The following is a 247,450-nucleotide window of genomic DNA, read 5'->3' as shown; positions in this document are numbered from 1 at the left end:
TCACAAGCCCCGTGGCTGAATCCAGCCCTCCACCTTGTTTTATCCTGCCGGGCACCTTGTTTCTACCAGGCAGCATCGCCCAGCTCCCGCTTAACTGTTACGGAGCAGTTACACTTACACAGTCCGAAAATTACATTCGGCCCTTTGAAGGCAACCAGGAGGCTGATGTGACCCCCGGTGAAAACGAGTTTGACACCCCTGGGCTAGAGGCACACCCCAGGAGGATGTCAGGCAGGCGCTGGAGTGCCCTGGGTGCTTCTCCTGGGCAAAAGCAGATGCTATGCATTCAGTTTTATCAGTAGACTTCATCTCAAAATTGTGTTCCCCTTCCCAATATCTAGAGCCTTCCCAATGTCTCAGTTATCTTGGACTGCATCTTTATGCCTATTACATTATGAATATTTATGGACTATTACTCTTGTATTATAATAAAATTAAAGAAGCAGTTTAGATTAGGACCACAGAACTTGTCTTGAGAAAATGCTTTGTGACAGAAATAATACATAACACACTTTTATGTACCAGACATTCATTATAATTAAATTTTATGAGGGCTGATTTAATTTTATCTGTTTTTATTTACTACTTCTGTCTATTCTGAAGGCCTAAATTGTGCCTGGCACATATACTCAATAAGTACTACTTGTTTAAATGAATTATCGGTCTGGTACTTTATCTGAATTATTTTATGCCTTCCTTACTACGACAATATGAGAGAGGTGCTACTATCTTCATTATTTTCCTAATACTAGAACTCAGGCATAAGAAAGTTAAGTAACTTTCTCAAGGTCACACAGCCAGTCAAATGGCAGAGCAGGGATTTAAACTCAAGCCTAGAGACTGCCTACTTAACCACATTGCTTGCTTCTTCGAATAATATTCTGTTACTTTATATATGTTGATGCATAAATGTGTAAGACTAATACTGAGCACATTGTGCTGTGTGCTTTGTATTCATGATGCCATTTAATTCTTTTGATAAGCTTGTAAAGTACAGTTAGATAGCACTTAACCTGTCCTACAGATGCAGAGTCTGAGGTTCAGAGAACTGAGTGACTTGCCTAAGGCCACACAGACAGTGGAAGAGCCCAGAGGTGCAGCCCATGGGTCTGGTGCAGCAGGGCCACACCCTTCACCATGTGCTACACTGCCTTGCTAAGGCGGTCAGCCAGCAATTCCTGTCCATTCTGCCTTCTAAATATCCAAATCTAATACTTTATTACCTTTTTATCTAGTTTATCACTTTTAATAGTCTGAATCCAGTCGTGCAATTTCTCTGTATAAAACTTTCAATGTCCATCCTCTGGCCTAATGATCAAGTCCGAACTCTTTTGCATGGCAGCCAAGGCTGTATCAGCTGATCTTGACCCCTCAATTAGGCGTCTTGTCCCCTATGCCCCTACATACTGTAACAGGGTGCCAAGCGGGGATCCCCAGAATAAAGGAGAAATACCCCACAGCCCATGGTTGGTGGGAGGGGGAATGGATGATACAGCAGTTAAGATATTTTTCATAACAATGACAAGTTGACAGCCATGCCCATCCTGAAGGGAAGCAGACTGCTGTCCAGGGCGAAAGGAGTCCATGGCTCTGAGAGTGTACAGTGGCTTGTGACACAGCCAGGGGGCGTGAATGCCCTCCCCGGATGTCTCTGTGTCCTGAGGAACTCTTGCCCTGACTAAAGATGGCAGCCAAAAGAAGATAAAAGATATGGGGGAACTGGCAAAAATGGCTCATTGTAGGAGGAGCCAGATAGGAGGTCACACAGGAATTTCCAAGTATTCTAAAAGAAGGCTGGCTGAGAGGAGAGGTAGCCACGAGGAAGGAGCCATGAAGTAGGGGGCATTCAGCTATGAGGTGCGAGAGAGGAAGCAGCAAGCAGCTATGCAGTTTGTAGTCAAGTGGTCTGCCATGAGGGCTGGTGTGTAGGGTAGAAGCCATGCGGCCTGGGGTGGTGAGGACGGCAGCCATGGGAGCTGAGGAAAGGGTACAAGGGGAGAGCTGACGGAGCTGTGCAGGAACCTGCCTAACTAAGCCTGGATTCCAGGGAGGTGCTTTGGAACTGAACTGTGACCAGGAACGTAGACTTCTGCTTCTCGGAAGGGCATACAGAGAAGCCACTCTCTTGGGACATGTGCCTCCTCGGACTCCACCATGATGCAGGGTAACACAGCACATGCTCCCTGGACTGCTACATGGAGGCTGAGGACAGCAGACCCCAGATCCTGAAGGAGAGAGCTGCTGTGAGAGGATGGCAATTCTGACACCCCTGAGTGTACCTTCCAGAGGGGATAAAGAACTGTTTGCACAGCTGGCTTAAGCACCAGTTAGGATACGGGGAACTTTGGGGCATGGTTTTGGCTGATAGCCTGGTGGGGAGCCAGGGTCTCATGGGAGAACAGGGCTCTGAGCAGGAGTGCTCTCAGTGCCCCTGATGTTGGAATCCTGTAAGTAAAAACCTGTTTCCTTCAACACTAATTGTTGGGTCATGTATCAAGGCAATACATGGATAGACCCCTGTTTGCTTCATTACAATACCACTCTATGACCCAGCCTTTCAAACTGTTTGCAGTTCTCAAATGTACCTAAAAGAGATTGGCTTTCTCATGCCCATATAAAAGGCTCTTCCTTTTAAAATTAGCTTAGTTATTTCTGCCACTAGGAAACTTATTCAGGTACACCTTGAAGATACTGTGGGTATGTTCCAGACCACTTTAGTAAAGTGGATATCACAATAAAGGGAGTTGTAATCTTTTTGCTGGTGGAGTGTCTTGCCTTTGCTTTGTGAAAAACACAACACATGTGAAGCACAATAAAACAAAGTGCAATAAAGTGAGGTATGCCTATATTCTTCAAAACTAGGGCCCATCTCAAATGTTTTCACTGCATCCTGTGATTACACTATGCTACTCAGTTACACTAAGCTGTAAAGTTTTAGAATTCGACTGTAGGAACCCGCTTGAAGGCAAGGATTTTTATCTTGCCAACCTTACTTCCCCAGGACAGAGTATAGTAAGGACTCAACAACAATTACACTGTTCAAAGCACTTCACATGCATTTACTTTTTAAATTAGGGGCTTAAAGAGATACACTATTATTATCCTTTTATTTTACAGATTAGAGATTGAGGAACAGATAGTCAAGTGATTTTTGCCCCAGGCCATGAAGCCAAAATGTGAACTCAGTTGTAGCTGGAGAATTCCATCCTTTACCATTACAATAGACCCCATTTCAAAAAGCCAACACTCACAGTGAGTTTACGGGTGTCAGAGACTGTCCGGGGTTGCTACATATGTGTTAGCTCATTCACTATTTGTTGAATGCAATATCTAGTGCAATGCATTCATTATAATGGTTATATATAAAACTCTGGCTTGTCATAACACAATGTTATTTCCTACCATTCAAATGTTATTTTTTTAAGATTTTATTTATTTATTTTTAGAGAGGGAAGGGAGGGAGAAAGAGAGAGAGAAACATCAATGTGCGGTTGCTGGGGGCTGTGGCCTGCAACCCAGGCATGTGCCCTGACTGGGAATCGAACCTGCAATGCTTTGGTTCGCAGCCCACGCTCAATCCACTGAGCCATGCCAGCCAGGGCCAAATGTTATTTTCTACCATTAACATCATCTAGAACTGAAATGTTATAGCAATAATAAATCTAAACTATACTTCTACTCTCTCATTAGTATGTTCTAATTAATGGCATCTATTTCAAAATGATTATACAGAATTTCTAGCTTAGTTTGGGCTTTGAAAATTTTATTTTTTCCATATGAAATCAGCTTGCCTATTGAAATTATGCATATCATCTTAGCTTCAATTACATCATATTCAATGGGGATTCTCCATCAGCATCATTCAAGGATCCCAATACATCAGGAAACCAATGTACCCCAAAGAGGGAAAAATTTGCTAGACCCTGAAGCAGTGACTTTAGGAATTATAAATTACATGCTTGACAATATTTATAGAGATTATGGATGTACTTAATTATAAAAAGGCGAGATGCATACAGATGGGTATACCAGGATGGTCACTGTAGCACTCTTTGTAATAGAGGAAAAAAATAGAAATTCCATTAGTAAGGGATTATTGAAAAAAACAAAAAACAGTCATACCGTGTTATATCGTGAAACTGTTAGGGAAGAGGCAGATCAATATGAATAGCCACTTTTGCAGGCCAATATGAATAGGCTGCAAAAACTAGTTTGCAGAACATTGTAGTAGATGACATTTTTCATTAAAAAATTATTTATGCAGAAATAATTGTAGTGCAAGCATTGAAAAATTATATTTTTCATTGAAAATTATACTTTTCATTAAAAATTATAAATAGAAAAACATTTTATGCAGAAATAATTGTACTGCAAGCATAAAAAAAAATATCTGGTTGACTATGTATAAAACTGTCCACAGCAATTATCCACAAGGAGCTGGGATTGCAGGAAACTTTCAATTTCTATTTGAGATATTTCTTCATTGTTTGTAAGTTTGCAGTGACAGTTTGAATTATTACATTTGTATATAAAAAAAAGTGAAGATACTTAAATACAAAAACCAAACAGGGGACAGATTAGATACTAATATAATCTGCTTGAATAAATATTGTTAAGGGATATTTTTAAATGGTAATAACCATTATATATATATAAAATATGTGTGTGTGTGTAGAAAGAAAGAAAGAGAGCATGTTAAAGATTTTTTTTAAAGATTTTATTTATTTATTTTTAGAGAGGGAAGTGAGGGAGATAGAGAGAGAAGCATCAATGTGCGGTTGCTGGGGGTTATGGCCTGCAACCCAGGCATGTACCCTGGCTGGGAATTGAACCTGCAACACTTTGGTTCGCAGCCCGCGCTCAATCCACTGAGCTATGCCAGCCAGGGCTCATGTTAAAGATTTTAAAACATCATTAGGAGGAAACTGGTAAGATGTTTCAATTAGTTCAGAGACAATCCAAAGAATAGGAACATTTATAGAGCAGGAATATTGAAAAGAGTGTGCGAACAGATACAAAACTGGCTTCTTCCCCAGTGATCAAGGGAAGACAGTTGAACCTCTAGTAGACAGAATTTATGTACATGTCTAGAGATAAGATTTAGTTTCATTACTATTAGTTTTCTACAAATTATAAAATTGTGAGATAGCTCAAAGGCAAGGAAAGGGGCGAAGCCTATTAACATTAGAATCGGGAGTGCTTATCTAAAAAGTGCTTCATTTTTCACATAGTTTTCCCTATAATGTTCAATAATAACAGTAGTATGCTTGGTATGTTAATCTGAATTAGTTTCTGGTGCTTGTTTCACTCTTATTGTATCACCTGGGGCAAGGGGTCTCCCATTACTCACCTCAATGTAAAATGGAGAAGATAATGTTATTAATACTCATCTCATAGGGTTTTGTGGAATGAAGTGAGAGATTGTGTGTTAAATGCTTGGCCCCGTTTCTGGTTGGTGGTCAGGGCCCAATGGAAGTGGGCAGTTATCCTCTTCCCAGCTACGCGGAGTCACTCACCTGACTTCACTGTTGCCCCAGGACGGCCCACTCCTGAGCCCTGGACCTCCTCCAGCATCCAGGACTTGTCAGGGGACACATGCTTTGCCTCCAATCAGGTTCTCTTCGTGGGAATCTGTTAGCATGCATCTTGACCCGGCTTGTGAGCTTCCCAGGATCCCAGTCCTTTTGTTTCTCCTCAGTGTCTGGTGTCTTCCAGGGCCACTGTATTGCGTGCTCACATTCTTTTCCTTGCTTCTAGCCCCTAGTAATTGTACGCTCTTTAGGCTACACACCCTCTTGATATTGGTTGCCTTTCTATTTACTGACGCCTGTTCCCAGAGTCAAAAGTATGTATTGTGTTGGTGAATATTCTTTGGAAACATTAAGTCAAATTAATTTTCTTTCCCATGACTTTTAAATTATAAAATGTATTTTGAGTATTCTTGGGTATGTTGCGGTTGCACTCAATTCTAGCTTTAGGCTATAAAAAGCTCAGAAATCATTATCGGTCCCCTTTCTCTTGAGTGACAAAGAAACAGATGGAAACTTTTTTACAAATATGGGGTAGTTACATCATGCATGCATATAATTATAAACTTAACTCTATGCTTTCAGAAAAGGAGGGAGCACCATCATTACCGCTGAGGGATTCCATTACTATTGAGGGATTCTGCCTGTCAGTGAGCACGTACTTGGACAGAGGGTGAGCTGAGACGTTCACCTCCTTTTCCTCCATCACTCTCTTCCTGTGCTTACAGTGTGAGCCTCTCACTGTGTGGAGTGTAATTCTTATGCTTAAAGGTAAGGCTTTTTTTTTTTTTTAAAGAAAACACAATAAAACACCTAAATGTAAACTAACTTCTTAATCTGTGGCTTAAGTAAAGCACCAGCCAAACATTCCAATGATAAAGTAAAAAAAAGAAAAAAAAAAGGCTATGTTGGACTTACTGAGATAGTATGTCTGTATATTGTATTTGGGGCAATGTAAGGTCTTTTCAAATATGAATTTTCCTTTACAACTCAATCCCCTCTATTAGGTGCTATTCCCTTTTATTTAAAATGAAGCTAACTGGTAAAGCCCAGTTAAGCTAAAAATATCTGTATCCTATAAGGCACTCAGATGATGTGTAAATGAAAGAGCTTTATGATTTAGAGACAAAGTCAAGTAACAAAAACATAGTTCATTAAATTCTCACTGTAGTAACTTCCTCACAGTCTTAATCTATATTGTTAAGGCATTTGTCCATTCCCACAGCTTCTGTTAGAACTGCTGATGATTCCCAACTTCCTCTCTGTAGCCAAGAGGATCTCCTTGACCTTCACAATCATATCCAATGGACTATTTGCACGTGGATGTCCCACCAGGCAGGCAACTCAAACACATTGGATGTTACGCCCACAGTTGAATATGTCCACTTCACTGTTCCATCCCCTGCACTCCTTCAGCACCCCTCTCCCTGCCCCCCACTTCCCTCTGACAACAGCCCACTGTTTTCTCTTTCAGCAAGGGTATTACCACTCTCCACTTAGTTGCCCAAGCTAGACACATGGGTACAATCTTTACTGATTTCCCATATGTAGCGATCACTTCAACTGTCCCTTGGATCATTAGGTCTCTGCCTTTCAGCAGTATTGGTTGAGGCCACCATCACCTCCCAGCAGAATTAGAGCAACGGTGATGGTCTGCCCTATGTTGACAGGTGGATACTGGACTTATCAGGAAAAATCACTTCACAAGCTCTATAAATGTCTAACCACTAAGCTGTACACCTGAAACAAATATAATACTGAATGCCAACCGTTAATGAAAAATACCAAAAAGTGAAAAAGAATAGCAATGGTGTCCATGCTTCCAATATCGCTTCTCCAGTGCAGTCTCTACATTGTGGCCAGAATAATGAGGGCAAATCTGAGGGTGGTATCTGAGTTTAAAATACTTCAGCAGACCCCTCTTTTTTTAAGGATAAATTTCAAACTCCTTTAGAAGTTTCACAAGGACCTTCAAGTGTTAACCCTTGTTAAACTCTTTAGCTTTCCCGTCTCTTTAGCTGTCATTTTCAGCTCATTTTTCATACTCAATTGTACCATCCTTAGTGTAACTCTAGAGTTCTGGCCTCAGGGACAAAGAAGACTAGATGTTGGTATGGAACAGACACAAATGCAACTGGATATCATTTAAATGAGCTGTGTCTAGTCAGAGAGAAAGAATATTTTAGAAAATGCAAAATTTCAAGCGGGCTGGTGAGAGTGTTGGAAGAGCATGAACTGCAGGACAGGAGCACAGGCATCCTTCTACCTAACAGACAAAAGAATCGTTCAGGATGTAGTTCTCGTCTGGCTTAACCAAAGCCCATTGTTTCTGCAGGCTGTGGATTTGGAGACCTCTAAAGTTATAGGGATTGAAAGTTCTGAGTGTGTCTCTGTGATTCAAGTAGCTTCTTCTCAGAAGTGTGAAGCCCATAAAAGGTACTTCTCAGTCACGGGTTTTTAACCATGAAGCAAAAGGTGGATCATCAACCCAGTGATGTCAGCTTGCTCAAGGTTTCAAAATCTACTTTTCTTAGTATGTCTTGGAAGCCTGGGAAAGTTTAGAATTAAATGTGGATATTAAATCAAAGCCCAAAGTGTTATGCTTTGTAATTATTGAGGCAATCTAGATGAACTTGGCATTCAAGTATTTGTAACTTCTTTTAAAAATTGGAATATTGTAGAATCTGACCAGTTAGCCATCCAATTCCAGTTTAAACTAGATAACGAATTTTAGACTTGCAAAATGGAAAAGGATATGAATATTTTCAACTTGTAAATAATACTGAAATGTTAAAAAGAAAATTTGATTTATGGCATTTATAGATATAATGAATTAGATTTGAAAGTGTTAACCTGATTGTTATAGTCACATTTGGACATCCGAAGTGCTTAAAAAGCAAGTAAAATCTGTTAAATATGTATACCCTATTTAACACTTTAAAGAAACTATAATGAAATAGCTGCAGAAGACACCTGAAACCTTCCTAGACGGATGGGTGGGATGTTAGTAAATAAAATTCCGGTCGGAGGGAAAGGCGTGAAAAAAGTTTCAGTGTTGGGAGAGTGTATAATGTATTTGAGGAACCTTGAGTTTCACTTGATTTGGCCCAAGTGAGGAATAAAAGGAGAGCAATTTGGGACTGTGGCTGGGTGAAACTACAGAAGGTCGTGAGGCTGGATTAATTGCCTGTGAGTTTTTCCAGTAGGCAGAGGGGACTCTCTGGAAAATTCTGAGAAGGAATAACACGAGAGTTGACTGTTAGGAGGAAGAATGGGGGAGGAGAGTTAAGAATAAATTGGTTGGAAAAGACTCAGAGAAGAGGTGACCAAGAGTTCAGGGGCAATCAGGGACTGGACTAAACACATGACAAACTTAGACAGTGGGGAAAGAAAGATGACGTATAACTGAAGTTTGAGCTTCTGAGTATGCCTACCGGAACAATTAGGGGCAAATTTTTCCCAATGCTGAGCTCGTTTTCACTCCAGATTGTCTGACTTGGACCAGCAAAAGTCCATCCAGGAATAAATCCTTAGGTCAACAAGTATTGAAAATGCCAATTCTGTCCTCCCTAGAATATTTGTCTAATTATGAAAAATTAGCACGTAAAATTAAAATCTCTAGTAATGGTAGCTGTTTTAGGAAAGGAGCAGCAAACATCACACAAACTTCAGGTTCTCAGCCTTTCTCTAGAATGTTATGTGTTCATTACGGCAACCGTCTTTTAAGGGGGAAGACTTCAAAGCCTGGGACCTGAGCAGGACCTGTGTTGTCTGCAGACGGCAGCGTGGTAGCAGTACGTCCGTGCAGGTGTCTCAGTGGGGGTCCAGCAAAGCATTCGATCAAAATGAATCCTGTGCCATCAAAGCATTGTGTAAAATGAAAACACTGTCTACTTTTTGCCTTCGTTGGGTTTTAGAAGGTAACGTTTCAATGTAGAACCTGCTTCAGTGCAAACGAAAATTAAAAGTACTTGTTGAACTACTGCACCTACCTTGGGGATGTACCACTGATTTTTGGTAGTGAACTTGGGGCCAGTTTTTCAAAGATACTTTTTAATTTTTTGGTCCTAATCTTCTCATCATATATCTTCAGTCTAGAATAATGGTACACAAGTTGCTTTTCAACTTCCCCCTCATATCTCTGCCCTTGTCCTGGAGTTAAGGCAGAAAATTACCATTTGTAACCACTGTTGAAAAACTTGAAAAGTGTATTCCAATTCCTTGTTCTGCTCAAAATACGTTCCCAACCTCTCTCCTTGCTTATAATACATTAAATAGTAAGCATAATGAGGAAGTTTGTTTATTTTCTATATTATAAACTCTAAAGGGGCTATCTTTTTAAATACATAATAATGTCATTCAAAATATCAATATCAAATATCCTCAGATATAAAAAGACAGCCAGTTTAAAAAATATACTGTAAATTGCTGTTTATAGCAGTAATTCTTAGACAGATATTTTAAATGAAAATACAAATCACAAGGCCTTACATACAAAAGTTTTCAGTTAGGTGGAGTTGAAATAACAACCAGTTAGAAAAGCTGTCTTATTCATGCTTTACAGGTGAGAACTCCGCAAGTTTTTAACGTAAAAAGACTGAGCACTATCTCAATAAAATAGAAATTGGAACAAACTAAAGCTGGGGATTTCCCAATGATTTTATTGAGGTAACTTTTCCCAATTTTATACATATATGCATTTTTATATACTTAAGAAAGCTAAACAATGTTCTAAGGCACTTGGAGTTGTGCACAGCAAAGTATTCTATAATATTATACAACTAAGTAGAGCATAATTTTGCTTTTTAAATAACACAAACACCAGTACAGAATAAAAAAAGATAATACATAGTCTTTCTTTCAGGTTATGATAGTGGAATACATATACATATGTGTGTATACTTGTAGATATTTATACGCAAATACTATAATACAGTACAGATCAAGAACAACAACAACACAAAAAAAAGAGAAACTCTTGTGTTAATCGGTACACAGTTCCAGTTATTTACACTCACAGATAGTATACCTGTGCAATATGTAGGGTTCGATCACTCAGTGGAAATCAGGAATCGGTCAGTCAGTCTAATAGTGATCACAGTCTACCACCCTTCTCACTTTAACCAAACCTTGGAATAACAGCTACAGTTCTTGATTTGAAAATTGAATGTGACATAGACAAGAAAATGATTAGCTTGAGTTTTGGGTAGGTACCAAATCGGATGCATCGGTGAAGAATGTTGCAAACACATTGGCACATTTCTAAGCCACAGAAGAAATATTTAAAAATATATAAAAATATTAGTGCCTCTATTTTAAGTAATGAAAGTGGTTTGACCCTAGATTCATGCAGATTGTTTCTGAACCCTAGTTCGCACTGCAAGGGTGACTTCTCCCTGTGGGGGCACTCTAAGTGATGGAATGGAATAGTCAAACCATAACAAAAGCCGTCCAGTCAGGGAAAAGCCCCCCATATTGGCAAGTGGCACAAATATTATTGGCATCTTAATATACCATAAACTTGACCTGAGGGTGAAATGGCATTCTGCCTCATTTACTCCCTTCAATATATTATTGAAAAAAAAAAATACTGGTATTTAACAAGATACGAATTCTTAAGCACCATCTAAAAGTTGACAATGTAACCACTTTTATCAATTCTGAGTTGCTCTTTCTCAAAACAGAGTTTTAGAAATTTGAATATTTAAAAAAATTATAGTGGCTATATTAATTGCATTCCATTAGCCACAATTCATCCAAAGCATTTCAAGACACATTTACCATTCAGGTTTGGTGGAAAAAAACAACAACAACAACGAAGAGAGTAAGTATATTACAGTAATGTATATGTCTCTGTAAGTATATTACTGTACAGTATATTCCTGTAAGTATATTACTTACTCTCTGGAAGACAATGTCTTCCTAGGGAAAACTCGTCCTGTTTGGGGCATGATCCTCAATGAAGGATGAACAACATGCATGCGATGCACAGTTCACCCACATTTCCTTCATAATTCAATATTCACAAATCTCAGAAAAGCTGAACCATGTGACTGTGTTGACACAGGGGCAATCAAACTTTGCATGCGGATTAAATGATTCCTTAATGGGATAAGCAGGTGATTGTTTTGGAACGAACGCAAGGGATGCAGCTTCCCAGGTAAAAATAGAACAGCGATGTTCACGGCCCATGGGCTTTGTGTATGCGGCGTGTCGGCCCTCATGTGTGTGGTTAAGCCATGCAACAGTCCTCACGATCTTCACAAGGGCCGTGAGCAACAGTGGTGCTCTGAAGTAAAACTGTGAGATCAAAACATGAAAATGTCTGCTTCACGTGAAGCCTCGCCTTTAAATACATGCAGGGACCATCCAAGTGCAGGTGCCCTTTGGAACTGCCACGGCTGCCCAGTAGCCTCCTCCCCGAAGAACAGGCAAGTTAAAGCTGCATCGAAGCAGAAGGCTTGAAAAATGAATGGGGACAAAACGATACAGGGCCCGAAGCAATGGAGGGCAGCCAAGAGGATGTTTGGAGACAGACACTTTTCCTGTGTGCCCTGACCTGCAGCAGACTGCGGTGTTCAAGGGAGGTGCAACCACCCTCCTGGGAGGGCATTTGAACACGGGAGAGGCCTTTTTACGTTTGGCTTTTACAACAACCGGGCATCCTACTGGCATTCAGTCAGCAGGGGCCTGGGATAGTGAACAGTTTACAATGTGGGGGCATCGCTGTACAACAAAGAATCACCCAGCTCCAAATGCCAACAGCACCCCCACCGAGAGACATCAATCCACAGTGCTTTGCTCATATGTACAGCTGTGCTAGCAATGCAGCCACTGAACTGCTTTCCTTTGCAGGGGGGCGGGGGGGTGGTGTGCAGGAAATCCCAGCAGAGCTAAAAAATGATCCTTGCCTGCAGGGTTGGCTTTTGGTGGGAATAACTGCCGTAGGGTTCTCCTTTTTTTTTTTTTTTGGCCAGAAATCTTACAGCATATACAATGAGAGTTGTTAGTTTGGGATGACTCTGTCTTTGAAAAAACTCAAGTGGACTATATTTCTGTTGTTTTCTAGATTTCCATACTGAGCTAAAGCTTCATGATTACAAAAAAAAAAAAAGAAAGAAAGAAAATGGTTTGGGAGTATTTACCTTTGTTCCTACCACCTTTTGGTCACTGCCAAATTATATAGTAGAGCCTTATGGTACTCTTGAAAACTTGGGTTTGAGCTGTCTGGAGATGTGCTAACTCTCAGAAAGATGGCCATATTAATTTGATGATCTTCCGCTCTAGGACATATTTAAGTTCTAGAAGCTGATTCTGTTTGTCAAATAAAGCTAAATTATATAACCCACCCACTCATAGAGAGCAAATACTCAGTAGTGGAAGATTAACTATTTCAAGAGGCCGAGAGACAACCTTGTAATAAATTACATCCAAGTGGTTCCTTAGTGTTCACAGCATACTCTAATAATGATGGGGAGAAATTAGCTTTTGTTTCAAAGTATATATTTTACTAGTAAGGTTAGGCTTAGAAATACAATTGGAATTTAGGAATGCTTGAGCTACCAGACTGATAAAGTGACATAAATTTATGTATCTCGTCTGAGTTTAATACTTTCCCACCTGTTGTGAAGATTTTTCATTCTATGTGAAATGTGCTGCTAGGAGCACTTGAAAACAGTAACAGATGGAAGAAAATTCTGAGCAAGAAAGGAAGAAAAGAAACCTTCCCTGTTTAAGTGTGGGCATACTACTATGAGGTAGACAAGACTGCCTTTTTCTATTGTGAATACAGTATAATTTTTGAAGTCGTGTCTGCCTAACTCCATTAAGTATAAATACAGTGCCAGTTACGTGATAAAATGTGGTAGTTAATCAGGATAGGCAGTGTTAATGCAGAATTTTCTCTCTTTTAAGTGGAAGCTACTACGGTATTTTTTTATAAAAATGCCAGTGCAGCACTGAATTAACTGCCGGGTGTAAAACCTGAATTATGGGTTTTAAGGACTTATCTCTCATTTTCAATATTAGATCATTTCTGAGGGGGGTATGCAAGTCCTCTGCTTCCTTAAATAGATTTTCATTTAAATTTCAGAACTTTCTACTTACAGAATATATTTGCTAACATTAGAAAAGGATAAGTGAAAAATCAGTGTGCTAATAAAGCATATAAAATGAAATCAGGAAGTCAGGTTTTTTGGGTAAATCAGAGAGAGATGAGTTTGCCTTTTCCTCCATTTAAAACGGTTATTGAAATACCCCCAAATGGTTCTCTGAGTATTATAGAGTTCATATAAATCATTTAAGGACTTAACAATAAGGGCAAACTACATTAACCATAGAAAGTACAAGTCATTTGACACACACACAGGAAATTATCAGGCAGAGCCACTTTAAATTAATGCTGCTCGCCAGAGATCAAATTTTTCAGACTGATTGGTAATGACCACAAAGATGCTGAGAAAGCCTGTGGAAAGAGCACTTACCAGTCTTTCTCGTTCTTTCCTGCCTGGAGCCTTCCTAGAGATGGGTTTGTTTTTTTTCCCTCAATCAGAATATCCTGGGGACTCAGGGAAACCCATGCACTTCCTCTATGTTAGCCTAATGTTGCACTTTAAATTGGGGAAAACATGGAGTTGTGTTACAACAACACGATTTGCACACACATTAATCATCTTTATAGAACCCTAGCTTATTGGTTAGATTGCAGATATGCTGAAATTGCAGAAATGCTCAGGCAGAGGCTTAATTATATTGGGGGGGGGGGGGGCGGTTCACACCTTCACATCCGCTCAGGGCCACCAAGCAAGAGACCTCTAGACGGGTCGCTGGGGTGGAAACGCAGTGCTTCTGCCTTGTAGAGTCCGCTGTTAAAAACAGAGCCTGTCCTGCAACATACAGCTTAGTTCACAACCCTCCGATTCTTTCCACAGCTTTTCATCTAAAGAATCGATCTAATGAAGTAAATGGTGGTTCCAGTTCTTAAATATTAGACTGGCAGTGGTTAAATTTTTGGACTTTAACACTTGTCACATTTAAGCATTCCTCTAAGCATGGAAATCAGTATGAAGACAAAGTGTGGGCAGTTCACAGATCTGAACCTTCCTGCAGGAAAAGCAAGATATCAAGGCACCAGATCCTCATTATTGTACTGGGCGCCTCTCATTGTAGGGAATAAAAAGTTGCATCATATGCACCACTAGTCGGGGGGGAAAGCTGTTCCTTTTCTCAACCAAATAGGGACTTTCTGTGACATTCATAATTAGGGATAAAACAGTGATGTCTTATATATACCATTTTTAAGGAGGCAAGGTCTTTTGATTCAAAATCAAAACCATGTTAAAAAAATCATACGTACAGAAAATTAAAATAACATTACAGTCCTTGGTATTTTCCCTAAGACAATAAAATGATAATAAAATAAGGAAGAGGGTGACTTTAGTAAAAAATTAGAACATACATAATGTCTATGGCTGTAAACACTATGAAATGGACAAAACCTCAGCCAGATGAAGACACTTGGGTGTGCACAAACATTTTTTGTTTCAGAGCAAAAATACATCTTATCTTATTAATGAAATAACAGCAGTGTGGAAACCTATGTTTGTTTCATTAATGCACATGGCTGAGGGCAGCAAGACGTGCAACAATGCTGGTCACTTTTCTTAGTTATAAACGGTCCTGGGTTTTTGTAATAGACTAATTGGGGCCAAATCAGTTTTACTTTTGAGCAAAATCATCCCAATTTCAAGTGAGTCTTTAAAGTATCAATAAGAGGCAAGATCCAAATTTATCTACCAAAGTGTTTGCTTTTTTGGTTGAAATAGAAAATTACAGTCTTCCATAGTAGAAATCAGAATCCTCTCAGAAAATTCTAGTCCAAGCTCTGAGAATAAAATTAAGTCCATTTAGGTCTTTTTTTGTTACACAAATTATGTGTCTTTAATATAAGGGGCACAAAACAATTGTGGGAAAAAACAATTAAATGCAAGGTAGTATACTTGTACATATATGGTCACATGTGTTTGGGAGCAGAAGCCGTGCTGTGCCGGTGACTCCACGGAAACTAGCAAGATGACAGTAGAGGGTTTATTAATGTAAACAATACTGACTATAGGCTCATAGGGAGACCTTCCATAACTTTAAAGTCACCCATTTTTTGCACTAAAACTCAATGTTATATTTATGGATGCAATCTGCAGACTCTTAAAGCACAAAATGAGATTCTCCTCACTCTCAACTTAGCAAAAATTTTCTGTGTTCTTTTATGTCTGTGAGTACTGTTTTGATCCATGTGCTTAATCTTTTTAAATAGCAGCAATCCAACTTAATGCAGCATGGAAAATAAGTAGTCCTTTGCAGTCCTGTTAAGAGCTATCTGCTGGCAGAACACTTGCATTTTGCTTAAGTTTTAATTTTGGAATCAGATTTTTTAAAAAGATGTGATTGTCAATATTATCTTCCTTAGATCAAACATGGTTGTTTCAACTTTGAAGGTAAGCTAGGGAAAGACCAAAATATTTCTTTCTAAAGCTTGCTACAGTTTAATAGGGTCACATCACATCTGACTTTATTCCCAGTCCTGTTACCCTTGTGGTACATTAGGTAAGGAGTATTAAACGAGAAAAAGTAAAGTATGTATATCTATGCTACTTAAAGCATGCAACAGAATTTGGGTAAGCATGCTTGTTAAGAGTCCATAAAAGCCTCTTGCATTTAAGAAAAAGATGCATGAAAACACTCAGACTTATCTCTGGCAACTGGATTCACTGGCACAACATAAAGCAATGGTACTATACAGCACCATCATAATGGTGAAAGAATTTTCTTCTAGGATCAGGTCTCTAAGGAATCCACAATGGGTGATTAGATCCCGAAATCCCTTAACAAGTTCTTAGCTATCAAAAGCCTACTTCAAAAATACATTTACGCTTCATTTTTTTTCTTTGCTTCATTAACATAATGAAATTTTTCTCTTTCTTCTGGTTTTCAACCCCCACCCACCCCTTTCCAGTGCCCAGCCATTCCACTCCCCGTTTTTCTTTTTTTTAAAACCCGCACTCTAAAATTTGGCTTTCTGGTAACAGGGAGCCAGCGATTGTCTTCTGCTCATCTTCCTTGATTAAAACCCCTGATGAAGAATAACTGGTGTAACCATTGTGTCCCTTACCATCAATACACATGCTGGACAGCAAGGTCACTACACCCGTCATTTGCTTGTTGGCCACATCTGGGCGGTAGAGGTGGGGAGCACTTTCCACACGCTTCTTCTCCACAAGTGAAATGGAAACACACACACAGTCAAATCCCAGTGCAATATCAGGTGTTCGGGAAGCAAGGCTTCTCCCACAGATGATCAGTCTACGTCTCCAAAGAGGCTCGCACCTCACTATGGGCGGTGAAACCTGAAATAAGAAGATGGAAACTCTGAGTCTGTGATACAGAAGCACAGTCTGCATTCGGTGAACCGAATGAGGTACGGCGATGTCCGTAATCGGAGGTGGCTCTAGACCTCGCCCAACTGAATTACTGCGCACAACAGGATACTGTTATAAATGTTCCGTTGGAAAGCAGAGGCAGACCCTGTAGGAAAGACTCTGGTTGTATCATCCCAGATGTAGAGCAATCAATACACAAAACATCACGACCCTTGAGCATCACATTCTGGCCTGTATTGAGCAGAGTGAGATGTTTCATAAGGGATTTGGTTACAGCTGGCTTGCAGTTATACCAGGAAAGCATTAACAAAGAGTCACTATTTCATTAGTTTCTGCCTCTCATCACCTCCCGCTAAGGACTCCAAATCTACTTTCTACACCTGAATTACCAATTGCCTGCTGGGAATTTCCTTCCAAATGTTCCACAAGCATGTCCACAACCACACAGATGGTCTTTTCTTGTAAAACTGCCTTTGCACTTTCTATCTTGTTAAATGTTCTACCTTTTCGAGTGCTTTTTAGTTTAAAACCTCAGATTTGCAACTCATACCTCTCCTTCACCTCCTATTTCCCATTAAACACCCAATTTTGCTTCCATTGCCCACCTCTGAGTTCACTGAAACCCTCACCCCCTTCTGCTGGCACACTTGAACAGCACGCCAGAGAGCTAGCTGGCTTTGTATCCCTCCATGCAAGTTCCTGAACATTTCTTGTGATTTTGCAGACTGTGTTTTGAACATGCTGTTCCCCAATAGTGCCATCCCCTCCCTTCATTTTTCATCTGTGTTCTCACATTCAAGATCAAGGTGAAAGGCCATTTTCTCCATAAGGTCTTATCTGATCTGCCTCTTCAGCCTATTTCTGTGAGTACGCATTTATGTAACTCTATTAAACATTTTGTTGGTCTTATATAATCTAATGTGCACCTGCACCAGTAAACCAGGCTCCTCATTCATTTCCCTGTCTGGACCCATAGATTTGGAGATAAAATCTATGCTTCACATGGTTGCTAGCATTATCATCATAAGTATTCATCCAATCATTCTTATTGTTTGTTAATATCACTTACTGTTTTCCATTCCCTGCAAAGTAATATTTATATTTCTTAGAGTAGCAACTGAGGTGTTTCAGGATGTGGCCCATCTTTCTGGATAACCGAAGTTTATTTATAAAAAAGTGTGTATTTATTCTTACATGTTTAAACTTCAGTCACTTTCAAAGTACTCTCCATCTGATGCAATACACCTATTGAGATGTTTTTTTCCACTGCTCAAAACAGTTTTTGAACTAGTTGATTCTGATGCCTTTTAGTGCTTCTGCCATTTTTGTTTCCCTCTTCCACATTCACCAACGTATTTCCCTTTGAAGACTTTTTTTCATCTGGGGAAACAAAAAAAAGTTGCTTGGGGCGACACTGGGTGAATAGAGAGGATGGGGCACGGGTGAGGCCATTTTTGGTCAAAAACTGCTAAACACCCAGTGAGATGCGGGCAGGTGCCCTCATAAATCACCCATTATGAAACGGGCAAATGTGTTGAAAGGATCTTCAAAACAATTCACTAAAGCTGAAACAGCCTCTCACAACAACACCAGCTGGCACACTGACACAGATGGATTCCTAGAACATTCACCCAGCAGGAAAAGCCTGTATGTACTACAAGGGTCCTGCTTTTCAGAAGATAATTCTGTTTTTTGGGAGGTCTTCCCTCATACCTCCATCACTACTCAAAAAATATAGTAAGTCCCAATCCTTTGCCCCAAATGCCCTCCAATTCTGTGCTCATGCATACGAAGAGGTGAAACAAGATTGGCCATAAACTGATAGTTGGAGAAGCTGCATGATAGATGCATAGGGCTTCTTATACTACTTTTGCATGTTTGACTTTCCAAAAGTCAAAATAAAAATAAGACATACCAAGGTTTGCAAAGCATATTGTGACTAAAGTAGAAATGTGTCCACTCTGAGTTCCATTCTTAACTCTATCATGACCATAACCTTGGGCAGGTGTGTGAACTTTGATGCTCTACATTTGTTCAACAGAGACAATAGTACTGTTTCAGTCTTCAGGGTCTTCTTTTTACCCTCTGAGCATGCAAAATTCTCTCCCAGGCCCTTTGCCTTAGCTCTTCCCTTTACCTTAGTTGACCTGCTTTAGGGGTGGAATGTTTTTCTCTCTCCAAAGAGTGCTGATGGCTCCCTCTTGTCACTTAAATCACAAAATATCCTTTACTTCCTCAAGATACCCCTTTCCTCTCCATCCTGTCTAGACCCACCCATGTCCCTCCCACAGCATCATGTCACATTTTCTTCATTGTACCTAACATAATCTGATATTAACACGTTTGTTTGTTTGCTTGTTAATGGTTTGTCTTCCTCATTAGAGAATAACCACGTGACAGCAAGGAGCTGAGAGCAAGGACCTCATCTGACTTGGTCTAAATTCCCAGGGTTCCGACCAGTGTGGCTCACTCTATGCACTCAATAAATAATTGCCAAATGCATAAATGACTGAATACTATATACAGGGGTACTTAGAAAGTTATTGATAACTTATTGATTACTAATTCTCTATACCTGTGGAATCCAATTATGAGGCCCCTAAAATTAATTATAATTAAATGTATGCTAATCTATGATAACCCATCTAAGTGGACATTGTGTCATGTGAATTTCTAGGAAGTCAACCATAACCTGGGGAAAAACATAAAAATTCTATAAAAATATTACAAATGAGTAATTAAAAACCTCTTAAAACAAACTTTTTATATAAAATGTGATAGGCAAATAATAATTATCATGATAGCAAATATTTACTAATGCTTACTCTGTGCCTACAAAAAGCTATATATATATATATATATATATATATATATATATATATACACACACATATATAAAATATATATCCTATTTGAATCCTGAAAACAATCCTATGAGGTACGTATTCCTGTATCCCCTTTGTACAGATGTGGAAACTGAGGCACAAGGATGCTAAGGTATGTATCCGAGGCACAGAGCTGGTAAGTGGAGATGCCAGGCTCCAGATTCTGTACCCTAACCTACACCAGACAATAAGATCAAAACATGCTTTCATCCATACTTCCATTCAAAGGGTTTGTGTGTGTGTGTGTGTCCTGTGGGTGTCATGGAATAGAAAAGGTGATGAGTTGAATTTCTACATTTCGGTCAGTTTTGATCCATTCTGAGGAAAGAAAAGTCCTATTCCACATCCCCAAGCTACTACACTTTGATTGCTACAGTTGTCTCAAAGGCATCTGCCTTTTGTCACATAGGCAACTAGGTGAGAAAGGGCCCAGTACAAACTTCTTGCAGTTACTAGAAAAGCAAGGCCCGGGATGCTCGTTTGAAACCAGCAGCATCACCTCCCTCCACGCTGGAAATAGAAGCACTGCCCACACCACGTGCAGGAGCAGGAGCCGCGCGCTCTGTCAGTACAGACCGACGCCCAGCCCTGCGGCCCCTCTACCCCATGAGCTTCCACAGGCTTCCCTCTGTCAGGGTCAGCTTTCCAGGAACCACACTCATATGGTTTAGCAATTATTTTAGCCCTCTGCTTATTCGCTGGGCTTCATACACCAAACGCTCCTCAGTGTCCTAATCTTCATTTGGTCCTGGATTCAAAGGACGTGTTTGGGGAAACATGGCATGAGAGGTTTTCTCTTCCCATCGATAGATAGTGTCTGTGGGCTGAGGGAGGTCAATTAAAAACTGGGTTGGGGCACAAAGTGAGTAGTCAGTGGGCCAGAAGAGATTCAGAGCCTCCTCAGGTCCAGCATTTTTTCTGGAAAGTGTCCTGTAAAAACATTTCTGAAAATTGGCAGGACGCTGTAAGATTTTTTGTTTTTCTTTCTGCAGACACAGTTTGCCCATGGATCTGATTAGAGAGAGAGTTCCGCAGTCAGGATTGCACGGAAGGTCACGGGCCACTGGCATCACTTCAAGGGCTGGCTAAGCGAGGGAGGCGGCCAGTGTGAAGGCAATAATATGCTGACAAAGTCGGGGATCAGAACTGTACCCTCTCCATGTGGGCTGCCCAGATATGGTAAAAAAAAAAAAAAGTATATATTTTTCTCACACCATCCAATCAGAAAAGGACATTTATATGGCCTGTTTAAATTGGGCATGGTACCTTCAAATTCAGCTCTAAAACTATGTTAGAGGTACAGAAAATGCAAATTGTTCTTAAGGTTGTTAACTTGGTGGTTTGCATTCATTTTGAAAATAAGAGCTCAGCTTCACCCCCTGAGAAATGTGCCTGCCTGACAGAATGACAGTTTTGGCTTTAGGCTTCGAGTTGATGGGGCAATACATACATTTATTGTGCCCTAAGGGTACTTAAGTTTTTCCAGCTGCTCTCCCCCCTCAGAACTTTCCAGAGACTTAAATGTGAAGTTATCTATATTTTCTTTTTCTTGTTAAAATTGCAATAGATTTTTCTAATTTCCATACTGTTGAGAGGGAGCAAATGGGGGCAAAAGCTATTTTTAAGTCATGGGATTAAGAAAAAAATTCTTTTCCATAAAAAAATATTATTTCCTATGTGGTTCCTCCATAATTTATTTACAAAAATGTATTCCTGTCAATTCATTCGGATAATACAAAATATAAAATTTTTCTGAAAGGTAAAATATGAACTTTCCTCCACTTGCCTATTTGTTATGTACAGAAATCCAGAATATTTCACTTCCCCTTTATTTAAAAGGGTTTGATTGTCCCAGTGTATACGCTTAGGGTAAACAAATATGGAGGCTCTCCTAAACCACTGCCCCTGGCTCTATCTGAGAAAACAGACCACAGGGTGGGTGGGATTTTGTTATTTTGAATGCTGAGCCATGGTTTCAGCTCTGGTGGTTACAGCAGCATTTGGCAACTCTTTTAAGTTTCGGTCCAGGCAGCAAGTAAACGGAGTGTCCATGAAAGAAAAGTACCTCCACGGAGGACCCTTAATTTTCATTTTGGTCCCGTGTGTAGTTTCTGCCAGGTCACACTCTGATAAGCACATCTAGAAGTGAATGAGTGGTTTACTTTATCAGTAAATCCACCTAAGATGGGAATACCACAAGACGGAATAGAAAGAGATAACAGCTTTAAAATGCACACAAATACACAGACACACACACATCTTTACATAATTACATTAAGAAAATCTGAAAAGCTGCCCTGACTGGTGTGGCTTGGTGGGTTGGGCATCGTCCCACACAAAGTCAAAGGTCACCGGTTTGATTCCCGGTCAGAGCACACGCTGGGTCATGGGAGACGTGCAAGAGGCGACCATTGAAGTTTCTCTCTCACACAGATAATTTCTCTCCCTCCTTTCTTCCTTCCCCTCCCTCTAATCTTTAAAAAAGAAAATTTGAAAGTAAGAAAAGAGGAAAAAAAAAATAACCTCACTCTGTAACAAACCATTGAGACACAGGTGGCAAACACAAGGCCTGTGGGCTGAATCCAGCCCTCTACCTTGTTTTATCCGGCCCAGTACCTTGTTTCTACCTGGTGGCAGCGCTGAGCTCCTTGCTCCTAGTTAAGGAGTAGTTACATTTCTACAGTCCTAAAGTTGTTTGTCCCTTTGAAGGCAACCGTGAGGCTGATGTGGCCCTCAGTTTGACACCCCTGCATTAAGAGCTTTTGATGGTCTTTCTATGCATTTTATTTTTTTCTATGCATCTGAATGTTAAATAAAATACACCATTGCTATATATGCTCTTAGTATCTTGATTTTTCCACTTAACATTATGCCACTAACCCCTTGAGGCCCATTTTCATTGTAGGAGCACCAATTCAATGATCCTATGAGTCTTTCATAATATCCCTTAATGTAAGTACTACACTGCACACTCTAAAAAATGTTCCCATTTACAAAACATAAACTGTTAAAAAAAATAATACTCCCCTGATTACAAATCTGATACACATTGACACAAACAAAAACTGGAAAACAGAATTTCCAGGAAAAAAATACAATTACTCATAATCTTAATACTCAACTGTAACCATTTAACAATTTTGTTTTTAAATAAAATTTGACCTTTCATACAATTTGCCTGTCTCATTTAGAGAATTATTTTAACTTGTAGAAATTCCATTTACTATGGAATGGGAAGTGGCTTTCCTTTGGCCGCTTCTTTGGTGATCTCCTTCCAGAACGCGATGGCCTTTCAAACGGTCCTTGGGATTTTGAACAGCGGTACGGGCAGGGCAGGCCGCTGCTGTGCGGAGAACATACAGGATGTGGCCGGATAAGCAACAAGTGTTCTAAGGGCCAAGGTTAAGGCTTGGTACCTAGCAGGACCCAGAATGAATTCTGGCAGCGCCCACTTGTCCTCACCCTGGTACGTGGCCCCAGAATGCATTCCCGCTGCAGACAGCTGTCTGCAAAATACTGGGAGAAACCTGGGGAATTAGATGAAAGAGTAGATCACTATGATTCTTCACCACTGCAGATCAAACATGTCCCAGAATGTATTCCATCGTGGGGTTTCAGAGATGTCTTGTTGGCATACCACTAACAAGAGTGTCACAATTAATATTAGCATCAGCACAGTGTTTGAGAAAAGTCATCACGATGGAATCCGCACTTATAGAAACAATAGGAAATAGATCCTTTATTTTTCTTTTAAGTGTGTGTGATTTTTTATTAGGTAATAAAGTCTTATGTTTCAAAAATTCAAAAGGTTCGAAGAGTGAGCAGTGAAAAGAATCCCTCCCATGCCTGGTCCTAGTCACCTAGTTCCCCTCTCCAGCAGCGACCAAAGTCATCAGCTTTCTGTGTCTCTGCAGAGATACAGAAGCAAAAGAAGCTATGTGTGGGAATGGATCCTTCCAGTGCTGACTCACAGATACATCAACGTAGCAGATGATCTCTGAATAAAGAGGTGCCTTGGAAGAGGGAGCAGGGCCCTCTCAACCCTTTAACATGCCCAAATGCCCAGGGAGTTAATAACAGATTTAGGTGTAAAGAACGGTTTACTTGATATAAAGAGGTAACGTCTGACGCTAATAAGAAGAGCTAATAAGCGAGCTGTTCCATATCTGCGCTGCACTTAAGAGGCTAGGTAATGATCAACAGCATGTTTATTCTCTCCACGGGTGACTGGTGCTGAGAGCACCACTATCATCCACACGGGCGACTTTCTGATGTGAAACACTATGGTATTCCTGTAGTACCTGAATTAGGCACAGCAGTGTTTACCAAAACATTTCCTCTTAAGAGACATACTGACGAAAAGGGGTGGGGGGAGGCAGGAGAAGGTAAAGGGAGGTAAGCGATGGCGGACGGGGACGTGACCTGGGGTGGCGAACACACAGTACCCAGACACAGGTGCTGCGCTGCAGAACTGTAGCCCTGAAGCCTGTACCCTTTTATTAATCGATGTCAGCACAATAAATTCAATAAAAAATAAATAGGAAATACCGAACACAATTTGGAAATCATAAGCATGATATTTATAAGTTTCAAAGCCAAAATATTTCTGTACTGGAAAACAAGTCTAATGATGTAATATAGTTTAATGGAAAAGCAGCAGTAGACACTTGCTCTGCTGCCAAGTTCTTAAGAATACTTAAGCAAGCCATCTTTATCTTAGCGATATGAATATTTAATTTTTCCTTATCTGGAAAGACATTTGAAATAGTGATAATCAATATATTTTTTGGAAACCTTTTAAAGCTTATCTGTGATATCAGCTATTACAAAAAAAAAAGTCTATAGTTTTCTTTTGAAATTCAGTTCATCCTTATTTGCATCTATTAATATTTACAAAAACAATGAAGATATTAGTAGGCTATTTTATGGAACACAAGAGGCAAACTCTGAAAGTCTGTAGATGAGTAAATGCAGAAAAATAGCTGACAGAATTTTCAAGGTGAGAAAATACCCTACCAGATACATGAATACACTACACACCCATTCTAATTAAACAGTGTGACACAGTGCAAGGATACACAACAGCCTGCTAGAGCAATCTCCAGAATCTGGAAACTGACCCGTGTGTACATGAAAAGAAGAATTTCTCATCGAGGGGGAGATAAGTGACAGTGGAACAACTGACTATTGAATTAGAACAAAGCAAAGCTAGTTTACTCTTTTGAATCACAGGCCCAGATAAATGCCCAATGGATGAGAGATCTGAGTGTAAAGAAAAAGCATGTGTCAAAATTAAAGGTATACTTTTATAATCTTGGCTGTCCTCTATAGGACACAAGACAATGAATTAAAAATTACAATACAGTTGGAAGACATACAGAAGATCCAAAGACACATGAAACGATGTTCAATATTGCTAGCTATCAGAGAGATGCAAATTAAAATCACAATGAGATACCACTCCACACTAGTCAGAATGGCCATCATAAACAAAACAACAAACAACAAGTGTTGGAGAGGTTGTGGGGAAAAGGGGACCCTAGTGCACTGTTGGTGGGACTGCAGACTGGTACAACCACTATGGAAAACAGTATGGAACTTCCTCAGAAAACTAAAAATGGACCTGCCTTTGACCCAGCAATTCCACTGCTGGGACTATATCCTAACAACCCTAAAACACTAATACAAAAGAACCTTTGCACCCCAATGTTCATAGCAGCACAATTTATAATACCTAGGTGCTGGAAGCAACCTAGATGCCCATCAGTAAATGAATGGATCAAAAAACTGTGGTACATCTATACAATGGAATTCTATGCAGCAGAAAGAAAGAAGGAGCTCCTACCCTTTGCAACAGCTTGGATGGACCTGGAGAGCCTTATGCTAAGCAAAATAAGCCAGGCAGTGAAAGACAAATACCATATGATCTCACCTTTAACAGGAACCTAAACAACAAAACAAAGAAACAAGCAAAATATAGTCAAAGACACTGAAATAGGGGATAGGCTGACAGTGTCCAGAGGGGAGAGAAGAGGGAATTTCAGGGGAGAATGGGAAGGGTTTACAAGAACAAATTTAAAGGACACATGGACAAAAACTAGCAGGGGGCGGGGGGGTGTAGTAATGGGAGGGAAGTGGAGAGGAATGGGTGGATGGGCTAGAATGGGAGTGGAGGGCAGAAAACTGTACTTGAACAATGATTAAAATAAAATAATACATAAAAGATAATGGCATCAAACAGTAAAAAAATTACAATACAGTCAAATTTAAATATGCAAACATGTAAACAAAAGGCCATAAGCACTAAGATGTTAATGATAAGTTGGGGGAAAGTACTGTGACATGTAGTAAAGGACAGATATCCACAATGTATGACGTCTTACTAATCCATAAGAAAGAGATAAACAACCCAAAAGAAAACTGATCACAACACATCAAAGAATAAAAATTAATATGAAGGTATGTAAAGATGTCCAACTTTATAGAAATGAGTGAAATAGGGTATTAATGTTCATTCTTTAGATTACAGACCCCTCACCGCCATCATCACTCCCAAATGCTGATGAAGGTAAAGAGACCAGGCACGCTCGTGAACTTGGGTCACAGAGTAGCATCTTTCAAAATGTAAAAAATGCATCCAGTGACCTAGCAAATCTACTTACGGGACTAATACAGAAATACTGGTGCCCAAAGACACATTCATAAAAGAAGTCAAGACAGCATTGTTCCACTAACGAAAAATGGAAAAAATTCATAAACATCTAGCAATAGAATAAACTGGTCAATAACATAGGGTACATGTTATCTATGACACACCATCGAGTCAGGAATGAGACGTATACTAGACGGAAGGATTCCCCCGAGGCCGTTTTGTGTGTGACTGAGAAGGCAGACCCACACGCAGATGAGCGCACACACGCAGGTTTGTACGTACACAGAAAAGGCGTCTAGGAGGAGCTACGCTGAAATCTCACCAGTGCTTACTGTTGAGAATGGGAACAAAACTGGGGAAGGAGTGAAGGGAGTTTTGTACTTGATAAAGTAAAGTTTTTCCACTGTTCGAATGTTTATTTAGACTGTATTATTTGTTCACATTAAAAATACACATCTAAAAGAGAAATGACCTTCAATTCCCCTGGCATCCTGTTTTCTTTCTACTTGTTTATCATGTACAACAGAAAAGAAAGAACCTCTTTTGCTATAAATGCTTTTTTCCCCCATAAAATGTAGACTTCCACAAGAAGGCAATTTAAAAGTTTAATTATTTTTTATTGTGATGTATTATTTATATAATACCATCAAATGAAATGAGGTGACCAAATACTACAATTTCTAGGAAAACTACAAGAACTGGGTTCATGCTGTCACTACATCTCAGGGATCGGGACTCAATGACACAAAAATATGCCATTTTCCCAGTTGCCTGGAGGTCCCAGCTGGCTCGATGTCACCATAAGTATCCGACCACCTTATTATGATCAACTTTCCTACAGAATTGTGACCACAGGTGTCAGATATTAGCATGAACTTTTCCTGGCCCCAGAAGTGGAAGGGAGAAAAAGAGAGGACACAGGTTTGGCTTGGTGTTGACCTGCAGGGGGTCTGTGTGTGGATTATGATAGGATGAAGGCTTCGAATAGAGAAAAGTCCTATACCTTCAGGATGTCTGAAAATCCTACATGCATTCACACACACACAAAATAAAGAAATACTGCTAGAGAAAACAAAAGAGGTATCACTAAAAGAAAGGGGAGCTTCTTCTGCATACCTGGCATTACAGTTACGGGAGCCATAACTATGGAGCAAGGCAGGCCCCGTGCACCTCGGGGAAAAGGCTCGCTATGAAATCCTACTTTCATCAGGTGACGTGCTCCCTGGCACAGAACGCCACCATCAGCAGGAGCCACTGCAGAAACAGCAGCACCACAATGTACGGCTGCCCTCCAGAGGCTGTTTCCAGCCTAGGGGACCAGTACATGTTTCCAGAAGGAATTCTTCATGTGATTGTCCTGGCATGCTCTTTAACACCTCGAGTTTTAAAGATCTGATTGGCATGCACATTTTTAGGAACACACCTGCTATATAAAGCAAAGCACGTAAACCTGTGAGGGCAAAACATACGGAGCACCTGTGAATGGTGGAGGTCGGACTACATGATCACTCAGGGCCTATTAAACTGACTGGCACTGGGAGGAAAACGGTAGGATTACCGTGAGCTTCTGTGGCACCCTTACACACTGGGTTCCTACTTTAAGTTATTGTACATATTCTGAAGGTTGTGTTTCTATCCTAAGTTATGTCTACTTTGAGTCCAAAGCAGACATATATGTGTCCAGCCGCTCTCACCAGCATCTATTCTGGGCATAAAACTTTAACTGAGTCTCTTCAAAAGCAGAGTCAGGGGTACTACTGGTGCTTGTCTTCTGGCCCAGAAAATAAAGCCAAAAAGAAACCAAAATGTAGCTCTTTAGAATGATTCAAACTTCTTTGAAAAACAAAACAAAACAAAACTTAATTTTAGAAATGTTCATTAGATGGTGTTATGCTAAATTGTATATTTTTAAAAATTTGATTGTGTTAAAACACATGTAACAAAATTTATCATCATAGACATGTATAAAATACATGTAACATGAAATTTATCATCATAATCATTTTTGATATGTTAAACTGAATTTTGTCTACCTACCTTGTAAACTGTCGACTTTCTTCATGAACTTCCATTTCTGTGCTTTTAAATTCATTTAGTTCTTTCCTTATTGCTGCCTAAATAAGAAAAAAAGTGGATAAACAGAACTGTCACTTAGGTCACGGATTTCCCCGGCATACACACTGCATCAGCAGAGCAGGGGACTCCCAGTTTCTACTAGGTAAAGGTATGACGGATGTCATGTCACGCTAACTAAAACCAGCACGGATTTCTCTCAAGCGCCACTGGCAAGGTGGAGGAAGGGGGCTTTTCCTAAACTCGCCCTGGGGTCTGATCTGAGTTACCCACCCCCCTCCAAATGACCACAAGGACAGTGTGGGTCACGAGGCTGTCTGAGAAACAATGTCGTTTCCCTACGAAAGTTCTGCATTTCACACCACACACGGGGCGTGGGTCTGGTCAGAGCTGCCACAGGGCTACAAAGAAGGCAGCTGCCGTTTACTCTTCAACGCTGAAAGTTAAGACCACTTCGGCACAGCACTGAAAAGCTACTCCAGTGGAACAGAACACTATTACCACTGACTATTTAATGCACACATAATCCAGGCCACCTGAAAGGTGCGGTTTAAAGAGATGCTTGGGTTCTTCAGGCTGCAAAGCTGAGAGACTCACTGAAATGTCCACATTAGTTATCTACTGACCACCGTGGCCGGATCACAAACGGGTGTTGGTTTCAACTTTGCGCTTCTCTTTACATCCTCACTTTTCTACAAGAATAGTGCCCTCGTGTAAAAATGTATATTTATTAATAAAAACAGCTCCACGATGTCTTTGAAAAATGGACTCTTCAGCTACAATGCAGAACTTTACAAACCACAGAGGATTACTTTGCTGACAGAAGAGAAAATCTACTTTGTGGTGTGAGAAGGCGGCCTCTCTCTGGCTTTCTCCTGTCACTGGCACTCTGCAATACACGAGTTCTTCTCCCAGCGCCCCTTCCAGTGTGACAGCTGAATTCTGTGTCACAGCTTGCCTTGTCTCCTCAAATACATTCCTCAGCCCCTACAGTTTCTAAGGGGAACTTGTGGCTGGGAGGTGAAGGCAGGGGTGATTTTTTAAAAAAGCAATCCCTGCTACTGATTTTTGGAAGAGATGAAGCAAGCAGAGATATCTGTGGGCCTGAGCCCCCTGTGAGAAGACTGTGGCCCCGGCTGCCCAAGTGAGATCAAGAGCGAGGATACTTTGTTTTAATCACTGAAAACTTTGGTACCTAGAACCAGGAACTGAAATAGTGAAGATGCTCTGTACTCCTTATCAATTCACATCTATCAAAAAGTCTTCCTTGAAATGAGGTATTTTAATACGGACGGTGGCAGAGAATCCTGTCTCTGTGCTCATTTAAAATTTGTCCTCTGCACATTTGCGTGTCAGCAGGAGAAGTGCAAAGGAGTGCACTTGGCGTCAGAAGTCACAGACTCTAGTGTAACCTGCGCCTTCAGCAGCAGGGTGACCCTTGGAGGGTTACTCTACTCCAAACCTGCGGTCTCATCTGGGAAACGGGGCTGAGAATTCCTCCCAATATTAAGAGAATCCATTAAGAGCCTATTTGAAAGTGCCTTGTATGCTGTAAGTATTCAATAAAATGTCATTGTTGTGATATTTTTAAAAAATGAGTTAAACTTTAGTTTGTGACTGTGAGGAGCAACTCACTGTCATCTATCGAGAGTCTACGCTGGGTAAGAAGATAATGTCAGTGAAGGACCACAAGGACAGATAAGGCAAAGTCCCTGTTCTCAATGGCAGGTTGGCTAGCGATCAGAGTCTGGCAAAAATCAATGAAGGCATTCTTTGAGAATCAATTGCAATGTGGAAGCTACAAAAAGGGTACTGTATAGTTTATTCTTAATTGTAAATTGTGTGCTACACATTCCTTATATTGATCACACAATTCACTTATGACCATAAACCTAGACATAAATTCAATATTTATGGGCATATCCCACCTGCTCAGCTGCAATGTGACCTTGACATTCCCTCACCAATAGGTGGGGTTTCTCTCTCCAGCCCTGGATCTGCGTGAGACCTGTAACTGCTTTAACAACAGAGCACAGAGCAGAGGTGAGGCTGTGCCAGTGCGGGATACAGCCCTGAACTGACCTAGCATCTTTTGTGTCCTCCTCCTTGCAAGCCAGCTGCCATGTAAAACGTATGTGCCCGCCCTCGGGGAACCACACTGGGAGAAACCCAGAGTTGAAGCAGAGGTGCTGGAGGATGCCATGCCCTATGGATACAGGAAGAGGCCAAAGAGCAATGAGGTACAACAAGGCAATGACGAGCTAGTGGAGACGCCCTCTGGGAAGTGGATTCTGTAACCCCAGGCACCTCCCATGGTGCAACTCGATGACGCGTGGACCAGAAATGAACCACAATAATCTTAATTCTCTTCTATGCAAAGAAGACCAGCGTTTAGGCCTAACAACTCTTTGCATTAGTGTGAACGGGACTGATTTTGTTGAAAGATATGGGACAGAAAGAGGTGGGTTGATGCAGTGGGACTGAAGCCTGCATGGTGCTGGGTTGGGCCAACAATGGAAAGTAACTGAGCTGAAGCCAGGTTTTTCTAAGATTGAAACAAAACAAGTCCCCAGAGACAGCCCTGAGACCAAAATGTAGTATTTTCTGACACTATGAGAATTACAGTTTTTTTCCCAAGACTTGGTTGAAAGAACTTCATTGATATTACTAAAACAATCATAAATAAGCAAAGTTGTGGCTAAGCCACTGGAGTTCTTGCCTTGTCTGCGGGTGTCAACCTGGCCCAGGGCTTATCGGCCCGGCGATCGTAGTCAGGGGAGTCGGTGACTTCCACGTACTCGTTGAACCGCAGGATCCTCCGGGCCTGCAGCTCTGCCACGGTGGGTCTCAGGCTGAGCTGCAGGCGAGAGGGGACACAGGATGGGTTCAGTAAACCATTTACAGCCTCACGGTGGCAAGTTTTCTATGGAGAACTTCGAAGTTATGGTTAAATAAGGTCACTTTCAGATATCAAAAGAAAAAAAAAAGGCAGCGGCATCTGGGGATTTTCTAATAAGAACTAGAAAGCAGCGTGCCCTAATTTTGAGACTATAAAAATCGTCGTTGTTAGGTAGGTCACAGTCTTTGGCAACCGTCTGCATTACTCTCTTTTCTCCAACTTGCTTGGCATTGTGACAAAGGCACCTGCCATCCCTGACACAGGAAACAGGAACAACACAGACACAATGAAAACCCAGATACGGGAGGGCTGGTTTGGGGCCTGCATTATCAAGACAAAAGCCCTGCAACCGGGAGCCACGAGAAGAAAAATCCTGGTTCCTATTTTATTAAACCCGTATATTCAGAAATGCACAAAGTTATGCCACAGACATGGTCCAGGAGGGGGTCTGCCTGCAGGCACTGTGTCGTGAGAGGCTATGCACCCAGGCCCAGACTTGACATTTACAAGATCTTGGTCGCAAAAGCTGATTTGCAGGAGCAAGGAGTGGGGACACCCTGGAGAACTGCACTCAGTAGGGTATGTTACTACTTAAAATCAGCTGCATCCTTTATGATGCTTCTAACAATGTGGACTCCTCCTGGGGTCTTTGTCAAATTTGAATTTATTTGAATTTATTTTTCTATGTAATCTACCCAGCCCTGTGTGTATTTGCTTGCTTGTCTTGGTCTTTTCTCAAGCCCCCAAATGAGGCAGAGATTGTTCTGAAACTAAAGAAATATGGCCCCTTGGTCAACAGGCACCACCCACTCTGCTGTGGTGGTTAACAACATCCCCTTCTCTGGGCCTTGGCTTCCTCTTGAGTAAAATCAGAGGCTGGACTCAGTCAATGCTCTAACCATCAAGGCATTCAAAGACCTGCAGAAGGCCTGGGTCTACACCTTGAGCCACTTGAGCTGGGATATGACAACTTTAGTCCCCTCTAGGTTCATAAAGCCCTGGTGGGCAACGGACAAAGGAAGGAATAATCTAAGTGGTTCTGTTATGTTCTCAGTTACTGTCTCATCTATATTGTTAGATTCTTACTGCCTCTCTAGGTTGGGTGGAGTTAAGGTAGCGGAAAAACCCTGCCTCTGGGGACTGCCCAGAAGCCAAGTGACTAATGGCCACGCAGGTCAGAGATTCTCCACCCAGTCTTGCCCTTCAGGATCCTGTCAGTGATGGGGTAGCTCTTAGAGATATGGACTCTCCTATACCTGTGACAAGGGGCTCTGCATAGTGGAGGCAGGTGGGGACAGGAGTTAAGGACAGGCTCTGTTGCCTCCTGGAAGGGCCCAAATGCGCGGAGAAGACTACATGCCTGTTGGGGGTGAGCCTGGAGCAAGGAGGAGGGGCTACTTCTTATCTGTAGCTGGCACCTAGGGACCACTGAATGCTAGAAGAGCCATCTCTGGAAATTCAGTTTAGTCTTTCCCAGCTGGATAATTACTTGACATGTAGGGTATTGAAGAGAAAAAAGACATGAATAAAGGATCTTCTCCCCTAAAAATCAAAACCCAAACCTCTCAAAACACAGTCTCTAACTTTTCCATGGGGATGGAGTGTTTCTTCAGCTGTCTTATGATGCTTTTGCTAAGGCTCGCCAGCTGGCCCAGAAAGTTGTGAGTGAGGTCACACACTTCAGGGCAGATGTCACGCTTTACTCATCCTGCCTTCTCCTGGGTGAAGGGGATACTCAAACACTCACCAAACAAAGCTTCATAATGAAACAGAAGCTCCCATAGTGCTTGATTTTTCCAGAGGCTATTATTGCTTTAACACTTACAGGAAAAAGCGATAGCCCTGGCGTATTTTGATAAATAGTGGAAACAATTGCCCGAGGTAAATCATTTGTTAATTTGGGTAGCACTGCAGTAGGTAGGCTGGATGATGAAGTTCACCTAAAAAAATTACCGCATTTTTCGGACTATTAAGATGCACTTTTTTTTTAAACCACATTTTTTGCTTCAAAAATTTTTCCCCTATTTTTCTCCTTTAAAACCTAGGTGTGTCTGGGGTCTGTATCATAAGACACACCTAGGTTTTAGAGGAGGAAAATAGGAAAAAAATTTTTGAAGCAAAAAATGTAGTAAAAAAGTGCATCTTACTGTCTGAAAAATACAGCACTCGCCCAGCTCAGATATGGAATAGTGGCAAATCTTCAGGAGTAACAAGATGTTTATTCAAGATTTCCAAGGTGGAGAGTGTGACCATTTTAAAACACTAAACATTGAGTTGTTAATAATGATTATCACTAAATAGATGAAGTTTGTGTTTCTTTTCCTTTTTTATTCCCTTTTGCACTTCATTTTTTTACACAGATTATATGTTATTTTCATAACCATTAAATGCACCTTAAAACTTTTTATTCTTAACATCAAAATGAACATGCAATTATAAAGATAATCATATTGTATTCATTGCATTGATTTTAATTTCTATGATCAGTTAGTGGATTAATAGCGCTAATTATTCCTAAATACCAGATTTACCTGTAGAGAGCTGATTTGCATTTAAAAAATGAAGCACATCTCAAAACACACACAGTCATTAACAGTCATAGTTTCCTCACCTTTCTGCTGAGTCTGCGTTTAAGTTCCATTTTTGCTTCTTGTTCCTCTTCTTCATTCTTTTCTGTTCATTAATGGAAGGGGAGGCATGGAGACTTAGTTACTATAAATGATTTTATAATCAGAAAAGCATATCAGGTCAAAATTATGTAACTTTGACAGATATTGATCAAACACACCAACATTTTAAAAAACTTGTCAAAAGAAAGTGCAGAAAAATCAATCATTAATTTTTATATATATAAAATTACATTAATTTAGGTATACGCATACAGTATTTTTTTTCTATGGGACTGGTTTATTTACTAATTGTAACCCTTTTTGCTTTTTGATTCCTTGTTCTATTCTGACAAAACTACACGAGTGCCCATATTCGGGTGAAAGTCTTTCATTGCTGATCATCTCATGGGCTTATAAGCACAGATTATCAGAATTCTGATAAAAATTTGCTTCTGGATCTCGCCTTCACGTGAACATCTGAGACATATCAAAAGAACGAATTAGAACCATGTGATGCATGTACGAGTCACTGATTTCTAATCAAATCCCACTAAAATGCTCCGTTTGTCTGCTTTGGTTTCCATAGAAGCAGAATGTAGTCACTTGTTTGGACTTCACTTTTGAACCAGAATGTTCTGAATGGGATTACAGTGTACTGTAGGTGGAGAGGATTTATTTTGTCATGACTTTGACTGTCCAAAGTCTTCTCTTTCTCTAGTACTTCACCAAGGAGTATAATCTGATGGCCAACTTAAATGAATGCTGTCCAATGGATAGGATTAAAAGAAAAATGTCCAGAACTTTTAAAGAAATAAACACCATTCAGGTTTTAATAGTTGCTTATTAGATGAACTTCTCTCTGTTGCTTGCTGTAGCTCATCATTTGTTCAATAAATGAGCACAGATTTTACTCATTGGGTTTTAGTACTTACAAAAGACTGTCTTTTAGAAAGTGCTATTATGAATACTACTAAAGAAAAAAACTGTGTAAAAGCTCAACTAAAAAGGTGAACAAAAAGTCTCCTCTCTGAAAATATATTTATTTTTAAAGTTCAAATAGACTTCTTAACACAAAAACTATTTTTATTGTTAATAAACTATTAGCATTCAGTATTTGCACCATCTGTATTTGTTGGTTGAACACGCTAAATCTCCATTTGTTTTCCTTATCTTAACAGGGAAAAGTTTCTACATTCTTCTAAAATAGTAATTTCAATTCATAAGAAAGAGAATGATTAGCCTGATTTTTTAGACTAAGAGTGAAAATCAACTAAATCACCAGGCAAGACAAGAAACAACTAGTTAGTAGTTTTTATTAAGTGTCTGTCAAGTGTCAAACAAGTGTGATTATAATTCAGATTTCTTCCTATGAAAATACTGTGGGTACCCTTAAAATACATCCTTAGGGTCCAACAACTACCTTTGGTGGGTTGGATAAGTTGTATGGACTGCACAATCCAAACACCAAACTCACAGTTCATGTCATTCAAACTAGGGCTGTACAAGACCAGGCCTCTAATGATATTACTAATAAAAAATACAACTTTGAAAACATACAACTTTGTTTGTATGATCTTAAGATCAAGTTTGTTTGTTTAATCTTAAGATTAAGAGGAATAATCTTAATCAATTATTCCTCTACAGCGATTATGCTATATTTTTAGAGGTACTTTTCAAAGACAAAAAATTGGATTTCTAATACAACTTAAAACAAATGCTCCAATTTTCATGAAATATGTAAAATGTCATTTCTTTGAAGAGAATTTTAGAAAAATCTGCCTTATTTAAGCATATTACATATCTATGCAACAGCCAGTTAAGTTTTTTTCTTAAAGGCCAGTTACAGTTATGGAAGTTAAATAAACATGATCTTACTTTATGGGAATTCTTTTTTAACATCAGGAGCGGACTTCCTTACATGTCCCATATTTGAGATTACGCTTCTAATGAAGTTAGAGGAAGAGGGTTAGAGGGGGAGGGAAGTCAACGTGACTGTTCTTCTGAATCTCATTCAATAGTTACTGTAAAATCTCTCACAAAGATTCAAGGTTAAACCTTAAACTTGGTTAAAAAAAAAAAGACTCCCTGAGGTTTTTTTAACATTTCCCCCTTTTTTTTTTTTGGATTTATTAGAGGGCTCATTATAAAGTAGGATGTGAACCTTTCTGGTTCCTCGAAGCAGGCTGGAGGAATATTCCCGAAAGACGTGATGGGGCTCACTGACAAATCTGGCCCTCAGTGACTCTCACCAGAGAAGGGGAGGGTGAGCGTTTCAGAACAGCCACAGGAAGCACTGGGCATAAACACAGCAGCAATGCAGGAGGTTGAACGGGGCGGGCACCCCAGGAAAGCTGCCTGGCTAGTGAGTGTTGCCTGGGGCATTTTGTGGATGAGCTAAAAGAACAAAGAAACACACAGAAACACCAGCAACTGGAGTGTCATATTCTTGAGGTATCAACTCAGATAAAATGGATTTTAAGTGATTATTTTTGTGGGTTCGGGTTTTTTTGTCTCTTTCACATGTTTCCGTGTGGGTTTTTTAGCTATGGACCTGTGACAGAGCGAGATGTGATAAAGTAGATGTCAGTGGAAAAATATAAATGATAGACATGAGGGTTTACTGTAAAATTCTTCCAAATTTTCTGTATGATTAAAAAATTTCATATAAAATGTTACATGCATAACCCAATGGCCTAATATATCTTTTCCCTATAGAAGATACAGCTGGAATTACAATCACAGCTACAGAACATAAGAAGATTTTTAGCTTTTATCCCTACCCTGAAAAAGGTGCTCCCTATATATCACTTTCCTGATAATATCAGCAAAAGTTGGCCTTTTGAGCACCAAAACTTAACTTCTATTTTAACGACTTTAAGGAACTAGTTCTAAAGTGTACTGCTAAATATAACTTTCCATATATTTTAAAATGCTAGATGCACTAAAATAGGAAAGAAATAAATAACATGGTTTGTGATACCAGGAATGATACCAAGACATAAAATTTGTTCTGTGTTGCCAATGAGAGCTGTCAGTATTAACTGTCGTCTGACTTACATTTATTGAACTAGTGATGGACTTGAATTCGAGAACTACTGAACATTTTATTTTATGAATCTGTTCCCTAATTTGTCAAGAACAGACGACCTAGTTATAGAAAGTGTCCTTAAAAACCACACCATGTCACACAAAGACTTTTCTCCAGACAGACAGTCATACTGCTTTGGAACACAAGCTGGCAACGAGACATACAAACAAATGGAAGGACCGAGAGGCAAGCAGAGGCAAAATACAGTGTCCTAGCTGTGCTCTGGGTGACCTCCCCCAGGTCCCCTTTCTGCTTCACTTGGCCCTACAATGTTATGTCAGGAGATCTTCAGCCAGTTATCGGCCTCTCCAGACTGCAAATGTGTCTTTTGTGTCCAGAAAAAGCATGCTTAAACAAACTAAAAAGGAAGTAAATAAGGGCTGAAGTCAAATCTGAAGTTGACTTTGGCATTTCACTCTTTTCCGAACCTCCAGGAAAATGGGACATAAAAGCCAACACAGCACTTAAGATCAATGTGCGATGAATTTCTAGATCCACGATATGGTTCCTTAAATAACCAAACACAAAAATGGTTTGGCGCTCTTTATCCCACAGGAGCAAGAAAATATTACCCAGAATCCTCTTTTCCTTTTTGTCCAGGTTTGCATCAGGCATCCAATAAAAATAATCTGTGTTTTAGGAGCTCATGATCTGCATCTGAGCTTGCCTAAAAGTTAACTCAAATATTTCCCAGGAACCTATTATCTGAGCCTTTTTGGTTTGGTTTTGTTAATCAGATGTTGCTTCCATCATCTTTCAGAAAGCTAAAACTTTTTTTTCTCTTGTCTAGCCATGCCATTTTCCCTCTCCAAACTGGATTTTGTATACATGGATGGTCACACTTAAGTCCTTTGCTGGGTTCTATCCCAGTTATGCTCACAAACAGCTAGACAAAAAAAATTCCAAGGAAAAAAATCCCATACGCTGGCAATTCCTCTCCTCAGTCCTCATTGTTGAATTGTTTCAGTAATTGTAACTGGGGTATGACTGTGCTATGAAAACCCTTCTCTCCATCAGGCCTGGGTGAAGGAGATTCACTGCATGCTGGTAGCTCATTACTACTGTGTTGCTATCCGGAGTTCTGCCCACGCCCGCGCTTTGATATTTCATACAACAAAAAGCTCTCCTGAAACTGGGTTAGTGATAGATAAAACTACAGTAGCCCAATTAAAAAATACCCATTACAGCTAATGTAGTTAGTAACCACATGGATACACTACAACACAACTAACTGCTTCCACTCATTTTATAGCTTGAACATAGGAACCATAATAATTTAAATATGACTGGACTGGTGAGTGAGAAGTCAAGTCAAACAAAATAGAGGGAAAGATCAAATGGGAAACTAAAGTTAGAAAATGAATGGAGAACTCCGTAAGGGCTGAGAAATTATAAATAACTCAAGAGGGAAATAGTTATCATAACAAAGGAAAATGAAATGGATTGAAATGAAATGGATTGAAAAATTGCTTTTACCACGATTCTGTTTTAAATTGAGTCATTTGTTAAACCTGGCAACAAATTCTATTATTATTAATAATATAGGAATGTTTGGTTCATTTCCTTGTGGAGTCTCTGGCCTTTTCTTTGACATGTATTCGCAAGCCGACTAGAGCATTTTCTTTTATTTAACAGTCGGGTGACAGAATACATGGAGTATGTTTCATCTTTCTTAAAAACAATTGTCACAGCCGTGACTGTGGTCTGGGGGATATCAGGCTCACAGCCATAAAATGAAATATAAACTTCAAGAAACTATTTTTAAAATTACATAAATAATGACACATAAATGTGATACGAATGGGCCATTTCAATCATTGGTGGATAAATATACTAAGGTTTCCCACTGATAAATGGATTGTCTCTGGAAGAAGCTCGTTAACGGTTAGACAAGGAATCACTGCAGAGCACTGGATACTCACGTTTTAGGATATTTCTTTGCTCCAATTCTTCAGTTGTGGGCCTCTGGCTAAGTCTCCTATGATGACAAAAAAGATATACTGCAGGTTATGAACAAGACCCCCTTAGCAGGAGACACAAAAGAAAACAACAAACAAAGCTATATTTTTTCATTTTTTGAGAGACAAAAGTCAATTTTTACACTTACAAAAGCATTCTTTGTTAATTTGGAGACCAGAGAGTGTGGCTGAGACTGTTAACTACCCCCCATTACCCACCATCCCTCTTCCTTTCAGAAACAGAAGCCCCTGAGCTTCAATGGCGGCTCTTGTTGCCCCCAACACCCCCGGCTGCAGCCTTCCGCCTCCTGAGCAGCGAGGTGTTGCTATATGGCCAAGCTCTTGCAATGGGACGTGAGCAGAAATGCTGTTTGTAATGTCTACTTTTTGCCTTTAAAATGACTGTGTGTATGTGTTCCCTTCTCTACCTTTCCTTCTTCCACAGGCTAGAACTTAACTGTGGAAGCCAGTGAGCCAGTTAGGCTCGTGCCGATGAGAACATCCACGGGGATGGAAGAGCAACAGGACAGAAGAAACCTGGGACCCGGCTGATGGCGAGAGGTCATCCTCCCCAGCCATGCTGGACAGGCCACCTATCCCTGGGCGGTCATGTACAAAAGAAAGAAACATGTGGAAGTGCCTTGTTTGGACCACTGCATGTTTCGGTCTCTGTTAAAACAGCTTAGCCTTTTGCTAATTCATATACAGTTGTTCGGATCTAAGAAAGCCTGCTGCTTGAGTTCCTATCAGCTTGGGAGATGATCGATCCACATTGAATATAGCATTTTAAGTGAAATATGGCCTTTGTGACCTGAAACAAATTTCTAGCACGGTTATCTTGAGATATGTAGGTCCTTCCCATCTGCCTTCAAGATGAGCCAGGCTCCTCCTCTGTGCTTAGTAGCTCTTTGTATCTAAGAGCTGAATGTCCTGTGAACCCTTCCTACTTTGTTCTTGGTCTTGTTTCCATTATGAATTTGTTTATCACCAATAAAAACTTCCTCTGGATGTGGTTTGAGTTTGTACAAATCAAACTAATAATGTACATGAAAGGCAATTTTTAAAAAGATATTATCAATTCTAAATTTTTATGGCTATGACAGAAATGATAGGAAGAATTAAAATTAGTGACATTTTAAATATCTTATTAAAAATTTTCTTAAAGTTTAATCTTCATCAGAGGGCCTTTGGAATTAACTTCAGTAACCGAGAGCACAAAAGCCCAGTGACCACCCCTGCCAGCCAGACGCTGTCCCACCCGTGTACCCCCGTATCCTGTACAAACACCCATCCTATGTCACCCCCCAAACACATCACCCTCCCCTTGTAGTAGAGATTCCTCCTTCTAGAATGATCTTCCTCCAACTACTGATATAACTGATTAAAGTGGTACCTTGAAAGTGGGTGTTTGATTTCCCTTGAAAGTGAGAAGTAAAGACTCCTGGATCTCTGCCCCTACACAGCGGCCAAACAAATCTCACTCTGGGCTTCCAGACCGTTCCCTTCTCCCGATTTGTGCACCCCGTCATGAGAGAAGTCAGAGCAATACCTAATGCTGACACATGTTTGAACTGGTCACAAAAATGAGAGCTTCAGCACTCATTTCTATGAAGACTGGCAGTTAAACGGACTTCTGACTTCACTAGCGGCAAAAGTAGAAATCATACAAGAGCCGGAGGAGGAAGAGAAGTCAGATGTCCATGACCTGAAGTTAAAAGAGGGAGGTTTTGATAGCAGGGCTGAGGTTACCTGACAGTGACCATGGGCGGAGCTGACCATGGAGACTTACTATACTATTTTCCAGTCTCCTGGCCCACGGGACACAACTGCCTGGAATCACAGGTGCGCTAGTTTGTCCCTGAACCAGGCCTGTCTTCTGTTTTGATGAAAACCTTTCAGTGGAATGCAGCCATACTCGTATGTTTGTGCACTGTTTACAGCTGCTTTTGTTGAGTCCCTGCAACAGAGGTCTTCCGGCCAGCGAAGCCTGAAATATTTATGAACCGGGCTTTACAGAAAAAGTCTGTCAACACTTGGACCAGGCCTTGGCAACCTCAGAGCCACGGACTCGCTGGATGGAAGGGCAGGTTCTTCGAGCGGTGCACTCTCCAGGGCCAACTTTAAAAGGCCCGATAGGCCACGTGTGCCCTTACCCACGAATTCCCAACGACCTCAGGTTGGAAACTACAGGAGGGGGTGTGGATTGCAAGGTATGCACTGGTTGCTGCTGGACTGGAACTTCGGCAATTACCTGACTAGCTTGGTTCCAATCTGCTGTCGGATTTCCTGCCTCTCTTCTTCAGAGGTCCGCTGCAGGATGTTCTTGTCCTCGAGTTCTTTTTTGGATGGCCTGTTGCCAAGTTTGATAGCAAGAGTATCCCGTCGTCGGATTTTACTTGCCAGAGCACCTGAGGATTGGAAATGGCAGAAATGCAGAGAGAGAGGCTTTTAGCAGGTGGCACTCAGGTGACAGGTGGCACAGGCTTTCCACGGAGTCCGGGGCCAAGTGCTTTGTCCGTGTGCGCTCGGGGGATTTTAGTTAGCCTAAGGGGGGAACTACTTTTGAGTTGGCTACAGTTCATCTTGGGATACTGAAGAACTCTTTAAAATGTTCTGAAAAATGCTGGGGAACCACAGGAAACTTGGGAGTATCACCGCATCATTTGGAAAGTGACGTGTGAAGCTTATTTTGCTGAGATGGCGCATCACGGGAACTACTGATGGCAGCGCCTTTTCTCTCTTTTCTTTTTCAAGTCTTAAACACGTGCCCCTTCACTTACACTGCGCAGGAAAGTCCTGTCTTCCCTCTTCCCCTGCTCAGAAACCACGCTGGCAAAAGTCTGCCTTTGATACTCAAGTTTTAATCCTAAATTGCCCAGAGATCCCTGCCATCTCCACAGATGTCAGTTAATGCCAGATGGGTGAAAATTTTTGGTGTTGTTCAGTAGAAATGGAAATTTGACACACTGATGTTTAATCATTAATATGTTACTACCGTTTCACAATCTATAAATTTAACTGTATAGTGAATCCTTCCAAAGTCATACTGCTTAGAAGAAGAAAAAAAAAAAAACCACTTTCTAGTTCCCTAATTTACTCACAAACGGTTGGCTTCCCCTTCTTTACTGCCATTCCTTACTAGAGTGCATACTATCTTACTTATTGTGGATGAGTGTTTTGAATTCGTAAAAGGATTTGTCATTTTTGACTCATTCCTCCCTCCCTCCCCTCTCTTCAAACCCCAGCATAAAAATAAGGGAAACTCTCAAAACATTTCCAATGAGTAATCCAGGGAAGCCGGCACTGGTGCTCTTTACTCAAGAGAGGTCCTGGGGGAGGGCTGCCTTTGACCGTCCTGAGAAAGGCCTCTGTCATTAGAAAGCTTTGCCTCTTTGGACACACACAAACGTGCCTCTCACCGCCCATGGAATCGCTGTTTGGAGAGGCCCTCACCCAAAGCCACGCCCTGGGACACACACATTTCCAGTCTGAGGAAGGAATATGAGGGGAAAGAGAACATCGGAAGTCTGGTTGCCAATGGGGCTTCTGTTCTTTACAAAACGCAGCTGCTTCTGTCCACCCCCACCCCACTTCCCGCCCTGCCTCCCGAAAAAAGTCTTACTTTCCCCACTGCCATCCTCATCTTCATCCTCTTCATCGTCGTCGTCGTCGGTGTACAGGACAGGCCCATCGGAGTCCGAGTCGCTGGCCCGGCACTCCCTTTGGCTCTCGTCCTCCGGGGCACAGAAGGGTTCTGCAGACTCTCCCGTCAGCCCAGGGGCCAGCAGCTGGTCTTTGGTTGTGAAACTGCTGGAGGCACAGAGACACAGGGGTGGTGTGAAGCTCGGGGCAAACTTGGGGCCCAGACCATGAGAAGGAGTGCTGGTTTTAAGAGCATCCTTCAGGCTGGCAAAAGGGAAAAAAGCAGACATAGGCCAGCTAAATCACTGACATGGAAGACCAGTCTGTATTACTTGAGTCTCCAAGTGTTAGATTTCTTCACCCGTACAATGAAAAGGATTGACTAGGTGGTATCTGATACAGCCAGTACACGAATATGGGAAAACTCTATATTTTGCAAATGAATCTCCCCACAGCAATGGGGGTTCAGAAAGAACGAAGGGCCAGATGCTCCCGAAGAGCTGACTCAGCGTCTCCCTTTGCTTTGACCTCTACCTCCTACTGGTCCTTCCAGGCTCAGGGAAAGCCTGGGCTCTGTCAGGAGTCTGTCACCAGCCTTCAGCCTAGTTCCCTGTCCTTTCTGCCTGCTCCCGTGGTGACCTGGAGACAACCCCCGCCCCCCACCACTGGCACGCTGCACCTCAGTCTCCATTTACTTGCCTTCCCAACCCACCAAGTTCCTGGACAAGTAGGACTCGTGCTGCTTCTCAGCCCAACACCTAGAAACGCTGCAACACGGAAAAGTGCATCTCCTTTAACTGATATACAAGTTAACCCCCTTCTCATCACAGCCAGTGTGTCAACAGTAAAATAATCACGCATCCCCTCTGTGCTTAGCTTCTCCACTTATAAACCTACTGCCACAGACCTGCATTAATAACACGAGGTGGAAGGGGTGGAAGTTAAATGGACTCTTTAGAAGAAGGTTGTATGTAAGGATGCAATCATTTTCTATTATTCAGCTTGGTAAGAGCCCCCTGTTTACAGTACACACGCATGGTGGGATATTACTCGGCCCTAAGTAAGAATGGAAACTTACTATTTGCGACAACATAGATGGACCTAGAGGGCATTATGTTAAATAAAATAAGTCAGTCAGAGAAAGACAAGTATCATAGGATTCCATTTACATGTGGAATCTAAAAAACAAAATAAATGAACAAACAAAAGAGAAACAGACCTGTAGCTACAGAGAACAGGCTGATGGTTGCCAGAGAGGAGAGGTTTAGGGGAACAGGGGGGCTGGGGAAGGGATTAGGAAGTACAAATTGGTAGTTACAGAAGAGTCACGGGGATGTAAAGCACAGCACAGGAAACCTAGTCAATAATAGGGCAGTAACTATGCGTGGGGCCAAGTGGGCACTTGAACTATCGGGGGATCCGCTTTGTAAAGTACATGATCGTCTCGCCACCCTGCTGTACACCTGGCACTAATACAACACTGAATGTCAACTGCAACTGAAAAGTAAAATGGAAAAATCAATATAAAGTTGCTATAAATATGCAAAGTTTGCAACTTTGCATAGGATAATATAAAATATATACTTTACACAAAAAAAGACCCTCAAATTGCTCTCTGATATAAACAGGCGAATCCAAATTTGGACGCCACAGTTCTGCAAGACTGGTGAGCGCAGAACATGTGCTTGCTGTTCTCACTAAGTAAGAAAGACAAAAGCAGTTCTTGGTATAATTAAAACAGCCACTTTGTCAGAATCCATGGTACTGAAAAGTCTTGTGGTCACAAGCCCAAGTGTTTTCAAAATGTCCTATTTTTCACATTAGAAAAATCGTACCACTGGAATGCTTGTTTCCAGAGGGGAAAATATAAAGTGTCATTTTGTTGTGTAAAATATGCATGGCATAACACTGAACACGTTAGCCATTTGGAAGGCACGGTTCCATGGCACTGAGCACACCCACGCTGCTGTGCAACCGTCGCCGCCACCCATCTCCAGCACTTTCCCGTCCTCCCAAACTGGAACTCTGTGCCCAGTAAATGGTAACTTTCTACTCCTCCCCGCCCGGCCCCTGGCAGCTACCATTCTACTTTCTGTGTCTGTGAATTTTACTATTCTAGGTACTTCATATAATTGAAATTATACATTGGCCCTTTCATGTCTGACCTACCTCACTCAGTGTGTCTTCAAGGCTCATCCGTACTGTAGTGCATGTCAGAATGTCCTTCCTTTTTAAGGTTAATATTCCACTGTGCGTATATGCCATGTTTCATTTATCTATTTATCAATCAACGGGCATTTGGTTTGTGTCTACCTTTTGGTTATTGTGAATGATGTTGCTATGCACATCACTACAAATATCTGTTTGAGTTCCTGCTTTCAATTTTTTTTGGCAATATACACAGAAGGGGCATTACAGGATCACATGGTAACTCTACGTTTAATTTCCTGAGGAACCACCACACTGTTTCTACAGTGTGATCTCTTTTTTAAATCAGAGAAGATCCGTTTTATGGGAGAACTTTCCCACAGTCTGGATTTCGAGTCGATCGCCCCTGGAGGCCATTCTTGGTTGCCACTGTGGGTGACCACAGCACACTGAGAAGACGTGCCAATTACCAGCACGTTCTGAAGGGCAGAGCACAGATACCTCAGGGGCGAGCCCTGGTATTTGTTCATGCCGTGATTCACTAATTTATTATGTTATCGATGGTTATTTCAACCTCCTTTTTATAACGTCCTACAGGCTTCAAAGACTTCTGCCCACATTCACAACTCACAACCGTCCTATCCTGTAAAGAAGGCAGGGAGTCAGCTTCCCAACCACGGCAGTGAGTCCCGGCGGGAGGCCAGCCTTAACGTCTCTTAGTCCACTTATTACATGCTGCACTGTATGATACTTTGTTTACTCTTACTATTATGTTATATTGAGATTATATTATGGGTTACAGTCAATATTAAATATTACCCTTCAAATTGATATCATTCAACTTATGGCGTGGCTCTTGTATTTCTCGAGCGTCCCTGGGCCCCCTGGACAATACGGTGCACTCCACCAATGTTTGTGGGATGGATTACAAAGACTCAAGGGCCGTTTGAATATGGGCTCCAGATGGGCTCATTACTTTCTGCCTCCAAGTATGCCAGGCACACACATTACCAACGAAGCTGCCAGTGAGCAGAAATCCACCCGACAGTGACTGCCCTGTAACATGTGAACAGAGGCAGATATTTTTACACATGGCCATGTGTCGTCTTTAAAGTTCTGATGCTGGGATTCCAAACAGAAGCCTCTTTAAAAGATGACAGGATTTTCACACATTCGTTGACTAAACATAACTGGGGGAATGTTCTTAAGTAAAACAAGTGACTGAGAGCCAGAAATTCTAATTCAGATATCCACTTAAAAAAACAGAAGGAAGAATCTGGATGGAAATTTAAGAGACTACTTATTTCAGGCTCATTAACTCAAGAGCAAATGCAAACCATCCCTGTGGGATGAACTGTAATTTAACTTCTTTATTTTGAAGAATATACAGAGAAGAAAATCTCTATCCTCTCTTCTAGGAAAGCATGCTAGCTGCCCTGAGTGACAGGAAAGTCTATTATACAAACCTCGATGTCTAATTAAGTCCTAAGCCTGCTCTCTCTGATCCCAGTCCCAGTGGGAAGGGACAGCAGACGCTCAGCTCTCTTGTCTGACGGCCTTGCCAATATGTGAGCTGAAGGCTGATACTGGGCCCCCGGCACTGTGCGTAGCACAATACGGTGTTGTCCCTAAACGTCTGTGGAAGTGGACGGGACAGTCAGATCACCTTTGGATGCCGGCTCCCTCGGTGCCTAAGACTATTTAAGGAATCATTTCACATGCTGTACTTGTTCTCAAGTATATTGAAAAATAAAACCATCCACTCAAGTTATTTCCCTAAATACAGGCCTATGTTAAATATTTATACTTCCTGGTCATGTCAGACATTATTTTGGGAAGAAATAATGTTAACTAAAGTGTTTTGCTCACTTGAGTATCTTCAGTGCTTGGTATACTGCCCAGCACACAGAAAGCAAGCAACAACGGATGCTGAAAGAATGTCTGTTTAGGTCTAAAGGTTGGAACTGATTGCAATGCTGGAAAACACTCACTATAAATAAATGAAGACACTTGCTAAGTGCTGGGAAGTGTGAGGGATACCATAACCATTCATTTCAATATCATCTTTTCCCATAGCCTTTACTCAAGTGTCAAGCAAATAAAGTAATTTGCAGTTTAACATCATTTATTATTCCTTGGCTTTCCTTCAGATGATGGTGCTCAAGATGATTAAAAACCAACCAACCAAAAAAAAAAAAAAAGCAAGAAATGAACACACATACACAAAATAGCAGAAATGGAAGCAATTACTTTGGAAACTTACACGGTTCCCAAGGGTGTGACATTTGGTGTGCAGCTCTGGGCCTGCCCCTCACTGCCTGGGTAATCTGGGTAAACTATCTCACTTCTCTCAGCTCTCGTCTTCTCACTCATTAAACAGAAACAGTTCGGGGAAGACTTTTACGAATTAAATAACGGACAGTTCCTGATATACAATAAGCATTCAATAAATGGAGGTTATTAATATCAGTAATTGAATCCAGTTAACATTTTAGTCCATTAATCCAAAGCAACTTAAATAAGTGAACAAAAAATTTTTAACATGACTCAGATTACTTTTTTTTGAAAGAGGAGATACTAAATTATGTGATTTGAAGACTGAATTTGATTTGATTCTTAGAAACAAAAGAGAGGCCGGATTTAAGAGAGCTAGGCCTTGCCCGCACAGAACTGGTCATGGCGTCCATCCTGTGACCACCCTCCTTCCATACCTGTGCACAGGGCAGCTAACATGGCTCGCTTACCTTTAAGTGGAAAATACACAATGTGTAGGAGTCTGTAATTAGATGCAGTGAACAGAGGAGAATGAAAACCCTGGGATGAATAGGAGTTGTTTGGGCTCGCGTACTAGATGACCACATGCCTGTGGCGTACCAGCTTCTATGCTGGTTGATGGGGACAGAGCGGTAAATACGACATGTTGGTTAATTCCGTCCCGCAGGCAGAAGAAAGGGCTCTCACAGTAGAGAAGCAGTAATAACTCTTTCTGTCTGCATGAGCATCCATAGGCTTTGCGGAGAAGGTAACATTTAAGTTGGGTGGGGAATTCAGGAAGCAAGAAATGGAGCCACTCTGAAGGTGGAGGAAGAGGAGCTGGAATTTGATACAGTTCTCTCCTGATTATTTTCTGGGGAAAGGAGAAGGCTAAACAACTTGTTGAAATGAAGGGAGGCAGGAGTGGGTGAGCAACCTACACAAGCGGTCAAGATTTAAAATAACCACTGCAGGAAAAGAGAAGGGACCTGTTTAGGGAAAAGAGAAAGGACCGCGGAGCAGTGATGAGGCAGGTTCTAAATGCACTCGGAAGGCACAGGTCCGAAGTGCATCTGTCAGTAGGGCCAATGTCATTGTGTCCAGCAGCCTGTGGCACTGCTGGGGCAAGGTAAGAAAAACCAATGGCTGGGTGGACCTGTGTGTGGATCTAACAATCACTAGATTAAATTAGAAAAGAAAACCAAGTAGTTTCCTTCGTTTCCAACAGAACGGCTTAGTGGTGTGTAGTGCTCGGCCTCACAGGGAATGTAGGCGGAATGTGGGGTTTCAGCCCCGACTCACCATTTTGCATTTTCTCGGCTAACACTTAAGCCAGTGCCTGAGTGGACAGTGGTTCTGTTTGTCGGCTCTTCAGTCCAGAGAAGCTGACTTGGGTCTAAGGCAGGGACGGGCAGGTCGGCTGCACTGCTGACCAGGACAACCGGAGTGTCTGAGGCAAAAACGCACTGTTCCTCCAGAACAAGGTGAGGGGCGGGGGGGAGAGGCGGAGGAGCCACTGGGGGTGGAGGGACTGCAGACTTGGATTTGCCTGTGGTCAGCTCCTCGGTCCCGGGGGCAGTCCGCTCAGTCTCCACCTTGGTCTCCGAAGGCTGTCCTTTAAGGTCGGACGTATCAGTTGTGGTCGCATCGGAGGATGGTTGAGACGTGGGCTGCTTGCCAGTTCTTTTCTTGCCCTTTGTGATTCCCACAGTCCCTGTTTTGCTGGAAACCGTCTCCTTTGAAGTTTTTCGACAAGATGAGGTGGAGGAAGTAGATGGCGAAGCTGAGGCTTTGGAGCCAGTTGTTTTTTTTGAATGAGAGGAACCAGCTAAAATAGAGAGAGTTTGCATTAAAAGTCAAAGATGACACTTTCAGGCTAAACTAACCAGGTTGCAATTGTCAATGACAACGTTCCCTTTAACATTTTCAAGCGCACTGAATAAGTGAACAAAACAAAATAGGCGGATAATAATAAAGGTTTTATTTTCTGCCCCCTCCCTGCCTCCAATCCAGGAGGGAATGTGTGAAATTTGAGGCAAAATCCGAAGGGACAGGAGTCCTCCGTCTTCTCCCTCCTCTGGGCTTTACCTGGGCCAGCCAAAGGGAAACCCTCAGCTCCTTGTCCTACGGGTCACCTGAAAAAAGTCCCCGCATGCTCCAAAGTAGGGCCATTATGGTGTGTGCAGGACAGATAGTAGAAGGGGACAGTGTCTGGGGACAGTACAAGGTTGAGCTCCTCACAAGTTATACATGCTCTACAGTGTCTTCTGGGGCACAGCGTGGCCCACGTTCAGAGAGGCTGGGGCAGATACCACCAGCTCCTTTCCAGGCCAAAAGCAAATGTCCTCATCTGACTGCCGAGAGCATGAGCTCTCACCCGGCTCTCAGCACGGCTCCTGGGAGGAGCCCGCCCCGCCCCGCCGGCCCACACCTCTGCCGGCAGTGGATGGGGCAGATTGCAAGCATGTGGCCACAGAGAAAAGACAAGTCCCTGCAAAATATCACGAGGCAGAACAATTTCTTTTCTACAAAAAAAAGTCTAAGTGGTACTATCTGACTAATTTGAAGGAAAGGAGTATCACTGTTGGGTCTTCTGACGACGGCCTGAGTTCCTCCAGGTGCGCCATCAGTGGTGTGTCTGCCTGCTTCTGGAGAGGCTAGCTGTAACCAAACCCTGGCTAGCTCGCCTTTTCTTTGTATCATCTCGGGAAATACGTTCAAACTCCCATGAGAACGCATGCAGGTTTCATGACCTTTATGACCTATGCATTTTTCCTAATTGCTTTTTCTTATATAATGTTGCATGCTCCTTCTTTTTTCCACAAGGGGTAAACTGTCTTCCACAGAGCCATCAGAAAATATCTTGTTAGTCCCGTGAAGCCCATGTGCACTGCATACACATGTTATTGTAACTTACCTCTGATTATAACCTTAATGAAGTCACCTGGGAGGGGCAAGAGATGAAGGACAAATGAAGGACTAGACAGCAGCTGTAAGACTTCACCAAGTCGGAGACACTACAAGAAGCCAGTCTCACTTGGTGACATGGTCCAGGCTTGAAAGAATCTCTATAGTTTGGGGATTTACTATTTTATACATACACAATAACCTCCTCCACGTCTGGGCCTGTTAATGCTATTCTTTCCATAGTTAGTTCTTTATGGACTCTGGTTCTAGGAACAGGCTGCTGGTAGCTGGCAATGCCAGAGTTAATATTACTTTTTTGAAGTTAACAATCTTTGCTTGCCGACATGACAAACACATTAAGCAGACTCCTACAACGTAAGTCCATTCTAAATTTATTTTTCACAACCAAGATGCTAAGGACTGGATGTCTAAACATGTTTGATTATTTTCTTAGGGAAATTGAACATAATCTCTTCCACATTATCAATTCCAAAAAATTGTTTTGAAGAAAATTCTTTCTTTTCTAATAGCAAACTTAACTTTAGCCTGACTTGAGGGGAAAAAAAACTTTTTTTTTTAATGCCTGGAGAGCAGACCCAAACCATATTGGATTTTTCTTCTAAAATGATGTTCCTTTGCTGAAATCAACAATGTTGCTTAAGGCATTTTGGGTTAAGATTGTGACTACAGAAGAAATGCCACCTCTCCTCAGTGAACTGCTTTTGTTGTCAACACGGTGCATATCACTCTGTGAGAAAGGAAAAAACAGGACATTCTGCCTTGTTTCACTGGCAAAGCCGCTGAGCACGCTAAACGGTATCTGCACCACCGGAGGTGTGTAATAATGAAGTAATGAGGAAGAATCTTAACTGATAACTTCTGTTAAGAACTTAAAGTATCTGCTTGAAAATCAAGAGCAGCATTTGCAGTAACTTTCCATAAGGTCAACATTATTCAAATGAAATGTTACCATGTAGAAAGTTGTAAATGGTTACAAAGGGAGTATCAGTTGGATTCTGATGGAATGTTAACAATATTTGTTTTTTCATCATTGCCTCTTATTTTTTTCTTTTTATTGCTGTTCAGGTATAGTTGTCTCCATTTTCCCACACTACTCCCCGCCGCCCACCCATCCCCACCTCCCACCCTCCATCCTACCGGCCTTTGGCTTTGTCCGTGTGTCCTTTATACAAGATCCTTGTGTGATGGGCCTGTCAGTGCACTGCAGTGCAACCCGTTTCATGAACAGCAACATTCTTATACACATTGAGGACCAGTCGGGCCTCTTAATACAATGGATAACACGACTGTGCTATTCTCTCAGGAACATCCTAAGTCTGTGAATACTGGGTAGATGTGGGAGGGAAGAGTCAGGGGGTTGCTTGCTAAGAATCTATTTTGTAGCAATGAACTCAGATGGGTGTCTGAACTCGGTTGGTACTATGCTGCTTTACTTGTATATACAGAGATGTGTTGAATGTGAATATGAAACAATAAATGTATAAAAATTCAAATGAACTCATTGAAAGTAAAAAAAAAATCTTCAAGTAAAATATCTGGAAAAAAGTCAAAAAGCTGTCATAAAAGCTGTCCCCTGCCCTGGCAGTAATCAGCTTCCTCCGGAGAGAGGGCAGATAGCGTCCACGTTGAGCCAACAGCGAGCTGCGGCCACATGGGGGCACAAGGAAGAGGGACGGAAGGTGTGAGGAGGCCGGGTCTCAATTCCTATGGACAGGGCGGCAGTTCGGGGCTTTTCTTAAAGAAGTGGGTCAGAGGCTGCCTCACTGCAAGCACTGGCCCTAGGGTGTGCTCGGCCGTCTGGGAAGAACACAGGCACCCACAGGAATGGACGCTGACACGGAAAAGCAGCTGTTCCCTGAGGAAATGGCCTGAATGAACTGTTGGCACAGCATTCCGAGACATTTCACATTAGCCCTTATTAGAAGAGACCCAGACACGCAAGGTCAAAGGCAGAAGACAGGGACATAGGGGAGAGACATCTATTTGCATTCAGAGGTCTGTCATACTGTCAACTAAGCCGTTCCCTAAATTTGAGCTTTACAGGTTGTGGATTACAGTGGGAAGAAAAGATCAATACCAAGGCAAATCCTAGTAGCCAATCGTGAGAAAGCTGCTGCTGATTTTAGGGAAAATAAGGCTTGCTATAACACAGGAGGATTTCTATGCATGTGTTAATGGGGGGGAGAAGATCCAGCAAATGTGCTTAATTCATGCCTTTTAAAAGCTGAATGGCATGGTAGGCTTCTTCATTCCACTTTGCTAGGAACGCCTTCTGGGTTACATGTATCTGACTTGAAAGGAAAGCAGACATCGTAGGTCACCAAGCAGTCCTGGTGGTTTGTAACGGTGACTGGTAACCACACCACTGGGACGCTTTCCTTCTAACAAACTAAAGCCTTCTGTCTGGGGCAGGGGGAGTCCTGAGCATGTAACTTTCAACTCTGCTGAAATAGTGATGACTCAACAAGGAGCGGTGGGCGGGAGCCGAACCAACCTTTGTCAGTTATGAATGGAGAAGTGTAACTAGGCATGTGGACAGACCTAAAACATTATGATACAGCAAATATGTCAAAGATATGTGTCATACTCTTATGTGCAAACTTAAGACATTCTGAAAGAAAACCCAAGCCAAAAATCCACCCATAAACTCAAACAGGCAGAAGGCTTGTCGATGTCTAAATAAAATCCTATGGGATAATCGCCATTCATCAGGAACACTGCTCCCTCTTTCCTTCTAATGCTTCTCGTGCAGACAGGGCTCCTCAGGATGAAAGAGGTCTGTTCACCCCCAAACTAATAAGGTCAACTGATCAACCAGTTGACTTTCTTTTGATAGAGATCACAACAAAGGAATCTCCTGAGCATTCTCTGTGTCAAAGCTGCATCCACAGGAGTTCTATCCTAAGACAGGAGACATCAAAAAGACCCTCATCCCTAGAAAATTAGCCCCACCCAGAGCTGAGCACCCTAGACTCAACCCCACCGGGGGCATACTCACCAGCCTCTCGGGTTGTGTTTCGGGTTGTGTTTCGGCTTGTCGGCTTGGGTGGAGGGGTGGGGGCCTGCTTACCAGGAGCCTTGGTATTTTTTTTAATAGGAGGCACTTCGTCACCCTTGGGGCTGGCCCCGGCAGCAGCCCCTTTTGGAGGCACAGGAGCTTTGGGGGGCTTAGGTTTGGGCTTAGGCTTAGGAAGAGTTGAGGGGGGTGGAGCAGGAGCTGCCGGCGTCTCAGGGAGGTTTTCAGTGTTCTCTACAAATGAGAAAGTAAACAGAGGCAGACTGATGCAGACACACACCATATAAACAGAAGGAGCGAGACACGCGGTGACAGTGATACACACAGTGACAGTGATACATACACACGTGCGGTTGCTCGGCCCTTGGACACCAGTGTGAATGAAGCCCCGCACTGGAGCGAGTGACACCTGAGGTCAGAACGAAGGTGGAAGCCAAACCACGGTGCGCTGTCCAGGGGCACTCCTGGCTCCTGCGACAACTCAGGGTCGCACTAGTCACCCCGGTGAAGTAAGGGTGAGGACGAACGTGAATGTCCACCATCGGGGCCGACACCAGCCTTGACTCATGAGCAGGAGCCCTACCTGGAATTTCACAGAGTTGAAGGGCTCCCGAGAGTGACTGATCGGCGCACTGTGCACAGTGCCGGGGGCGAGGACTGACCGCACGGTGCTGCCTGGGCTCACGGTTACTGTTGTCCCCCCCCAGAGGAACTCGCCCTCAGGACAACTCACGCCCTGTCAAACAGAAAGGGACCTGTGCTCTGTCTCACTGTGGTCAAAACCCAATAATTTTCTAAGCTAAGGGAGCCAGTGTAGAGAGCCCTTTAACAGGAAGTGCAGTGCACGGAAGAATAAGCTATTTTCTACTATTATAACGTTTCCTCCAGCTCTGCTGGTGCAGTCGGGCAGCTTCCTGTTTCACAGTAACTTCCCCGGACCTTCCCTGACAGTGCTGCAACCAGACGTGCAGAATAAAAAAAAAAAATTAAATAAAAAAAATCAAACTAGTTTTGTCATTTGTAAACCCAAGAAAAAGTTTTGAAAAGACAAAGGTTAAAATTCATTTTTCAAAAATTCGTGTCTAAGAATATGAAAATCTCACAAGGCTGTGCCTAGTGGAAGGAGAAACAGTATTGGTCTCTCATTACAGAAAGTTAGGACATCTGAATGTTTACCCACATAGTCACGTCCGTATTTTTCTAACAGTGGCTGACTGAAATGAAAATACAGTTCTGGTCCAAAGAGCTAAGTGACAGTTCTTTAAAAACGGAGCACAACAAAAAACATAAGACAGTGTTAAGACAAGAGTAAGCGTTCACTGGATGTATCCTCCCATTATTGGATGACCAAGAAAGGCTTTTAATAGTAGAATGCATCTCAATTTAGTATTTCCTTTGTTTCATGTCTCATCCTAGTGGGTGGGAAGTGCGGACTTCAGCCTCCCCCTTTCTTCTACATCCCCATCAATGCGCATATATAACGGCCCAGTTACCGTAAGTGATCAGTAAGACTTTTCTTTTATCCTCCCTCAGCCATGAAGCCCACCTGGGTCACTGCAGCCCAAGCTGACCCCTCCTGCATCTGAACTTCATTGCAGCTCATGATTCCACATTGATCAGAGGCTGCTCTGTGTTTGCCTTTCTGTTCACACATCACGTCTCCCCAGCTAAAAGCGATTCTCCTAACCTGGTCTGCACAAGGAGGCCACTTGACCACGAAAGTCAGTTAGGGCCGAGAATGACACAAGTCACGCACACCTCACATTTTAACATAAAACATACAAATACAACACACATCGACTTGCCAGTCTTTTGACGTGGGGCACAAGCCTGTTCTTTAAATACTTCTTTAAGATTAGCCTCTAGCGTAAGACCACACATGGGACCTAAGGCCCAATGTATCATCCAGCGAGAGTCGGTCACACTGTTCCTGTTCCTCTTTCATACCACCAACCGTCGAGATCTCTTCCAAGGCCTTCCAGGCATCTCACTGGAAGATCTTTTCTCTTTCTGCCTGAAGTTTCAGATTCTAAAGTTATATCCCAAAGAATCCAGCTCCTGAGTTTGGGCAGGAGGAGATGGTTCGCTCCGTGACATTTGGGAATGACAATCACTGCCGGGTGGAAAATGAGCACACGGCGTGCAAACTGTCGCAGCCCTCGGAGAGGGGTGGTCTGGTCTGTCCTCTGTGAACTCTACCAGTTCGGAGGGCGGGGGGGGGGTGTCATGTGGCCGATGTGTGTGTTTTCTCCGTGGTGACTCTGGAGGGGCGTGTGCCCACACCCGGTATGCTTCTCTGTCTGTATTATGAACTCCTTTTGCCTCAAAATTTATATCGCATCAAGCATAACGCTTTACACATTATGTCTATTCACAGAATGTGACTGATAGGCTAATAGTATTAACAACACACATTAGTAAAAAACAAACCCTTCCTTTAATCCAGGAGGTAATGAATTCAGCCAAGTTATATACATTTTTTTGATGGCCATATGATTTGAAGACGTGATTAAACTGGTGGTGTCTACGAGGATCATCTTTTCTGGGGAGGCTAGTCAATAACGGGCTGCCTGATCACAAGGTCACCCCATCTCACACGGAGCCTGGGGGATGGCTGCTTACTAGACTTGCACATTGGGCTCATTCCGCCACATAGACAGTTTAGCTCCACAACGCCCAGAGCAAACCTGAGATCCGCGTGCATCTTCGCCTTGCCTAGATTACACTGCTGCCCCCATTCCTCGCCTTCCCCCGATGCCTCCTTCTTGTCTCCTTCAGATCTTGATTTAGAAATACATATCTCCATCTAAGGACCCAATTCTGGTCTTGCTCGAAGCCCCCCTGACTTGCCGCACTCACGAATGCGCTAAATCATGTTGCTTTATTGAAAGTCCTTGGTAATAACTCAACTGAAATAACATCGAATACTTTTCAGCTTTCTCAAATACAATACCAAGCTATCCTTAACAGACTTCATGTAGCTTTTCTGCCTACTCTATGTTTAATTCCCTCAGGGCTTGCTGAGGGAATAACGGGAGACTAGGAGCCCTGGGGGCCCTAAGGGAAGAGCGTTCGGTATGGGGCACAGGAGGCCCCAGGGCACCGTACCAACTGCAGGGTCAGGCGCCTTTGGGGCCTCGGGAACGCCGGTGTGTTTCAGATGAAACCTATGTGCAGAGCGATCGGAGGCTAGCTGTTATTTGTTTTGTTTTCTTCATCACCAATGTTTCAAATACTCAAGCACTGAGCCACCATCTTAAAAAGAGATACAAGAGATGCTGGGACATTACAGGCATGGGAACATGACCCATTAATAGATGAAATAATGCTCTTGGGTAAGCTGGATAGGTACTGTTCTTGCAAAAGGAAAGCGAGCACCATGCCCCCAAATCAAGGGTGAATTAAGACCATGGGGTGGTGGATTTGCAAAGTAGTGAGCTCAGACAAGGAGTGAGCTCAAAAGAGGAGATGTAAAAGTGAGCCTGAGGTGTTTTTAAAGTAAGTGGTATCTTTTACAGAGAAACGAATGGTTACCTTTCTTTATAAGGTAGTTCCCATTGACCATAATACTGTGTGATATGAGTTAGAAGTGACACTCATTTTACTCCTCAGGAGTGGCTTCCATGTTGAGTGCTTCCTTCCCTGTCCCAGTGGCAGGGGCTGCGGGGGGTGGGGTGTGCACCCTCCACACAGCGAGCGGGAAGCTCTCTGTCTTATTAGTGGTGGGACGGCATGCCCAGCATTGCATGTCCTCATGTGCAGACCAGCCAAGCAAGATGCTATCTTGAACCTTATTTGACCAAAAGGAACTGAATGTACTTGTTCTAAGTAAAGAATAAGAAAACAAAAACATCTCTCAAATACCCATGGACCTATGAGGCCTGCCATCGCCTCTTTAGAACATCCGGGCCTGCTGGCTTAATTAACGTAAAACTGTCAGCAACTTTTTATTAGGTCGATAAGAGACACACTTCCTTTGAAGTCCGGCCCATGCACTGACTGACACCTGCGTGGCCGCGCAGACACCAGAGATGGCACTGTTACGTAATAAAGGAGGTGACTCTTCAGTGTGGAAGGCTGAACACGGCACAGACCACAGATGGGTTTGAAATGTAACAGACTGGTGAGAGAGGACAGTTGGAACCAAAAAATAAAAATGAAAGAAATTGCCATTTGCATTAACATTTTCAATTGAATCCCCTTAAAATCTATTTAGGTATGTTTCTCTTTTTTGTTCCAGATATAGTATAAGGAAAAATATTATAATCAGTATTCATAAGCTTAATCAGAGTTTTTCAATGAAACAAGACTAAGTAAAGCCCCATACTGGACTTAATATTGAATAAAGCAAAATAATACACTTCTAAAAGATTATTAACAGAGCCCTCTAAAATTTTTAAAGGTTAATTTAAATAATTGGGGCTATGGACTTCCAGAGAGGATGATTTTAAGTTACAACATCTGTAAGTTGCACTTTTGTTCCCTCTGTCTTTGAAGGATTTGGATCAAGAACGGAGGAAGGGAAGTTTGCTTCCAGCAGATTCTAAGTTCCCAAAATGCCTAGAGAGCCTAAACTAGGTTTGACACATTTTTGCCATCCACCAACTCAGAGGGGCAGGCATTACAGAACAGGAAATAGCCTATTTCCTGAGGATTCGTGCTGCATAGCATTATCTAGAATCTCCCAACATAGCCTTACTCGGTGGGAGTTTCCGTTCATGTTCCTGTAAGTCTGACGCTGGGAGATTCCAGCTCGTACAGCAGTGGGCATGGAGAGGCAATCAATCAGTGCCCAGGAACTTGTGAATGTTCTGGGGTCCTTGACAGACAGGCATTCTGCAGGTACGCAATCTCCCTTGGCACACAGCCACTGTAGAAAGCGAGGTCTCTGAAGAAGTCTTCAGGGAATGGCATAACTGCCTCTGGCATACTTTGAAATTTCTAGTCATACGGACAAATCGCTGAGCAGAACCCATGGCCAGCACGGGAACCAAAATCCCCAGCGTCTGTGGAGACTCTTCTTGGGTCTCTCTTAGGAATGTCTAGACCCTGGACTAGAACCTACAGAGTCGGGTGCGTGGGTGCCACCAGCCAAGCTCCCACTGCTAGAGAGCCAGTGCTGGGCTGGAAGGGCCACCTTGTCCCATTACTGCTTCAGGCCAAGATGCTCATAAGGGCCACTTCTAAGCAGCAGAGACAGATGTTCAGACTGCTGGCACTTTTGTTTTCAAAAATACTGGAAAAAAGCTCTGGAGGACAAGAGGATATTCTCAGTCGTCTCTAATGACTGAAGGGCCAGCCCATGCTTACCATTACTTAGCCTTCTTTAATAAAAAATTAAACGATGTGCTTATGAAACTGATGCACCTACTTGAGGAAATCATCCAATTTCTCTTTGCTAGTCACTGTTTCTCTCCTCTTTGTGCTCGCCAATTTCTTCTCTACTGGTCTAAAGGTCATTATTGGGAGCCTAAGACCCGATTCTCAACACTGAGCCGTGCTGAAGGAAAAGGAAAAGGGGTTTCTCTTGATTTTACCTGTCTTATCTTCTGCCTTTTCCTCCAGAGGTGGCGCCTTTTCAGCTACAGAGCCATTACCTTCTTCAGATTTGACTACATTTTCCTCTCGGGTAGACTCCTCTCCGATGGGTATCATGTGCCCGTTTGAATTTTCAAAGTTAACTGTTACATCTCCATCTAAAATAGGGAAAGAAACACCTGGATGTCTAATTTGATGGCTTTCTTAAAACCCAGTTTTCCATTTACTGGGACCGTAGGGTTTAGGTTTCAGGCCCTGGGAACCCAATCCATCCTGTACTGTTTCACCCTGTTTTATTCAATAATTCATTCACGTGAAAGAACTAGAAAACCCTTAGTGTAGGGAGAAGGTGGCTGCAGACGGGGCACCCGGGAGCCATTTCAAGACAGTGGGAATGATCATCCCTAATTATCAAATATCCCCGGGGCAGCAGAGCCCCACTCTGCCTGTGCTTAGGTTCTGTCCAAGGCAATGCTAGGAGTCTCTCTGCCGCTCGGAAACAGGACCTCAACAGGCATAATCTGAAAAATGGAACAAACATTTTAACAGGCACCAAAAACACAAGGTGAATGCAGATACACAAGTAACATGAAATGAAATTACACATACAAACAATCAGTGGGAGAATATGGAATTTTCCAAGCACCACCGTCTCCAAAATATTACCTCTATGATATGTTAACTTGACACAGTAGTACAACTACTACTCTACATTCAAGGGATGGTGGCAGCAAGGCTAATTGTACTTTCATTTTCTTGTTTATGAAAATATTAAAGTGAACTCAGGTACTCTGTTATATATAACTGATGAAAGTTAGTCCAATAATGGTTTGAAAACATTAGGGGATAAAAGGTGAAAAAAAAAGGACAGAAGATTTTTCCGAAAATAATACTTCTAATATGTTATGTAAATCACAAAAAATATTTTAACCCCTGAATGTTTTACCATTCCTAGGAGTTTCTAAAGTGAAAGAGATTTTTCAGAAACTCTTAATTCAGCAACCAAAATGCTTGGAAAGATTAACCTTAGTTTGTGCCTGGAAAATTTTAAGAAGCTTTGCTACAACTGTAAAAGGAAAATTAATGAACTGAAGTTTTTACTTAGAAAAACTTGAAGAAACGCATGATTAAAGCTGACTTATGCAATTTTGATTAACCTTATTTTGGCAACCATTATGAAACAGAGACCATCTGCCAAATTTTCATTAAATATGAGTGAATGGCTTTGGCTCCACAATAAAATCTGCTGGCCGTATTAACAAAAACAAGGATGATATTTTAATAAGTAAAAAATTCATATCATAAAACCATATCATGTTCAAAATACAAAAAGCACCTCTAATCCGACTCATGTATAAAAATAAGAGACAATAATTGAAGGCAGGGTCATTGCTAGTAAATTGTAAATGCTTCAACAAAATTAAGGTAATAAACTTTAAAGAGTATATGTAAAACCAAAAGAAACCAAAGGATTCTTAGTTATTGCTGTAAGAAAATACTGGATTATCACATGACAGAGAGAAATAGTTGACAATGTAAAGGAATACTTACTTTGCAGTATGAAATAAAGTTAGTGCTTGTAAAAAAAAAACTGTAGAAAAAGGAAACGTGTCTAGTAAATATGGAAGTTAAGAATAAAACAGAGGAGAACCGAAGTTACTAAGAGCTAGTGTGTGGTTGAGAAGGTGTTCAAGTTTTGTATAGTATTTTAGTATTAAAACAAGTTAAGTCCTTGATACAGTTTATGTATGTAAGTAAAATATAAGCTCAGCAAAAGATGATGCTGAGCTGGACTGCAAGTTACAGTAAGAGAACCATGCCAAGTCTTACAAGAGCCTTTGCATGCAAAAATGAGAGAGAGAGAGAGAACTTAGAAAAGAATTGTGAGATTAAAGCAAACCAAGAGATAAAGCATACACAGAAATAAGTGGTTAAGTAAGGAGCATGAGAGGGTTCGAGGGCTTTCCTTCTTTCTGGCAAACAAGTGTATGTGAGATATAGTTAATAAAGAAACAGAGATGAGGAGAAACTCATCTATGAATGCAAGGTGAGTGACTCATTAGAAGGTCAGAAAGTATACGATGATAGAAAAGGAAAGGAGGCTGCATCTGCATGCCCTCAAGTTCAAGCTAAGGGAAAACATGGAAGGAAAGACCAGAAGGTGAGGACTGAGCTTGGACTTAGACCATGAACTTCTCAGGAGAGAAGACCAACTGCTGAACTTTTAAACTGAAGTTAGAATTGGTACAAAAAATAATTTGAAAGGAATAACAATAGCTGGGAGGGAGGGTCAGGTGTGGGATGGGACAAGGTCAAATCCAGGGTAGCTGGAGAGATTTTAAAATTCTGTCTGGCTCACTGAATGAATGGCGTAATTGACAAGCACTGTCAAGAGCTCAGGCAAGGTCAAGAAGATCAGGGCAGAGAACGAACCCTCATTCACAGAAGATGGGAGGTTGTCCCAAAGCACAGTGGCTTCTAGTTTTTGGTTAGGGCTGAAAACAGACTGAAATTCTCAAGATAATTATTTATGGAAAAATGACAGATTTTTTTCAGCTTTTGGTATAAAGGGTGAAGGACTCTATTTCCAATAGGCATCATTGGGAACTTCCAAGTATTTCATAATTTCTATAATTGCGTATACAGATGGTGCAAGAGGTAGAAAGTGGAATTCAGTAATTTATAACTTCCCAAACATTATACCTATTAAATTGTGTTTGGGTTAAAAATTGTTTTGCTCTTTTTTTCTTGTATTTTAAAGCTTTTAATGTTCAGTATGCAAAAGTTAAATAAAAATGTCAAGTAAGTCAGATATTTTGGGAAATAGGTATATGAAATTATAATCCATCAGGCAAATAATTTAACAGATTAGGAAGAATAAAAATGAAGCAATATTAAATATTTCTTTAGATTGACATATCACTTGTATTTAGAGAAAGTAACCTCTTTCCTAGCTACAATATTTAATTGGATAAAAAAAGGGGACTTTAACCTGTATCTTTAATGCTCACTGAATGTGGGAGGTGGGGGGTGGGTAGGGCAGGGGAGAGTAATGGGAGGAAACAGGGACCACTGCAATTGAACAACAATAAAAAACAATGAATAAATTTAACTTCAGATATAATCAAATCTGAGGTTTTCAATGAAAAAAAAAATCTCATGTGTAGAACTAACCACAATTTTAACTTCCAATCCATTCTCCATCCTACACCATTGAACTAAGCTTAAATAAAAGGCTTTACACAAACACAAAAAAATACTCAGCAACAATTTCAGTTCTAAATTTTCCTTCGCCCCTCTAAATCTAATGTTTTAGATTAAAATATCTAAATAGAGGTGACTGTGCCGAGTTTGGCTTTCAGTGGATTTGTAACTTCTCTACGGCCTCCAGAGAGACTAGAGAGGAGACAGATTTTGACATTGTAAACTGACCTTCAAAGAAGAAGAAAGGTCAGGGATGTGCATTTTTTATTTTTAAAAGTACCAGGCAGGAAATAAATAGCTTGAAGGTAATAGAGAATTAGGGACAAAATTGATTCATAAAATGGAGTGAGAAATGTACAACAGGCCAAAAATCAAAGTAAAATACTTAAAATTGTGAGGATTCAAAAAAAAAATTGGTAGTATTCACTCCAGATTGCCTCATTCTCTTTGAAGCAGGAGTAAAATAGTGAAGTGTTTCCCAGCTCCACTGAGGTTATTCAGATGTTGGAAAGAGTGTGTCACTTGGATTTATGAATAATGAATACCAGAAGATATTAAGTTCTTTGCAAGGAACACATACCAGGAAAAGAGAAGTACTATTATTTCAATTTGAACTTATCACTTTTTCTTTTTTTATTGTTGTTCAAGTACAGTTGTGAATTTATCACTTTTTATTTGCTCCCATAAAAGTACAATAATAATAATAATATATCTTAGTAAATGTTTGGGGGAAAGCAGAAGGTAAATGAACAATGTTGCTTCAAATATTTTCTTTAGTTTCAGTAGTAGTCGGAACAATGAAAATTAGTCAGTATTACTTATTTGGAGAAATAAACAATCTTGGTGTGTTCTTTTGAGGGTTTATCTCAGCTTCCATCTAATCCTTGACTTTTTTAGTAAGATTTCCCCTTGGGAGGACAGAGAAAAAAGGAGAGGCCGATTCGAGGTAGGAAAAAAATACTTGGAAATAACTGTTAGTGAAAAGGTGAAAACACAGATCCAAAGAAATGAAAAGAGAATACTAGGAAAATTACTTGAGAGGAAGATAAAGCAAATTAACTAATCTGCCCATTCATGCCTTATTTATTGATTGTACATTTGAGCGCATCATAAAGGGACAAGAGAGATATGTTTACCATCTCTTTCTCTCTCCTTTCTTTTACTGGTAGACTTAAGAAGCCAAATGCATGAGCCAAGTTAAAACTCCGCAATTAGGCTAACAATCGAGTTAACTTGTATGGAAAGACTGAAGCTCAAGAAGAGAGGTGAGGGGGAGTCACAGAAGAATTTGTATCTTATCTCTGTCTGCAGCTACAATGTGCCTCCATAGCGCTTCGGGCTGAGAGTGACGTATGGTGGACTCACCAAAAAGGTCACTGAATTTCTTTTCTGGAAGAACTTAGACTGTCTGCAGGCCACGGAGGCATGCGGAATTAAAGCAAGATTCTCGGAGTGTGGTACTCTCGCTGCTTTATCTCCCCAAGACCATGGTCATCTTAAATTTCAAAAGAAAAGGAAAGAAAGACCAAAGAACGAAGGATCAAATTATTTTAAATGTATGGTTAATTTCCTCACCTTGATCAGGCAATTCCTTAAGAACTCCCCTTCTTATCAGCTCCTCTCTACTTTGTCTTGTGGATATCTTCCTTTCTAATACTTTTAAAAAGAATAAGCACAAGTAAGAATCAAGTCATTGCTTAAAATAATTATGAAAAACATTCCAAGTAGAATCGAGCACATTCACATTGTTCAGTTGGGGGCCCAAACCCCAGTTTCCCTAGTTGTCCAGGAGCAACACCTGTGACCGGAGTCAACATAATCAGGACAACGGCAACAACTTCAGCCCACGACCCAAAACCCCGCCACTGTGCCTGGTCTTTCAAATGATGGTGTTTGGCCAAGAATCCAGACAAATTATTTCACAGCAACTATATCTCACTTGGAAATATTCCTGTCTTTGGTAATAATGCATTCTAAAACATTTGTTTCTATGAATATGCAATGCATGTAGAAAACATGTATGGGTATAGTAAGAAAAAAACCCAAATAAACAAGTACACTTTCAGTAAATACTCAAGTAAACCAAAGAGAATAGACAACTTTTTCAGTGTTTCCTCTCTCACACGATCTAGTATGAAAGTCCAACACATCAGATTTCTGGAACTCTGTTCCTTGCCATCCTTAAATATTGTCAAGACTCAGGAGGATGGAGTCAATTCATGCTTTCACAAAAGGCACGCAAGGGATGGGAATCGCAACACTGCTTCTTCCTCCTTCGGCAAGAATCGAAATTCCAGTCACCGCTTCGGAGTGGAGTGGAGGAGCTCACAGTCCCACTGCAGTACTCACCTTGTATGTGTGCAATGTTGGAACGTTGGTTCCTGAACCCCACGTGTCTGTGTAACTGCAAACTCCACTGCCCAGTTTCAGGGCCCAGAAAGGTGTGCAAATTAACACCTGGTCATGTCATCTCCTAACCCTCTGAGCCAACACTCCCCAAAGCACGTTCCACAGAACTCTCTTCCCTCTGGATGCCCTGAGGCAAGGTGATCAAAACAGCACCTTGACACAGTACGAAAGGGACAGAGAAGAGGCACAGGGCTCTTTGGGGAGAAGGAAAGGCACCTCAGTGGAGTCTGGGTAGCCACAACAGGACCAGATGCTGACCGCCTCTACAAATCTGTCTCTTGTCCTTATAAAACCGTAGAGATGTCCTGAACAACATAATTTCATGACCCAAACTAGATGCCATTACTCCCAGCCACACCCTGACACATACAAATAGAGCTGATGATAACATTCAGAATACAGTTTGTTTTTTTTGCGGGGGTAAGGGGGTAGTGGTGCTCCAGGTGGCCTAAAGCAAGGGCACTTTGAAGAGAGAGGGGGGATGGAGGGGTGTTCTTGGGTTGGGAGTTCTGCATTAAGCACCGGAAAGTCCTCAATAAGTGTTTAGTAAGGCCATGAGCCCAAGAATGGCAACACTTAGTCTCTCTTGAAGAAACTGGAATTTGTTTCACTTTCTGATAGCTAGGATTTGTGGATTTCTTTTTTATCCTGGTTGCCAGAAAGGCCAGAGTAAAGTTTCATATTCAGAACAAATTCCATATGACAATTTGTGGGTGAAATCTGTTTCCCCTCCTCAGAGACCTGACTCCCTTTATATTCTATGGACTGCACATGTGCTCTTTGTTCTAATGTGTTTGTCAAACACATTTTTTGACAGAATCGGAATGTAAACCACCAAGGAAATGAATGACCAAGTGAATGCAGGGATAGGGAAAAAATAGTAACGAATAGCTTATGAGTCCAACTGGGGACACAAGCAGAACCACCCCCTCCTCCTTTACACAACCCTCCCCCTCCCTTCCAGAAGGAAGCAACAAGAGTTCACTTAGATGCTGGAGATTTCAAAGGACAAAGTTATCTGGTGTGTGTGTGGGTGGGGGGAGCTGTTCCTTCATGGGAGTTCTTTCCCGTAAAAAGTGCTGTTCTTTCAACACAGCTTCAATTCGTGCAGGGCCTTCGTCAAAGAGGAGGGAAGGCCTGTCCACGGGAAGACAAACAACAACACCCACCACGACACTGTGGGGCGCTGCTGGGGCTGTGCAGGGGGTTGGCAGGACCCGACCACGCAGTCTCCCCGGGACCGTACAAAGCCATTCATGCTTGACTGGGAAGCAGGCCCCGGAGGCCTCTTACAGCCCAGTCTCAGCCCCCCTACTCCTGGGGCCGGGGACAGAGACCGCAGGCTGTGTTGCTAAGAGGGAGGATGCAGGTGGCAACCTGGGCCAGGGGGAGGGTCACGCCCCATCCTGGGAAACCAAAGGCATGGCTGATTTAGAATACAGTCATTGTGGCTGGCTGCCCTTTGCTCTTAGGAAACAACTTCCAATTGTGTGCTTCTTCTGCAAAGTGGCTGGAAACACAACATGGCCGTCAGAGGTCCTGGATTCTAGGACCAGAACTTGCACAACTGGTTGCGTGGCATCGGGCAGGCTCCTCAGATTCCAGGGCTTCTGATCCACTATCAGTAAACTGAGGGATGGAACGATCCCTAGAGGGCGACTTAGCCAGTCAAACGCCACATAATCTTGTGTCACTAATCACAGCTGCTCTGTAATCTCTGCTTGGAGCACCTTGAAAAGCTGTCATTCTTGCTCTCCAAAGTCATAGGAGAGCCCAGAATGCTTCTGCCTCTCTGTCAAGGATTCCAGAGCATGCTTTAATTTTACTTTTAAGTGTTCTGTTGCTTTCATTCTAACGTAATCTCGGCTAAAAATCCCTCCTCTTTCTTCCTTGTAAATCCTAGAGCTTTGAAGTAGCCAGCTTGGCTTCCCGCCAAGACTCAAATCCCACGGCTTTGTTCTTCGGCTCTACCGCTCTACCTCCTACCAAGGGGCCTTGATAGGAAAATGCCTTTGGCTATTTGTTTGGTCTTCGGCTGAGCACATTTCTAACACATAAGGCAGATAACTGTGTGCGGGGCCAAGGAGAACAAACTGCAGGCGACCGAGCGTGGAAGGTATGCTGTTAGGGCACTGAGTTCCAACCACCGCTCTCCCAGAAGAACAAGTATTTCACTCTTCATCTTTTAAAATATTTGCCTCCTGTTTATATAGTGCCTGTATGTTTGCAGAGCACATTCACTGGACGCTTTTCATAGGCTCAGAAGGGTTTTGCATTGGAATGAATCTGAGAGTTCATTCTAGTCCAACAGGCCACACAAAGCCAAAGTCATTTCGGGAACATTCCTGAGATGTGCTCACCTGCCTGCAAACATTGGGAGGCAGGACGGGCGCTCTGGCATAGCCTGCTCTAGTTGCCCATCACCCTCACTTTTAGGAAGGTATGCCTCAAAAGGAGTCGAAAGCACCCTAACCAGGCCCATGCTCCCCACAGCTCTAGACCAGACGAAGTCCTCTCTGAGGGGAAAGCAGCTTGGGTTGGCGCTGTGCTCACTGAGAGCAAAGCGGGTTACTGAGGCCCCTAGAATCTGATCTCACGTGTTCATTCTACCACCTGCTCCTTGACGCTGAAGCATGCACTAATCTTTGCAAGGACAGCCATAACGTTGGGGATCCCTCCTCACAGCTGTGGCAGGACCCTCATCACTGGATGTAGTAGCTGGGTTTGTCCATGGAAGCATTCTCTCCGGTTCAGTAAATGGTTCGTGGTTACTTTAACCCAGTTTAAAAAGCATGTGTGATTTTTATACCGAGGTCAAGCAAAACCAGGATTTCGGTTTCACCGTGCACCCGGTGAACTGAAGCTCTGACAGCCCAAAGCTGATGACAACAGCCCACATTCTTCTTCTCTAAGATGTGAAGGGTGCGTGGCCCTCGTTTTCCAGACTTCATACTTGTACTCTGGCTTCTCAAGTGTCTGAAAAGGATCAGCCTTCCAAAGACTTCCCATGGCTGTCCATCTCACTTTCAGTAATATCTCACGTCCTTGGCATGGTCTCCAGGTGACCCCTAGCTTAGCCCTCCATGACTGTCTTCTCTCCTTACCACTCCTCCCTCCTGGCTTTCTCTGCCCCAGCCTCTGCCAGGCTGCTTCTCACCCGAGACCCGCCCCTGCCTGGTGGCCTCGGTCCTTATCTGGGGTGCCACCTCTACAGAACCCTCATGGCTCACTCTAGCACTTTCTTCAAGTCCCTGCTCTAAAGTCACCTTATTTTCTGCACACCCAGTGTGGAACAGCTTGCTCCCCTTCTTGTCTTTGACCATCTTTTTAACCTGCAGAATACGTCATCACTTCCCGACATAGAACCTAGTACTCTGTGTCAGCGTGGTCTCGGTGAGAATCAAAACCCGGTTTTGTTTACTGCTGCACCCCCAACAGTGCAGGCTGCTGGCACTCAGAAAATGGGGATTTGTGGAATAAATGAATGAAAGAAAACAGACTGATAATGATAATGGTCTTCTTGTTTTCTGCCGCTTCCCAACCTCCGATCGAAGAGAGAGCAAGTGAGGCTTGTGGCAAAGCTCGAAGAACAAGAGCCTTCTGTCGTCTCCTTCCTCTACCCCTTGGCTGGGCCAGCCAAAGGGAAAAGCCTCAGCTCCCTGCCTGTGGCTCATCTGAAAAAGTCCCTGTATGCTCCGGAGAAGGGAGGTCATAGTATGTACAGGACACCAGCCAACTCACAGGGTGTAACACACGATTGGGCTCATCATAAATTACAAGTGATTTATGATGTCCTCTGGGCACGGAGCCTGCGCTCGGGAGGGGAGGCCGGGGCCCGTGCCGCCAGCTCCTTTCTGCAGATGCACAGCCAGGGTGTTCCAATCCTCTGGACGTATCCGTGTGAGTAAATCTTCCAGTCCACAAACCGCTTGTGTTTTCTCTTGGCCAGAAAAGGGTCTCCTAATGCTCAATCCTAACACTGTTTAATGACGGAACAAAATAGCAGAGCAAATAGAAAACGATTAAATAAGCGTGCCGTGTTATCTTCCTGGGTCCACGCACTGAATGGCCTCACTGTACAACCGCGGCAGGAACAGAGAACGGCTTGTCCCGTGTGGAGAGTGTTCCATACGCCAGGCTTTGCTCTACCTCTCCTCAACAGCAGTGACAGAAAACAGAAGGCCAAGAAATGGCCTCCTTTTTCAAAGACCTTTCACGGGAGGCGTACCTAAATCGTTTAAAGAAACAACCACCAAAATGCCACCCAACAGGACATTTACAAACCTTCCCAAACATCTCAAGAATGTAAGGCAGAGAAATAGAGCCTACGGCCCCACCTAAAAACCCTCAGGGGTCTGGCCATTTTTGTGTTTATCCACACCACGCCCCCTCCTCCCAGACCTGCAGGCTACAGATGCGTCCCCTGAACTCCTCAGCACAGAGCAGCCCAGCTCCACCACCGCTGTTCTTCCTCTCGCTGCACTTTTCCTCTCCTTGTGTCACGAGCCCAGCATTGAAGTCAAACTTCACTTCTTGCCATTTCCTGTACCTCCTGGGCTCCATTCCTTCTCTTATTGTTTCTCCTTTCTAGAATTAGACTGTTTCTATCGCTCTTGGGTGAAACTGTCCCTTGAATTTTAGGTCCTTTTCAAACAGCTCCCTGTGTTGGATCTCACTGTTAGTACTGGCAAGAATGAAGAACTCTTTAGGCTCGCCCTGGCTGGTGTGGCTCAGTGGACTGAGCGCTGGCCTGCAAACCAAAGGGTCGCTGGTTCGATTCCCAATCAGGGCACATGCCTGGGTTGTGGGCCAGGTCTCTCATAGGGGGCATATGAAAGGCAAACACACATTAATATTTCTCTCCCTCGCTTACTCCTTCCCTTCCCTTCTCTAAAAATAAATAAATAAAACATTTTAAAAAGAGAGAACTCTTTATGCTCCTAAAGTCCTTTTAAGTAAATTCTCTGCCTCGGCTTCCTCATCTACAAAATGGTACAGCTGCTCCCTTCCTGGTTCTTCTAGACATTAAATGAGTTAAAGTGAGGGAAGTATTTAGACTGGCATGTAGACTCTGGAAAGCATTCAATAATGTCGTTGGTTATTACTATTATTTCTGTCACAGCACTTACTACATTTTTCATTACTACACGTGTATGCAGTCGCACGGCTCTAGTCTGAGCGCTCTGAGGGACGTCATCTTTGTTATTCCATCCTCATAATACCAACAAGAGTTTATTGCAGAGGAGATGTTGTACACTCAAGAGCACTGGGGAGGGGGCACTGGGACAGAGGGCACGTCTCGTGTTCTTTACTACTTCTTTTAGCAACAACCCTCCTGAGCCTTTGAGGAACCACCTTCCCTCTCTCGGCCCATGTCAATTGTGTGAGGCTGACCCTACACCCGGGCTCTAGGGCTCCTGGGCTTATCCAGCTAGAGCTCAGTTACTCCCCTGGCCTTGGTGCTCGGGCCAGAGAAGGGCATGTGTCCAAGCTGCACTAATGAGATCAAGGCCCAAGGATTTTGCTGGAACAATAGGAAAGGAAGGCTTTTTCTTTCTTCGGGAGCTGTTAAAACTAGCTGAGTATAAGCTTAGAGGTGCTAGTAGTCACTTTGCATGCACAAAGGGAGAGTCCAACTTAAAACTAAAAAGCCACTACAGAGGGACAGACACTCAAAAGACAGACCAGATTCTTAAGCATAGCCTTGAAGCCCCTAGATCTAGCCACGCATAGAGGGCATAGAGGGCATTGTCTCTGGCTTTTCAGTTACAAGAACCAATGAATTTCCTCTTTGCTAAGCCTGTCATCATCCTTCATCAGAAGCCAAGAGCTCTACTAATTAAAAAAAGTGTTGAGTAGATGCTTCTTTTAAATTTTTTTCCAGCAGAAGTTAAAGACTGTCTAGGTATTCAAGGCAGAAGTATGAAAGAAGAGTTACACAGGCCCTCCTTTTCACTCTCAAGAGTCTGAAACTTGACAGGCCTTAAGCAAGAGGAAGATGGAAAGATCTGGGTCCTCCTCTTGGGAAATCAGTGGTGCAACGTCCTCAGGCAACCTGATAGCAATCGCCATTCACGTGCTGCTTAGAAAGCGTTTTAATACCTATTTTCTCATCAGTCCTTCCATTATTCCTGAAAGACAGGCTAAACAATTGTTTTTTAAAAAAGATTTTATTTATTTTTAGGAACAGGGGCAAGGAGGGAGAAAGAGAGGGAGAGAAACAGCAATGCGTGGTTGCCTCTCACACCCCTCCCCCCTACACTGGGGCCTGGCCTGACTGGGGATCCAACCAGTGACCCTTTGGTTCACAGGCCCTCGCTCAATCCACTGAGCTACACCAGCCAGGGCCTAAGAAATTATTTTTATTTCCTTGGAATAGAGATGAATATTGAGATGTACGGATTTCCAGTCACATACTTAGAATCTGGTTGAGCCCAGATGTGTCCAACCAGAAGCCAACCATGTGCATTCTCCAATGTAAGATGACAATGACCAAGACCCCAGCTTTCCCAGGAGAGGTACAATGCTTTCCAACCTCCCTTCAAGATGTGACACAGAAGGACAGCTTCTAAAAGTTAATTTTAAATGGCCAATTTTTAGATGGTAGTACATTCTCACAGTTCAAATGATAAGAGGATACAGTAAAAATTCGGACTCTCACTCTGTCCCCCTCCCCCCAGCTCCCACCCTGTCCACCACCTATCCAAACTGAACCTCTCCCTTACTCCACAAGCAAATAACCACTTTGATTTGTGTCTCGTTAATCTTTCCAGAATTACTTAGACAAATTAAAAAATTCATTTTCATTTCCCCCTTTTTTCATAAAAGGTAGGATGTTTTTACAGTCTGTTCGGCATCACGCTTTTTCATCAATGCATGTAATATTTTTAAAATTTCAGGTCACAGCAAAAGTGGCAGTGGGAAGGGGCAAGAGGTGATGATCTCTGAACCATGCAAACAGCAGCAGCTGAAATCACTGTGTTTCCAGACGGGGTGAGCTGGGAACAGCCCTGGCAGAGCAGCCCCAGGGGACTCATGGCTGTTACTCCCAAAGGATGCTCAGAACTAGAACAATGGGCAAGTCCCTGATCCCAGATGGGCCTGGAAGTACAAGTAATCTCAGGAGAGTGATCAGAGGCCAAAATCTGCGAGCTACGTGAAACACTGCGTGCTTGTCCTTCCTTCTAGTCTGACTCGAACAAACCCGTGAGAAACACAGAGGCATGAGACTGGTGCTTTTGGATCCGTCCAGTTGTATGAAAGGTGTCCTTTCCTTGTGTGTTTCCATTTCTTGTTTTTTTCACATTAAAAGACAGTAAACCTTCCCTGGCTGGGTGGCTCAGTTGGTTGGAACATCATCCCATGTGCCACAGGGTCACACGTCTGATTCCCGGTCAGGGCACATAGCTAGGTTGCAGGTTTGATCCCTGGTTGGGGCATGTGTGAGAAGCAACCGATCAATGTTTCTCTCTCATGCTGATGTTTCTCTCTTTCTCTCTCTCCCCTTCCTCTCTCTCTAAAGTCAATGGACATATCCTCAGGTGAGGCTTAAAAAAAAAAATAGTGAACCCAAGACAGGATGAGACCACAGAAGGGGCGGATGTTAAAATTATAATGATAATCATCCTCAGAGTAATTACATTCTAACTTCACACTAAGAACAGGCTCAAGAACTGATATAACAATGAATCTCCGCTCGAAGTTGTGAAGAATATCTTCACCATACAAGACCAGAAACAGTAACCTTCAGAGAAGAAACTCCTCATTCTGACACCCTTCCTTCCCCATGATCTACTCGCACACCCTGCAGGAACGCGACACTGCTGAATCGGCAGGGAACAGCATCCCACTTTACCATCGATCAAGCAGCCAAGTGACAAGCGAGAGAGGATGTGAAAGAAACCTCCGTGATACCAAACTCTCCTAAATTATGACATTCTCATTCATTTAAACAGCAAATTCTATGGTCCATAATTAAAGGTATCTCAAATTATTCCTATCTTAGGCCAATTTTTTTGAGGTGGTTAATCGATCATTTTTAACATCCTATTTTATTTAGTTAACCTATGAACAATACATATGAAAACATCACCAACTCAAATTAATAGGTGTGAGCAACCAGTCTGAGTAAGACAATTGAGTAGCTATTTTCCAAATCCACGTTTATTACTTTCACATACATTTCTAAACAGAACAGTTTTCTTAAGATGATTAAAAAGCTTGTCTTCTTGTGTATTTTAAACATTCCCCTTCTCTACCTACCATCTTGCCTACACAGGAGTCTATACAGTATTTGTTAAAAAAAAAAAAGTGGTTTTTTTTTGTAAAATTTGTCCAGGAGGGAATACCTGACACCTGATTCCTGCTTGACCCAGAGGTAACTACAAGTAGAGTTTATATTTTTCCAAGACAAAACACACACACAAAATGCTGGGGCTTTGGGGGAATGCACCTTTACAGCATACCTGAACTACGTAACGTGTAAGGTGTGACGGTGATGCTAACTTTCCGCTTTGACAGAATTCCCCCGTTTCAGGAGCCTCCCTTTCCACTCTGTTTCAAAATTTCTGGTTATGAAAGCGCTATCAGAATCTCATAATTCTTCTTGAAGATCAAAAAAGTTAGAAAATAGGAAATGGATCAGGAAGTACACAGTCTAGTCCTTTTAAGAATACAGCTTGTGCTCAAATTCAGACCTTGCACCTTATTAGCAGGTGCCCGTAGGCAAGCTCCTAACCTCCTCCCTGTGTTTCTCATATGAAGAAAACAGAGGTAGTAAAACCTAACTTGGACGGACAACAGGATGATTAAAACATCTTGTGAAGTGTTTAACACAAAGTAGAGGCCATATAAGTTTTTCTTCCTCCCCAACTTTCCATTGTCACCTGTCTATACGTGTATCTACCCCTTTGGTAATATTCTATTGATACTTTTATCTAAATGTGCTATTGACCTGGAAGGCAGCACAGTATAGGGATTAAGAACAAAAGCGCACACCAGGCTCCTGAGGTTCAAAATGGGCTACGCTGCTCATAAGCCCTGGGAATTAGCACAAGCCATTTAACTTCTCTGTGCCTGTGTTTATCCCTTACTGATACGGGGGTTATCATAGCAACCTGCCTCAAAGAGTAATTGGGAAGATTACAAGCATTTAAAATAGCATCTGACACTTGCTACTTATCATTACTGCTAATATCCACATATCCTGTTCTCACTTCAAGTTAAATCCCAAAGAAAACTTCAAATGAGTAAGAGAAGTAAAAGGTTTTCTAAAAACTTTTATTTAAAGAAAAACTTTACTTCATATGTGGCACAGGTAGCAAATTACACAGAGTATTCAAAAGGAACATTTTCAAACTCACGGGGCGGTATCTACATTGGACATTTTAGCAATGAACTGAGAATCGCAGCAAACAGAAAGGACTCCACAAGGCCAGCAATACGTCAATATCAGACTAAAAATGGGCGATTAAGTCTTAGTTGGTGTCCACCCCATGCACCCAAGGTTTTCTTTAAAAACAAACTAAAGGGGGTGGCAGGGAGAGGAAATGGAGAACTGTTGTTAAGTTTGCAAAGTGAACAGTTCTGCTGATGGCTTGCAGTTCAGCATTAGACATTTAAAAATGGTTAAGAGGGTACATTTTATGTGATGTGTTTTCTACCACAATTTAAAAATAAATTAAATTGTAAGACAGTTTTGGACTACATTAACGCTGAGAGCGCCATACATCCAAGCTGAAAAATAGATCACGAGGAATTTTCACAGCATTTTAACCACATGGATGTATAATGAGCTCACGGCTTTCCAGTACCCAGTCTTCTCCCCAGCCATGCTTTCTGTGCTCTTAGATTTCCCACAGGGCCTCTCGTGCCCTGTCTTATAAAAGGGACTAAGGAAACACTTACACTTGCGAATAAAGAACTTCAAGAGTATTCGTTTCAAAACCTAGAGAGCCTGGGTTTAGGAAAGCAGTTGAAGAAAACCCAGGCCAGGCCAAAAATAAAATGTTGACACCTAACAAGAAATAAAAATTAAAACTACAATTTATATTCCACGTGGGAAACAAATCAGGAAAATGTCAAAGCCAAAAAGCGGTCACTTTCCAGGACTTAGCCCTTGGTGATAAAGACCGGATTCGTATCACAGGATGAAAAAAACAAAACAAAACAAAACAAAACCAGCAAGGGAAATAATATGCAAAGGAAATAAAATAATGGACTTTCCTGACATGAGTTCTCTGACCCTGGCCAGGAGGAATTCTGTAGTACCCTTAGAAGCTGTTTAAAAGTGGCACCTCTCCAAAGGCAAATGAATTTAGGAAATTATCCACCCAACTAAGGCGTATAAACAATCAGATCCTCTCTTAAAGCAATACAAACGCACATCGCCTCATCCCAATGGGAGCCTTTTTTGTGAAGAGGCTGAGGAGAAACATTCCTGCCTTCCTCCATATCCCGCTTAGGAACTGTATGTGGCAAACGAAAAAAGAAATTCAAGTTAACAATTCTATACTTCATTCTAGTGGGTGTGATTCTTTTAAAAACGCCATTTATAATAGGACATCAGCAGTCTAGAGCACCCATGGTTCCTCTGAGAATGTTTCCATACAATGCTCAGTGCAAATGCCTTGATTTTCTGAGTTCACTTGCTTGCCCCAGAGGAACCTGACTCCCTGTGGGGCAGGGCGGAGGCCTGAGATTCTAGTCACCTGCATGGCCCCACAAACTTAAACCTACAGCTCAGCGTGGATTAAACAAACAATATCGTATTTTCTAGAATGTCCTGGGAGCAAGAGAGTCTCCATTTGGACATCAGGTTTTATGGACTGTGTTCATCTGCAGAAGGTGGGTCCTGATGGTTTGGCCGTTTATCGTGCAGCCAGCTATTCTAAACCAGTGGTGGAAGGTTTCAATATTTACAAAACCATTAATTTCACTTATGACAAATATATAAAAAGTTAACACTCAAATTATGCTTCCCCATAAATGGGTTTTACCCTTATAGTGAATAACAAATGTTCCATAAATAAGATGGTAAGGTCATAATGATTCTTTCCATCCATCCATGTGCAGAAAGATTGAACCAAAAAAAAAAATTCACTCTCTTGGGAGAAAAAAAATGAAGAGGAATAGTCCCCTTTAATGCATATAGACAAAAATGTGTTTTAACAGTATCATGTATATTTAGGAAAGTAGAATAAAACAATTTAAGAAAGTATGTATGATAAAATTATTATATATTATCTCTTTTCTAACACTCGTTTAGTCTGGTGAGGTTCAGTCACAAAATACACAGGTACAACAATGGCTGAACTAAACACCCCCCCCCCCGCCCCCGTTTCAGGTCAGCGATGCCTCCACAATGCCCTTTAGTACACTGCCATACAGGGCGGACAGTAGGAGTTACTTCAGTTCATCATCCATTCATAAGGGAATGGGCCCCCAGCCTGTCCATTAAATCTGGTGTAATATTCATTTTGTCTGTTTTGGCTTTTGAAGATTCCTGAAGGCTCTTAAGCAGTTCTCAATAATATGAACACAAAGGAAGAATTCAAAATATGTATTGTCTTTCTCTTACCTCCCCCCAAATTCCAGCATTTTCCAAGTCAGAAACACCCAATTGCAAACACCCCATCTATGGGATGGCATAAGGCTCATCAAAAGCCATTCATTCATTCACTCATTCATTCTAGAAACATTTACTGAATGTTTAACAACACAAGCCAGGCATGATTCATTCTAGTTGCTTTGGGATTTTTATCAGAGAAGGAAAAATCCTTATTCTCATGGAATTTATAATCTAGGAGGAAGGAGAATCAGATAATAAACAATAGACATAGTCTGCAACTGTTAGAAGGTAAAATGTACTACAGAAATTTTACAAAGTAAGGCAGAAAAAAGAGGAACCGAGAGTGCTGGGGGCCCTACTTTACACCCACAGGGATGGCAACGACAAAAAAGATAGATAATAACAAGTGCTGCCCAGAGTGTCGAGAAACTGGAACCCTCACACACCATCGGTGGGAATGTAAAGTCGTGCAGCTGCTCGGGAAAATGGTCTTGGCAGTTCCCCAAAATGTGAAAAAACACTGAGTTACCATGTGACTCAGCAATTCCATTTCTAGGTATATAACCCAGAGAAGTGAAAACATGTGTCCACACAAAAACTTGCACGCAAATAGTCACAGTGGGCATCATGCATAACAGCCAAAAATAGAACCGATTCAATGCCCGTCACCTGAGGTGAAGATAAACGAAGTGCGATGTATTCAAACAAGACAATCTTATTCAACAATAAAGTGAACTACAGTTCTGATGTACGTTACATGAACGAACCTTGGCATGTACGTTACATGAACGAACCTGGCAATATCAGGCCAAATAAAGGGAGTCAGTCATGCAAGACCACGTATTTATTATATGATTTTATTTACATGAACCAGAGAATGGGCAAATTCCTACAGAGACAGGAAATAGAGCCGGGCTTCTCAGGCGTGATGGCTAATGGGGTGGAGTTTCTTTTCAGGATGCTGAAAATGTTTAAGGCTGATACTGACAACGGTGGCACAGTTATGACTACTTAAAACCACTGAATCACACACATTCAATGGATGAACTATGTGGTATATAAATTATATCCCAACAAAGCAAAAAAAAAAAAAAAAGAGTGCTGGAGGAGAGAGAGGATGACCGAGTTACACCTAAAATCACACGCACCTACAGTAACTCGGGAATGCACAGAATAAAGCCCAGATGCTCACGCAGACACAGGTCAGCGCCCTGGGGCGTGATGCCCAGATGCTGCTGCGTGTGGTCCTGGGGAAGGAGGCCGGAGGGCCCGTCTCACTGCTGGGGGTGCTGCTGCCTCTGTAAGTGCCGCTGTGAAACAAATGCTGAACGCTGTTTTCACTTTTTGCCTCACAAAAGTGAAGCAATGTAAAGCGCATTTTTGAAAACTGGCAGATACCTGTATGACATACAATGGAACACTATGCAGTCTGAAAAAGAAAGAAAACGCTATCACCGGCTGCAACATGAATGGACCTGGAGAATATTATGCCAAGAGAAATAAAACAGTCAGAATAGGACAACTACAATACGGCTCCACTTATATGAGGGAAGCATCCAATACAGTGAAATTCATAGAGGTAGAGAGGACAGTGATGAACAGAAATGTACCCATAATCTACCAATAAACTATCATTGGGCAACATTCCCTAGACATGTATAAGATACTTGGTTCCTACTGAAAAGTTCTTATTTTAAAAACAAGATGAATTCCTATTCTGGGTATGATTCTAAGCAGTAAAAATGAGGTTGGTTAAGTGCAATAATAAGAATTTGAGGGCAAGCCACCATGCTATCTGAGCATTCAAAACAGCCAAGAATGGGACTGTGAAGGATGGGCAGACCCACAGGCCACCTGGCAGGCTCCGGGAGAGCAGGGAGCTCAGCAGGCATGTCCACCACTGTGTCTCCAGCACACGCTGCATTGGGCTGGTATTCAATCACAACTCACGGAATAACTTGGACAGTTTAGTATGGTTCCATGGTGAGAAAGTGAATTGAAAATAGGTCATGGGGATGAAAGAACTTTAGGAAAAGATGGAAGGATCGCTATGAACAGTGTGACTGAAATACATACATACGCGTGTGTGTGTGTGTATGTGTGTGTGTGTACGTACACGCCAGGGGTTAGTTGGAAAAATTGGAGAGAATTGGTTTCAGGTCAATGGAAAGGAAAACCTCTCCAGTAACTACAGCTAGGAACTGGGAGCCCAGGAAGAAGCTGAATGACTATTCCTGCTCGGGGCTGCTGGAGACAGGGGGTTCTGCCCTCGAGACAGACTTAGAAGACTAATAAGGTCCTTTACAACCTCAACTGCAGACTCAGAAAGTGGTTTACCACAGTAACAATAAATCCTGTTTGGCTGTATTTGGATGAGTCTTAATAGGATCAGGCTGCAGGCGTGTTGTGGATTAAACTGAACGTTGTAAAATAATTTGGTTACACTTTCACCGGTCCAAGTAATCTCACAGCAGAACCAGGGACACTGCTAGCATGTAAGTCAGGCACTGTGTGAAGACAGAGGCAATAATGCATTATTTCAACCTACAAATGCATTCTTTGTTGGACTTGATGCTTAGAACCACCAAAAAAACAGCACTGACAAGTGAGGGATTCTAAACTTGGGCTCCACGAACCTGGCTTTCTGATGGACGGGACTTAAATTTAAGAAAGGAAGCCATACCAAAATGTTTATATGACAGAGTTAAATCCCTTTCCTGGACTTCCGCTCCTCCAGTAAAACTGTGTAGAGCGAAATGACGTAACTCGATAGGGGCCATGGTGCTGACAATAAGGGGTGGGCAAAAGCAGGTTTACAGTTCTGAGTACAGGAAACACAGTTTATTCTTGTGTTATTTACTTATTAATTATTGTGCAATTGTTGTATTAACTATAAACCTACTTTGTAGATATTAGAGTTAACAATCATGAAGTTCTTGCATGTGGGATATTTTAATTGTTAAATTATTGGATATAGAAAAGTTTAAAATGGACTACCTTCACAGTGTATGAACACCATTATTAGAAAATGAGAAAATGCATGTGATTACTGAATAGGATTTCTCTGAGTGCTTTTCCTCCCTATTCCTCTCTGCTTAAATGTTGTCTGCCTTCCCAACGAACTTTCCCTGACCACCCTATTGGAAACTGTAACTTCCTTCCCACACTCACTCCCAATTTCTTGCTTTATTTTCTCTCTTCTCACTTTCTGATATACTGTCTAAGCTACCGGGTTCACTTTCTGTAAACCCCTACTAGCGCTAAGCTCATACGGAAAGGCGGCTCTGCCTCTTCGGTTTCCTGCCGTAGCCCTGTGACCGAGCCTGGCGTATGGCAGATGTCGCTGCTCCGTGAACACCGGAGAAGACAAGTGCGTGCTGTCTAACATACGAGCAAGGAGCTCTCTGTGGGCCTGGCTGTGCTGTGTGGTTACCGAAAGAGGGAGAGATTCTCCTCTCGGTCTCTGATGTGCTGGGAGGGTGAAGGATATGTGAAAAGCTTCCATCTTCTCAGTGGACCGAGACAAATAAAGACAAAATGATGTCATTTATTAATGCCACTAGACCTGTCCTTAAGAAATATCACCCTGAGCAAATCCTCTAATTTTGCCCTGCTTTCTGAGGTATAGGAAATCCTTCCTAGCATGAACATTATGCCTCTGTGGTTACAGAGAATACTACTTCTGCGAAGACCAAACATAGGTTTGATTCTTGCCACTCAGTTTTCCACGTGTACACTGTGGAAATCAAGCCAGCCAAAACCAAAACAGTTCCTGAGAGCAAATCCTTCTCACAGCAAAAACTCTAGTGTATGAAGCAAACCAGTGTATCAGATTTATCTTTCAATGAGCAATCCTTACTGATCTGGGTAAGGAGTTACCTTCTAGGAAAGCAACCTACTATATCATGGTCCCAAGTACTGGGTACAGTGCCAAATTGCTTGGGTTCAAATACTGCCTTTGCTTCCTTATCCGGTGTGTTTCCTTCGGCAAGTGATTTGAATCTTCCTGTTTTGGTGTCCTCATGAATAAAACTAGAATAATAGCAGCACTTGAACTTCATAAGTTTTGATGATTAAATGAGTTACTGTGAATAAAGTTCTTGGAGCAGGGCCTGGCACATAATAGCATTCAGTAAAAATTAGCCATTATTACGATTAGGAAGCGCTGAGTACCTTCAGTAAATTAAAGTTTTTACCAGACGCCTCTCGACAAGTTACTCTGATTTGTAGAAAGCTGTTAACTTACAACAATGTTATCTAAAAATCTAGGCTGGCATTCCTTCCCTGTGACAAAACAAATAAAAGTCATAATTTTAATGAAGAGAAGTTGCCTTGATTTTCTTTATTTAGAAGTATGACTGACTTTTAAAATAAGGGCAAAAGATAAAAACATTTTTTCCCCTAATTATTTCATTGGCTTCTGTACAGTTGCATTATGGTTGCCACTGTGGCACAGAAGTTTTTGACTGGTATTTTAAATCACTCTCTTCCTCTTTCCACTATTGATTTTTACATCTTCCATTCCTTTTATAAAGTCCTAAAGCACCCAGTGCTCTATTTTTGGTTACAGTGGATGGTCACTAAATACGTAATTCAAGGCACATTTGAGTGTACACATCAGGGCCCTTTTATACAAAGCACCCGAAGTGGGGCAAAGCTGTGTGCGACAGTCTCCGCCCTTCAATACTTGGCACAGTAAATCAGGAGCAGGCACGTAAACAGGGAAAGAAGTCAAAATATTTACGTCACCACAGCAGTGCCGGCAAAGGAGGGGAGCTTCCTACCCAGCTGAGGCAGAGTCCGGGCCAACAGCTCCAGAAAGAAGAGATGTGTTGTGACCCTTGCACAGATGGTGGTCTCTCCCCGGGCGTGGCTGTGGGAAGAGGGTGCTCAGAGGAAGAGGGAGGAGCAAAGCGAAGGGTCTGGGGACCAGCAGGCTCAGGTGTGCTCAGTGAGTGACCTGGTGTGTCCAAGGCTGTGACTGACAAAGATATGACAGCAAAGGTCAGTTTGGTTACTCCGAGGAGGACAGCCGAATCTGGAAGTCATTTAGGAAACAATGTATGGTCAGTCACACTTTTTGAGTATGAGGTGATGGGACCCAGGTTCCACCTGTGGGAGATGCCCCTGTGGTGGTGTCAGGAGGATCTTTGGGGAGAGGCAGAGACGGGTGCTCTGCCTACCTGCGTCCCTCAGTGCACACGACCTCCACGCACTCCTCCCTCCTCACTCCTGGAGGGTCCTGGGCCTCGTCATCCTAATACCAGGAGCTCCCAGCCCCGAGGGTGGGGTCTGCGAGGCTGTTCCCAGGGCTGTTCACTTTCTACAGGGAGTTTCCATCCTGAATCCTTTGCTAACTTCCTGGCCTAGTTACCAGCTCAATCCCCTAGTTCCTTAAAACAAAAACAAAAACAAAAAACAACAAAGGATGGGGGCCCTATGTGGCTGGCCTGGAGCTTGGAAAAGGGTTATCTTGCTTATTCTGGGGTTCCTGACAGCAATGCCATCCTGAACCTTCTCTGCCAGCCTCACCAGCTAGGTCAGGTCCCTCTCTCGGGCCTGCTCTCCGGACCCAGCCCCTCCCCGACTTCTCTAGCATCCCATAGCTTCCCACAGTGAGTACAGCTAACACCTACATACAGCAGAGAGGCTACCTGCAACAATTGAGACAGAGAGTGATGAAGCCAAAGACAATGGGGATGGGGAGGAAAGGCTGATGTTAGAGACCCTCCAACCAGGAGGGAACAAATACATGGTTTAGGGAACTAGCCAGATGCGAAGATGGCAATAAGCAGGGGAAAGTCAAAGGACTCCATGGTTCAGAGTCTGGATGCTACACAAAGCCGTGTCTGCAATCGCCAGGATACCTGGGGTTGGCAGAGGATCTGTTTTGGTTTGGAACATGCTTGTACATAGTACTTTTCCACTCCCTCACCCCCTGTGCTCATTCATAGCAACAACCATCAGTAGCTTTCGTTTCTAGAATGAAAGCTCCATGAGAACAGAGACCTTGCTCGCTTATTCGCTGCAGAGTACCCAGCTCTAGCGCTGGGCCTGGCATATACCGTATGTTCAGTGTAGATGCATGCAGACCATGGGGATGGATTTTGTGTTGACATGTAGTCCTCAGGCAAGTGCTGCCCAGCAGGTGCTTCAGTGGAAGTGCCCGGCCCTCACCTAGACCCTGGGTTGGAGAGATGTGGGTACTGAGAAAAGAGGGTGCGACGAGGAAGGACATGTTCATAGCATGAGAAGGGCCAAGACATGTAGCAAACCCCCCTCAAAGATTCAGGAGAGGTGAGGGGGGGAAGAGAGGGAGCAAAAGACAGCAAGAAAAGTCAAAGGCAACCAATATAATGACACCTTTTGTAAATCAAGGAAGAACTCATCAGTAATGGCAAATGTAGAGGCTGGAATGCATGAATACTACAGACAAACTAAACTCGTGACTGCAAGTGACCCCGAGGGAGTGCTGGGTGCTGCGGCGACAGCGTGGGAAGTGGAATGAGTGTGTGGAGAGACAGTGGGTGCAACCGGTACAGGCTGGGTTTTCGAGGCATTTGGTTTTGATGGTGTCAGTCTATGCAGAAGTAAGAGGGACAGCTGTGTTGAGACACTCTTAGTTTGTCGTCTTGTCTTGTAGTCTTGGTTTGTACCGTTAGTTTTGGGGAGATGAAAGCATATTTAAAGATCCAGAGAGAGAAGCTTTCGTCTACCTCCCACCCCCACAACAGAAAGAGCTGATTACACAGGGGAAAAAAGTGTAGATGCCATTCTGGAGATAGGGAAGGGGCGCAACCTGGAGATCAGGCGGCCCCGAGGAAGAGCCCTCTCACTCAGGAAGAGAAAAGCAAAGACGAGACGCACTGGGGAAAGTACACGCACAAGGGGGCTACTCTCCTGCCCTAGGACCCAGCAGCCCACGGACCAGCCTAAACCAGAGGTGAAGATGCAGACACCTTTGCTGCTTTAAAGCAAGGCCAGGGAGCTGGAAGTCCGGGCTCAGGCCCAGCCTGCTTTACAGGACAAGACCACCTTCCTAAAACACAGCTGACCAAAAGACCACCACAGCAGGCGGAGGACAGGATCCTCCTACCTCCTACCACTGCGGTAGATGTACGATGACAATGGCATGTATGACAATGGCATCTATAAGTCGGCATTGCGTCCCGTCTACTCCCAATGGAAAATTCCTAGAGCAGAAACCCAGACTTAGGAAAAGTGGTATTAATCACTGTGTGGAGGAACATGGAAAGATTCACATCCATGTGTTTAAAAGCCAGGACTTTAAGAGAAGGAAAAACACAGAAAAAATTACTTTTCTTGGAAGGAATTCATCTTCTTTCATATCCCAAGATATTGTGGGTGTGGCCTAAGGTATACTTTATAGGTTGCCAGATAGCACAGGACCTTGGCCATATCCAAACAGCCAGATTTCCCTGTTTCTGACGTGATTTATGAAAAGAAGAAAACACTTTTCTCTTGGTTATTTCCAACCACATGGATTTTCCTCTGCATGTGACATCTTTCCTCAATGTGAAAAAAATCACGACCTATCATTTTGTGCCACCCTCTATGTTAAGCCTTACTTATACATTTCAAAGCTCAGCAGGAATTTAAGCCTTAAAATAAACATACATGTAAGGTGATGATAAAATACTTTATACTGGGACATTTGATAACCTCTTATAAAATTCAAGTAAAACGCTAGTAATAATGTGGGTTTAAAAAAAGTCATGCAAGTACATGTAGGAGGCAAATTCACAAAGAATTGTTAACATATCTATGTGGCTTGTTTTTATTCTTTCTCAATTTGATTTAAAAACACAATGAGTCACCTAATGACTTTTTCAGGTTTTTAATGTAGTTTGGTAGTCTTTAGGAACTAGGGTATAGTATCCACCAAAAACTTCTTGGAGCTAAACTTATATGAAATCCTGTGTGAATATTTTTTATTTTTTAAACGTTTTAAAATATATATTTTAAATATTTTATTTCTTTTTGGAGAGAAAGGAAAAGGAGCAAAACATCAATGTGTGGTTGCCTCTCACACACTCCCTACTGGGGACCTGGCCCCCAACCCAGGCATGTGCCCTGACTGGGAATCGAACTACTGTCCAGTGCCCCACTTCCACCTTGGGTAGTCACGGTAATGAGAAGAGCCATATTTTCCCCCCAGTGCTTAAGAAACCGTGAGAGGAGGTACTTCAGAAGGTCGCTGTGGTTCCTTTCATAACTGAAGAGTATGAGAGAACAAGTGCCCAGGCAGGGCGTGGAAGGAGTCAAGGACTGACCACAGAAAGCACCTCAGAACTCAACTCATGGAACTCTGATCTGACTTACTCAAGGTCACACAGCACCTTGGTGGCAAGGACACCGCTAGAACCCAGAGGTCCTCACTCAGCACAGCGTTCTGTGCACCGCTTACTTCCTACTGCCTCTTAATCCAAGCCAATTAGGAACCAAGGAGGATTCAGTAATCAAGCTAGCATTATTTCCCTCTAAGCCAAGTCTCTTTTCTGTTTCTATCTTTTTTTTTTTTTAAGATTTTATTTACTTATTTTTTAGAGAGGGGAAGGGAGGGAAACAGGGAGGGAGAAAAACATCAACGTGTAGTTGCCTCTCACGAATCCGCTACTGGGACGTGGTCCACAACCCAAGAATGTGCCCTAGACTGGGAATCGAACCGGCAACCTTTGATTTGCAGGCTGGCACTCAGTCACTGAGCCACACCAGCCAGCGCTGTTTCTATCTTTTTATTCAGGAAGTTTTCCAATATCTACAAGAGATGAGAATAATAAACCCCACGTACCCATTCCTCAGCTTAAACAATTACCAACTTGTGGCCAACCTTCTTTCACCTCTACTCACCCATTTCCCAGGATTATTTTTAAACAAGTCCCAGATATAGTTACCATAATTGTTTTAAAAAAATAGTAAATGCTCAAAGAAAATACATAGCTGCGAATGCACCAGAAACCATTTCTTTAGGAAAGCCGGATGTCCGTATTTCATACCCTCATGCTACCTGTGGATAGTTTCACCTTCTTTCACGGCTGAAGAACTAAAGGCTAGCTCTGAACTCAGCGCAGACCATGAGACACACTCTGTGACCCTGTACACACAGTGACAATCTTAGACTGTGGTGCAATGAGGAATTCTGATGAAGTGACTGTTTTGGACCATAAGCATGGAAAAAGCTGAACTTAAGATATATTAACGAAATATCATGGATACTGGACTTAAGTTGGGCTTAATTCTGGCCTGTGATTTAAAGCCATCTTCCTCCAGGAGTCCATATGGAGGGTACTAAATGATATAATTCTTAAGGTTTAACAAATCCACAAAATAAAATAACAGAATATTTTGGCACCACTGGGGTTTGGCACCCTAGGACAGAGATCAGTCCTAAAGACATGATGGAAATTTAAAATTAAACAACAAATATAGCAACATTTTTCTTTCATACACCTGTTCAGATTTTGCCCACAAACAAATACATTCCAAAAAAGACATTAAAAATTTTAAGTTAAAAGATAGGATTGTGCTGCTGGAACTAAGTAGATACAGATAGCTGTGTGTGTGCGTGTGTGTGTGTGTGTGTGTAAATGGATTCTTGTAGCTACAATATTGGCAAATAACATTTCTACTTCTAATTTTCCATTTTACCTTTCCCTCCCTACACATCAGCTATTTACGTGAATTTACAAGTATACATTTACAAGACTATGTTAGAAAGCCAAAGCAATTAGAAAAAGGCAAATCAGAATTCAAAGTTGTTTCATCCTTAAATGAAATAATTTCATTTAAAATATGGATTTTTTTTCAGAAAAAAACCCTGCAAGTCACACTTTTTTTAACCTTTTGATCAATTTAACAATTTATCTCCTCTTCTAACAAAGTTGTGATATTCATACCTGCTGAGGTTTCTCTAAATTTGTCACTGGTCTTCTTTTTCCTCCATTTCCAAGGCTTAAAGATTTTGCCAATGGTGGAGAGTTTCCCTTTTCTCTTGAAAGGAGGTGTTTGGGAACCCGCTGCTGGGCCATCTGAGTTTGCTATAGAAGCTTTGTCCAGTCCATCAACTGTATGAAGAAAAGGAAAATCAGAGAAAAGCTGTAACACCAGTTTGAAAAACAACTGCATCTGTTTCTCCCTGCATTGTTAATAGCAAGCATATCCACTTGAACTGGAACCTCACATCAAGTTTATTTTGCCCATTTCCTAGAACTCCTCTGATATCAATCAGTATAAATCAACAAGAAATTACAGTGCCCTTAGATAATCATTCTGTGGAAACAGAGGAGCAGCAAGAAGCTTATTTAATAGGTGGGGACCAAAAAATGTGGGTCATTGAAACAGCTGAATCTGTGTGCAACAGGTACATCAATATTCTGTGCAGAAATAAAGTATCCTAAGTATTTCTGAACTAGGATGTTTCCCCACAGGCTAGTTTGGCATTCTCAGTAGTGAATATTATAGTTACGGTTTCTGCTTCACCAGTTAAAATTTAGTGCCAAGAAGCTAAATTCTAAGTTTCACAATGCTTAAACTATCTTTTGCTTCTTGTTGGGAACCACCCTGCCTGGTTTCAGAAGCTGTAACCCCCTCCAAGGCTAAGGCTGAGGGAGCAACCTTGGGACCATAAGCCACTCAGGAGACAAAAGCTTATCTCCCTGGCAGGAGCACTGCTTCTGCTCCTTTTACTTCATCCATAACTGGCCCCCAATACTTGGTCAGTTAGCCAATGATGGTTAAGATCTCTAAGTGGGGAACAATCTAAGACAGGCACGGTCATGTGGGAGCCCTCAAGGAAGGACTTTGGGTGCTACAGCAAAAGGGGGTGATAGACCCTCGCCCCTCAACTTTGACAAAGCCTGAGTCCTCATTCTGTCTGCAAGAAGTCTCCTAATCTCTTGGCTGCCTTACTTCCCCTGACTGACTTAAGCCCAAAACAATGACAGAGGGTGGTGCAGCCCCCTGCGGGAAAGGGCGGGTTCCCTGGGTGATCAGGCCTAAGAAAGAATATGTAAAATCCTATGAAACCTGCTTTGTTTAGAATGCTCTCAATTAAATGATAAGGGTCCAAGCAAGAAGTAAGTTTGTTCCTCAAAGTTTTACAGCTCTTTAGCTATCTGACCCTGACTCAAAATAGGCCCTCAGAGTTCTTTGTTATCTATTGTTTGATCCTTACTGCCTGGCAATGATTAATGAGCTTTACCTGAATTCCTGTGCAAATGAACCCAATGAAAGCCCACTGAGGAACAGGCTCCTGGCCCTTCTCCTTTGAGAGATCGGCCACCTTTCCTCCCCAAGCAGATCCAGTCTTGGTAGACTTATTCTCATCTGTGGTGGTGGTGGGGGGGGGCCCTGTGGGCAAAGTCCCCCCTGCCATAGCTTCTATTACAAAAAGTTTTCAGCCTGAAATAAATGACAACTATCACCACCAACAAGAAATATGTGGAAAACGTGGGTGCTGTGTAGGACAGAACATGGCTTTAGGCACCTCAGTCATGTTATTGATCAAAAGAAAGGCACAAAACCTATGTCTCCTTCCACTGTGTTCAACGCAGAAGGAAGGTACGATGCCGAGGAATCATAATGTCAATAGCTGATAGTTGATAGTTGGGAAACCATCAACTTTTAGTGGCAAAAACTGGAAGCAGCTCATATTGGACAAACTACAGTGTTATTTCTGCAGTGAAACAGCACTTAGCAATGAAAACAGAAGTCACTGATACATACGACGGTATGTGCGCATGTCAAAAACATTGTGCTGGGGAAAAAAGCAACATGCAAAAAATGTGAATACTGCGTGGTTCTCTTTATATGAAGTTCTAAAAGTGACAGAATAAGTTTATGGCCAACACCACCCTCCCACCCCGCCAAATAACAAAAAAGAAGAAGAAAGAAAGGAAAGCAGAACAGTAATGGCTTGGGAGCGAGGTGGCGGTAAGAACTGAGAAGAGGCATGAGGAACTTCTCGGGGGATCTTCTCCAGATCTCAGTACGGGACGGGCTGTACAAAGCCCATCAGGTGGTAATTCTGATATTGCGCACTTCACGTTATGTAAAATTTCTCTTTTAAAGGCTTGTACACAGTGAAGTCCAATTAATAACGTTCACGTTGATGTGTTTATGAATGAAGTGTACTGAAATCCTTTAAAAATAATAAATGGATGGAGAGATGGGATGGACAGATAAATACAGGGTGGAGCAAAGTAGGTTTACAGTGGTGAGTCTGAAAAGATAGTTCATTTTTTTTTAAGATTTTATTTATTTATTTTTAGAGAGGGAAGGGAGGGAGAGAGAGAGAGAGAAACATCAATGTGCGGTTGCTGGGGGTCATGGCCTGCAACCCAGGCATGTGCCCTACTGGGAATCGAACCTGCGACACTTCATAGTTCATTCTTACACTATTATTTATTAATTATTGTATTACTTCCTGTACAAACAACTGCAGACCTACTTTTGCCCCACCCTGTACACCATAAAGTAAAATGCTGCAAACCGTTAAGCGTTCGGCCTAGGTGGTGGATAGGTGACGGTGAACGGTACAACTGGTTCATTTTCAAAACTTTCCTAACAAAATATTGCAAAAAAACAAGACAAATAAAACAAAAATGGAACAAGGACTTTTTGCAGGAAAATGGAATGGACTTATTTTTAACTATTCCTCCTATTAAATAGAACATAAAAAGCCTGAGCATTACATATAAAACCAACATAAGAAGACTCTGCCAGGGGAAAACAAGGTAGACCAGCCCGGGATCTCAGGTCCCAAAAAACAACACGGAGGTGAGACCCTTGGCTTTTCTTCTTGTCTCATATATACCAGACTTATAGCTGGAGAAAACATCAACGTTCACAGACCAAAAAAAAAAACAAAAAACCTCAACAAAAGCCAAAGGAGTGGGAGAGGAACAGCCTAGCAAGATAGAAAACTTATAAATAACTGCTCTACTCCGGCCAATCACCACTGAAGAAACTACTCCCATCCCCACCAGCAAAGGCGGAGTGGGGACACTACAGAGTTCTACCCTCATGGACCTCTAACAAGCAGCTCCACCACCCAGAGTGATGTCAGAGAAGATGAAATACGAAGCCAGGACCTTTATGCCTGCCAGCCGGTGAGCAAGCATCCTCTACAGTGTCGGTGCAGAGCGTGTGGGAGTTTGGACTTCCAACTGTGCCTGGCAGTAATAAGGTGACTCTCTTCCTCCTCCCCCAAATATTGGGGTGGTATTAGGTCACTTCCCAGTGGGAACAAGACCATGGCCGCCCACTGTGGTGTTACTAGAGACCAGGCGGGGATCTGAAAATCTTACTGGGCCCGACAGTAACAAGGAGTTACCACCACCCCCATTCCCACCACCAGGCAGCCATGGAAGATGAGTGCGGAACCTGGGTTTTCCTTTCCACCTGGCAGTAATGAGGTAGCACCCCTTGCTTCAGCTTGCTGGAGAGATGTCAGACAAAGTAAGTTAAAACAAAAGATTCAATAACATTTAGAGTCTTACCACATAATACAAAAATGTCTAAGTTTCAATAAATAATTACTTGCCCCACCAAGAAGCAGGAAAATCTTAAGCTGAAAGAAGGAAGACAATCAGTACATGTCAACACCTAAATCCTTACGAGTACTCCTTCCAAACAAGATTGATAAATTCCATTCTTCCCACTAGTGAAGCCTACTCGAATTTCTGGTAGAAATGCAAATTTTCCCGTGTATGGCTCCTAACCTGTTTTTACCCTGCCCGCGCTGGCCACAGCGCGAGAGGCAGAGAGGCAGGTGCGATGGACTGATTTTGAAGTGAAGCCAGGGTAAAGAAGTAAAATCCTTATTTATTTCACTTCCACTCCTGTCCAACTGCCTTCCTTAAACCAGGGGAAAACCCAGGGAGGAACTAAGTGCCTGGTATTTCTTCTTCATTGAGAATTTATGCTGAAGGGCTCAGTTTCGAACATTTTTGATGCTGTGAAATGTAAAAGGGCTGACTATGACAAACATAGAAAGCGAAGTTTCCATCTCCAATCCATCTTTGTAGCAACAGACGCACATCCTAGTTCTCATCTTCTCTCAACCCACATATCCCATTCCCTGACACTCCATAAAAACCTTGCTCTGAACCCAGACCATTCAAGAATCATCAATTATTCTCTTGAAAACAAAAGGAAACAAAGAAAAACAAGAATCAAACAATTCCCTCAGTGACAGAAGGTGACAGATGGAGAGATTGAGTGAGGCAGTGGATGAGTGAAACCCACCTTTATTTTCTTCAAGTACCGTTTCTAGGCTATTTGTGCCTTTGTGATTTATCATGCTTACATAATATTACCCCTGCATTTTAAATTTGTAGCCAAGTTTTTGTTTCTATTATAATTCTGCCACTTGCCCCTTTAAAGGCCACAGAACATATGGCAAAGAAGCATTAGGACAGTGCTTTGACACGCCATAGCTTTATTTCCTACACTCAGGTGGGGCTTCTCTCTCAATGGCACGATGACTTTGGAAGTGTGTGGTCATACATGGGGACGTATAGACAAATTGTGGGCACAAAACCAAGTAGACAAGAGTCGACTGATTCTCTATGAGCCATCTCAGGTGAGATTGAACAACTGTTTCTAAGGAAGTCAGGGGGTTATCTTTGTCTTGAGTTGTTTATGGGGATTCTCACTCTCTGGCTCACAAGTGCTCCCACTAGGTCGGATCAAATCTCTAGTGGAAGGGAAGAGAGAAGGAGGAGAAAAATGAAAATGCAAGTCATTACATGGGGAAGTGAGCTAGCAATTCCGAAACTGCTATACCTGTACAGTGGAATGGAACAAATGAACAGTGAGTATTGGGAGCCAAGCTTTCTCACTCCTGGAGAGAAAGGTTACAGATAAGCAAGCGGGGAAGCCAGCATAAGCCACGTGGTACTAGATTAGAGTTGGAAACATCACAAAGAACTTTTGTTTGGCCAGACATATAAAGAGCTCAGTTAGATAGATAGATAGGTGATAGGTAGGTAGGTAGGTAGGTAGGTAGATAGACAGACAGATAGCGTGTACATTGGCTCAGCAGACACACAAGTATTTCCCAGCTCTATTTGCTCAGAGGACCCAGGACCAGCAATACCCCTGCAAGCACACGGAGCGCTCGGGTCTTGGGTTCTAACAGCACTCTCCAATAAAAGGAATCCAATCTCTTCACGGAAGTGGCTGCTTCCTAGGCTGGGGCAAGGAAAATACTAGGTGAGCCTGGAGCATCTTATAGTGCTGGAAAGTAAGCCAGTGCTCAAAAAACATACTGATAGAGGTATATCAAAGCCACACAGGAAGCGACTGAAAGAGGTCCAAAGACCAAAGCTGAAACAATGTGAGCAACAACGTAAGTAAAGTATTAGATGACACTCTCAAGTATAAGACAAATATGCACTATCCACACGGATATAAATATTGAATAAATAAATGTGGGAGAACAGATACATCTGTACAGAAGAATTACAAATAATTTATATAAATACTCCTTCTCAAGGAGGCGGGGCTTACTCCTCACGCCTTAAATGTGGGCTGCCCATGATGACTTCCTTCCAAAGAGTCCAGCACAGAAGGGGGGAGGAGTGATGTTATGGTGGGAAGACCCAACAAACACTGCCTCGGGGAAGTGACCTTGATTAACCTCCTCAGTTATGTCATGTTGATAGCATCTACCCTTGAGAGGATGTGATGAGAATCACACTTCAAAACCCACTGCTCCAGTGTAACCATGAGAGAAACATCAGACAAAACCAAATTGCGGGACATTTACAAATTACCTGACCAAATACACCTCAAAACTGTCCAGACCAATAAAAACAAGGAACGTGTGAGAAATGGTTACAGACCAGAAAAGGCTAAGAAGACATGATGAATAAGTGTGATGTGGTATCTTAGAGGGAATACTGGAACAAAAAGGACATTTGAGAAAAACTAGCGACATCATGGTGCACGGTAGAATTTAGTTAACAGTAATGCTCCGAGGCTTGTAACACATGCATCATACTGGTGGGAGATGAAAAATAGGAGAAACTAAGTCGAGGGTAGATGAGAATGCTCTGCTACCTTGGCAACTTTTCTGCAAACCAATCCCTATTCCAAAATACAGGTTTCATTCGTTAAAATGCGGCATTAGCTCGCATGGCAGCCAATGCGGATTTGGGAGAGTCACTAGGGAGGGGATGTCACCTGCAGAGGGGACTCCAGGAGCACTGGCCTTTGTCAACAATTAGGATTTCTGCTCAAAGAAGGTTTGGAAGATAGTGCACTTCAGAACTGTGCATCTTCCTCTCCAAAATCTCCCTTTACCGATACTTTAAATTCCCAGTATTTTATTACTATGAGAATATTTACAGGTTATCACACTGCTATTTAAACACTTTTTAGCATATGGCAGACCCAATAAGGTAGTTGTATTCAACATCCTGCAAGAGGCTAGACGGTGGATCCAGTTTCAGAATGGCGGCAGGAAGTTCTCACCGCCAGTTCCTGCGACACCACGCAGAGGCGGGAGCCAACCCATCTCCCAACATCGCCCCCTCCCCCCTTTCTGGGATCCACACTGTGTACTGCCAACGTAAAATAGCAAATTTGGGAATAAAAAGATAGAAAGTTCCCCGTACTTTACTTTTAAATTGTTGAAGCTGAACAGTTTCTAATAACACAATTTGTCTGAGAATCGAAAGTATGTTTAAAGGACTTCGATGTATTTACAACAGTTGAGGATGCAGGTTCTAGCTCATCCATTTTTTTTTCCTCCCTGACCTCACAGGGGATGGGACGAGAGCAGCACCACGCAGGAATGGGAATCCTGTGGCTCCCGTTGGCAGGAGAGGTCTGCAGAGCACGCTCCAGCACTGAGCTAGTCACTGGCCCACCCCAGCTTTCACTCTCTCCTGAAAGTGGAACCAGTGGGCACTTTATTAACAGCAGAACTTACTGAGTATTTTCTGTGTGTCAGGCACCGTGTTAAGCACTTTATCTGAATAGTTATTAGCTCATCCTAATTTTCACAATAGCTCTGAGTACCATTATTAGTCTCATTTTTCAGATGAGGAAACAAAGATTCCCAGAGACTAGGTATCTAAGGCAGTATCAGGGATAGTGTGCGTGTGTGTGTGTGTGTGTGTGAGTGCATAAAGAGTAAATAAATGTTTACTGGTTAAATTACACGACTGAATCAAGAATAAACATCTTCCTCCAGTGACACGCCAAGTAGGGGACAGAGTTTGGAACAGAAGTCAGGTCTGTCCACCTCCAGAGATCGGCCTCTTACCCAGAGATGGGCTTTACCCTGGGGCTGTGACTCACCCAGGGAGTCAGGGAGGTCACAGAGGTCATGGACAGGCACAGCGGGGAGGCAGACAGGATCATGGTCAATGACGCCAGCCAGCAGGGAGGCTCTGGAACAAAGGCGAAGGCAGAGCCGCCCGGAACAGAGCTGGGAACTCTGGCTCGGGAACATCTCCCAGGGAGAGGGAGGCTTAGCTGGGACCACAAAGACGAGCACTAGGCTTTTCGGTGGAAATGAAAGTGGGAATGGCCTGAAAGTGAACCGACCAAGGCTGGCTGACCTTTGAAAGCGATGCCAAGAAAAATGTTCTCATCATCACCGTGCAGTGCTCCTAACAGACGGATGGTACACACCAAAAGATACATGCACGACAAAGATAAAAACAAACCACTGAAGTCATGTCTTGGAGTGTAGAATGCAGTTAAGAGTAACATTTTAAAAAGGAATTACAGAATTCCTAAACTTTCTACATTTAAATGTATCTACTGCTACTTAAAAATCTGAGAATAGAATTTGAGAATTAGAAATGACCTTAGCTCATGCAAAAAAAATTTTGCTTTTACTCAGATAATAGTTCCCTTAAAAAATAATCAGCAGTAAGGTAATAGTCAAGGCTAAAAATATTTTTTAAATTATTTAGTCATCGTCTTTTTAAAATTCAGCAAGAGTAAAAAGAACAGAATGTAAACAAGAAATTGAACTTAAAGAAAAATAAATAGAACGTGAAAAATTCTGCTATAATAGAGTCAAATGAAGGCAGCTAGTCCCCCGAGAGGAAGACTGCTCTTAAAACGTGCCTCCAAATTCGCCAATTTCCGTTCTTCTGTGGCTTGAAAGAAACTATAAAGTTCTCTAAAGGGACTTGGGATGAGATCAGTACTTCCCACTGTCATTAAAGTTAATAATATGGAGCCCTCTCAAAATAAACTTTGAGGTAAAACATACACACAGAAAGTAAATGATTTTGCACATGTGATCACCATCCAGATCAAGGTCTCGTTCATTGCCAGGCCCAGAAGCTTCCTTGTGCCTCTTCCCAGTCAAACCTCCCCTCCCCTGGCCGTTCCCCCAAATAACCACCGCTACAACTTCCACCACCACCGATTTGGTTTATGTGTTTTTGAACTCCAACTTAGAGTAAGACACCGCATTTCTTTTGTGTCTGTCTTCTCGCACTGAACATTACGTATATGAGATTCATCCAAATACAAGAGCATTTCAAAGTGAAGCTACCTAGTTACAAAATGAGAAAAATGCCACCTTAGCAAGACCCCGGATGACAGAGTTCTTGAAACTGGTGAGCTTTAGAGACAGCTCTTCGTTTTAGAAAGGCTATCATTACCACTTTCTTTACCTGGAAAATGTAAATAATATCTCCTTTCCCTTACTAGGTTTCTAGGAGAGCTAATCTACCTTGCTACCATCTTTTGAGGTATTAAGGTTGCCCTGAAGCTGTGCTAAGTTAGAAGCAAGATCAAAGGTGGAGAAGAAGTTTCTTTTCTGTCAATAATGACAGCTTTATGCTTACTCTCTCTCTCTCTGCATAATAGAGTAGGCAGCCGTTCTGAGCAGGGCAATCCATGGAAACATGGGACACAACATTATGATTTACATGAACAACAATCACGTTCCATAGTTCTACATTATGTACGTATTTGAGCCCTATATACGAGAAAACCGAGACCTAAGAAGGCTGTGTGGCTTTCCAAATCATTAAATCATGGCAGAGACGTCGTCTAGGTCATCTGATTTTGATCAAGTCTTTTTTCCACCCTCTACAAGCCTGTCTACATTGGAATGATAGCTGAACTCATGGTGAACCAGCAGCACCTCCTAGTAACTCTAACAGGGCAGTGAGGCTCTGTGTGTAGAACAAAAAGCAAAGAAGACATTGCATAGTCCAGAGAGGCAATAAATCGCAGTTAGCGTTCTGGGTTTTGACCATCCGATTGAGAAGGTTAACTGTTAGCCAAGAAGACAGCTGAGTCCCAAACTTGACTCCGCTACTCAACCAGCCCTGTGATCTCCAGCGAGGACCCCGACACTTCCTGGCTGAAATCAGGGAAGTAGGTTAAATGATCTTTAACCTACTTTAAAATTTCTGTGCTTCTCATACTGCTTTGTGCTACGTATATCAAACTTCAGGTCGCATTTGGAACTATTCTAAGTGCTTTATGAATACTACCTCATTCATTCTCACCACAACCCTGTGAAGTAGGTGCTACCAGTACTTCTATTTTATAAATGAGGAAGCTGAAGCCCAGAGAGACCAAGAAACTTGCCCAAGGTCACGGATGGTGAATGGGATTGAAACTCGACCATTTGCTTCCAGTGTCCTTTGTACAAAGTGGATCAAAGGGTCATGAGTGGGAATAGGACTCTATTCTAACAGAAGGCAAGACAAAAACCCTAATAAATAATAACTGAATTCCACCCCCCCCCCCAACCACTTTCTTGGGCTAATCCAAGAGCTGGGGCAGGTACTGTTTTGCCCTCTAAAGCTATGACCGCTGTCATCATGGTCAAGTTCGTGCTGAACGCAGGCAGGGTGCACACCTCACTTATATTGACTATAGTCATTTGATTGCACAGTCATTTTATTTACCATTGTATGAATTTTAGAAATTGGATACCATCAGTTTTTTAACTTGTTTTTCTAACAGACACAGCCATTATTTTTAAACTCCCAAAGGGAAAAGCTACTAAAGACTTCCATCTGTCTGCAAGTCTGCATAGAGAACTTCAGAGTTTCAACTTGTGGCCAGCAGGCCTCAGAAGGAGAGTGTGTTTGTGCAGCTGTGTGACATCCTGACGCACTGACATGAACAACATCCCCTAGACTTGCTGCAGGATATTCAACAGATTAAATAATGCCACTCATGTTTGGGGTTTAAAGAGGCTCTGAATGAGTGGGAACGGGGTCACTTTGCAAATGGAAAATCAATTTTAATGTAAACAAAAGCATCTTGAGTTTTGAGTGTCAGCGTTACTACCACAAGCAAAGGGTTCTATGAACAGATATGATGGCTGTGCTTAAGAATAGCAAGAAGTCTGCTACACAGATGGAAAATAAGAACGGAACCAACCAGCTTTCTACCTCCCTTCCTTTCCAACAGCCTAAGGCGGAGAGCAGGCCTGGCCATGCGAAGGGTGTGCTGTGTTTGTGAAAAGGAAGAAAAAGTCGCTACATCTCCAGTGGACAAACCACCAAGTGAAAGAGAATTTCACCTCCTCTGCTGGGACAGTGACCGTTTGGTTTATGCCGAGCAACCACATGGGGATGAAATTTTAGGGGAGAAGCCGGCAGACCTTGTACATGAATCATATAAAAGAATCAAATGCAATTTCATGACTTACATATGTAGCTAAATTTTGCCTCAGACAAAATTATTAAAAATTTGCCATAGAGGATGAAATGTAGAAGAAGTACTATTAAAACAACACATTAAATCAGCATCTTCAGGTCAATAGGCTGGTGGGTAAACAGGAGCCCTGAGAGTCTACAGATAATGTGACTGCCTCTGTCCCTATTCCAGCAGTCCCGCGGCAGGCACGCCATGTTCCCCGCACTGGTATCTGTGAAGAGACTGGCAGCCACACGCAGAAGCCTGGACCCTCTTCCCAATGAAACCCACAGGCCCCTACAATGGAAGGCAGGATTCTAGAAGGAGAATTTATGTCAATTAGTCATAAAGAGTCCCCACGGCACCCAATTTATAGCCATGTCATTCAATGAAGAGGTGACTGTGACAAGCCAGGCATCCGAACTTGGACGAGGGCAGTGAAAATGGACTGGAGATGACGAATGGACCCAAGAAACATTGAGGAAGAGGTAAGGAAACGGACGCACCAGCTGGAGAAGTCAAGGAGAACTGCATGGCCTGGGCCTCTCTGAGGACGTGGTGGGATGTCAGGACAAGAAGATGACATGGAGAGAAGACCTGTGGCTTGTGTCCAGGCACCATGAACTGCAGGTGTTGGCAGGACACTCAGGGGACGATGGTCAGCAGAGAGCCAGAAATACCTTATGGGCACACTAGCAAAAAGTTGGTGTTGAAGTGATTTGAAATAATCACCTGAACAAGAGCGGCATTTGAGGACCACAGGTAAACTCTGAGAGAGTGGTCCCGCTTAGGAGGCAGCAGGCTTTATGCAATAAAGAACCCTGGACTTCTTTTATACTCAGAATCATCAAATGAAGAAAAGTGTTTTGTTTATTTGTTGTAAGTTCAAAAGTGAAGAGGACACTGTTCATGGGCTGGGAGGAAAGAGCCTGGAGGGAGGGAGAGGGAAGATGCCAGAGAACAGACCAGCACACGGGACTGGATTCCCTCAGGGTGATACCAACACTTGGGGTGTGGGGGATAGCCTGGACACCTGGTGATTATGAGGAGTGACCAGGAAGTCAGGAGGTGAGGACAGCAGCAAAGGGATGTGAACAGAGGCTTGGCTGGATGGCTCACACTTTAAATGAGAGAGTCTGCAACACTGGAAGCAAAATGGGCAGGAGCGGCCCGGATGTCAATGGTGAGGCGTGAAGAACAGAACCTCCAATAAGGACGGTTACCAGGGAATACAGATGGTTACCAGGGAAGAACTACCCCAGAGAAGTGGGTTTCAGACATTGTGAGGAAGAAGAGCAAAACTCCAAAAAAAAAAAAAGAGTGTGTAGAAAAATCTTCTCACTGTGAAATGCAGTCACTTATTCATAGCTAGTTTAACAACTACTATAAACAGGGTAATGCATTGGGCCTATAACAGTGAGCAAAAGAACTGGATCTCTGCCCTGAGGAGGCTTGCAGTCTAGGAGGGAGGCGGACATTATCATTCAAGCAACCATCCATCCCAAAAGAGAAACACGGCAAGTCACAACAGCACAGAGCACGGTGGGGGCGTGGAGGGGCTCGCACTGTGACAGCTTAGCATTCGTTCTAATGGCAGGCATGGCATAAAGCGGTCTCCAAGTTCTGAGGTCAAGTTCAGGATAAAATTGTTGAGGGCCAGACACAGTCTACTTTCCTAATGTTGCCTAAGAGGTAGACATATCCTGTCCAAATGAAGCAGGAAACCATTTAGAAATCATTGAAAAGCAAAAGATTAACATTCCTTGGTTTCCATACCTAATGAGGGAGAGAGAGAAAATTCCATTAGTTGCTTTCTTACAAAATAATTTTATAGTAATGATGCCTTCAGGGTTGATTTAGATTTTTCCCTCCAGTGTAGTCACTGAGGATAGGCTGCTTACAAGATGTTCTATTTTGGTTTCGTTCTTTCCAGTGACACATGTGTGTGAAGCGAGCATTCCAGAGAACACGCTGTACCCCCAGGATTTGGGTACAGTACCACAGCGAAAGCTTCGGAATCCAATTAGGCCACCGGCAAGCCAACTAGCTTATTCCAAAATTCTTTTCTGATATAATTTTATTAAGATTTTCAATACTGGCCTGAGGGAATGTTGAATGCAGACCAGAATGAAGGGAAAAGGCCCACAGCAGAATTCAGAAGTAGCTGGTTGCAGTGTACCAGCTTTTCCACAAGCCATAAAAATAAGTGTTGTTGTTAGTGAGTAAGGGAAAAAGGCTGCCTCTTCGAGAAGCAAGTGTAAGAAAATGGAAGAGTCCTCCCTATTAGATCAGGGGTCCCATGAGGATGGGGACTAACAGGGTTTGGTTCCCGGTGGGCGGTGCCCCCAGCCTGTACCTAAGCCACAGAAGGTACTTAATAAATATTTACAAAATGAGTAACTAAATCATGGACAAATGTTTGGCAATAATGTACAACGCCTGGCCTAAATAGGCAATGATTTATTTTAGCTTGAGATTTTTCACCCAGAGGAAATTGTTCCAATAGTGCCTTCCTGTAGAATTCCAAATATTTTGAAAGATAATATAACAAAGACTGAGGTTTGAAACTGAGAAAATATCAAAGCCAGCAGGAAGGATGATTAACACTCCTAAGAACGGCACAGACATTTTGGACAAATTTTTCAGGTGAACAAAGACTTCAATGCTGCTTATTATGTAATTTTAAAGAGACAAAGACAAACAACTGAAGAACAGCTGGAATAATTTACAATGTGAAGTAATCTTTTAAAAACTTTCTCTTCTCACACAGCAATGAATGGTGAAAATTAGTATTTTCAAGAGCAATCTCTCCACACACACCACACTGACATTTCATTCTTTCTTCTCCAAACACTGAAAACACATTAGGCATCTGAGATCTTTCCTCAGTCTTCGCCTTTCTCCGAACTGGGGAAGTCAGAAACACAATTTAGTCCTGGTAAAGAAACTGGGAAGGGCAAATTATCTAACTAAACTGGAACTTAATCCAAATCACTTTTTTTGCTTGGGCGGGTCCCTGAACCTCTCAGAGCCTTTTCCTTGTCCACAGAATGGGATTATCCGGTCTACCACTGGGCTGCTGCTAGGATGAGCAGACGTAACCTAGGGAAAAGGCCCCACCGCCTCAGCAATATTCAAGAAAGGTCAACTGCTTTCATTACCGCTGCTCCTCCTGCCCGCCCAAGCGGGTGGAAAGGGAGCCACTGAAAGGTTTTGAGGGGAACAAATGATAGAAGTGGACTGTACATGCTCTGGAGAAATTGGAGCAGTACATTTTTTTTAGAAAGATATTTTCCTGGTCTTCTAGAAGTCTCCAGGAAAACAAAAACAGCGCCCCCCCCCCCCCCCCCCACACACACAAATGGACTCGGCATAGAGCCACCTGCATTCTCCTTTGGTCTCAAGATAATTGCTGGGAGCTGCTGAGACCAACTAGCACCCCAGGGAAATCACCACTATCCTGCCACAGAAATGCCCTGGGCTAAGGAGAGAAACAAAGCAAGAAGGTGGACATCATCTGAAGGAATGGGAGAGAGTAGCTAGAACTGAACTTGGCTCTATTTGCCACCAGGTGGGAAGTTGCACAATTTATTTTTATCCTTTACCTGCAAAAAATTAAAAGTAAAAAAACCCACACAACCATTTTATTCAAAATACTGGTTGCTTATGTGGTTAGTACAACATTTAGTGAATCATTTTGAAAATACAATTATGGAAATTTTTACATTTAGTTGAACTAATAAGTTGTTGCTTTTTTTTTTTTAACTCCTGAACTACAGAAGATGTGCGGCTACAGCTGCCAAACACAGGAAGTTGCATTTACTTCTGTTTCCAAATATGCCTAATGTTGAAATCTAAAGAGAAAAGTTCTCTTTCATGATTCTGTTAACCTCAGAACCTCAGATTCTTTACAGTTCAGGCTGCCTTTGAGTGAAACAGCAACGCCCAGGCCTGAGGGCCCTTGTGTACTGATAACTCTCCCCCTCCGGACTGGCCAAGACTCATTCTCAAAGACACCGCTGTTTCTGTTGCACCCTTTCCTCTCGTAAGATCTACCACGAACCCTGTGCTCTTTCCCCTTGCCCCGGGAACCGGGGCACCCAGCAATAAACACACATTCGGACGGACGCTGCAAACTCACAAGTAATCGGTAATTAAGTCCTTAGCAGTTATTTCCATTGTATGTCCTCAGGCTTCATTTTTACGCCTTAGGATACTGAATTTTGAGTCTGAAACGTCAGGGTCTTGGATCCAAGGGAAGTGCTCTCCCTGGGAAGAACACAAACGTTCTGTGACTTTTAACCTCTTTTAGATCGAGTGGTCAGCAGATCCTAACCTGCAGAATGCTTTAGGAAACTAAGTGACAGAGTCGCTACTAGTGGGTGTGGAAGCAAGGCTAGGAGTTCCTGAATGACCCCAACACCCACTGCATCATTATTTTGGATTCAGATCAGGGCCCAAGAAAACTGGGTCTTGCATGCAGCTTTCTGGGAAATGTTTGTTTGTTTGTTCGTTTGTTTGAATCTCAGCCATCTCTAGTCTAACTTCTAGGACACTTCTGGTAAAAATAAATAAATAAATAATTTCTGTGGTTACTGGAGAGTTTTAAATCCTAAGAGAGGGCCTAGGACTGCTAAATTCTGATGCACCCAAGTCTCTGAGCTTCAATGGCCTGAAGGACCGGTTCCATTTAAATTAAGGAGTTTTGAACCGAAAGGAGGAGGCGGTGTTTTTGAAACGCTATCTTTATGTCTTGTGACAAGATGAGCAAGTCCTCCCAAACCGTCCATCCTGGTGAAGAATTTCCTGAGAAATGTAAAAAGAGACCGAAAGCCTGCCAGGTGCCTTGCAGTGTGTACAGGACCTAATACACATGCAGTCACACGTGAATCATCTCTAAATGACTAACCTGACTCAATGAGGCTACTGCATTTTCTGGCAAGAACATTCTCGTTCTGGCTTCACCCTGACAGGTGTTTAAACACGATCTTTCTTTAGCATCCCTATTCATTTTCTTTCCTATTTTAGCAGCTCTTTATGAAGAGACATGTCACTCTGGCGGATATCAAACACATCCAAGAAAATGAAAGCATACAGAGTAGGACAAATCAAACACAGAAAGCAAAGGAAAAACTATAGCTATGTAGTGACACTTGGGAACAGAACATTTCTCTAAAGAGAGTGCCTTGCATCGAGGGACCTCAGAGGAGACATAAAACCAGCCAGGTGGCACGGAGCTGCTGACCGCCCTGGGATCAGAACCTGGGTATGCATTTTTGTTTTTGTTTTTCTCACCATTGCGCAACCAATTCAGTGTGCCGATCACAAGAGTAGGATTTCTTACACAATTATGGCAGGAATATCCTCTTAATGAAAGCATACAGGGAAGGTGCAAGGCGACGCCCAGCGGGCCCTCCTGAGCACCCCTTGGACCAACGGCAGCCTTGGCCAAGAGGCCGAGGAGCTCTTCAGAAAGAGCTTCGAAGAGCCCCCGACCGAGGCTGGCTGGAACTGAGTCCACATGGGGGCGGCCCTGCAGACAGGCCCAACCCTGAAAGGGCAGACCCTGAAGCACGCACCGAGGCGAGAGTCAAGTGCCCAATGGCGTCCGAAAAGGAACATACGTGAAGAATTTTTAAATAAACGATTGCTTCCTTTTGTAGTTTTTAGAATTTGCTGCCCACATTTCTAAGAGAAAAAGGGCTCAGCCTCCTTTTTAGAAATATGTTTTACTAAAATCGTTCTTGCAGTTCCTGCCACTCACTACTAAACACCTGTTTTCGCTGAACACCCGGTCCTCTGACTTGGGTTCCACCTTAATTACCATGTGGCTGCCTCTGATGAAGTTCACAGGGGTCTTCCTGAAAAGGCAACAGAGTTGAATTCTCAGTCTGTTCCTTAAACAGTAATTACCATCTGCTCATGGCCTCTTTCTCTTGCAATGGAACTATATTAGACTCAAACCTGGCTGTTGCAGGAAATGAGTTCTTTCGCAGCTTATAATACTAACAAAATGTATGTAGGAGTCTGGCAACAAGACTTTGCCAAAATTGTACTTGACAATGGAAACACCTGTTCGGGAACAGGAATATTAATGTTTGAATTCATCAAGGCACCAAGTCCAGAGTACCTGTGTTTTCGAACTGGACATTCTGTTCATTTCCACCTCAAGAGAAGAGACACATTGTCAGTGAAGCGAAATTTTTGTCTGAAGCTACTTTTTAAAAACTGCTCATCTCCAGCAGATGTTCCCCACCTTGAGAATCTTCTGGAATCTTCCTTTTTGAAAACCCAGATTCTGAGACCCTCTCTAAAAGCCCGATTTCGCTGGTCTAGAATATGGACACCACAAATGAGTAGCTTTACCCAGCATCCAGGTGATTCTCATAATTGGCAAGTCTTTGAAACACCAATGTTCAGTGTGTAATGAATGCCCTAGGGTTCCTTCGGGGCCAGTGCCCTCCTAAAAGTGATGTGCCCCCAAAATAAAAAGCACAGAAGTAAAGGAAAAGCACAGCTATTCTGTATCAATGATTTTCAACCTTTTTCATCTCATGGCACACATAAACTAATTACTAAAATTCTGCGGCACACCAAAACATCTGTGACATTTTTTGCCGATTTGACAAAAAAAAAAAGGTGTAATTTTGATTCATTCACACTGGATGGCTATTGTTACATTAACCGTTTTTTAGCTTTTTAGTTTTTTGTTGTTTTGACAATCATCTAAAGGAAAAGAGGTCAGTGCCCTGGTTGAAAATCAAATCTTTTTAAAAATGTTAGCACACTATTATCACAGTAAACACATGTTTATTCTATTCAGCCATAAAACTTTTCAACTTTCATGAAACATTTTTTAGATCAAAACAACAAAAGCAGATCAAAGGAGATTTGTGTGACAACCATCCAACAGAGTATTTTGAAATTAATTAAAGGCTATTTGCTAAAGTGAAAAAAAAAAGTCTTTTACATAAAGGAAAACTATGGACTGTGATTCATTAAAAGTGATGGTGGGTGTCTGTGCAAATGACAGCCAGTCTGCCTGGCTACCTTATGACCCGGCCAAGTCATGAACCAGGTAGGGAGCCAGAATAAAGACATTTTCCAATACAAAGTCTCAAAAACCAAAAACATTCCCCATGAGCTTTCCTAAGAAGCTACTTGTCTGTCAAAATAAGGAAACAGACCCATAAAAAAGTAAGACATGAGGAGAGATCCCACAGCAAAGAGAAGGGCAAAGACTACGGACAAACTTCCTAAAGACGGCCCTGAAAGAATGACAAGCTCGTCTGAACATACCAAGATGTATGTCACTGAGGAAAGGTCTGGGGATGAGTATACAGGATCCTTAGCAAGCAAACAAACACCAGCAGGGAAAGCAAAATATATGCAGGAAAAAAAAAGTAATCATGGTTTATACAGACTTCGCTGTTGTTAGCTTTTACGTAATTACGTGGAATACCAATGCAGTCAAAACTGCGCTGTAAGAACGTTGGGAAGATGAGAACTCAGGAGGATGGGAAATGTGTGGCTGGGGCCAGAGGAAATGTGGAAAGGGGAGCTATAGCTTCAACTTGCACACTGCGAGGTCAGTAAGAATGTGTCAGCCGAACAACCAATAATCAGCAAGGTAAGCACGCTACTAAGCCACTGGTCACAGATACTAGAGTTTAAACAACCCTGTAATTCCTGGACACCACTTACCTTTCTACTCAGTTTCTACCACTCCACTAATACGTGACCTGGTCAAACAGAGATGTTCATTTATTTGACAAACAGTTTTCATGTCAGGCATACATCTAGGGATAAGATATATCCAATAATTTGGGGGGGAAAGACAACTAACTGCCTTTAGCTCCTGGAACTTCGTTTCTGGAGAAGGGAGACAATGAACAAATAAACACATGAACAAGATAATCTGAGTAAGTGCAACGAAGGAAGAGACAACTGTGGCGGGTTGGGCAGCCAAGTCTCTGTGAAGCGGGTAGAGCTGGAGCCGAAACACGAGCCCGCTTTGTGAAGAGGCAAGGGAAGAGTATCCTGAATGTCCTGGACAAACAGGGGGCAGCAACTGCCAAGGTCACAGGTAAGAATGAGCCAAGCTGGTCTGATGACTGAAAAAAGAGAGTGAATCTATAGCACAGGGGTAGAGTAGGGGCAGGGGGCAAAGTAGTAGGAGAGGAAGTTGGAGAGGTAGGTGGGAGTTGTGGATCCCAGAGGATCATGTATGGCCTTGAGAGCCAGAGTATAACATGTAGATTTCATCCTAAGTGCAATGGGAAGACACAGGAAGGTTGTGAATAAGAGTCATGATTTATGTTTAAATGCATGGAAGATGAATTGCAGAAGGTTGAGAACAGAAGCAAGAGACCAGCTGGAGTCCACTGCAGTTGTCTGCACGATGGATGGCCACGGCCATGGCCTGGATGGTGGCACTCGAGACAGAGAGAAGTGAGTAGACCTGAGATACATTTGGGAAGAAAAATAGACAGGACGTGCTGGTAGATCTGCAGGGAAAACCCAAGGATAACTCCTAGATTTCTGGCTAGAATGAGTGAGTGGTTGGAGGTACCCTTTGGTGAAATGTAGGAAGCCAAACTTAAGGACTGCTTTGGAGGAGGGAATCAAGTCTTCTGTTTAGACCTTTGCCTGTGAGCCACCCATTAAGGATTCCAGTGGACCTGCCAAACTGTGTACTTGAACCTGACAATCAAGGAGATGGCAGAGAGGCAGAAATAACCAGCCAACGCCCAGGGCAACCATTCATTTCACCTTGTTGGACTGCTGGTCCTGCCTTCCGTCTCCCCAGTGAAATCAATATTGCGTGAAGGCAGATTCACCCCCTTCAAGCAAAGTTCTCTTCAGTTCTCTCATTTCATTAAAACAAACAAAAACAAAATAAAACAAAAAAAACCCTTCAGTGGTTACTACTGCCTGTGTCTTATAGTCTTGCCTTCAACCCAATCTCCATCTCAGAGCCTGAGTTCTTGTCCTCCTTAGATACTTTTCAGCCTCCTTGGTTTGTCCCTGCAGCTCTCTAGGGCCCCTTCCCTTCCAGCCTCCTTTCTGCACATCCCCACTTAGTGCCTTCTAGGCTCAGACCCTCGTCAGCAGGGTCTGTGTCTGGTTTGTCTTTGAATTCTACCTCACATGCAATTACTTTAGCTCAGGAAGTGTTGGTTGGAAGAAGGTGTCCCTTTTTCTCCTTAATATCCCCTTAAAAATGAGGCAATTTGAGGGATGTAGTCACCATGCACATACTAACACGGCTTTCCAGAATATTCTTAAACAAAATACCACTGATCCTATGTCAGTCAAAATTTCCTTAGTGTTAAGGGTTGGAGTGTTATACTTCCCAGGAGGTTTATATGAATAAAAACATCCAGACCCTTGGAGTGAAAATAAATCATTTACAAGTATAAATGATACCGGTTAGACCAAACTTTTTAAAGTACTGTTACATGCCCGTTCCCTTCTGGGGAACAAAACCTGTTGCTTTTGTTTTTCATCCGCCTGCTTCAAATGTGGGCGGAGGGCCCTGGACCAAATGGAGTTTGTTTTCTGAAGACTATTTCTACCTCAATGGCACTTTTACATAAGTTGAGTCCTCACTAAACATGACTCTTGCCTCCCAAGAACAGAGACTTGCAGTTATTCAGTTACACTAAAATTCCTCAAGAAAAGAGAACTTTCTGGGTAGAACCTTTCCCTCTATCCAAATTAAAGAGGCTTAATTAGAGGACCGGCAATCCAGGGTTCTTAGCTCCTTCCCTACTTCAACGACTAGGCACCGGGTGCAGGCTGCCCCGCCCCCTGGGGGCTGTCCTTTCGGCGGGCTGGAGAGACAGTAAGTGGAAGGCAAAGCTCTCTGGGATACCACTCCTTGATCACACCTACTGAGCTGTACACCAAAAAGAAGGAACTTAAGTTCAAACTTGTGCTCATCTCCTTTCTCTCCAAATGAGTGACATTTGCATTGTGATCAATCAAAGAGGAAAGTTAAACCTAATAAAATGGCTATATCAAAACCTGTATTTTTTTTTCATCATTGAATTCACAGGAAAAAATAGAACTGGTTGAAAAACAGCCACACGCACTGACAACTGAGCCCGAGTGCACGACCGCTAGAGGAAAGCTATGCAGGTCGGCTCGCGGCTTTAACTCCAGGGGGCCCCGGGCGGACTCTGGATGGGGAGCCAGGCTTTGGTTGCGCCCAAAGCAGGGCAAGCCGCCACTGCCACACTGCCTCCACCTGAGTGCATCCTCCCTCTGTGCCCTTTGGGCACATGTGTACAAAGGAGAATCGTATTACTTTAAACCTAATGTTTCACATTTTTATGGTTTTTATGATGAAAATCTTTTATCAAAAAATTTAATTAACTGGCTTATTCTATTATATTACTATACCCAAATTCATTCAAAATCCCATGCTGCTTGACTATTAGTTATTTCCAATTTGATAAACATTGCTCCTGTAAACGAGTAATTCTTTCCTGCACTAGAAGGAAATATGCTTCTAGAAGCTGATCTGCTGGGTCTGACTGTATGCACATTTTAAGGTTTTTACTATATATTACCAAGCTGCCCCCGATAGGCGGTACCAATTTAAACCACCACAAGACAATCATCTCCCGGGAATCATTCCTTTAAATTTTTGCTAAATCCATAGATGATCAAAGGCACCTTTTTTTTTCCATTTAATTGCTTATACTGTATTTCATATATCAACTGATCACTTACGTTTTTTCTTTAAGTAATGTGGACAAGTTATTTAACTCTTGTGCTTCTATTTCCCTCATCTGTAAATGGAGATATTAACTAATGGTAGTTACCCTTATCATGCTAAATGAAGGCAGTCAGGGAAAGACATATACCCTATGATTTCACTTGCATGTGCAATCTAGAGAACAACAACAACAAAAAGAACAAACAAAACAGAAACAGACTGACAGATACATAGGAAAAACAGATGGTTGCCAGAGGGGATGGGTTGTAGGATTGGGTGAAAAAGATAGAGGGATTAGGAAGTACAAATTGGTAGTTATGAAATAGTCATGGGGATGTAAATGACAATACAGGGTATACAGTCAGTAACGTTGTAATAACTATGTATGAGGGCAGACGGGAACTTGAAACATCAGGGGGATCACTTTGTAAAGTATGTGACTGTCTAACCACTATGGTGTACCCCTGAAATATATTAAATATTATAAAATATTAAATGTCAAGTGTATTTAAAAAAGAAAATGTAAAACACTGTAGTTACCCTATATGGATGTTGTGAAAATTAAAAAGTTAATTCAAGCAGGCACTCAGAACAGTGATTAGATATTTTGAAAAATGCCTGTTCATGTTCTTCACTCATTTTTCTTTTTGAGTGTTTGCTTTTTTCTTATTAATTTCTTTTTCTTTACAGTTTTTAAGAGGTTTTATTACATTAAGATATTAAGCACTGTGTTCCTTGTACAATGCAAATATTTTGTGAACTTTATGATCTCCTTTGTCAATTTTTTAATTTTTTTTACCATATGGAAGCTTAGAATTTTAATATCATTAAATCATTTACTTTAAATGAGAATAAATTAGAGATCAAAGAGTTAAATATGAGGACAGCAAAGTAAAGCATGTTTCCTAGTGGCTCTAGTTTGTAAGAAAGAACTGATAGATTTGACTCCATAAAGATTTAATGTTACATAAAAAACATAAACAAATATAGGAGGTAAGATAAACATGGAAAGATATTTACAACATATAAAATACACAAAGCTAATATAATCCTTAACCTACAGATCTATAAGAAAATATAAAATAAGGGAAGGTTATAAATAGGCAATTCAGAGAGAAAAAAACAGATGCCCTGCTTCACCCATAATCAAAATAAGAAATTACCTTTTTACAAATAGACTGACAAAAATTTTTTAAAAGTTAATCTGGCACAACACTAGGGTCACACGGTTGTTCAGAATGCTCGCTGCACAGGGACATCGAGGCAAGGAGAATGGGAACTGAATTCCTGCTTGTGTTCCACTGGTTAAGCCATTTGCCTGGGAACTGCCTCACCTAAAACGAGTGACTTCTTATTTCTCCCAAAGCACCACACGTTGGGTCTAAGGGAGGCCCTGCTATGCAGTGGTGGTGAGAAAGAGCGCAGAAAAGGAATTCTCATATACTGGCTGTGTGATACAGCCTCGGTGAGAGTAACTTAAGCCCGTCAAAATAAATACACAAATCTTCCACCCAGCAATTCCACTGCTAGGATTTCCCTGGTACATGTAGTTCAAGATGTTTAGATAAGGGTGTTCATTCAGCATTGTTCATAACAGCATGCACATAAAAAGAACCCAGAAACAATAAAGAATATAAACATAAAATATAAAAACAATAGAGAGTTATTTTAAAGGAAATTATGATATATCCACTTATAATATTTTGTTTATAAGATTACAGACATAAATATGGCAATCTTTCGAACTTAAAAATCTCAAAGTACAGAGCAGAAAGGATCGTGTGTCTTGCTTGTGTTTTAACAAAGGTACATACATACACGAAAACTATCTGGAACGGAAAGGAGCTGTGCGTGCTGGGCTGTGCACGTCTAAGAGGGAGCAAAGGCGTTTTCCCCCTGAATCGTCCTGCACAGTCTGACTCTCGGCCATGTGCGTGTTGCTTTCATTAAGGAAAATAAACTTTATCCACTTTTACCTTTACGATTTCTTCTCGCACAATGTTCCCAAGGAAATAGGTACATATCCTGAACATGATAAATGTAAGGCCTCGACTAAAAATAGTGAAACCGAGAAACACAGATAGATAAAAAGATCCTCTCGTGGCCTAGGTGATCCTGCATGTTTTATTCACTTGTGTTCCCTTGTCTCCTAAAAACGAGAATAGCGATTTTGTCTGTTCTTTGAACTCAAGCTCCGAGGCTGAGCAGGCAAGAGCTGGTCTGTGGCCCGGTGGCAGTGGGGTGGGGTTAAAGGAGACAGGAATAGTTACTGGACTCCGACACCACCCTTCAGACAATAGGGCCAGAGTAATGTTCAATTCTTGCAGTAAAAAAGAATAAGAGTAACACATATCTCCCATTCACATAGTCACTGGCTGAAAGTAGTCGAGGTGTTCATTGAGAATATTGTTTGAGTCATTCATATAATCAACAAACATTTATTGTGTCAAATCTACTATGCCTTGTACTTGGCAATGGGAATGCTGGAAGTCTTAACCCTTCTAAAGCAAGAGAAACCAGAGGATATAGAAACCACACTATTTGGGAGCATACCTATTTAGCCTGTACTTAGAAATAATGGATCCAATCCTCAATAAAATACTAGCAAACTAAATCCAGGAAAATATTAAAAGTATTGTATATCATACCCAAGTAGGCTTTATCCCAAGAATGCAAGGTTTGTTTAACATCTGAAAATACATTAATGTAATATGCTATATTAAGAGAATAAAGGACAAAAAACATTTTATCATCTTAATAGAGGCAAAAAAAAAAAAGCCTTTGAGAATATCCAGTACTCTTATATGATAAATACACTCACAAACTAGGAGCAGAAGGAAACTTTTTGATAAAGGGCATCTATGAAAAAACCCACAGCTAATATGACATTTATTGGTGGAAGACTGACTGTTTTTACCCTTAGGTCAGGAACAAGACAAGAATGTTGACTTCTATTTAACATTATACTGAAGAAGTGAGAGAACATTATACTGCATAATGAGTGAGAACAATCAGACAAGGGAAGAAATAAAAGACATTTGAAGAAATAAAAGACATTTAGATTGGAAAGGAAGAAATAAAATGATCTTTACTTGCGCATGACCTTTGTATACAGATCTTATATATAGCATGATCTTGTATATAGGAATCCACTGAAAAAAAACAAGACAAAAAATGAGTTTGGCAAAGATGCAGGCTACAATTTTTATATATCTATATCAACTAACCAGGGACATTTCTGAAAATGAAATAAGAAACAATTTCAGCCCTGACTGGCGTGGCTCAATTGGATGAGCGAAGGTCACAGGTTCCATCTGGGTCAGGGCACACGCCTGGGTGGCAGGCAGGTCTGCAGTTGGGGCGCATGGGTGTGGGGGGCAACTGACTGATGTTTCACTCACATCCACGTTTCTCTCCCTCTCTTTATCCCTCCCTTCTCCTCTCTTAAAAAATAAATAAATAAAATATAAAAAAGAGTACAATTTCATTTATGACAATATCAAACAAAATCTTACAGATAAATTTAACAAAGGTAGAGGAAGACTTTTACACTAAACACTATATTGTGGAAAGAAATCAAGGAAGAATTAACTAAATGGGGAGACATCCATAGTTACAGGCTGAAAGACTTCTGTTAAGATGGCCATATTCTCAAACTGGTCTGTAAGTTCAACACGATTCTTATCAAAGTCCCAGGCTGGCTTTTTTTACAGAGATTGAAAAACTGATTAGAAAATTCATATGGAAATGCAAGGAGACCAAAATAGGCAAAAGAATCTTGGAAAAGAAGAACAGTGTTAGAAAACTTACATTTTATATTTCAAAACTTACTACAAAATTACAGTAGTCTAGACGGTGTGACGTGTTAATAGATGTCAGGCCAATGGGACAGAATTGAGAGTTCAGAAATAAATCCTTACATGCAGTGTATGGTCAATTGGTAAATTTGACAAGGGTGCCAACGCAATTCAATAAAAAAAAAAAGAAGCGTCTTTTCAACAAATGGTGTTCGGTAACTTGGACATGCACCTGCAAGAGAATGAAACTGGAAACCTACATCACACCATACATAAAAATTAACTTAAAATATATCACAGACCAACATATAAGAGTTAAAATATGAAACTCTTAGGAGAAAACATAGCTGACATTGGTTAGGCAATGGTTTCTTAGATATGACACCAAATATACACACGGAAGGAAAAAATTGATAAATTGGACATAATAAAAATTTTAATACTCTGAGTTGCAAACCACACTATCAAGTAAGTACAAATACAACCCAGAGAATGGGAGAAAATATTTGTGAATCATGTATCTGATAAGGGATGTGTATCCATTGTATAAAGAACTTTTATAACTAAATGGTAGGAAAATCACCTAACTAAAATCACCTAATTTGGGCAATTGCACTCTTAGATGTACACCCGAGAAAGAAAGACAAGTTCACCAATCATCTGCACGTGAGGTGTAGAGCAGTATTACTCATAATAGCCAGAAAGTAGAAACCGCCAAAATATACATCAAACTGATGAATGGATAAATAAAATATGGTATATACATACAAAGAAATGCTGTTTGGAAATAAAAAGAAAGTACTGACATATGCTATAACATGGATGACCCTGGAAAACATCATGCTAAGTGAAAGAAGCCAGTCACGAAAGGCCATGTGTTGTATGAATATGTATGAAATGTTTAGAACAGGCAAATCCACAGAGACAGAAAGCAGATTATTGGTTAATTAGGGGCTGGAGGTCGAGAGTGATGGGAATAGGGATTGATGGTTGCACAGTGCTGTGAATGTACTACAAAACAACAAATTGTACACTTTCAGTGGGTGAATTTTATGGTATGTTAATTATTTGACAGTAAAGCTATTTTTAAAAATAAAAATGAGTCTAACTAAATGTTTTCAGAAATAATTTTTAATGGTCTTTCTAGATCCCAGAGAAATAGATGCAGCCTTAAGCTGAAAGGTTCAAAAAAGCCTGAAATAGAGACAGTGAAAAGCAAGCAAACCTGTAAACCTACAAGTATAATTCTTACAAAAGCCCATATGCAATAATAACAAGTGTGAAGTATTGGACTCTGTGGTATTGACTCCTGAGACTCAAACAGACTTTCCCCATGAAGTGTTTAAGGTGAGAATCATCTTCACCATTATAATCCCTAGCAGCTACTCTATCTAGGCTTAAACAAGTAGATGGCTGAGACCAAAGAGAACAGAAATATTTACACCTTTTATAAAGCCACAGTTAAACCGCTAAGAAGGAGTGAAGAAAATTCTTGAAAGAGCAGAGGGTCTGATGTTCTCAGAGAAGAACACCAACGTGAATATAAAACTTAGACGTGGCAATCAAATGTTCTTTGGGTGTTGTTGGCTTTATACTGTTATTTAGAATCAGATGATGGTAAAACTTCAGGGAAGTGGAGTTATAGTAATAGGCTTAGAGAATCCAAGGGGATATCATGAGAAAATTACTCCACTCTTCCAATACCAAAACTTGAGTCATAGCCACCACCATCCCTTAACCAGCAAAACAAAAGCAAAACTGGAAAAACCGCCCTCTACTCCTGATGTCTGGACTGGTCATGTCAATCCATACGAACTCTGAAACAACCAAACAGAGGCCCCACAATTCAAGTCAACTCATACCATAAGCTATTTCTCTGAAATATTTTTTATGGTCAAGAATAATTTTTTGTCTAAATTACTGTTATCCAAACGAATGGCACACTCTCTTGACATGATTAGTCATTTTATTACAAAGTATAGCAACCTGGGTATGTTTTGCCCCGGTAGGGTAAGAGACAGGGCAATCCCATTTTAGGACCCTGTTCTGCTTCTTGGTTATCATTTATGGAATATCCCTTGGTTTTTGTGAACACAAAATTCACTCTTCTAATAATAACTGCCCCTTAATACTTTGTGGCAACAGAACTAAATTCAGGATAGTACTTTATACCTGAGATGTCGGAGTACTGATTTAAATCTCTGCTTTGCCAGTGCAGAAATTAAAAAATATAACTCTTTCTTGAAATAATAGAAGGCACACTGCTTTAAAGACAAAGGAAAGTGCGCAAAATAATTTTCTAAAATTAAGATCCAAATCAACACCCCCTCCCCCAAATCTCCAAAAAGCCATCAATATGAAGTCTCCCATGTTCTGGAGCACTGTACAACCTTGTCACTAACAGTAAGGGAAGGCGTGATCTTTTCAGGGTTCTAGTTTCTCTCCTTCGCAGGAGGTTCATTCTTTTAGGGCATTAACATAAGCCCCAGCAAAACTTACAATATTTCAGGGAGTGGGGCTCTTTAGTATAAAAAACAAACCCATGTGGGCAGAGGTTGGGATGATAGAAGTCTGTCTCATTGGAGACATCCTGGAGCTGATTAAAAAAACCTTCATTGGTGCCCTGTCATTTCCTCTCAGTAAGATCCTGTTGATGTTTACACAATTTTAAAAGTGTATCAAATTTCTCAAGGAATAATGTAAATGGCCCCTTTGAGGTATTTTTAATTGTCAATGGACAAAAATATCAAAATAGTACCCTTTAAGCTTATTTCATTAACCAATCACAAGTAACGCCACCAAAAAGTTGTTTATCCCTACACTCCTGGACAAATGCCAGACATACCTTCCTTTCTTTTTCTTTTTTCATTTAATTAAATGGAAAAAAAAACAAAAAAACAAAAAACAGGGCATTGTAACTCAGAAACGTTACACACGTTTCCATAAAACGAACTTTAGCGCTCAATAAGAGTTCATGAGATCTACTCCCCAAATGGTATAGCTTGTGTGTCTAACATAAACAAGACAAGAATCACTTGAAACAATCATTTTTTTTTTTTTTTGTAGTTAGTTACTAAGCATTCAGAGTTCTGCCAGGGGAAGAGAAAGCACGTCTACTCCAAAAAAACCCCACAAAAAAAACAAAAAACCACCAAACCAGAAATAAGCTGAAAAGCTTGAAAGAATTCAGTTCTGGTCTGTTCAGAAACCAAGCGTAAATACAGAAAAACCTGTTGGCACGTTTATCTAAGTTTCGCGTTTTAAAACCACAGTACTACGCAAATGGCGTTTCTCGTAAATTTCAGGCTCAGAAGTAATTCAGATAAAGACCGAAGAGAGGCATCCCGTGCAGAAAATGGAGCCTGTGCCTTTAAGGTAAAATCGGCTGGATCCCAAAAGGCATTCCACTTTTCCACGACAAAGAGTTTGGGGCAGCACTGCCTCTCGGGTTTCTCCGAGGGACTCCGCGGTTCGGGCAGAGCAGGACAAGTCGAGGAGCCCCCAACCATCCAGAGCCCAGTGCTGGCCGGCGCCACGGGAGCGCATCGCGTGCGCCCAGGACTCACCACTGCCCGGCTGCGGAGACAGCGTGGAGACGGAGGTCTGGCCCATGTCTAGGGTCCCAGGGCCAGGTCCGGCGATCACGCGGCTCTTTTGATCCTTCGATCATGGGTCCACTCACAGACAGATTTCCAAGCGCTCATTTCCCGGTCTGTGCGGAGCTGCCCACGGGTCCCTCACCTCTCTCCCGCACGGGTCTCAATGCCCTGCCGGCCGCAGCCGGCGAGGCGGATCCTGCCCAGCGGATGCCTGTCATTCCTCTATGCAGATTAGCCGGGGTCAGGGGTCACGGAGGAGGAGTGAGGGGGAGCAGGCCTGAGGGAGGAGAGCAGGGGGCAGTGGGGGACCTAGGAGTGGGGAGGGGAGAGGTCCGAGTTCTGTGAGACCAGCACATCCCCTCTCCTACCATGGTAGTAGGTAATTAAGGCGACTCCCTTTTAACTTAAAAGGTCCAATGTCAAATGATCCTTTAGCACTGGAAGAAAGGGAATTACTTAGTCACGGTACTTAATTTAAGAAAATTTGTTTCTTTAGTTAACTTCCTTCCTAACATTGTGTTTGCAGTATCACAGCACTGTTACATGTCTCTTTTTTGTGCATTTTTTCTTATTTAAAAAAAAATTATCTTCCTTTTAACAAATAGAATTAAAAAAAAAAAACAACCATTGGTGGCCTCAGTCAAGCTGCACAATAAACCTGAATGTTGGATCTATGCGTGAGATTGATAAAGCACACTCTTTGCCCTTTCCCACCTGAAACCTGGGAGGCTCACCTCTCCTACATCACAAAAGAATCACTGTGAGGACTGGGAGACCACACGGTAAGGTGTTTCAGGTATATGGACACAATAGGTGAAGATAGCAAAAACCACTATAATTTATTTTAAAAGAAAATATTGCTCCAAAATTTAATTAAATTCTACTATAATATCCTATCAAATCTCAGTTTTCTTCAAAATATGAATATAGTCCTGGCTGGGTTGCTCAGTTGCTTGGAGTGTCCGCCGGTGCATCAACGTTTGCCTGGGTCTGGTTTGACCCCCGTCCAGGCATCTACTGGAGGCAGCACTTGATGTTTCTCTCTCTCTTCCTCTTTCTCTCTCTAAAGTCAATAAATATATCCTTGAGTGAGGATTAAAAGCAAACAAAAAACCCCAAAATATGAATATGAATACTCTTGGTATTTACAATTGATGACTAACTAGTATGATGAGTAATCTAGGTCATATATATACAAGGGTTGGCAGAAGTTGGTGTACAGTTGAGAGGACACAAAACAGAGCTCATTCTGCTATCATTATTTGTTTATTATTGTATTATTTTCCATACAAACAACTATAACTTTTGCCCCAGCCTGTATGACCTAGAGAGGTAGAGCACACTGAATGACACCTGATGTGCCAGCATAAACCACGGACACTGGAAAAGAGTGCTAAGTGCTCTAAAAAAATTCCTAAAACCTTGGGAATCCATACCTGTGAAAATACACTTCAAAAATAGCAAAGTATAGTATTTTCAGACAAAAGGTGACTAATACATTTCAGCACCAACACACAGATGTTCATTACAGAAAATGATAAAATTATTCCAAGTAAAGAACAACATAACAAGGTGGAAACTGGGATCCTTATAAAAGCATGATAAAATGGAAAGTCACTAAATATCTGGTTAAACACAAAAGATTAGATGTATCTTCGTGTTGCTTTACTTTTTTTAAGATATTTGCTTGTTTGTTTCATCATAATTGTCCTAATTTTTAACATCCCGAAAGCCCACCCTTGATTGTGGGAAAGCTCCCCCCCTCCCCACAGAATAGTGTGATCAATTACCTACTTCCCTTTGCCTAATTCACTCTTGAGAAACCCTGATTTTTTAAAAATGCAATTGAGGATTAAGACGTGAGTTCTAATTAGGATACTGAAATTAACCCTAATTAAATTTCCTTAAAAATGCAAAAATGTGTTTTGGGCTCATATCCCAACCAGGGAGTTCAGCAATGAAAGTAAACAATTATAATGATTTTTCCATTTCTTTGCTTTAAGTTGCCTTCAAACAACAGCAAAAAGCCCAGGGTAAGTGTTCTCTCAGCTGAAATTGAAAGGAGGGAACGCATCACTCTTTCTTCCATTGACAGAACCTAATTAAAAATGGAGGTCACTGATTAGAGGAAATAAATATTAAATGCTGCACATTCAAATATGTAAATGTAATTATTTTTTAAAATGGGAAAAAAATTCGACTTTGAGATACAATATTTTTGCTCTCATTACTTCTTTTCCTTGAGGAACAATAACATGTCTCTTTTATTTTCTTCTACAGGTTCTTATTTCAAACATCAAAGTGGTACTATTCCATCATTCCAGTCTTTTGGTATTCACTAAATCCATCTATATTTACTTATTCAAAACCTTTCATGATTTGCTAGTTAATATAATCTTAGCCTCATCTGGGATTCTTATAATCCCCCGATCAGGTTACGAGCTTTTCTCTGAAACTTTTCCAGTTCCATTACATTATCCGTGAAGCATGTCAACCAAAGCTGCAGGAAGTGGGCACTGGGGGTCCTTTACATGGCGGGGCACTTACTCGATTTGATTTCCAGAGCTTCCGCTGGGGCTTGGCACCGAAGGAGCCCTTCTACCACAGCTAACAAATTATTCTAATGAACACAGACAAAGTCTACAGAAACCACTACATTTCATTTCTAAGTCGTAACATACAGTTTAGAACTTAACACAGGTATTTACATATAACTTTCCCCCAACCTGCCTTAATCTTTTCTAATTCTGCTATTATCCAACCAACTCACAGTTGTGTAAGAGATCTGGGTGTTACTCCTATGGGTCTCTAGTTTAAACGGTGGGAATGCTGAAGGTCATCTGCAAAATATGGATAGTTCTCTCTTACCTCTTTCCAAGGAATTTATAAAGATGCTAAGTGTGATTAGTGCCAACATTTAACTCTGAGGAAGCCTTCTATAATTCTTCCGCATTTATCTCACTGACCCTGATATTTGGACTATATTTCTAAACCAACCTTTTATCTAGTGATACCGTAATATTGAATCAGTTTTATTTGGGGTAGTGGACAAGACTGACTTGTGATTTACAGCGTTCGCCAGTCTCTCCAAGATGTACATACTCCTACAATGGTCAATTCAACAAGTGGCCCAGCAGCTTGCAAAATTTATGTCAACTGGTTTGCAAAATTCCTGGACATAAAGCAACTGGCTTGTATGAACTGACTTCAGCATACCACTACTTCCATCTTTCGTAATTCACTGTCACCAAATCATACCAGGACTGCGTTTGAGGAATCACTTATGTTAAGCCTTCCTAAAAATACAGAGTGGTGGCATCTACTGATTTTTCTACTAGCAGTGTATCTAAATATTTTTCAATCCTTGAAAAAACTTGTGATTTATCCATTTAATTCTGGTAAGAAATTAAGAGTGGATTAGTTAGAGCTTCCTATTCCTGAAACTGGACTGTCTGTGAACAAAGAGGAATACTTACTGAGATTTTCAAGCACTCTGCCCTATCACACAGACTTCACTGGCTTGTCTGATGCAGGGGTTATTGAACTCACCCATCTGAGGGAACCAGTGTTACACCTGCACTCCTAATGAATGGAAATCACTGTATCTACTGGCTAAAAAGTTAAAAGCAGACATAAAACTAAATTTAGGCACCTATTTGTGGAAAACTTTTCTACTAGGTCAAAGTGAAAATGGCAGATCTATACACTCTAGTGGCTAGAGAAGATGGTTTACAGTAACTACTGTCACCACTACTAAATCCTTAGGTCACTGCCAGCCTGTCTAGGGGGCCAACCTAGACCTGGGGTGGGAGAAAGAAGAAGCACTTCATCCGTAGGGGCATGACTGCCATCACCACACATCCTGGATGTTGGCTCTGCCCAGATGCTGCCAGCTGCGCTAGGACCATTTTGAGACACCAGCATCTGGAGGAGAGAAGGGTTAGGAAGGGTCTCGGGAGATGACATGGTTGATCACAGCAGTGGTGGCCGTGGAAGCCACAGTGGCAGGTGATGGCTCTGTACAAGTAGGTGAAGATTCTCTTACTTGGTACCCATATTCCTGAACTTAGCCTGGAGAGCCAGTGAATGACTGACATTTCCTTGAGTAATGGAGACTGTGGTCTCAGGGAGCCCTTTCTTAGTGGGAAGGAGATGAATCTTAGTAATTAAAACTTAGAAATTGTCCAAATAGGATTTTAAAAAATATGTTTGTTTTCCAGATACAATGGTCAGACAAAACAACAGAAACTCACAGATTATTTAAAGCATCATTTTAGCTAATTATTTTCTTTCCAATTATTATCAGATTTATTAAAAAGAAGAAAACTATCTTTTCTCCCCTCCTCTGATGGAGGTGCTGGAGGGTAATTTTTAAGCTCCTTGTTTTAACACAAGAGGTTTTAATAATTAGGTAAAAGAATATATAACTCAGAAACTAAAAACTGATGTGCAAAACATTTTAAACACTAAGGTAGTTTTTTTTATTAGAATATCCACTGTTTTTAAAAAACTTTGTATTACCCCAAAACTTGGATACATTTTGTGAAAGACAGTTTACTTTCAAAAATATAACTACTAAAAAGCAAAGTTTTAGTATATCTTATAATTTCACTTGAAAGTCTGTATGTGTAGCTAGTATTTACTTTTAAAAAATATTACTCTGTAGCAATTGCAACCAAATGTTTCCTATGCTGCTTATTTTGACAATTCTGAGAGATTTTAATTTTAACATGGTAATATAAACCGATCAAAGGAGAACTTCGGTTAAGAAAAAAATGACATCTTTGGGCATTTTAGTTATATTTTGCATCAGTAGGAGAGAAAACTGCATTCCACAAGTATTAGAACAGGAAACAAACCTGTAAGGCAGGCTTTTCTTTCCTATTGTTCTCATATTTTTATATGATTTATTTCCTGAGTTTTCCTTCTGTTGCTTGCTCAAGCTAAAAGGATTAAGAAAATACCCAGGTCCTGCCTTTGTGTGGGAGGGTGTGTTGTGTCTCACGTGTGCTCGCTCACTGATTGAGCTGGGCAGTTGGAAGATTTACTCTGGCAAATAAGGACCTCAGGGGTGGGGCTGGAATTTCCTTTTCCAAAAACTTTCCCCCACCCCAGGAAAACAAGGTATGCAATTTGCTGCATACTATTGCCTAAGAAAAAGAAATTACTCATTCACTGTACATAAAACTCTGATCACTGCTATAAAATTAATAATCTTTAATTTACTGACCAAAAATCTACAGAGGACAGTCCTTACAGACATCGTTAATAATTACCGTCCAGTTTACAGAAAATAATTGTTTTAAATAAGATCCAAATCACTGTTGTATTAACCATTGCCTCCTCCCTTAGAATATAACAAGGTGCTGGGCGCACACAGGGCACTTAATTACATATATGGTAAATAAGGCAATAAGCATTCAGGTTATCTCCTCAATTATAGCAACTTGAAGTATGGATGGGAAAAAAAGTCTGTTAGGAATATATGTATGATTGTGGTAACAGTATGTGGACTCCATTGCAAGACAATATCAAGTCTGGCAGTGAGTGTAAATTTCCTTTTCCATGCCATTTTATTAAGAGTCACCTGGATGTTCAACCAGAATTCACAGAGGACCTCTCATAGGGACCAGCACCTCTGGTGTGTGAAGGTGACGTGAGGTACAGACATGCCCCTGGTGGGATTTATAGTATACCCAGGGTGGGGCAAAAGTAGGTTTACAGTTGTTCCTATGGAGAACACTACAATAATTAATGAATAACACTGCAGGAATAAATTGTGGTTCATGTACTCACAACTTGAAATCTACTTTCACCCTTCCCTGAACAGCAGTTACACCCTGTTTGTGGGGGATACATTCCAAGATCTATGCCCCCCCACTGTGGGTTCCTCAAACTTTAGACAGTACCAAACCCTAAGTGTACTATGTTCTTTCCTATATAGACAAACCTATAATAAAGTTTAAGTGATAAATTAGGTATAGTAAGAGATTAACAACAATAATAAAATAGAACAATTGTAACAATATACTATTAAAAAAGTTATGTGAATGTCTTTGGCGTCATTAGGAAGTAAAATAAGGGTTCCCAGAACCTAAGTACCTGGATTCTGCCCCAGTCAGGCTGATGACCAAGAGGGCCACTCGGTGGTGAGCAGGCAGGGAGAGCACACAGCCTGGATGCGGGACACAGGGATGATTCATATCTGGGACAGGAAGGAGCGGGCAACTCGAGATTTCGTCTCGCTACCGGAATGGCAGTAACGTAAAATCTATGAATAGTTTAGTTTTGGAATTTCCCATGTAATGTGTTCAGACCACAGTTGACCGTGGGTAACCAATACTGTGGACAGAAAAACCACCGGTGAGGGGGTACTGTGGTTCACAAGTAAATGATCACAACAGTGAGTACTGGCAGGGGTTTGCTCCACAGAGAGTTAAGAATGAATGACAGGCTTAGAGAGGGAAGGCTCTGAACTTTATTGATTGTTAAATCCAAATCTTTCCCACACAGAGTCAACTATTCTTTCTGAAGATGCCTCAAGACCATAAAAGCACTTCTCAGATCAAAGACAGATTAAAGACTGATAATGCTATTAGTATTAACTGTATGTGTTCATTTATTGCTTACAGCTTTTTGACAAATACTTTTAAAACCCTAACATCTACCCGTTTCAAACAGTTGGATGAATTTTGGTAAATGTACAGTACAACTGCCACCACAATGAAGTTTTAGAAAACTCTGAGGACGCTAAAGAGTTCCCTCATGTCCTTTGTGCGTAACCCCTGCCCCACTCCTCTGGCACCAGGCAGCCACTGGCCTGCTTTCCATCCCTACCCGGTTGACTCTCCTAAAATTTCATATAACTGGAGTAACACCATGTGATGTTTTTTCTATTTGTCTTCTTTCACTTACTGTTTTTTAATACTTATCCATGTTGTTGTACGTATCAGTATTTTGTTCCTTTTTGTTCTGAGTAGTGTTCCATTATATAGCCATTCCCAAAGTTCGTATACCCATTTACCAGTTAATGGGCATTTGGGTTATAGCTGTAATTCACTGCATTCCTATTCTGTGAAAACACGTAAGGGTCTATATCATATATGCATGATAGTTCTATATAAATAGGAATTCACTATTGGTTCATCATTCAACTAAAAAATATTTATTATGTATATGCTTTGTACCAAGCTCAGTTCCAGGTACTTGAGATAGAGAATTACACAAAAAGTAAAAATATCTAAACTCATAGAACTTCCACTTTAATGAGACAACAGAAAATGAGAAATTAACATAAGGAATCAGTAAACTTTACAGCAATTTAGAAGAAGAAAAATGCTGTGACATAAACAGAGGAGGGGAAGTGAGACTAGATCGGTGTGTGACGGTCAAAGCAGTCCTGCTGACAAGGTGACATTGGAACATAAACGGGAAGGAGGTGAGAGAGTTAACCATGTGGCTATTTGGTGGGGGGAAGTGTTTGAGCAGAAAGACCAGTGAACATAAAGACTGACGTGTGTGGTTGGAGCAGAGTATGGGAAGGGGGGCTGAGAAGCGGATTATAAACCATGCAGGGCTTTGTAGTTGACCATAAGGACTTTGGCTTTTACTACAAGTGAGATGGGGAAGCAATGACAGTTTTAAACAAAGGAATGGCATGATCTGGGCTATATTTTAAGATCCTCATGGCTTCTGAGGGGAGGATAGGGCAAAGTTAGAAGCAGTGGGACCAGGAGAGAGAGCAGGAGTAATCCAGGCTAGGGATGACAGTGGCTTAGGCCACGTGGGCAGCAATGGTGCTAGTAAAATTCTGGGTACATTTTAAAGTACAGCCAAGTTTTTTCATAGGTTGAATGTGGGGTGTGGAAGAAAAGAGATGAAGCAGGGATGACTTCAAAATTTTATTTGAGCAATCAGAAGGATGGAGTTGCCATTAATTAAAATGGGCACAGCAGTGAATAGAGTGGGTCAAAATTAGAAGTTTAATTTTGAGATGTTCAGTAGACATCCAAGTGGAGAATGAAAGAATCCTAGGTGCCATGAGAGAAAAAAAATCAATCTCTACCTAGGCAACCCTAGTGCAACTGAGTATCAACAATATGGAGAAAGTCAAAAAGTAGTGAGTAGAAAAGGCAGATTCTACTTTGAGGAATTACAATAAATCCAAGAAAACAATAGATATTTTAAAAAAGATTTTATGTAATTATTTTTAGAGGGGGGGAATGGAGGGAGAAAGAGAAGGAGAAAAACATCATTGTATCTCAGTTGCCTCTCACACGCACCCAACTGGGGACCTAATTTGAAACCCAGGCACGTGCCCTGACTGGGAATTGAACTGGTGACCTTTCAGTTCACGGGCTGGCACTCAATCCACTGAGCCACACCAGCCAGGGTGAAAACAACAGACTTTTATTTTGGGGGTGTAATGGAGAAATAACTGTCAACTTAGAATTCCATACCCAGAGAAACAATCATTCACTAAAATCAAATAATCACTCACTAGAAGAGATTGATCACTAAAGGAACTACACACTGTTCTTCAGCAAGAGAGAAAAGAAGCCCAGATTGAGGGTGCGATGCAAGAAATAACAGTGAGCACAGAAGTGGATAATGTGAGGCAAATTAATAAACTCTTGCTATGTAAAATGGAAAAGAATTCAGTGAATTTTTAGCATGAAGGCGTTGAGGTCTTGATTTTGACCAGAAGGAGTTCAGACAAACTAAAAATGCTTGACTTTATTATAAAAATGTATTGTTTCAAATAATAAGAAAAAGAGTAATACGTTTCCAAATCAGGAATGAAAAGAAAGGGGATATAAAAAAAAGGTCTCACGAATTCAAACAATGAGAAAAGAACATGAGAGCAAACACTGAAAAAGAACATGGTAAAAAAGACGGCACAAATTAAGATGGCGGACGCGGGTCCAGAGCAGTGAATGCACGAACTATGGCAGGGATATTCTTATCTGGGGACAGAGACCGAGAGGCTGGAAGGAGCAGAAGTGCAACACACCTTCTATCTGCCAGTTTTAGGAGACGCAGCAGAAACAGCAAAAGCTAGAAATAAAAGTATAAAAAAATGCATACCAAGGAAATACTCAGCAAAGGAAGATTAGTATATCAATGTCAATAAAAGGTTAATTAAAGTTGAAATCAAGCCCGGGCTGGTGTAGCTCAGTGGACTGAGGGCAGGCCTGAGAACCTAAGGGTCTCGGGTTCAGTTCCCAGTCGGGCCACATGCTTGGGCTGTGGGCCAGGTCCCTGGTAGGGGTTGTGCGAGGGGCAACCACACACTGATGTTTCTCTCCCTCTCTATCTCCCTCCCTTCCCCTTTCTCTAAAAATAAAATAAATAAAATCTTAAAAAAATAAAGAAAAAATAAAGTTGCAGTCAAAATAATAAATAGCATAGGGGTACTATTATATAATGATAAAAAGAATAATCTAACAAGAAGATAGATAAAAAATTATCAACTAGTATGCTACACATCAGAACCCTGAAGTAAAAAATGCAGAAACTAACAGAATTATAAGGATAAATTAACAGAGCCATACTATATGGAAAGATTTTAACAAATCAAAAAGTAGTAAGACCAAAACGACAAAACATTTTAATGATTATGCATTTGAACAATCCAAATGACAAGCTTGTTGTAACAGACGTATATAGAGACCTGTATTCCTGAAATAGTAACTATATATTGAGTAAATACTGAGTAGTAATAGAAATCTCAATAAATTTTGAAGAATTCATATAATACAAACCGCTCCGGTCTGGGTGCATGCAAGAATCGACCAATGAATGCATAAATAAGTCGGACAACAAATCAGCGTTTCTTTTTCTCTCTCTAAAAATCAATAAATGAGAAAAATTATAAAAGATTTATTCAGGGAGAAATAACATACTCACAGAAATAAATTGGTAAGTATTAAACTAATGAAGCTAAAAAAGAAAAGAAAAGAGGAAAAGGAAACTAGAATAAGTCATTGAAATGTAGCTGAAGAAAATGTAAGATGAAGAACAGAACCACCTGGTAAGTCATAAGAACTGAAACATCGCTAATAGAAGGCAAATTTAGAAGTCATGATTTTGCATTCAGGGAAAATACAGATGCATTTTTAGTGTTATTTAAACTACTTCCATTATTAAGTTGCTCAGCATTCTATAACTAAAAACAGATGAAGACCTCCTGTCCACTGCTTATTTTCATTTCCTTTAGACTAATACTTCTCTGTAATATTTTCATTTGTGGCACAGTAGCATCTTTGAAACTTCAAATGATATCTTAAGGGAATCACAAACAACAGTAGTAGTTTCTCATATTTAACAGCTTAACTTCAACTATCCTTTACTTTTATGCTTCTAGTATTTTAAAACAGAAAGAAAGAAGAAGCAGTAGGGTTTGTTCCTAAAAACATAGTTTTATTAGGACTCAAATCTGACTTTAAGACATGGCGCCAAGTAAAACAACCCTCTGGAGAAAGCTGGGCATATTGAAGAGACCTTATAACGCAAAGTGAATTTCACTAACTACAAGTCACTTCTCAATTAAGGAAAGCTGACACATTCTCCAAATAGGTGAAAAAGGTGGGAGCCAAGCAGGGGGGTAAGGTGCCCTGCAGGTGTTCGGACTTAATCTTTCATCAAAACAAGATTTATTCAGGAAGAAATCACACAATTAAGAAGTAGATACACAGTGGGCTTGGAATACTGCCACTCTCCACCCGCATACCACGCTCCAAGCATCCAGAGGCTTTTTTACTGAAGGGTTTTCATTCCCCAACTTCTCAAAGCAGAGCGCTTTCAATTATGAGAGGGCACAAGGGAAATTTCTGCAAGTCAGGGAGGGACCCACTATAGAAGCAGCAGCTATCTGTATCTGAAATATTTATGGTTATACTTTATTTATTTATTGGGGGAAATGCTGTGAATTTTGCTTTGCTCTAAAATATTCCAAGACCCACATAAAATCCCAAAGAGTTCCCCATTTCTTCAGATTATTTGATTTCTTCTTTATAGGTTTGCATAGAGTGTTGTTTTGTGAAGACGCAGTAACACAGTGATTTGTTTCTGTGAACTGGCGCTGAAAACAATCTTCACCTATATTTATTAATAAAGCAGTCAACATGAATATACATTTCCCACTTGAGAGTCTATGATTTTGGGGTGATAATTTGTGCTTTGTTTCAAAGTTATATGTTACCTTGTTTTACCTAGAGTTTTTCATCTAACGCAAAAGCGCTACATAATGGTGTATTCCATTATTTATGTCAACATAGAAATACCTAGTACTTTACCCTAAAAATTGAAATTACCATCTGAAGAGTGAGACGTTCTCTCCCAGCTGGACGACACTGCAGTTCCTAAAAACTCAAGGCATATTTTTTCTTATCTTCTATCTAGGATTCCGCCAAAGCCTTTGTTCACCTCCCTCTTCTATAAACATCTAGAGGACTCATCCTTCCTCAGGTTTTATTTTTTTATGTCTACTTGGGTGGGCTGATTCTCAGTATCTGGCCTCTGATTGTCCTATATTTTATGTTTTCAAAGACACATTGGCTTAGGTGTCAAATTTTCTGGGACCTAAATATGTGTATTTCCACAGCAACCTCCCCCATGGAATTTATCCCAAGGGGGTCTCCTCAAGGGTCTCCTGCACTGGACTGAATGAACATCCTTTGGAGGTTGTGTCCCTGTTAACCAATATAAGACCAGCACAGCGCCCACACACGGGTAAGCGCTCCTGGGCATGTATTTTATATATGAATGAATGCATCTGATCCATATTAATGAACTCTGTAGATCTGTGGGAAATAGGAAAAGGAAGGAGAGGATGCAGTGAAAGTACTGTGGGGTTCGCTGTCTGGCCCAGCAGTAAGCAGTAGTATCAACACAGCCGCATTTACTGATCAGTACTTATGGGTTGGTTTGGTTTTTTTGAATCAGTAATAGAGAATACACAGAATCTGAATATTGCCATCACCTACTGAATACATACATTTAGAGTTTCAACACCCCCCGTTAAAGCTTTGTTCAGTTACTCCACATCTTGTTAAAAGTTGATTTGGTTAAAATAGAACAGTGCTAAAGCTAAATGGGGATGTTCGTTAATGCACAAATCACGGCGTACAGGTTAACAGACTGGAGGGAGAGTTCTAGTTTACTGTTTTTGCAGGAAGGAAACATGTGATTAAGGTAACACAGGAAGTGTTTCAGAACATGGGGGTGGGGCGACGGATGCGAAGGTGGCTCCCTGGCACTCACACATTGTGTAAGCCCCTTCCCTGGGGGCGGGGGGGGGGGGGCGGGGGGCTGGGATCTGACTTTCTTCTAACCAGCAGACTGTAGCAAAAGTGTATGTCATTATATGCAAGGGCTTAGATTACGTAAAATCGGATCATTTGTCTTGCTAGGAGACACTCTTTTGGTGGCTTTGAAGCAGCAAATTGTCATGTTATAAGTTGCCATGCGGAGAGGGCCTTCGAGCAGGGAACCTCTGCTCACAACCAGCAGGAAAGCGAGGCCTGTGGTCTGGCATCGTGCTAGGAATGGGATGCTGCCAGCAGCGCATGAGCTTGCAGGCATGTGCTTCCCCAGGCAAGCTGTAGGTGAGGCGACAGCCCTGGCTGACACCTGAGTTGCCGCCTTGTGACATCCTGAGACTCTAGGCAGAGGACCCCATCAAGATTCTGATGCACAAAAACTGAGAGCCAATATGTTGTTTCAAGCTGCTGAGTGCTGGGGAATGTTGTTATGCAGCAATACATAACTAATGCAGGTGGGAATATGGATTATCTGAAGGGAAGTAAGGTGCATGAGAAGCTTCGTTAGAGTTGAGGGAGAGGTACAGCATGCAATGGGAAGGAAAGACCTTAGCAGCTGAAGAGAAAGCCAGATGGTTAAGTCCACACTTTTCCCTTTTGCGACATCAAAGTCAGGCAGAGCCAGAAAAATAGACTACAGACAACAGTTGAGAAGAAATGTAGTTTGTATATCAAAATGTATGGCTTTTGTGAACCTATATTATTTTCCAGTATAAAATATTATACTGGACACATGAACTGTCCACCCCACCCAGAATATCTGAATTACAGAAGCAATTCTTAGGAAGTCCCTTAAATAGTTTAGACCCCAAAGTGTGAGTCTAAGTTCCAAGGACCATGACTGTGACCCATTCCCGGCCCTCAAACAATGATCTGGACCCACATCTGCAGCTCTTAGCCAATGTGGCAGGTGTATCCTGTCTAGAAGTATAATAATATAGTATAATGTATGGACATATATCATTCCATCCAGTTACTATACCAGATTTTTAAAAATATGGACTGAAAGCACAAGAGTGAAACTATTCTCTAGCTATCTCCTATTTCACCTCCTATCTCATCTCCTTCTATTGGAATGCAAGCTCCATAAGGAAAAATACATTTTTTGTTCTATACCTTATCCCCTTGCATGTTCATGGCAATCAGTAAATACTTGTTGACTTAATGAAGCGGTCCCATCTTTCCCCATCATTTCCTCATTTGTAAAGTGGGGTGATAATGATAATATCCACCTAAATTAACTGTAAGGATGAACTGATGTGTCAGATGTGACATGATTAGCACATAGCCCTGTATATAATAACTGATCTGCACTGTTAAAGCACATTATTGAAACATACTTTATTGAAGCGATCTGTTAGGAAAAAGAACCTGAGCACCATAATTCATTCCCAAGTACAGCAGGAACTTACCATTAAGGGGGTTCAATTTCAGGTTAAGTTCACACTTAAGTTTAACCTGAACTTCAAGAATTCAAACGAATTTTGAAGGAAGTTTGGATATGGCAGTACACCTCCAAAATAACAGAGGATTTAAAGTCAACAGGTTAAATGTGATTTTTGCTATAAAAATGTACATGAGATTGTGCCTCTTAATCTTATAAATTCAGAACCAGTCTAGTCCAAACTGTAACCCAAGCAGAAATCCCTTCTGACATTCCAATCCAAGTGGCTGGGAAAAATTTCAAGTCTTTTCTATAATTAAAAAGACTAGACACCAAGTGTTGGGGCGAACATACAGCATCTTGGACTCTTCATTCATTCTTGGTGCAAGTGTAAAATGGTAATTTGGAACTTGGAGATTTGGTCTGGCAGTTTCTATTAAGTTAAACATACACCTATCCAATGATTCAGAAATTCTACTTTTAGGCATTTATCTGAGAGAAATGAAAACATATATCCACAAAAAACCAGTTTAAGAATGTTCCTAGCAGGTTTATTCATAATAGCCAAATATCCATCAACAGGAGAGTGGATAATATATGTAGTGTTACATCCAACAGTGGAACTCAGCGATGAAACTCACTGACGTGCTGCCCGAACCTTCTCAGAAGTTCAGGACTTATTCCCGTTCTGCCGGGGTGTTGCTGGAAGTCAGCCCTCAACAGCTGGGGCAGGGAGATTTCCTTGGCGGAAACACACATCCTTCCCCAGACCAGCCCCTATCCAAGGCCTGATCAACGGCAGGGAGCAGAACTTGCCACAGCTGGAGGCGTCTCTGCTGGGCCATCCAGCTCCAGCGCTCCCACTGGTGGAGAGAATTCTACCACTGAAGGTCCCACGCACAGATGGCAGCTGTCACGGAGAGCTCCCCCTGGGAGCAGCTGAGGCTGGGGTTGGGCTTCACAGCTCCGCGCTTCCCTCTGCTCAACACCGCTGCTTTCGCCGCCCTTCCAAAGCTGTACATCCCAAGGGGCCTCCTCGGTAAACGCCCTGCATGCTACCCTTTGTCTCTTTCCAGGGAATCCAACCTGTGTGAAACTACTGATAAGCCCAACAAAACGGATGACCCTCCAAACCATTTTACTCACTGAAAGAAACTAGACACAAAAGAGTGTATAGTGTGTGATTCCACAGATAGAGTTCCAGGACCAGACAAACTAACGGAGGGTGAAATAAGCCAGGACAGATTTGGCCTGTCGGTGGGGACTGACTGGGAAGGTCCACGAGGAAATTTCTGTGATGTGAATATTCTATATCTTGGGTTGAATGGGTGTATGCAATTGTCAAAACTCGTTGAATGGTTCTCTTAAATTGTGTACTTCACTGTATATACAAAAAATGTAAAAAATTAAAAAGTACCCACTTCAAACTTGGTTCAAATGAAAATTAGGGTCATTTAACATTCAAAATATTTAACATTTCACTATGGTCAATCAAATCTCGGTTCATGTGGAATCTGCCAGTTAGTTTTCTGAGCCTAAGTCTGGAAATTAACATGTCTGTTGTGCATTTCTTTGTGGACTGCAAAACTGATAGACATATTTTTTTCTATTTGAGTCATTCATTTGAAATGCTTCACCATCAGTTATTGCTACAGAGGCCTGTGAAAAATCATGAAATTGCTTCTTTTTCTTAAAAAGGTTTTATTTGTTTATTTTTAGACAGAGGGGAAGGAAGGGAGAAAGAGGGAGAGAAACATCAATGTGCAGTTATCTCTTGCGTGCCCCCAACCAGGGACCTGGCCTGCAACCCAGACGTGTGCCCTGACTGGGAATTTAACCAGCAACCGTCTGGTTAGCAAGCCGGCACTCAATCCACTGAGTCACACCAGCCAGGGCATGAAATTGCTTCTATTAGGACATTTATTCATTAGTCAAAACTTGCGTATGATATTCATTCAATCACAGATTCATCTACCAAGATGCTCCTTTAGTACTGATCATTAAGAGAATTCTAGATCAGATTATGAAATCATAAAATCATAGAGTTTTGGAACCGGGAAAGACTTGTGTGCGACCCCTTAGGCTGCAGACGAGGAGGCTTAGGCTCATTGGAGGTAACTGAGCTGTCAAGGTCAGTCGCCCGGCCCAGGCGGGAGTAGACTGACATCCCAGCACACATCCCACCAGGCAACCCCGCCAAGCCACGCTCTCTGTGCCTGGACTCCCCCGAGGCTGGCTTGGAGAAGGAAACCAAAGAATGTATTTTATCCTGTGATTTCCTCTTCTCTCTACCAATTTTTAAAAAATTTATTAATGCTTTTGGGACAGAAAGAGATTTGTTTTCCACTTATTTATGCATTCATTGGTTTATTTTTGTGTGTGCCCTGACCAGGGATAGAACCCACAACCTTGGCATATCAGGACGATGCTCTCACCGTGCCAGTGCCCCTCCACCAACATTTGCTTAAAATGCTTATTTTGTAGTCAGCTTAGAATAAGAAGTTCAGTTAGGGGAATAATGAGCTCTTCCTTGATCTCGATAGAGATCTAAGTTGTGCCATAAACAAGGAAAAGGCAGAAGATCTGCCACCTTCCCTTTTGTCCGCCTCTCAGACGGCAACAGGCTGGAAGAGAGTCTGGTGAAAAGTAATTATATTTGATGCTCGGTAAACAGGTTTGGCCAAGAAACTGATGGCATTTTATTAAAATTCTAAAGAGCTTCCACCTCTAGCGAGAGATAACGGCTAGTATGTGGTAAGAGGTGCAAATCTGAGGGCAAAGTCTGAAAGATGATCAAAAAGTAAAACACAAATGGAAACTCTCTAGGGCAATCATCTGTTTCTCCCTAGATTTTCCTCGTAAATTCTGTGGTTTCCACACGATAGGTGGTACATCTTTTTTTTCCCCTCCAAATAGTTTCTTTGTAAGAGACACCTGGGGAAGCAGATGAAGGCCAAGAGAAGAGAATGAAAAATACGGAGGAAGCCTACAATTAATGACATACTCTATCCTCTCTACCCATCTATTTTCTCGTGGTTGTTTTATTGTAACATCTTAATTGAGATATATTCTCATAGCATGCAATTTACCCACTTAAAGTATACAATTGAGTGTTTTTAGTTTATTCACAGAATTGTGTGACCATCACTACAACCAATTCTAGAATATTTTCATCACCCCAACAAGAAACCCTGTATCCATTAGCATTATTCCTCATTTTCCTACAATCCTCCAACCTTGGGCAGCTACTAATGTACTTTCTGTCTCTAGGGATTTGTTCCGAACATTTCATGTAAATGGAATCATACAACATGTGGCCTTCCTTCACTCAGCACAATGTTTTCAGAGGCCATCCATGTTACAACATGTAACATGTATCAGTACTTCATTTATTTGTATTGCCAAGTAGTAGTTCATTGTACGTCTATACTAAATTTAATTTATCTGTTCATCAGCTTGATGGGCATTTGGGTTGTTTCTACCTTTTGGTTATCATGAATCACGCTGCTATGAAATTCACAGACAAGTTTTTGTTGACCATATGTTTTCATTTCTTTCATGTATATAGCTAGGAGTGGAACTGCTGGTCGTATGGCAACTCTAAGGTTAATTGTCTGAGGAACTGCCAGACTGTTTTCTAAAGTGCCTGTACCATTTTACATTCCCACCAGTAGAGCATGAGGATCCCAATATCTCTACATCCTTGCCAACACTAGTTATTATCTGTCTCTTTCATTACAGCCATTCTAGTGGGAATGAAGTGGTATCTTATTGTGGTTTTAAGTACATTTTTCTGATGGCTAATAATATTGTGTTATCTTTTTATTTGTCCATTGGCAATTTGTGTATCTTCTTTGGAGAAAGGTCTATTCAGATTCTATGTTCATTTTTTTAATTGGGATATTTGTCTTTATAATATTGCATTTTGATCATTCTTTATGTATTCTGCACACAGGGCCCTTATGAGATAGATGACTTACAAAAATTTTCTCTCATTCTCTGGGATGTCTTTTCATTTTCTCTACGGCGTCCTTTAAGGCACAAAAGTTTTTAGTTTGATCACGTCTGGATTGTCTGTTTTTTCCTTTGTTCCACATGCTTTTGGTGCCATAGTTAAGAAACTGTTGCCTGTCCTAAGATCATGAAGATTTACCCCTATATTTTCTTCAAAGAAATACTATTTCTTCAGCTTTATTTCTTAAAGGAAATAATCAGTGTTATAGCTTCAGCTCTTACATTTAGATTTTTGTTTAACTTTGAGTTAATACTTTGCATATGGTGTGAGGTAGGGTTCTCACTTCATCCTCTTCCATGTGGAGGTGCTGTTGCCCCAGCACCTTTTGCTGAAAAGATGGTTCTTTCCCCTGATTCAGTTGTCATGGCAACTGATTTGTCCTTAATGAAAAATCAAATTTCCATAAATGTGAGGATTTATTTCTGGACTTTCAACAGTCTTCCTTTTATTCCACATATAAACTACTTCTAAAAAATACAGTTGGCACATGGAAGGCTACATTCCTTCTTTCAGGTCACTGGTACACTCTGTCCTCAAAGTATTATAAAAAACAGCTTGGAGATTACACCTTCACCATCTCCACAGAAGATAAGGGGTTTGGCAACAGCAGTGTAGCAGCATCCCATCGTCTCACTTCAGGCAAGAAGGCGAAGTTCATGGTCAGGAGCTAGAGTGTCCCTCATTACATGGTGGCGGGGAAGGCCAACTCTCTTTGAACAGCTTTATTAAAATCCAAAGCCAAAGCTTAAAGCAACCTGAGTTTCTGAACACGAATCAGCTTCCTGGTATGGCCTGTGACATACCCTGGTCTCCGAAAGCCCAAAGTGTAATTAATTACAGGGGCCACCGCTGAGGCAGCTGGGTCCAGAGGCATCAGGACAAATGCTGCTATAGCGAGACAACGGTCATACCCTGCGCAACCACAGACGCCTCTCCTGCATTGGGAAAACTGCCAGTCACAACTTTTAAGGGAGAAGAAGGAGACTGCTGCTGTGAACACCTGGCGCTTTTCTACTGTCTGCCAGGAGCTTCGGCCTGAATCTTGCCGGAAATAGCATGCATGTTCCTGAGACGGGGCTGGGCGCTGTTCCTGCCCAGGGCTCACGGATTACCTACCCGCTTAGACTGGCTGCTGAAAAGTCATGGAATTTCACAGAGCCGTGAAAATATTATAATATACACACACTTACACTCACACTCAGTGTGTGCCTACCACTGAGTAGACAGACGGTCCGAGTGTGACAGCCCAGGCTTAGCTCCAGGTGGGCGTTCAGCCTTATTTCAGTGCCTGGGGGTGAACGTCATTGTTTCTGGTAAAACCACCCTTGGCTCTGCTTACCTCACAATACACTTTCTGTTTACACTGGAATTGTGAGTGCTGCTCACCGTTATCGATAGGACTTAGCAGCCCTCTTGGATTCCCGAAACTCTGAGCTTTGTAACAGGAACTGAAAACTGACCCAGCTTAGAGGGAATCTCTCCGATGGGGGAACAAAAGCAATGCGCATGTGTGTGCTCACAGTACCGCCAGGTAAATCACAGATCCCCAGGGAAAGACACGGCTGGAGTCCACGCGAAGAGATTTTCATCTGAGCAATGCCGGCTCAAACGCCCTCGGGCCAAGCGAATCCAGCGGGGGGGGGGGGGGGGGGGGGGGGGGGGGGGGGGGCAGGCCGTCCCGCCCCCCAGCATTTGGCTCAAGGCTGCCACCTGACACAGGTAGGTAAAAGGTCTTTTCCTTGTCAGAACTTTTATTTAAAATGTAGTAAATCAAAATTTATTCGAGATTCTACATTTAACTACCAAAGATCCCAACAAACTCATCTGTGCTGATGAAATACATTTCAAAATGCGAGCCTCTCAGGTAGTGGCTTTTACTCCTTTTTGGCCAAACATCCCAAGGTCCCCTAACATGTGCACGCATGCACACACGCACACACACACACAACGCTGTAAGTATCCATGAGAATTGGCAAAGTCTGCTAATGCTTTAAAGCCACGGCAACCACCTCATTCTTGCACTTCTCAAATGTTTTCTGACACAGGCCCAGTTCCCACTCTCCTTACCCCTCATACTCCTTGGGTATGAACGGTACTGTTTACAAACATACATGCAAAAAGAAAGGAAAAAAGGGAGGAAAAGCTGTTGACTTTGGATGGTGGTTGGTTGAGCATGAGACCTCCAAAGTCAACAACTCAGAAGCCACAAGGGGAGACAAGATCTAGTAGGCTTTATTTAGCCACAGAAGCTCACACGTGCACGCACGCACAAGCACATACACCGGTGCTGGGCAGGAGAGGCACGATCCCCAGTCGACTACCTCGGGAACACGAGGAGCTGGATGGCATCTTCCATGGTGCTGGCCAGCATGCCACATTGGGATGGCAGTGCTTCTCAGCACTTAAAAACTCCACTGGCTCTTCACTCCTTCCCACCTCAGCTCAGTCTTGGTGAGTGACTTTGGACTTCCCTGCCCCTCTGTGCCTCTTGTCTTTCCTTCCTTACCCACTGACCACAGCCTCCCCTCTCAATCAGCCCTGCCCTGCTTCTCCTGTGCCTCACCTTCCTGCCCCTTTCAACGATTCCCAAGTTACAGTCAATGGGACCCATTTATTATCCTCTTGTCCTTTGGATTTAATTCATTTGAGAACTCTACCTAGACTTACAATGAACTCTTACCAATTAATAAGGGAAATTGGTGGCTAGATTACACCAACTGGTGGCACCCAGGGAAATGCAGATGAGGCTGTAACAGCCTTCCCCCATGTCAAATACCCGCCAATCACCAGTCCTGCCTTCCCCAGATAATATGCAGGAGATCACCTGGAAGAATTTGCAGCTAATAATGTCGTTCTTAATCGGACATTGCCTTTATTGTTGCAGTATTCTGCTGTGAGATTTGTCTGCATGCCCAGTTGGTTAATAACTCCCCTGACAACAGACATCACTTCATCCCAGTTCAATAAATTGTAGTATTTCCAGTTATCAGGGGTCACCAGCAAGCAGTCACCATAGAATGTTCTATATTTTATTTTAATTGACCCCCGCCTGAGGACATTTTTTCATTGCTTTTAGAGAGCGAGGAAGGGAGAGAGAGAAACATCAATCTGTTGCCTCCCCTACATGCCTGGACCAGGGATCAAATGCACAACCTATGTATGGGCCGTGACCAGGAATCAAACCTGCAACCCTTTGGTTACGGGTCGAATGCTCCAGCCAACTGAGCCACACCAGCCAGGGCAGAATGTTCTATATTTTAATGGGGACCTAAAATAATTCTGTGTTGTGGTTTTTTTTTACTCCTTAGAAAAATGTAACTAATGACAGCAAAGTAAAGATTCAATCTTCAGAACCTTGCTACAAACACATTTTAAAATTCTTAAGAAGCGAGCCCTACCCTACTGTAGGCACTTAAGAAATGTTGATTATAGAGAATAATACTCATCACAAGACTGTTATGTTAGTATAGACATTACAAAGAGTAGGAAAATGTTGTTTGGAGTTAGCATGCTGAGCATAACTTCATGTCAAGAGAGAAGAAGGCTTTTCTTGCGTATTTTTTTTTTCAGGCTCTTCAGATATTAGTGCTTGGGGGAAAATTCCTTGCAAAGTATGTCGAGCAGCCTCAAATCCTCCCATACTCTAGGTTACATTTAAAGCTGAGGTTGGAGTGCATCTGCCTTTCTTGACATTTCAAGAAACGTGGAATTCTAACTATTTTCCCTTCTTGCTCCATGAACACAGGAAAGGGAGCTGTGGTTCAATGATAAATCATGCAACGTGGGGCACCTTTTCAGCCACACTGGGAGGATGTGCTCTTGTCTGAGAAATGACTGTGTTACAGTAAAATGCATGTGTGTGTGTCCGCGTGTGTCTGCCACATACAGTTAATTACACCTTAAAGGTCTGTCACTCATGATACTACTGACATGTCGAAGTAACTTAATTATTTTAAGTAGTCAATAAACTTTAAGGATCTATGTTATAATATTAATATTAGATAATGCCTGCTCTACTTGGAGGTTTTATAGCAGCATAGAGTTCTATAATTTAAAAATAACTATCTATTCACATAGACATTCCAACAATGAAAATGAAACTCTAGATTTGGGGCTCTTGGAAGGACACCATCTGAGTCTAATCTGTACCTTTTTTTGTATTTAGCCTATGGCTTTAGACATATTAGGTGCTCATTTAAATATCTGTTAAAGGGCTGGAGAACACACATTTTGATATAAAAGATTTAAAAGAGTATTTATGGCATTGTTTCTGACATGTTTATCTCTGCACAAATATTTTCCCCCAGTTTTTTACAATTATATTTTCTTATAGAGTAGTGCTTTATAATTATAGATACTCAAACCTTTCCATCGCTTCTTTTATGGTTTTCTGATGTTGGTGTTGTGTTATAGATTGCCTTTCATACTCTAGTGGTATAAAAAATACACTTTTCATATTTTCTTCTGGAACTTTTTACCTTTCACATATAAATCTTTAATTCATCTCTAATTTGTGTGTGTGTAGTATATGAGGCAAGATATATACCATCTCCTTCAAATTGTTAATTACTAAGGCCAAACATTACTTGTTAAAATTTCTTTGTTCACTATAAAGAACATTATTATAAAATGAAATGAAATCATATCATATATCCATAGTCTGAAAAATGGGAAAGAGAGAGAATTACAAATGCCAGCACAATCATTCTTAATCTATTCACTAGGAATGTTTCCCTTCCACTGAGAAATTCATCCCTCAGTAACGAAAATTTACAAAATGCTTTCATCACATTCACACCTGTCCTTCGCTTGGGGATGCTGGACCGGTAACATAACATTAGAAACAGCACTTTCCAGCACCAAGTCTACCTTTAAATTTAAAAAAGCCTGCATGGTCTATTATGAAAACACAGGGAGCCTAAAATATTCATGAGTCCAAGTAAATGCCACGAAAAGTCATGGGGGTCTGAATACTTCATGATAAAGCAGACTGAAAATTGTGCTCCTATGTAGAATTCCAGTGTATCTTAAGCACTCTTCAGCAAGTAAGTTCACCTTTATTTTCCATACAGTGGAAAAAGTGTGAATAACAGCTCGAAGAATCAACGTATTACACATTTAGGGAACACTGGTTTCTTAAAACTGCATGTTCTTTAGAATTCTGCTGAGCGACTTTAATGGCATATATTTTTAAATTTGAAACCCCTGGCTTGGGCAGATGCATGTTCTTTGATCTGAAACGGTGCTGCCTGTCATCTCTCTCGCTCTCTGGAAGCAGGACATGCAGTGCTCGCAGGGGCTTGCACAGGGAACAAACAAGCTGGGACGGCTCACTCCTCTCCGGTGCTTTATTTAACACCAAATATCAGTATCAGTCCTGGAGACAGAACACTCATTTCAAGTGAAACAGTTACCATTTTAAAGAGCCAGATTAAAGCTACCTCGAGGTCTTATTTTAAATGGCAAGAAAGGTGGGAATTAAATGTCACGATTTAGAGGCCTGAACAATGAAGAGCCACATATATCATGAGTTTTACACTTTTACTTCTGTTTACCTCTAGTGATTCCACGGCTTTGTGGAACCAAATATCAGCGTCAACTGAAGAATATTGTCCAGACTCAATGTCCATGACTTAGATGTAGATACATGGAACGACTCATTATAATCAAGTGTCACAACCAGCTGACAGTTGGAACACTGGTACAATCAATAACTTGATGCCACAAAGGAATGTTACCAAGACTTATTAAATTCCAAACTGAGCTAAGCCCAAATGGTAATGATTTTTGAACTACAGATCCACCAGTCTGCATACGTGACCTCTTCACGAGCTGACACCACCTATTGCTTTTAAAATATTTCCGAATGGAGCCACTACAATATTCTCCAAATAGAAGTAATGTTAAACCTGGTTTGAGGTTATATGTATTACAATAAACCTGAAGCCAATCAAAGTCACTGGGTAGATTATTTATGAAATATTTTGCCCTAAGAAAGATCTGTTTAAGTAGGAATTTATGCAACCTGTTCACCAACAATGTGTCTGTAAAATAATGATGTATGTGATTATTATATATGCAATATATAACAGTACTAATATAGTTACTTCTAAAATAGTTTAGGATGAAATCACCTAAATATAGTATTCTTTTTTAAAAATATATTTGATTGATTATGCTATTACAGTTGTGCCATTTTCCCCCTTTATTCCCCTCCTCTCTGCCCTCCCCCCACCCACATCCCCTCCCCCCTTTAGTTCATGTCCATGGGTCCTACATATAAGTTCTTTGGTTTCTACATTTTCTATACTATTCTTACCCTCCCCCTTTCTATTTTCTACCTACCATCTATGCTACTTATTCTCTGTACCTTTTCCCTTTCTCCCCCCCTCCCACTCCCCTGTTGATAACCCTCCATGTGATCTCCATTCTAAATCAGGTCTTCTTCCTTCTATTGTCCTGAACCGCTCATGAACAATTCACAAGCAAATTAATGGGGGACAAGCTGTACTATATTTGTTTGCTAGGACTGCTGTAATAAAAGGCCACAGACTGGGTAGCTTAAACATCATAAATTTATGGTCTCACAGTTCCGGAGGCTAGAAGCCCAAGAATCAGGAGTCCTGTAGGGGAGAATTTGTTCCAGGCCTCCCCCAGCTTCTGGGGGTTTGCTGGCAATCTTTGGCACTCCTTGGCTTGTAGAAACATTGCTTAATCTGTGTCTTTATCTTTACATGGTATTCCTGTGTGCATATTTGTGTCTAAATGTTCCTTTTTTATAAGGACATCAGTCATATTGGGTAGGGCCCACCATGGTGACCTCATCCTAACCATTACATCTGCAAGGACCCTATCCCAAATAAGGACACATTCTGAGGGAGTAGGCGTCAGGACTTGAACCTACAGACTTTGGAGGGTGACAAGTGAATCCATAACAAAAAAAAACCCCAACAAGCCATGCCCAAACCAGAGCCTCAGATAGCTGTAGAGTTGTGAAGATAAGAAGGTTCAAATCTTTAACTCAAATGAAACGCTCATTTTCTTCATGACTTTCATTTACTTGTGTTAACATAGCTATTCTTTGCTCTGGTCAACTGATCACTCTTTTTCGGTTCTCCCAGTGCTTCCAAAGCAAGCCTATTTGTAATCCAGACAGTAAAGAACTAACCGCTCCCTAATAACAATGTGTTACAGGCACTAGTACTAAAAACAATAGAACCTGGGTTGAAATACTTCTCGTTTTATAACAGAATTAGGACAACAACACTGCCTCTGACCTTGCCTAGGGCTTAGGGTGTCGCAAGTGAAACAAAAAGAACACAGAGTCACGGAACTTGTGACAACAGGAGTGCTGCTACCATGCACCTGACCCCAGAGCAGCTGCAACTTGTCACTGTGTGGCTCTGGCCTCATGGGGGGGGGGGGTGTGGAAATAACAACATTATCTAGTCATGCGCATGAATCTCTAGGCCTCCTGCAGCATTACAAAAAAGAAAATGTAAAGCTAAATTTCATTGAAGCCACTCATATCAGCTTCCAGTGGCTGTCATAACAAAGGACCCCAAACTTGGCCACTTAAAACAAAAGGAATTCATTCTCTCACAGTTCTGGACTCCAGGAATCTAAAATCAAGGTTTGGGAAGGGCAAGGCTCCTCCTGAAGGCCCTAGGGGCAAGTCCTTCCTTCATTCCTCCAAGGCGGTTCAGGCATTCCTCGGCTTGTGACCACAACACTCCAGCCTCCGCCTTCGTCTTCGCCGCCGCCTTCTCCTCGGTGCATCGCTGCCTTCTCTTCTGTCTCTTGTAAGGACACACCGAATTTAGCACCCGTGTGGGTCATCCAGAAGGATCTCATCTCAAAAGCCTTAACTTAATTAGATCTGCAATGACCTTATTTCCAAATAAGGTCACATTCACAGGTTCTGGGGGTTAGGATATTGACATATCTTTTTTGTAGGTGTGGGGGGTGGTGGGGGAGGCCACTATTTAACTCAATATACAACTGCCCAAGAAAACGTCTTCAGTATTTTTCAAAGTAACCTCTGGTACATGAGTGTATCAGTAGGAGTAGAATAGTTGACAGAAAACAAATGAGCAGTTTGTTCTGGGGCTAAATCAGGATGAAGATAAAATCCATGAAGTTTTTCCAGCTTTGACCAGTGCTGCTCGGTCTGCGTTACTCCATAGCCTCATCTCCCCGTTCATCTCCCTGCTGTCTCTGACCGGCACCTAGGGAGCGAGTTGCTCTTCTCCTGCCTGTCTTCAAGGCTTTGCCCCAGGGTCTTAGTCTGTTCTGTGGGATTCTGAGTCTCCGGGTTAACTTGCTCCCCGGTCCGTCCTTTGGCCTTCAGTCCCAGAGTCACTGTGCTAGGAAGTGTTCACGACCCAACGATTCTGTGTTAAATGTCTTTGCTATGGGGATTTGTCACACTGTGTACTACCCGATCCATACAGATAAATACGAGAACCACTGGATAAAGTGAGGACGTCAATGACTCATTCTAGGCAGTCTCGGAAGCACAACACACCATCATTAGGGCAGCCATGCTGACTTCTAATTTAATGCCAGGAGTGTCAGAGAATAGTTGACACATCAAATTAGTCTTCTACTGTTCTTAGAATTTCTTTTATGGCTTAGAACATAATCAATGTTTGCTTGTGTTCCCATGTGTGTGTAAAGAGAATGTATAATATTTACCTATCCATGTACCTATTCGGTCAATTAGGTCAAGCTTGCCAAGCATGTTATTCAGATCAACTCGTTCTATTACCACCAAACTCAAAGACTTTATCCCAGGAACACTGTGATTTTTTTTGAAGCGGCCAAATTTCATTCAGATATCAGAAATGAAAATAGATGATCTATACGGGCATAAAACAAAGTGTGAATTCAACATAATTCTCTTTTCCTTGTGTCACCTAGAAAGTGGCACTGAATACCTTTATACTTAGGAGTTTTTTTCGGCGGTTTGAGCAATGGTAGGCATGCTGGCAAATATATGAACCCCCGACACAGAGAAGCGAAAGACGGAAACTCTCCCGACTCGCTGGAGTCCCGTCCGTCTGTGCCGCAGCGTCACACCACCGCAGCGCCGTCTCGCCCGTGACTCGGTTTTGGAAAGACAAACGGCACTTCACTGCTTCACAGCAACAGTCATTTCGTGAGCAGCACCACCCAGGGCTTGTGAAAGCAGAAAGATGTAATGACTCAAAAGTATTCCGCACAAGAGTAGCCACTGTCCGAAATCCGGCCCTAACCGGGCAGACCCAAGAGATTGTATCAGGCCTCCGCTGAGGCTGCTGATGCTACACAGACCAGTTTCATTTCTTGAAGCCTGAGCAAAAAGTACAGCCAAAGAGATAATATCATTCACTGTTGCTGGTTAATCTACAAACTACCTAAATTACAACTTTGGAATAGGATAAATTATGTAAACTTATGATCATTAAGGTCAAACATGCTATTAAAGAAGAAAATGGAGAGAGTAGAAGAAAGGGATTCATCCAGGCTTCTAGAAAGAGAGCGAAGTGCAACAGATGCCGGTGCTTCCCCCGCGCAGACGCGTTGTCTACGGGTCAGGGGTTTTTAACGTGTTTAATGGGACAGTGCGGTGGCCCTGCCTGCTGAGTAAACATACACCTTCTGACTTGTCTGGTCTTTTTTTAAAAAGTACTATGTATTTTGAGTTTTTTCTTAAGCTAATATATATTTGAGAGGGTAACTACTGAATAGAACTGAAAAATTAACTCAGAATCAGTGTAGTTATCTTAATTATAGCTTTGTTTCTAGTATTTGAGATGAGGACTAAACTATTATATATATAGTTTATACACACACATTTATATCTATATCTATATATAGATATATATATCTATCTCCCAGATGCTCTGATGCCCGTTTTATTAGTTTTATGTAAGAATCTGTTACAAACACACACTACATACAATCTGGGAGTCCTTTTTTGTTCCTGTCACTTACTATTGTCAAAACTCCTGTAAAAACACCTTACCTGCTCAGAGGAAAAGCCAAAGACCCTCAGTGACAAAAGGGCCTGACAGACGAGCCCCCAACCCCCATCTTTGAACTCTCACGCTCAGACCTCCCTTCTGGTCTCAGAGGCCTCTTTGCTGCTCCTCGAAGAATGCATTCTTCATCAGAGACGATTTATTCCTTCTACCTGGAATGCTTTTTAAATTAATAAATCACCATCACCACCGTCATCATCTTTGTCATCCGGGATAGGAGTGATCTTTTTGCAAACATTTACCTTGATCAGTGTAGTCAGATGGACAGATCTGAGCAACTGGTCGGGTTACACAGTCAGCAGTTCCCACCATTTCTGTTTCTACTTGGTTTGCGACTCCAAGCTTGCAAGTGTAGGCTGTTGGGATGGCAGCAGCTCTTGGGGCTCTGTCCGCTGGTACTAGATATTCAAAACAATCACTGCGCCAGGAATTTTGAGATTTCAATCTCTCTACCAAAACACTGCCCTGTCGTTTGATAATTTCGATAAAGGAGTTTTTAAAAATAGCTTTTTCCACTTCCCCTGTTTTACCATGTAATTGTTCATCATTTCTTTAACAACCCGTTTTATAGCAATAGCTGCGTGTAAGTCATTATTCCTAGTATTTTTTCTGTGCTTCTTTTCAAACCACAAGAGTGATCACTGGGTATAGGGCAGGCCACCAAGCTCTCGGAAGGATGACTGACGTCTCTTTTTGTTACAAGGAGGGACTCAGCACTTTTTCTCCATCTTCACTAAAATAATTCATCAGCTACCTACTGAAAATATTATTTTGACCTTGTTCTAGAAACATTTTATTTTTTTTTACCAGAAACATCCTTTGTCTGAAATTGACATGAAAACTTGGCTGACTTTGCTCTGCTTTTGGCAGACACACACGAAGGGGTCCCCATGATGACTGTCTCCTGGTGGCCCCACCTTTGTTTAACTCCCCTTCCCCTGAGGGTGGGTGGGACCAGTGAACTGCTCCTGATTGAGGAACATGGGAAAGATGATTGGATGTCACTCCCATGATTATATCATCTTATATGGCAAAGGTGATGGGACATTTCTCCTGTGCTCATATCATAATGTATAAGACTTCTGCTCTGATAACAGATTTGCTCTAAAGCAGGGGGGTCAAACTCATGTTCACCAGGGGCCACATCAGCCTTATGGTTGCCTTCAAAGGGCTGGATGTAATTTTAGGACTGTATAAATGTAACTCCTCCTAAAGGAGTGTAATTGTTCATCATACATTTTTAGAACAAGTGAGGTTAAAATAAAAATTAAAAATAAAACAAAAAATTGGATTGCCATGGAAATCATAATTAATTGTATGTTTTAAATTTGTAAGTCAAATGCTACAGTCATTCTTTTCTTGGAAATCATCTGCCTAAACACTGCCTGAGAGACCATGGATTATCTTGAGTGATATACTGACTGGTATTTGAGAAACATTGGCCTAACTATTCAGAAATAGGCAAGAAATATGGCAAGTAATATATAATAAAGGTGATAACTCAAATGAATCAGAAGATTAACTAACAGTGTGTAGTACATCGGTAAAGAAAATAAATGAGGATCCCTACCTCACTCTTTAGTTAAAAATACATTTCACATGTATAGATAACATTTCTTATATACAGCAAGACATATAAAACATTTCATATATACAACAAAAGATGAATCAGAAAAAACAAGGTTCAATTAAAAAAATAAATTAGAATGAAGACATCTTTTCTAAATGGGATATAACACTCAGAAGGCTTAAATTTAAAAAGGCTTTATAAATGTGATTATATAGAAAAAAAGTTCAGCATTTGCACCACTTATGAAAGGCACAATATCCTCAACATAAAGAATCATTAGAGATCAATAAGAGGACGCTAAGTGAAATGGGCAAAAGCCAAGAATGATAAAGAGATTGGTCACAGAAAACAAGTACATGTGACCAAGGCTAAACAAAAACAAAAAACAACAATTTTTAAGTTTTTGGGTGATATTTAATAATATTAATTGTTGTAAGGGCGGGAGAAAGAGGCACTATTTTATATTGTTTATAGGGTATGCGTTGATAGAAATCTTCAGAAGGATAACTTGGCAATATCTATCAAAATTTTAAAACATGTATCTTTTGATCCCACAATCTCCCTTTGAGGAATTTGTCCTGTAGACATATTTAAGAGAATAAAGATTTCTAAATATGTGTACTTTGTGTGGCAATTTTGTAACAGAAAACATGTACACACAGAGAAACACTCTAAATACCCCTAACAAAAACGGACTGGTTAAATACATTTCAGTATGTCCCAATGATGAGAAAGTATTTAAAATATCCATACATACCATATGGCTAGGTAGCCAATGGATATTGTTAAGTTAAAAACTGATATTTTTTATATAATGTAAAAAAATATATACATATATATGCACGCACACACACACATATACATACATACACAAATATATATATAATCCAATTTGGGCTGAAAGAGAAAAACTGTACTATAGAAAAATGAGATAACACTTGCTATCTGCAAATAAGATGGAGAGGATAAATGTCATACTTGGGAACATATAAAGACTGTCCAACAACCTAATGATAATAGTGAACTTAAGGTTCAATGTCCTTGAGTAAATAAATGTTCTGTGTATAGAAATTGCTATGGTTTCTAGGTTTAGCTAAATGAGCTTGCCCTTCCTAAAAATAATGAGAAAAAGATTTTAGATGTCAGCACTGATTTTTAAATTTGTGATGACCCGTTAATTTGAGGCTAGGAGATCCCACGGGGGGGACAAGGCCACGTTTTAGAGCGGCTGCAATATCTGTTGCCTTTGCCTGCCAGATCCAATGAGCAAATATTTGTGGCACGCAAATCACCCAGGATTTGCCTGCGGCAATCTGCACACACCCAGCTGCACAGTCATCAGCTTGACACCTTGTAACACAGATGCTGTTGGCCTTTATCGTCTTTGGCATGAATTCAGGGCTCATTCTCCAGTGGAATAGACAAGAGATAAATCATTTCACTGGCTCAGCCTCACTCTCATTAGACTCCTTTGTTGGGAACATTTACACAATGACCACAAAACTGCTTAGTAGTGTGAGTCACAGCTGGCCTCCACACCTCAATTTAAAAATTGGACCATTTCTTCTTCAATGGTCTCTGAGTATATAAATACCACCTTCAAATATATAGAAAATTATATATCACAATAAAAATGCAAGTTGCATTTTCAGCAAAACTGCCCTCTCATTGAATGAACCGGACTCAGTGCCCTCATTCCGGCAAGATCAGACAGCAAGAAAACCTATTTGTTTAATCACAGCCTATGGGGAGAACAGGGCATTCTTAGGCTACAACCTTCTGGCAGAGAACTTAGAACATATCTTAAGACCATCCTTGAAAGGAGTTGCAGTTCAGAAATTATATTGTGTTATTGGATTATCTGCAAGGTAAAAAGTACTGTTCCTGAAATTATTACATAGAGTAAGGTGAACATGGGACCTGAAACTTAAAACTTTCTTTGCCATTTTCTATATGAGATTATTTTACTTCCCTAGCGATGACCTACTCTAGTACAGTACGAATGAAGTCTGCAGACACATCTGCACTGATTAGTGTTTTATAGCAGTGGAATGAAATATAACTGTCACAGCCATTTAATGATACTGTGTCAATAGGTAAAACATTTGTTTTGAAAACAAGACTATTTCTATATTGATCTTAAACCTACATTTCATCTTAAAATCTTTACAGTTCATATGAAAAAGGACAACTGCATATCCATGTGCAAAAAAACGAATCTAGACACAGATCTTACATCCATCACGAGAATTAACTGAAAATGGATCATGGACCTAAATGTGAAACACAAAACTATAAAACTCCTGGAAGATAACAGAGGTGAAAATCTAGGTGACCTTGGGCACAGCGATGTACTTGTAGAATATCAACAGAGTCATGATCCATAAAAGGAACAGTTGATAAGCTAGCATCATTAAATTTAAAAGCTTTTGCTTTGCAAGAGACAATGTCAACAGAATGAGAACACAAGCTACAACCTGGGAGAAATATTTGTAAAAGATACACCTAATAAAGGACTGTTACCCAAAATATACAAAGAACTCTTAAAACTCAATGAAGAAAACTAACAACCCAATTAAAAAATGGGCAAAAGATTCAAATAGTCACCTCTCCAAAGAGACACAGATGGAAACTAAGCACATGAAAAGATGTTCAACACCATGTCATCAGAGGACTGCAAATTAAAACAACAACGAGATCACTCTGCACTTATGAGAATGGCCACATGCCAAACGCTGGCAACACCCAGCACAGGCGAGGATGGTGAAGAGCAGGAGCTCTTGGTCATTGCTGTCACTCTGGAAGACAGTTTACCTATTTCTTACAAAAGTAAACATACTTGTACCACACCATCCTGCAACTATGCTCCATGAAATTCACCCAGATGAACTGAAACTGATGCCCACGAAAAACCTACACACAGATGTCTACAACAGCTGTGTTCATGATTGTGAAAATCTATCAAGATGTCCTTTAACAGGTAAATGGATGGACTGTGGTATACCCAGGCAATGGACTATTATTCAGTGCTAAAACGAAATGAGCTATCCAGCCATGGAAAGACATGAAGGAAACTTAAATGCAAAGTATTAAATCAAAGAAGGCAATCTGAAAGGGCTATTGTATGATTCCAACTACACGACATTTTGCAAAAGGCAAAACTATGGTCACAATAAAAAGATTGGTAGTTAGGTTTTGGGGGGCAGTGAAACTATTCTGTACAATAATACAATGGTAGATGGCTATCATCTCCTATTTGTCGAAACCCTTAGAATGTACAGCACCAGTACTAAACCGTAATAGAAACTATGGGCATTGGGTGACAATGACGTGTTGGTGCAGGCCCATCCATCAGCTGTAACAAACATGTCACTCTGGTACAGGATGTTGAGAGTGGGGACGGTGGTACATGAGTACTCTCTCTACCTCCTGTTCAATTTTGCTGTGAACCTACAACCACTCTAAAAAAAAAAAATAAAAGCTTATTAATTAAAATAAGCCAAATTTTCAAAACTATTTGTCTAAGTTTATAAATGCTAGCCAAATTATTTTAATAAATTTGGGGGGTGGTCTAAACTATTTTTTAATAACAAATATTTAGGTAAAATATAGGTACCCAAAATAAGATATAAAAACTTACTTGTTCTCCCCCAAGTAGAAGCAGTCTAAAGAACAATATTTTGTGAGCCTCAGAAAATAACTGTCTAAGGTAGTCAGTTGTAGCCAGTGTTAAAGACAGGGGTACAAAGAGAGCTTACGTTTCTCCTTTGGGTGTTTAATGTACTTTTGCTTCCCCAAAGCTGAAGAGCGCTCGGTGAACACCAGCAGCTGGTCAAGGGAAGGTCAGGCTGAAGTGGTCTGGGGGAGGGGGTCAGGCCTGGGAAGTGAAACACCTCAGTTCCTCTCTCAGCTTCAAAGGCCAGTCTATGCCAGTGTGTTTCTGACTCAGTTCCATCACTACTCATTTTCACTGTATTAGTTTCCATTTTCCACAATCAATGGCATTGTACCATAACAGCGATAGATTCATAATTCTAGAAATAAAACAGATTTGATCAAAAAAGGCACTGCAGAATAAAGAATTCAGGGCTTGCATCATTTTTGTCCTTTTCTCCTCGCCTTGTCTCTTAATGATGCTTTTCAGAGTGCAGGCATTTTACGAGAAGCTCGATATTTCTAAGAGGTACACAGAGTTCTCGGGACCAGGCTGAAAACTCGCCTCTGTTGCTGAAACCCAGTCTGTGGGGTTTGGAAAGGCAGCTGGACGTTATAGGTCAGGAACCCAGGGAGATTCAGGGCCTGTTTTTTCCCTGTTAGAGTGAGACCGTCTTCAGTGCAAATTAGTGTGTACTCGGTAGGTGTACCCTAGGTGTGGCACACTGGCAAGCACAGGGACGGGGCCAGAAAGGGGTCTGAGAGCCGATTTCCTTGTAGGAGCTTAACTCTCCTTGACATGAGCCCATACATGGGAAGTTAGATACTACATAACACCTCCTTTTATTAAAGCCTGACCTGGGTGTTCAATTTTTGTGTGAAGTACTTTAATTCCCTGCTTCATGATTTTCAACAAGGAAGGCTGCCATTGACGGGGGAGAAGAAAGGATTTGTGGCATAGTGCATTGCGACAGCTTGTGCTGCTTGAAGCAACCACTGAAAACATGGTTTGCATGAGGCATTGGGTATTAGGACAACCAACGAGTAATCTACTGAGAGAGAGACTTAGGGTGCAAAAGATCCCTTTATGCCACCCCAAGTGAATTAGCATGATATGTATCTGCTCTATTAGGTTTCAATTAAACAAAGGAGTTCACTTTGCCTTATCAAGAGTATTGGATAAGTGGAATTCATCCTCATGACCTTAATTTATTTGATAAATAATGTGTCAGGAATGGGGCTTTACAAATACTAACTCATGTCACAGCCCAGAAAGAATGATAGTTGTTTACAGAGTCAATACAGTTATCATAAATTTTTTAATTCATTTCTGAGCCATAATTAAGGGATAGATGTTTCAGGTTAGGAATAAAACTTGGGTAAAATTAATCAGAACTGGATATACATTAGTTACAGAGATTCTACCACTGCAGCTAATTTAAACAGGTTGCCAAATCAAAGATTACATATATATTAACACGTTTTTCTTAAATTTCCTCTAAAAGCAAACAGAGGTAACATGCCTGCCTGTGACTTTCTAAACAGACTTCATTTCCCGCTTGCTTCCGCACAAAGCAAGAGGGTTTTTTAAAATGATAGTAAAATAAAGGCGTTTAATTATTTAAGCTTACAGAATATTTATAAACACTCATCTCAATACAAGACAGAGAGTCTCAGATGCCTTGGCTGGAGTTATTTTAGCCATGCATCCAGGGCTTTCATCTTCCTCTTGCCGCAGAAACGGCCTGAAGAGAAGATGCAAACCACAGGAAGGTGAGCACATCTGAGCAGCAGCCCTGCCGACCGCCCCGCAGAGGTCAGCTCGGATCACGCCGTCTGCTGTCTCCCGAGGGCTGTGAGGCTACGTGTGGCAGACGGCACATTTCACAGGTTGTTCCCAGCAATGACTCACACGTTACAAACACTGCAGATGAAGCTGAGCAGCAGCCCGAGTGCTCCCTGAATTTGAATTTCATTGTCTCAGGGCTGAGAATTCTTATCTTGGAAGAGCATACCACTCTGCTTTGGGCTCCCTTTTTAATAAGCATCCCCTCGGATTTTTTTCCTCCTCTTGGCACCACACTCAACAAGTAAACAGCTCCTCAGGACTTCTGTGCAGTGACAACACTGCAGACAAAGGCCACCTACACACAGCAGAGCCTGCTGGTGCCCTGTGAAGTGGCTGGTAAAATCTGCAACCTCCAAGGACCCCTGGCTCTCAAAAATCTGTGTCACCTTGCATCCCAACACTTGAGGACGTTTCACAGAGGTACCACATGATGCCAAATGGTATTTCCCCACCACAGAGAGGTACTGGTTATCCCTGAATAAGGCCCAAATTACCTAATTTAATATTTAGCTGATTCCTTGCCGAAAGTGGGGCTTGCTTGATGTAAATTCAAATGCTGAAACTTCACTTGTTTTTAAAAATACCACTGAAAGGAAAATTTAGACTGGGTACCAGAAATACATTCTGCTTTTTTTTGAGATGGTAAAATTCTGTCTCTCAGCAGACCTGAGGGGCCATCTTCTATCTTTTTGTTTTTCCAAAGACATATTTCGGGAGGGAGTAGGTAGTCAAAATGATTCTCATATCAGAGATCCGTATTCATACTTGGAATCAGAAAACCTTACGATTTCCACGGGCACCACTAAGAAAACTACAAAATGACGCCCTCCCTCACTGCACACCGTAACCCTCACCACTACCTCCTACCTGCACGGAGTATGTGCTTTGACCTCCATTAGATTTGCGGGGAAAAGAGATGAATGAGGCCATCTCTTCTGCCCTCAAGGATTTGCAGTCTAACATGTATCCTCTCACCAGAAAGAAAAGGGAAAGAGTCTGAAAAATAAAACCTTCAATAATCATAATATAGCCTAAGAGTGTTAGGACCAGCACAGCTAAACAAATAAAATAAAATCAGACTTTGATCAGGTGGTCTTTGAGAAAGACCACTGTGGTAGGTGGAAGAAAGCCATGTTCCCCGTGTTCCCATCCTAATCTCTGGAACCTGGACATATGTTATCTTACATGGGAGGAGAGTGTTGAGATCAAATTTTCCCTGGATTATCTGGGTGGGCCAAGTGTAATCATAGGGTCCCCACTGGGGGTGGGCAAGCAGGTCAGAGTCAGGAGGGGAAGATGTAAAAGCAGGAGCAGATGTCAGAGATGAGGAGATGCTGTTGATGCTGCTGGCTTTACAGAGGGAGAGAGGGGCCAAAGGAGCCATGTGCCAAGGAATGTGAGTGGTCTCTACAAGCCAGTAGAGAAATAAAATTGATTCTCCCCTAGAGCCTCCGGAAGGAATGCTGTCCTGCTGACACATCTTAGACTTCTGACCTCCAGAACTGTAGGATAATGAATTTGTTTTGCTTAAGCCACCACGTAGGTCATAATTTGTTACAGCACATATAGGAAACAAACACAGACACAGAACCAGAAGCTAGACCTGGCTTCAGTAGAGGGAAGGATAAACTTGATCCTTGTGATTCCAAGTAAGTCTTCAGCACCGGCCTGTTTTGATGGGCTATTTCTTTGACCTTATCTCCTCCCATTCTCCTTTGAAATCATCCCACTTTGTCCCTCAAATGGGTGAACCTGTCCTTCACATAACGGAAGCTCTGTGTTTCGTTCACTGCTAAATTCCCAGATCCTAGATGATTCCCGAAACAAGAGTTGTCCGTGCTCAATGCAAACTTTTCGAATACGTGGGAAGTACTTCAGGGCGCAGTTGTTGCTACAGCAAACAGTATTGGGGTCATCTCTCTTTCTCTGGATACAGAACATTGGCTCTAGGCCTCTCCTTGTCCCGAGTGCCTCATCTTTGTATAACTATGAAGTTATGAAGAAAAATGAGCAGCAACTTTCATTGGGAATATTGAAAAAGATGTATTTCAATTTCTAGAGAGTTTGATTTCTGGTGAAGCAATAGAATAAATATGCTGTATGGAAATAATTGAGTTGAATTGTTGAAATCTAAGTTCAAGATCCCTCCTAGTCCTCAGACACTATTGATATTTTGTGTGTTTCATAATTCCTATACCAGCCAATATATACATATATTTCATAAATATTTGGCTAGTATAAAATTTATGGAACTATATCCCACAGGCAAAATTTTTTAACATCTCAAAATACTATGAAGAAATGGGTAGATCATAGATCTGGCTCAAATTCAGTAACTTCTTATCAGACCCAAGTTATTGCAGAGTATAAGATAATGCTTATAATCGAGAAGACATTCATGAGTTCATATTTTAACCAATGTAACAACTGCTGTGCATAATATAATTAATACAATAATGATTATAAAATAAGATTAGTTTTTAAACAATCATGCCATAATTTTCAGAGTCAAAGGAATATTTTCTGCCTAAAATCAGTGCTCTTGTGAAGTGCTTCAGTCACTTTAACATGGCCGCTATTGCTCAGAATATTCATATAAGTTCTTTTCTTTGGAATTGTCATGAAAGTTGGAAGAGAAAAGATATACAAACATCCAACAAGCACAAGAAAGAAAGCACAACATCATCAGTCATAAGGGAAATGTAAATCCAAACCACAGTGAGATAAGTCTTCACATGCACTTGGATGGCTATTATTTAAAAAAATGGAAAGTAACAAGTGTTGGCAAGGATGTGGATAAATTGGAACCCTTGTATAATATATTGCTGGTGGGAATGTGAAATGGTGCAGCCACAGTGGAAAACAGTTTGGCAGCTCCTCAAAAAGTTAAACAATATACATGATCCAGCAATTCCACTCCTAAGTATATACTCCAGAGAACTGAAAGCAGGCAGTCAAACAAATACGTGTACACAAATGTTCATAGCAGCACTATTCCCAGTAGCGAATGGTGGAAAGAACCCAAATGTCCATCAGTGGACGAACGGATAAACAAAACGTGGGATAGCTATACAATGAAGTGTTATTCAGCTGTGAAAAGAAATGACATACTGATACATTGCACAGTGTGGATGAACCTTAAAACATCATGTTAAGGAAAAGTAGTGAGACACAAAACATCGTATATCGTATGATTCCACTTAGATAAAATATCCAGTATAGGTAACTCCACAGAGACAGGAAGTAGACTGGTGTTTGTGAGGGATAGGGAAGAGGGGGAAATAGGGAGTCACTGAATAATGGAAAGAGAGTTTTCTTTTGGTGATGAAACCATTTTGGAACTAGACAGAGGTAGTGGTTGTAAAAACTATGAATGTACTAAATAAAACCGAATCATACATTTTAAAATGGTTGATTTTATATTGTGTGAAGTTTAGCTCAATTAAAAAAAAATTTTAACAGGAGAAGACTCCGTTGAATTCTCCAAGGTGACCCACATAATGGCATAGCACATTGCTTGTGGCTAGGTGCCCAGTAAATATTTATGGATTTGAATGGTAGAAAATATTCATGTCCTGTCGGTAAATTTCTTTCTTTCTTTTTTTTTTTTTGGGGAATTAGTCAAGATCATTCTAGGCCATTCTGTTGAATAAGACAGGTTATCAAACTGCGTCATGCCATCTTCGTTTTGAAAATAATAACGTGTAAATACAAAGGAAGAGAATGCTGCCAGAAGCTCACACTTCCCTTTGCCTAGCAAACTTGAACCTGCTCCTCAGACACTCGGGCCTGAGTGCAGCCTCCCCTTGGAGCTTCACCCCCTCACCCCGCAGAGCTTTTTTCTGGGCCTTCTGTCTCGTTCTGTTTATGGTTATCCGAGCACCCCCAGTTCTGCACACGGTATCTGCCTCCCCACAGCAGTGTCAGCTCAGAAGAAAGCGATGCCTCTGGTTAACTGACACACACACTTAGCGAGAAGCACCACCTTGACTGACAGGGGTCTTCGGAAATGCTTGTTGAATACAGAAGGAAAGAACTAATGAATGACTGAGTAAACACAGTTCTGGTCTGGCTAGTGCACTAGCTCCAAGGGCAACTCTAACATCAGAATTCAACACGTTTGTTTTGAGTAATAGCAAAATATTGAAATGAATGTATGCGCGTCCAATGTGACTCTTGAAAGATACACTCTGGCTGTTGGAATTTAATGTCTGTGCTAAACTCCATCCCATCCTTCTTTGATTGACACACCTTACACATCCTCCCAGGGAGAGTGGTGTGCAGGGCGGTTGGGCAGATGCTCCTGAGGCCAAAGTGTTTCAGAACAGACATGTGCTGACTTGTTCTCTACAAGGGTAAACAACCAGTCTTTGTCATTAAGGGAGAAATGTTTTTAAATTTTGTAATCAAGCTGGCAGGGCAAATCTGCCAGACCTTTCTTATCTCCTGGGAACATCCTCTGATAACAATGTAGTTTTGTGCTAAATTTCAAACAAATCCAGGCCACGGCAGGTTTGTCAGGGGTGGGGATGGTCATGTAATTATGTGCCTTCATTCTGTCCTGAGATAAAACAAGATGGAATTCTTAGCATTTTTTTTTGACCTTGGGGCACTTCTCGAAACTTGAAACAGCACGAAACTTAATGGATTTAAGTTGATTGACAGAAGAAAACACAGTGTAGTGCTCACCTAAAACTATACCAATGGATAAAAGAAGATTTAAAAAAAGTGACGCTTACAAATCCCCCAGGTTTTGAAACCCAGTCCCATTTAGATGGCCAACCATGGAGATAAAATTCACATGGCCTAAAACAGCGCTCTCTCAGCCCCACACAACCACTCTGCTCTACCTTTTTCCTAGTATTTGATCATATATTTGTTTGCTTATTTGTTTATTGCCTGTTTATCTCAATAGGATGTGAACTCCCTGGTGGCAAGGACTTGATGCAGCTCATCCCCACGGTGCTTTCTGCAGCGAGGAGGGTGCCCCCCCTCCTTGCGTATGTCTTTCAATTACATTATATTAAAAAATGGTGATCCCTAAAGGAAATGAGGAAGAAGTGTTTCAAAGTAATTCAAAACAACAAGCTTCACGCGGTCATGTTTCACAACTGCAAAATTCACACGCTCGCTAGCAGAACTAAGTTTATTACAGACACACTGGCATCCAGAAAGACGCCGGAGCGCCTGTGCCTCCTCACACGTGGTGAAGTTAAAGTCAATATGAAGCACAGATTTCTTTGGCAAGTTATCAACTAGTATTTGAATGACCTGATCAGGTAGCAGTCTAGTTTAAATTCTGAGTCATCGAGTCGCACTTTGATATATCAAAATAAACACAATTCTGGCACAGAACTTACCCCATTCTACTGTGTATCTGTGGCCGTGTTTGTGACACGAGACCAACAATGCACTCACCGAGTATTCTAAACAGAGCTCCCACCACGTCCGCTGACCCCTGCTTTATTATGGCTGTGGTCTCCACCTCTCATGTCCATCACCGCTGTCAACTCCAGCATCCACTAAGAAACTCAGCTTCTCCTCCCAGGTCAGACGTCTACACACTCACCCTCCAGCTTCCCGGCTCAGCCCTTGTCAGAAGCACCAGACCTGATCCAGTGCAGCCCAGGTGCCCTCCCGCTGGCCCGGAGCTCCTCCGAGGCCAAGCCAATACAACGCCGCCTCCCAGGCGCACACAGGGTGCAGTTTAGCCACGTGGACACAACTCCATGCTATGAAAATAAACCGCTTCCTGCCACATGAAAAAAGACTGCCGATATATTCCCAAATTTCTTACTGTACTCATACACCTCAGGTCCACCTTCAACATAGGAAGGCAAAAGAAAATCCAGTTAAAATGATTTTGTTGTGATAATATGGCATGCAAGTGAATCGCTATGACCAAGTCTTGGTGGCAAGAATGAACATTTTACAGCTAGTTTGGATGAATAAAAGACCAATTTCAATAAGAGCTTGTATTGGGAGCAGGGTGGGGAAAGGATAGGACCTTCAAACCATTTACTCCAAGTTGCTGGGGGGAGGGGTGGCAACCCATCCAGAGCATCTGATGTGTACCCAGGACACCGCGCATCTCATGCGTAAGGCAGTATGCACACTACTTTCCAGTTAACTGACTAAAACATAATTAATTGGCTTTTTAAGCATTTCTAAAAGCAGTGCATGCTTACTGTGAAAAGCAAAACCCCAAAGACCTCAAACAAAATAGAAACTATGAAGTAGAATACTCAAATGCCTCTTTCATTCCCCAGGGGGTGAGAACTAACATCTTGGGGCATACTCTTTTCAGACATTGCACATGCACACACAAAACATTTCTATAAAAACGAAACCAACTTCATATGCCACAATCACATTAGCTTGTTTTCACCGACAGTTCAGAATTATTTCCTTCTCCTCTGGGTGTCATGACTGAGTTTTATTTCCACCTACACATATTAAGAGCAGGGGATAATTTAAGCATATGATACATCTGAGGTATTTTGAAAAAGAATTTCTCTTTCTAGAGAAGGTAACTGCAAATGTTCAAAGAAAATGAATAAAAAAGTACCAGTAGGCTGAGCTGTTTTTCAGGTTGAAGGCTGATCCCATTTTACTGCCCCCTTATGGCCATATTTGACGTGCCTCCTGCATGCCCGTGACACAATCAAATCTCCCTCGAGAAGTAAGATTTCTTTAGGTAGACGCTACCGTCTTCCTTATGAGCTACACATTCAATACACTTGTTGCTGTAATCATTACATGTTCCTTCCATCTCCTCCTGCAAGGAATCCCTATAAAAGTATATAATTTAAAACTCTAAAACTCTAAAGTTTAAAACTCTAAAAGTCATTAGTAATCACAAGAATTATTCTGGGTGTATAAGGATTTTTTACCAACATCCTCAAGCTGACAGCAACATTTTATATTTTTTTCATCCAACTGCATTTCCTTCAAACTCTCTTTTTCTCCTTAAACTTTTATTTATTTATTTATTTATTTTGGTGATAAGGTTTTTTTTATTTAATCTTTTTTTCTATGTACTTTATTTTATTTAATCTTTATTGTATTTTTTCCCATTACATTTATTTCCCTTAACCCTCCTCCCCACACAATCACCACACTGCTGTCCGTGGCCACGAGTCCTTTTGCATCTTTGCTCAATCTCTCTACTCCCCAACCTCTTCAAACTTTTAAGAAATTGTGTAATGAGAATGTATAAATAACACCATCATGCTGTTCGCACATTTTGCAACTTGGTAGCAACGGCACAAGCAGCGAGTCAGCTGGAGTGTAGTAAGAACCTACTGTGTGCCATGTGCTACGCTAGGCCTTAAGGAAAGCAAGGAGAGGACAACTCTGCCCTTGAGCAGTCTCCTAGCTGGTGGGAGAGAGGACGTGAAGGGCCGAGGACAACGGTGACAACGCGATGCTGTGTGTGCCAGGTGCGCTCAGGCAGGAACTCGCCCTGCACTGGGGTGGAGAAGAATCTCCAGATGGTGACAGATAAGCCACACATCCTAAAACACAAACGGGAACTCCCCAGGTGAAGGCTAGGGAAGGAGCGGCGGGCCAGGAGAAGAACCCAACAAGCAAGGACACGGAATCGGGGCGAGATGGGGAGTCTGGGGTGCAGGGGCCCGGGGCTACGTGACTAGAGGTGGGTGATCGTGTTGGTGACCCAGGTCGGGGCCGGGCAGACCAGAGCTGTGTGTGAGACCTTGAGTTTTCATTTTATCCTGAGAGCACAGGCAAGACCACTGAAGATTTTGGCAAGAACTAGGAATTAAACTAAATTGCCACTTGGTCCAAGTAAAAGTAAAAAAACTCATGAACTCCAGCTCAGATGCATGAACCATAGGAGGACCACTCGGGCCCTCACTGGGGTCAGTGTGCCGTCTGGATAAAAGGAGAGCAGTCTCAACGGTCTGGTGTCCCAGGCCACAAGGACAAGAAACAGCACATGTGCCCTGGCTGGTGTAGCTCAGTGGATTGAGTGCGAGCTGGGAACCAAAGTGTCCCAGGTTCGATTCCCAGTCAGGGTACATGCCTGGGTTGCAGGCCATAACCCCCAGCAACCGCACATTGATGTTTCTCTCTCTCTTTCTCTCTCTCTCTCTCTCTCTCCCTCCCTTCCCTCTCTAAAAATAAATAAATAAAATCTTAAAAAAAAAAAGAAACAGCACATGTAAACATTTTTTGTATTGCTATTCGATAATAGATTAATAGATATTAACTACAATCATTGTGAAAGAATCCTTTCACAATATAGGTAAATCAAGTCATTATGCTAGACACCTTAAATTTATTACTATTTTTTAATCCCCATCCGAGGATATGTTTTACTGGAGAGAGAGAGATATGTGAGAGAGAAACAAGGGTGGGTTGCCTCCCTTATGCGCCCTGAAGGGGGGTCAAACCTGCAATGTTTTGGAGTACAGGAGGGTGCTCCAACCAACTAAACTGCCCGACCAGGGCAGACACCTTAAACTTATTATACAGGGCTGTATGTTAATGATATCTCAATAAAACTGAAAGAAAAAAAAAAGAAGCGGCTCAGGAAAAATGAAGAAAATGGAAGCTGTCAAAAGCAAGCTCTATGACGACAGCACAGAGGGCGGCGGAGGGCCTGGAAACAGGAGGGAGAGTGCAGGCGCCACAGCAGCCTCAGGGCCCGGCTGTCAATGAGGTTACTGTGAGGGTTAAATGACCTCATATTTGTAAAGATTTAAATACCATGTAGGCACTCAACAGATATGCTGTTCACTACACTCGCAGCAGTGCCAAGAACAGTCAACCCTCCACTGAGATGAAGAGAGTGAGGTCTGAGATGTGTCCTGGCCCCAGGCTAGTAAGCCGAAGAGGCTCACCCAGGGTGTCTGTTCTTTTTCTGACTCTCACTTCTGTGCACACTTTTACACACACTTCCAGAGTTAGACTCTTTCAGTTAGAATGTGCTCGATTTGGGAAGGCAGGTAAATGTGACTCATATAAGACTCATATAAGAAAGAGTTGCAATTTAAGAATGATTCTTATGCAAAATATGAATTGAAAGAAAATGGTGGTGGAAGGAAGGGTGAGTTTCTTCATAGCTGCTGGCTGCTAGAGCCTGTGCTGTCCCAGAGAGAGGATGAACTACTACGGCAACAAGCTGCCCTTGCACACTTGAGGGGGCCTGAGGGCACTCTGGTGCTTCAGAACTTGTCCCTGATCTCTTGACTTTGCCTTGTTGCCAGCTCCCACCAAAATGGATAAGCCAGAATAAAACCCATGCATCCTCCCAATGTCTTCCCTTGACCTGTCTCATAAACTTGCATCTACTTCTCTCTCTCTCTCCCTCTTTCTCTCATTTGCCCAAAGCTGCTGCCCAATGCTCCAGTCCCTACTTCAAAACTGGGTCACCATGCTCACCCTCTGTGGGGAAATGGTTAGGCTGCCCTAATCTTCCTCCTCCTGTCATTTTCCTGGGGGGTTTGTACTGTCCCCTCATCTGCTCCCCACCTCCCAAATAAACATATGTCCTTCCTAGGCTTGGTCCCCAACTTAATGAACCTCTACTGAAATTTCCAGCTGATTTCCAGTCTCTTGTCACCTGGCTGCACATCCCAGAACAGACAGCTTTGGGATAACAAATGAGGACAGTTGTGTGTGTGGCCACTGTGACCAAAGCCATTTGGCTGTCCTCCCCAGAGACAGCCTCTGCAGCCTGGACAAATATAACCACGTTTCCTTGGAAAACAATATTGCATGCAACCCTAAGGGTAAATTGTGTTTGGCTTTCCGTCTGTGTAAAAGTCAATGGGAATCAGATTTGCCAGGGCCCAGGCATCATGAGTTGGCCAAAGGCCAAGCATATGCTCGGGCAGACACGCTCGCCCCGTGTCGGCGCAGCGTTCTCTGTGGACAGTGAAGCTGTGCACGAGGCCGCTCTCTGGAAATAAATAAATAAAAGCCCTTCTTTGCCTTAGTTTCATATCTGCAAGAGCAGAACCGATCATTTGAAATGTTTACATCGTGCACTGGAGAACTGTGAGAAATGAACTATATTTGTAAGCCTTTCTGAAGATGAAAGGGATATCACGGAAGAATGTTCAGCATTCTCCAAAAAAAAAAAAATCACTTAGTTCCAGTCCTGCATTTAAAACATAATTTTGTGGGACTTGATTTTGTTTTAAAATAACCCAGGCGCCCAAGAGTACATTAGGAGTTTTTATGGTTTGAAGGCTCCGTGAAAACCTTCCCTGGAGCTGCTGGGGACAAAGCCCGTGTCTGTTAGCAGGAGAGACACCTTTGTTTACAGAACGTGAGCGTTGCGATAAAGACTGACAAAAGCCAGGGCGGTTAAAAGGTAACGGTGGTGCTTCATTCCAAATGTGCACCGCAGGGCTCCTCGTTTCCCATGAAGTCTGATTGTTAAAGACAAAGTTGGCCTTAACTCTCAACTCTCTGGCCTTTTTCAATGAGAGTTATAGTCACACAGTTATTTAAACAAATGTCTTCGAACTTCCTTAATATAAAGAAGTGAGCCTTTGGTTCATGAATGCTGTAAAATGCTTATTGTTTGAGCAAATGAATTGACTTCCGTTCTGTAAGCGGGCGTGGTGAAGACTAAAGTTTTGCAGAGGAAACCTAAGATATTTTTACCCTTATATCATGGGATTGGCGAGTCTTCCTTTTATCCCCTTATTTAAAACATCCTAAGTGAAGCTGCTCCTAAAAAGTGGAAGGTGGTCGAATTTCCACGACGAAGGAAATGACACCCAAGTGTATAAAACGCAAACAGAGGCATGCAGCAGGTGGTAAATTAAAGGCAAGCTGGGTGGAGGGAGTGTTAAGCAAGTCTCAGTTCATGGTATGGACCCTAGAGAGTGTCTCTCCACAGTGCGTGGAGGAAGGAGATATAGACTTCACCACCATGTTTATGCACCAGCCTCAGCAAGAGGTATTTCTTTACTCACTGGTCAGTCAAAGCCTCCACCAACGTGTATCAGAGTAATTTTGTAAATGGCACAAGACCTTAATGGTTCTGAATAATGATGCATTTTCATATCGGCAACACAAAAACCAGCAGAAATCTGCTTTGTCTGAGCAGCTTTATTATATGTCCCTCGGGCTGACAATGGGTCTCAGCAGAGGTGTGCAGTGAATCACCCATCAACATTTAAAAAAAATACAACTATCTCTTTTCCTCCGTGGGAGAATCTAAATATAGGTCAGGTGCGGGGGTGGGTTGGTGATGGATGGATACATGGATGGATGGACGGACGGACAGACAGATAGATAAAAATAGGTGATAAATAGGCCTGGCTGGTGTGGCTCAGTGGGTTGAGTGCAGGCCTGCAAATCAGAGGGTCGCTGGTTTGATTCCCAGTCAGGACACATGCCTGGATTGTGGGCCAGGTCCCCTGTGGGGGGCATTTGAGAGGCAACCACACACTGATATTTCTCTCCCTCTCTTTCTTCCTCCCTGCCACTCTCTCTAAAAATAAATAAATAAAATCTAAAAAAAATAGATGACATAGATAGATCGACAGACAGACAGTTATCCAGGGAGATGGATGGGTACATAAAGAGATGGACAGATGGACAGACAGACACATTTTAATTCCGTGAGAAATTCTGATGGGCTCCCCACTACTTGTCTCAAGTAGGACGTGGCTGCATCGTCCAACTGCCAATGAAAATTAATTCATAGTTTCTATGTAACTACTAGTGCACAATAAAAGACACATGAGGCTTTATTTCAGCCAGTTCACCCATCGGCCCGCTCAGGCCAGGCCAGGCTGCACTGGGTCGTGAGTCCCTCAGAGGACAAGGTCCTGTCCCCGAGGAGTCTGTGGTCTAGTTGAAGAGGCAGCCGTAACGCAGCACCACAGTTCTCGTGGTAGGTGCTGCCGCGGAGGAAGGAGACTGCTGCCTGGGACAAGAGGAAGGAGAACACTAACTCTGCCTGGAGGAATCGCCCAGGGCCCCACAGAGGAGGGGGCCCTTGGGCTGGGTCTCATTTAACATGGAGGCTTTTTGAGGTGGCGACAGGGGATGCAGCCAGGGCCCTCCACATAAATGTCCCAGCGTGTTGAAATCACGTGTGTTTCTGGGGTGTGCTGAGAAGTGCAGAGTGGCCAGACCACGGCACATGTGCGTGAAGGGGATGGCGAGAAGGAGCAGGAGGCAGAGCAGGGAGGGCAGTGAGGGTGGGGATAGGAGATGCACCCATGCAGGAGCGACGCTCTAAGCAGAACAAACGAACAAACAAAAATAGAAGGAGGGTCCCCTCAAAGCCTCCTTCGTAATCCCTGGGGGCCCCCAGTACTGAATGCTTCATTTGTAAAAACATTTAAGAGAGGTTATTTAAAAAAAAAAACAAACACTTCTGTCAATGACACTTTTTCAAATGACCTTTGTGACCATATTAAATCAAATATCATAAAAGGTGGGTTGTTTTAATTCTACTGTTTCCATTAAGAAGTATATATTGGGCCTAGTGTAAAAAGCATCATTTACCAAAATACTCAGCAAAGCGAGCTATCAAATCTATTTAAAGTCACTGTCGGTTCAAAATGATCTGAAACTCATTCTGAGGGTGTGTGTGTGTGTGTGTGTGTGTGTGTTTGGAGGGGGTAGTATAAGGTGAAACAGGACCTATTTCTCCACCACTGAAAAGCAGGCCGCCTGTGGTGAGTCACAGGGACACAGCAAATATAGCATCGGTGTCTAATAGTGGCTCTGACCCAGCCGCTCGGCACAGATACACGGTTAGTGAGGAGTAAGCCATAGCAGGGCTATTTGGGGTCTAATCATGTACCTATTCTACCACAGACACTTGACAAGGGATATTTAGCATCTCTTACCAGTTTAAAGCTTTACATGCTAAAAGTCTCACCAGAAATTGTTTCTGCCACTGTAGTGAATCTGCACTCCATACTGAATCCGCTTGAGAGACACTGGGGGAGAAAACTTTTCGGATTCAGATACAGGTGACGGAGCCCCTCCATCACTGCCTTCTCCGATCAGGTTTCCATAGTCCCAACGGATGGACTGCAGAAAGCCCGGATTCCTATTCTGTTTGTTCCTATTCTGATACAGGGTCCAGAGCCGCTCCACCTTTGTTCTCACCTTATTTCCTACCTGGGCGGTCTCATTCACGGTCATAGCCTCACAATCCACCTGAAGACAGACGATTCCCAAGTACAAACCCTCAGCTGGATTGGCTTATTCAGGGAGAGGGAGGGGCAGAGAAGAAGAGGGAAGGGAGAGAAGCTGAGTGCTGACTCCTACCTGGTAGGTATTTCTGAGTGTCTATAACAGTGGTTCTCACTCTCGTTGCCCATTAAAATATTCTGGGGAGATTTCAAACAAACACCAATATTATGACCGCATTCCAAGGACACTGATCTGATTTGCCCAGGGTGGGGCCCAGAGATCGTATATTTTGAAAGCACCCCAGGTCATTCTAATGGGTGGCCAAGATGAGAGTGAGCACGCAAACTCTTCAGAGGTCAGAACACATGTCTATGATGTGACCACTGCCCTCGAAATTCAGAAAGTCTGCTTGGGAAAAAAAGACTCGCATGGAGGATGAGCTCAGAGACTACCACTGAGAACAAACTGTGGGGTGAGGTCTGCTAGCGCCCTGAGAAAAGGCAGGGCTTTGAGACCAGTCAGGGAGATGTCAGGAAAATGGGGTGTGTGCTGGGACTTGAAACAGGACTAGATTTTCATTAGGTTCCCTCTCCCCATCCACGCCGCCACCCCAGTCAGGAGCCTTCTAAGGATTTCATTCGTGAGAGTTTCTATTCTTGCCTCTGTCTCATCCCTTGTTCCCATGATTATGCCTGGAAATGGTCAGCCCTCTCCTTCATGCCTCTTCCTAAAACCTAAGGCTCCCAGAGAGCTTGCAGAACAGAAGCCAAACCTCAGCCCCTTTGTGATGGGTCTGAGGCCCCCTGCGCAGGTGAAATGCGTGAATGTCTGTGAGAGAAACACTGGACCACATCGTCGTCTCTCACCCATGAGCTGATTTCCATCCAAGGATGTCGTCAGATCCTCAGATGTGACATCATCTCTGACACTGATTTTTAAAAATGAATTTCCCTTTGGAAAAAGTGCTCTCAGTTAATGAAATGGCATATTCAATGTCACTTTAAAACATATATTATATGCTGATTACATCCCAGGCACTGGGAAGATACTATGGAAGGCATGATAGTGAAGACTCCCCATTCTCAATGGAATATAACAACATAAAAAATACTGGGTTGAATTTTGCTATCGTCAAAAAGAGCTGGATTCTAGTTTATAAATCACCCACTTCTTTATCGAATGAGTTCTTACCTAGCCTCAGTTTCCTCATGTGTAACTTGGGGAAATAATACTTACTTATGGAGTAAGAGTGATTGCAAGAATTAGTGATAGAACATGCAAATACTGAAGCTGGTGCCTAGAACATAACAGACACTCAAAAAAAGTAAGCTCCCTTTCTTTCAAGACACTTAATATTTAGTTAAAGAGTTTGTTTTTGTTATATATGTTGGTGAGGTCTGACCTACACAACAGAACTTTGAAATTAACTTTTTACATATAAAGTCTCCTATTATCAATTATTTTTCAATCCACATGTTTGTTTGGGCTGTACAAATCTGCATATTAGCCTAATCTCACAGATGTGATTGACTTCCACTCATTTCCAAAGCAGGTTTAAGTCCGTGCCCCCTTCCCTGTCTCCATCATCACATGGTGATGCTAATGGTCAATGAAATGCCCCAAAGGCTAGAAACAAAGAACAAGAAGAGAAGCCCTGGACAGAAATGGCACAGATATTTAATTGCAAAATAATCAAGGTTTGATATTTATGCAAAGGAACAGTTGGCTAGTTCCCAAAAATGGCTTTCTAGATCTGGAAACAGGAAGTTGAGAAGACTTCGAGATGAAGAGTCAGGTGAAAATGGAAAGCTTTATTTTTATTGCTGACACTATGACAGATGTCCCCATTTTCTTCCCATTTGCTCGCCTCCTCCCAGCCCCCTTCCCCCTTCCCCCTTCCTTCCCTCCGGCCATCACCACACTGTTGTCTGTGGGTTATGCATCTGTGTTCTTTAGCTAGTTCTTCACCATTTTTCACCCGCTCCTCCCCTCTTCTCCCCTCTGACAGCTGTCAGTCTGCTCCATGTGTCTATGCCTCTGTGTCTATTTTGTTCGTCAGTTTGTTCTGTTCATTAGTTCCACATATAAGTGAGATCATATGGTGTTTGTCTTCCTCTGCCTGGCTTATTGAGAATGAAGGGATTTCAACAGTGATCACCAAATCTGAGTTATCCACCTTGTAACTGGGCATCCCCTGGAGAACCTGCGGTTGATAGGACTAGGAAACGCTGCATTCTCCATCCCATCTTGGGAATTTGCAACAACAGGTTAGCACAGGCAAGGAATTATATGCTAATTCCATTAGCATGCTACAAAGCCTGTTTTACGCTGTTAAATTCAGCCATTTTTCAAATGGCCTGGACACTAAATTCAGTGTGTGTGTGTGTGTGTGTGTGTGTGTGTGTGTGTCGGGGGAATTAACTGACAGGCCATGGAATTATTATGCAATGGCATATAATTTATAAAACGTTGACTTGATTTCTCTCCTCTGCCACCAAAATATACTCATACTTGTTCTCTGTGTCTTTTCCAATGGTTTTCTTGATCCAAGCAAGCCATTTCACAAGAATTTCTACTTTATCTTATCAATATAGAAAAATCAGAATTCATATTGCCTTTGGAAAGATGAATGGTTGCAAAAAATAAATAAATAACACTCAGAACTAATTTTAATTACTTGGAAAAAAACCCAAAACTTTTTTTAGAAACAAGGACTTTTTCTTGCTTTGGCACACTCTTAAGCCAACTCTGTTCGTCTATTCTCAGGACGTTCAAATTGCTCTACGATTAGAGTAAAAACCACTTGGAAAATGTAGTGCCACTTGTAGAGTACTTTTACGTTTTTACACGAACCTATTTTTCCTTTTGGCATTTGGTTTTACAGGTAGAGTGACTTCCATAATAATACTGTAATTTTGAAAACCGATGTTCCTAAAAGCAGATTATCTAACAAATTTTCATCTCTCCCTTAGAAAAATATATTTATGTGAACCCCAGGTGCTCAGAAATACTTGCTGGATGAACCATAAAGTGCTACAACAGCGCAATGGGCTTCACAACAAATTCAAAGGAAAATACTGTAATTACTTGTTTTGTAGCTAATAAAATGTTCAACAGTAACTACTTCTATAACATAAAGGATATTTCAGAGAATAAGAATAAATTTCTCTTTTAACTAAAAAGAAAATCTGTTCTAAATTTGTATTAAGTTCACTCCCCTGTATCCGGGCTGGAATCCCCCACCCAAGAAGGCACACACAAGCACACCTATAAAGATCTATTAATTCATGCAAATGTATGTGTATATTATGTATAAATATGTGTATACAACATTATTATGTTTCTAAAAAGTGTCATGGTTAACAAAATTCTAGCTAAGACCAAGATATCATGAACATAGGGAATTAAGAAAAAAATTTAATTGCACCAAATATAGTTTTCAGACAAGGCCAAATGTCCTAGAAAGCATTCATTTCCAAAGGAAATTAATTCCCATCAAAAGTCTACTCCATTAGGTCACCGTTCTCCTGAATCACCGTCCTCTGCTATTCCAGAACTTTGCTAGGGCGGCCTGAGCTGCAAAGTAGATTCTCCTACTGAGGTTCTGAACCAGTGTGAAACGGAAGGTCTTGGTGCTCACATCTGTTCATGTAACGGCCTGGCCTGGGCCAACATTACTTCAGTGCTTAGGGGCATATTTCTCTGGGCCTGGTCTTATCTTCATCTGTGTTGAACAAATTTTCAAGAGGCCGTGGAAAGTCTCCTTTCTCTACACCACCTTTAGGATCCCCCACAGGCTGGGGGAGGGGGGTGCAGGGAAGCCTTAGCTGCTGCGGGGTTCACTGGGCTGCACTGAAAGCATATGTGAAATAGAAAAGATATTAGATTGGGGGGGGTAAAAAAGAAACAAAAGCAACCCTGTATCATCTCAAATCTATGGCTGGTGAGGAATTTCATGTGTGCACAGGGATCATGCCTGTGTGTGTGTGTGTACACCTTTTAGTGAGTTAAAAGTCATCGCTGAATAGCTACCAAGGCTAGTGGGTAGCACAGAAGTACTTCAAACCCAACAATTCCAAAATGGAACTCATCATCATTCCCTTAAAACTGCTATGTGTTCCGCAGTACAAGACTCTTACCTTAGATCCTCACTCTGGAAACCTCCAAGGTCTGCTCTGGCAGTCGACTTCCCCCATCTCCTCATCTACTCACCATGCTCTGCTGATGCACATCCAGTGCGTCCCTCAGCCCCATTCCCATTGCACCACCCTTGCCAGTTCCCACCTACACTCTAGGGACAGCCACCTCGCGGCTTTCCATGTGTAACTGCCCACCTTTCCCCAGCGTCATCTCGCTGCTACAGCCATCCTTCTAGAGGATATATTTGTTCACAATGCAACCCCGCCTCACCGTCCTGATGGTTCTTTAAACTGCCAGTGTGCACTGAGTATTACCACATGCCAACCATTGTACCAAAAGCTTTGCCTATATCACCGTATTTCCTCTCATGACAACCCTGAGATCAGTTCAATTATTGTTGCCACTTACAGATGAGAAAATGAATAGCTGAAGAGCTTGGTCATGGTCACTGGGATGGCAGGTGGCAGAGCCCATTTTCATCTCAGACGAGTTAATGTTCTTGATCACTCCATTGTAAACCTTTCCTCTACTGGCTCCCAAGTAATTCCCCAGTCTCTTTCGTGAGGAGTCCATAGTCTGTAAACTTCTTACATTCAGTGACTGTACATCAAGGGTCAAAAGCCTTTGATCCAGTGGGACAGAATGTAAAGTGAGGACACAGTGGCTCTCACAGATGCCACCTCCCCTCCCAAATGAACGTGCTTCTTATGACACATGATAACGGAAATATCTCGGTCTCAAGGGAAAAAAAATCAGCCCAGCAAATGCCATAGAACCCGTGATACCACCCTGCCCCTGCAGAACAAGGAATCACATTTCAAAATATGGGCTTTCCTCTCTGTTCATCGCACACTATTGATCAGCTTTGTCTCAGCATTACTCTCCGTAACCTGTCCATAAGGACACCTAGTGCAGTTCTAGGTGCAGAAGTGGCAAAGAGACACAAACCCTGGGACAGAGCAATGTGGACTGCGGCTATGGTCACAGACTTGTTTGCTAAAAGAACATGCATATCAACTATAGAACTTACAAGAAGAAACAGTCACACGAAAAAAGAAAAGCTTAGATATTGCTAAAACTGCCCTGATATATTTCACACACACTGTGAGATAAATATTTTATTGTTATTCCAGGAAAAGCTTTTAAAGGAATACATAAGCCAGCAATTATGGGGAAGGGATGTCTCCCTCTCAGAGCTGGGAGGAAGGTCGGCTTTTGCCTGCTAAGGACAGGGTGGACAGAATCTCCCTGGCACGCTGGCCAGACATCACAAGGGCCACAGTCCCAGGCAGCAACTCTTTCTTATTTGTTAACAGGAAATGCACACAATTATTTCCTATGCAGCCTTCTGTGTGATTTGAATAAATCAGAGGCACGGAGCTAATGGGTACCTACAGTTGTGTTTCTGCCTAACCGGAGTCCAAACTCCTGCAGGCAGGGGGCCTAGCTTCTTGGTAACACATGGCCCAGTCATTAGGGCTGGTGGCCAGCTCTACACTGCTAGCCTCTGATAACCAGGCCCCAGCTCATTTCTGATTGGCAAATTTAAGCAGATGTTCAACATCATTATCTCGTTTCAATTAAATGTGTAAAATTGCAGTATTCCAAGTTAATTGGGTGTCTTGGTAAAATGTTGAAGGTATTTCGAGCTTCATGTTTTCTTTTTTTTTTTCTCTCTTTCCTTTGGATACTTACCAGTACTATCTCAAATGCCTTCCTATAGTTGATACAAGGGATTGAAGTATGTGTGCGTACGTGTGTGTGTGATGGATGCTCACATTTCCCTGCTGTAAGAGAGGCTGCTTACAGCATCAAAAAGTTACCATGAAAAGTAATCACTGACAGCCAATTAACTATTAAGAGAAAATTGTTATTTTGGAAATATTCAAATAATGCAATTTAAAAGCCTGTTATTCTACTCAAATGTATACATCCCTACGTTTGGTATTTCACCTAAAATTTGACATGAGATAGATATTGCTGCTTCAAAAGCTACCCGACACAGTGCACAGATATTCTTACACATATTGGAAGCAGAGGTGTTTTATTAAAAGCATCAATATAAGTACAAATTATGAAAGCACTTATCCCCCTAAGCTACAGTAAGCCAAAGAATAAATCCTAACCCTTAGCACTTTTTAAACCTACAAAAGAGCTAATAGAGTAGCTTCATTCCTTTTCTCAAATGGCCTTTAAATAAACCCATGAGCCGGTTAAGAAAGGTACTTACTTGAATTAAAGTGAGAATTCTGCCAGGACCTTAGTATAACTAATTGTGGGTGTCAGAAGTTTTAAATGAAGCTAAATTAGGGATTTTTGTTTATTTGTTTATTTATTTTCACTGACCCTACTGCTGTAATTAGAGAAGCTTTGGGCTGATCTTGAAATTGTGCCTTGTCATGGCACATCATACCTGCATGCTCTTGCGACAAGCCCTAAGGGCATATTTTTCAATGACCAAAGATGCAGAGTATAATGCACAGACATCAGTCCAGCCTCCCTTCTCCTACCCCCCCCCCACCATTGTACTTGTTTTCTTTCACCACCTGACATTTTCACCCCCAACACGGCACTGTTCTAATTTATGTCGATGTCCTCACTGCCAAAGACAAAATGACTGTAGTCACAGAGTTTGGTTCCTGGGGGCTTATTTCATAAAAGAATGCACAACGCTCTGCCTTCAGAATCTCTGTCTGCCTGTGCTACCTGAACCGAGGGCTGGGACAGCCACATTTCACAAACAAGCGTGTTTTCCTGCACACGGGTGGTCTCATTGTGTGGGGTGGGTTGTAAAGGACGCAGCCTCTTTGCAGAGCTAACCATGTCTCCAGGCTGAAGGGCATCTCTCTCTAACATTGCGACCAGCGGAGCGACGGAACTAATGAGTTGCCAGAGACGGAGAATCCATAACACGTTTGGGAGAATTCTGCATTTAGCGTCCCTATCACCAAAGTGGGGAGTAATCCCAGTGTGGATGCTCTAAAAGCGCAATACAGCAAAGAAAAAAAAAGTGCTGCATGGGAAGTAATTTTTTGCTAATCATTTAGTTGGCATTAGAATACTGCCACAGTCATGTACCTCTAGCTGTCAAGTAAAGATATTAAAAACAAATACATTTTTAAAAGGTACCCAATTGGCCACTAATGTCCCGAAATACCCTGAAAATAAAAATATCAGAGAATATTGAGACATTTTCTACCTGCCATCCTAACACGAAGACTAAGCCTCAGACACAAGAATCCATCTGCTCTTACACAGTTCATATTGTAACGCTGAAAAAAAAATTTTTGTTCTGTTCGCTAACTCCATCTATTTTTTGCCACCTCTTAGTAAGTTGTTTCATTAACTATATGAATTTTCACCCACTGCTCTGAGCACAGAAGGATCCAACAGCACACCTCCTGCAGCCTAAATAAAATAACAGTGTGGTCTTCAAAAAGGTGACTGTGGAATTAGAATCTGCGTTCCCAGTTCCTGAACTTCAAAGCGAATGCCGCCCGCCCTGTGCACAATGCAGCAGGGTTAGCACGGTACATGTCTCCCGGTCCTGGACACTTCAGGGCAGAACAAGACCAGCACACAGACAAACATTCTGCAGGGAAGGATGCAGACAGCAAATGAGCCAAGAGGGTGGGGAGAATTCATGCCTGCTTCACCTACCGGCATTGTCCATGTCTCAGGAGTGGCGAGGCGGCTCTGTAGCCTGGCAGCCGGGAAGCCGGCTCTCCTCCTGGCTAACGAAGCACCCTGCCCTTCTGCCGATTATCAGTCCTTGTGGGCACACACAGCATACTTCATGCACTGTCTGCAAGAGACACCGCCAGGAAATTTATATCTCCAAGGATGACAAACAGCCATTAGCTCCATTACAGGCTGATTAAGAGAGACCGAGCCTATCAAGTGGATACTTGAATCCACAGGGGTTTTCACCTCTGTTCTAAGCGAAGGAGGAAAAAAAAAATCACTGCAACGTGGAGTGTATTGCACATTTCAGGAGAGAAGTGCACATGCTATGCAGCACACAGTGCTGTTCCCAGAGATGCCAGAGCAAACACGAGCAGGAGGAGGCAGAGATAATTAAAAGGTAGAAAGGAATTTTGAAAAATACAACCAACTATCCTTTCCTGGGCTGGTCTAAATGTGGTGCAGCCTTTATCACGGATATCACTGAATACCTGGGCAACTTTTTCATTTAAAAGTTTAAAGTTTTTTAAAAAAAAATAATTTAATAGATATGTTTATTGATTCCAGAGAGAGAGAGAGAGAGAGAGAGAAACATCAATGTGAAAGAAACATCGATTGGTTGCCTCCTGTATATGCCCCAACCAGGGACCGAACCTGGAACCAGGCATATGCCCTGACCTGAAATTGAACTGTGACATTTTGGTTTATGGGACAACATTTCAACCGACTGAACCGAACTGGCTGGGGCTGACGTTTTCTTATAGCTGCTATTGTTATTGTTGTTGGGGGTGAGCAATGAATCGCAGATAAAGCATTTTAAAATAAGGCCATCTTCAATATTTCTGCTCTAAGGATATGCTAAGAAGCTGAGTCCTGTCATTCCATTTTTAGTGTTTTCATCATGACTAGTGTTTGTGTTTCCGGTCAGAATCTCTGCCTGCCTCGCCTAGCAGAGAAATTCAGAGGAACCTCACCAAATGTCACTCATAATACATGGCATAATGATCACAAGATGTCAAGGGACTCCAGCGCATGTGACAATCTGCAGCCAGCTCAGTAACAGAAATCTGAGGATCAAGAAAAACGCACTTACTAACCCAGGAACACCCATCTCTCTTCTGTTCTTTGGTTTGGCTGTGGAAGGGTGACCCTCCCGGATACCTGCAACTGCTCACAGGGTCCCAGCCCAAGGATGGGCAGATGCTCACTAACTTGTATGTCGCATCCTGTGGCTGCTGTGATATTAGAACGTGGGGACAGCACAACTGCATTTTCTCAGATGTGGTAAAAAAAAAATCACAATGGCTTCATTTGACCTATGATACAGTGAGTCCATAGTACAGTAGATTCTACAGGTTTTAACTTGGGCAAGTTTTTAAAAAACACTTCTCAGTGTGATGGCTCTTCCAGGCTTGCTGAATTTGAAACACTACTCATTTATTTAGCATTTCTTTGTGCCACTGGCATTTCTAGTGACAAACCACTTGCAAACTTTTTATAACCCAGTCTTCCATTTCAATAGCTTATAATATTTTTCTTTGTTTTTAATGTAACTTCAGGTTTACCTAGAGATTTGGGGTTTCCCTACTATTTAAGCAGAATACTTCACTTACAAAATAGGTACAAGTGCAGAAATACTTTCGACACAGAAAAGTTGAATTTCTCAGTGATTTTGCCCTGAGATTTTTATTCCCATTATTTTAATCCTGTCACACTATCACTCTATTAATTTCAAAAAAAATCTCCATTGGTTTTTAAAAATGCCTGAATCCACCCTGGCTGGCATAGTTCAGTGGATTGAGCGCGGGCTGGGAACCAAAGTATCGCAGGTTCGATTCCCAGCCAGGGCACATGCCAGGGTTGCAGGCCACGGCCCCCAGCAACTGTGCATTCATGTTTCTCTCTCTCTCTCTCTCTCTCTCTCTCTCTCTTTCCCCCTCCCTTCCCTCTCTAAAAATAAATAAATAAATCTTTTAAAAAAAATGCCTGAATCCTATAAGACTGAGATCGCTGTGGTCTCCACACCTCAGCATCTCACCTCCTCGTCCTGCCTGAGACCGCCAACCACTCAGTCCATCACCAGAAGAAAATCTAGGGCAAACTAACTTTTTTTAAAAAGAGAAGAGCTAGGGAAATACAAAATATAAAAGACAGAGAGGAAATACTTCATGCAGCCTGCGGTTCTGGAAAGGAGTAGCTAGGAAGCATCATCTGTTGGCAGGGCCTGTTGACAATAGGAATATACTTCCACTGGCTGCACACGCAGTTCAAAATGTGGCTTTTAAATATTTTCATTAATGCAGTCAGTTCCCAAATTACAAATGGGCTGTGGTCCAAACATTGGTTTTGCTGGACATTTGAAAAACACTTTTCCTCATAAATCCTGACTGGCTCCCAAGGACAGATCTTCAAACACTGCTTTAACTCATGATGTGACGTATGCAAGAGTCACAGTGTCACACACAATTCCAAATTCCAGAAAGCTCTGAAAATAGCAAGGTGGGCTTTTTAGAGGTTTTTTCTTTTTTCAGTTTGGCTCTAAAATGCATCTGTGTCACAGCCTGAGTGGAACTGATGTGAGGCTAATTAAAATCTTTACTTATCCCATTTAGGATGAATAACCACATTCTGCTACAGAAATTTCGATGTTATCGGTTATGGAAACCTGTTCAGACCCTGCTGGGGTGAAATGTAATATATAGCGTAGGCATTATCTATTCCTTTCAAAAATACAAAAATTCTGAATTCAGCAACATGCCACTCGACCCCACCGTTTTCAGATGACGGACTACGGCCCTTCAGTACAATTTTGCCATTTAAAAGGGTAGAAAGTAATCCTTTCTAGCGTTTTGCCACAGGATCCCTTCCTTAGTTAGGAACCCACTCTCTCCCTCTCCCACCTGCTAAGCACCCAAGACTCTCTAACGACCAATAATGGAAGACACAAACAAGGGATGAGCAACATGGACAGAAGTCTAAAAATAAAGAAACGGATACTGGTGTCAATTAGGGACCGAGGTGCATAAAAACCACATAGATTGCCAAGGGCACATCTGCTTTCTCTCTCCCTGCATTGCCGCCGGCACCCCCCACCCACACTGTCCCCACCTGGCACCAGGAGCAGGCCGCACGACAGTGAAAAAACCCAGTGAGTGGAGCATGCTTCAGCTCCAGGGAGAATCCACCCCTCCCCTGACTTGGTTCACAATGAATATTAATACAATTAATACGCTGTCGCTGGGGAATGCCAGAATACAAAATGTCCACCAGGCCCTTTCTGATTGTCCCACAGAAGCTGTATGGCACGGTAGAGGCATCAGTGAACCTCACGTTCAACCTCATGTTTTAACTATGAGGTTAGTTCCTATTTTTATTAAGTCTCCCACACTCTTCAGCTTTCTTAGAATCAGGACTCATCTGCTTGAGGCCAGTGGTGGCTGGGAGCACATGCATGCCACACCTCCTCAGTGCTGTGCCACCCACAGAAAGGAGGCCATCCCCTGTCACTGTCGGGTTTTCAACGGGTGGCTTGTCTGAGGTTGGCTGTGAGGTGTTTGTGACTCTGGGTCTGACCAGCGGAGGTTGAAAGGGCAAGGCTACCAGGGGCATCCAGCACCACCTTCAAATGCATCACCGAGCCCCTGTTGATACATAACCTGGCTGCAATCACATCTTGTCCCAAAGATAACCTGGCCACGATCGCATCTCTCTCTAAAGAACTTTATTGGCATCTCTCTCTCTCTTTCTCAATTTCAAAGAAGAGAATGTCACTAGCTTCTTAGAAAAGTTCTTATTTCACATTATTTCTTAACTTTTCTATGACAAAAGTTATCTGGATTTTGGGGACACAGGGAAGAGCTGGGGGCTGTTGGCAATCACGCCCTGTCTTTTTTGACCTAAATCTGAGCCCAGGTAGACCAAGAGTCACTCAGATGGATGCCATGGAGAACAAGAGGCAGAAACACTTTTCCAAGAGGTGTAGCAACTCCAGGATCATAGGCTAAAAATAGAATGGTTTGGCTTTGGGGGGACCAACGGGGATCCTTCTCTACAAAACTAGACTCAGTCCCTTAGAATGAAAGAATTAAGAGAAGCAATTGCCCGCATGGTCACATTGCCTGGCCCAGCAGGTCTCCTCTTGGAGACCCAGATCAGCCCATCAGACCTTCTCTCTTTCTGATTCCTAAGAGAAATCAAGTGCCAGAATACCGGCTACCATTTAGGAAGTAGTCAAGCTCACTCCCAGTTCCCTTGGGAACAGATTCTACTGGAAATCTGTTCTGGAAAGATTTGGCCACTGCCTTTACAAGAACAGCAATCAGATACACATAGTTTCAATGAGCGAAGTGCTTGGATTTATAACTCTCTTAAGTACTAAACCAAATCCCTGAACTATTAAAAATAAAAAAGTTCACAGGAGAAAGTTTTGCAACAGAGAGTTTATTTCCTGGAAAAAACTGGGCAAAAAAAAACAAATCAACCAATTACCCATTTAACTCGCATTCTATTATCTGGATTTTAGGACAATAGTTGCGTGACATGACGCTGTTTCTGATTATTCCTAACTATTTTTCTTCCACGATTTCTCTTCCAGGGTCATGGAGGAGGAGGGGTCTCCTGAATTACTCATTCAAGTTTGCTTCTTTTCCTTTGTACGCAGGCCTTATAGTGTCTTCTCTTCACACAGGCTGAAACAGCATCTTAAAGCAGAGGCCGTGAAACGTTTCAGGATCCTCGGAGCTTGGCCTGGTATCTGGACCTTGAGGAGGCTGTGGCCATTAGCCAGTCTCCTGGCATGTCTGGACTTTTGGTCAAGGTGGTTTGGGGAGGCCTTGCTTGGACACCGCCCTTGTGCTCCAAACACACAGTGACCATAGATAAACTACTACATAGGTAAGTCCCAGCTGGGCTGGAGAAGCTAGAAGACGACCTCCACGAAGGAACGGAGGCTCTCCCCGGCCCCTTCCAGACTCCTGGTTCTATCAAGAAAGGGTGCAATGTTTTAGTTATCTAGACAGCGTGGGTAAGTGGAAAGGTTTAGGCTGGGTCTTAAGGAGCTGTTCCCACAGGCTGGCAAGGCCCACGCTACTTTGCAGCCAAAAATAGTTCCTTCACAGGATATCTTGGTGGTTTTCACCAGACAAGGTATCCTGGGCTCTGAGTGACTTAAATTTAAGAGGCTGAACATTAACTAATTTAGTAGCAAGATGGCTCCTACCTTGGAAAATACCTTATCAATTATAAATTGATTCCCTCTGCTACAGTAAACAGTCCATGAAAGCAGGGACCCAGTCAGTCTTCATATGTCTGAGAAGACTACTAAGTGCTCAGCAGTTGTGTTTAGAATGATACCTCACCACCTAAGTGGTGCATCGATAAAGAAACAAACACCGTGGTGCAGGCAAAGGCCCATTCTTGATTTCAGCCATTGCACCAACTGGAGAACCCCATCATGCCTGTACAGGACTGGTCACCTTTTCATTCATTCTTCAATTTCCACCTGATCTCCTTAAAAAGGCCAAAGAAAATTTTGTGTCCTCCTATGCAAGTACACTCTGCCATCTATTAGTAAACAATGGCTAAGTACAAATACTTGCTGAGCCATCAGATCAACTAGAGAAATGATTCTGTGTCACCATTCTGTTTGTATCTTCTTATCCAGGCATGCGTTGAAGAAAGAAGTGGAGGCTACCTCAGTTTTTCACATTGACCCAGAATACTGAGAGAAGCATGCTCAGTACACAAAAGGTAACCAACACGCACTTGGCTGATTTAACTGGGAACTAAGTTTTCAGCCTTTTCTCACTAAAACCATTGTTCTAAGGAAGGGACGGAGAAGATCGAACCTATTAATCAGGGAGCAATCTCATGCACTGACTACTCACCTTACTAAACTTGGCACAAGTAACAGGGAGCATCAACACAAGCCACCTAAATGTCTCTAGATGGACTTGTCAGGGCCCCAGCAAACGTCTAGCTACGGTCTTTGAGGAATGTAAGGCTGAGTGATTCCTCCATAACAACTGTGGGCAAGTTCCCGGGAGCTGTGGGGTAAAAAATGAGATAAAACATTTGTCTCTGAAACGAGGAGCAGAACAAGGAACGACACTGGGCACCAGTCAGGGTTTACCCAGGCTCTGACGAAGCGCAGGGAAATGGGCCACGATTGGGGGGGCGGGTTCTGGCAGTTGCTCCCAGAGAAGTCGTCAGCCCTCCTCTGACTGCCTTCCAGCCCTGACTCACCGTTCCTCTTTCAGCTCGCCTTTCCCATTGTCTTTCATCTGCACACACTGCTTGTGGTAACTATAATAAAATACAGGCCCACAAATTTGGTGGCTTATAACAACCTAAATTTATTCTTACTGTTCTGGAGGTCAGAAGTCTAAAATGAGTCTCGAGGGGCTAAAGTCACGATGTCAGCAGAGCTAACTCCTTCTGGAGGCTCCCGGGGAGAGTCCACTCTTTGTCTCTTCTGACTTCTGGAAGCAGCCGGCAGCCCTTGGCTTACGGCCATATCACTCCACCTTCTATTTCTGCTGTGACATTGCTTTTTCTTCTTCTGATCTCCTTGCCTCTCTCTTATAAGGACCCATGTGATTACACTGAGCTAAAAAGAACAATCCAGGATACGCTGCCCAACTCAAGACCCTTAACTTGATTGATTCTATCAAGTCCCCCTGTCCCACGTAACGCAATTTATTGACAAGTGCTGGAGATTAGGATGTGGTGGCCATTATTCAGCCTACCTCATTATCATCTGAACAAACTACATGTCCTTGTGCAAGTCGTCTTAATCAAAGTCCGCTCTCGCTGGGAACTGTTGAGACAGCCAAGGCCCCCTTGCTGCCCCCTGGGTGCGCCTGAGGTTGGGTAATAGGTAGAAAATGTGGTAAGTGGTGGGAGGGGTGTCAAAAGGGGCACCAGCAGTGGGATCTGCTCAGGTAATGAAAGAGTACTTACCAGGAGAAAAGAGTGGGGGAGTTATAAAGAAGAAAGAGCTTGGGACCTCCTAAGAATCTAACTCCGCAAGACTCAGGAAGCTGGGTCCAGGATGTCCCTGAGGCTATCACGAGGAGTGTTGAGGTCAATGCTGGATGCGGAGTTTGAAAACCTTTTAGCAAGTGCACAGCCGAAACTGTGTGTTATGTGAGGGAGAATGGGAGAATCAAATCCCCCAAACCCTGTGTCACTGGCTCCGCATCAGCAAACACAGACAGCAGAACAAAAACCCAAGAGTTGGAACTCGGCAGAGACGACACACACAGTACGTCTTATTCTGACCTTGCATGCCTGCGCTGCTGCGTGGATTATAGGGAGTAGGGATTCCACTTTACATTTAGGAAGATCTACAGGTAGGGGATGCTATTCACCTCGAGTAAAAGAAATCATATTTAACTACATTAAGTGGTTAATTTAATGAAAATGCATGAAGACTTCAGCACTTTCCTGGAGGCCAGCATTATGCTTCCGAGGTTCAAGGAGAAAAAGCCAAGCCACTGAAGAACCCTTGACCTCCACAGCATTCCGTAAAGGAGGGAACCGCTATCAGCTCGTAAGTGCATTTCTCTCATCCCTCGGAGGCTAGAGCGAGGAACTGCCTTCCTGGAGGGCATTCCTCTTCCTCCCTGACAATGGGCTTTCCTGAGATACAAACCAACGTGCTCTTCCACCATGTGGAGAGGACACAGGAAAACCAAACACGAGGGGCAGGAAGAAAGGTCCAGAGTGTACGGCAGAGTGGTGTGGCCTTCACACTGACACTGGGTTGTGGGGAGGGGGGGTTGTGAAAGTGAAGGAAGAAAGAAGGCAGGAGTGGGAGCAACTCCCACAGCAATGGGATGTGGTGGCTCAGGACCAAGAAGGACAGAAAGCCCGTGGGCCATCCGAGTGAGTTCACAGGACTCACAGCAAGCCCGCAGCGTTGGGTGCTGTGACTCTTAGAGAGAGATCTGGTAACTCTACAGCCCTTCACTTGTTGAAAACCTACTATCTTGTCCACTCAAACATTTGCTATAAATGTGCATTACTGATACGCTGATACAACTCGACGAAGATGACATACACAGTACGTCTTATTCTGACCCTGCATGTCTGCACTGGTGCATCGATGGTAGGGAGTAGGGATTTCACTTAGGAAGACCTACAGGTAGGGGATGCTATTCATCTTCAGTAAAAGGAATCATACTTAGCCATTCATTGAAAATCCATGAAGACTTCACTACAAACTTAAAGAAGGCCGTCTCTTTGCTGGCGAAGCCCAGCCAGAGGGGAACCTCTACCACAGAATAACCACCACGGGGCAAACCTTCCCAGAAAGCACAATCGGCCCAGTGCATCGCCCTCAGCTTGGGAAATGGCACGTACGCTAAAACAACAGAGTATCAAGACTGAGAAGTGACAAGGAGTTCAGTGATGTGTTTTGCTGGGGACAGGGCAAATATTTTCCACGGTCAATTTTGCAGGAGCGATGACCAGGATTCAATGACTATTTGCATAGTGCTATAAAAGACCTGCCATCCATTTGAGATAGTTACATTAAATCACTTAAGTGTGATGGTTAGTAAACTGTGTTAACTTTATATAATCTCTGCAGACTGGATTCTCAAATAGGCTCTTATTCTTTACAGAACTATTTTAAGAGCCCCCGGTAGCTCTTGCTTACATAAGAACCAATTCGGACCACGGGAGAACTCACAAGGAGTCTGACAGATTCTCCCTCCTAGTCAGTCCACCTATAACCCACCTACTCCGAGACAGGAAGGGAGCAGGAAAAGGGTGCAGAATTAACATGAAAATAGTAACATCAGCCTGCCAATGAATCACCAGTGTGTTTATCTTTAGAGGGCTAAATTAAGTCGAACATTCTGGCAACACTCTTCTTCTTTATTCTAACAGCATTCTTTCTCTCTTCAAAAAAACAGCAACAAAACAAACTCTGGTCCTCTTCATGGGGGCCTTCGCTGGGGACTGGAATTAAGGGAGGGTGCTCTTCCCTTAAAATTTGGACATTTTAAAGTTACAATATAAAATGTAAACATCAAAATAAAATACACAGCATGGAACCTGCAGTTAGCATCAGTTCATCAGAGCGTCCTGCAGCGTCTGCTTTGGGCACAGCTTACAGCTTGCGCTGTGAAAGGCTGAATTAAAAATATGTTAGCTCATCAGTCATTTGAGTCTGGAAACATTTAAATAATTAAGCTCCAAACCCAGTCAGCAACACAGAATGCTTGTGACCCTGGAGACGTCCTGGGCCTTGCCTGCTCTGCTCCACAGATCAAAAAAACTCCCCCAGAGCCAAGTAACAGTGGCACAAAACCCTCCACTTAGTTCCATGCAGAATGAAGCTCGAGTATCAGAAGTTTATCGCCTGTGCGCCTTGCTTTGCCTAGTTAACCTTCAGCACAGCATCTGACATAGTTACCTTAGTTCATGTATATTTCAGTGGCCATTATCTAATTATCCCTATTAATGGGGAACACTATTCCTTGTCCATCTATATTTTCCATCAAATGCGTCACACCTTCTAACGGTTTCTGAATCTGTTCTTACTACCAGAATCTAAAACAGACTTGCTTCTAAAGCCCCGTTTGAAAAGGTAACGGGAAAGGACTGACGTTAGAAGCCGTGTGTTATTCATGAAGTCATTATGCAATGGTCTTCATTTCAGAGCATCTTCCCTAGGCTGATGTGTTTGCAAAGAAGCTCTGCTAAAGAGAGCTCATGGGGAAGAAGAGAGCCCCAACGATGTCAGACGTCCCACAGACCCGACTCACCCCACCCACAGCCTGGTTAATGAGAGCTAAGCGGGGCCAAGTCCTCTGTCCTGGCTCCGGCACAGTCTCTGGGCACAGAGGCGGAGCCAAGCCCCGCCCACCCAGAAGCGCAGGCCACTGGCTCCACGCCAGCAGATGGCAAGCTCTAGAGGATGTAGAGCTTGGCCAGCTGGGTCTAGCCAAGGCCAACGCTCAGGCAGAAGCCGGGGCTTACCCCCTGGACCATGACCAAGTCAAGGGCTTTTCCTATCTCAGGTCCTGGGAGGCAGCAGCGACACCCTGTCTTCATTTAGATGACAATTAGTGGTATTCAGTCTATGCCAACTCCTGAGTATTGTTTCCAAATTCCATCGGAATGTTTTCATTGGTCCTAAACGCGAGTGGTTAACCTTGAATGGCTTTTCAAATGAACGGCTGTCACACACACACACACACACACACACACACACATTTTACCAGTTCACTCCATCACCACTCACTGGGCACCATGCAGGCAGGGCATCGAGCAGGCTGGTGGGGGCTTTACAGCAGACAGGCCACAGCTACGAGGAGCCACCGTGGCGCGGAGAGGTCAGCCGAGTGCCAGAGTGCCGAGGGAAGTCCACGACCCGTACGTCCAAACATTTAGAAGTTATAATGTCAAGCTAACAGACTGTTAGTTAACATATGTTCTATCCTCCAACCTTAACAAATATACCTTCATAATGACCTGGAACACGGCCACGCTGAGAGCTGGCTTCTGGCTCTCGCGCCACACTCATATCCACATGTGTGCGTTCTGTCAACACTCCCGACACACAGCCATCCCCGGGGGACCCCTGTGGTCCAGGGCCACGAATACCAGCACCACAGACTGCCCCCACTCTCATAAAGACAGGGCTAGGGCACCAGCCCATGTGGGCCCTGGAGGTGGGCTGAGGGCTGTTTGGGCCAGGAATTCCGGGATCCCAGGTGCCCGAGGCCCGAGACGTGGCCGAGGAGTGTGGCTGGGCTTTGGCAGCACGTTCCCCGCCCCATGACTGCTGGAGCCAGAGTGTCAGGGCAGCACCATCATCCTGGGGTGCCCTCGTCCACACCAGAGTCCCCTGAGAAGTCCTCAATCTCATCTGACCTTCGCTGGCCTTAAGCCAGGGGCCCACGGACGTCACCACTATGTCCTGCCTCCTTCAGGAACCTACAGCCGCCTCAGGTTGGTGGCTCCAGGTGCCACACTCACGCTGCCCTTGGTTGGGTGCATGGAAACATCCCGCTGCGCTCACATCCCTTGGACGGGGGAGAAGCCGCCTCGGAGCCCCGGCCTCCCCAGCTCCTTCTCCGCTCCTGTGCCACCCGGTGGGGCAGGGCCTCGCAGACACGCCCAGGCAGTTAGTCTAGAACACCACGCAGGTGATTCTTTTTCTTTCTCAACGTGTTTGACCCAGGGTCACTCCGGAGTGTCCTAAATGTATCTGGGTCCACCTGCCTCCGGGATGACCCTCCAGCAATTCTTTCCAGTCTGTTATCCCCTGCCAGGCCTAGGCTTTTGGAACTCAACAACCAGGAGTTGGCTTCCCTGTCCTCTGCATCCTGCTCTGTCCCCATTTCCCACGTTAGTGAACGCAGGAGGCCCCAGCTGTCCGGGCTGACGGAGACATCGCAAGGACCAGAGAATTACAGAGGGAAAAAAAAATCTGTTAATATTTAAAAATGTTGTCTCAAAAACTTCCATAAAATATGGCAAGAAATGCTGTCCTTCGTATACAGATATAATTAACACTGACTGTCAGTGGGATATAAATGTAGAGTTTTCTGCCAGTGGGTGTGGACTTGCTCCATTTGGTCGGTGGTCTCAGCCAGTCCACGTAGTGACAAGCACGTGCACTGGCAAGATGGCCATCTGGGCTTGAGGGACAGGATGAGGCCGCACAACAGCAGCAATTAATCCACCCACACAGGGACTCCAGCATCGACCGTTCTTGGGAACTGAATTTCTCCACCACAGCAACCTCCGCTGGTGAGACACAAAGCTTCTTCCTGCTTAGATCTTCAGCTACAACATGCGACACAGCTTGTTTCCGTTACTAAATAAATAAATAAAAATACACCCCATTCAAAAGTTGAACTCCTGGAGGGATATTTAAACCTCAACGGTTCACTGAATGGCCTTCTCTTGGTGGTGTTGCCTCCCTTTCTCTGTAACAACACCCACTTGCAATCACCAATGCCTATTGACTGTGCAATCCAGAAAACTGCAATTAGCTTTCTAGCACCGATTTCATACAAAGGCACATAAATAACACGGGGGAGGTGAAATGCTATGTTCTCCTTGATTAGTGTCTTAAAATAACAGATGTGAGCAGCCGCATGCTGGGAGACATTTGCTCCAGAAGCACATTTAAAGTTGGAGATTGGCATTCTCCTCCGACAATTCAACCCGAGGGACCTGAGCGGAAACTATGTTTTTGTGAATGCGGATCCTTGGGCCTCACAGGGGTGAGTTCCTCAGAGGCACCTGCAACACGCTGCGAGTTCCGGTCTATTCCCAAAGACAGTGAAGGGACCACGGTAACATCCATAGGTTTTAATGAATGGAAGACCACCCAAAATTCCAGTGCTCGTGTAAATTAGACATATTTTCAAATCAGTACATTTCCTTTCACCACTAAGTACCGGCAAAGTAATCTGTTTTAAACTGTTGCCATGAATTTTAATTGCTGAGCACGGAGTTTCGGTGACTACAATAAACTCAACCTGGGCATGATTACTGGGGTTTTAATACATTGTTGGGGTAGGCTACAAACGTTTGTCTAAGAATTGTTCATCATTCTTATGAGTGAGATTTGCCTGTCATTTCCCCTTCTGGCTGTAGACTGAGCCGGGATGGATCTCATCATGTTCTATAACATAAAATAGTCCGTGTAATGTTAGTGTTATGGGCTGAATCGTGTTTCATAGGCTGAAGTTCTAACCCCCAGTACAGCCAACTATGATTGCATTTGGAGACTGTACTTTTGAAGAAGTGATTAAGTTCAAATGAGGGGCCTTTTGGGGACACCCTAATCCAGTCTGGCTGGTGTTCTAACAAAAGCGGTAACTTGCGCACCCACGGAGACACCCTAGACAGAGAGGAAAGACCGTGCGAGGACACAGTAGGAAGGCAGCCACCTGCAAGCCAAGGTGAGAGGCCTTGGGAGAAACGGAACCTGCCAACACCCTTGATCTTGGACTTCTAGCTTCCAGAAGCGAGAGAAAATAAATTTCTGTTGTTGAAGTCATCCAATCTGTGGTATTTTGTGATAGCAGCCCTAGCAAACTAATATAATTAGAATGACTTGTTTCTTAAAGGCTGAGTTGAACTCACTAGCAACATCTTTTGGGTCTGGTGAAATATTTTGATCAATGATTCAAATTAGTTAATAATTACGGGACTTAGTGAATTTCTATTTCTTCTTGGGCCAGTTTTGGTTAAGTTACATTTTTTAGGAGCGTACATTTAATCTGTTTTCAAGGTGACAGAAATCAAATTGTTCATAATATACTCTTGCTATCTTTCAATCCCTAGAACCTCTATGGAGCTGTTCCCTTTCCATTTCTAACGCTGTTTATTTCTTCCCTCTCCTGTGCACATATCCGGCGGTGTCATTTCCATTAGTGTGTTCATAGAACCAACTTCCGGCTTTATTGATCCTCATATATTTGTTTTCTCTTTCACTAATTCTTACATGTATCTTTATTTCCTTCCTTGGCTTTCTCTGGGTTTATCACACAAAAGTCCTCCTCTGAGGACTGGCATTTGAGACATCTAGCGTAAACGAATGGTTTTCAAACTCTACTCTGCAAGATTCTATGAAGGTTACTCAGAGATAACCTGACTGCCACTGAGCCAGCTCGGCTGTTCAAATTAAAGCAGCTCAACTTTTATCAGTTTTCCATGCAGGACTTCATAAAGTTTGGGGATAAACTGGTTGCATTTTCTAAATGAGAAAATGTTTTTGAAGATTAGAAGATTACAGTGAGCACTGTTTCTCCCATATTATGTAATTTTAGTACTTAGAGACACACATATTTCTATTGACAATGTAGTGAGTTACTAGGTACCAATTTCTAGCTGGGAAAATTGCTCCACATTTGTCAATGCCAGAACCCTTCTAATTTGGGATCCTGTAATTCTATCTACACTTATAAGATCAATGATATTAAGAATAAAAGGATTTACAAGATCTTTCACTGCCAGTAATATTTAGAATTTGTGCTGAGTTGCTGAGTTGGAGTAAAAAAATTAGTATTGCACTAATGTTTTTACTCCAAATAACCCTTCAAGTAGAGTTTCTATGGGGCAGATGAAAGAAGAGGGTTTCTTAATTTCACTACAACTTTCTTGTTTTCAAATGTTTCACTGGCTTGTTGAATATCTCCATGAAAAAGTATCCCAGCTTTTTGTAAACAGACTCCAGACTTAATCTTTTAATTTAATCTTGCATGAATTGCTAACAGGCTTTTGTATAATTATTCTATTAGAGACCACAACCATAGACCATTTCATGTTACTGAGAGATGAATTGAGAATAACATCAGATCTTTTTTTTTTTTTAGTGTAAAACTTTGGATAATATTAATTCATCCAATATACATCTTTGATTCCATGGACAGAAATAATCTTTTTATTCTTGTTTATTCTATTACAGTTGTCCTAGTTTTTCCCCCTTTGCCGTCCTCCATTCTGCCCGACCACCCAACTCCCACAGTCAATCCCCACACCGTTGTCCACGTCCATGGGTCATTCAAACATATTCTTTGACTAGTTCCTTCTTTCCACCATTCCTCCCCTCTTCCCTTCCCTCTGGCAGCTGTTAGTCTGCTCCATGTTTCCATGTCTCTGGTTCTATTTTGCTTGTTAGCAAAATAGATTCCTCTTATAAATGAGATCACATGATATTCGTCTTTCACCACCTGGCTTATTTCACTTAGCATAATACTCTCCAGTTCCATCCATGCTGTTGCAAAGAGTAGGAGCTCCTTCTTCTTTCTCTCTGCTGTGTAGTATTTCATTGTGTAAAAGTACCATAGTTTTTTAATCCATTCATCTACTGATGGGCACTCAGGCCAGGTTTCTAATACTTGGGTATTGTAAATTGTGCTGCTATGAACATTGGGGTGCATAAGTTCTTTCGAATTTGTGTTTCAGGATTCTTAGGGTATGTCCCCAGCAATGGAATCACTGGGTAAAAAGGCACTTTCATTTTTAATTTTTTGAGGAAACTCCATACTGTTTTCCAAAGTGGCTACACCAGTCTGCATTCCCACCAACAGTGCATTAGGGTTCCCTTTTCTTTATATCCTTGTCAGCACTTGTTTGTTGATTTATTAATGATGGCCATTCTAACAGATGTGAGGTGATATCTCATTGTGGTTTTAATTTGCATCTCTCTGATGGCTAGTGATGTTGAGCATTTTTTCATATGTCTATGGGCCCTCTGTGTGTCCTCTTTGGAGAAGTGTCTGTTCAGGTGCTCTGCCCATTTTTCCATTGGGTTGTTTGTCTTCCTGGTGTTGAGTGCGTGAGTTCTTTATATGTTTTGGAGATTAAACCCTCTGGACAGAAATAGTTTATACACTTACCTGTATGATTGGGCATAGATAGTCTGTAAATGTTTCTTTAATGTTTGGATCACATGCATTGTCAAAAACTAAAGTGTGGTTTCTTAGAAAAACCATTAAAAACTGAAATGCTGTAGAACAGGATGGAGTCTTCATTACACCTCTCTCCTTTTTTCATACTTGCAGCTAAGTAATTTGATTTAAAATTTAGAATAATTATCATGTCTTGCCACCATGGCTAATAGATGATTATCTCTCTTCAAGCAGATGCTGTGGATTTCACAAACCAAGATCAGTTAATTAGCTGAAACTGCTCGGTAATTACCATCGGGAACAAAATGACTGGACAATCACCCCAGCACAGTGATTTGGACAATCGTTACCACTGCAGCGCATGGTGCTGAACACCACTGAAGAGGTGCCTTGGAGGAAGACGGATGCAGAGGTGCAGCTCGTGGGGCCTGATGGGCCCACGTCAGGTCTACTCACAGTCAGACAACGCACCGTCGTTTCTCTGAGCTGTGTGGCCCATTCGTACTATTTGCCCTTAAAAGTATCCAACATAAAAACTTCTCTCCCATTTAATATGGTGCAAAACATCTGGGTCTCATCCAAGGACATGATAATGTGTCTTCAAAGTTTGTATTTTGCTTTAAAGAAAAAAGAATCTGTTCCTTCCATGATGCAATGGCAACCCCAGCTTAAAATCCTCTGCTGCTGGGTTTATCCACCACCCCCGGCACTTAAACATGCAGGGCATTAATCCTCTGCCCCAATTCACATTTGAAACAAATTACCTAACAAGTCTCACTCTTCCACGTCATTGTGAGGGGTTTGGGGGACAGTCACTAGCGTAGTTCATTCATCCACATTTGTTCAGCAGCTAGCAGGTGCCTAGCCCGTTAAAAACTGGGGAAGATCCCTGCCTTCACTGGGCTTGCTTTCCAGCCCCGGTGAGTCGTTTCCAGAGCCCAGTACTCCCAAACCACCACCCCGCGTCAGCCTCCTGGATTGTTCCCTATTGTACTCTGCTGGGTAAGGGGCTCTAGCAGCTCTGGTGCTGATCCAATTCCCCATGCCTTACCCTAAGTTAACAGTGAACCTGGTTTCCAGTTTCCGATGTATTGTCCTTGTCCTGCCTGCTTATGTCTGTTTCTACGTGGAACAGAGTTTTGCCTACATTAAATCAATCTTACCCTGAGACTTCAGGTGGGCTCCCAACCCCTTCCTGATGCCCGGAGTCCTGCTCCAAAGGACACCCCTGCTCCCTGACACTGGGTTCCCAGCATCCTGCCCTGCACAGATTCCCTTCCACCGAGTTCCACTGTTGGGAACCGCCCTGCCTGGTTTCAGGAGCCGTAACCCCTGCCAAGGCTAAGGCTGAGGGAGTGACCTTCAGACCATAAGACACTAAGGAGACAAAGCTTATCTCCCTGGCAGAAGTACCGCTTCTGCTCCTTTTACTTCATCCATAACTGGCCCCCAGTGCTTGGTCGGTCAGCCAATGACAGTTAAGACTCCCCAAAGGGAGGAAGAACCTAAGCCAGGCAGGATCATGTGGGAGGCCTCCAGGGAAGGACTTGGGGGGCTGTAGCAAAAAGGGGTGATGGACTCTCACCCCTCGGCTTTGACAAAGCCTGAGTCCTCATTCTGTCTGCAAGATGTTTTCTAATCTCTTGGCTGCCTTACTTCCCCTGCCTGACTTAAGCCTGAAACAATGACAGAGGGTGGTGCAGCCCTGTGCTGGAAAGGGCGGGTTCCCTAGGCGATCAGGCCTAAGAAAGAATATGTAAAATCCTGTGAAACCTGCTTTGTTTAGAATGTTCTCAATTAAATGATAAGGGTCGAAGCAAGAAGTGAGTTTGTTCCTCAAAGTTGTATAGTTCTCTAGCTATCTGACCCTGACTCAAAATTGGCCCTCAGAGTTCTTTGTTATCTATTGTTTGATACTGACTGCCTGACAATGATTAATGAGCTTTATCTGTATTTCTGTGCAAATGAATCCAATAAAAGCCCATTGAGGAACAGGCTCCTGGCCCTTCTCCTTTGAGAGATCCGCCACCTTTCCTCCCCAAGCAGATCATGTCTTGGTAGACTTATTCTCATCTGTGGTGGACAAGGGGCTCTGCGGGCAAAGCTCCTCCACACTCCACCTGCACCAAGGTGCAGGTGGGGTTCCCACCTGGCTGAGCCCCACTCTCAGGCCCTGCAGCCTGTTGAGACTCTTCTACCAGCTGCCCTCAGTGTGTAGGCTTAGCGCTGAATCCTGATCCTGCCCATCCAGCATACCACAGTTGCTGATTAAATATTCCTGTTTCTCCCACCTAAGTTATGACTAGAGAGCCTAGAGAGGTGGGGCTTCCTTCAGCTGGTAAAGACAAACCAGGCTCTCGATGTGCAGAGGAGAATGCCAGCATCTCCCTCTCTGTGGCTCCCAGCCATGCATCCTGCTCTCCCCTGGCACCAGACTCCTAGTCTTTATTGCCTGCCTGTTACTCTGATCTCCAAGAAGGAAATTCTGCCCTCAACTCAGGCACTCCCTCCGACCCCATAGTTACTCCCCCCATGAGAGTGATGACCGGTGTGATCATCCTGAGTCTGACAGCCACTGGGCCAGGTTTTGTAGGTGAAGAGGTCACTGTGCTGATGGACAATGCACATTTGCACATTTCTTACATCATGTAGTAGAAATGGGCCAAGGTTTGTTGAAAAATTACATCAAAACCTATACATCATTTGAACTTCCTGAGGTCTTCCAGGCCAGATGAAACCCCGCCATAGCATCTGCAGGAAAGGCCATCAGGTGGAGCCAGCCTCCACTGGTGCCACGACTAGAGGTAAGGTGGTGCCTTCCTTAAATCACACAGTGCTTGTTCCGCTCTTGACCTTCTTCCCTCCAGAGCTGAGGCTCCTCGGCCTTCCCTTGAAGAAGCAGCTGGGGCCAGTCCTTTCTGTATGCACAGCATGGGGATTCAGCTGTCCAACGCTCTGAGATTACACATCGAGTCACTTGCCCGTTGATCTCAGTTCCCAGCTCGGTCTCCAACTTTCTGTCCCAGCTGCTCATTACTGCTTGGATCCCAAGAGCTGATCCATCTGGACCCCAAGTCTAACAATCGGCCCCTAAGGCCAAATCCCTTTCTTGATCACCTGCCTAATACTGTAATTTTCCCAGAACTGAAAGTTCAATTTTTCAAGCTCCCCACCCAAAAGTTTTACAGCTTTGTCTGGAAGCATATGTACTTAGCAGATGTTAGATGCAAAACAATCACTGATTGATTGATGATTGAAAAAATCCTGGGATACTACAATAGATGCCAGATATCACATCCAGAAGAGAGGCCTACAGTAACCAGAATTCTGACGAGGCTAGAGGTCAGGGGCTGTGCTTATTGATCACTACTCCTTCCCTGCCTGGTACCCAGGGTATACTTAATGAAAATTTGATAAAGGGATGAATTTACAAAGGGCAGCTGAGGCTCTTTCACCCACCGGCAAGCTATGTCCTTGAAGCTGCCTGTCTCCTTGCCTGCCTGTTCGTTCCGAGAGCCTCCTACGCCAGGAATCCCCACTGCTAGCTGTGCCAACCTGCCCAATGCGTGATCACCTCCAGGGAGAAGTATCATCCTGACGGGAGAGAAAACCAACCTTCATGGACCCCCCACTACCTGTCAGTCTCTTCACATGCATGGCTTCCTTTCATCCACATTATATCCTCCTTAAGGTCAAGAAGCATGTCTTTAAAAAATTCGTATTCACAGCATTAGAATGTTTGAGATCTATTAAGGCACATATTCGATAAACACTTGGTGAAGGATGAATTACGTTGTACAGCCAGATGTGAACCTATCACGACGTATGTCAGGCCTCCCTCTTGCCATACGACACACTGCTGCCCAGTCAAGACAGAGTGACTTATAGCTCTGTCGTTGCTCAACTCTATGGCATTCACATTCTATAGTTCTTGTCCTGAGCAAAATACAAACATATCATTGTGTCACTTGGCAACTTTAGGATAAACCTTGGGAGTGTAAACCAATGTTCCACCAAGGTCAGAAGTGAGAAAAGGTTTGTATTCTGTTTGTAGGTGGTGTTTTGCAGATGGCAATGTGAGGAGAGCTGCGAACACACGTTCCTCTCATCCATCTCCGTGTGGTCTGACAGGGGCTCTCGTGATCTCAATCTCTGTTTAGCAAAAAACATGGAAGCTTCTCAACGCATAGAGACAGGAAGATTGCGGAGGAATGCTTTTTATTGCTACTGTGAGTCATGCTGAAATCACTGGCACCTAAGTGGCCCATATTCTGGCTCCTATGGCATAAATAGTTGATACATAATTACATTCAAAGACAAGAACAGAAACACACCAACTCCTAAATCCTGTGAGAAGTTTTCATATCCAAAATAGAAGGATGCAGTACGGTATTCTAATTCCAGAAGGCAGAGGCAGACTGCATGCTTTCAGTGCACCAGAGTTTGAAACCGAAGTCTGCCTGTGCAAACTATTATTTTTACATTTTTATGCTTCAGTTCCTTGTAGACTTTTCTCTCTCAACACAGCTGAATCCTTCAACAAAATCTTGGCAAGGCCACCAATTTCCCCATGCCCTTTCTTCTACCGCTGAATACGTTAGATATTTATTTAAACAGGGTGAGATATTTTTGTTTAGCTAAATCATTTGGCGAGCTGGACACTGCCATACATAACAAGCAGTTTTTTATCTTGCCCTTATCTCTTAGCATTACATTGTAAGCACATTCAGAAGTCACAAAAACTTTATAAATATGAGTAATACTTGATCATTTCTATTATTCACTTATTCATTGCCCAATTCTAGAGTATGAAGATTGTTTCCAAGTTTTTCTTTTACTGTTATAAATAATACTTTGATGACTATCATACACCCATATCTGATCATGCTTTAGTAAAAAGTTGCAGGAATCAAATTGCTAAATCAAATACAAGTTTTTAAGGTTTAAAAAACCTTAACAGTCAAGCTGTGTTCCAGGTACTTGGCCACTGAATCACATCACCTGCCTCCTCTTCTCCTGCTGGTGTATGTTGTCTACAGCTGTAACTTGGAATCTAAGTTTCTGTTACCTTCTTTTCCTTCTGGCTCCCTCCCCTTGAGACTTGTTTCCCAGTGTATTTTGTCATTTTGATCGTGAACTCATGCTCAGTTGAGCATTGTGTGGGAATAGCATGCAGCTCGAGCTGAGGTTCCACCTCCTGAAAGGAGTTGCCGTGGACTGTAGCAGGTGACTCCCGCCCGGAACCACTTGGACTTCTCTGCTTGGTTTGACCCTGACAGACCTAAACCGGTAGCATAAATTCTGGACCCAACCTCCGTGAGGATGGGACTTCAGTCACACATTTTTATGGAAGGCCTTTTTCTATCTACCCCCTAGGAAGAAGCTGGCACATTTCCTTGTGTCCCTGCCATGACAGACCTTCCCTCTCTCTCCCCATGACTGAGGGTGCAGCCCACTGTCCAGGTTTCTGTGTCACACACAGGCATTAAACCCAAGACCCTGCAGCCAGTGCCCAGGATGCTGCCTTGCCGCCTCCGTGACTAATCATAGGGACAAGCGTATCCACTAAAGGGGACTTGGTGGTCAGGCAAACGAGGGGCGAGTGTTCCTGTCATCATCACACCTCTCACCCTTACTTTCCAGGCCAGCTGGAGACACCCCTAGGGCTTATGCCACAGTCCATAGAAGACAGCCTTGTCCTCTGTTCACCAGGAGACTAGCGAACGTCCCCTACAGCCCCAGGATGCTGAGAGAAGTTGGCAGTGGCTGCAGTCCCTGGTTAGCACTCTGGCATCCAGTTGCCTCCCATTCGGACCCTGAGGGATTGCTCTCTTGCTCGCTCTCTCTCTGTTTTTTTTTTTGAAATTTCAACTAGACATTTAAAATGATGAATCTTGTTTCGACTCTGATTTGTAGGCATTCAGTAACGGAAGTGTTTTCCAGGATGCTTGGTCTGCCGTGTGGCCAGAGTGGGCCCACCTGACGTCTTGTGCTCCCCAGAAGTGCTGGCGCCCAGCCCATAGCGTCACCTGCACTCCAAGTCCTCTTGTCACTCGGGGCCACTTCAACATTTACGTGGGGGACCCACCCAACGCCTGAGCACCTCAACTGTTTGAACTGCTCACATTCAGTGACCTTTATCTTCATAGTCTTTCAGCCACCCCCACTGGGGGCCTCGTCCACCACATTAATGGCACCATATTCTACCTTCCCTCCCTTCCTTCCCTCCTTCCTTCCTTCCTTCTCTTCTTCCTTCCTGCCTTCCTTTTTTCCTTCCTTCCTTCCCTTTTCTTTCTTCCTTTCTCTTTCTTTCTTTCTTTCTTTTCTTTCTTTCTTTTTCTTTCTTTCTTAAATCCTCACCCAACAATATGCTTTTTAAAATTGATTTTTAAGAAAAGAAAGGCAGAGGAAGAGAGAGAGACAGAGGGAGAGAGCGAGAGGGAGGGAGGGAAGGGGGAAAGAGGGGGGGGGGGAATATTGGTATGAAAGAGAAACATCAGTTGGTTGCTTCCCGTATGTGCCCCCAACTTAGGACAGAATCCACAACCTAGATTTGTGCCCTGACTGGGAATCGAACCTGCAACTTTTTAGAGTACCAGACAACATTCTAACCAACTGAGCCACCTAGCCAGGACAATGGCACCACCTTTAAAATTTTTTAATTCCATCACGTTACCCTTGGACCACAATCTCTTACATTTCTCATTGTCTTATTCAATGACCTATTTAACATTTCCAGACCTGTGATTTCTCCTGTCTACTTACATATCTATCACCTCCAGTCTTCCCTTTCTTCCCTAGCCAGTTTATAACCTAAGGTCCACACTTGCCTACTCTCCACCCACTGCTCTTGCTCCACTGCCCTTCAGTGGCATCTGCCTGCACAACAACAACAACAACAACACCATTGCGAATCCAGCTGTCTGCCTTTCTCTCACCTTCCTCTGTGCTGCTGGGAAAATCCACACAAACCACATAGATTGAGCCTCTGATAGGCCTGTATCTGGTTGCTTTAAACTGCTTAGCAATTCTTTTAAGTCTCCATAGTTAATTCTCTGTTCTGTGATAGACAATGACCATGTGAGACCTTCTCCAGCAAACTAGGCTCTCTCCACAGCCCGTGACAAAAGGATCCTCCTCCTGCTGCACAGAAGAAATGGAAGCCGTCAGACAACTCCTGCTTTCCAGCCACCAGATTCCAGCCTAACCACACTGTGGTAGACAGCCTTTTAAGATGCTGTCTTTTAAGATGCTCCCTATTGATCCCCACTTCCTGGTAGCCACGCTCCTGTGCAATCCCCTCCCGTTGAGTGTGGGCTGGACCAAGTGACTCCCTCCTAACAGAGTCCAGTGACAGTGCAGGTATCACTTCTGAGATCAGGTTACACAGAGACTGGGACCTGCATCTTACTTGTCCTCTCCTGCTCCCTCTCTGGCTCGCTCTGCCATTGAGCTGCCCTATGGAGAGGCCCACGTGGCAAGAAACTGCGGGTGGCCTGCCGGACAATTGCCAATGAGGAGCTGGGGTCCCCAGTGCAACGGCCCACAGAACTCGGAATCCTGCCGACAGCCTTGGGGGCTGAGTGTGGAAACAAGCACAGGTCTTGACTGCGATCTGTGCGCAAGCAGCTCTGAGCCAGAGGACCCCGCTACAATAGGCCCAGGCTCCTGACCCACGGAAATAACAGATGCCTTGTTTTAAGCAGCTACGTTTGGGGTAATTTATCACACAGCAAATAGATGGCAAATACACACGCCCACTCATCCTTCCTGCCATTCCTCTTGTTGCAGTGGGGTAGGAGCGTGTCCTCCAGTCTAAAGCAGATCCCACTACCAGCAGAGGCGGCCCCTTCCCCTCTCACCCTCCCGGGTCTTACTGTTCTCCACAAACAAGCTCCTCCTCCAAGGTCCTGCCTGGCTCCTGGGCCTCCTGTGCTTTCTCATCCCGCTTGTCCGCTGGTCTTTTTCCTGGTCTGTCTCTGCCCCCAGAATGTAAATAAAGTAAAGACAGGAGCCGTGCTAATCCGGTTCATTATTTCATCCGCATTTCCTACCACCATCCTTTGAACACAGAAGGCCCTTGATAGTAATATGGTAAGTGAATATATCACGAATGGAAGTTAAAAAATTTGTGGAGACAGTCTAATAAAAATTTCTGGTGTTGGTTAGCATTGCCGTATCACCTGTTTTAAACCTGAGATGGAAATGAAATGAAATAATATGGTGATGAAAATGTAGTTAAGAACTATACACATAACAGAGTAACCAGCTGAATTGGTATTTTTGTTGCTATTTTTTACTAAAGAATCACCTACCACTGCCCCCCCGCCCCGCGACCAAATGAAAACATTTTCTTTCCTTCAATCAGGGCCTCCCTTAAGGACTCTTTATGCCAAAAAGAAAAAAAAAAAAAGAAAAAAAGTTAAGGGTGCTTCTTTCCTCTTGGCAGCTGGCCCAGCTTGGCAGGCCGTCCTGTCTCCCAAGGCCTATGTTCTCATGCACTGGAAAACCTCCCCATCCTTACATCTCAGCTTCGCTCAGCCCTTCCCTCCGGGGAAAGCCTGGGGCCAGGTATGTGCTCTCTTGACTTCTGAGCCCTCTCATCTCCCTAAAGAAAGTCAGAGCCAACATGAGTTGAATTAAACTAAATTATCCAAGAAAAGGGGAGATGGAGGATGATGCTTTGCACTGAAAAGGGAGGACAGGGAAACGTGGCTACAACTTTTCTACCCTGGAGCGTGAGGGTGGCGAGTCTAGGGGCCATCTGCAGTAGCCACGGGGCCCACACGTGCCTCCAGTAGTTGGGGAGGGCATGATAGTGACCCCAAAGGGCAGAGAAGGAGGCCCCTTCCCCATCGCGCATGCCCTGCTACCGATGTAACCCACACGTAGACTGCCGGTGGGGGTCTCACAGGTGCTAGAAAGTGCATGAGGGGTGGGTGTCTCGGACCAGACTTGGATTCACTTAGAAAGATGAACAATAAGACCATACCTGCACAGTCTATTATATAATAGCATGACGTCGATCTCTACATTTCCCTCACCATACCTCCCGCGCATCCCTTACTTCCGGCTGCACTCCGTAAACCTTTGCTGCAGCCTGCGGTTCTTTTGCATTTAAGTTACTGGAATAGGTGCATCGCGGCTCGCCGTGTGTCTCCCTTCCCCCATTTTTCCATCTACTATATGTCACCAGACAAATCCCTCATAAAACATGGCTTTTCAGGATATCACTCTGGAACCCAGACACTTTGAGCTGCTCCTCACTGATGCGAGGCTGCAGTTCAAAGACAGCCTGTGGTTCGAGGCCTTGCACAACCGAGTCACATAGATCCGCTCCGTCTCCCCTCTGTCTTCCCCTGTGATTCCAGCCAAGCTGAAAACTCACCTGGACCTTTCTCATCTCAATGAGTCTGCCCCGCCCGTTCCTTCTCGTTGGCGTTTTTCTTCACACCCTTTTTTTTAGAAATGAAGATCTTACACAAACTTGAATAGATTATATGATTAACACATTAAATTTTTCCCTTCTTCCAAAGTCTTTTCTACCTCCTTTAATCCCTAGAGCCCTTTTCTCATCTTTCATATTGTTTGTAATCATACTTTAATTTCCCTCTATTATTTCATATATTTTTTTTAATCCTCATCTGAGGATATATTCATTGATTCCAGACAAAGAAAGGGAGAGACAGAGAAGGGGAGACGAACATGGACAGGAGAGAGAAGCATCCACCGCTTGTCTCAGAAGCGCCCCCTGTGGACCGCACCCACAACCTAAGCCTGTGCCCTGACCAAAATGGACCCCGCAACCTTTCTGTTTATGGGAGGACACTCCCACCACACCAGCCAGGGCTGTCATGTAACGTTTTGTTTCAAAATGCCGATGCCCATGACTATGAGATTTCCTAGAGGCAGGAACCAAACCTAATTATCCACTTTTCAGTTGCTTAGCACCGGGTTTTGCACAAAAGAAAAAAAAAAAATAATAACTAAAATAAAATGATTGGTTGGTTGATTCTTCCACCGACCAGAAGATCCACCATAGCAAAATTCTTAGTGGACTTAAAATAGGACTTTTTAAATAAAAAGCTATTTTCACATTCCACTCAACTTCTCAAGTTCACCTAACTATACAATTTAATCACAAACTCTGAAATGTGCATCTTATCAAAATTAAAGTACATAAATACATAATGTGACATAGAAGTTTTTTGTGGTTGTGTGTGTGTGTTTGTGAGTGTAGCATAGCATTTTAAGTAGACTATACCTATGGTACAAGCTGCGTCATAGAAAATTTGCTCTTCCTCAAAGAATCGCAGGTTATTAACTTTAATACATTTAAAATCCAGTAAACATTAAGCACAGGTCCTTCTTGAAGGAATGCAAGTCAGCAAACTTCCTTTTCAGGAAGAGAGTATCACCTTGTGACTTGTAAGCTACATACATAATCCGAAAGTGCGGGAAAGGGGAGCCCTTCCCAGCGCTCTCACGACAGCCCTGGTCACACGACCGCACCCTCACCAGCTGCCCTCTGGGTGCTCGCTGTATGGTTCAAAGGGACCCAAGAGACAGCCTTGCCCTGCAGATCCTATCACAAGGAGTCAATCAAGGTGAAGATATCAAGTTTGAAGAGACTCCAAACTGCCAGCAAAGATAAAGAAAAACCCTTTGGACATGTACGTGAGAATGTTGGTCGTCAACTTAAAAGACATTCAATTTCACCAAGGGCATCGGCTTTCTCATTCCAGAAATGTCATTATACCCTATTAGCTGAAAACAGCCACTCCTAAAAAGTTTCTAAAAACTTTCTAACGTTTGTTCACAGACCGTTTTGCCTAAATTGAAAACAAATGTCCACTTAGAAAGACTTAATGTACTTAAGAATCAATTGTAGTCTGAAAACAATTGACCCCAAGAGGGACTGCATTTGTACTTAACAAAATAGTCCAATAATGGTTTTAATAGATTGGAAGATAAATAAATGCTAAGGAGTTAAAAAGAAAGAGTAATTTATCTAATATTGCTTCACAATGACTACAGTACTTTACAAGAGAAAAAAAATCAAACCACACATTTACAGGTACATCTGTCTTTGGAATAGAAGCCTTTAAGTGCAAAGGATAAGCCTCAGGTGTCTAACAAGCAGGACGTTTGCTGGTCAGTATAACCACTACTCCATCTAGTGCCCACACTGAGAACAGCATCTAGGGAGAGATTTTTCTCCAAGTCCATCTTTCTAACTGTCATTTTGTAAACTGGTGTTTTAAAAACAGTTTAATGCCAAGCATATAAAAAACAGATTGTTTATAGATAAACTATTCATCACTACAATATTTCCAAGGGCACTAGGAAATTAATATGTTGTGCCTATAAAATGTCATGCAAACTAAATGAATGAAAAAATAAAACACGTAAAGCTAGTGGTAAGTTAACCAACTCAGTCTTTAAAAAATGTCTGTAAAAGAGAAAGCTGAGATCCATCATTGAATCATGAACTGTGGCTAGGAATTATGACATCTGCGGGCTACACAAACAAAATGGGGAAAAATAATTAGATATAAAATTGAACATAAAAATATAAAAATATATGCAAAAGTAATTTAGTTTATTGATTAGAAATGTTTTCAGTCATTGATGACTATTTGTTTACTTGCCTAATTATATCTTTTAATTGTGCTCCAAGTGGGTATTTTGTTATAATTAACTAGCCAAGCAAATACTGAGAAATCAAATCTGACAGGCACATGTAGCTATTCGGCAGAGATAAAGAAAAACCCAGCCAAGTTTCACAGATCCCTATTAAAAATGTTAAATGTTTACATTTGGGAAGGGAGTTCTGTGGTTTTTTTTTTAACACCATTCTATTAGTGAAAAAAGTGGCCAGTGGCCCACTGTTAGATTTAGGGCTGAAATGAAATGTTTGTAGGGGACAGGGCGTCCTCCTTTGTAGTTGTGTTTTAGTATTGCTACTGAGTAGGTGCCACCTTGTTTGGAAAATATTTACATCAAGCTTCCAGTGTAACCAACTCTAGGAGGTGCTTCTTTTTTTAAAAGCATATTTTATTGATTATGTTATTACAGTTGTCCCGTTTTTTCCCCCTTTACCCACTTGCCTGGTAACCCCCTTCCTTCCAGCAATCTTCCCCCTTAGTTCATGTCCATGGGTTTTACATATAAGTTCTTTGGCTTCTCTATTTCCTATACTGTTCTTAACCTCCTCCTGTCTATTTTGTACCTACCAGTCATGCTTTTTAATCCCTGCACCTTTTCCCTCATTCTCCCCCTTCCCCTCCCCACTGATTACCCTCTGTGTGATCTCCATTTCTGTGATTCTGTTCCTGTTCTGGTTGTTTGCTTAGTTTATCTGTTGTTGTTGTTGTTTTAGATTCAGCTGTTGATAGTTGTGAATTTGTTGCCCTTTTAATGTTCATAGTTTTGATCTTGTTTTTCTTAGATAAATCCCTTTACCATTTCACACAACAATGGCTTGGTGGTGATGAATTCATTTAGTTTTACCTTGTCTGGAAAGCACTTTATCTGCCTTTCCATTCTAAATTACAGCTTTCCTGGACAAGTCATCATGGATGCAGGCCCTTGCCCTTCATCACTTTGAATACTTCTTCCCAGCCCCTACTTGTCTGTAAGGTTTCTTTTGAGAAATCAGCTGATAGTTTTATGGGAACTTCTTTGTAGGAAACTCTCTGCCTTTCTCTTGTTGCTTTTAAGATTCTCTCTTTATCTTTAACCTTTGGAATTGTAATTATGATGTGTCTTGGTGTGGTCCTCTTTGGGTCCAACTTGTTTGGGACTTACTGTGCTTCCCGGACTTGTATGTCTGTTTCCTTTGCCAAATTAGGGTTGTTTCCCTTCATTATTTTTTCAAATAAGTTTTCAATTTTTTGCTCTTACTCTTCTCCTCCTGGCATCCCTGTGATTAGGATGTTGGCATGTTTGGAGATGCCCCAGAGGTTCCTAAGACTATCCTCGTTTTTTTCTTAATTCTTTTTTCTTCCTGCTGTTCTGATTAATACTTTTTCCTTCCTTGTGTTCCAAATCATTGATTTAATACTAGGCTTTATCCTCTCCACTGTTGGTTACCTGTAGATTTTTCTCTATTTCACTTAGTGTAACCTTCATTTCCTCCTTTATGCTGTTGCCATACTCGATGAGTCCTTTGAGCATCCTGATCACCAGTGTTTTGAACTCTGCATCTGATAGGTTGGCTATCTCTGTTTCATTTAGTTCTTTTTCTGTGGTTTTGTTCTATTGTTTCATTTGGACAATATTTCTTTGTCTCCTCAATTTGGCAGCCTCCCTGTGTTTGTTTCTTTGCATTAGGTAGAGCTGCTCTGACTCCCTGAAAAAAGGCACCTGTAAATTGTGTGGGATGGAGCCTTAGGTAATTGCCAGAGTGGGGCAACTCACTTCGCTGCTTTCTGGCTCTGTGTGGGAGGGGGGGTCAGAAAGGGGACTGTGCCACTGCCTGGCTTCTGGGGGTTTGCCTGGCACTCTCCCCATTTCCAGTCACTTCACCCACTCCCTGATTGTGACTGGCACCTTTCCAGCTGTTGCTCTGGTGTAGAGTCCCATATGGGTGGGTTTGCATATGTTTTAAGATCATATGGGCCCTTTAGGCAGAGATTCCTAAAAATCTAGCAATTTATTAAAACCAATCCCCACTGTTTTTTATAGCCAGAAGTTATAGGAATTTATCTCCCAGCACTGGAACCCTGGGCTGTGAGGTCTGGCCTGGGGCTGGGACAGCTCACTCCTGAGGTGTCCCTCCTGACTTTTACCCACCACACGTGAGCGTGGGACTGCCTGCCCACGCCCGCTCCGCTGCCACCACCTCTCCGCCCCATCTCCACGTCTCCACCCCTCCTACCCGTCTGGGTGAATGTGGTTTCTTCAAGTCCTTGGTTGTCAGATTTCCGTACAGTTTGATTTTTTTTGACAGCTCTGTGTATTATTTGTTTTGAGATTTAGCTATAATTCTTTTTGTGGTTGTGCAAGAAACCTATGTCTCCATGTTAACTGGAAGTCCTGCTTTTTTTAATATCAGAAGAACTTAAAAAATATTCTGGAAATTTAAACATGTCCTCAAGGATCATTTTATGAATATTTATAAAATGATTCAACCTAATGAAAATATACCCGTATTCAGAAAAAGAAATTTCAAGTAAACTCAATGTCTCCCCTGAGTAGAAAAATAAAGACAGCTATAATTTTAAGTGTCTAACTGAACTCTGTGGCAATGAGGTTGAGAGATATAAAACCCATTTATGAAGCTAAGGGAAGATACTTTAAACATAAACATTTGAGGTAGAGGGTGGACAGACTCTAAGGTGACACACAGTGATGTCCCCTCCTGATGTCCATACCTTTGTGTCGTCCCCTAGTACTGAGTGCCAATGGGACCTGTAACTTGCTTTTAGCCAACAGAATACGGCAAAGTGGATGGGATGTCACTCCGTGATTGTTGCATTCTGTGAAACTCTGTTTTAGCAGACTAGGGCAAGAGACTCTCCTTCCTGGCTTGGGGAAGGGGACAGCCACACTGAAGGAGCTCAGCAAAAAGCTCAGGCAAACAGCCCCAGAAAGTGGATCCTTCCAACACGCTGAATGGGTTTAGAGGTGGACTGCTCCAATCAAGCCTCCAGAGGAGAACACAGCCCAGCCGACACCCAGACTGCAGCCTGGAAAGACCCTGAGCAGATAACCCAGTTGAGTTGTGCCCAAGCTCCTGACCCTGAGCCACGGAAACTGTGACTTGGTTTAGCTGCTAAGTTTGTGATAAGTTGTTACGTAGCAATAGAAAACTAGTACAAGTAGTTTGGTACATAAAATCCACAATTCCAAAAACAGTTACTGAGAACTAGGTCCAGCTCTGGGCCTGGCAGAGAGTTGGCCCAGACAGCAAAGCTAAATGGACGTGCTTTGTCCTCCACCAAGATCAGCAGAAAAGCAGATGAGAGTATAACGCACAGTTCCAAGGATATCATAATCTAAGGAAAACTGCACATGGAGTTAACTATGATGAGTAACCAAATTCTAATACAGGGACAAATAACATGATTGGATGAACAGAAAATGGTCTACGTCAATAGCAATCTTTGGAACGCTACAGAAAACCCAAATCCAAAAACTTAGCAAAGGAAAAAAAAAAGGAAGGGGGAGAAATTCATTGGTTCACAAAACAGAAGTGCGGAGGCAGGGCTGGTCTTGGCTTTAGCTGCATCTATCCTCAAGTCTCGGAAAGTCTCTAGGTTCTTTCCTCCTAAGGCAGTTACTTTCACACTTGTGCAGGCTCCCCCATGTTGACAAATATGACAAGAGATGCCATCGTGGGTTTGCATGGAATGCAGAGGAAGCTCGTCTCCCCTAAGCCCCACTGAAAACCTCCATGCACCTCCCCGGTCTGAGATGGATCATGCTCACACCCTCCCACCAAGCTCCATGCCAAGGCTGACTGGCCGAAGCCAATTATAGCCCAGCCCTGGAGCAAAGAATAGGTCATTCCCTCTAAGCTTCTGTACATGGAGGATAATGCCGCATAGCACAGGTTTCTCCACAGGGAAATCTGAGTATTATTGCTGGGAGTCGAGGGAGATCAAAGGTTAGGTAGTCACCAACTGCTGACCATATGTCCCTGCTGATTCTGAGTGAGAAATGACAGAGATATGATATACAGTGACATTCTAACGACCGATAAGGAATTTATACTTATACCTGAGTGAAGGGTATATGAGAACACTGTGTACTAAATTTCTAATACTTGTAAAGCATAAAGTTATTTCAAATTAGAAAGTTAACAAGATTCCATTTTGTATATCTAGATTAGATATGACAAAGACAGAACTTCCACAAATTAAAGATATTAGGTTTTTTACATGTGATAATAAAAAAATAGATTTGTAGCAGTAAGATTTGTAAATTTCCCTAAGAAAATAAGTCATTTTTTGGAGCCCAAAATCAATCTCTATGAGAAATACACACACTCTCCCCACAGGCACACAACCCATAGCAAAAATACCTGACGGGGATACAATTGATAGAAGTGTTTAGACCCTCAAGCTTTGGCCAAGAAACATTCTGGTCCACCTCAGTGTCCAGCTGCATATATTGCTTGAACTGACTGGAAAATGTGTGCTAGGGTCAGAGAAACAGAGATGCCAGACCAGGAATTCAGCAAAGATCAGAGGTTTCGGGATAGAGAAATTTAGCCAGTAAGGAGCTAAATTGCAAAAGAGAAATGTGACAGAAAATGTGTATGATAGAGAAAGGAATGTTTTTTCGGCAACACCAAAGTCTAAAAGTAAAGAAAACTCTAAAAGACACTGACTCTGTGGTCAGGGGCAGAAAAGAAACAGAGAACCAAGAAAGGACCAGTGGATCAGTTGATGAGAACCATTAAGTGTGTGGCTTCCTTTTCTGTTTTTTACCACGTGTAACAACATGGAACATGCCTTTATAACCAGACTTCAGTGGAGCAATGTTTCATAATTAATCACGTACTCTAGATGGTAGGAAACTACCTGCCACAGGGTAAATATTAATTTTCAAAGAATATGAAGAGAATGTTATAAATGTAACATTAGGACAATACTTAAATGAGGGCTCCTGGTCCCCAGATAGGGGGCAGGGAATATAAGCTAAACCGGAAATAGCTTCTGGTGCCAGAAAATAAGGAAATGCTTTTAAAAAAAAAATGATGGGGGCAAGTCAGAAGGACATAGGAGCCAACCTGAAGGGTTCTCAATAGCCCAAAGTGCAACAATTGGGCCAAGAAGATAAGTAACAACAGTGATGGAATATAACACATAGAATACAATAAATGCCCATGAGTCCATATTGATACAAATCAAGAATTTAATGAATAATAAATGGCTCAGATGAGACAGCTCTTCTCTAGAGTGGAATCCCAATGATCAAATGCAGAAGGAGTGACAGAAATAGAAAATCACCGTGTAGCAAGGACCACAGTGATTGCTGCAGGCCAGACCTATTGAGGGCCACTAATGGGACAGTTGGCAAGATTTGAGTGAGATCTGTAGATTAGTTAGTATTTTATCGATGTCCTGCTTTCAATAACTGCAGTAGGGCTGTGTAGGCTGTTGTCATTCGGGGAAGCCAGTGACAGAGTATAAGAAAACTCCATGTACTAGCTTTGCAGCAGTTTCACAAGGCTAAAAGTACTGTGAACTAGAAAGTATTTTTTTAAAATTTTAAGGGAAAAATATGAACATAATTTGACTCTTCCAATCTCAGGGTCATTATGATAAAAACCAATCACTACTCTTAGGAGGGTCAGGGCAGTGGTCCTGCCCATGAGCCTTGGCAGGGGAGGGCGGAAGGGGGAGGAGCGCAGGGGAGGGCTTCGGTGGCTGGGGAGAGCCTAGGAAAGACAGCGAGCCCCACAGTACAGCTGCCCGTCAGCTGTCAGGACGCTGGAAAGGGCACTGGCTCAGCCGGCGCAGAGACCCCTCCATGACAAGTGGCTGCATCTGCTGACCCTGCGGGGGCAGTTCTCTCTGGCCACATTTGGTACACTGTCTTTCCATTGCAGTCATCTGTAAGCCGCTGCTCAACTGATGGCTCTCCCAAACAATGTATGGGTCTTAGCGGGGGAGGAGCACACGGGGAGGGGGACAGGCTGACTCACCTCCTCAGAAACAGGTCTGGTCGCTGTACGTACACCATGAAAATGCCAGTCAGTAGAAAGCTATTGATAGAACATCCTAGTTACCTTCGAAATGAAACATAGGACGTCACCGCACAAGAACAGTGTTTGTTGTCCACGTCACTGATAGATACGTAACTTCTCATCTCACACTTTAATATCCAGCGCAGTGACTCAAATCCAATGCCACAGTGGACAGCAGGAAGATGAATGCAAAGTCATTTGTGGTGAGGGCCCAGGGGACGGCAGGGAGGAAGGACCCGGGAGGTCACCCTGTGACTCCCGTCAGACCACGGAAACATCCCCTCTGGATATCTGCTCGACAAATCTTTGTTTTTAAAATGTCAACTCTGCTCAAATTTCGAATGCTTAGATGTCATGACGCCATGAACGCTAATCTTTGGTTAAATCTGATTTGAGCCTAATACACTTACTGCAAACAGAACCTCTTCTGAATAGTTAGGCACGAGTTTCTCACTGCCTTGGCCCACGGGTGACACGTGTCTTTCCCTCATAGCCCGCTGGTGGCAACTAACCGCACTGCACTGCCCGGGGAGGAATGCATCTCGGAACAAGAACTGAGAGACAGCCGAGTGAACAGAACCGAATGATAGGAGGTCTTCTTGTCAGACCACATCTGCAGCTCCGACGACTAAATTCCAAATGTGCGCATGGATTTACTGTACTGTAGAAATGCTATGATCACCGCTTCAGTGATACGAGGAATGCAAACAATTGCCATATTTGCATGGGTAATTCCCCTGTGTGTGCACCTCAATTCAGGTTAACACGGATCTCTAGACTCCTACAACAGGCAAGAAACACGCTGAGCTCTCAGCAATTCATTCTAAAGTATAAAAAAAGTAAAATGGCCCGTGTACAATGAGATTTCACAAATCTTCATGAAAATATCAGAAGCATTTGAGAGTCTCAGCTCCATTTACAATCAAAGCAACGATTCTTCCACTGTTTATTGCATTCTGGACGCAAGACTTCATTTAGGCTTTGGCAACTGTCCACTGCTTACATGGGGGAGGGAGGGGATGAGAAGACAACATCTCCCAGGGAGGGAGCCCCACGGCTACTCACCGAGGCCCTACTGCGCGCTAGCACTGTCTGAACACACGCCTTCTCTCTCCCTCTCTGTCAGACTCGGCTTTGAAGGGCTGAGCACCTTCGGTCAACAGAGGGAATGACTGTTTTTCTAGAACTCCACATACCGCATCTGAACATAGACATTAACCCACTATTTCAGAATATTCATTCAGAGTTTACAAAGGCCCTGCCACGTCATTATCTCATTTCATCCCTGGGATAACTCCGGGAAATGGGAGATGCTCTTCCCACTTAATGGAGGAGGAAGCTCAGAGAAGTCAGGGGGCAGACCTTTGATCGTTGTCTAGAGAGTGGCAAAGCCAGGCCGGCACCCAGTGTCTCTGACTCCCAGTGTTTCTTCTACTTCCCAGGAGGTTCCTCTTCCTACCAAGAAAGGATTCCTTGGCTTTTATGAATCTTTGGAAAATTAAGGTAAAGGAAAGGTGTAAGAACGTAAAAGAAATGCTAATGATGTCATGGTGGATGGACAAAGAGTAAAACTGTCTGTGTGATTACAATGTCCTGAGAAGATGCACAGTGACTGGACCACAACCCTCTGGGTGGCTTTGGGCGAGCTGTGGGAAGGGCCAACACCTTTCTGAAGGTGATGTTTGACACTCAGTGCTCGTACCTGGGGGTGCTGAAGAGGAAGGGAACAGAGCTGGTGGAACAGAGCTCAGAATCCAAGTTGTTCTTCTATGTGCCTCCCTTCCCCCCCTCCCCCGCCACATCAGAGTAGTTTAACTTCAGACACCGTATCATTTTGCCTGTAAATATTCGAGTATGGAACACTAGAGAATGACTCTGTTAAAAAACAAACAAACAAACAAACAAACAAACAAACAAACAAACTTTCTTTCCAGCCCTCTCCTCCAGAATCCACCTTAAACCTCAGGGGCTCTGAGGGATTCACTGGCCGGCCAACGGCCTATCACACTCCGCAAAGAGGGGAGTTCATAGGTGGGCCCACTCAGTGAAAGTTCTGTCTGAAGCAAGTTAGCATTTGGAAACAGGGCAGAGTCTACCCAAAGATAAGGGGACGGAGGGAACATCCTTGTTTTCATCTCCAAACGGTCTAACGAGGGAAGCAGCACAGAAACGCTGTGTATTTACTCTCCGGGGATTTTCAAAAGCCAAACCCACACCTAAACCACATCTGGCTCTTTCAAAATGACTCCAGAATGCTTTCTGAGCTGAAGCCGCTTTGGTGCTTAGTGGCAGTGAATTAAAGAAGCGAAAGGGCTGTAGTCACAAGAGAAGGGCAGGTGGCCGGGTGGAGACGGAACGAGCAGCACAATGAGTGCACGGCGAGTAACACAGGGCTGCGTGTTTGCTAACAGCTTTTGAAAAACAATCTGCAGACATACGTCAGAAGGAAATTCTGAACCCAGCGGAATGGATCAACCTCATCTGGAACCTGATTCAAACCATCATTTATGAGACAAGGTGGGCGGGGGGGGGGGGGGGGGGGGGGGGGGCGGGGAATTTGAACAGTGAAGAGTCAATGGTAGCAATGTTCCATGTTTTAGTGCAATAATGGTATTATGGTTGTGTTCTTTGGAAGAGTCCTTATTCTTTAGTGTTACGTACTGAAATATTTTTTATAGGAAAAACAGTATGATGCCTGGACTTTAAATTATTCCGAGGTGCAGGCAGGGGAGGAGATGGGTACATAGACAAAGAAGATGGATTTGGACTTTCGTTTCACCAGCTTCCCGTCCTCTTTTCTAGAAACAGCCCCCACCCCAAACACGCACTGGACTCTGGGGAACTGCCCCTCCTCTGCTCCATCTCATTCTCTTGGGACCAGCCGTCACCAACCACAGGGGGGACACCAGAGGTCCTGTCAGAGCCCTGGGGGTCTTGCTTGTAGGCCCCGTGAAAGAGAGGTTCTATCTCTGGGGTTCTCACTGAGATGGTCCAGCCTGGACTCACTGGCCACACACGTGATCCCGGAGCAGCAGACAATGGACCCATGCCGGACACCCAGGGCCAAGGGGGCTGGGGAGAGCAAGGCAGGCGAGGGGACTGGGGGGAAATTGAGGCAGAACATAAGGTATGACGACTACTTTTTACGCCCAGGATCCGGGGTCCAACTCCACCCTGGCCTAAGTGATGGGGCCACTGAGTCCCCACCCCGCGTGGGCTTCAAATGGGAGGTGTACTCCAGGCTGGGTGGCTCAGCAGAACCCCAAACACAGTCTTGCAGATGTAAATTAATAATCTGGGAGCCTTGAGACGTTGTCCGGGTGGGCCAAGGTGACCATAAGTGTCCTTGCAAGAGGAAGGCGAGAGGGTCAGAGAAGGCAGGCGACGACGAAGGGGAGGTCGGAGGGACACACTCGGAAGAGGGAGGGCAGGGTGTGGGGACACCCAGTAAGGCAAGGAAACAGGTTCTCCCCTGCACCTTCCAAAAGGAGCGTGGTCCTGCTACTACCTTGATTTCAAGACTTCTGTCCTCCCACCCCCCAAAACTCTAAGATAATAAAGCTGTGGTGTTTGAAGGGAACAGTTTGTGGTGATTTGTTACAGCAGGGACAGAAGACGAATACACCAAGGGTCTACTCGACACCTCCCCCCGGACATCCGACAGACATCTCAAACTCCTTGCGTCCAAAGTGAGCTCCCGACCTTCACCTCACACCTGCTACAACATGCACAGCCTGCCCACATTCCACCTATGGCAACGGCACCTTTCCCTTGTGTAGGGCGAAACCTTGGAGCCATCCTAGACTCCTCTCTCTCTTTCTCTCTCTCTCTCTCATACACACACACACACACACACACACACCATGGCATCTCCATCGAAAATCAGGCTGACCTCACCTTCAAAATATACCCAGACCGGGACCCTTCCTCAGCACCTGTCGGGCCACCAGCCTGTCTCCCCTGCAGTGGAGGAGTAACCTCCTCACAAGCCACACTTCTACCTGTATCTCTCCTGTCTATTCTCAACACAGCAGCAGAATGAACCCTTCATGCTTTGTTTTTATTTATTTTTTATCCTCACCTGAGGACACTTTTTCATTGCTTTTAGAGAGGAGGAGAGTAGAGAGGACAGGAGGGAGAGAGACATCAGTGTGAGAGAGGAACAGCAATTGATTGCCTCCCGTGTGCGGACCCGATGTGCCCCCTACAGGGGATCATACCCGCAACCTAGGTATGTGCCCTCACCAGGAATCCAATCCACAACCTTGTGTTGCAGGACAACACTCCAACCAACTGGGCCACACCAGCCAGGCAGAGTATGAAGTCAAAATCAGGTCAGATCACTCCTCTGCTCAGAACCCTGCAAGGCCACCCAAAGCAGAAGCCCCGACGGCCAGTCTCTCTCACCTTCTCTCCAGGGGCCCTGAGCAACCACATGGCCTGTAACCAGCAGAGGGCGCTCCTGCCTGAGGCCGTCAGACCTCCAGCTCCTGGAATGCTGTTCCCTCTGGTATCTGCCCACTTCCTGCTCCCAGCCTCGGTGGTTGCCCCCACAAAGCTTACCCTGCCCACGCTACCACAGCCACCTGCCGCCACGCACGCCTCCCGTTGGCACGCTTGAGTCTCCTCTTCCTGCTCTACTTTCCTTTTTCTGTAACAGTGCTTTCTCACCTATTTCATAATGCACATATGTATAATGTTGATTCCTTATTTTGTGTCTCCCCCTGCTAGAACATAATCTTCAGGATGGCAGAGAACTTGGTTTTGACTTGACTCACTGGTATATGCCAAGTACCTAGACCAATGTGCGGTATATTTGGTAGGTGCTCATTAAGTATGAGCAGAATGAAAGAATGAATACACAAAAGCTGGGTTTAGTTCCATTCCAGACACTCAGAACCAGAAAACGGCTCACACGCATCTGTGGACTTGAGTTGTCATGGTGGCTGGCAGGCTCTGCTGAAGGTGACTGATGTGCTCCACCGCCCTCCCGCGGGACAAAGGCGAGCAGCTCTGCTGTAATCACTAGCCCCGCATCAGGGCGAAAATGCCCATCGATTCGTCTCCCATTATACTTCCCACATAGAAGGGCTTGAATTTTGCTGGAGTTGCACTGGTTATTTTTAGGGCCTATTACTGTTTGTGACTTTGCCATTTAGGTTCTGCCAAAGCCTCTGCTTGTGATTAGCAGCCCTTCCGAGAACTGACGTCCGATCAGTCAGTGGCATTTACCAGGCACCTTCTCTGGGCACTGCCCCTACGCAATCCAGACATAGCCCCAGCCCCGGCATCAGCTCTGACGGGTTTCCTCCTGCCCCGCGCAGCTCACCTCCTGGCCTCTAACTCTTCCTGGGGGCACTTCTTACATACGGACTTCCCCCTTTAATGACTTCCATCCGTGTGCCTGAGAATTAAAAATACAACATCCAAGCAAAAGGTTTATCTAAGCCCTGGCTGGTGTAGCTCAGTGGATTGAGCACAGGCTGGGAATCAAAGTGTCCCAGGTTCGATTCCCAGCCAGGGTACATTCCTGGGTTACAGGTCATAACCCCCAGCAACCGCACATTGATGTTTCTCTCTCTCTCTCTCTCTCTCTCTCTCTCTCTCTCTCTTCCTCCCTTCCCTCCCTAAAATAAATAAATAAATAAATAAATAAAATCTTAAAAAAAAAAAAAAGGTTTATCTGACATAACAGAGGACTTCAATCCCAGGAAAGTAAAACACACATAAAACCACTAATCATGTTACAGCTGTTCGTTTAATTTCTACCTGTATTACATGTGTGTATATATTATTATTATTATTAAAACAGATTAAAAACTAGACATAATAAAATTAATTTTGCAAGGCATTTCAATACTCTAAGTTTGAATGCCCTCCACTTATTTGTAATAAAATTTCATAGACAAAAGATGTTTAATTTAATGTTGGGGGAAAGCACTTCTAGCTGATAATTTTGCAGAAAAATAAGAGAATACTGTGTTGACTTTAGTGGAATCTTGCTGAGTTCCCTAAAAATAACATCAAGAGAAAGAACACAGGTTTTCTTCTCTTGGTAAAGAGTCTACTGCATCCCGGCCGGTGTGGCTTGGGTGTTTAGAGCATCATCCCCGCACACCAAAAGGCTGCAGGTGTCATTCCTGGCCAGGGCACAGACCTAGGTTGTGGGTTTGACCCCTGCTGAGGGCGTGCACGGGGGGCAGCTGTTCACTGTCCATCCCTCTCTCTTCCTCTCTCCCATCTCTTTTCTCTACCTCTGAAAACTATGCTCAGGTGAGGCGTGCAAACAACGTCTGCTGTGAGTTGTGTCCCATTTAACTGGTCTTTACCTTTTTTAACTAGTCTCTGCATTGGTATCTTCGGAACTTTTTATGGCTAAATGTTTCACGTATTTCTTCCATACTTACTGCCTCTGTTTTTAATTGTGGTAAAATGTACACAACAAAAAATTCAACCACTTTACATGTATAGTTCAGTGGCATTAAGTACACACACCACTATCATTTCCAGAACTTTCCATCATGCCAAACAGAAACTCTGTACCCATTAAATCATAATTCCTTCTCCCCTTCCCCCCAGGCCCTGGCAACATCTGTCCCTAGGAATTTGCCTATCCTAGTATCTCACATAAGTGGAATCATAGGATATTTGTCCTTCTATGTCTGGCTTACTTCACTTAGCACAATGTTTCCAAGGTTCATCCATGTGTCTGAATTTTATTCCTTTTAACATGTGAATGACACTCCATTGTATGTATCACCCCACACTTTCCTCCCCAGCTATTCACTGCCTTTCAGATAAAAAACTGTGGCTGATCTGTTTTTAACACTTTGGACATGTTCTTTAATTTTGTTTTTGTCTTTCATAGCCAGAGACAGTGACATGAAGATGACATACGTGAGTTTTAAGACAAGATTATTACCCTTGAAAACTCGGAGTCATGCTGAAGAGACGGTCAAATCAACTGAGTATTCCAACACGGTCACAGGTACTGTGACACGGCTGTGAGGCCACAACAGAAATGGCAAGTACCTGTGGCCAGAGGAGCTAAGGAAGTCTCCAACCGGGCAGCTGCACCTGGCCGGAGTTTTGAAGGACGAGTGAACGCCCCACATCAAGGAAGAGGAGACCCTGGGAGCCCCGGGAACTGCGCATGGTGCTGGAGAAAAGAGGAGGCATGTTTGGAGAACAGGAAGCAACTGAAAGGCCGGGATCTCCTCCATGGAGACAGCAAAGGATGAGAAAATATGCTCCCAAACCTCAACCAACTGTAGTCTTGATGGAGGTTATCCTCCAGAGCAACCTCAATTTCCTCAAACTTCATGAGCCAGACGCTAGGTGGGAGGGATCACATGAGTGGTAATAACTCAGCTCTCTCTGGCTCCCTGCCCCACTACTGATGCAGGGCTCCTGGTCCCCAGCAAAGCTGTCCCACGAACCTGGGAGTCTCTGTTCCTGTTCTCCCACTCCCCTCGGATGTCCTGCCTCCAAGGTCACTCGATGAGGCATCTCACCACTATACCTGTGGGGACAGGGAGTCCATGCAGAGGCCCTCCCCACAACCCTCCCTGTGCCCGGCTACACTGAGCACTGATGAGACTGGGGGATGGAGCGTCACATCTACACTCTGGGCTCACAGCAGCCCCTGAAAATCCAGCCCAGTTTAGCCTTACAGCTCCTTTCTCCAAAGGGCTGAGACCTAAACCCCAGAGCCTAATGAATTTCTTCCTGAAAGTTCTTCAACAATCTCCTCGATTCAGTAGTTCATTCAATAGATATTAACTGAGCAACTATCTAACATTGCAGACTCTGAAGACAGAGTTAAAAAGATGGCAGGCCCCTGTCCTCACAAAGCTTTTTAGCATGTGCACGCGTGTCTAGGGAAATACGAACAAGGGAATATCAGCGATGGCTTATGTAATCATGGAGGAAACGACAGGGCAGCGTGGAGGACCAGGACTGTGTGTGTGTTCAGTGGGTGGCCAGGCTATGCAGGGGTTGGAACTGGCATCAGGTGCTCAGGCGAGCTGCAGCCAGGTCCTCCTGCAAAAGCACTCTGAGAACAGACATGCTGCATCCTTACCGATTTACAATGCGCAGTCTTGTTTCAGGGGCATAATTTTGTCTGCGGACCAGGACCTCCACAAAAACTGTGAGTGGTGTGAGGGTAACTCAACGTTTATATAAATGGCCTGTAAGTGTCACTTTCTCAGAATTATACAATTAATGTCAGACCCAATTTATGAAACACATTTTTCATAGTCACTAATATTTAAGAACCACGCTACATACTAATAACGTTCCCTGTTCAAATTCAATTAAAATTTTTTCCACATTCATTTTTTTATCTCCATATGTAATAAAGGCAGTAATATGAAAACAACAGGAAGAAAAACTTTTGGTTGGTCTTTTCCTTGAGGGCAACTCCTTCCTTCTCACCCAGCTCTCTGTCTGATGTGAGGTTGCCCAGTCTTTTTGGACAAGGCCTCGCTGTGAAGCACTCAGCCTGGAGAAGTAGGGGTTACGGCCCCTGTAGTCCTCTAGAAGTCCAAGAGCCCTCTGCTGGCGTCGAAGGGCCTGAGGGTCTTCACACCCACCAAACTCAGAGTGTGTGAGCACCGTGGTTGTGCAGCACCTCGAAACACTCCCCAGCACTAACAAATCACAGCGTCCCCATGTGCGACTGCTGCTGTCACGTGGACAGGGAGATGGCACTCAGGGAGCCAGACCCTCTGGAGAGAAGCAGAGCGGCTCACCAGCAGCGCACGCATCGCACCAAGGTCAGAAGGAGGTCAGCCCTGCTGCATCACCCCTCCTCCAATCCTTGCCTGCATCTGAAGGGTGCTGGGTGCTGGGTGCTGGGTCTGGGCCAGGCTGGCCGCCAGCTAAGCCTGACAGGGCCCGAGACTGATTAGCCCAGCCCGTTGGCCAGGTTCAGCAGTCTGTCCGGTTGTCAATGAAAGCTCCCCAGAGTGTTTACGGGTCCTCAGCCGGGCACTCCCAGCAACTCTTGACAGTATTCTCCTCCCACGCACCTCTGGTCTCTCTTTCAAACACACGCACACGCACACGCACACACACACACACACACCCCTTGCATTTTATATTCCAACCATCAAGAGTTATTTACTGCTTCCCATGGTCCCTGTGTTTCCTCTCATGTAGGTACCCACACTGCTCACCTTGCCTGGAATGGCCTCTTCTTGTTCCTGGTCAGCACCCAGACTGACTCCTTCACGACTCAGCTCAGGTATCCATCACCTCCTGAGGGACACTGCTCTTGATAATTCCAGTCTAGGTCAGGCCTCCTGCCTATGTGGCCCACACTACACTGGGTTGACACGTAGTGGAAATGAACTAGTCAAGTTCATTTATATCACAGAAATCAGCCCCTAGATAGAGGGGCAAATGATGTCTTACTCACTTTTGTGCCTCTAGCACCTTCCACGTAGTGGATTCTAATCAGAGGTGATCAAATGAGTAAATGAATAAACGGTGACATTGACGAGAAAGGGCTCAGGACAGTTGTCCCAAAGTGGATTACATTTCTGGTCATTTCTAACTGGCTACTGGTCACACGGCTTAGAGAGGAGGTAGCCTACTTTCAGATGCAGAACTGAGTACTTGCTACAGTTTCTGATCAATTAATTGACTGATTACATCAATCAAAACTGCAGGGCCCTTTATAAATACAGAAATTCTGCAACATACTTTCCCCTCAAATCTCTCTTTATAAGTAGAGTGATTTAATTAAGGGATTTATTTTAGTTTTTAAAACCCAATGAATTATACAATAAATAATACTGTCTAATATTTACTGAAAAGGTTAAAAATATCAAGTGTTTATTTTCTTCAAACAATTCCCATATGTACCAGAACTCTACTCCTTGATCATGTTTTTATAACAATCTTCACGATCCTTGTCCTAATTTGTTTATGTGAAAATAACTGGCAACATCTGCAAAGCACAAGAGGAAAGAAGAGAAGGAGTTGCCCGCCGTGCTCATGAATGAATTATGATCAGTTCCTTCCTACATTGTCTCGTCCTACTTCAGACCCAGGCGGAGTGAGGGGTGGCGGTGGGAGGGACAGATGTCAGGGTAGAGTTACCAGCGATACAGTATCACAAACCAATAAATAACTCATAAGCCTTTCGCTTCCCCCTCTCCTTCTTTTCTCCTGACATTTCCCCAGAAGGATCAGAAATGGTCTCCAAACAGGCTGGTCTTCCGTTAGATCCAGGGGATCCTGCCTTTGAATCCGTGCTGGCCGACGGACATGGGTGGAATCGGCCCACTTGATCACAATGTAGATAAAGAGCAGAGGCTCAGTGAGAACGTTTCGGCCAAGACCCAGAGTCCTCCCCAGAGGAGTGCATATAGCCCAAGGACTCCTGCTGTCATCTACGGGACAGTCATCTATGTACTACAGTGAGGGGAAGCCTTGCTCCCCTTCTGGGACATCTTCACCTACCACTGAAGATTACTTTCCTACGTTAATCCATTCCATCCTTGGCTCAGCACCTTTCCGCTCACCCCATGTCTGGCAGAAGCCAAAGATGGGCCAGGGGCGGCTGAGAGCTTCTGAACGCCAGCTCTCCTGAGTGACCCCTTCTTTCCTTGGCCTTTGTGACCGAGGGACCGGGGGAAGGGAGAGGCCAGGCCACACCCACGCATTCCAGCTGCTCGATCATCAGAGAGGAGGTTATGCATGACTGGCCACCTGACCGCCACTGCTGGTCCGCAGCGTGTAGCAAGGTCCTGACATTCCCTTCGAAGGGCTGACAATCCAAGCAGACCTGTGTACGGAAACAGGTCCCAGTCCAGAAACAAACAGTTAACGAGACTAAGAGGACCACTCTCTACCTCTTCACGTTGCAAAAACAGCTCAAACCTACCTCGAGGCTGCAGAATTCACTTACGTATCCTCTGTACCTTCCTCGGCCCGGAATATTACTAAGAAAAATGATCAAGATGATAAGAATAAGGCAAATGGTGAACTTCCTGATTCCTCTACCATGTGGCCTAAAGGTGAAAATCAACATGAATATATTTAACTTCCTTCTTGTAATAGATCTGACATTCTTGACTTATTTTTAAAAAAATCTAGTACTACAGGAACAAGTATAAAGGACACATGGACAAAAACTAGGGGCGGGTGGAAATGGGAGGGAGGTGGGGAGGGCTGGGTGGGTGGGCTGGGATGGGAGTAAAAGATAGAAAATTGTACTTGAACAACAATTAAAATAAAATTATTTTAAAAACCTAGCACTGTTACTACATATGACCTTGGAAATTTTAATATTCCTAATGCCAGTACAACTCATTTACATGGTAAAGAAGTGGCTACATGAAAGGAAAATTTGAGCATTTTAGAGAAAAAAGAGTGTATATCTTTTTTTCTCTTCATGATATTGTTATATGCAAATATAGACACTCTTATTTTTTTAAGAAACATCACTGCGATATCATTTCACACCTAAAAAAATTAGTATCAATTTCTTAGTATCATAAACTATGCACTATAACTTTTTGTTGGTACAGTTTGTTTGAACAAAAATCCAAGTAAAATCTGTACATTTTTCTTTAAAAGATTTTATTTATTTATTTTTAGAGAGGGAAAGGAGGGAGAAAGAGAAAGAGAGAGAGAGAGAAACATCAATGTGCGGTTGCTGGGGGCCATGGCCTGCAACCCAGGCATGTGCCCTGACTGGGAATCGAACCTGCGATGCTTTGGTTCTCAGCCCGTGCTCAATCCACTGAGCTACGCCAGCCAGGGCAAAATCCATACATTTTGATTGAACAATGTTTCTCTTAATTTTCTTTCAATCTACAGGTTTCCAGTCTGGAGCAAAAATAAAGACACGGGATCTGGGGTAAGAAGGAAGGAGCCCCTGCGTGTGGCAGCGCAGTGGCTGAGCCCAAGGGCGGGCTCAGAGGGACAGCGCTCACCCTGGTGGGCCTCCTGGAGTAGGTGAGCCTTGGTTGGGCCCGGGGGACCCTGGCCACCCTTCGCAGGTGTTTCTGAGCAAGGAGCGAGGAAAACGAAAGCAGCACCTGGGAAAGGTGCTCCTGGCAGCTGTGTGCAGACTGTGCTCAGGATGGAAGAAGGTTCTGTTGGCAGTGAGGCTGGCACCGGTGTTAGATCAATGGGCTCAGAAGGGGCCTCGGTTCAGCAACCTCAGGACCTGAGTTCTGGCTAAGAAAGAATTCAGAGCCAAGGCTCAAACTCTACGAGAAAGTTTACTTAGAAAGTCACGGAGGCAGAAGGAGTGAGCCATAGAAGACGTGGGCTCAGGAAACAGGCTACAGAGGGAAAAGAAGGGCCCTCGGAGCCTGGGAGCCAGAAAGCAAAGCAATTGTGCCTGGGGCAGAGGGTGAGAAAGGCCCAGGTGTGCTCCACGGAGACGGCCTGGGTCCTCGCGTCCTCGGGCTGGAGGGTGTGTGTCTGGAGGTGTCAGGGGAGGATCCCAGTAGAATATTCATCAGCTTTCCAGACCTGTTCCTTCAGGGTCCTGGTCTCCGCTGACTGGCCAGCACCAGGGCAGGGGGTCCTGAGCCAATGCAGCTGCTCCTGAGGTCAGCCATGGTGTGGCTTGTCTGCTTTTGCTGCTGCTCTGGGCCTGGATCTTAGAGACAGCTGAGGCCTGGATGTATTTGATGCGGGCCAGAACCTCACTGTGTTAGGGGCTTAATGCTTACAGGCTATTCTCCAGCTCACTTGTTTGTTCCCCCTCTCAGGGGGTCTCACCCGCACGACTGGGAACATGCCGGGGGAGAGCAGGTCAGGGGAGGGTCTGAACTGCGTGACCAGAGGTGTGCCGGGAGAGCAAAGGTTCACCTGGGGGTAAGTCCTTGTTTTCCCAGTTTTGCCCATTGCTAGGCACCCGGGGCTTTTTGCCCTGGTGACCTTCAGCACCTGGCCTGGCATCCTTGGTCTGCCCTTGCATGTCTAACTGCCAACCACAGTTCCAGCTTACTCCATGGACTGTGGGCCTAAATTTGACCTGTTCAAGGACATGACTTATATTTCCACTTTCTTCTTTCATCACATTCGATGCAAATGAAACTACGTGTCTATGTATGTTCCCAAGGTGGCAGCATGTTAACCTGACAAGGTGGTAGAATATGCAAAGAACTGGTACCTCCCGACCTGAGAAGACACCACCTGGAGGGAGAAGTGGGCCAAGTGAAACGGCGAGAGTTCAGAGTTCAGACTGCATGGCCAGGCCGGCTCCTCCAACATCAAGACCCTGCACAGTCAGAGAGCAGTCTCAGCATCTGGCCAAATCTCTGGCTGCCCACACTGCCTCTGACACCCTCTCCCAGCCCGTCCCCAGACAAAGCGCCTGTGCACACAGATGCGGGGTGTAACTGATCTGATCATCTGGCGCAGGGGCGGCAAGCCTAAGCTGAGGATCAGAAGTCTGGGTTCGAATTCTGCCTGGCGTTCACAATGGTAAGACCCACGGCTATTTACCTCCCTCTCCCCTCCCCCAAGACAATGGGGTAAATAAGTAAGAGTCAAACTGGATTCCAGAGGCTGGGAGAATCAAATACGGCAGCCGTGAACGTCTCTGCAATACTATTGTGACGATGATGATGATTAACGTAATTTACATACATATGGATGTGAATGACCATCAGATGGCCTTTATCCTTCAGGCAATGTTTGTGCTTTCCAAGGGAAAGTTTGTCAAATCAAATCAGTCTCTGACTGGGGAGCTCTGGAGAGCTGAGAGAGATGCTCACCAGTCCTCCTGACCTTTATTAAGTGACTCTGGGAGGCTAGCAAGGCCCTTTCACTCTGGCCTCCTTTTTATTTCAAAGACAAATGTGGTTTCGAGCAGGAAAGAAGAGAGGGTGTCTTTGGCCACTGTTTCCATGGTCTGCCAGCCCGCTTTTTACACCTGCCACCCGTGAGCACTGGAGACGCCCGGTCCACAAGTCCCCACGCAGTGCCTTGAAATAAATTTAAGAACCAAAGTCCAGAATAACCAGGGGTTGGATTATACAGTAATTGGCGTCACAAAATACTGTGTCAAAACATTCCCTAATAAAAGCTGGAACATCTGGTCATTATCTACAGAGAAAAGGAACCTGCCTGAGGTCCCGGAAGTGCATTCGTTTCTTAAACATCTTGTTTTCACTGTTCCTTCCACTGCGACTTCAATCGAGACTACACACAGAGCAATTACTACAAGGATCAGGTTTGATTTCCTTCCTTCCTTCTTTCCGTTTGCTCTTTCTTTTTTATTTCCTTTTTATAAATTAATTGTGAAATATTAGCTTAAAGACATCAGTTTAAAAAACAACAGTTAAAAAAAACACACCCGAAATGTCAAAGTGCCCTAAATTCTTTTGTGTCTGACAAGAAACCATTCTTAGGTGATAATTAGATTTTATCTACAACTGGAGGTGGGAGGATGGTTGTAGGTGGCAGCGTCAACACTTCACCAGAACAACAAGACAATTCACACGATTAGTTAGGAAAATTAAAAAAAAACAAAACCCACACACACTCAAACAAGTGGATGGGGTTATTATCAAATCAAGTACATTCTGACACCCCAGTGAGATGGCTGTATATTTAATTTGCCTTTCTATGGCCAGAAATGTAGGAATGCAAACTGGAGCAAAAGGAAATGCAGAAAATAAACTGATAAATAAAATGTAAACTATCTCCGTTGGTGATCATCATGGTAGAAAATAGAACAGACCAGAACGACTGCCCTTCTCCCCCCTCACTGCCCCACCCGCCCCAAGTTTTCACACATGGTTATATTAAGTGTTTCTGAACTAAGTCAGGGATCTGGGTTGGGGACCATGAAATTCAGCAGCAGTGCTGGTGTTGAAAAGATAAGGCTTTGGGCTCCGAATAACACCTCCCGATCTGCACAGCGACAGAAACGTGCCTCAGGCAAGCTGGTGTCCCACATTTTCACTTACCCCCAAGAAACTATCCTGACCGTGGCAGGAGGGAGAAGTAATCTGACCTGATTGTAAATCTCGCCCGTCAGTCCCCACTGGTTAAGTGAAGCTCGGCAGGCCCAACGCAGACACAGGCGAGAGCAAAGCAGGAAGCCTCCCACACGACCCGACCCGGGAAGATAAAAATCGCAGATGCCAGAAGGGCTCCTACTGAAGGGCATTTCGAAGCAGCTGTAGACATACAGGGTGCACTCCTGAATCCTCACGTGTGTCTGTCGACGTGCACCCGCACACATCAAAACTGGATTTGTTCTCGAGCAACAGAAGCCACTGAGAGCAAAGTGAAAGCAACGGAGGAGCAGGAAATCTTTCCCACGTAGATGACAAAGAATTATTACCCTCCGTACGCCAAGAGCTAAGAAAATAATGCAATGGAGAAAGGGACAGAGGATGAGCCTCGGAAGGCCACAGAGGAACACAACCAAGGGCCAGTAATACAAAAGACTTCCCAAGTTCTAAAGGGATCAGAGAAATGTAAAATTAGACACACCATTTATACCTCTCAGACTAGCAAAAGCTAAAATGCACTAACAGGGTTGGGTCCCGGCAAGGGTGTGCAAACAGGCCCTCACTCTCTTCTAGGGGTCTACATCTGTACAGACTTCTAGAGAAAAACACAGCGGTACCTTGTAAGATTTGAAAACTGATAATGTTTGATTTGGGAACTTTCTCACGGGAATACACCACATACACAGAAAGATACATATGTCCGACTTTCACTGAACATTGTTTATACTATCAAAAAATACCAAAAAAAATCCCACAAAATTTTATAAACAGGGAAGTACTTAAAAAAAAATCTGATACAACTAGACTGTAAAATTTTTTCTGAAAACTTGAAAATGAATGACGTAACATCATGTATACTGCCATGAAAGAATGTTCAGGAAATTTTTGAGTCAAAAACATGGTTTGCAAAGGCTGTACCTATCATAACCCCAGTTTGTGGAGGGAAGAATACCATCCCTGCCCAGTTCCGTGTGTTCTCACAGAGGCAGTCGGGAGGGCACCCACTGCGGGCAAGTGAGGGCAGGGGACCTGGGAGAAGTCATACTTCTTCTTTTACACGTATCTGCAGTAGCTGAACTTTCAACATTAAGCATGTAATATTTTCATGATAGAATAAATAGAAGCTGCGTTTGCTGAGGCTGCAAAAGAGGAGAATGGCTGCTTCGGTTACGCTTCAACCTCAAGGCGAACTGTGGCAGGCTTGGTGACAATGTCCTGAGGGGTTGGGGTTCATTTAGCTGCTTCCACACAAGGCTAGCTGCACAGAGCCCCCCAACTTTCCCTAATCCCGTGGTCCGTCACCTGAAGGAAGTGGGAAAGAAGAGGCCGACGCCACGGCCCTGTCATACTCGTGGATTCATTGATACTGTGTTCATGACACTTACCTCCCCAACCTTGCCTTCCACATCAACTTCATCAAAGAACATGGCACCCCTCTCCCCAAGCCCTCGACTGACTTGCCACCTCCCTCAGAGAAAAAGTCAACGTCATTACCGTGGCCAAAAGGGCCCACGGCCTCGTCACCTCTCTGAGCTCACAGCCCAACCCCCGTCCCCCACGCACTCGGCCCCTTTGGCTGCTCTTCTGTGGCTTGGACACAGACAACAGCCCCGTCCCCTCGACCAAACTCGAGCCAGGCTCTTCTGAGCCCTCTTCTTGACTGGCCCTCAATGCTGGCCTATAAATACAATATCTGAACAAACACTAACATAGTTTCGAATAGCTCAAGGTCACATCCCGAGAATGACCACTGTCCCCCCTTACAGTGACTGCCTGAGACAACTCAAGGCTGCCAAAATAATTCACTGTTTGTTCCAGCCAGCACGTGAAGACAGGGCCTCTGTCTCCCAGCCTGTGGGAGGGAGGGGCCTGACTTGGATGAGCAGCAAATAACAAACCCCAGCAGGCTTCCCAGGGACCAACCCACTTGTAGTTTCTCACTTCCCTAGCTCCGCTGAACCCCCACTCACCCCCTTCCTAGTTCCCCATTCTCCCTTTAAAATGCCCAAATCAAAGCTGAGCTCAGTTCACACTGAAGTCTTTTCCCTATCGCTGTGGCATGCGGCTGATTAAGATCTGGCCTTCCCACGTTAACCGATGTTCAGCTTTGTTTACCTTTGACATTCCCCGCTGCCGCGTAGGCTCGGAGGGCTGGACTGCGTCTCTCATTGGCCCGTAGTGGACCAATGAGAGATGCAGTGCCACTGCATCTCGGCGCCTACCTGCTGAGCACGGCTGCTGGACCAACGACTGTGCACGGGTTTGAGTCCCTCAGACGCACGTCCGGGATGGACAGCGTGTTCAAGCTTGTGGATGAAATATCACTGCTCACGTCAGTCCCTACATACTTGGCAAAAGACAGGTGGCTGACAATCACAGATCATGCCAGCCTTCCTAAACTTATCTTCGACCTGTTTTTAGTCTTGACAGAGCACCGTCTGCGACATGCTGAACACTGTCCATAAACCTACGGGAGGGCACACAGAACCCCGTGCTAGTGAAAGAGTACTGAGAAGTGCCTGCTTCCCAGCGGGAAGACTTCCATTGTGGAAGGCTAGTTTCTCCGCCCCCCACCCTTTACTTCCATCCGTGGTCCTGGTCCACAAACCTCCCTTCACCTCCAGCTTCTCCAGCTCCTCTCTGGGTTTCCATTCCCATGACTTCACTGAAGGTGCTTTGGGGTGAATTCCAGTCACTTCCTTCAGAAGCAAACCAATGAGTCTTTTCAGCGTTTATTCTTCAGGGTCTCTTAGGTGATTTGAGTGCTGCTAATAACCTCACTCACCATACTCTTTCTCCCTTATTCTCATTTTTTTCCCCAGCTGTGGCTTCTTAACATTTCTAGGTGACTACAAATAGTCCCAAGTACCATCTGTCACTTCCAATAAAGGCTTTATAAGCAACTACTATGGGTGAGGCACTATGAGATTATAAAAATCTGATACTCAAATGCTGTACTCAAGACAGCCAATGCCCACGTGAAAACTTAAAACAGAATGCACTGTGGTTGCTTTAATAATTATTTGTTGAATAAAAGGGTTATGTATGACAAGTCTCATGCTATCCGGGCATAGTAAATTGTCATATGATTGACACAATCAAGAACTTAAAGTTCTCCATGTAGAGCCATAGCCTCTCTCCATTGTTATTTCAGCACTTCTACAGGGTGCCTCCCATGGGTGTTGTAACATCGATCACAGTTGACAAAGCTAACACGTCTCCTCACTGCATCCTGAACCCTGCCTATTTCCTAACATCCTCATCACTATCAGGGCACTGTCACTCTGACACTGAGGTATGTCTTAGCATCTTCAGTCTTCTTCTAAGATCATCCCAATCCATCACCCAGTAGTTCCTGCGGTCTCCCATCCTTCTTATTTCTACAACCAGAGCCCTAGTCTGAGCATCAGTAACCTCAGCTCCAGGCTGCTTGGCCTATTCCTCTTCTGCTCTACTAAAGACATCAAAGACACCAAGAGATGAAGACTGAAAACTTTTCAAAAGTGTATTTTCTTCTTTTACTCTTGCCTTTCCATGTTTCGGGTAATGCCATTTTAAGAAATGAATTCAAGAGTTGAGTTTCCAGTGAGTTTGGTGTTTTAATAGGTTGTTTTTTAAAAACCTGGGTGAACGTGGTCAAATGCACAGATGTCCAGGCATACAGTGAGCCAGCCCGGGGGCGTGGCGCCCAGCCCGGCGACCACGGGGACAACACTGGGCCACACCTGTGGGAGTTCTCAGAGAGCAGGTGGGTATACACTAGATTTGTCGTGGTGATCATTTTTCAATATCTACAAATATCAAATCATTGGGTCGTTCACATAAAACTAATAAAATATCATATGTCAACTATATCTCAACATTTTTTTCCACCTCCATCTCTTGATCCTCTTATTTGAGAACCCTCCACATAGCTGATTCCCAGTCTTTTTCATCTCATGGCACACATACGCTAATTACTAAAATTCTCTGGCCCATCGAAAATTATATTGCCAACCTTACAAAAAAGGTATAACTTTGATTGACTTATGAAAAATAGTAAGAGTAGTAATTACCTGCCCTTTTTGTTCCAACTTGCCTTTTTAAAAAAAATCAGGTGCTTATCCTTGTATATAAGGGTTTCTGATACGAAGACGTAACGACTCAGATGCAACCTTATTATCCAATGAGATCAATAAGATGTAACTCTATTGGAAGACCTATGGTTCAAGGCAGGGCATGCGCACTGTGCAGCTATTGTTGTACTGGCTGTTGTCATTTTTTTATTTGGCAAACTAGGGAAAAGAGATCAGTGCCCCTGACTAAGTAGTCACATGTTGCATGTTTTAAAATTCTGTGGCACACTGGTTAAAAATCGCCTCTCTACACACGAGACCCTAGAAGATTTGCCGATAAAGTCCCAGGAGCCAATTCGCAGGGGGTCTCTTGAGGCAAAACATCCTGCATAAGTGGAAGTCCTAAAGGCTCCCTCTCCCTTAAATCTTTCAGAGTTCCCCTCTCCCACAAATACTGTATAGTGAGGCTTACTACCCAGGAAAGCAAGAGTAGGCTTTCCAGCAGGACAGAAGTTTCCATGGATGGAATTTTAAGACCTTAGTGCAGAAGGAATCTGCCCTTAAAATAGTTGACAAGCCCAATAAAAAGCTGTCCCTAGAGGATTGCTCCTCAATGTGTAGTTCACAGACCAGCAGCATCAGCAAAACTTAGAAGCCTGTTAGAAAATGCAGAAGCTCAATCTGCAGCCCAGACTCGCCCCATTTCAACAAGACCCCCGGGTGATTCATAAACATAGAAACACTTGGGAAATGCTACATTCGATAATAAAACCTTGTCACCTAAAGCAGACCTGAACCCAGGTGAGAACTCTGGCCAACAGGCCATCACGGTTGATTTGAGTCGTCTGTTGAAGCACGGAAACATCACCCCGATACCCACCCCGAAGGCTTGGTGCTTTGCGGTGTGGCTCACTAGGATTCTAGTTTTTCATCCTCTGTGGGGGGCCTTTGTTGCCTGTTGACTATTAACAGAGCAGTGAGGTGATAATGACTGAAAGCCACAGCCTGGGATTAAGGGCTTCCTCAATGGGGCGCGGAGACCAGCTGAATCATTTCGAGACGCCTCCACGCCCACTCCTCAGTAACACTTGAACACAGGTGAGGGGCTACAGAAATGAACATCAAGGGAAGCCTTGGGGGAAGAGGGCCCAAAGGGCAACAGTCAAAGTAGGTGTGAGCTGGAGAAGGGAGGAGTGCAGCCCGGTGGCCCAAAGGGGCGGCGGGACAGGGACATTTGCACGCAGATTCTGATGTGTAGGTTTTTCCAGCACCAGAAAGTTCAAAACACCTCTTTCTTCCTCTGCAGCTGCCTGGCAGCTGCCTGGTCCCTCCTGCGTGTTCCCAGGCCCAGGCAAACAGCTCCGTCTTGCTACTGCCTAAGGCCATGGACTTGTATAAGGTTCCAGGTCCTTAGGAATTTGTCAGCTGCCTTAAAGAGCAGTCCTCCCAGGGAAAAACTAACAATCTAGATCTGAGTAATCACATGTGACTTAATGCCAACTCGAAACCCTTGCTCAGAAATGTTTAATCAGATCAGCCCAGAGGAATGCCATCCCACACCCTGAACAGCATCAGAAGCCAACGTCACCATCCGGGAGAACGTAATGCCCAGACAGCTGGGTTTCGGATCGGCCGGTCGCTTGGCCACAGGGGACCATCTGGAAAGAAGCACAGGCCTGGTCTGCTGCGTGAGGCCCATTATTAACGTTCCTACAGGAGTGGCGGGGGGCTGGTAAGATGACCACTGAGGGCGGAGGGGAAATAAAAGGAGCCCAGACAGCACCAGGTAACAGGCACCCTGCACCAGCTGGTGGGATGCTTGTTGGGGAGGAAGTTGGGTAGCCACCCCATCAACTGGAAAAAGAGAAGAATGACTGTCTTCACAGCAGGACTTCTCCCCTGTATGCTTTATATTCCTCAGGTCCTAAGGTCTGCTCCCTTGTGACACCCCATCATGCACCCGCACCCTGCACCCCATCCAGTGACATCCATTGTTCTTCCTATTCCTACCTTGCTGTTCCCTAGAAAACCCCCTCCTCCTGCTTCCTCCCCCAAAACTCCATAACACCCCACTGTGCTATAGAACATCCACTTCATTATAGACAAACGTTTCTTTATTCTACATAATTTTCCAGCCCCACCCCTTTTCTTCCTTCTTACCTTAACAGGCACTGGCTTTTCTCAGGGCACATCTGCTTCCCAGAAGCCCAGGGGTTCCTCACGTCACTGACCCTCTGGTGCACTGAGGCAATGGGTAATTTGTGGTGTGTTTTCCCATTATCCCCATCGCTTATCTAAGAACTGTCTTCTCCACACCTAAAAGCATACATGCCAGCAGCCTAACTTGTCCCATGAAACAGACAGAGCAGGGCGCAGGAATGGCTACCTGGCCCAGGCCGGGGGCATCTGGGATCGGGACCCAAGGGCCCTGAGGAGTCTCTCTGCTGGTATGAACTGAAGATGTGTACATCTGGGGAGTAAACACGTGCCCATAACAGCAGGGACGTGTGGTAAGTACAGGTGGAAGGATGGATGGAAAGCTGGATTACATTAGATGGATAGATGATAGATGAATAGATAGGTAGATCCCAAGAGGGAAAAAAGGTGATGGGGAGGTGGGGAGAAAGTGTCCCCTCGGCCACAGGCAACTTATCAGTTCCTGGATCTAGGACCTGAAGATACGCTCAACTCTACTTCCTGGTTTGGGGCTGCTCTTGTACTCTTATCTTTAAAAACTCTCTTCTTTCACTCAAACAAGGAAGTCTCTTTTACTGGCTATGAAAATGTGTTCGTTTTGACCAAACCCTTGCTACCACTTAGTAACCTTTTCATTCATCCCTTACTGAGTCCCTCCCACAGATGTCACAGCGGGTTTCTTTAATTTCTTAGTCTCCCTGTCGCTCTGCTAAGAGTCCACCCGTTCGGTTAGCGGGCGCTGCCCTTGCCTGGGCACGTGTTTTAGGGGTGTGCAGTGTCCCTGCGAAGCATCCTGAATGACTTAGATGTCCAAATGACCGTCCTCCCCACCTGCACGACCATGCTGACAAACAGTAAGCAAACTCCCACCATGTGACCATTAGCCCAGCCATTTCTAGAAGGCCACTTCAAATCATCCTTAATGACAGTGTCCGAAAGGCCGATATGACTTTTAGGAAGAGCTCCAGTTGTGCTGTAATCAGGGCAAGTGAGTAAGACAAGGGATCGGACATCCGGGTCACACAACCATTGTTAAACACTCCTCGCCTCAGCAAGATCGCAGTTGGAACGGCGTCCACTCCCCCAGTACACAAACTCCACAAGATAACACTCATCTGAAGACATAAGTCCTATTACATTTATTATACCTATGAATCACATTCTCTATCTTATCGTATATTTCTGTGACCTTCATCCAGGTATCTGGAGCAGAGATTAGAGATTTATAATGCCCAGTAGGTTGAAGAATAGGGGTTTAATACATGTTTGTTATTGATGTTTAGGTTACTGAATTATTATTACCTAATAGAAAGCATACCTCTGAAGAAGTAGCCAAGTATTCGGGTAGGTGGGAACATACATGAAGACAAAAGAAGATTACAGACCAACGGGGATGACGTGAATCAGACCATACGTTTCACATCACACACTTAAAATATGCGAGCCACTGATCCAAAACGGAAGCCTCACACCTGGGATATTCCTGCCCCAGGCACTGTCCTGAGCTCTCAGTGTGGAAAATGTACTTTTCTCTAAGTTGCAGGTTTCTTCCTGTTATGAGGAATAAGCAATAGCTACTTTTTCTTAAGCCTTCACAGAGGCATCAAGAAAATGCAAAGTAAGCTATATAAATGTCAAGGTTTAGCCCATAGGTCACAAAGTGAGGTAGATCTTAGAAATTCTTCTAAGGCAAGCGGGTGCAACCTACTTCTCTGTGCAAATTTCAGCTAGTGTGATCAAAGATAATGAGTCACCCGGTATGGTATTTTAAAAACACTAAAGCTGCCTCGATGTTTTTTTCCTGCACTTCACACTAACTGAAACTGCACTTGTATTCTGAGGCTAGAGATGGTTCTCAGGCGTGGACCACAAGCCTGGCCCCAGGACTGAGTGGGCTGAGGGGAAGGGAAGGCACCTACGCAAGGACACTCACGTGTGCCAGCCTGCGAGTGCTGGGTTCCAGAATCCCATCACGACGAATACAAATCTGCTGTTTACACCAGAATCCTGATGTGCTGGGTGGACCTTGAAATGGAGAGACAACTGGCTGGGGCCTTAGAAAGACCTTTGGCTAGAAAGAGATGTTTATTCTGATGGTGTCCCTCAGTGTGGTGCTTGTCCAGTGAAGCGTGCTGCCAATCCATTTCCTCCCTGTGGGCGGGGGTCCGATTGGTGGTTTCCATGAGGGGGACGGACACGCAGGAAGGTGGCGTGCGGTAAGGGAAAGAGTGTGAGCTTTGAAGTCATAAAGATTTCAGTTTTGGATTTACTTCTTCTCTGCTACCTGTGGGATTTGGGTGGGTTGCTCCACCTGCCTAAAGCCAGGTTCCTTATCAAAAAGGGATTTATAGCTGTGTCACAGGGCTGCTATAAAGATGAACTGGGACAGTGTGTGTCCACAGTGCCACACTGGATTGGCATGACAGTTCACTTCCTTCTAACCCCTCTCGTCTACACTCTTGCATCCAGCACCCAGCACTCCAAGGAGGCTAAAGAGCTCCCTGTTACCTGATTCCACCATCACCAGCATGCAGCTGGACTAACATTCACCAAACCACTTTCACTACCCTCCATACATGTCACAAAGCACGGCTCACCCCATACCCACCCCCGCAAGAAGCTCTGATGATCTCATTAGTAAGCTCTTTAAAATCAGCTGTTGGTTAAAGCTTAAAACATTTGTGATAACAGTTTTTACCCAATCTTCCATTTGTAATTTTTATCATTTTGCCTAACTTTTGATTTATAGATACTTAGTGTCAAAAGAGCCAACTTAAGTAATTTATGCATTAAGTTTGTAAATTAGTAGGAAGTACCTAGGATTTACCAGGCCCTGCATTAGGCACTGAAAATACAAAAATAAATAAGACATACTTTCTGATTCCAATGATTTTACAGTACAAAGGAGACCAACTCATGCATCATCTGATATACTATAGTAAGTCCCACAACAGAAGTGTGCAAAAGGCACCACCGTTTGCATGGCACTTTAAAGTTTGGGGCACTTTTCAGACACAAGCTCTCTGAGCCAAGAGTTACTGTTGCTAACCATTTCCAGGTCAGACGTGAGGAAACCAAGCAGGAAAGGGAGGGAAAGTAAGCTGACCAAGATCCCACAGGCAACAAGCATGATTCTGTGCCTCAGATCTCAGCTGTCTATGACCTTCCCTCTCCCCAGTGTTCCTGTTGGGAGACACCAGAACACACCCCTCTCAAGCTTGCAAAGGCCTTACAACTGTCACCGAAATTGTGTCTGCCCAGAGACACTGACATGGGAACCTCTCATGCTCTGGCTTTGGCCTAGCACCCTAATCTCCCTTCTCTCCCCTCTCCCACAGGACCCTGCTGAAAGCCAGATGAACTGCTGGGGGTTCTCTGAGGACGTCAGGTTGTTTCAGGCCTTGGTACTTCTGTGTGTACTGTTCTCTCTCCAGAACACTGCTCCTCCACCTCACCCAGATCCATCTTCCTGATCCTCCTTTTGCATGGAGATAGCACAGCTTTCATCTCCTCCAGGTGCCCTCCCCCAAGTCATTTCCTATAGCTGGGTCTCCTGGGTTCTCCCCCAGGCCCGGGAAAGGGCACAAGTCAGAGCTCACACTTTTTATTGCACTGTAGCTATCCATCTTCCCCCCACTAGAATGTGAGTTCCTTAGGGATGATGTGTTTGCAGCCTCTGTGTTGGCTCATTTGCTGTTTATTGGTTGAATAAATGAAGTAAAAAATGGAGCTGTGCTCACCTCGCATAGAGCACCCCCTACAGTAGCTGGAGCTCAAAATAAATCCATGGCTTTGCTATCAGTCTAAGAGCTACCATTGAACTATTGATACAAACCAGAGCTTGCCCAGTTCAGACATAATTAGCAATTGGTGCATCCTCTGAAAATAAGGACAAGAGTAATCATCATCATCATTTTTTCTCATAATCATGGCAAACAACAATGGCTAAGAACACTAGACACACTGCTGTATCTGGCCTGCTACACCTTTTCTGCTTTCAGTCTTGCCCCTAAAATTGCAGAATCACATCTTGTTACCTCTGTACATTTAGTACCTAGACAGTGACTATGGCAGCTTTCGTCTCAGTAAAGACCAGCTGAATGAATGAATGAATGAATGGGAACTTCCCTGGCTCAGTCCTTTCTAAGTGGCCACACTGGCACTGTGTGATGACCTCACCTTCTAGGCCACAGGCCATTTGAGCGGGCAGGTATCATCAGATCTGAAGGCCTCATTGTGACCTAAGAGGTGCTATGAAAGGGTGGTTTCAAACAGTAGATCTTTTCTAGAAAATGTGAATAAAGAAATGTTTCCTGGTAAATATAGGGACAGGAGCCGAGAGAAAGCAAAGGCAAGGATGGGCAGCGTAGACAGAAGCCATGACGTGGTGTTTGTAAGTAGACGGAGGAGGAAGCAGCTGTGGGAGGAGAACCTGTTCAGATTAGAGGGTAAGAAAGCTGGGGTTAAAGAGACGCTTGGTGTCAGGTGAGGCTGCGTCCTTTGGTAAGTGTTAAAGAAAGAAAGAGGAACTGGTCCCTAGGGGGGCCTCAGTCCCCGACATCTTCCTGGTTTCAGCCCCAAATAAAGTGCAACCTGACTGGACAGGTACATCCTTATTTAACAGGTGAAGCTGATTTTTAGTGTGACAGCTTCTGCTACAGCATATCAGGTAAAGAGGAATTTTAAAATGTGCCAACATCAGGTCCAGGACCACCATCAGCTTATAATTTGTGAGAATCAGAGAAAGGCTGATGCCCAACCAATAGTTGACTCCTGGCTGGCCAGAAGCCCACGGCCTTTGGGCAAAGAAGGCTCCCTCCTTGGGGGAGTGGGAGGGGGGGCACGTGCACGCCAGGGTGCACAGCACTACCAGGGCTGGCCATAGGCTGGATCTGAGCCCTGCTGTGTGCTCTGCCCAGGACAGTTTTGCACTCCTGGCAGGAGGCTTTGTTCTTCAGTGAATAGGCACACATAGAAAGTAAACTTAGAGCCAGATTGCCTTTGTTTGGTAAAAACCACTTTGAGTGAAGCAAATGGAAAGCGAGCAGGTTCCTGACCTAAAGCAGCCCCAGCCCAGCTGGGACTGAGGCCCCTGGGGACGCAGCCACCGGGCACAGCATTATGTTTTCAGAACAATGGCTGAACACGCAAGCACAGACTGCAAGAGTTATAACCTTGGAGGTCAGTGAGCGGCACTGTGGGAGCACCAGCAAGGTATGGACAAGCAAGGACTTCCCTCAATGGGACAGGTGACCATCAGCTGCAGAGCCCACCTTGGACAGCAGCACCTGATGGAGGTGGCCAAGGAGCAGAGGGTAAGGAAGGACAGAGCATCCAGGTTTGCCAGATTTCTCACTTCCTTGTCAATCAACATATTAGGGATGAAAGACTCAGAAAAAAAGATACTGGATTTGCAGTTACTTAGACACCAGGACAAAGGGATGCTGGAGGGATGAATCAGGGTACCAGACGTCCGTACATCAAGCTAACAAAGCCATTCATTTGTACCTCCCTTCTGCGAGGTGGCTCGAAGAGTTCTCTGCTCTGTGCGGACCAAGATGCAAGACTAAGAGTCACCTGAAGACGGCCAACACCTCCTGGCCACCCCGTGGCCTGACATGCCCAGCGTAGCGCCTGGCACACAGTAGGTCACAGCCAGCACTTGCTGACAGCTCACAGCAGAACTAGGCCCTGGGCTGCGTCCTCAGGTTCTGTGCTCACTGAGCACTGGGCGCATCTGAAGACTACATCAGGACCCACTGACCAAGTGAAAGTCTCTAACCTGAGAAGAGATCAGCCCAGAAAAGTAAGGAAACACCTGACCATATACCACCAAAAGCTTATTTCAGGACTTTATTTTTTTCATGATAAAATATCACTATGTTTACAAAGACATGCTAGGTTTTTAAAATCCAGAGCTTTTGTTGTGTTCCAGAACAGTAAGTTCAAAAAAATGTAAAGCAAAATGAACCTGACTTTTTTATCAAGAAAAAAAAAAAACCCTCAGTTTTTATAAGCTCAGTGAAAGCACTTATGTACTAGTTCCAGTGTTATTTAAATAATGCACTTGGATGAAAATATTTGGTTTTCTTCATATCGTTTGGATGGATTTTTTTAATCCTCACCTGAGGAGATGTTTATTGGCTTTTTTTAGAGAGAGAGGAAGGGAAGAAGGGAGGGGGGAGAGAGAGAGTGGCAGGAGAGAGAAACACTGCTGGTGGCCTCCTGAAGCACCCCACGGGGGTCAAACCCACGGAGTCTGGTGTTCGGGAGGGCGTGTCAACTGAGTCCAGGGCTTGAACGGGGTTTAAAATGCAAAGCAACATACAGGGTTTACTGACAACACCCATGCATCTGTGTCCTGTGTGAAACAAGCTACTCACGTCACAAGCTCAATAGAAGCCATTGAAGTCTGAGGTGCTTTTCTTGACAAAAGTCTTGTTATCAAAGCACAGCTGGGGAGAGTGGGCTCTCCTGTGATGGCCCCACAGCATCAGCTCAGTGTAAGCACAGAGCAGGTCTTTAAAAAATGTTTCGTAGTGGAGTGACTTCCACTGCCATAGCTGGCAATATTTTCACAGCCAAGTTTCAAGGTTTTAGTTAGTTTTTCATGGAAAAAAATGGCATACAGAGGAGGCAGGGGTGGGAGGTGGGGTGACAGAACAGGGTAGCAGGGAGTGGATGGTTGTTTGGGAGTGAGGTGCTTCTTGACCAGCCCTTGGGGAACCCCCCCAGCCTTCCCTCTCCCCTCTTCTCCCTCCCAGCCACTAATCATTTCAAAACGTGATGTCCCCTCGCCTCTCAACATTCTCCCAAGGATTCACACCTGGTAGTTAACTTATGATTAGAAATTAGCCCTTGCCCTGGCTGGTGTGGCTCAGTGGATTGAGCAGGGGCCTGTGAACCAAAGGGTCACTGGTTCAATTCCCAGTCAGGGCACGTGCCTGGGTTGCAGGCCAGGTCTGCAGCTAGGAGTATGTGAGAGGCAACCACACACTGATGTTTCTCTCCCTCTCTTTCTCCTTCCCTTCCCCTCTCTCTAATAAATAAATAATCTTAGCAGAACCTTGCTGACTGGAATCAGAAAGGGAGTGAGAAAAGCTGCTTGCGGGGGTGGCAGTAGTAGGAGAAAGTAAGTACTGACAGGGGTGTGAGAAGGCACTCAACCTACTTCACCTGCCGGGCCAACCCTGGCCACGGCCGCAGAATCAGTACATATTGACATACACGCCACAAAACAGCGGTTCCCGACTCTGCTACACATTCGAATCACCTAGTGCCAGGTTGCATCTGATGCCAATTAAATCAGAATCCCTGGGGCGGGACCCAGCCATAAATTGTTTGGTTGTGGTTGTTTTTCACTCCCCAGGAGACTCCTCTGTGTAAACGACTTTGAAAACAAGTGTCAGAGACAGAGCCGTGCTTCTCAGATGTGGCTGTGCCTGGGAACGACCCGGGCACCTTGTAAAATGCAGACGGGGACTAAGTTGGTCTGGGGTGGGGTCTGCCATTGCGAGGTGAGGCTGCTGCTGCTGCTGCTGCTCGGGGGCCACTCTGGCAAGGCCACACACAGTCTAGCTGTGGACACTGCCCACATGTGTCCGGAGCCCCTGGGGAGGGCCTGGGATTTAGACTGCCCTCCCCCAGGCCAAGGAACATTTCCACAAGGTGGTGTAACCTCCCCATTGCACCTCTGGGACAACTCCGTTATCCCCGCCCAGTCACCTGGCTCAATCTCATCCATCCCAGCAGGCTGCAGAGGCTACGGTGCTCTGGGAAAATACTCTGCGTGTGTCCATGAGGAACCAAATCGCTTTTTTTCTGGCTCTAAGAAATACAGAGAGCTCCTCGTCACATGTAGCCTGCTCTCAAAATCCGTGGCTCAGTTCTGAAAATGGAACAGCGTCTCTTGGGAGAGGTTCACTCTTCTACACAAGGGTCAGCATCCGGGGGCACAGGGGACAGCTTGGCTGAACTTGTCACTTCCCAGTGTTCTTTAAGAGCACACAGAAGACAAAGATTTCTTGGAAGTAAAAATAACGAAGCCTATGAGGCCCGCAGTTCACATGATGTACACTTGGCACACTCGCATTGAACAGGCACACAGGTACCTTCATTTCTCTCTATGAAAATGGAAAATGGCGACACAATCTATGCTTCTCTTATCGACAGTCACCAACTGGACTAATTTTCAGTTGTCTCTTGAGAGTCATCTGAACAGTGAATCTTTGTAAAACTCAGTCAAGATTATGCATCAGTCAGGTTCAGTTCGGCCAAGGCATAAAGGGCAAGAGGTAAGATACTTCCCATTCAATGCTTTACACAGTGTGAATTCAACAGAAGAACCTTTACACAAATCCCACCACCTACATCCCATGACCTGTACTGGACAATTTTAACCAGCTTTAGCCAAAGTGACCTCCCAGTCGGATCAACAATCCCTTTACTGTCCTCTGAGCAGGCACGTTGTGCAGCAGCAACAGTGGCACAAGAACAAGGAAGCAGAGGGCTTCGGTGGAGAACAGAGCCAGCTAGTCAGAGTGGAGTCAGAGACACAGAAGTGTGCCCCCTTTTTGACCAGGAAACTCGGATTCAGGTAAAAGTGAGGTTGAGTTAGAGCTTAAAAGCTTGAGGCCGGAGCCCAAAGGTGTCAAGGTGGGGGTTAGTGTGCACTTGAGCGCCACTGCAAGGGCCTTCAGCTGCAATCGGTACTTTTCACGTTCGTTTTACTTCCGACTGCCAGCTCCCATGCATCCGCCCTGGATGGAAAACAATCTGGGGGAAACTTAACAAATCTGGTGGACTTTGAAAAACAGATCTGCAGTTCTTAGGATGATGCTTGTTTCGAAGCATTTAAAAAGTATTAATTATTTAACCCCCATAACCTCCCCTTGTGGGAACTCCACACTCTCATTCCCACTTTAAATACCGAAGAGGAGAGACAAAATGAAGCGCACCACCTTGCGCAGCCCCGGGCTGGCAGCACCTGCCCAGCTCCTGGTGCTGCCCGCGTGCACCGAGCACTCCCAGGACTGGCCATGCACACCGCGCAGAGGGGAGCCCGGGTGCCAGGCCGGGCTACCGCAGAGGTGCTGGCTCCAGGCTTTACCCAACACAGTGAAGGGCAAGACGAGCAAAGAGGCCGGCCGAACTCTCAGCACCACCTGCGTGGGTTTTCACAGGGAGAAAAAACGCGCTTCCCCAGGTCTCTGACCAGCACCTCCCCTTCCTCAGAACGGTTTATTTCAGAAGCACGAGCAGTTCGGAGGGGTTCAAAGACCTGCATTGGCCCAGCCCCCGAAGTGAGAGGACCGCACCCTTCCGAGGGACAAAGTCACGCTCAAGACCGAGAGGAGGTTCCTCTTTCTGATGGCCAAGCCAGAGCAGCTGGTGCTCCCGGCACCGCACAGCCGCAGGAGCGCTCCCTAACCCGGCGGGCTGCACGCTGGCCCCTGCGAGACGCGCGCCCACCTGGCGCACCAGCAGCAGCCCGGTTCCAGCATCTCGGGCCGAGGGTACCTGGCTGCAGGCAACCTAGGAGGAGGGTGGCGGGGGGAGTTCATCTTCATCCTCCCCGTCCCCCCCCCCCACACACCCAGCCGTCCCCTGCCTACCCCAGCTCCTCCCCACCCGCCACCAGTCTGCGAAACCAGTGCCCGAGGACGCCGCGGGCTGGCCACCTAGCCATCGCCGCCCCTGCCCGCGCCCACCCTGCCCTGGGCCCCGGGCGGCCCCCAGCGCCCCGAGCCGCCCGTACCTGAGCCGGTGATGTGGACCCGGAGTGGGCGGCCCCTGCTTGAGCACGACGACAGGTCGCTCTGGGAGCGGCCACGGGGGCTCGGGTCCCCGGGCAGCCGGCGTAGGGCCCGCGGCGGGGCGGATGCCTCGGGCTCCGAGGCTTCAGCCGCCACCTGCGCGACTGGCTCCCGCGGGCGCTCGGCCGGGCTCCTGCCCGCCTCGGCCATTGGCTCCTCCGGGTGCCGGCCGGAGCGTGGGGTGGGGCCGGCGCCGAGCGCTGTGCTGCCGGGCACGCCGCGACCCCGTGGCGGAGCGAAGGTCCGGGAGGCTGGACTCTGGGCGCGAGAAGCTGGTCGGGAGGGCGGGAGGAGGAAGAGGACAGAAAAGTTTGCACAGGAAGGAGCCGCCTACAGCCTGTTCTCCCTCCCGCCGGCGAAAGCCGCAGGGCTCGGTGCCGGCCGCCCTCCGTGCCCGCGAACCTGCCCGACTGCTCCTCCCCCCAGGTCCTGGCCACTGCCCTTTGCAGGGCGACAGCAGGAGGGTCCTCTCTGGCTGGTTGTCACCCGGCCTGCAGAGAAGTGGGGTTTGGGCTTCCGGAGCTGGGATGCAAGGTCAGGGTTAACAACACCATTTCCATTTATTGGGGGTCAGAGGCGGGGGCCAGGCAAGGAATGCCATGTACACACACACACACACACACACACACACAGGAGCCCGGTGGTGGAACAGAAACGATCATATCCATTTTACAGTGTGAAACTGCGGGGCCAAGGGGCTGCGGGGGCCGTGGTAGAGCCTGGGGTCCCTCAAGCCGGATGACCTTGTCCTGCCACCCCTTCCCTGAGAAGTCCTTCTCACCCTCTCCTTGTCGCCCACCCGCCTGGATTTCTGTCTGCTGGGTAAAGTCAAAGGTCGTGTTTGAAAGACTAGTCTTCCGAGAACTGAATAAATAACACAGATTTGATGTCTGAGCCAATGCTTTCTAACAGACAGGCAGGCCTTCCAACTGTGCTGGTTGCAAACAGCCTAGCTGACACCTGGCCTTGTGGGGGGTTGCAAAGTGGGCAGTGGGGATTTGGCTGGTGTGGCTGGTGATTTCACAACCTGAGCTTTATCGACTGATGATTAGCCCCCCAAGTTAGGACTTGCGCAGAATTAAAAGGTGGTAAACCAGTCTCAAGAGTCACTATTCCTGGAAGCTCATGGCAAGGGACAGATGTCCCCGGGGGTAGAGTGTAGGCCATAGATGGTCAGCAGAAAGAGGTGATGGGGGAGCAGGGACAGCAACTCACCTGTTTGGGCACGCACACACACACACACACACACACCCATACCCATACCCATATTCTAGGCGCTGGGTCAGACACTGCACATATTTTATCCTTAAATAATAAAAGCGGAGGGGGTCCAAGCGGAGGAGGTGAGAGAAAGGAGGGACAAAAATAAGGGGTGCAAGCTAGAGGGTACCGTAATACCCACCAAGGCCTTTGTAGCAACTAGGCCGTAATAACAACAATTCACCCTTAATAATTTAAAAGGGCTTGCACCTGTAATTTCTCACAGCATCTCTGTGGGGAGGGGATGGTTCTCCCAGTTTTGTTGTGAAAACTGTGCAAACACAGGTCCATTTCCACAAAGTGAGCCACACTTGCCTGGTCTTGCTGGGCGATAGTTCCTGCCTTCCCACCTTTTAAAATTCACACCACTCCAAACGTGACTTCACTTTCTTGCTATCTTGTGTTGTTTAGGGCAGGAAAAAAAAAGAGGTCTGCTTCACAGCATGGACTTGCATTGCTTTAGGAGATAGGTTGCTGATAGGGTTGAAAAGACACTTAGACGGATTTCCCACCGTCCCTGAATAATCAGCATTGGGTCCCAACGGTCTCTCCCATCACCACTGGCTCTCCTGCGTACTGCCCGGTGATGCTGTCTGTACTCCTGAGTCCATTTGCCCAGCATTTACCTGACACCCGCCCTTAAGCTGCCTTCTCTCTGGAGCCTGCAGCCCTGCTCCCTGTGTGTGGGTCTCAGCCCACCTTCCTCTCCCTGCTGCTTACTGTATGAGGGCTCCGCCATCCTCCAGGCCTCCCGATTTTCTCCTCTCCTGTTTATTCTCTCTGCCACCTCTCCTGAATATAAAGAAGTAATTAAATACTTCAAAACACACAAAGTCTTCCCTGGCTCTCTTATTCACTTATTCAGCAATTTATCATTTTAATTTTTATTCAGTAAATACGTATTTGAGTGGACCAGGCACTGGGTTAGGTGCTCCATGCCCTCAAGGAACCCCCCCACCCTCTATGCCTCCATGCATTTCCCCTTCACAGTCAAGCTTCGAGAGAGAGTAGCAACCACGAGCTAGTCCCCTGTGCTTCTGGTTCCCCTTCTCCATTCATCCTTCACTCTCTGCATTGTGGCTGCTTTGGCCTCGGTACCTCATGCAGTTGCTTTGGCCAAGATCACTTTTGAGTACGCAGTTGCCAAAGGTCCTGGGGATCTCTCCAGTCGGGCTCAATCTGTCCCGGCTGAAACTTTGGACACCCTTGACCACCTGCTCCTTTCCTGTACCCTGCTTCTGTGGTTTCTGGGACACTCATCTCTCTGGGTGTCCCTGGAGCTTCTCTGCCTCCTGTTACTCACATCTCTGGCCCTCTTATTTCCATCTGTTCTCACCAAATATTCCCCAGGGGTCCAGCATTAGCCCTCTCCTCTCCACACTGGACATTTTTTCCCCCTAGGAAATCTCATCTTGAGCTTTGAGCTATGCGCAGATGCCTCCCAAATCTCTCCCTCCAGCCCTGACTTCTCTCCTGGTCTCGGGATCCCAACGTCCAGCTGCCTCCCGGGCTTCTCTTCGTAAGGCTGGGTTTCTTGACCCTTGGCGGTGAACCTTCCTGGGGTGGAGTGCCTCCCTCCCTTCTGCGAACCTGTTCTGTCCACTCTCCCTCTGAAATGAATATCTTGAGAATCGGCCTCCCCACCCCATACTCCCCACCCCCCGCCCCCATGCTCCTCCACGGCCACATCTTCAGGCTCACTTCTTTTTTCGCTCTGCCCGCATCTCATTCCCAGGATAGTCTTTCCAACAGGCTCACAGGGCTTGGCTTCCCCTCCATAAACAAGAATCCACAACACACACTCGAGGGCGTGTTTCTCAGCGTGGCATGTCAGGACTTCTCTGCCCTGGCCCGAGCTCTTTCCCTGCTGCTCTGATGCGTACTCCTCCCTCTGGCATGCGGGCGTATTTGTAGTTTCCTGTCCTCTTCTCCTGGGACCTTCGCATCCCTGTCCCCGCTGCACCATCATTCCTCACCTTTCATTCATTCCTCTCTGCCTGCCCATCACCCATCCTTCAGCCTCAGGCCAAGGGTGTCACCACGAAGCTCTCCAAGCGCAACACCAGGCAAGGGCCCCTCTGACCGGGGCTGTAGTGTTCCCGGTGTACCTCCGTGTCACTTTTCACACCAGGCTGTAGCTTTGGGGCGCTAGCCTGTCTCTCCTACTCCCCTCGAACTACTTCAGGCCGGAAGTACCCAGACTGGCCTATGTTCTCCCAGCACTGCTGCGTGTTGAATGAATGAATCAATGAATGAAGTCTCTTTGGGGAGGCAGACATTAACAAATAATTACCGGGTAATTCATGGTAAGCGGCAAAGGGACGTGTACATGGAAAGTGCCATGGGACCCCGAGGAGCAGACACCGAACTTGCCCGAGGGGAAGGCTTCTCGGAGGAAGGGACGTCTGCGGCGCAGAAGTGCCCGGGCTGAGGAAGGACTGCACCCAGGCTGAGGAGGACATGAAGGTTTGAGGGAGCGGGGCTCCACAGGACACTGTGGTGCGTGTGTCTGGAGAACAACAGGGGGTCATGGGGTGGGGCGAGGGAATGAATTTCGAGCCTGAACTGGTAGACAAGAAGGGGATGAGGATTCACTTTTCAAATACCATTCATCATGGGTGTGCAGCCCTAAAGTGGTTAGTGACCGTATGTATCTGGGGTTCTGTCTATTTCCAGTTTTGTTTATCCTGTCTCAGTCCTGCTGTAAGATTTCTATTTCCTTAAAACTGTCCCTCAGCCCAGAGGACAGAATTTGGCCCAGCACTTAATAAACATAAGCTATTTGACAGACTGACAAAAAGGGAGGCATAAGGTTCAGTTTTTTAAAATGAAATGTTTGTAGATACTTTCGGTTTGCTTTTTATTCAGCTATTTTCATTAAATGTTATTTCTGAAACGCTAGAAATAAAAACTGAAGATGAAAAAGGGCTTCATTTAAATTACATAGTGTTGTAACAGTCATTTAACACACCAAAAATAACTTGATTGTTTTGTCATTTTCTGTAGAATTATAATTTATGTAAGATGACACAAGATACAAATGAAAATGTACTAATTCATTTATCATTCATTTCATACATGCAAACTAGCTTGATCTGCCCACTGGTGCGTAGGGCCCTCTGCTTTCAACAGGAGCGCGTGGGTGTGGTGTGGACTCTACCTGCTCCGTGGCCAGCATCTTCCTCTGCCCTCACGGGGCCAGGTGGGCCTCTCCTAAAGCCACGGCCAAGGTGAAGGGCTCTTTGTATATTATGGTTTAACCTATGGGAGGAGGAATTTTTATTCAAATACTTTAATGCAGAGTAAAAGGTACTTACAGTTTTTAAAACCAGACACACTAGGGAATTGAAGGATATTTTGTAACCGCTCAGTATTTCTTCCGCGCAGTCTTTAGACAAGACTGGCATGCAAACAGATGTGGCGATCGAATTAAAATCAAACGTCCTGAAGACATTTCCTGAAGACAACATCAATCCCCTTCTAACGTGGGTTACTTTTATAACAGTAATTTTATTTTGCTGTCTTCCCCTCCCACAACATTCGCACAAAGTTCTGTTTATCAGACTTTATATGTAAAGCACACACACACAAACACCATATACATTTGTTTTTCAGGAAAAATGATTCCAAAATCAAGGCATTGGAAATGAGTGTCTTTCACGGGCAATATTGTTTCCTTAATACAGGCAGATAAAATCTTGTTGCCGCTCTGCTGTACCCTCTGGTATAGCATGAATGAGAGAAGGGAAATCAAAGTCATATTTGAAAGGAAGTGGCAGAGGTCAGAATGAATGGCACACACGATCAAGATGAAATAACAGAAAGGCAAGGAATCCAGGCAGTAAACAGGGCTTCACAACAAAGGAAATGAAGCTAAAGGACCACAATGGAGTAAAAGTAGGCCAGCATTTAAGGTCACATTGAAAAAAAAAAAGAAAAGAGAAACCAATAAGCAAGAGGCAACTAGTTTTGATGGCCCACACTTCTTATCTGATATTTGATGGTCCTGTGAACACTGTTATTTGTATTCATTTTAAAAGGGGGCAGGGATGAAAAAAGAGGAAGAGGCAGGGAAAGCATCCCAGGCAGAGGGAATGCCAGGTTCAGGGGCCAGGGCAGTAAGCAGTGGAGAGAAGCAGGGAGGTGAGTCTGGACCCCTGGGGGAGAGTGGGTGGGGAAGTGGTGGGACCTGAAACAGAGAAGGCCGCCAGAGGGCACAGCAGAGTGGCAACAAGATCAGAGCCATTATCTTTAGCTACAATTCTGATACCTAAGTGATGTCTCTATTTAATTTGTTGGGTTGTTTTAAGGATTGAAAAGTAATGTATATAACGTGCTGAGGGTAATGATTGGCATAGCCTGGAAGCTCAACACAATACTCGAAGACATTCACAATAGGTAGTATATTTCTTTGTTTCTAGAAACCATACCCAGCTCAGCTTTATCTGTAAAGGTTAGCCCAAAGACATTTTTAGCCCAAAGACATTTTCCAGAATTAATTCCTTCTCCTTGGAGCAAACAAGAATTTTAGTGCTTACGGCGTTAGGCAGACAGGAGGAGACTGCTCTAATTCTCAGTCCAGTGGCTGCCCAGGTCAGCCCTGGGGTCCTTCACCTAGACTTCCGAGGCATCGGCATGTAGTGTCCGGGACAACCAGTGCCTCTCCCACGTCCTCAATACTCCGAGACTGTGTGCTAGAGGGGGTGCTAAGGAACCCATCACTGGGATGTTAAAAGGTTAGAAGTACCCAGCTTACCTGGGGATGGGGTCCTCCTCAATTCAACCCTCAAAACACTAACATCAATTGGTGGGCATGCAAAAAGGCACAGCTGCTTGGGCAACTAGTCCGGCAATTTCCTCTAAAGTGAAATGGCACTCACACTGTGACTCAGCAATCCTATTCAAAAGCATTTACCCAAGGCAAATAAAAAGTTACGTTTATCCAAAAAGCCTGGAAGCAAGTGTTTATAGCAGCTTTATTCATAGTCTGCAAGAATTAGAAACCACTCGAATAAGTACTTTCATACAATGCACAACTTACCACTCAGCAATGCAGATGTGTGGCACACTGAGACACACGACGTGGAAGAGTCTCAGAAGCAGTGTGCAAAGTAACAGAAGGAAGACTCCAAAGGCTTCATGTAGCATTGTTTCACTTCAGTGACATTCAGAAAAAGCACAGCTCTGAGAACAGAAAACAGAGTCGTAGCTGCCAGGAAGTGGAGAAAGAATGACACTTTGGACTAATGGCACTACTCTATGACTCGATTGTGGCAGTGGTTACACAATGGTATTTGTCGAAAGTGATAGAATTGTATGCCGTAAAGAGAGTATTTTACTGTGTGGAAATTATATCTCGAGAGAAAAAAAAAGAAAAAAAATAAACTCCCACCAAATCGCTTTCCCTTTCCTTCCCTTTGGAGACAATCCAGCCTCGTTTCCTTGAACGGCCAAGACGAGCAGCAGGCAGAGACCTGCGTGGAAATTGTTCTGAGTTTAGAAACTTCTCCGGTCTGGAGGCCTTTGCTCCCACATTAAGACAGAAAAAATGCTCAAATGCTATTCTTTGGCTCCCACGCAGCAAAGGGCTACCCTTCTGTAGGAGACACAGAATTATCTTTTAACCCTTCCTCATGTATCGCCAGCTGCATGGGGGCAAGAGGGGGGCCCAAACAAACAGAGCAGTCCAGGGGTTGTCCTTGAGACTTGGGATTTCTGTTTTGTTTGTGTTTAAGCATGAACTCCCAGAAGAGAGAGAAGTAGATAAAAATTACCTTTAACTCCTTGGTGAGAAGGCCTTGTGGAGAAATAAGACAATGTAACCTCTTGACAAGTTTTCTGCTATATTCTCTCTCACAATAGCATGGCAGTGGGTCGGGGGTTGGTGAGGGGATCTGTTCTGAAGGCCTGTCCTGGGGGAGTGAGCGGGGAAGGGGTAGACTCCCAGGAGCTCGCAGAGACACAGTGAGGGCGGCAGAGGAGACTGGAGAAAAGTAAGCACACAAACAAGGTCCTTCCTCACAGTTATGACACTTTGAAGAAACTAAATAGGGTGATCTGATAGGAAATAGCTGGAAAGGGGGGTCCTTTAACCAGCACAGTCAGGGAAGGCCTTTCTGAAGGTGTGACCTTTGCACAGACCTAGAAGATGAGGCACCACAGGGACCCAGAGCACAGAGGACACACTGCGGGCTGCAGGAGGGCAGATGTGAAAACTCCGCAGGAAGAACGAGCCACAGAAAGCAGCAAGGGAGGCCAGGGTGTAACGAATGAGCGAGGGGGAGGAGGTGCACAGGCCTCGCAGAGAGGTGAGGGCGATCCAGACGCTCTGCTAACTCTGGGGAAGGAAGCTCCTGAAAGACTTTGAGGGGTAGAGTGGCATGTCTACATTACATTTCAAATTTTTTTCTGGATGGTTTTTTTTTTTTTTTTGGATTGGAGGTGGGGGATGAGGGAAAGCAATGAATCACGGACCACTGAAAGGTTTTTGACTAAACAAAGTGGTAAAATCAGCAGACATTTTAAAGAAGTAGAAATGTGAAAGACTCGTTTTACTCAATGGTTTTAAAACAAGACAGAGCCGTAATAACGAAAACAAAGGGTGCTGGCATATTAAGATTCATTTAACATGTATAACATGCCAGACACCAGGCTCAGTGTGTTCAATGTGTTGCCACAACACAGTAAACCCTCACACAAACGTGTTCGTGCCGTCTTACAGAGGAGAAACAAAGGCGCAGAAAGGATGGGCCACAGGTCTCTGTTCTAACCACGCAGCACTTTGCTCATGACTGCGCCGATGCAACAGAATATGAAACCCTAAAAATCACATCTATCTAAATCTTAGCTCATCATAAAGGCACTATGACCGATCAATGGGAATTCGTCAATACACAGTGTTTGAATTTTTTCCAGAGTATTTGGAAACTATTTTTAAAATCTTCCTTTGACACATCTCTAGTAAAGATACACTACATAGAGACAGATTAAAGAGTTTAATTTAAAAAGAAACACACACAAACCATAAAAAGTTAGAAGAAAATGTGAGATAGAAAAGTATTTTCTAGAAATGACAGTAATTGAAGAAATTACAAAGAAAAATACCTTCGTTTTTTGTTTTGACTTCATAAAAAACAAAAAACTGTCATGTGAAACAATTCAGAAACAAAAAATGAAATTGCTTTCCAGAAACATCGCATGCGATTTACACCGTGGCTCACAAAATTCATGCCCTTGCTCACTGTACTTGAGAGTACCCATCATGCTTTGCCAGCTTGGACCATAAAAATTTTCAAAACATGTTCTAGATCAACAAAAAGACAATGGTAAACATCTGTGGTTATTATTAGCATTTGTAAAGTCTGGAGACTTCGAACACCTGTTCCATTTCGTTATTGGCCATTTGTCTTTCCTGTCTGTGAAATGGTTGTTCGTGCCCGTTCTCTGTGGGGATTTGAGCCTTATTGATTCGCAAGAGCACTTTATAAATCGAGAGAAGAGTATGATTTTCTCTCATATTTGCAGAAAATGTATTTGCCCCATTTGTCGTTTACCTCTTAGTTTCTATTTCACTTTTTTTTGTTGTGCTATTGTTAATGGACTTTTAAATTCCTTTTTCAAGCCAGTCATATATACAGGAAAGCTATTGATTTTTATATCTTTGTAACCTAGTACCTTATTGAATTCGTTTTTAGCTCCAAGCATTTTGAGCTGATTCTCTCTCTTTTTTTTAAGTCTACAATAATATCATCTACAAAAAGAAGGGAGGGGCCAAGTGAGGACAGGAGGAAAGGAGGGGGTACATTTCTCCTTGTTAATAATAATACTTTTATTTAGGCTTGATATGTTTATTTTAGCCAGAATTTTCAGCAAAGTTGATAATAATAAATGCCATAGCTTCCCCCCCCCCTCTGACTTTAACAGGAGTGTCTCTAGAATTTCACTCCTAACTGTGAAATTGGCTCTGGACATAATATAAATATTAATGATTATCTTAAGATCACCCATCCCTCTATTCTAAGGTTTTCGCTATTTTAAAAAGACATATTGTGGCAGGACATCATTCCTGTCTATGAAACATGACAACAGAAATAAAAGCAAAATGTTAAACCTCAGGCAGAAAGCACACTAGCAACACCAAACATTCAGTTTTAGGGTGAAGAGAAATCTTCGACTATTTGTCCATGTTGTGGACAAACTTTTATTTATTTTTTAACCAGTCCCTTGATTTTCCTTGTGTTAATACACCTCATCCCTTTTAAAATATCGACTTCATTGAAGTTTAATTTACACACAATACATTATGTCTATTTAAATGTACAACTTTATAAATTTTAAAAAAGACTTTATTTATTTACTTTCAGAGAAGGGGAAGGGAGGGAGAAAGAGAAGGAGGAGAAACATCGATGTGAGAGAGAAACATCCATCAGTTACTCCTTCTATGTGACCCAACCAGGGACTGAACCCACAACCCAGGCATGTGCCCTGACCGGGAATTGAACCGCCAACCCTTTGCTTTGTGGGACGGTGCCCAACCAACTGAGCCACACTGGTCAGGGCCACTGTTATAGATTTTGACAGGCGGACACCCTGGGGAGATTGCCACAGTCCAGACACTGACAGCTTCCATCACCCAAAAGACACCTCCTGCTTCCGAATTGCAGGCCATCCTCCTTGTGCTCACAGCCCCAGGCAACTGCTGAACTGCTTTTTTGGTCATTACGGAATAGTTGGCATTTTTCTAGAATTTTACACAAATGGACATATTGCATGAACTCTTTGTGTCCGGCTTCTTTTCCTTGGCTCTACTCCCACCCCCAGGAAGGCCAATGTGCCACCTCAGCGAGGGAGGGACTCCATGCCGCTGTACGGAACCTTCTGCGGAGTGGGCTGCGGGGCCTCCTGGAAGCTCCGAGGGTGACCTTCCTTCAGAAAATCAGTGACTGGCTCAAGAGCAGTCACCAGAGAGGGTTCGTGAGACCCTCCGAGCTTTGAGGGTTTACAGGTAAAAGTATATCCCTACTCCTGGCACTGAGTTCTCATTCCCTGGGAGGAAAGGGGAGCAGGTGTTCTGAATCCAGGAGGGCTCAGACTCCAGAAACAGTCACACCCCAGCCCCTAGAATTCCGGAGACGGCCTGTGGTGCAAACTCACAGAACTGTCCTCAGGGACATGGGCACCCAGGCACTCGGAGATGCCACTCACGTGAGCCAACATTACTAACCACAGAGACCTGTCTCTTTGAACGGCCAGGCCTGGATGCCAAAGTCCCCTGGGAGATCGCTACCTGTGCAGGCTAAAGAAGTGACCACGGGGAGCTGCCACCTGAAAACCCAGGCAAGGGCGCCCGAGGAATTCAGGGAGCTCACCTGAATGTACTAGTTTCTTCTTATGCCGTAACAAACTACCACAAGCTTAGTGGCTGAAAACCACGTACATTTATTATCTTACAGTTCTGGAAGTTAGAAATCCAAAATACATCTCACTGAGCTAAAATCAAGGTGAGCTGTGTCCCCTCTGGAAGGTCTAGGGAAGAATCCATATCCCTGCCCTTTTCAGCTGCTGCAAGGTGTCCGACCCACAGCCTGCTTGCTGCGTGTGGCCCAGGGTGGCTGTGAATGTGGCCCAATACAAAACTGTAAATTTATTTAAAACCTGGTTTTTTTTTTTTGCCCATCAGTTTTTGTCAGTGTTTGTGTATTTCATGTGTGGCCCAAGACAACACTCCTTCCACCAGTGTGGACCGGAGGGAGGCGCCGGAAGGCTGGACACCCTGGTAGAGGCTGCAGCCGTTCTTTGGCTCTTGGTTCTCTTCCGTCTTCACAGCCAGCCAAGACCCGTCATATCTCTTTCACGATGCCATCCCTGTCACTGGGACTCTTCTGCACCCCTTCTTCCCATTTAAAGACCTTTATGATTCTGTGTTGGGGGCCTCACCCAGGTAATCCAAGCTAACCCCCTTATTTCAACCTTGATTAGCCACCTTAATTCCACCTGCAATCTATATTCCCCTTTGCCATGAAACTTAATGCTCAGGTTCTGAGGATTAGGAGTGGAGATCCCTGGGGGAACACTGTTTTGTCTTCCACCGCGTATAAATGGAAAGAATTACTACTTAGAGCTACCACTTTCAGAAGCCACGTGGAGGCATCCCGGGCATGCAGGAGGTGACCACCGTGGGAAGGCAGGGAGCTGGCCATGGAGAGCAGAGCACTGTGGGAGCCCGTGCGCAGTCCTCCTGGGCTCTCGAGGACGTGGTGGCAGGTAGCAAGCACAGGGTGGAAGCATCCTCCCTTGGAGAACCCCAGAGCCAGCCCCAAATGCACCACAGCCCAGAACCGGGCTCATCTGTTCAACTCCACAGAGCGGCTCACCGCAAATCTCACAGGCAGCCAGGAGAGCAGCAGGAAGCCGGGCAGTGTGGGTGGTCAGGCACCAGTGCTCTCCCCACCAGGATATGGAAATTGGGCTTCTTCTCCTTCTCCTTCTCCTTCTCCTCCTTCTCCTCCTCCTCCTCCTCCTCCTCCTCCTCCTCCTTCTTCTCCGCCTCCTTCTCCTCCTCCTTCTCTGCCTCCTTCTCCTCCTCCTCCTTCTTCTTTCTTCTTCTCCTCCTCCTCCTTCTCCACCTCCTTCTCCTCCTCCTTCTCCGCCTCCTTCTCCTTCTCCTCCTCCTCCTTCTTCTTTCTTCTTCTCCTTCTTCTCCTTTCTTCTTCTTCTTCTTCTTCTTCTTCTTCTTCTTCTTCTTCTTCTTCTCTTCTTTCTTCTTCTTCTTCATATCAAGAGCACCTACAATGGCTTATGTGAAAAAGGGGAGATACTAAGAGGGTTTTTTTTTTTTTTTTGCCAAGAACATGGATACTTGAGGCAGAATTAATGAAAACACATGAAACACAATGAACAAATACCAAACTGTTAAATATAGACAAGATTAATCCTGCACTTAAGGAAAAAAAAGAGTAAATGGAAAGTCCTTTTAATATTGAGAATGAATCCATGCACATAAGGTTATATTTCAACACTTTGCATAAAAAAGTAAGGCCTTCTGAGAGTTCCTCATTTGTTACATTTGTTTGGTTGCTGATGTATAAGGATTCAGATTTGGAACCTGCCTTCTAAAACAAGTCAGAAGATTTCATAGTCGTTTCTGGAAAACTGTCATAAATATTTCATTTTCCTAATCTTATTTTACTTGTTGATGAGTAACTACATGGCTAAAAGTTTGATTTTCTGTGAAGAACATCGGGGAAGCAAAATATAGAGACTAAACCTGGTACAGATATTTGAGGGAGTCTTTCGCTTTCTGGAATGAATATTTGCGCAGCTCTGTGGTCAGATCATAATATGGGCTTTCCCTGTCTTCGCAGAACGAGTGAAGTTCTTCCTCATTTCTCAAGGCATCCACATCCAGCAGTGAAGAGACTGTGCTGTGAAGGAACGGAAATGTGGCCCCCCTCTGGAGACTTCCAGGAATTGCAGCCACGTGTATTCCACGCGCCGCCGTCTCCATTCCTTGATAAGAGATTCTACAGATGATGGTACGGGAAAGGGGTCCCTGCTTGGTGCCAATCCGCAGGGCGTGACATCTCTTCAGATAAGCCATCACCTCGCCACTGCGCGTACTTGCTTCTCTATTTTGACCGC

General features: G+C 43.4%; 1 protein-coding gene and 1 long non-coding RNA gene across 9 annotated transcripts; one reads left to right on the top strand and one right to left on the bottom strand.

Moving 5' to 3' along the window:
- Window positions 1-12,484: 12,484 nt before the first annotated feature.
- Window positions 12,485-234,833, bottom strand: PHACTR2 (phosphatase and actin regulator 2). 8 transcript variants are annotated; one of them, XM_036024810.1, is made up of 13 exons: window positions 234,493-234,833; window positions 85,752-85,919; window positions 63,432-63,512; window positions 58,652-58,810; window positions 53,097-53,348; window positions 48,473-48,998; window positions 42,750-42,937; window positions 41,379-41,535; window positions 39,092-39,147; window positions 34,084-34,145; window positions 31,293-31,430; window positions 28,538-28,614; window positions 12,485-16,930 (listed from the first exon to the last, which is right to left on the bottom strand). In XM_036024810.1, exons 1-13 carry the CDS (start codon window positions 234,698-234,700, stop codon window positions 16,915-16,917), a joined length of 2,088 nt encoding a protein of 695 aa, XP_035880703.1. In that variant the 5' UTR covers window positions 234,701-234,833; the 3' UTR covers window positions 12,485-16,914. The 8 variants fall into 8 exon arrangements, with proteins under 8 accessions (XP_035880703.1, XP_035880704.1, XP_035880709.1 ...); XM_036024811.1 differs by having other exon boundaries at window positions 42,750-42,934; window positions 234,493-234,831; XM_036024816.1 differs by lacking the exon at window positions 234,493-234,833 and adding an exon at window positions 170,375-170,614.
- Window positions 208,122-214,590, top strand: LOC118500358. Its single transcript, XR_004902928.1, has 3 exons — window positions 208,122-208,922; window positions 209,163-209,618; window positions 210,557-214,590. It is a non-coding gene; the product is annotated as an uncharacterized LOC118500358 (long non-coding RNA).
- Window positions 234,834-247,450: the final 12,617 nt, after the last annotated feature.

Source organism: Phyllostomus discolor, chromosome 4 (genome assembly GCF_004126475.2).
Source record: "Phyllostomus discolor isolate MPI-MPIP mPhyDis1 chromosome 4, mPhyDis1.pri.v3, whole genome shotgun sequence".
Classification (NCBI taxonomy): domain Eukaryota; kingdom Metazoa; phylum Chordata; class Mammalia; order Chiroptera; family Phyllostomidae; genus Phyllostomus; species Phyllostomus discolor.
This window is presented reverse-complemented; position numbering and strand designations above follow the sequence as displayed.

Excerpts from the sequence above, each read along its gene's own strand:
- PHACTR2 (XM_036024810.1), bottom strand. The coding sequence starts at position 234,700 with ATGGCCGAGGCGGGCAGGAGCCCGGCCGAGCGCCCGCGGGAGCCAGTC. Across the intron at positions 39,148-41,378 it reads ATTGGAACCAAGCTAGTCAG|GAGACTTAGCCAGAGGCCCA; the intron begins GTAATTGCCGAA and ends TTGTCATCATAG. Across the intron at positions 31,431-34,083 it reads AACGCAGACTCAGCAGAAAG|CTCAGCCTGAGACCCACCGT; the intron begins GTGAGGAAACTA and ends TCTCGCCTGCAG.